General features: G+C 43.4%; 3 protein-coding genes and 1 non-coding gene across 4 annotated transcripts; 2 read left to right on the forward strand and 2 right to left on the reverse strand.

Annotated features, from left to right (window-relative positions):
* Window positions 1–23270: 23270 nt before the first annotated feature.
* CLASP1 (cytoplasmic linker associated protein 1) lies at window positions 23271–191234 on the reverse strand. Its single transcript, XM_058809099.1, has 38 exons — window positions 191119–191234; window positions 179207–179681; window positions 145652–145730; window positions 145315–145418; window positions 144741–144832; window positions 144581–144656; window positions 141869–141966; window positions 140553–140620; window positions 110168–110320; window positions 109130–109203; window positions 108371–108463; window positions 106889–107034; window positions 106027–106162; window positions 105234–105304; window positions 104197–104256; window positions 103397–103474; window positions 101415–101582; window positions 100604–100653; window positions 99278–99448; window positions 90453–90560; window positions 88945–88971; window positions 87366–87533; window positions 74582–74685; window positions 72089–72112; window positions 70943–71187; window positions 67262–67325; window positions 65467–65630; window positions 64501–64579; window positions 64079–64222; window positions 51954–52097; window positions 50621–50727; window positions 41886–42036; window positions 40999–41245; window positions 40053–40246; window positions 38288–38416; window positions 28120–28326; window positions 25831–25947; window positions 23271–24076 (listed from the first exon to the last, which is right to left on the reverse strand). The coding sequence occupies exons 2-38, from the start codon at window positions 179399–179401 to the stop codon at window positions 23990–23992; spliced, it is 4422 nt and encodes a 1473-aa protein (XP_058665082.1). The 5' UTR covers window positions 179402–179681; window positions 191119–191234; the 3' UTR covers window positions 23271–23989.
* On the forward strand, window positions 146876–146992 carry LOC131560991 (U4atac minor spliceosomal RNA). Its single transcript, XR_009275042.1, has one exon. It is a non-coding gene; the product is annotated as a U4atac minor spliceosomal RNA (small nuclear RNA).
* Window positions 191235–201937: 10703 nt separating the features above from the next.
* On the reverse strand, window positions 201938–206825 carry NIFK (nucleolar protein interacting with the FHA domain of MKI67). The gene is given in 7 exon segments (XM_058809750.1): window positions 201938–202356; window positions 202359–202503; window positions 203744–203824; window positions 204490–204701; window positions 205685–205793; window positions 206467–206592; window positions 206675–206825. Coding segments are annotated over 7 exon segments (870 nt in total). The 5' UTR covers window positions 206819–206825; the 3' UTR covers window positions 201938–202303.
* Window positions 206826–207167: 342 nt separating this feature from the next.
* TSN (translin) lies at window positions 207168–213870 on the forward strand. Its single transcript, XM_058809571.1, has 6 exons — window positions 207168–207254; window positions 207335–207428; window positions 210280–210376; window positions 211166–211281; window positions 211934–212013; window positions 212352–213870. The coding sequence occupies exons 1-6, from the start codon at window positions 207189–207191 to the stop codon at window positions 212586–212588; spliced, it is 690 nt and encodes a 229-aa protein (XP_058665554.1). The 5' UTR covers window positions 207168–207188; the 3' UTR covers window positions 212589–213870.
* The last annotated feature ends 5539 nt before the right edge of the window (window positions 213871–219409 follow it).

The following is a 219409-nucleotide window of genomic DNA, read 5'->3' on the forward strand; positions in this document are numbered from 1 at the left end:
CTGGGGGGCCGGGGCGGGACGGGCATGGCAGCCCGAGGGCGGCCCAGGGCGATACCCGCTGTGCTGGGGCTGCCGCCTGGGCTCTGGGCTGTGATTTAAACCGGGCCACTCCATCCTACAGCAGTGTGAAAGTGCTGCTCAGGCTCCTCGGAGGTCCCTGTTTTCTTTAAATGAACGACAGCTGATGGCTTTAGGCCTGTGCTGTCTCTTACTCTGCCCTGTGCCTCAGGTTAATGCGACCTTTGTGTCAGGGGGTGTTTTCCAACTGAGAGAGCAAGAGGCAAAGTTTGCCAGAGGAGGTGGATGAAGAGAACAGTGTCAGAGACTGAACTCACCCCTATCCCATTGGAAACACTCCTGTACTTTCTACCTCAGCTCCCCCACACAATACAGAGAAGTCTGTTTCTTTTCCATGTCAAATTGCAGATCCCGATCCTCACCCACAAAGCTGCCCATAGCTGTCATTTTCCTAAGTCCCTGCTCTCAGGGCACCTTCATGTCCTACCAGTCCTTCTCTGGTCTGGTAGTTTGGACAGGATGGAACAACAGGGGAGAGGGATTCCCTGTTTAGTCATTTCATACTGTCTGTCCACCAGCAGAAATGGGAACAGATCCTTAGTTACTCTGAGTCACTAAACTAAATCTTTCAGTCAATTTTTCAGGAGGGGGCTTCCTACCCCTGAGGTTCCTGGTCAAATTTCAGCTGAGAAAAAGGCACTTCCCTCAGGGTACTTGTCAGCACTGGCTGTCAGAGTTCACTGTCAGGTGAGTTTTTTCAGATAGATGAATTTTCTATTCTCCTGCCATGATTATAGAATATTGATATTGTGATAGGATTTATAGATCATAGTTAGGTCAAGCCCAATAGAGTCAGATGCAATATAATGATGGTCATTGGTGTTTCGTATCTTGAGATAAAGAACAAGGTAGCCTGAAAAACAACTAAGCAGCTTTACAGAGATGTTATGAGTCTAAAAGTTTTTAGGATGCATTTTTTATATCTGCTTGTTAATTTCAGAGTAAAAAATTGCACGAATCAATGAGCCTTTACAGTACCCTCGGTCGCTACAAATTTAGACAAACACTGGCTCTAGCAAAGCAAAATGGCTGGAGTTATCTTTTATATACTCTCGAAAATATTTAGCTCTGCTCACACAATATCTGAGACCTTGATTAAGCAAAGACTATATATAGCTCTTGGACAGAGAAACAAGGCAAAGTTTGCAGAGCTGTCCAAGGACTTCTCTAAATAGTAAATATACTTCCACAGTTGAAGTAGTTAGCTGCACCTACTGGGGAAATATGAAGTCCAATGTAAAAGTAACTTGCCACACTGTGTGAAACAAAGGACTCCATCAAGTCTGGTGTGATATATTTTCTTTACTATCCTTCTAGAAAATACATATGTTGGAATGAAAATTACTTTAAAATTATTCCACTCATTTCCTCTCCAGCCTGTTGATAAATGTAGAAAATAAAGTCTACTAATTAATTTTACAGAGACTCTGGCAGCAGCTCTGTCTTCTAAACATTCCCGTCCTTCCCATTCCTTTCTAAGCCAAATCTGATGAAGAAAAACTTTGTTCTTTGTCTACCTCTCCTGAAAGAAATCTCAGCCATTTTCTGGTCTAACTGCTGCTCTTCCCCCTGTGTGGAAGTTTATGCCACAACATCAAATACCTTCTCCTGGCCTTCAGAACCCACCACATCACATAGGCCAAATCATCCTCTGCCCCTCTATCTGTGGGGCTCCAGCATCTGCTCTTCCTCTTATCTTAACACAACCCCTCACTGAAGAAGTCTTGTCCACCACAGCTTTGTCACCCAAACTTCCATGTACTCTCCTACTTCCTCCCAGATTAAAGTAATTTCCTTGCTGTGCTGATTGCTTTTCATCTCCCGTTTTAGATGCTTGTTCAATTTGCCATGGTAAAATACTTTGATCATATGATTAAAAGAGATTGATTGAATATTTTGTTTGATGGATTTTTCTACTTGAGGTAATGCTATGAAGGGACCTTGGGATACTTTTTGTGTTGAAAAAAGGTATTTAAAAAAACAAGTGTCTTTTTCTGTGGATCTTTGTACCTGGAAACTCAAGTAGTGTGCCAGTGAGTTCAGTCCAAAAGTTCATTTTGCTGCTTCACTGTTCGTTGCAGTCTCTTTAGCTAAGCACTGAGTGGGAAACATCTTTCATCTGCTTCACTGGAGAGTCGAGAGGTTTTGATCAGCTTTTCAACACCTGGAACCAAACTAGCAGAATTTGCAATGAAGTGACTGAGATATTCACATATTCAGTTCCTTTTCTGCTCTGGAAGAACAATGTTCCCATTAGCCAAGGGTCTAAATGGACTTGAGCATTGTAACACTGTAGAGATGGCTACAGGTCTGTAAAGGGATTGAAACACTTCACTTGCATGAAACTGAAAAGAAACAGAACATCTCCATACCTTTATGACTTCCATCACAAATATCTGAGTTGCTTCTGGGAAGTCTAACAGGATGTTCTATATCAGTTTAGCAATTTTGTGTTCACAAGCCCCCGATAAACTTAAAGGATCAAGGGTGAACATTATAGGGTACCCAACAGCTCCCAAAAACAACCAGTTATTCAGGGATTACTCCACCTCCCTCCTGATGCACAGACCATGGAATCTGGATGGACTGCAGGTATCTGAAATGAGCTGCAGAGACTTATTGAGATGGTCGCCCAAGCACTGAATATGCTCTTATGAAAAATAGTCAGCATGTGCCTTTGTGTTTCCTCTCTGTGTACTTTAGCTCACAGGTTTCCAGCCTTTGGCTTGGGGATCCTTGGGGGAGTAATATTGAAGGAGGCTCTCCAAGATAACCAAGAAATGTGACTGGGCTATGACTGACTAAATTTGCTCAACTTTCCCTGGAAAATACTGAAGGCACCAGAAAATAGAGAGGACTCCAAACCTGAGGTTTTAATCAACAGCAATATTATGAATGAAGAAAGGAGCAGCTTTTACACAGCCCTTATTGCTTTAAATTAGAAAAAAACATTGCTTTGGCTTTGACGGGGTTTAGGACTGCTTCCAGTGGCAAGTACAGGCTTTCACAGGTACTGACCCTCAAGTTCTTCTCATCTATTCCATGCTGGCCCACTTTTCAGATGGAAACCAGCCCAGATGGGTTCCCATTGCCCTCTGCTGAGCAGAAGCTCTGGGCAGTGGCTACCACCAGGACTATGAATGCAGTGATGGTATAACAGCCAAGAAGGAGGACACTGAACTGGAAAAACTGAGAATGAATGAGGTCTTGAAAGTGTGCATTATACTGACAGAAACACAGAGCTTATTTTGGTTTTACAAGAGGAAGATTAACAGGTGACTCAAACATAGTCTATAAATACTCCCATGGAAAATCAACATTTTACAAAATATGCTCCTGAACCTCAGAACAAAGATACAAGAGCCACAGAATAAACACTGCAAGTTAATAAAGTGAGGCTAAGAACATACTGCAGTGAATGTAATCCACCATGAGTGTAACTTTCCCAAACTTTGTGGTTAAAGCCACCTCCTGCCACCCCTATTTTCTAGAGATATAACTACAGACTATTTTTTTCACACGTACACACACACACACACAAAAAAAAAAAAAAAAGAAAAGAAAAGAAAAAAAAGTTTAACAGAAAGTAATTCATTTAGGTCCTATGGCCAGTTTGAGAGAGGAGAGCAAAGAAGCTCACCAGGACTCTTTCTGTCATTACAATCTCTGACGTCTCCCACCAAAGGTTTCCAAAAGCCATTAAAGTCACCTCCCTGCTCTACCTCATGAGTGTGGACCAATGTGTCCCCTTCTCTGACAGTGAAACTGCCCCGTGCTCATATGTTGTGATGTGCTGTCAACACAGTCATCCTGACACAATGAGAACCACATTAACTGAACTTAATAGCAAAATAAATATCAGGAAGAATACCACACAGACTGGCTTATTTTCTTATTCAAGTCATTCATTAAAACCCTCACCATTTTCTTACTTATCAGAGGTCACCATCAAATTTCCAGCTGCCACTAAATTTCCAGGCACAACATAGCACTGATGTATCCACGAGGTCTTTTTGCCACAGAAATTAAGCCTCATTTGCGAGCTCTCCCCAATGTCACATTAATCATTTTGACTGTCCTGATTTTATCACCAGAATCAAAATTTTCTTTCTTCCTGGTGAACATTTCTTTTAAAGTCATTTTGTCGTGGAAACAAAATATTTACACAATGAGGAAGATGGATGATTGAATGACAAAATAAGTGCTTTTTAAATGCTCATTATACATCTATTGGCATTGGCTGTCTCATTGTGAGCTACAGGCTGCAATCGTGGGGACACACAGTAGCCGTGTTTACATTGCTGCAAGAGGGACCTCTGGAGCCAGCAGCACAAGTAGGAAAGCAGCACATGATTAAAAAAAAAATTTAAAAAACTAACAACAGCAGAAAAAAAAAAATCATGTACTTTTTGGCCAAACAGCTGTGCCCAGAACTTTGCTGGGTTTTAGTTCTGGTCCCTCTGGCTGAGGTCACCGTCTGTGCTGCGCTCCATCACACCTCACACACCAGGGTGGCAGAGTGGGGGACTGTCACTGCCTGGAGCTTTGTGGGGAGCCGTGGCAGGAGGTGAAGCATCGTCACTCAGAGCTGACAGCAGCCCAGCTCTGCTCACAGCTCTGCTGCCAGAGGAAGCTTTGCTTCATAGCTGAAAAATTGTAGCTGGGCCAAAAATATCTGTGATGGCTGAGTGTATCCCACATCCGCCCAGCAGCCTGGTCTGCCACCCTGCCCCAAGCACTGGTGTCAGCACTTGCAGGGAGAGGAGAGCAAGGAAAGGAGAGGCCAGGAGCCAGGCTGCAGCAGGAACTGACTGCTTCAGCCAGCTTTGCCCAGGGTGGGTGTGGGAAAGCAGAAGATGTCTCGTCCATAGATCCCACAAACCAAGGCTGTATCCTCTCTACTCATGGAAAGGGAGTCCTAAAAGCCTGAACAAGAGGCAGAAGACTCCCTCTGGAGATTTGCAGGCACCACCAAACTGGGTGGGGTGGTTGGCATTCTGAGCACCCATGCTTTGATCAGCAGGACCTCAGGAGACTTGAGGCCATGAGAAACCTCAGTGAGTTTTGCAGAGCCATGCAAAGCACTGCACCACACTGGAATAACCCCACGCACCAGTTCAGGCTGGGAACCAGCTGACTGCAGAGCAGCCCTGATGAGGAGGATCCAAGTGTTGTCTTGAAAGATTAAGTACAAAACAGCAGTTCCCCCTTGCCACAAATGAGCAAACCATTCCTCATAATGCATGAGATCAAGGAAAGCTGTCACCCCTTCTCCTTGGTGCTGGTGGAACTCACCTGTTTGAGCCTCCTGTTCAAGGTGGAGAGTTTGGACAGATCCAGCAGGTGAACTGCTGAAACACTCAGTAGGGCACAGAGCACCTTTCCTGTGAGGAGAGCTTAAAGGCATTAGGCTTGCTGGGTCTGAGGATGATGAGGTCAAGACAGGTCCTAATAGCAGCCCACTGAGCAAAGGCATTAAAAAAGGTGAAGTCAAGCACTTCTCATTAGCAGCAGTGAAGGCAATGTCCACAAGCTGTCACTTGGAGATTAGACTGAGCATTAACAACAACTTCTTCACCAGAGGGCTGGAACAGGCTGCCAGTCAGGCTGTGGCATCTCCATCCTTGCAGGCGCTCACGACGACAGCAGCTGAGCCATGGTTGATGCAGTCCAGAGGAGGCTCCAGCCCTGTTTGGAGGTGGAGTTTAGGTTAGAGACATTCAGAGGTCACTTCCCACCAACATTTCAACAAGTCTATGAAATCCTGCACAGAGTACTGTGGTCCTGACCCAGGTTTTAGTCTACATGCTCCATAATCCCCTTCCTGCTCAAGGCGATGTCCAGGTCTTTACCAAACGTGTAATGGGATGTTCACAGCTTTGTACTTCCTGAAGAGACTCATGGCAAAAGGTCTGCAGACTGCTCTACTGCATGTGCTGTCCTGCCCCAGTGAGACTTCTATGCAAAAGCCAGCTGAAAAGTGGTTATTTTTAACTCTGGAGGAAAGGCTTTATTGTAATCTGGAGTTGGCAAAGTTACAGTGTCAAGTAGCCACATCCTCTCCAATGTAAACTCTTCAGACATGAAATAATTTCAGGATAATTGCTAGACACAGTTGAACACGTAGAAAGAACTGAAATGCTCCACTCCAGGGCATTTATCTGTTATAGGACAGCACTAAGTATGAAATACATTACAGTCTCTCATTTCCCCTGAAACACTTTAGAGACATTTTAAATTCCTTGAGAGGAAAACAATTCAAGATGCTTCATGTACTCAAAACACCTTTCAATAGTCCTTCAGAGAATGCTTAGTACCTCAGCAGAATCACATAGTCCTTCACAAACACTATGTTTAAAAACTCAAAATACAAGAATACATTGGCAATTATTATCATTACTATTATAGTAATATTTGTTCTTTGCTTCAAAGTAAAGCTCCCATCAAATTAGGTTTTTCTTATAGAAATGCTCTAGTTGGATGATTCACACAACAAATTCATAACTAAGAAGATAGACTGGAAAAGGCAGTGTGGTTTTCTTTTATTAGCTACATGTAGTCTGACTGTAATTATTCCCAACTGGAATATTTGTACATAAAAGCAATTTTGCAATGGCAGTAATTTGTACAATTATTCTAATAACATGTTATTCCCTTAATTTTTATAAACAAATTCTATGACTCTTTTTTATTGTGTTTGCAGAGCAATTCCCAAGTCAAATAATGAGGCCTCCCAAGTTCCCTGCAAGGTAAGGTAAGGTGAGGTGAGTGGAGACTGACCTCTACTGCTAGTTAAAAATGCATTTATTTCCTCAATATTCCTTTCTCCCCCAGGATATCCCAGATTTCCTGCTTATACAAGGTGTCCTCTCTTGTTTCTGCAAGTCCTGTGTGGCAAGTTAACACATGTATTGTATTAATGCGTTAATACATTTGTATTAACTTCATATGATGGCACAGAGTGTGGATGCACCTTACACCTGCAAATATCCCATCACCATTAGGTAATGACCAAGTCACCTCACACTGCAGGAAAATTAAGGACAAGCTGACATCACCAAGAACAGAGGTGGATGTGTGAATAAATCCCAGGGTGATGAGGCCCAGTCTAGCTCTCCTCAGCAGCCATACAGTAGGGCCATGGAGAAGCCATCCCTTTCAAGGTGGGACATGCAGTACTGACGTCTGTGATTTCATTTTCTTCTTATGCCTCCAGGGTTAAACTTAAGAATTGTCTGACAAAAAGTAGTGGAGTTACAGGAATCTCAAAAGTGTGCACGTGGAAGAAGAATCATAGAAACACAGAGTATCCTGAGCTGGAAGGGAAGCACAAGGATCATCGAGTGCAGCTCCTGTTCCTGCAGAAGACATCCCAAGACTCTCAACATGTGCTTGAGGACATTGTCCAAACACTTCATGGGCTCTGGCAGGCTCAGTGTTGTGACCACTTCCCCAGGAAGCCAGTTCCAGTGTCCACTCACCCTCTAGGGGAAGAACCTTTTCCTGATATCTTAATATCTAACTTGGAGACTTTATTTTCCACATAACAGTGGGCACATTGATGTGACTTTACAATAACCTGAATGGGACCAATAAAAATGTGACAATTTCAGCAACTTCCCACATAACCCAGGGCAATGGTTTAAGGTACTGTACTTTCCAATTTTTTTAAGACTTGAAATCACCAATTTCAAGTCTCTAATACACAAATCATCTGCCCACTTGTGCTGTGGATAAAGACTTCCCAGAAAGGAATGGGATAGCATCTGAGGGCACAAACAGACTATTTGAATGAATACCCTCAAATAAGACAATCCCAATGACCAAAGCACAGAACTGCTGCACCTGCACTTGCCAAAGAAGGCCTGTGGATTTGTTTTCACAGTGCAATAACCAACCTCACTGCACAGCCCTCCTGGGGGCCATCACTGCAGCTTTTCCCATGGTGTAGTTGGTGGAGGTCAGCAGCAGTTCAGATGCACAATATTCAGTACTGCTGGCTACAGCACGGCAAAAATAACCCATTGCTTGCCTCCTCTAGGTCTGACTGTCCCACAGCAGCCGGACTAAAGGGACAACAGATACCAAGGATAAAATTAAAGCTTACTGTATAAAGCAGAAACTGCTGACTTCAGTAGGATTTTGTCTCAGGCTAGAAGCACTCCCGTATTTCATAGCAAAGACAAGCGCAGACTTTCAGAGGGAATTTTTTCTATTGTTCCACTTTAATCAATCAGTGCCAATTAACCAACATTTAGTTTCAGCTTGAGGAAGGAATGACAGAAATAATTATGTCCTGAGACAAACATCCCATCAACTTCTCCAAATCATTAACTGCCTCAAATGAATCAGCAATCAATTAACTGAGATTAAAAAGTCTAACACACAAACCATCTTCATTCCCCTCTCTAGAACCAGGATGACACAAAGTTACTGCCCAGCCTCTGCATGTGTTCGTATAAATGCAGCCTTACTCTGTCCATAAAACAGTGTTGCTGGTTCATCTCAGGGCAGGGGCAGGGGTCCCTCTGACACTGAAATTCAACGTGGATTTGCTCTTAGCTGACCCTGAGCAGGGAATGGAATAATCCGTCCTGACATGTCTGTTTATAAGGCATCAGCTAAACAGCTGTGTTACCACAGAATAATTCAATCAAGGGCCTTGTGCTATAGATGCATGTTGCCCATTGTAAAAGAAATTTGTGGGCTTGAAGACAGATTATTGTGGATAGACTGAAGACGTGAAAAATATAAATACTAGTGTGAAATAGGCTAAGGTTGTAGTAGTTTCACTGTAGCTCTGCCTTCCTTATTTGAGTTATTATAAATATATTTTTAGTATAGGGTGCAGAGCATCCTGAATTCCCTGGATTGTGTCAGTGTGATCCCATTGCTATAAACACTGAAGATGAATCAGATGAATCCTTCTAAACATCTGCTTTCATTTATCAAAACAAGGATAAGGAACCTGGTCACAATTTATAAATCTCTTTTGGGAAGGGTCTCTTCTTGACAGAAGAAGAGGTGGTAACACTGAAGGGGAAGCTGAGTGCATCCAGCAATGGCCAGCTCATAACACCTGGTGTGGGCAGTAGCAGTCATGGGGATTATTAATGGTGAGACAGGACCGTTTTTTAGATGATAAATAAATAGAATAAACCCAAAGTGACATCATCTACTTAGTAGTGTCAAGCAGTCAGATTTATATCTAATCATCATAGCTGCTTTTCAATAGTTTCCATTTATTTGCAGTGGCTGGCATTTTGATTTTATCATTATACCTGCCTCTTGTGCTTTTTTTCTTCAAAAGCATAAAATACATTATTCTGCAGGTTTATTGTTTGGCCTGTTCTAACCTTAGCAGTGAGTAAACTTACAAGGTTTTAATCCAGCCATGCAAACATAAGCTGCATTGAAGAACTGGCTGAACCATTGGTGCCAGTGTACAGCATGACAGGGAGTCCATGGGGAATTCCAGAGAAAAGGCCAGATTGTGATAATATTTACAAAAGGGGAGGGATGGCCTCCTTGAGCAGCTTGCTAACTGCCCAGCTGTAGGAATCAAGCAGTGAGGAACACGATGATATGGGGAGATGTCTCTTGGTAGAGGCTGTGGGTGGCACACCTGGTGTTATTCCAGCTCAGCAGCAGGAGTTGGGAACAATCAGACAATGACCTTGGAGTGAAAAGAAATGTGCTTTTAGTAAAGGTAGCTTCTTCTCCTGCTGTCCCCCCTGGGGTGGTCTGAGGCTCTGTTTCACCTGTGGGATTCCTTTGCTGCAGACCATCCCTTGTTTGTTGGCTCCAGCGTGATGGTGCATCTCTGCCAGCTCCAGCCCAGCACAGCTGGGCGTGGATGAATGTTACCAGAGGGGTTTTCCTCTGCAGCCCCTCACCTGTGGGGATTTAGATGCCAGCAGCTGCAGAGCAATTCCCTGGCTCCTGCTGGATGAGGGGGTGATGCTGCAGCAGGTTCAACCCTGCAAGGGCCCAGGTTGCTCCTCATGTCATTTCCCCTCCGGTGGAGAGTGACTGCACTCCACAGGCTAGCTGGCTATAGATGGGACTTTTGCGGGATTCCCATCTCTACTGGAAATAAAAATAATGGTTGAAAATCATTGAGCTACACAAATGCAAGAGCCTTCCAGTGGCCTTGAATATGCTATTCATTGAGGTCGGAAGCTGCTATGGAATTTTTCAATACATGATTTAATCTGGGCAGCCTGAGCTCCAGAAGCAGAGGGAGGAAACCCTTCCACTCTGGAGCCAGGGCCCCCAGGCAAGGAAAGGGAACATTTTCAATGGCTTTTAGAGGACACGTTGGCCAAGTCATGCATGTTCCAGCAGTTCACTGGCAGCACTATAAAGCTAGAAAAGAAGTGTCAGGTGAGCTTTCTAAAAGGGCAAAGATTGCTCCCTACTCTGGAGCATGCTAACATTTGCACATTTGTGGATTTTAACTGCATCATGGTTTGAAGGCAACCTCTTAGCACAGAGATTTTTGGCCACCCTAAACAGAGTCAGCAGAAGCTCCTTAGCAGACAGAAGCCTGCTGTGGCACCCAATTCTCAGCAACTGAGGTGTCCCTAGTTGGGTCTGGGGTGACACAGCCCTGCCCTGAGAGCTGCACTGCCTCCCCATGCAGCTTCCACCCACCTGCAAGGCACACTGTCCCTCTTCCCTCACCTGTACCAGCAGTGCCAGGAGGTGAGCAGCTCCCTCTGGGAATTGTTCTTTCTTCAGGAGAGGAAAAAATACCTTTTTTGGTCTTCATTTTGCTTCTCAGATGGATCAGTCCCTGGATCTGAGTCTCAGTGTGGAGCGGTGGTGCCAGCACAGTGTGGAGAGCAGGGAGAGAAGAAGCCAAGGGAGGGCTGGGGATGGATTCTGCTCTCAGCCTAGTGAGGTGTGAATATCACTGAGGGTACAGCATAGTCTCAACTCCAAAGAGACCAGTGCCTGAACAGGTTTCCATGAACTACTTCTACATCTTCCTGCCTTGATGGCACTTCTTCCCTCCTGACAAAGTTTGCTGACATTTTCTGCATACAGCGTCTTCTTTTCTATTCCAGAAAATCTGGGACCTTATTAATAAAGCAAACAAACCCATGAGTCTTAACCTTCACTGTTTTGTTTCATTCAGTCCCAAGAACCCAAGGGAAAGTAAAACACAACATTCACTGAGTGGTTCCTGAAGGGTGTGGGAGCAGCTCTCAGCAGGCAGAGGAGACCCAGAGCTGGGGAACACCTGAAGGACACACACTGTGTCTTCTCACCCTGCACTACACAGCTCTTCCAGGCCCTCTAGTAAATGTGCGTTGAGCTTCAAAAGCGATGTCCTCAAGTCAAGGGAACATCATCACCAAAGAGGCATCTATTGAATTTTCTGTCCTTCAGATGCCAGTGGCCTTTTTGTGGGTGTCTTTGATTTTAGAGACTGGTCAAGGAATTTGTGCTTCACACTCAATTTCATCCAATTGCTTTTAAAGCACAGCACTGCCAGCCCAAGAAATACAATCTTATCCCAAGGCCTTGAGAAACGTGGTGGCTGTTTTTAAGTGTCTTCCTCCACCACAAGCAGCTCTTTGTCAAGGGCACCCAAGGCTAACAAACAGTGATAAGAGGATCACATCCCCCACTGCAGCTCCAAGGGAATCAGGCTCTAAAGGAAAAACCTTGCAAGGCCTGGTGCACCAGGGCTGAGGCAGAGCTCCCTGCCCACCCCCAGGTACCCTTGGCACCAAGGGTGGCAGTGCTTGGTTCAGGGTGCAAAGCCTGCATGCTGGCTTTAGTCCCAAGGGAAGTGGCATCACCCTACACAGGCAGGGACCATCAGCTGCATTTCCCATCTTGGGGCCAGTTACCCTGGGAGAGCCAAGGGAGGGGAGCTCCCCTGGCAAAGGTGCCTTCTGCAGCATCCATGAAATGGGGGAATCTGGGACATAAGGTTAGAAACAAACCCTAACACAAACAGAGCTGAAGGGATGGTTGGATAAAATTTGAATGTGTTTCAGGAATTGAGGAAGCCCATGACTGAACAAGTGTTTTAACTCCCTACAGATATGTAATAGTTGTGGAGGGATCCTGAAGTGCTGAGAAACAGCAAAAAAGCAGAAACTCACCATCCCCTTGATAATAGGAGCTCTGAAGGAAGATGTGCCCCATGTCCCCACAAGATCTCCCAGTAACTGTATATTGCTTTGCTAATTTTTTTTCTGGATGCAGAGTTTGCAAGGTCTTCTCCTGAAAGGGACCTGGTTAGTGCAGCATCCCATGCTGCTGTTTCTCCATCTGCACATCCAGGGCAACTGGGCTGTCACCACAGGAACACTGGGAAGATGGATTAGTTAATATTTGCTTAGTGCTCTGGAGATAGCACTATATAAGTCTAATTGCATTTTATGCCCTCATGTGATAAGGATGTCATCTTGGATTAGAGGGGATTAGTTGTTAATGCCATTCCTGTACATACCGGTCCCCTCCAGGGCTCTGATTTCTGCTGAGAAGGTTTTTCGCCCTGCTCTCAAATCAGTGAGGTCCTCCTGGTTATGATCATCATGGAAACCAAAGATTTTTGATGGATGAAAACAAGGCTTGGTGGATACTTGACTGCTGTCAGCCAGGCATAGGTGTGTGCTCAGGGAATGATGGTGTGCATTCAGTGACTCTCTTGCTCTGGCATCCCTAAACCTTTGGCAAGGCCAGGAGAAGGGGTTGAACTCCCTCTGCACTGAGTTCCAAACACACCACCAAGTTATTAAGTACAAATCTAAGTTAATGTTTAGCACTTGCCCAAAACAGCGATTGCCAAAAGCCAAAACAGAGTGAGGATACACACGCTGGTAATGACTGCAGGGAAAATGCCACTGAGAGGACATTCCCACATCCTGGCAGTGCTGCCCTCCAGGGAGTGCTCCAGGCTGGGGACATGTCCCAGAGGGATGCAGGGGGCCTCTGGCACCCATGCTGCATGGCAGGAGCTGGGCAATCACAGGGATTTGCCTTTTTGAAGCCTGTTGCAGTGAAGCTTGCACCCCTTCCCCACAGTGACCCTGATGACTCTCAGGAGAGCCAAGGACCCCTGCCCTGGCTGCAGAGGTATCACAGATTATTCCAAGATCCCTTTCAAGGTTCCCTTTTCAGCACTTCCAGTTGCTCCAAGCATTATTTTGGAGCAGGCTGATTTCAACTTCTAGCTCAGAAAGAAAAGGGCTGTCCTGTCTCCACCTCCCACCAAGCAGGGGGTGTCCCAGAGGAAACCCTGGATCTGTCACCCATGGCTGACCACCAAGGCATAGCCAAGGGTAGGGCACAGGCTCCTCTCAGCAGCCGAAGTCAGGGATGCCACCTCCTGGCTCCCAGCCCACAGCTGACAGGAGCAGTTTGGGCTTACAAGCATGATGAAGAAACTCATTGGGAAGGAAAACCTCCAGGGACTTCTTAAAAGCTGCATTAAACTTTCAGAGACAGATCCCACCATGGTCCTTTAGCAGGGACCATCTGCAGGCAGGTATAAAACAGGGAGCTGCAGCAAGAAGTGGTGAACAGCAAATGGAGTGAGCAGCAAAAGGAGCCCTTTCTGGGCTTCATAGGGAGTGCCCATGACAGCTAAGAGGGCACAGCTGAGTGAGGAGGAAGGTGAGGGCCCCATCTCTGGGAGCCTGAGGGCTCAGGTGAGCACAGTTCAGGCTGGTGCTGCTGGGAGCCAAACTGGGTCGGACTGGAGGTGCTCCTCCATCATCAGTGGAATGCAAAAGCAACTGGAGCTTTCTGCTTACCTGGGTTGGCTCCTCAGGGCAAATACCCACCTCCACTTATTTCTTATTGTTGGCCTGAAGAGCTGGACTTTTGCAAGAGAGGAATAAATTACTACTCCTGTCACTCTGGGTGGGTGTTCTCCATCCTCCCAGGGGAAGAGGTGCTGGGTTGCAGGTGGGGTGCAAAATGTGTGAGGAGAAAAAGGTTAGTTTGGTGTCTGAAACCAGATATGTTCCGTGGAGGACACCCCATGGAGCACCAGGGGCAGCTGCAAGGCAGAGTGCTGGGGGACAGGAGGCTGAAGGTGCCACCAGGGTGCCCTGGCTTGGCACAGCCTGTGCAGAGCCATCACCCTGGGAGACCTGAGCATCGCATTCCTTTGGCTGCCGAGACTGACCTCCCTCCCAGCAGCTACTCCAAATGCAGGGCAGGGAGCCAAGCTGTCAGGGAAGCCAGCAGGATCCCTTAGCAGTTTTATCAAACTCAGCAGTTTTTGGGAGAACATTTCCATTTCAGTGAGTCACAGCCTTGGGAAGTGTCTGTCTGTCGGCAGCGATGGAGCTCAAGGTGGGCACACAGGGAAAGGCCCCTGGGGCACACACCTGACCCAGCATGGACACTGCTCAGGAGCAGACATCCAATGAACCTCCCACTTTCTGGCTAGTTCTCCTCCTTGTCCACCAGCAGAGAGGCTTGTCCAAGCTGAGTTTTCAGGTGTAAGTGGACTGACATGCAACAGGTAAAAACAACAGGATTCTGTTCCTTCACATGCTTGATCACATCATCCCCTTGCAAAATTAGGCCTGGAAACAAGTTAACTTTATTACTCTGATTGTTATGTTTTCCTCATCTAAATTTTTCTTGCTGAACTCAAAATGTCTTGCCCTATCCAGAGAAGAGATTAACCCCCTGTGGAATTGCCTCTTGCATATTTGAGGGCTGCTCTCATGCCTCCCTGAGCCCCTTCTGTTGCCTGTTATCCAGCCCAGAGCAAGCTTGCTGGGAGTCATCATGTCCTTGCTCATCTCTGGCCTCCCTCCAACCTGCCCATGTCTTCTTCACCCCAGTAGGAAGCCAGCTTGTCCTCCCAGGCCTTCTCTGCAAACCCCCATTCCCTTCTCCCAGCAGGTCCTCACAAGGATTTACAGCCTGTCGCTCAGCAGGGATGGAGCTGTTCTCATTGCTGGAGAGATGGAGGAGATAGGGCAGGGGATGCAGCCTTGGGGGTACACAGCAGATTGGAGACTTGCAAAGAGACCAAAAATGCTGTCAGCCCCCACTCCCTGCTCCCAAAAGGGATTTTTCACCCAGGGAGCTGAACCAGGTCTACCACATCAGCTTGCAGTGCTTGAACCAGGGCTTCACCTGTCCCAAAAGGGAATGATGGTTCTGGGGCAGCTCTGGAGGGGCAAGGCAGGGAGCCAAACTGGGCTGGGGACTCTCAGGACTAACCAGGACCCTGCAGTCCCTCCCAGGGCAGGGCTTGGTTTCTCTCCCTCCTTTTTTTTGTTTTTGTTTGTGTGTGTGTGTACTGGGAGTAGCGCTGACACCGAGTCTCATTGGGCAGGACTCGGCTGCTCCTCATCCATCCTCTCCCAGCAGGGTTTGGAGGGATGCAAACTGTGGCAGTTGTAGGTACCTCCTTGCAGGAAAAAGCAGGAAAAAACTGGCAGGGAGTGGAAACAAGTGACAAGCAGATTAGAAACCCAGCTTCTATTTATAGAGTGGCAGTCAAGAAACTGCCCCTGTGACAGGGCCATCCGTTTAACCCTTCTGGTGCCAAGCACCAACACCCAGAGATGCTGAGCCCACCCAGCCTGTGCCGTGAGAATTTTGGCACAGGGGAAACAGGATCCTGCACCAGGGCACCTGTGGAGGGGGCAGAAGACAGGTCCAGGCACAATGGAGCTTACAGGGGTAATTCCTCAGCAAGGCACTGAGGAGGGTTATGGTTGTTGAGAAGCTGGGTCACCAGGACAAGGAAAGGAATATCCCAAGTACTCTGCTGCATGGCAGACAGAAAGGGACAAAAATATTTCCTCTAAGAGGGAGGTAATGAACATGTTTTAGGGGCAGCTCCAATGTTTGCAGCCTCTTTTGTGTCCCCTGGGCTTTGGTAAGTTTGAATGTAGTGGGGCCCCTGCCTTTGAGGGCCACTGTGTATCCCTTGCCCAGGAGGGGTTGCTGATGCTCACACAGGGCTGCTGCATCCCTCAGGAGACCCCTGCTCAGTGCTGCTCCTCACCATGGACTCCCAGAGCTCAGACCCTTCACCAGACCCTGCTGCACTTGCAGTGATTTGTTAAACGGATGCTGAAGCTCCTCTTGGCTGTTCCTGTACCTGCTGTCACTTATGGGTGTCTTTATGCCACACACGGTTGTTTTATACACTGCCATGGCAAGACTTTCTAGCTGTTCCCCCACTTGCTTGTGTCAATAGCTATTTTTACAAGATTGCCTTTCTTTACTTCTTAATTGATCTAAATCCTTTCCCTTAGCTTTCTTGTTAAAGGTGGATTTAAAGAAAAGGACTTCATTATCTCGGACATTTTTGAGTCATTATGAATTTCATCCCTGTCTTCATTAATTACTCATTACCCCTCAGCTCTGGAGGGCTGCTTTGTGCTCGAGGTGTTTGTGAGCAGCTTCCCTGGCACCCTGTAATCCCACCAGCCCCTGTTAGCTGGGTCTGGTTTACACTGCCCTCACCATCCCTCGGCTGCTCCCAGAGCAGCTCCTGCCTTCCCTGTGCCCAGCACTGCCTCTGCACACTCCTGTGGCCCGGCTCCCTCTGTGGGGTGCACCCCATGAGCATCACCCTGTGCTTCCTGCCTGCCCCAAGGGACAAGCACCCATCCCCCCTGTCCCTGAGCCGGGCAGGAAGGAGTCCCTGGCTCAGGCCAGTAATTCCCAAGACTTGGGCTGCAGTCAGATCCAAGGGAGAATCTGAGCCATGAGCATCTCCTGTGCTGCAGAGGTCCAGGGGCACAGTGGCTGCAGTGGGTGTCATTCCCTCCCATCCTGCTGGCAGAGGGAGGCTGTGCTCAGTCAGGCACTCAGGTGCTGACCCTGCTACTGAACCAGCCTTCTGCAGCCCATTTTACATGCACATCCTGCCTGTAATCCCGTATTGTCCACAAATGGATCCACGACTGGGGATCACAATCAGGGATAGCCTATCTCTGGACCTATACAAGCACACAATCATCTGAGAGCCCCGGTTCATGGTCTGCCCTCTCCTCCCTGGATCAGAATTACATCCATTTCTGCCCTGAGCCTCTTGCCAGGGCTGGAGTGTGGTGCTGGGGTGGGCCCTTTCCATACCTCATGGAAATGTATGAAAAGGCAAAGCAGGAAAAATGTGTTGGTGAAAGGAAGAGAGTGGGGTATGATATTTGCTCAGAGAGGGTAAACGAGGGTTGCACAATCAGAAGCAGTGGAATTATTTAGGTTACCACTGATCAACTGAGCTGTATTTTCTTGGGGGGTTTAAACCAAAATATCTTATTCTTTAAGTGTAGAAAATGGAGATAAGACATCTACCTGGTCCAGGAGTGGAACTCTGCTGACATGTCCCGAGTCACTCCTTGGCACTTCCCTTTTTGGGAGGGAAGGGGTCACAAAATCATCTGGGGGGAATGCACAGGGAAGAAGCAGAAGCAGCTCAGACTCTTCAGGACAGAGAAATGAATTGAGAATGGGCTCTAAGTGCTTCCAGCAAGTCTTCACACTTGCCAGGAATCTGCTACCTACCTTTAATGGCTGGCAGTGACTCCAGTCCTCCTCCACAGGGTGAGCTCAGCAAAACTCTCTAAACCAAGGATACAGCCATTCCTCATCCTCCATCTGTGAAGCAGGCAGGTGGCTGAGGACAAGGGACTTCACCACAAAGGGGATACAAGGCACAGATATCTTCAGGTGGTTCAATAAACAAACTCTTCTGTCTCATCCCAAAGAACACATGAAAATCCATAGAACCATTTAGATTGGAAAAGTCCCCTGATGTCACCAAGCCCAGCTGTTAACTCAGCACTGACAAGTCCACCATAAAACCACGTCATAAGTTACACATCTACATCTTTTAAATACTTCCGCAGATGGTGACTCAGCCACTTCCCTGGACAGCCTGTTCAATGCCTGACAACACTTTCCACGAATTTTTTTTCCTAATATCTAATCTAAACCTCTGCTGGTGAAACCTGAGGCCCTTTTCCTATCATTTGTTACTAGGGAGAACACCTCTCTACAGCCTCTTTCAGCTGGTTGTGGAGACCTATAAGGTGTCCCCTGAGCCCTTTTCTCCAAAGTAAGCACCCCCAGCTTCCTCAGCCACTCCTTGCAGTGTTTATTCTCCACACCCTTCCACAGCTCCCTTTCAGCCCCTCCATGTCCTTCCTGCAGGGAGGGGCCCAAACCCAGATTTGAGGTGCAGCCTCACCAGTGCCCAGCACAGAGGGACAGTCCCTGCCCAGTCCTGCTGGCCACACCACTGCTGGTCCAGGCCCGGTGCCACTGGGCTCCTTGGCCACCTGGGCACAGCTGGCTTGTGTTCAGTCACTGCTGACAGCATCCCTGGGTCCTTCTCTGCTGGACACCCTTCCAGCCACTCTGCCCAGCCTGAGGCACTGCCTGGGGTTTGTGATCCAAGGGCTGCATTTGACACCTCACCTTATTGAACCTCATGGAATTGTCCTCAGACCATCAACCCAGCCTGCCAGACCCATGTGCAGAGCCTTCCTGCCATCCAGCAGCAACACTCCTGCCCAGCTGGGCACTGTCTGTAAACTGACTGAGGGTGCATTTGATCCCTTCATTTGGATCATTGACATGAAACAGCAGTGCCCCCCACACTGAGTTCTGAGGAACACCACTGGTGACCAGCTGCCAACTGGGTTTGACTCCCTTCAGCACCATCCAGACAGTTTTAACCCAGCAAAGAGAGCAGCCAGTGTCTCCAGGAGGTGCTGTGGGAAATGGTGTCAAAGACTTTACTGCAATCCCGGGAGAAAACATCCAAAGCACTCCCCTCACCCACTCAGTGGGTCACCCTGTCACAGAAGGAGATCAGGTCAGTCAAACAGGACGTGCCTTTCACAAACCAGTGTTGGCTGGCTCTGGTTCCCTGACTGTCCTGTACATGCCCTGTGATGGCACTCAGGAGGATCTGCTTCATGCATTTCCCTCACCCTTTGTCACTATGTTTCCTGTGCATCCAATAAAGGATGGGGATTCCCCCTCTGGCTGTTAATTGCTTATTGTCTTTTACAGCAGCAGCCAGATTAAGGTCTAGCTGGGATTCAGCCCCTCTAATTTTCTCTCTGCATAAACACATGGAAAGTGTTCTGGGAAGAAGCCAGGGTTCACTGGGCAAGGATGGACCTTCCCTCCTACTGTTCTGGCACACAGCACAGTCAAAACAGACCCTGTCACCACAGGGGCAAGATCTGCAGCAGGGAGAGCCAGCACTGCCCCTTGCTCCCAGCCCATGAATCTCAGTGCAGAAGGGTCCCTGGTCTGGCATGGGGCAGGGTTTGGTGACAGTGAGGAGTGCCAGTGCTGCTGTTCATGCTCTCTGACACTCTCCATACACTCTTCTGTCTAGGAATATTCAAACCAAAAGCCTCCTCTACAAAATCTGAACCTCTTGTGCACTCCTGGCTTCCTTGCTCCCAGCACAAGTTGTCTGAGGAGCTTTTGCCTTGATCATCAAGGTAAAAATCATTCATACCTTAGGGAACTAATTTCCTGAGTGTAGAGCACAGCTTCTCTACAGGTTTTTAAATAGTGATGAGTTACTATTCCCACAGGAAAACACACAAGTGCTTGAGTGCTCAGGCTGTCCAGACAATTCAAATTCAAGTTCTTTGTCATTTGGTGCCAGGCACACAGACCTGTGCAGTTCCCAGCATTCCTTCACTTCCCTAAATGCTTCATCACCCAAATTTCTACAGCCATGTATTTAAAACCTCTCTAATTCTCTCAATAGGTTTCAGAATACAGGTATCTTCGAAGCCCTTCCTCCTTGAGTTACATGACTTTGCACAACCATCAGCTTTCAAACACAGTAGTGTCAAATAAGACCAAGTCATCTACAAGCACAGGTTGCAATAAGGAGCTGTGTTGGACAGTGAATTACTTTGAAATTACTTTGATGTTTCTCCCCCAAGAAGAAACCCACCTTCCACTTACTCTAGGGCAAACTCAAAAGGTTTTATTTTAATTTTTTTTTTTAGCAAATTCTATCACGTAAATGTTAACAAAAAAACATCTGTACAATTGCCATGATACACTCAAAAGTGAAACAAATAAGATATAAATACAGATATGGATGTAACATGACAAAAGCGGAAAAAATAGAAAAAAATACATGCGCATGAACACGGTGCCAACAAAGTCATTTCTCATGGCTGGCATTTTTCAGAGCATTTTTAACTTCCCATTTAAAACATTGTTAGCAACGTCCTGCTGTGTACTACAAAGGTCTATTTTTCTGTCCCTTAATATGTAATATTATGCTTGATAAATAAAGGGGTGGGGAGTAAAGGTTCTGATGACAAAGATGCAAGTTACATTACTTATACAGGTTATTGGTAAGCTAGTAATAAGCAATTAAAAAGACAGTCTTGTATTGTATTGTAATCCAGGCAAGCACACATAGTGTACCTTAAGAAAGCCACATGCCTCGGTATTTCTGAACTACATGAGAACTACAGTACGTAGACCTGTGGGGCAGATGGAGCCGGGATTTGCCCATGCCCACGGAGCACTGGTGCAGCCAATGGCAGAAAAAACATCCACATCTGAGATTTCGGCAACCTTGCAGCCACGAGCTGCTGTCTGCTGAGAGTTTTCTCCCATTCAGATTTTTAAAGCATGGTGGGCAAAGAAAATACACTTTTTTTTCTTTTTTTTTTTTCTTTTTTTTTTCTACTTTTTTTTAAAGGTACGAAAAATTGAAGCCCTGCATAATGGGCAGCAAGAAAAAAAAAGGCAGCTGCAGTAGGTGGCTAGTGCCAGGAGAAGGTGAGCACAAGCTTCACCGGAGCAGTGAGGCACTGCAGCATGCAGACCTTCCTCTGCAAGCGTGCGTGGACACTGATTTGTAGCCAGAGAGACCTTTATGCTTGCTGAAGAGAAAACAAGATGATTGTACAGCTTGTTGAAGTCAAAACTGCAGATCAGAGAGGTGACATTCAGAGCTAGCCCTTTGAGTACTTCAAAGGAAACACAAAATAAAAACTGGGTCATGTTCAACATCCTAAAGAACCCTACTATGTACATTGTCGATGATGATTCATAAATACCCCAGCAGAATGCTCCTACTGTGGACAGGCAGAACACACCCTGGAGTCCTCCCAGGATGGACAGTGCTCCACCCACACCATGAAATCAAGTAGCACATGGATGAGCATCTGCTGACCAAGAGAACTGAATCTGATTCAGAAGCAAGGCCTGATCCCCCTGCAGGGCCAGGGAAGCGCGGGCTGGCCGCAAGGACGAGCTCAGACCCCGACTGCGGGGTCAGGGATGAACAGTGCACTCACTCTCAGTGCATACAACAGCGTTTTATAAAGCATATAAAATCATTGCAGAAGGAATTCGATTCCTGGAGATTTGCTACAGTGTGCCATTCAATGGAAAGGAAAAAAAAATCAAAACCAACCAACAGCAAATGATGATAGACCAAGCTCCATCACAGCTGGGAGGGACTAACACCACCTGGTCAGCTATGCTGACCTTCTGAACCCCAGACCTGGAACAGAAGATGCTGAGCTGAGATGGGGAGAAAGAGAGGCATAAATACTAAGCAGTTAAGAGCACAATTAAAAAAAAAAACAAAACAAAAAACCAACACCCCACCCTCAAAAAACCTAGCCCACTACTAAAAAAATCAAACAAGACAGCTTAACTGCTGCCAACAAGTCAACTGAGTATTTCCTCAAAAGGAAAAATAAATTTGTGTTAAAATCAAATTTGAATCATTCAAAAAAAAAAAAAAAAAAGAGCATTCTAACAAGCACACAGAAATATGTGGAAAAGAAATGGTCCACGGAAAGGCAGATACGAACCATGGAGCAGCCAATTCCCCCCCTTTAGTGAGGATGGCTTTTCTGAGCCTGCAGAAAGACCCTGGGGGAATCCCCCACCCCAGGAAAGCACATGGTTTCTCCTGCCATAGCATTACTGGCTGGGAAAGATGAGAGAATTAGCCTTGCAGCCAGCAAAAGCCTCACACGTGTGCAGCAGGAGCAGGTCACCTCCCCTGCTCTCAGGTCAGCAGGGAAAGGGACCAACAAGCTTTGCAGCCCAGTGACACACAGTGCCCCACCAGCCCCAATCCCTCCTGAGAAGAGAATTGGGAGAGAAGCTGGCACCAAGCGTCAGCTCCTCAGGGATGGGGTTGAAACACAGAGGGATAATTGATGGAAGGGGCTTTACCCTTCCCTGCTGCAGTAATGGAGTCTCATGTTCTCAGTGTGCTTCCAAGGTGTCCCTTCAGCTCCTAAAGGGGAGGTGGAGGAAGCTGGAGAGACTCCAGGGCACTGAGAGCAGCCAGGGAACACACATCCATCACCACAGCTGCAGCCATGAGCTGCAAGTCCATCACCCTCTTGCATCACTGGCATGGAGGCAAAGCCCCAGCTGGGATCCATGGCAGGTTTGGGGTGGGCATGCCCAGCAGCCAGGATCCAGCCCAGGGCCAAACCCAGCACGTCAATTAGCAACCTCCTGCCTTCCCTGGTTACAGGCAGGCCAGGGGGAGCTCCCCCTGTGCAGGAAGAAGGGTCTCTGTTCAGGGAAGGGCAGTGCTGTGGGTGTTTCATTGCTGCTGGTTTGCCTCTGTCCTGGTCTGTGTCATCAGGCTGCAAACACCTCACCCAGAGCACCCTGATGCCAGCAGTGCCCAGTGAGGGACCCTCACTCTTCTGAAATGCAGAGCACTCAGCTAGCCTGTGCATGGAGATGGCACAAAGGAGGCTTCTAAGGGCAGTTAAGAGCACTGCAGGGTCCTCAGGAACAGGAGGGGCTGTGGCAGGCAACCAGCACTGTCCCGGCTGGCTCAGAGGTGCTTCCATGTGGTATTTCTGTTCAGATTCAGACACCCTTTCTGTCCTCTGGGATGAACATTTTGCCCAAAGTGCAAAGGAGCTGTGGGGACAAAGCCATCCAGCATCAGTGGGTCAGTCAGAGCAGCAGATCAGCCCTTTGTTGCTACAGATTTCAAGGAAAACAGCTGGCACTGCAGTACAGCTCTGCCAGCTCCCACTGCCCACCCACTGACACACTCAGAGCCTAACCCAATCCCACCCACCCAACTCCACTATCCTATTTGCAGAATCAGTCCCAGAACTGGGTCTCAGGTTCCCTTTGGGGAGTAACAGGTAACCTGGAGAGTCTTTTGAACATATGAAAGAGCCAAATGGGTTGAGAGGGGAGAAGTATTTACAAAGTCAATGAAAAGAGCAAGAGCCCAGCTGTTATGCACCGCACAGCTGGCTGGATAGCAGTTACAGAGAGATCAGCCCATCCGGGGTCTGTCAGAACTATGTACAAAACTCAGATGTTTAAAAAGAACCTACTTTCATTACTCACTTGGTATCTCTCAGTATTAAAGCATCTGAGGCTGGAATCACAGCCATACCTGCAATGATCTCCCCATGGAGGGCCCTGCAAGTCAGCTAAGCTGCAACAGGGAGTACAGAACAGGAACACAAGAGTTGAAAGAAGAGAAGGACCCAGCCAGAATGGGTGAGGGGAGAGAGCAGGTAATTAACACACAGGAACCAAAACTGGGTATGAACTAAACCCACAAGATTTGTTTGACTTTTACACGTGCCCAGGTTCTTGGACTCAGTGTTAGAATGCTAACCTAAACATATTTCTGAGATTTCAGCAGGCTATACAAATATGTTTAAGTATGGCTTTCTGATGTTCACTTTTAATGAAGACTGCGACACAGACCTTGCTTCCTTTACATTCAATACCAGTAAGATTCTACATAAAAGCTTTGAAGGGACTAAAATACTGATTGCAATAAATATCTGCATGTCCTCCTTGAGCTGATGGAGCGCGCCAGTGAAGAGTAGCAGAAAGGTCTCTGAGAGGCACCGTTGATTGCTTCTAAGTCTACACACATGTCCACACATCTCCATTAACTGTGCGTTGAAACATCTGAAGAGGAGCTGCTGTTGCTGTTGGTGGTCTGTGCCCTCTTTATATACAAGTTTAGTAGCTTCATCTGAAAGAAAGAAAGAAACATCAGGAGAAGATGCCAGGAAAAAACAGAGGGGAAAAAAGCTGACTGCCAATGTAAAAACTCTGATTCCATAGTGAGCTCATTTTGGGGTGAGCTGACACTGGGCATTCTGGAGGAAAAACAAGAAAACTGACCATATTTCAGAACAGAGACAAGAGGCTATGCCCAGTCCCAGTGAAGTTACAGACAGATTTCATGGGATTTAGAAAAGCCTCTTGCATTTCACTTCAGCAGCCATCAGTTCACAACCCTCAATCCTGCAGCCAGGCCAGGTCAAGCAGGATTCCCACAGAGGTCAACAGGGTTGCAGGCACACTGGTGATCCAAGAGCCAAGGGTCTCCCTCCTAGGAAACACCCTGAACCTTCCCTGTTGTATAAAATGTTTTCTTTCAACGACATTATATCTTCACTAATGTGGTACATCTAGTGCAATTGCAGTTGTTATGACTATATACTTCCCTTGCATGGATTTGTTTTCTTTTTCCTCCTTGCCACCTAAACTCCAGATCCTGTAATGACTCATGTTAACATTTAACTTTAAACAGGCAGGCAGTCTGCATAAACCCAGAAGGATTACTTACATGTTTATAGTTAGTGATGTGGTGGACTCTGTTTGTGGCACCTAGGATACTGGAATAATAAAGCCTCTACAATATTTTATAGGGGGATTTCCCAACATCTCAAATATAAACCTCATCACACATAGCTGACTCCTTGCAGACCAATTTGAAGGCACAATTGTAATTTTTTTAGTGACAAGACAGAAATAAAATCCAAGTGGTTTTAGTTTCATATTGTTTTGGTCTATACCACACTGCCTTACCCATGAAAGAAATTGACTTCAAAATGACAGAATGAAATCCTCTGAAGTAAGTAGCTATTTATGTGCACAGATTTGTTTCAGAAACAAAACCTGCAGAATTCATCTTAAAACTGTGTAGAAATCTTGGGTATGAAGACTTAAAACAGCAGAAAAAAAAAATTTGTGGTGGCTTGTTGAGAGCTCTGAAAAGCAATCAAACACCAACACAAAATTCTTGTCTGAAGGACAGAGTTGAATTAAGGGCTTGGTTTCACTTGCAGCATCAGGTCAGAATTTGAGTTTTGCAGCTAGTCTGACTCCAGGGTACAAATTCCTTTGAAGGGTCATTTGAGCTTGCTGTTGTCCCAGAAGGAAAGGGACACATGTGCTCTGCTGTTAAGAGTGAAGCTTTACCTGCATCTCTACCAGCTGCTACCATCTCACAAGTTGCTGCTGAGAGGACCAGCTCTCCCACCATCCCCATGCACTCCCATCACTCTCTGCATGAGGATGCCTGTGTGGCCACAGAACAGACTAAAAGCTATTTAATTTGTATTGCAGATCTGCTTTTCAGCCAGAGCAGCCAGCTGAGCCAGCTCACTCCACAATCACCTCTGGATGTAATGCCAAAGGAGGAAGACAAACGTGGCTGGAGAAGGACCTGCTCAGAGGCAGCCTGCAGTTACACAAGATCAAATGTATCACAAAACCAATCTCCAAACACCATTAAGATTTTCTAAGTGGGATTTCAAATGCTCACAGTGCTGAGCAGGTGCAGTGCTGCTCCTGTGGCATTTGTCAGGGTGAGAGAGGATTTAACAGAGTTCAGGGAACCCAACCCAGAGCTACAGTGAAGCCACTGGTCTTGCTGCTAGTAACAGCCAGCAGAATGGCTTGCAGTACCAAAACACCAGAGACACATTACTCAGGTACCTTGCTTCCTGTGAGTTGTGCGAGATGAGGTTTCAGTTCTTCTCCAATTACTGAATAAATAGCCACTAGGCAAAATACACTGGCTTTTCTGACACTGCTCTCTGTGTTATCATAACCCTGGAAATGAGAGGAAAAGGTCAGAAGACAAACAGCACTCCCCAACACCCTTCCTGAGCAATACACTGCAGAGCTGATGTGCATTTTGCAAATGTGGCTGACCTAAGAGATCAATTAAAAAACCTCTGCTTAACATAACAGTCTGCAACCTGAATACTCAAAGAGCAAGAGAATGCAATCACCCTATCTGTTCCTTCTGATATTACTTATTACTGTCATGTTGTAAGTTATTAATATCTAGTTATTTATAGCATTAGCTAACAACACATGGTTTCCTAACACAAGCTCAGGACTCCATCAGATACACACATTTCTGTGTCCAGTTCAGATAACCATGAACTATCCTGAACAGTCAGGATTCTTTGGAGGGCTGCTTACCTATCACAGAGGAAATACCACAGGAAAGAACATGCTGAAAGACCCCTGTGCTGATCTCTGGCAGCTTTGGCAGAGCTCACACTAGCCAGCAGGTCACTCAGCAGCTATGGGCAGCAGTGCCAGGCTCAGGCAGAGATGCATCACTCAGCACCATCCCACCCATAAGAAAGGCAGACACCACTCCAGCCTTAGGGGTGCCAGCTCCTGTGGCTGCAGGGTGACCTCTGCCAGGAAAGCCAGAGGAGGGACTGACCACAGCTGGGGCTGTCCCAGCTGCAGGGCCCAAGCACAGCCCAAAACAACAGTCTGCAATCCCACAGAGCACTGAGCTGGGAAAGCAGGAGACCTCGGTGAGCTCAGAGAAACTCCAAGCTATTGAGCATCAAGGTGGAGAAAAGGCTGAGCCTCCTCATCAGCACCAGGACAAGCACCACAGCTCTCCCCTGCCAAGCCCTGCTCTTCCATGGGGTCCCCCCTGTCCATGGAGAGCCTGCTCCAGGCTGTTGAGCTGCACACTTGTGCCCACACTGCTGCTGACACTCCTTGCCTCCTCACCCCTCTGCCAGGACCCTCAGCGTGGTGAACAAGCACAAAGGTGATTCTCTCCACACACAGTCCTTCAGCCAGCATCCCAAAATACTTCCCAAATGTAAGGAGTAAATTCCTTCTATTACTGAGTTTCTAAGGTAAGGAAATACCTCAGGCAGACTCTGCTCTGAAATAAGAGCCATTTAAAGTAATTAAAGAAGACAAATAAAGCTGCCTTTTTAAAGGCATGCTGCTCTCAGATTTTTCCAGTACATCAAAGTTTCGCTGTTCAGATTGTTGTCTCAAACAATGATGGCTAAAACCATTTTACAACAAAAGTTTAGATGAATACAGAATTGTCCAATTCCCAGAAGCTGAGATTTAAGAATTGCAAGAACTGACACTACAAAGTTGGGAAGAATGCCAGGATGCATAAGGGGAATTTCAGACTTTGCTCTTGTCCTTCCAACATTTTAAGCTCACAATGAGGAGGCCTCTGTATCCCAGTTCTCCATGGAAGTCTTACCCACCTAAACACATCTCCCCCTTTCACTCTGACTGATCTGTTCCTGTCACAGTCTCTCCCCAGTAAAACACACACATTTTCTCTCCTTCCTCACTGCTACTTCACATATTTTCTTCTTGTTTGCAGCCCCATCCCAGCACTGCCAGCTGCTTGTGCAGGGGACCAAAGACAGCACTGCTACAGCCAGTGCTCAAAGCTAAATCCATAGTGTCCAACTAAGCCTTAGCACTGGCAAAAACACAGCTCCCCACCCAGCCTGAGAGAGTTATGAAAGAGGCTGAATAAAGTCAGCAAGTAGCTTGGTCCTAATTTCAGAGAGAAAAGAGGAAAGGAGCAACCTGCGTGCTGGGATTCAAATTCAAGTGCAAAGAGCACCATCAAAGCACAGAACAGCTCAGCAGAACTAAAGGGGAATTAAAGGGGACTACAAGATGTACAGAGACAGTGTAAAATGTGGCTAACTCCTATCCTCAAATTTATTTCATGGCTGCTACTGGCTTATTTGGGAGTCAGGAAAAGGCATGCAATTGTGGAATATCCATGTAGGAAACTGAATTTTCCTTTCCTTAACATTAAAAGGATGAAAAACTCATATATAAAAATTTTATTTTACCAGAAATAAACAGCTTAAATTACCAAAATCTGGCCCCATAGGGTCCATCAGTCTCCCTCCCTTGTGGCAGAGATGTCACAAATTAATGGTGGCTTGTGCTCAGGAGCAGTGACATGGGATTCTGTACCTGTAACAACCCAGGAATGATATCAGGTAGGAGCTGATGCAACGATTCCTTGGAAATCCTCTCGATGACTTTTGTTTGCATTTTGATGGCAGCCAAGTTAATTGGATAGTCTGCAGTCTGAATGATGGGGCAGAGCACCTTGATGCACTGCTCGGGGTGGATGGAGCTTGCCAGGGTGGAAGCAGCTTCTTCAGCAGCTCTGACAACCTGGAATGAAAGTAGAGCAAAGCCTTATGTTAATGAGGTCACCCTTGACAGCCAACACTGCTGCTGTGTGCTAGGAATGACTGCCAGGAAATGCTTGGGGATGTTCATTAACAGATCTGCAGGAGGCTTTGTTGAGAGGCAACTGACTCTGAGACTTCACATCCTCTGTCTCCACTGACATCTTTGCTCCAGCCAGTGGCAAGAACTCCTTCCTGCCTCATGTAACTGTGTCAGAGTTGTGGCTAGGTTGAAAAAATGATCTGTCACCCAAGGCAGACAGGCACTCCCAATCCCAGGAGGAGAGAGAGGATGACATCTCTCCAGCCACTGCCAAAGAACCCAAACCCACCAGCTTAGACTTACACCAAAGGTTTCTCCTTAACCATTATCACAAATGGCTCTGCCACAGCTTCCAGTGTGCACTCAGTGCTGAGTGGCACATGCCATGCTGAGGCACCCTGGCAGCTGTGTCCTGCCCCTCCCCAGCTGAACCACACTGCAGCCAAAGCCAGGTCACAGACACAAACTGTCCCTGACTCAGCAATGTAGCCCATCCAGGCAGCACTGGGATCACCATACAAAATGGGAGCCAGAACAAGTGGAAACAGCAGCAGAACCCACCCTCTGAACCAGCCCACACTGTAAAGGAGTCACACAAAGCAAGGATGATGCTAAATTCAACTCTACCCTGAGAGAAAGCAGATTCACAACTTCCACTCTTCCCCAGCAGGTAGGACAGCTAGTTCAAAGAAGAAAGACCCAAATCTGGTCTCTCCTCCCAAGAGAATTTATTAATTTTACATTCTGCAGTAATTGGATAAAAAAGAACAGGATGGGAAGGCAGGTTTTCTTTTTTCAAGTGTCTGTGCTAATTGCCAGGCAACAACATGAAGCTTCCTCTTGGCTGTCCTCTTCCTGGCCACAAATAACACACTCTTTGCTACTCATGTTCTTGTTACAACACAAAATATGGAGGATGCTATTTTCCATCTTCTCTCACTCTCCTCTTCTCAGGACTTACTTTAAAGGGAGGGTAAATCCTGAGCAGACAGATGCCCTTGTGGGCAGACTTAGATCCAACACCTCAACTTTAAGAAGAAAGAAGCATTCACATCTTTGTCCCCTCATGTTTGGGCTCTTCCAGCTAGTCCCAGGCAGTCCCTAACAAAGCCCAGGAACATTAAATCACCCCTCTTTCCTGGTTGTGTGGGAGGCTCAGGTGCCCAGCACCAGTTCTCTACCTCCTCCCAAACTGATCTACCTGGGGCAGTCTGAAGTCAGTACTTTGAAACTAGCACCAGGAAATCTGTCCCAGGCAATCTGCAAAACAGCAAATCAATCAAACCACAGGTGTCCCATCCCTTAGACCGAAGCCATGGCTGCTGAATTTGTGTTGTTCTCCTCTCCCACACACTGTGATGGCATCAAACTCAGGGACTTCTATTTGAGTAAGGCAACTATGGACAGATGTAGCTCTATCAAAGCCTCAAAAGAAGGTAAGCTTTCATTATTTTTAAGCAGCTACTGTGGATAATGCATGAATAAGGAGTAGCTGGAAGCTTATCTTAGTCCATGGACGACAAAACACAAGGTTTAATTGACTTTCAAGAGAACAGCAATTAATAGTGACCAGAAGAAATCATCTCCACCTACAGAGCCAGCTTCACCCACAGTCACAGCATCCCAGCCATGCTGCCAACATTTATCTTCACTGATGCTGAGAGCTCCCTCCCTGAAACAGGAATGGCACAAGACACTTGTATTCCCAGGAAACAGCAGAACTCCTCCACTTGGCTTTTGGCATTCTCTAAGGCAAATCCAACAGTGAATGTGACCTCAGACACTTCACACAGCACAAATATTGCATGCAGGCAAGATATGGGCAGGATGGTGAAGTAACCTGAGATTTTGAACTGCCTCTGTACCAGTGCCCTATTTACAGAAATAAAGCTGCCCAAGTGCTCCATTTACTTCAAGCCTTTCTCATCATTTAATTATAACATTAAAACATAATCCAAAATGAATGGCAATCCACAATGTGGTCAATATGAAAAAAAAAAAAAGTTCTTCCTGAAAGATCTGTGAATGAGCAGCTAGGCAGAATAGAATGCTTGCTGGAGCAGATTAAGCCAGGAGCTCCCAGAAGTCTCTAAAGGAATCCACGTCCAGGCACTGCAGCTTCTGATGTCTGCTTTCCAAAAATGATGGAAAGCATGAACTTAGAGGGCTCTGATACTTTACCATCAATTTAACTATTCACTAGGAAGCCACTAGCCAAAAAACCCCAAATATTACTATTTGAACACAGGCCACTTGGGATTTTGTTCTGCAGCAATGTCAAACACTGCTGGGAGGGTGTTTTCAGACACTCCCAGACAGAAAAGCTGACACATATATCATAACACACTAAAAGAAAATTGTAAAAAAAAAAATTCAACCTTATATTCTCTTGGAATCCTACTTGATAAAAAAACAACAATATTTTAGTATAAACCTATGGCTAGACTCTGATCTCAAACACACTACCATTAAAAAAAGCAGTAGGTGAAAAATTTAATGAATATTCTATCTGGGTTTCAGCTAGATATCCTGTTTGCACACACTATACTATGTCTACTAAGTTGAAGGTATGAAGCAAGTCCATGAGACAAAAAGCCCATTAACCAATCCCAAGCGCAAGGAGCATTAAAATACAGTGAATTTTTAACAAAATAAGCGAGAGTTCAACAGCAACAAAGGTCACACACATTTTGCCCATCAAAAGGTGAGTAACGAAAGTTGTGAAGGTACAGAAATTATTTATACCCTTGACAGTCCTGCTTTCAGCACTGCTGCCCAGTTCTAGCATGGATGTGGCTACATTTAGGCAGTGGCTGGCTGTTTCACATCCCTTCCCCCCAAACACAGGAGGATGCATTACACATATCCAGCACGACAGGAGCTTGTAAATATGACAACACCAGGGAGACTTCCAAGCCTCCCATGAGCACATCTGGCAGACAATGCCTGCATCTCAGCCACACTTCAGCAAACTCCCTGAGCTGTGATTAACTTTAATAACATGCTCAGGTCTCACTGACATCAACAGCATTCCAGCATGTGCTAACATGCTTGTTTGGATGAGAGCCTCTGCAGGTAACAGCCCCTGGCTCCCTGGGGAAGCACCAGCCGGTGACAGGGCTTAGGAAGGGGTAGGGCAATACCAGCTGACAGTGAGCCAAAGGGAAAAACTCATCCCTGCTGGCACAGGAAGCCAAATGCCATCATTTTGCAATGCAAGTACCAGCCCTGTCCTTCCTGCTGGCTTTGGCAAAACAAAACACTCAGCCACCCAGAGAGACTGCATCCCATGTGGGGCTCTCAGTATTCACCCAACTGGCTCAGAGGTCTGCTCACCTGGCACTGCCAGAGAAATCAGCAGCACTCCCAAACAGGAAAGTGCATTATCTAAGGGTACAACCTGCCAGGTCATTTGGCAACAAGAACATGAAATTGTGACAGAGTTTAGCAAAGACATTTTGCCATGAGGCACACCCCTTGTGTCTTGCAAATTGGACATACCTTACAGCATCAAAAAATCAAATGTCTTTTTTAATCAGGGCTTTAACTTGACCAGCAGAGTGAAACAACCTTAAAAGGAGTGGGAGAAATGAATAAACAGGATCAAGGAACAGGTCTTCCTCCCAGCTTTGAAGGCAAGACCAACAGATACACGTTGGGAAGTGACAGGAAAGGCCCGTACTAACAGTGACACCACAATAAGTAGTGTCTATGTAATCTACCCTTTAGCCTAAGAAAATGAAAGGGTGCTGTTTGCTACGTGCTCAGACTGGAGAGCTTGCTGTCACAAGAGGATTAGAAGTTAGACAAGTTAACCAAAGGGAAAAAAATCCAACCCACACAGGGAAGCAAGGCAGAACCATTCACACGGAAAGGCTTTAAGACAGCTGGAAGGGGGAAGAATATCCACAGGGAAGCATCACTGTATGCCTGCTTCTTGCTAGTGAGTCAGGGAGGGTATCAAGTGAAGCAAGATTTTTGTCTGACCTAATATAATTATTCTTCGGAATCTCAGAGATACAAAGTAAAAGTAGAAAAGCCGTCAAATGATGACAGCAGCTGGAAGCAGCAGGTTCAAAAGGGTGGCTGCGAAGCAAGATGTGCAAGACTACAGAGAGCCTGCAGTTCTTTAAAAGCACAGACACTAAGCTGTATGTAAGGTATGTCACAAACATGATTTTACCTCCCAGTAAAAGCTTAGAGCAAACCATGGCTTGAACTGGATAGTTTGAAATCGTTCAACACAGGGCAGGTAGCCCTGGAATGCAGATCTAAGAGATAGCTCTTGGCCTTAAAGCAGTAGGTTTTTCTCCTTTCTAAAGGCTTACCTTATGCTCTACACACTGGAGACGAGATTCAGCCTGACTTTTGCAGGCATAACATAAGCTCTGTGTGCTGGAGGGTTCCTTGAAAGACATCTGTGATACACTGAGACCTTTCTAGTGAGTCTCATGAAAGAGAAGTTTTTATACTTCCACCCAGCTTGCTTTAGGGAAGGAGCCATATTCACATGCACAAAGCCAGTGAGGTACAGCACACAGAAAGCTATTCATCACCAATGTCTTCCTTAATGCTACCAAGGAGCAAACTTCTTGTCAGGCAGTAACAGGTCAGGCAAGCCCAGGAATATGCATGGGAATTGCTTCCTGATTTCAGTGTGAGGGGATATGCTGATGTGCAGCATTAGTGTGATCAAGACAGTGACCTGTCACAGAGCCTTCTCTTCAATCAGAAAAGCACACTGGAATCATCAAATCACAACATTTGCTGGACAAACTTTGGATGACAATTCCCACTGGTTTACCTGGTTAACAGAGCACTGCAGCCACAGGATCCTATTCACTTAAGACAGCCAGAGCTCAGACTCCATTCTCTTCCACTCAATTTCTTCTGCTCGGCTACTACACTTCATGCATTAACATGTTGCTTGCTACCTGACAGCTGCAGCAATCAGCTTACGAGTTTTGAATAGTTTAATTTCTGCTTTAAAGAGACACAAAGTACTGGAAAATAGGACAAGGAAAATGTCCTGACTCCCCTAAAGCGTGCCAGGTTCATAGGCTACACAGGGCATCAGTGTAACATGTAGGATCTCAGCAAAGCAGCACCTGTGGCACCTGGATGAGAGCTTCCCACAGGAACTCAAGCTCCTTTGGGAAGTACTTTGGGAGTACTCTGCCATGATTGCTAGTTCCAGTGTCTCTGCAGAAGGTTATAGAGGATGAGGCAGTGCAGGCAAAGCCTCACTGAAAGGTTAGAGGCTTTGTACACCACTGTGAAACAAGCAGCACCAGAGAAGTTTATTAAGCAGAAGAACAAGGTTTTGCTTTCAGGCTTACAAGACATGTGGCTGGGCTTTTGAGCCAATTTTTGCCATCTAGAGGTGGTTACTTAAAGCCTGTATAATCTGAGCTGGAGGGGAAGGAGGTTTACCAGTACCTAGTCAGGCAAACTCCCATCCCTGAAGGCTTTACAGTCTAATTCAGACAGGAACAAACAATTATGGACTTGGTTTCAAAGCAGGAAGTGGACTCAGCAATGGGTGAGATGAAAAAGCAGTGTGATTTTTATAAGGATTCAGAGATGAAGTAGATTAGACTGCTTCTCCTGGGCACTAAACATTTGAAATGTACTGGGAAACTGAAAAAGCACATAAACATATATTATGAAACATCAGTGACTGCCCAGCTGCAGCACTTGGTAGCTTCCAGCACAGACTAAGTAACAATCTTCAGGACTATGATCATTTAGTGCTTTTCTTTTTGCAGAGACCTACACAGATCATACCATCATCAGAAGACAGTTACAATATATAAATATCAGAGGCCAATCTAAAAGCACCTCAGCAAGATAATAAAAATTATCAACAGGTAATGGGTAACTGATTTCTTCTTCTCCCTCTTTCAGAGGGTTACAACAAAGAATGTACAACAACAAGCATCCCAATTATGCTTATGGACTTTCTATATCATAAAATACAGAAATTAGATATCTAAGATATGGCACAGGATTCTTTCCTTACACATAGAAAACAGACATCAGTTAAGTCCATAGGATTTGTGCCAGAGACAGAAACTGGGAATTAGCTATCCTATGATTTCTAACTCTGCTGCTGATTTCCAAGATACTAAACTATTTGTTTTAAAATACTCAATAATAAGGAATTATCCTCATTTTGCTGGCATGAAACTGAAGCAATGTCATTATCAGTGGTATGGGGTCAGCAAGCAGAATCTCTCCTTAGTTATGGGTGAGTAACTACACTGGAACAAATGAGTTAATATTAACTAATTGGCAACAGAAAGATGGTTCTCTTCCAAATAACTACAAACAAAGATTGATTAAAATCAACAAGATTTAATATCATCCACAACTTCAATTACGTTCTAATGCTCCTAAAGTAAGTGAAAGGCATTTACATGCCAACCCCCCTAAATGTTCCCAGTTAGGACTGAAGCAAGCTTGACTCTTCACATCACCCCATTAAACCAACAGCACTGAATAGACTGTTGTACTACAAACAGTATAAAAACAGGACAAAGTTAAAAAATGCAAACTAAACATGAATCCCAACCCAGAGCCCTCTAGTCTGTAGCCGAGGGTTACATTAATTTTGACCTGCTATTGAGGTCTGTGCTTTGCCAATCTCCTGCATTTGCACTCACAAGGTGTGACTCAGCTCCAGCTCCATGCACCAACTTTTCCTCTCCCATATCCCTGAGGGGAATTGTGGTGCTCTCAGCTGTGCTGCTCTGCTGATCCCAGACCTTGCCTTCAGCAACAGAAGGCAGACGATTTTTAGCCATGGCAAAGACCCAACTGTCTAAAGACTTCTGCTTGGCCTTGGAAAAACAGCCAATTATCCAGGCATCCCAAAATATCCAACTATGCTACCACTGTTTTGATACTTCCAGCTATGTAATCTGGAATAAAGTCACAGGTCTTTTCTTGTTTAAAAAGGAAAAGAAACTTTAACTAGATACCAGCACTCAGCTGGGGGAGGGGGTGATATTTGCTGGTTGGTGAATATATTGTTTTTGACATTTGATGTCTCCTGGTGATGCTGAACAACAGCAATATTGGAATTTGTGTAGACAAACAAACCTTCCTGATTTCCAAAGAACTGCCTCTTACTATGACTTCTTGGAGACAGTACCCAACCTTAACACTTCTGCTCCTCTTCAAATTCCCTTTGCTTGGTCACTTTAGATTGAGTCTCTGGGGGTCACATATAACTGAAAATGTGAGCAGTAGCTGGCAGCAATTAGTAGTCCCTGTGCTGAAGGGGAAATTCAGGTAAAAAAAAAACTGAAACAGATACAGCTTGCTCAAAACAGACATTTTCTCCTAAGTTACACAGCCTGTTGGACACCAAATTATCTGATCATAACCAAGGATCACTTCAGTCTTCTGCTACAAGGCAGAAGCAGCCCAGAAACATAAAGTGGAGTGTCATCTTATCAGGACATCACTGACACAAAGATTAACCCTTTCCCAAATAAATTATATACCAGCTTTTCTTGAAATAGTTCTTAGAGTCTGGAGGAAGATTTGATTTTATGTAGTTTAAGAACAGTGCAACCGCTCCCTTTAATACTGGTCTGATATAGTGAGAAAGCAAGCTGTAGAACAGACTGCTCAGCACCTCCTTTCCCTCTTCAGCTATTCTTTCCAAGTGCCCTTCACTCCCAAACTGGTGAATCCTCATTTAATCTCTTGCTCAGTGGGATCCAGACAAAGGGCAGCTCCTCCTGCCCTCCTGGAGGGAGCAGGGCCACAAAGTCAGCAGAGGGACTGAGCTGGAGGGCCACCAAGGGAAGGGAATTTGTGACCTCCTGGCTCCAGGCTATGAGTTTGACCAACTGAGCCATGCCCAAATGATCTCTCAGTTAATTTTTCACAGACTTAACTGAATCAGCAAGTCCCAACTACAGGTAAAAGCACTTTGAGCACATTCCCAGGTATATATTTAGCCTAGCTCATGTGGATACTCAAGTGCGGGTACCTTTCTTAACTTCAGGAATGCTGATATGCTTAAACGACTGACAGGCAGATGATACTTTCCTGGGCTGCACCATGGTTCTAGAGCCTCATTTACACAGGGATCAGAAAATACTCATAACACAGAAAGAAAAATCCAAAACCAATGTCCCCACTTAATACAGCTGTGCACACACAGTGGATGGCAAAACAAGAATATACCTGCAGTGTCCTGCTGTGACAGCTGCCCCCCAAAGGTCCCACTGCAGCTGCTGATGTCTCATTATGAAGCTGCTGGGAAAGCCATGTCAAATCAAAGCCACACTATGTGCAGCACAGCAGCAACTTGCTGAGCACAGCACAGCTCAGTTATTCTATAAAGAACTGCCAGAACTCCCACCTCTCATTCCTGGTTTATCTTTCCCTGCTTTTCCCTGGGAGGTGCCTCATGCAAATCCTAAAGAACCTTTCCACACCACAAGAATACAGAGGCATAAAGCATGGTGCTATCAACATCAGTCTTGGCTTCTGTAAAACCCACCAGTCCCACAAAGACAGTGGATTCTGAGGGACATTAAAAACAATGCCAGGGACTATCTGGAAAGGTCCTGCTAGAAATGTTAGTTCTGGAGGATTCTCAGACAAAAAATACAAAGGGCACTGAGTCAAGGTGAGCTGAGAAGCATGCAAACAGGAAAACTTGCCAATAAAAGGCACTCCTTCAGAACATAATGTTTTGTCTGACTGCTTTATCAGAATATCAATTTACAACTGCTTCTCACTACTCTGAACTGAAAAAGACAGGGGTGCAAAGGCTCTAAATCAAGAAGAGGAAGGTAGGCAGAGTAGGGTGGCCCTCATTCACTAAAGCATTAAACATATTCTACTTCTGTATTTTAGAGAAATCCAGACTGTTATTTTCTTTCCCTGAGGGTGTTTTTTGTTCGGCTGTTTTGATTTTCAAAACGTACAATTTCTGCTGCCCATGGTTAAATAATCTTGTGTCATTCACCCAATGCTCTGGAGCAGTCTGGTCTATTTTAATAATCTTTTCATGGCCAAATATCTTCAGAGATGCCTAAAACTGCTAATTTAGAATAATCCTGTTATAGAGAAGAATAAATGCCTTAGATTTCAAACCAAGGACTTTGGTAACAAAACCATCACAGACTGCTAGGGAAGTTCTGGTAGCACTTTCCAGAAGGTTTAGTTCAAACTTCCAACATGCATGAGGTAGATTAGAAGATCCAACTTGGAAATCAATCTACAAACACTAACTTTAAATGTAATTTGAACTGATCTACTTAAAATATTACCATGTCCCTTTATTCTAGCTTACTGCAGAATACTTTCAGTTTTGTACATGAGTTCTCTAACAAAAAAGAAAATGCAATTCACCCTTCCCTTTGCTTCTTCCTCTGCCACTGCAGCATGGCCTCTGTCCATTTTCTCCTGTTACTCACCAGTTCCCAATTTTCTAGCACAGCCCAATTTCACCATTCAGTTTTCACACACAATTCTGCTTAACACAGCCTTTGTGTTCTCCAGTACATTTTATTCTTACCTGTACACACAGAGGCAGCACAGTGCCCCCAGCATGTTCTAAAAAGTAATTAAACATGCCCTTTTTTTTCCTATAGTTCTCAGCCTGTCCTGGAATAAGCAGGGAAATCCAGGGAAATTAACAAACAGTGGAATACCACTCCACACAGCTCCAAGTCTACATAAATAGCTCTGACAGTCTCCACTTTTTTCTTCACTGTTTCAGCATGTAAAAATCCTGTCTCTTCATACCTGGGAGACTTAATACTGATTTGTTCCACTGTCAAGAAGACTCCACGTTTGCCTGTTAAGCCTCACAGGTCCTACCTTCCCTCAGCAGGTCCAAGTTGCTTTTCCAGTAGCTGAAAGGTTCACTCACCTCCTTGTGGGAATCCTTATGTGCTTCCAGTGTTTTCATGATAGTCAACTCCGCGTAGTTCTTGAACCGCGCCGGCTGGTTCCGCAGGATCTCCCTCAGGACCCGCAGTGCCAGGGCCCTGATTGAATGCTGTGTCAGGAAAAACAGACATTAGAAAAAGGTTAGAAAGAGTCACTTCTCAAAATTGTAGTTTGAAGTGAATTCTCATGGCTCATCAGAAATTTGCATGGCTCCCTAAGCCACCAGTTCCAGCGGAGTAAGCAGTGGAGTCAATGTAACAAAATTCAGAATTGGGCTCCTTGCTTGCTCTTGCACAAAAAGCCACATAAAATGACTGTTGTCACATATACAAGAATCAGAATGACTACTTTCCTAAATTCCATTTTCTTTTGGCAATGAAGTACAAATTTGTACTCACAGGAGGACATCTACATTACATGAACATGTATATTTTGCCATTCCTCTTTTGCTCAGCTTGGCAGATCCAACTGGGCTCCATCCATGCCACAAAGCTGTTTTTCATGTACTAAAGAAGTAAAACTGACTTGTCCTGTAACTCCTATGGAAATTACTTTCAAGGACTTAAGTTACTGTAGTCAACACTGATCTATGTCTTCATCCTTCCTATCAAAAGATCATGAGCAGAGGGGATTTGTAACAGCTGTTTCAATTTCATAACTTACATTAAATTTTTGACCTGTGGCCATTCCAAATAGATGTCATTATTTCAGCAGACAAATACGTACTTTACTTCATCCTCTTCAGCCTTTAAAACATGTGCTTTGCTATTCATCTGAAAATTCCTACAGTAGCACAATTCACGTGTACTTAAGACAAAGTCACCAGACCTTGTGATACTTGTGTGATGGTGCTATCATTAAACAAGTAAAACTACAGCAGTTCATGCTTAAACTAAGAACAATGACTAAGAAAATGTCAGCAACCTACCCTGCTTCAGAATTAACATTCCTGAGAGCATGATATGTATTTTACAAGTAGTATAAAAAATACAACAGATTTTTGAATCAGATGAAACAAAAAAATAGAACTGTGAGTGCTTTGAAGCCTCAGTATTGTAACACTCAGATGGAGCATGGCTCTGATGTGAAGGTGCGGTGGCGTGTTGAGCCTTTACCAAATATCATTGTGCTGCAAGCTGAACAAATATCCCCAAAGAGAAAAAATCCTAGCCTGTACATTTCCACTTTGATCAACTACCAAACATAAAGCTGTGATAATAACACAGTTTTTTTTTTTAACATTTCAAAACAAGATCCCCTATAAAAGCAGCTTGCTCTTGATGACATTTTTACAAGAGACAGAGACTCATCACATGAGATCTAATGCCCTGGGTCTTTAAACCACCCAGGGGAAAAAATTAATTTATTCTAGAATGCCTTTATTCTGCTTGCTGGGAATGGGTATAATATAGCTAAGAGCTTGTAGCTTCATCCTAACTCAGAAGAGAATAACAGAAGTCTTGACAGTTTTTTACTAGACTAGAACTTCTTTTCTGATTTTAGTTTCAATTTCCTATCTATTTATTAGTAACACTCTTGAAGGAGGGGGAAAAACTGGGACATTTTGGAGTAACTTAAACTCATCACTGAACAGAGTGAAAAAGTAGAGCTGTTAACCTTCCAAAGAAAAAATAAGCAGTGCAGCATCACTGATGAGTGGCAGGTTTCATTTAAACTGGTGTGTAGGAATTATTACCCAAGATGAAGCAATAGACAGGAGAATTAAGACAAAATCTACATCTCACATCTTTGTCTCCAAGCGTTTCCAGCAGCAAGAGCAGAATGGTTTTGAAATGCTCCTCCCAAACTCCAAGATTATCCTCCCTTGTGATCTTGAGCAGTTCCAGGAGAGCTCCTTTCCGCTCCTCCACCCGCTCGTTGTGGTTGGAGAGCTCTTTCAGAAGATCAGCCACCAAATCCGAATGGTCAATGGGTACTTCTAGGACAAATGGCAGCAAATCATTTGGAGAAATGGGGAAAAGATCAAAGGTGCCAAGACTGCTCACCCTCTATGGAATAAGGTTCATGTAACCAAGGGCCCCCCAAAAATGCATCAACATCCAGGTGGTCTCAGTCAAGGAGGCAACAGAATCAGACTAGCCCATAATTTAACCTGAGTTCATAGCAGGGCTCATGCATCCGCACGTGGCTTCTAATGAACCAGGAAGAGATGACAATTGGTTTCTTCCAGTTCCAACAATTACTTCTACAAGATGAGAACTGCTGTGGTTTTTCCCAGACATACACACCCAAAACCAATGGTCACATGTATGACCTTTAGAATAAAGTACAGTGACTCATCAGTGTACTGCAAAAGAATAAAGCTGATGTGTAGCTGCACTTAATGAAGTCAAACACTCAATAACAACAAGCTGTTGAGTGAGACATTTCAGCCATGAAGAGGGGAAGGTCCCAAAGCAGTGTCCCTACAGATGCATGTGGATGCTTAAGGGAGTAGTTTACAGGAAACCCCAGGCAAACAAGAATCAAAACCACAGTATAAAATTTTTTCCCAGTATCCACAGATGAGGTTCTGCTGGGACATGAGAACAAAGGGTATTTCATACCAAGCTTTGGCGCAGATGCAATGTAATACACAACACATGCACAGGCAGGCACGTATCTGAGGGCACTAGGCATACAGAGTGGCAGTGAGCTGCCTGCAGTGCTACAAGGTGAGCGGATACAAACCATCCCGGAGCTGATCCATGTCGTCATCAAACACTGCTTCCTTCAGGGCAGTCTTGTCGTAAGTGTTAATGGTGTCAGCATAAGGATAGGGGTTGTACTCTCGAGCACGGGGCCCCGAAAAGGCGCGGGGAGGCTGCGTGTTCAGCAGGGAGGTTTTGTTGTCCAGAGCCATCCTGCCGCCTTCCACAACGTCACCGCTTCCGCGGACATCGCCACTAGGGAGAGCAAGGCCACCATCCCGAGACACCTAGGGGAATTGAACAGAGGGGAAAAAGAGAGGTTTAAAATTCTATGGAAACTGTAGCGTTTTTGGAGTTCACCCACCAACAGGAAAAGGCACAGATTTACATGTATTATTTATACATAATACTTACGTAAAGCTTTGATTACTACCTCTTTCTTGCACACAATTGCACCTGCTCAAAAATATCTCATAATCATAGTTTCTGTAACCAGTCTTGCACCATAAGATACTGTATGAGCTGTGCACTTGGAATGAGCACAGGTCCTAAGCAGTGAGGGAAACCATCCATACATTTTAAGAACATTTCCCATTACAGACATGACTACACACACTCCAGGTAAAAGCCATCACTGAGCCATGCTGAGGCTGAGGAACATCAGCACTGTTTCCATCCTTCATGGCACTTGCACAGAAGCCCAGTGAGCACATTCCACAGGAGGCCAGAGTTCAAAGGGAGCCAAGGGAAACAGTCAGTGAAACCCCATAATTAAGATATAAGAAATTAACAACCAATAAGCAGAAGACGCCTGTAAGAATACAGCAGGAATAACTGGATTTTGTACACGAACAATCCACAGACAGGTTTGATCACAATGTTTTAAAATTTTGTCTATTGGGGGAGAGTAAACAACGGAACACTTACAATGTCACAGTCCTTCTTTCCATCACGTTTGATTGGCTCATTCAGGTCCTCTTGACTACGGAAACTAAATTTCTCAATCGCTTCTGTGACTCCACGAAGAGAGCTGTAGATTTCATCAGAGTTTAGGTTCTCCGTGTCATAATCCAGCATACTAAAGACCAAACGTATATGAAATGTTACAAATGAAACTGGAATCCGCTTCTGACTGTCAACAAAAACAAGCTGGAGACATATGGTTTGGAGTGCCCTTTCTAACAGTGACTTGTAACACAACATGGATGGAATCAAAGCAGAGTTCAGGTCTGAGCTTCCCCTCAAATGGGGCTAAAACAAGGAGAACACATTGCTGTCAGTGAAAGGAAAACAGGTCCACTGTTTCTTACACTCAGTAAGTATGCTACCTTCTGCAAACCAAAAAACCCTATCCCCAGTGTGGCAGTGGTGTAATTTAAAAAGGAAAATAGTCTCAATCACTCTAAGAACTCAAATGGTTGTGACAGCTGGCGGAAATGAAATCAGTGAAATTTAAGTTTAACAATATATGAAACTATGACAGATTTAAATGGAAAGGAAAACATAACTGGACATAAACCTTAGTCTAATATGGCCCATTTTAATTTATAAAGTATTAAAACTTAACTCACTTGCACAGTGCCTTGATAAAAACAGCATTTTAGTAGTTGGCCTAAGTTTGAGAATTCTCTCACTTAAACCTGACACCTTCTTGCAGTTTATCAGTTCCTCAGAAATTTCTGAGCCAAAAGTTTTGGGATTCCTTGAGGAGTTATCCAAAATTAGGTCCCATGATAAAATGCCTTGCATGCAAGGGCAGATGATATTATAAGATCTGGAGTAAGAGAAGTTCCTACAATCTTTGAGAAAATAAAACAGCATTATTGGCAGGGCTTTGCTCTATCTAGGAGAAGTTGAGTTTGCATGACAATCACTAAATTAATAGATCCAGCAAGACAACAATTTCTGGCAGTCTCAGATCTCAGTAGAGCCAGAAGCAAACAGACTGAATCAGACATTTACATCAAGTTGTTTGTCAATAAATGCAAGAAGTGGCTCCCTACAGTGGTGAATTACTATTTCATAACATTTTGGGAAGAATGACAGGATAGGGTTGGAGGCAGATGGCTGAACTGAGTTGTGTTCCTTTTCCACAAAAGAAAGATTCCCTATGAGGTGGGTGGGGGAAAATCCCAAACAAACAAGAAAATCCCTTCTGAATTCTGCATAGACAGCTGTTATTTTCAATGGAACCAAAAGCAGGATATTAAATATCTATTAAATATCTAGAACCACAGCTTTTTTTTTCTGGAAGAAACTTGGGGACTTCAGACAGAGGATAAGATGGGCTGCAATCCTTTGGGATTAACACACTGAAAATAGCCATAATCCCTGGCTCCCAAGCAACGTGTTCGCACTACACTCACACAAGCATCAGCACCATGTATTTTGGCAAAGAAACCAAAGAACAATTCCCCAAACAGTGTCTGGCAGACCAGGGAGAATGAGCAATCATTTAACAGACCAAGATCAGGAAACAAAAGCTGTTCATAAACCTACAGAAGTTGAAGTATTTAAGGCTTTTCAGACAGCTGAACAACAGTAATGCACTGTGATGGCTTTCCAGACAGAAGGGAAGGCAGTTTTTAGGTTCTTTAGAAGTACCAGTCAGGAATGGGAAAATCTTTGTTTCATACAACCTCAAAAATATACGTTTTGAGCTCAAGCACATTTAATTCACAGACCTTAAAGAGTTTTTCATGTAACTTTGAAGTGGGCAATGAAACACCCATTTGAAAAGGTGTACATGTGACTGTACCTGTGTTCTCACACCAAGAGATGACATGACTTACCAAAGGTCACACAATTAAATCCATAGCAGAAAAACCAAGAAAAAATCACAAATATAATACTGACAATAAATCTGCTGAAGTCATCACTTCTTTCCTCAGGGATGAATTCTGCCCTACACTGTCACCAAAGAACAATGAGAATACAGACTCTTCCGTGCAAAGAGACTAAGGTAATGTCTCAGAGCCACCAATGTGATGCATTTGTCAAAGCACAAACCCACATTTTAATAAAGATCTAAAGAATCCAGTGATTTCATATATAGAAGTAAGCCTGTGTAGGAGGTCACATTATGGCTGTGCTCTACATGAATGAAAATTCTACAATGTGAACACACGTCTCTACTGACAGTATGTGCACTGGAATACTTCACAGACAACACAATGGGGGGAATAAAAGCAAAATGGAACTACACTCACCTTTCAGGAAAAAAAAGGGCACAAAAGGGAAAAAAAATTATGACCCATGCAGAAAACTAGAGGAAAGGCACAGGATGAATAAGAAGTGAGTAGAGATGAGCAGTGTTTAGGGATGTCACAACATTATTTTCCATCTGCTGCACAAAACCAATGCAGCTGTCTGTAAGCTTATAAAGATACAATTTGGTAGTTTTCCAGTCTGGCATGAAATACATTTTACTTCCATAATTGTTATTCAGTTTCCAATCCAAACTATGTGTAAGTAGTCCACAGTTTAGTGTCTTCAAGCAGTACACAGTAACTCATGTCCTTGCACTTTCAGGCTCTGGGCTGGAATATATGTTACATTATTCCAAACCTTATTATCTGGTGTCAGATAAAAGAAGACAGAAAAAACACTCTCAACTAGTTTTATTCCAAAAATTAATATGGATCCCCTCCATAGATATCTCCACAGTGTCCTAGCAGAGTCAGAACATTCATTTGAAGTTTTTAATTCTGCAGGCATTCACAGAGTTACCTACTACTGCATTCTACTTTCTCTCTCAGATGTCACAGGTTCTCAAGCTTTGAGCCCTCAAAGAAAAATTTCTTTGCTTTTTTTTTCATTAGTTTTTCATTAGGAAAAATTAAAGTCTTTTCTTTGGCTTTAAGGAAAGACTATATAGTCCTTCATCAGGTAAGACATATCTAAGTCAGGAGAAACTACATTTACAGATGGTTTGTTGTCAGGGTTTAAACTTTAAAGAATCCAAGGAATTTAACAGATATCTGACAAATTAAATTTGTATTCAGGTTGGGGTTTTTTTTCTTAAAACCAGCATACAGCTTTAGTCCACTTCATTGATTCAAGAGCTGTATGCAGACTGGAACAACATTTGAGGGCACAGGAGGAGGAATAGAGGTTGAAATTGTGATTGATAAACTCAAAATCTTGTGGTAAGAACAATTTTAATTTCAGCACTATAAATTTCCAAGATGTTCCACAAACACATTATACAAGAAAAGTTCTATGTGAAGTCACTCCTGAGCTGTATGTGTCCATCTGAAGGTCCTCTAGTGCCACACGCACGGTGCAGCCAAACTGAAAGATCCTGCCCCTGGTATCGTAATGCAACCAGTGCCTGCCAAAAGTGCTCAGCAACTGTGTTCTGATTGGAAACTGACTGTGAAGCATCTCCCCTGCCATCTTCTGGAATGAGTGAAAGAGTCTGGAAAAATCCACTTCATTTTATCCCCACTAGCATGCTGCATCTTCCCCAAGCAGCGAGCAAGTGGCTGCCTGTCACCCCTGCTCTTAGAAAGCAATCATCATCTCTGCTCCTCTTCCAACCAAAGCCTCTGCAAGTCCCACATTTGAACAAATCCTGTGGTGTGAAAGGTAAATAATACTGTGACACCTCAGACAAGTTGGTTTAACAGGTAGCTTGTTACCTGGGAGAGTAAGAGCGTCTGAAAGTCTTGTGGGAAGGAGCAGTGGGGATGGAGTTAGGCTGAGAAAGGGGAGGGGGGTGCTTCGACAGCCCATCTGCACTCCAACCCCAGAGCCGACTGCCGTGACCAGAGGAGAAACAAAAGAGAGAAAAAACAGAGAAAGGAGAGGGAGGAAAAAAAAAAGAAACTATAATCTGAGTGGCTTAGTGCTGTCATGCTGCCTTGGAGAGAGAAAAAAATTAATAGAAACAAAATTAAACAAGAATACTCCATTGCGCCTCACAAGTCTTTGTTTTGGTCTTTATTATTCACTTCCATTTTTATTCCTAACATAATATGATTCACAAAAAATCCAGTCCCTGCTTGTACTAACCAGTAGATTTCACAAATGGATATAGCCTCTAGAAACAACTCCATTTATAATGTTCTACGCAAGCAATCCCTGGCCACACGTGTATTCAAACTCTAAGCAGGTGTTTCTAAGCAACAGGATTTCCCTGGAAGAAAGAAAAATTGAAATTTATTTTTTTATTAGACACCTGAAGATACCTTATAAAGTTTGTCTTCTGGTGCCTCTATAAAAGCCTGTAGTCAGGCCCTATATAATCAGAAAACTTTTGCAGGGCTTAAGATCTGATCCTGTTTCACCAGATTCAAACTGAACCCAAATATGCAGCAAGTGAAAAGTCAGTCTGGAGTGTAAATGTATAATGGGGACCCGGCCCAGGTCTCAGCAGACAAAGGTGGAAAGACTGGGTGAAACCAGCCTCTGAGTTGATTCAGATTGCTCCTTAAACTTTCACAGGCCCCTTTAAGTTATTGCATGACCCTGTGCCTTTGGGTCAAGACATCCATTCCTGTGTCAATTTATCCAATCTCTGCTTTTCTCCTTTTCCTATTACAGTACATGGATTTTCAAAATCACCTTCCAATGAGAATAGATGCTTCAGCTGGTGGAGTATTCACAACACTACTTTGTTTCTATTACATTTCAGCACATTGTCTTGGATATTGTATTTGTACATATGCAAGTGAAAGATACTTTCACATGAGAAATGACAAACAAGTCAAGAATTGCTCCAGTGCAAACAGCAGCAAAGCCAGTTAAAAAACTCCTCTGAAGAGCAGTGTCAAAAATTTCACTCATTAACCAGCAATCAAATCCCACAGCTATTACATGCCAGTATCATCAAGGAAATACTCCAGACTTCCAGACTGCTTATCAGAAGTTTCACAGCTCAGGTCTCACCTACCTGAACACAGGCCACCAAACAATGCAGGCTTGTTCTTATTGCATAAAGTGAGTGGCTTATTTTAATTCTGTTTTCATGTCTTTGTTTGCTCAACTTAATACTGAAAGTGTCAATCAAATTTTGTTTTTAATGGTATTTTTTATTATCAGTGAAATAACAAATATGTAAACTGACATAGCCAGACAAAATTGTAGCCTTTTATTCTGATGCATTTCCTCTAAAGATCTTTGAAAGACTAAATTGTTTTCTTTAATTTTGGGTGATTTTTGTTTATTTGCTTTCAATAAACAAAAGTAAGCACAGGCTTCTGGGCTACTAATAATGGCAGAAATTCATTCCAAATGTATTCATTCAATTACTCCTACAAAATTCTAATATGTGAAGTTCCCAACCTGAATGTAAAATTTCAATTTGCAGAAGTCAATTTACCATTCAGAACAGTATTCTAACACCAAAGGACTTCACAACCTAGTGTTTGCCACTTTGTACTAAACATCATTTATTAAATCTCAGAACATTTCCCCGTCCTACACAAACCCAAGCCATTTATCTGTGCTGTACCTAGGAAACATTCTTCTCTTTCAGTCTGAAGTCTGGTGGTTTTTTCCTATTATTTTCAGTATTCCCAAATGCCCTTCCCTGTTTTCTTTTTCAGAAAGCACATCTCTCTTCCATAACTCCTCTCACCAAAATCTAAAACTGTTAATGAAAAAAAAAGCAGATACAGATGCAGAAGTAACTCACAGATGTAGTGGATATGTTATAGTGACCATGAAGCAGAACTGGAAGGAGTAAATGAAGGCAGGAGCAAGGACTCTGTCAAAGACCCTAAAAGCATGCAACCCTCCTGAAGACTTCAGGGGATACTTAAGCAGATGTTATCATCTGGATAGGCAAATCAGCTGTTCGCAGAGTCCACTTCAGCCAAAACATTCAAAATCTATCCATAGAGCCCAAATACATGTACACATAAATACACACACAACTCCCAAAAAATCAGTCACCTGGAACACACAGATAATACAGTAAATCTGTATAAAGGAAACCTTGCTGACTAATTGCAAGGTTGAGGGTATTGCCCACAAACCATCAGTAATATGGGAGAGCAGCTATGTTTAGCAGCATTTTCATATTTTTACAGGACCCAGTCATCCTTTCTGCACATATCCCAGCTCCAAAGACATGTATGGCTCTGCATTTGACTCCAATCTGTGAACCAAGAAAAAAATGCAAGGAAAGCATAATCATCAAAACCAGAGCTGGCATTAAGAAGTGGAGATAATCCTTGCACTGACTACACTCAGGCTGCCTGTACAAGACATGGGCAGGGACAGAGTAAGCAGGGCCTGCACACAGAGCATCCCAGGAAGCAATGGGAATGCACAACCTGACTAGAAACATTTGGCAGCAGGCCCCATTAAAATGAAAGGCCAAGACTACTTTTGGAGGAGAGCTACACAAAGAAACTGGGAATCTTTATCCTTTACACTGCTATCAGAATGACCTGGGCATGCTTATGTTCTGAGTTTGTAGAGAGAAAAGTGACATTTCCCACCAATGCTGAATAGCAAACAAACATTTGAAATGGAAACATGACACTGAAACACCTATACCAAAGAATGCAATGCTGCAGCACACCCTACTTACCACAACGCGTCAGCACATCTTTCAAAGCCTCTTCTCTGAAAGGACAACCAGAGCTAAATTCTCCCTTTAAGTCAGGACCATGCCCAAACTGTGCTACTCAAGACATTTTCAAGAAGGATGCAGCCCAGCAGAGCTTCAGAAGCTCCTGCCCCTGATTTGCAGTATTTGTCACTACCTTTTCTACAAATGGCAAAAATCTGTAGATACTGTTACAGCTCAGAGGGCATTCACCACAAAAATGTACAGCTTCTCCCTTCCAAATATTTCAAAGGGCTTTCACAGCAGCTTCCACCTTCACCTATCACTGAAGAGTAACTTTTGAACATCACTCTTTAATAACTACACCTAGCAAGGAAGCAGGGCACATTTCTTAAAAAGACACCTAAATTTTTGATTAAACACCTGCAAGAACTCTATAAAATTGAAGGAATGATTGTTTTCTAAAGGAAATTGCTGGCCAACTGCATCCATGGCAGAATGCTTTGGAATTACATGCTCTCTCAAACTAGTCCTTGTGAACAAATCACATATAGAAAAAACCCTTTAGTTTCTAAATCCAAAATGTTAGAAAGTAACAGCAACAACGCACACTGGATGCTTTAATCAATACTTTGATATTTGCCTCCTGACATCAAGAGGTGAGAAGAATGCAAAGACAAATATAAAACAGTGAGTGAAGTGGCAATAAACAATTGTGTCCCAATGGCAAAACCCAAAAGGCATGGTAAAAGGTTGTGGAATTACAAAATAAGTGCCACATGCCAACATGGCCAACAAAACCACAACGTAACCACAGGGAGACACAGTCAGTAATTTCCCATGACAGAAATCAGCAGGGCAACAATGCTCAAGCTAGTCAAAAAGGAAGCAACATAGTTGGAACTGTTCCCCTGAAACTCTACCACTTAATTTCTTAATGAAACCTTTGTGGAAAAAACTCATAATAGGCAACTTGGCTTTGGCTTTCAAACTCTTGGTTTAGTTTTGAATTACAGCAGATTTAGAAGTCCAAAGATGTATTTAGATACCCAAAATTTTCTCAGGAAACACCAATGATTCCTATGCTGCTGGTATTAGTGTAATTATTCCTTACATGCTAAAGGCCTGTACTTTTCCTGACACACTGGAACTCACATGTCTAAGCATCCCTTCAGAGAGAGTTTTGCAAGTAACATGGGCAGATCAACAGATTTCAATGTAAACTGCTACACTGCACTATGAACTGCAGTCCCACCTAACATGGTTCCTTATGCTTCTTCCACAACCTGCCATGAAGAGGACAGGCAGACACGGACAGCAGAATTTAAGTTTTTCCAGCATGAACTAGAGCTTGTCCAGATAACAGCTTGCGGCTTACCTCCAAAACTGTCTACAATGTCATCTCCCCTGCTCTAAGTTTTAATGCTGCAAAACATCCACATTCCCAGCAGCCAAGAGCCCATGTTGGCTGAATACAAGATTTTGGACAGGACGAAAATATTCTAGGGTAGCACCTGCAGCTTCAGCTGAACACCTGGTTGGAATAGACCTGCTGCTCAAAAGACCAGGCCACTGCTCTGCTGCTGAGGAGCCAGGTGAGCTATGTGGGAGCTACTCAGCACTGAAACACAGCCTCCAACTCTCTTTGTCCTCCATCCTCACAAAGAATAAGAGGGGACAGCAGATACAGCACTTCTCTCAGCAGCTCAAGCCCTGTAATATAGCCAGAAGAATTACTGATTATAGGTCCACACCTAAAAAATGGCACAATCTGAAAGTCCTGTTCTGAGAGTCATCACAGGCTTTGTGACATAGGCAATCTCAACAAGACCTTATTTCTAATGCTGCCAATTAATATTACCTTCATTATCCACAAATGTAATTCTGAAGAAGGCCACAAAAGAAAACTAATATGATAAGAAAAGATATTAAGATTACACAGACAGCATGAGGACTGGAACATATTGAAGTCAATCACCAGCCACTTATTATCATGTTCAAACACTGCTTCTTTGCAGAAATCTACTGCAAACTTATTGTCTTGTTTTTGCTTTCAAAGCGAGTCATATTCTGCAAGCGCACACTTGGTGTTGAAATCCTTTAGTATTTTGCAAGGGGTTTAATTAGCCTGCCACATTACCTTGGAGACAGTCCACCATGGGAGCAGTTGGTAGGTGAAGTTAAGGGGCTGGTTCTGCTGCTGGAGTGCCGGGAAGGAGTCCGACCAAGGGTATTGCTGGGGGAACCCTGACACAGAAGCAGGAAGACAGGGATTAGAAACGTGTTGCAATGCACAGGCAGGTACAGCAACAGGTCCAAACAGTGCCTCTGTTTGCTCTAGACAAGCTTAGTGCAGTTTTGATTATGCCTTTTGACCTAAAAATCTGCAGCCATGGCTCATGTAGTCATTAATATGCTCCTTCCTTTATCTGAGGATAAAGAAAGTGTATGTGCGCTTCTCTACAACCCACAGTACCTGCAATTTAAATACACAACATGTATGGCCTGCAAATATTGTCAGAGAAATGGTCAATCAATCCAGCTTCTCAAACAAGATTTGCAAAGCTCCAAAATATGCTCATCATTACCCTGACAATTTAGTATTCTAATTACGCAGCTATTTTCCACATTGTCTAAAGCATTCTGATTACGCTCGTTAGGAGCATAAGTAAGCAGTCTAACTTAGCATTTTTCCACTGGCCTGCACAATCTTTTATACCACAGCAAAATGAGTAGAAATTGCTCTCAATTCTGACACTTTTCACATAGAGTCAAACCAGACCATTTGCCTGGAAGCCTAATGCTGCAGTTCTAGCTTACACTAAATTCTATTTAGCCCTGTGGAAGTGCAAAGATAGGAGGGTTCAAATTCCAGCAAGTTCACAAGATTTCCACATTAAAAAGACAAAAAATTCCCTAATCCTTGCTGCTCTGGAAAGGGAAAGAAATTTCCTATTTAAATCTACTAATATATTCCTTCAGTGAAATAAAAATATGTAAGAGCTTCATATAAAAGCAAAACATAAGGTAATAGGCAGAGAGTGAGGTGACCTTGTAGGTCATATTAAAGATCCCGCAGGCTCCTTAACAGACAGTATAACAGTTATTAAATTGATCTCAATAACAGTCATAAGCCCAGAAAATCTGTGGTATCAGGATCTGTTTTAGCCAAAAAGTCATTACTGGCAGGACTTTCAAAAGCACCACCAACTTGAAAGCACAAACCCCACCAATTTTAATGCACTTCTCAGTAATTTTTTAATCTCTTCTGGTTAGGACTATATTAAATTTTAAAATAACTGAGTTTTTTATTTTAATGGTTCCTTTTAAAAGAAAAATCAAACAAAAGCCTCTGTTGTCATATTGCTTCAAGACAACAGTTACAGATAATTCAAAACTGAACATCTGCAACAGCTTATCAATGAGCTGCTGTCCTTGGGGCTCTGCTGTTTGCAAGGACAAGGGCCTCTCACCACACTGGTGTTACTGGAGTTCTTGAGGTGGTTGTGCAGGAGCTTGGTAGCACCATCCTGGAATGTTTTTGGCAAGGCACCAAGTAACATGGTAAACTCAGGAGTGTTCAATTCAAAGAGAGAAATCAGGACTATTTGTGCTGCCTGAAAAGAAGAAGAAGAAAAAAGAGACCATCAGTTTTTGTTCTTTGAAAAGAGCATGCATTCTCTTGGTAGTGATCCTTATAGTAAGTGATGTGTGCTTCACTCAAAAAGAAGACTCCCCTACCAGACAAATCTTTGAAATGTTCTTTGTGATATATCATAACAAATTACTAACAGCAACAGTTAGCTTTAGTTCTTAAAGTTTAAATATATTTCTCCATTTATATCATTGTTTTCCCAGATGTGAAGTGTACAGCTATTCACAGCCTAGTGAGAAACTCTTACCATTGTCCTGTCCAGCACATATTTCAACCGAACAAGTTACTGCAAAGATTTACTGAAAACAAATAAAATGTGAAGTTCAAACAAATATGAAGACTCTAGGACTGCAATTTGTCATTCCTGTGCTTTTTATTTTATGTGTGAATGGGATGAGCTCTCTTCCCACCCAACCTCTTCTCTTCCTAGGGATCCCAAGTTTGTTTCATCAAACAGATAATTCACCTCTCCTTTTAAGTCTTGACCACTCAGGCTTTTTCAACAATAAAAGACTCCATCTGAAGTGGAAGACTTATGAGGATGGTGACAACCACCATTCTCTCAACCATGGACCAGCTGAACTCCACCACATTTCCTAAATTTAGTAAGTGAAACTGAGGTACCACTGAAACAATTGAGAATTCTATCATTAATTTTACTGGACAGGGTTTGCTTTATGTGCCTCAGAGAAATCCTGCCAGAACAGGATCTCCCCATGTCCATTAGCAAACACACTGCTCTGCAGATCCTGAACTAAAACAATGGAATCAAATGGGAATGGAAGCAGAATAAATCACAGTGTGCAGACCTGAAAAAGTAATTACCATCACATGCTCCTAACTGGACTTCCCCAGCAGCATCCAACCTGTGTAGATGCACTATTCTGTGGGCTTTTTCCCTGACTACCTTGAAAAAACAAACATCAATAAAAAGAAAAAAAAGAAAAAAAAGAAAAAAAAGAAAAAAAAAAAAAAAAAGAAGCTATGATGAAGGTCCTCTGATAGTCTGCAGCAGCACCTGCTCCAAGGAGCGTGTAGCCATTGACACATCAACTTCCAGAATACCTATCTGCACACAAAGCAGTGGCTTGGGCTCACAAAGTTAAGCAGCAAAGCTACACATGCTCTTGTTTTGGAAAAGCATACACATATGCTTAGGAAGAGCAGACAGTTGGGTTGGACCCTTTCAGAAACTTTCTAAAATCTCCTAAAAATGAAAAATAACTTTGAAAAGGGTACAAATGTAATTCACTGCTGTGGCGATAAATGTACATTCATTGTTCTCATCACTTTAAAGGATTTTTTAGTAAGTTATGTGCTCAAAAAGTTGCCATAATTAATTGAATCTGCAATTCCCTGTGGAGTGGAATTCTTCACAGATGATGAACTTGGGTACACATGCACCCTTCATAGTGGACGGGAATCACAGCACCCCACCGTTTCAGTGTGCAAACTGCAATTCAAGCTATACTGTTTCTTCTGCCATCAGCAGTAACCAGCACAGCTTTGTATAGAAAAATGTTTTCCATCCATGAAAGTTTGGTATCATCCTTCTCATATGGCCAACAAAGGAACCAAGGCCCACAACACTCCACAGGCTTCCAAGGACTGCAGCAAACAACAGGTCTTCAGACTTCATAGCAGATGGATCATGATGCCTCTCCTGCCAAAACTCTTACTGACTTGAACAGAAACACAGCATGTCATTATTCACTCCACTCTATAGATCTAAGGATGAAAGAAGTGGGGAGATAGTTTTCCCTGTGCCTTTCTCAACTCCATTGTCTACCCTCCTCTGACCTGAAGTTTTGGACAACTCTGCCATGAAGCCTGCCTGGTATCCAACAAGGAAGTGTATTTCTGTCCATTTTGATCCAAGAACTTTTAAGCTTTCATCAGCACAGTATTTTCTGTAATAAAAATATGACTGCACACAAGAGATCTGAGAACAAGGAACAGCAAGTTGAACTGAATGCAAAGTGACAAGCCATGCCAATGAACATTCCCACTAGTGAACAGCATGCATATCCTTGATAGTTAGGAGTGGACATGCAGATCCTCTGTGGCAGAACAAGCAGATCTCACATTCACTGAGATTAAATAAAAACCAACAAAACTAAAAAACCCCAAACCAAACCCTACAAAAATTGATCAACGAGGTTTGCAGATTGAGAATTGCCTAAAGATTAGAATCTGGAGTTATCAACTGCTAAGTCAGGAGCTGCCCAAGAGAAATGTTTGAGATGCATCTCAGAGATCTGAGAAAAACCTTCAGCAAAGCTCCACCACAAACACTAAGAGCACAGACATTGTCCTACAGGAGTAGCTGAGAGAAGTTTCAGGTCTCAGAGGTCACTACAGTTTTGTTCCACTTTTGTGTTTTGGCTTTAATAACAACAGAACTGTGTCTGCCCTCCCTCATTTCACAAATACAGTTTGTCTTTAGGGGTGTCTGCCAGAATTCTGCATACTCAGTGCTCTTCAGCAGCTTTCCTGTCACCTGTAAATAGTCACTGGGCTTTGAATGACATGCTTAACAGCAGCTCCCAATGCTCACAATTTTCTGTGGCCTCAAAGAAAACAGACCTATAGTTTAAGCCTTTTGAAATAAAGCCAAGGACTACTACATTGTGAGAGTGGTGCTCCAGGAAAGGTCTCAAAGACAACACTGGAGTTACATGGGTAAAACCCTGTCTGTGCTCTTTCTAAATTGTCCTCAGACATCCAACAGCCCTCTCAGGTTTATTTCAGGCAAAAGTCATTATTTGAAAGGGTGCCCATAATTTCCTACTTATTATTTAATACACAAAGGTCTTAGTCCCTACCACTGTACCAACAGTGCTACTTAGTGGCCTCAAAAGCTGGAAGCTAGCTTGAAATTACATTTGTAAAGTGCTTCAAGTTTCACTCCTGAAATGCTTCTAACACAAGGAATTTTATTTTGGCAATGAAGAACATCAGGAGCAGCATTTCCACATCTGTTTTAATAGTTAGATCAGGACACACTTGCTAATCCTCTAAGTTCCACTTATCTAGCAGTATTTTTACCTAATCAAAGGACATCTTCTACTGATAATGCTTCTAAGAATTTTAAATCTGTGGATTTTCAGCTTGTGACAAACAAGAGACATTTTCATAATCTCTGAATTTCTGGACGTCTTGCTTCATTAGATTACTGTCAGAGTAAATAAATACAACAAGCAATAAAAAACCCCTTATTTCTGTACACAATGTGCAAACATTCTCCATGCAACATTCATGCTTGATGATATATAGTCTGAAGAAAGTCATATCTGAATTTTCCCTTGCCTTTGTGCCCCTGTACCATTAGTACAGAACACTAATCCATCTCCTTCAGTGACACAGAACGTAGACCCTACAGATTATCTAATCTTAATGAAGCCATTCACTGCTGCCTTCAGCTGGAGAAACTCCAGTCACTTCAGAGCCTGACTGTGCTAGAGACGGGGTCTGGCTCAGTGTCAGGTTCTGAATCATTTGCAAAGGATTGCTTATGTCACTTTGTTATTTTCCTTATCACAATGCAGTGAGAGATCAGGTTCCACAAGCCAGTAGCAGCTCTCAAAGTTTCACACTCTGGTCACTGCAATTCCTGCTGTCCAACAGTGTCAACTGCTAAAGGGACACAAATGCTTCAGCAATATCTGGTTTTTGTTTTTACCTCGATGGTGGATGATAGTCAGATTCATCAAAATCTGTAACTTTTTCAACTTCGCTGAATTATAATAAAATGTCTTGGAAATCTTTTGGGTTTATTAAGCAAACAGATCAAGGCTAAGTGGAAAAATCCATTGATTTTAGAAAGGAAATGTGGTCAGTGACGTAGGGTTAATAGAAGTGCCTTATGACTGCTGCTGCTCCAGTGGACCAAGCAGAACAAGCAGATAGTTGCCTGAGCTACATGAAGGCAGTTTCCAAGTTACTCAAACATCTGTTGGTGATGGGCTCCCAACACTGGCAGCCCCATAAAAGAAGGGGACTTTGCACCCTGACGCTTTATCAGGTATTGCAACAATAGAGTTAACAGAAAAACACATCAAAGCCAAAAAATATTTGAGACAAACACACTTTTTTCAGGCTCCCAGTCCAGGTCTCTTTACACAGCTAGACAGTTGAGTTGAGACTGCAAACACAATTAGTGTGATTAGTGCACAAGGCTTTCAGTCTACCTGTTTACATTTCTCTTCCAAGTTTCCTTCACCAGGCCCTGAGGAGGCTGTAGTTGTCCTAGCTGGCAAATCCTCACCCACCCAACTATGCATCGTCTGGGTTTGACAAACAGGAAAGTTGGTATTATTCAAAGAAAACATTTATTTCAACTCAATCACCTAAACAATACACATGGTATTTTTCTGTGGAAGAATATGGATCAATTTCTTGCTTCATTTCAAGTAAAAGAAACTAATTAAAAAAGCATTATTTGGTGTCATCAAAAGAGCATTCCTTTTGGCAGAGGGCAGCTGAAATTAAATTCAAAATTAAATTTGGCCACAGCTCTCAGGCTTACACATGATCCCTTATTTCTTGTACAAGGCATTGCTTTGGCAACGTCCTGGTGGCCTCCACAACCACCTGAAAACTTCTGCTGAGGGGCAGAGCCTAGGCAGTGCTGAACTGGGATGGGACTTGCATCTGGCCAGCCAGGAATGGGGCAATAGGTGCATCTACCCACACCTGCCCTCACAGTTCAGAGGAAGTTATGGTTAAAAACTTGCAAACTCCTCTCTCCAGTCTGGACATCAGTCTGATGGACCAACACTGTCTATAAATGCTTTTTATCATGTGATCAGTCTGGGGAAGACCCTCACTAACATCTACTCTCTTTTGACAAGCACAATTATATTCTGAATGCATCGCACACAATTGCATTCTGAATGCATAAGCATCCAGTCTAAGAAAAATGTGGTTTTTAATAATTTAAGGCACAATGGAGCAGAGAAGCTCTCTCTCATGTCACTTTGATTTATACTAAGCTGCAGATCAAATAGAGATCCACTGAGATCAAGGGGTAGCACTTGCACATTAGGCAGCTGCATTAGCACACACTGGCACATGGCTGCAATTCTCCAATGAGTAGCTGGTGTTAAGTGAGTTATTCACATCTACTGAGAGTTTGCAAGCTCTAAACAAGTGTTATTTCAGTATAGTTTCCAGCAGACAATTAAGCATTTGCTGGCACTGAACTAACAAACTATCTACCAAACCAAACCTTCTGCTTGTTCCTTTTCCAGGCCTAGAATCAGATGAGCAAGGACATCCACATCACAGGCATGGCAATGTGAAGCAATAAATGGCTTTAGCAGTTTATATATAACCCAAGCATGTTAGCTTGAGTACAAGTTTTTAAACACACAGTTTTCCCAAAACACTTGTATTAGCATATGCTGTTCATACCCACATCCTGAAAAGGAAGAATTTGTTTAACAGATTTAAATAGAGAAACAGATTAAATCCATGTTGCTGTTCTGTTTTACACAGTACATACTTTATAGATCACAAAGTCAGAGATAGCTGCATTACAAGTGTCAAAGGCATCTCAGAAAAGTGACAGCAAAAAAGATGCACCACCAAACCACCACATGTTTGGATTACTGTTCTACAGCAAATTATGACTCATGAGTGCTGTTGTTTTGTGACCTGGGCACAGAAAAGACCATGGCAAAAATGTTCATTATTTCTTGAGAACCAAACATGACCCCAGAACTCAAGTTTGATGAAGGTTACCCTGAGTAACTTTGCTCATTATAAAATGGCAGTTGATGCAAAAACAGGTTTCAGGACTAGAAACATAGATTACCTTTCATTAACAACTAAGAAACTTATAAACTTGGCACAATAGAAGTCTGAATTCTCAGACAGAAGTTCCCACATATAAACTAAGAAGAAGAGCTACTGAAATCATATGGTTTGTAATGAAAACATGCACTTTAATCTGCATGGATTTTTGAAATGCTAGAGGAAGTATGGCAGAATTACCCATCACACTGCAAACAGCTCTGCAATGCAGCATGTAAGCATCACCTCTAGACTTAATTTTCAAAATAGAAACATCACCTATACCTGAGTAGGTGTGTGAGTGCTTATATAAATGGCACAAACAAACATATTGTTCACAGATACATGTATGACTGTACAAATTCTGGGAAGCCATTTCTTCTCTTGTATTACCAGCACTAGCTCTTCCAGCAGAGTAAGTGCAGAGTATGTGTATTCAAACTGCTTTCAGTTTAAGGAAATCCACCCTGGCACCATGCTCCCAACAGGCAAATCCCCATTTTGAGGCCACTAACATTGGGTGAAAGCCATTTTCCTTACACTGCGTACACCAAAAACATTTGGGCTCTCATAGCTCTGCAGCATCAAATTCAAAACAAACAGAAAATGAGGGATACTATTTTGGAAACACAGCTAGGACACAGAGATCCTTTTTGTTCTAATAGCTTTAAATCAAGTAAACACTACAGTCCACCAGGTGCCCTTCTTCATGCATTACACTATTTTTCCTAACACTGACTATGTTTTAAATGCCTGATAGAAGTTCTTCTGGGCATTTACACTGACTTTGACTTTTTTTGAAATATTCTTTGGCTAAAAGGCTGACCTCAGCAATATGGATATAGTCCTATTTAAGATTTCATAAGCCTGAAATGAAATCCTAATGCCTGGTGGAGCCAAGGTAACTTGGCTCATTGTGGAATCCATGAGATGCACAAGTCTGGTACAGGAATACTGCAAGAGTGCTAGAGAAACCTCTGACCCAGAAAGGTAAGGGCCTGTGGCTGGAGAGTACTAAAATAATTTGCCATTCCAAAGTATTTCTGTAGATGTCCTCTGCCCCTGCTACTGTAACAGTACAGGCCAACATGTTCACTGTGTCATTGAGGGTTCACTGCTCAACACCAGTGCAAATAAGCAACGCCACTGCAGCTCACTGAGAGGCTCTGAGGGTGCTCTGACACATCTGTCCCACAGCAGCTGAAATCAGACCCATGCTAGATGGATGATTAAAACTTACAAGAGATTTTAGAGGTCTCATGGCATCACCATGCAAAGCAGCCTAATTTTCTTCCCTTAAAAGTGTTTGCTTTCCTGTCACTGGTCCTCCTACAGATATCACAGAAATATTTTCTCTAAAGTTGCTCAAGTTAGGCTTCACGGATGGATAGGTTTTGCTAATCAAAGTTACAATATCAATATTTCTGAAGAAATGACCTTGAGGATTACCAGTTAAAGAAGTAAATGCACCTTCATTGACTGCTTCAGCATGTGAAGTGCCTCTTGGCCTGCAGTTTTCTCTCTGAAATCTTCCTCATCTTCTTCATAATTCAGAAACTATTCCTCAATCAATTTTAGTGAAAAAATCTGACCCCAAACTTATTTTCTTAGGATATCTGTTGACTTCACCTGCAAACCAGTGGTAGCACTCCAAGGAGGGCCTTCCTCAAGGTACTCTCAGGAGGGCTTCATCTTCATGAAAATTAGAGCAACACAAGCACTCTCTTGGGCTTTTTGATTCAGTGCAATGAACTTGGATTTTCTTACCAAAACCCATCCAACTGAGTGTACTCAAGGGCAGCTTGCAGTGACAAGTGGGACAGTTGAAAGAAAAACTTTTCCCAGTTACATAAGTGGAAGGCAGAACGTGATGTACACGTGACAAAAGGCTGCCCATAACATGTAAAAATGCCTTCAGGCTTGTAAAATAAAACCACCATAGGAATGTTTAATCAACAGAGAAGCCAGTCAGGATATTTGAAGCAAAGGAAAATATTTCTTCTGCCCTGAGATCAGCAGTCCAAATACCAATCAAGCAATACAGATCTTGTTATTTATCATTAAGACCAGAGCTGGGCTGATTAACAAGATGGTAAGAATTGTCATTGGCCCTTCACCTCAGGAGGCCTCATTCCCCTTCAGCCTGTACAAAGTCCTCCTAAACCCTAAGATCCTGCATGCCCTCACAGCTGATTCCACACCCACAAATTCTGGGCACTCAGGTTAAACAAAAGGTTCCATTCAGACAAGCCTTGGACACGAGGTTTCTGTAGGCTTTGGCCAAAGTCAAATGAGAAGCCTCATGTTAATTTCCATTCTCAAACTGATGGCTCTTTTCCAGGATCAAAGTATTTTCCCACACAGAGCCCATGCCTGTCATCCAAATTCAATCAGCACTTTACCTACGTAAGGATTGCATAACTTTTCTGGCAATATCACTAATGGAATGGTGAAGTTACTGACTTACAATGTCCTCACAGACCAGTCATCACAGTACTGCCATTGCCATTGTGTTACTTTTCTGTGTGGTAATTAACTGCCTTTTGTAAAATTATTTAATCAACTCTTAAACAATTTTCAGAGGAAAATCAGAATTAACACCCTGCTACAGCAGGAAACAAATCAGTGCAAAGGAAAGCCAAGAATCTGGTACAAGGTTAGATGCTACTGCAGTTGGAATTACAGCTCAGTTATCTGAAATCCTGATCTGTGCCCTGCCCACTGATAAGCTCTGCTTGAGGAAAAAGCCACGAGGTGGCTGCATGTGCAGGAATCACCAACAGGTGCTCTCCTCATGCTGGAAGCAGATCCCATCCAGGTCTCCACATGGCACTGCAGGACCTGCTCCTGCCCTGTGGCTGCTGTTCAGCTTGGAAGGAAAATGTCCTCACCTTTCTTCCAGCACTGCTTGCAGGAAGTGAACCTTAAGCTGAATGCAGGGTAAACACCCACAAGTACTTTAAAACAAGACAAATATTTACTCATAACACACTGCAGATCACCTTATTTTAATCTTAAAGCTTGATAATAATTTTAACTGCACATAGTTCATGGCTACTGTCAACAGTTTAAATGGTTTCTGCCCTGAGAGTGAATCACAACATTTTGTCAATGTACACTTTAGTATCAATTGCATGTTCCTCATAGTACATCACGTCCTCCTTGTGATAACAGACCTTATGTTTTCACTACAGATGTCATTTCATACAGGACCATAAACTGCTTTATGCAAATCAGCATTTCTTTTGACTTTTTCTTATCTCACTAGCTACAAAACATGAGCTGTAGTTCAAGTTGTGTCAGATTGGTTAAGTGTGCTCATTAAGTGTGTTTAAGTGCTGCCACAAGAAAACACAAAATTATTAATAAAGCTGTAGCATTCAGTTTGAAAAGGTTTTTGGGCTAAACTACATTTTTTGTTCTGTTTTTCCCCAGTGTCTTAACCCTGTGTGGCTGGAACCTCCATGACCATCACACATAGTAAACAGTAGTAATGGACAGACTATCACTAACAAAAGGATAATCTCAGCATAGACTGAAAATATAATCAGTTCTGTTCTTGAACAGATGCCTTGATTGCTATTACAGGATCAGATTTGCATGACTAATTGCCAGGTGCACACAGCAGCCACATGCCTTCCTCACTGACACACATCACCAGTGGGAGGAAGTTTGCTTTATCTGCCTCTGCTCACAGGTAAACCCCAGGCAGAGCAGTATGGCCACCACACACAGATACTACTGGCATTATGGTAGAATTCAGTAACTCAGACTTGGGTGAAGAGGATATTGGCTGTGGGACTCCATTTCTTGGGGGAAAGAGTTCCTGCCTCCACAAGCAGCTGAGCAGCAGCATCACTGCTCCACCAAGTCAGCCACAGCTGGACACTGGATTGCACCACCCAGGAGCTCTCCATGCCACAAATGTTGTGCACTCTTGTCACCTGCAGGAGCTGAGCTCATTGCACTGACAGTCTTAACACCAGATTCTATTGAAAAACTATTTTTACACTTTTTACAGACTTCTTGTGGCACTTCAATCACCTGAAGACAAAACTGATTTTTCTCCCCAGTAATCTCCACTGCTGTCTCCATTCTCAGTATTTGCAAGGCGTGGTCTGCTTTGCATTTAGAAAACCACAGATCTTGAAGGCCACCATAACACCTTCCACAAGGACAGAATCTTCTGATGCTTAAATGAATCATCTTGATACTAAAAAGGTACTAATACCACTTCCCCCCCATCCCCAAGTTATATTGCCAGGAAAAAACATGGCAATATTTAATTGTGTTCTTCAGAACATTTCACCTACCTAGATTGGCTCTTGATAATCCAATTCGCTATTGCATAATAAATTTATAAGTCTGTTAACTACAGTCCTGACAGAGATAATGGCCAATGATTGTTTATAAATCCTTAGCTGCACTGTTTCTTCTAAAGCCTCTGCTTTGTACTATGTTCTTAATAAAATCATAGTACAGCAACGATATGATGAAATAAAGATCACCTGTGCATTTGTTTTTAGTAGCCTAAATTAGCTTAACTGTGTAATAATTTATTTGCAAACTACTGGCACCAAAGGCAAATCCAAGTCACATGCAGGTTTAATAAAAACAATTTTGATTCAGTAATCTCTTGCCAGCCCCCAGGCACTTGCCCCAGTACTACTCAAGTTGAGTTTGCTGCAAGTTTTGCCAGAGCTGTGCAAGTCATTGGAACAGACTGAAGGATGGACACCACACAGTGAGCACCTGTCCCCCACAGCCCACAGGGAACAGCAAACACCCAATTTTCCAGCTGCAGCAGATACTCTGTGCTTCCCTTTGCACGCGGCAATGATGACCCCTAACGGTGGAATGTTTCTCCTGCTGAGCAATATGAAGAGATTTTGCTTTTCAATGCATATTTCCACTTAAAATAATTACAAGTTCCCCTGACAGCCCAGCAGCCAAATAAACTGCTTGAGATTCACCTAAACTGTAACACAGAAACAGCTGCTTTGCCTGATCAATTCTTTCTGACTTTGGACATGGAAATATTAAAATGCAAATCCATATTCCAGATGTAAGTCCAGAATTTAAAGTATCCCTTTTTTCCTGAGGGAGACTGTCTTACAGAAGCAAGTTTCAGTTACAGTGCTGTGAATAATCCCTACAGGAAGTCTTCAGAAAAGAGGTTATTCCTTTTTCCCCCAGAACCAATCATCTGTATGTGAGCAAGCAAACTGCACACGCCCAAACAGCTTCTTTGAAGCCTTCCTTCAGCTGCTGGATAATGCTGCACACAGGTGTGTGGCAGCACATGTGATACCCAGCAATCTTTTCATCAGAGTCAAATGAAAGTAATTTTATTATTTCCAAAGTTATAAAATTGCATGCTATTCTAGTATTAAGACAACATTTTATGTGCATATAATGTAAAGTTCTCATACATTTTTTAAATTCTGGAATTATTAAAATTTGGCTGGGATTTTTAAATCCAAGTTAATCTCAAAGCCTTTAACTCCTACTGGAAATAGAAGGTAATTTTAAATTGTGTTACAGATGCCAGCTATAAAACTAAGTCTTGCTTTTCTCTTGGGAGAGATGAGTATCACTAGCTGTCCCATTTTAGCTTGCCTGACACTTGCATCGAGAGCACGATAAAGAACAAGGTAACTATTACCCAGGCCTGTCCTAATTGTGTCAGTTTTTTCCAGGTAGAGATAAACAGACAGCACTTAAAAGAGAAGGGCTGAGAGCCCCTGGCAGTTTACTGATTTGTTTACTTTCTTTTAACAACATTATAACACTGAAGTTGTGCTAACTTCCAGTCTACAAAGCCTTCACCTAAACAAAACACAAACCTAAAGATATTTCCAGAATGCTCAAGAAAAAGCACATTTTCAAACCATGATCTCTTTTTGTATGGTAATAGTAGTTAAAGTCAGTTAAAGTAAAAAAATATACGAAGACATATTTCATAAAAAATATATGAAGACATGTGGGCTGAATTGACAGTTTTGTTTGGACAGTGAGGTGTATAAAATCAGGGCTTTCTTGATTCTGATCACTGAACTTTTCATTACCTTTATGACAGGTTTGTTTGGTCTTTTTTCTCCTTCCTGAAAGCAATAATGACTAAATTACTTCATCCTCCTGGCTTACCTTTCTCACATCTGAGCTCTTTGGTTCTGTAGTCCAAGTTATAATTCTAGATACAGCAAGTCTTGTCTCACTGGAATTCACAAAGTCTGTTGGATCCATCTGTCTTGCCAAGGACTCAATATACTTCAGGATAGCAACTTTGACCTGAGAAATGCAAAGGGATTTGTGAAGCTCAGGAGCTGGCAAAGATGCATTTTTTCCATAGGAACAGATCCCACTACAGATTGACAAGACAAGACTTGCATCACATGGTGGGGAGGAAGCATTCCTGGCACGTGTCTCCATGTTGCCAATTCAGTTTCTATATCATGCCCATAATACCATAATTGCCTTCTCATGAGTTCTGTGCTTCATGGCATGTCTGACATGACAAGCTAAGACAAGCACATTGATGCTTTAGTGAAATGGCTTTTGATACTGACCTTCAGGTTTGGTGTCTGGGTCTGATCTACAATAAACCTCATCAAAATGTTAAATTGCTGATCAAATGGAAAAGAATCCCTGTCCAAAGGAAACAAAAGCAAATATGTAATGCAACATAAATGAAATTAACTAATACCTCAAAGCTTACATTGCAGATTTCAACACACTTTCCTTCTTGGTAACTTTACCATCAATAAGAAAACCTCTAAGTTTAAGGATTAGCTAGTTATTGACACAATACTGGAGCAAACTGCTAAATCAGCATCTTTGCACACTGTTGCTCTACTGTCTGTACACTTCTGTTGGCATGCCTGTCCATTTCATTTCAGACTCTGCTTTGTTCCCTTATCTCTAGAAGCAGCTTGGTTTATCTTGTCCTTGTCCAGGATTCATACCTGGTTTTGATCTGTCTTCTCTTTTTTCCGCACTATTTTCTCCTAGATTATGACTACTTTTTCTTTTCTTTTTAACTATCCTATTTCTAGAATGAGTTCAACTTTACTGTAATAGTGTCCTGGGCTGGACATCCTTTGCAAAGGACATGGGGTACAGAATTGGTGTGAGCACTGCATTAGTATTCAAGATCTTATCCTGACCTGTTATTTGTGTTTGAACAACATGAAAGAGATGCTGAACTTTGTGGTAAAGCACCATTCATATTCTGAATACTGCATTTTTTTTTTGGGTGTCTGACAATCAAAAAACCTGATATCTGAGCATACACCCCACAAACCCCTAAAATTAATCCATTATATATTTTGAAATTTATGCTTTAAAGTTATTTATTTAGAAGAGAGACTTTTTAATTCAATACTTGAAACACTGTGACATAACTTTTTTTCTCCTTTATTCTGATATTCATCAAGATTGAGCCCTCAAAATACACAGCACTGCTGGATTTTTAAAATCACACCCTCCTGTAATCCCAAAAAACCTCAGCAACATTTGCCATCTGAGTACTCTACCTGGTGACATCCAGAGCTTTTTGAACCTTTGCCTGCACAGACCCCAACAAATCTGCTCCCATTTTCTTTAGCAACTGGGTCAGGAGAACAAAAAGCCAATCCTGCAAGTCGTCTTTATGAATGATGATGAAATCAACCAGGGTTTCCAGAAACATGCTGAAGACCTATAAACAAAACAAATGTCATAAAAAGAAATGCAGTTCTTAAAATAAAAATATTCAATGGGGAAGGGGGTTTACAGTCTAAGTTTCAGAATGACTTTGTTATTGGAGTTTCATGAATGAATGATTTTAGTGACTACATTGCTCTGGGAAAAAAATCAGGCAAGACATGTCTAAAATGTGTTGTATTAAAATACCACATGTAACAAATGAAGGAAGGAAGGGGTAGGAAACACTTACTCTCTGTTGGGAATTCCACGGCAAAGCAGGCCATGCAACAAAACAAACCACTCGTTAGCACACAGAGTGATCAAGGATGCAGTTTCTCAACAGATAAAAGACACATTCATTCAAAGTTTACATTTTCTTAAAACATATCTCTTATTATATACCTTGGATCAGATTCAGTCTCATCAGTCAAGAAAGTAACATATGTTTATATACAGTTATATGAACAAAGTTAATGTGTTTAACACCATAACTAATGAGTTTGTATCAGTAATTCTACAAAAGCAGTGAAGATGACAGATCACTGCTGCCACAAAGGACATACTTGAGCCCAGAGTGCAATAAACTCCCACCTCACTCAGAAATTGGAATTATTTTGCAAACAAATAATTACACCTTTGCCCTTTCTACTACACAAACCTTGGGGAACCAAAGCATTAAGAACTTACAGGTCGGTACTACAAGCTTGGTGAGACCTGTGGGACAGCTGTAGTACCGACCTGTAAGTTCGGTATACAACAGTATAATTATACAACATATATTATACAACATATATTATACAACAGTATAATTAAGGCAAAAAAATGCACATTTTGAGTAGGACCTGTGACAGGCTACTCTGCCTGCCCATGGAATTTCCACCCAATAATCATTTATTAAAACTGGTTTACCAAGAGGTCTTGAAGTACAAAGATTTATACAACTTATTCTTTCTCAAACTGCATTTAACCCAACTACTAATATTTTTACACAGCCATACTGGCTTTCCTCAACTAGCAAAACACAGAAAAGGGCATGAAATTCCCTTTTCCTTTCTCCCTGCTCCTCCTTAGCTGTCCATAGAAATCCACTGGTTTTGAACATGCCTATGGGCACTACATACCCATTCTGTGGCCCACTTCTTAAAAATGTTTGTAAATTCATACCACAGCCTTTAAATTCCAAGGTCAGTGATTTAAGGAAGGCAAAGTAGCTGTATTAAAGACCTTGATTATGAGAATCAGAATAGTATCTTGGTGAGACACCTGCTGTCAGTTGTTCACAACACACAAACCCCAGAGGCTGTGATGAGGCTCACGACCCCTCGAGGACCACTCTTCCCTGTGTCTCACTAGAAATACACCCTAGAGAAGTGCAAATCAAACTGAACTCCTGGCTCCAGGAGGTGACCTCTGAAAGGCACTAGGCTGCTCCTCAGGCAGCATGGAGTAACCAGCTCCTAGCATCATAAAAGAGACTGAGACACACCCCCTCTTTGTAAAACAAATGCAAACCAAGGAGATTTTCAAATGCCAGTTTTCCCCAGCAGATGGCAGGGGTAGAAATACAAACCACTCATCTTGGAACAGTGCCAAATGTGCACACACAGTATTGTAGGAGAGCAAGCCAAAGCTTTGTGATCTTACCTTGCTGTGAGGGTCAGCAAACATGCGAGTAAATATTTCACACAGCCTTTTTAACTCCACTCGGCTAAAATACATAAATAAAACACAAGATAAATGCCAACGTTTTAGTTGCAGCAAAGAAAATAAAAAGCAGCTAATAAATATTAACAGCTGAAAGATTTAACCTTCTTTATTTAAATGTTATTTCGATCACACTTCTGAAAACTTTGCGTATCTAGGCAAAGCCTTTACTGGCACTTCATTTTAACTACTGGGATCACCAGTTTTACATTAAGAATCTAAGAAACAATTATTTTTTTAAATCTTAAACCAGACAATTTTATTTTCTGCTGCTTTTATTTTCTTTTATATTCTGAATTACAGAAAACAACTTGAAATGTGCATGTTTGGGAGGCACTCAGCTTCTGTCTAGGTCAAGGTTGCTGAATCACTGAATTGTGCATTTTTTTCACCTTAAACATAGGTTTTCCAAGTCTCCTTTGTGTCAAGGATTTCAAATTTCAAGTAAAATCAGAACTTTCCAGGTATATACTAATCACATCTTTTGGTTTAAATTCCCAGTTGCTTCAGTAGTATCAGTCTAGAATCACAGATTATTAACACATCAGAACTGACTCCAAAGTCTGACAGCAGGCAGGCACATTGAGGAGCCAAACACATAGAAATAGAAGGAACATTAACGAATGGCCAGCTATTAAATCAGAAGATAATTACATCAAGGAACAATCTAACTTCCTATTCATATGACATTATTAGCTGCTCAGTAGTGCTCTTTTTATGGCAGGGGGAAAAAAGAATGATGCATGAGATACTGAGTTGGAGTCAAATGCAGAACTCTTTGGTGCCAAAGCTCTTATCTGCAATGTACTGACTCAAGTCTTGGCTTTCCTGCAAAGCAAACTGGCAAAAAATACAGAAGCTCTTCTTGTTTATGGTGCAAATGAAACCAGAGCAAGGCAGTTAGGTTACATTTCCTGCATACTTATGGATGTGAACAGACATTTTTCACCATTACAATGAAACCAGAGCAACTCATGAAATGAACACTGACTGCTCAGAGAAGACTTACTGAAGATTTTGACTATAGGGAATGTATTTCCAGGCCAACATTAATTCTACAATCCACCAACTTCTCTCTTTCTAAAAATAATCTTTGAACAGGCCAGAATAAGGCAGTACTCTAAGGATGCTTTATGTTAGATTGCTTCTAAGAAACACAGGACTTTTTTTTCCCCCAATAAATCTATGCATGAAAGGCTGATTAAATTTTAAAAGGGCACAAAACCTATGGGTTTAAGAGTCTGGTAGAGAGGGAAAAGTCTTTGTAACAACATCACAGTAGGCTGTCAACTTAATTCAGGGTGAGGCTGCACAGGCTCAAAATGACTACAGCACTCTCCTGACATCATGCAGATTGCAGGACTCTGAATGAACCCCTGTTTATTACTCTAATGAATTTTCTTTCTGGACAAAGGTTATATAAAGTCAGCAAGTACATGCATGTCTGCTTCTAAAAGCTCACAGACCCAAGGTAACAATGCAAGTACTAAACTGCAACAGGCAGTGGAAGAACATTTCCTTAAGGGACTCGTTTGCCTTGTTTTGTTTAGGAGAACTTATGGGGAGCCCTTAAAAAAGTAGGCCACATAAAGCTCTATAAAAAAAAGAGGATGGGTAAGTGCCATTCCACTTTGCATGCACATCTCTGGCTATGCAAATCCCAGCTAACACAGGATCAGCCATCTTTCAGTTCAGAATACTAAAGAAAACCCAACCACATCATCACCTCTTATTAACGCGTTTCACCACAACAGAAGGCATCAGGTTTAATTACAAGACAGACTTGCCCCTTGGACTAATGACCTTGATGATGTTCTCAAGATGCCGTGGGAACAAGCAGGATGATAAAATCTAATCATTAGAACAGGCACCAGATCAACTCTGAACCAAGGAGGAAGCAGATCAAAAGAAAACCAAAATGAAATACAGAGAACTAATCACAGTATCAAATTTAAAAAATAACTGCACAGAGGTGTAGTTTCTGGGACAGATTTAACAATTATTCAGGATCAAAGCTAAGACAACTTGCTACCTTGAGGGACTGGTGACAGCACAGTTCAAAAACTACAACCAGCAGGGCTGAAATCAAGAGTTTAATTCCATCAGTATTTCTGCAAAGATCTACTGACCTGGATAAACAGCCCATCACCAAAACTTCTCAGAGCTTCCTCCCTTGCAACTATCCCCAGCAGCACTCCAAACATTGCTTACAATCCTCACACACTTTTGTGGCAAAATAAAATCTCACCCAACTTTTTCATAGAAGTAATGAGGTGCCACAGTTTTTCCAGACAGTTTTTCTCTTTTGTTAAAGAGAAAGAAAAAAGACAGCATACATGATGGAAGTATCTTTTAAGAGACTCAGAAACAGACCACATCAAAAAGCATCTCTGATCTAGAGACTAACTACCCATTTTAAAAACCTGTAGCACTTCCCATTTAAGGCCTGGATCACATCACGTGAAGTGCTAGAATATTTTTATAATGACAAGAAACCAACTTTTTCAGGCCAGCCCTCAGCACACTTTTATTTGGACTATTAACATGAACCATCAAACTCTTTTCAGGCAGTGTGAAGCCCTTTTAAAATAGAAATAATTGCACAAACCCAAGTAGGGAGGCTCCAAACAACCACTTATATAAACCTGGCTACAATTTAAGTACCTATGATTCATAGCAGAAAAATAAAATTGTCATTCACAACTATTTGTGAATGTTACCTTCAAAGAAGCCAAGAGATAAACAGCTTATTTCAAACACTTTCTCCATAAACTAAGCATGAAATGTGGCCTGAGAGCCAGCTGGCCTGAGAGCCAGTTGTCCAGTTAATATGACCTGTGGCCATTGGGAGTTTCCAAATGACTACTGGATAATTCTGAGACCTACTGGGTAATTCTAAAACCTCATTAAAGGCATGATGTGCCAAAGGTGTTGGAAGGGGTTATGTGGTTCTCAGCAAGGGAAAAAGGTCTCCCTCTCCTATGATATGCAGTTTCAGAGCTGGTACACATACTCCACAGCCCTAAGAAACTTCCCTCTACAGTACACACTACGCCATTTATAAGACACAAGTTTCTGATATAAAATTTTTCAAGAGTTACAAACGGGATCTATAATTACACCTAACACAGCCTTCACAGAGAGTCAGAGTACAGCCAGTGCCAGCACTGTCTGATCTCAGCTTTGAAACACACACCCCGAGTCATGTTAGAGTAAGTGCAATGTTTTCTTCACCAACTAAATTGCCATGGGAAAAATACTGAAGGTTCAAACAGGCTAATGTAAAAATGGCACCACCCTTGGGAGTATGTTTACAACAGCACCACTGTGGGAAATCTCACTGTGCGACAACAACACCTATCACTGCAGGTTTTCATGAGACAAATGAAGGCTGAGAGAAGACAGTGTGCTTACCTGAGCCCTTTCTACACTACTGCCACCAATTATACTGATTACAACGCAGAAACCTTTCCAAAAGTTAACTGCAATCCCACATTGTGGAGACAAAGCCTTTACAGCCATGGAAGACAGTACCTGTCTCCATAAAGCAGGTACACAACACTGCCTTCTGGCTGTAGCCATCCCTAATGAATTACTGACACCAGAAATCTATGAAGTCACCTCAGTGTCCTCTGGCTCTTCAGCAGATTCTGAAGGCCTATGAGCCCCTCTTTCCTTTCAGACCAGTTGGAGCTGGCGCAGTGGTTGAGGACCTCAGCCACGTCCTCGGTCTGGCGCAGGTAGTGCGGAATGCCCCCGTTCCTGGAGCCGTAGGAGCGCTCCGAGCAGGCGCTGGAGGCGTCGCTGTTGGCGTCGTCATCCGAGTACATCCCATAGGGCTCATACCTCCTCCTCACTGGCTTCTTCTGGAAAAGGGGAAACGCAGAGTTATCAACTTATTTATAGTTACATCGATGCCAAAAGCAAAACATTCTACTTGCAATCACTAAAAAGGAGATTAGTGCTACTGTGATAGTGACTGAAGTGTTTTAAAGATGCCACCATGCATTGCCTGCTTACCTCTCACAGCAGTGCAAGACAGAGCCCACTGATTTCAGTGAGACTGAGAGACTCAGGGGAAGAGAGCCTGCCTACCCCAGCATGAAAATGGTGTGTTTATGCCCAGTAGAATTAAGTTACTGGCAATGAAATTAAATACAATACATGTTCTATTGGCAATAATGGTCAGTTCCATTGTTGCAGATACTAGGACGATGCAACCTCTACTTTAAAAAAAATTAAGGAAGAAATAGCTAAAAGAATCTGTGCTGACATGCCCAGTCAGTTTGCTATCAATACTGAAGTGACTCTAGAAATGCTCTGGATATGGCAATTTCTCTGTTAGTCTGGGCTAGGACTCTTTCCAGAGGCTACTAAGGGAGTTGAGTACTCAAATCCCACTCATTTCCATAGCATGGCATTAGAGGACCTAATTCCCTTAGGTACATCTTTGACTGTCTTGATCCTTACAGAAAGAATAGTAGCATAATTGGCAGCAAAAAAACCTCTTAAAAAAACCTTAAAAGAACAGGGTTGACAAGATAATGGATGAAAAAATAAATATGTATATTCTAAAGTGTTTGCTACAGAATTCCTTCCAGTGTCCAGTCCTACAGGTCTTGGACTTGTGAAGCCAGCAGAGTTTTGCTTCCACTAGGACTGGAGGACTGAAGCATAGAAATTAACTCACATGCAGTATCATGGGCGTTAGCAACAGGGTGGGGAGAGTTGGAAAGTAGAAATAAAAAGTCAAGAAAGCACTAGTACCTTGCTCCTGGAGTCTCCTAACAGCTGTAGGCAGGAAAATATTGAAGGGTGGGAAAAAGCATAGAGAATTATGTCAGAAGCTTATGTAGGGTTTGTTTTTGCAACAAAAACGTATAGCAAATGTGTCTTAGCAAATTAAAAAAAAATACAGTTTTGCGAAATAAAAGTGGGTATAATAATGCCTGACTTTATCTCCTAACTGTTGCACTACTCATACTGGCTACAATTTCCCTTAGGGATCTTGGAAGTGAGAATATCTGTTAAAAACTTTTTTAGGAACAGATCTATACTCAGCACCTCTTTTCTTACTTTTAGGAAATCTACAATGAAAGATACCAGATATTTTGGTAGTGATTTATCTTTCCCCACATATTACTAGCAGCATTTCATTTTAGAGTCATGCAAAGAAATTCTGATGTGAGGAAGTCGCTATCTACAGTACAGCACACTTAATAAACTTCACTTGCCAAGTTCTCTTTCAACCCCCAGTTCATACATCACACTGTTTTGAAGATTAGCTTCTTTTAAGACCCCCTGGTTGGCACCACTGGCTTAAAGGCCTCACTTAACAGCAAAGTTTCCATCACCCTTTGAGCTCTTCTGACAGACCCCAGCACTGATTCCCAGTATTGACACTGTGGGTTTAGGCCAAGTCCAGCTCAAACAGAAGTAGTGGATCCAACTGCAATTGTACAGAGGGAGTAGCAGTCACAGAATGACCCACCATGTTTTGTTTCAATTGAGGATTTGGCTGAAGCCATCTTTGGAGAAGTTTTTTCATTTCTTACTACATGGAAAAGACAACTCTCTGAAAACAAGGTTACTGTGTAAAAGCTGGCATCACAACACTCTCTCAAAAGGAGCCTGCACAGGCTTTGTAAGTTGCCTGTTGTCAGAAGGCAATGAAGAGAAAACTGGGGTGGTGGGAAAGAAGGGATGAACAAGATTGCATCTCCTGAAGCTGTACAAATTCAGATTGATCAACCAAGTCAGCAGCACCAGCTAGTTTCCAGCTAGACTTAAGTATTTCCCTTTTAAAGTGTTCAACCCTTCAAAATTTTAACATTTCAGTTTAATGTTACTTAACATCAAAGCTGGAATATTTAAAAGAGCACTCTAAATCTTGCTGAAGATTAAGTCACACCCAAAGAAATCTCAGGGCTCATGAGTAAATTGAAATACTGTGAGACTCTCCTCCCTTAAGAGACCTGTATTCAGCAGCTGCTCACATGCAGGGATAAAGGCTGATTTCATTTACACAGGCAAACCATTGTCTGTAATTATGTCCTGAACTGCTCTGGTAGCAAATTTGAGGTGCTGAGAGCAGAAATGGGCTCACAAGCTGTTACATTTGGTGATGAAAATGCTCACCAGTGATTCAACCCACTAAATGCAACAGTCCCATCCATTATACACTGCTCTACCTTTGCTCACAAGTACTTTCTTTGTTTTAAAATATAAATTTTGTAAAAAGGGCCATTTTTCTTGAAGTACTCTAATAGGTGCCATGAGCGGGGTGATAATTGGACACAAAAAGGAAAATGTTAGCCCTCCTTGGGGAAAGTGAACTAGGAAATGGAGAAAGGCCATCTACCAAAAACACTGGCAGCATGGTTCATCTTCCTTAAAGTGCATCTGAGACAGATTCTGAGAGATCTGTTTCAAGATACATCAGGAAATCCTTCTCTCATTCAGCTCTACAGCTGGAGAGGACCAGTGGGTACCCAGCTAGCACTGTACAATAATTTCTCCTGCCTCTACACATCCTTGCTCCCCCAAATAAGGTACATACAAAGGCTTATCATGTGACTTCTGAAAAGCAGAAGACACTTTCTGGGTTCTATCCAAGAGATATCATAGTACAATAAGATTATACAGGAGAGCAACATTTTTTAAAATGACAAAATTTACTAGGAAAAGCAGTGAATGTTTGAAAGTATTATCAGCAAACCAGACAAATACAATTCAACTTACACCATAACAGCATGAGATGGTACAGATTCCATGCAAGCCAAGTTATGAGCTCTCTGTGTATCTACCCAGGTGCAAATAACATAGGGCAGAAACTCGTTCTTGCTAAAACCTGGTCAGGAATTGACACTAACAGAGAATGCTGTTCTTCTGACAAAATCTTCATGCAGGTAATAGGACTGATGGAAATCTCTGACCCCCTGAGTGCTGAGCACCCTCAGAGTGCTGGGCACATCACATCCTCTGACAGCCAAGTGAAAGGCAAACAGCTGATTCAACCCATCCTGCAGCTGTAGCACCAACCCACAGCACTCTGTCTGACAACAGCTGCAGAGAAGTGACATGGAATCATGAAAAACATTCTGCTGCCAGTATTCCCAAAGTCAAACCAGCAAAAGGTAACTCTACAGCATCAGACACTGGCATGATCAGGATAAAGCTATTTAGAAAGAGGAGAACATACGTACAGGTAACTTTAAGCCACTTTCCAGAGTTGGAAGCATTTTGTATTTTCCCTCTTACCAGTGCATCAGCCACAGCAGCCTCCAGATCAGTGCTGGTGCTCAGGACTCGCATGGCATTCACAGAAGCAGGCATCCTGCCTGGCTGTCCGAGCCCAAACCGGTCTGCACAAAAGACAACAGTGAAAGGGATTGTTAAATGAATTCACATCCACTTGGAATCCTAATCAGGTGCCCCAGTAGTTCTCCCCACGGACTATGGGAACTCACAGTGCTTTTCCATTAAATGCCCTTTTACCCAGAGCTCCACAGAGTCTGCCACTAGGGTAAGAAATAAACTATTGCTTGTTGGGCGTTGGAGGCAATTTTGGATCCTCAGGGCAACTTTTCATTTATTTATTTTAAGCTGGGAAGCAGGGTATCTATTTTCTCTTTCTTTTTACTCAGTTGTCTCAAAGTTTTATTCTAATGTCAGAGGCAGAAAGGCCCATCCCAATCTGGCACTCTCAAAAATCAAGAGAGCTTCTCATTAACTTCAGAGAGACAGAACCATGCCCAGTGTCAGAACATGTAAATACTCAAGCACTCATCTATCCTGCAGCCTTTTCTCTCAGGCAAGGATGTGAGACTAGCAGCATCAGATTAGTCTATTTTATGTCTCAAGGCTTGATTAACCACTAGAATATACCCCTACACCTTCACAGTATAAGAATTAAGTTAACAACTCACTTGTGAAGTGACTCCAGTTTCTGGTTCTCTTGAGAAGAAGTTTAAATTCCAGAGCTCTATATCAAAACTTGTTTTGAGCAGACAATATAATCTTTCTTCCCTTTGAATTTGATGGCAAAGCTCTCAATGGCATCCAAAGAAATGGCATTGACTCTAAAATGCCATTTACACTCCTAACATTAATTAGTTTACTATCATTTGCCCAGTTTACCAAAAAAGTTATTGAAATTAGGTTTTTTTTTTGCAAAGCCAAATTCAGAAAGGTCTACTAGCAGAGCTATGACAGAATCAGTAGCTTAAGTATCACAGGCCAGGTTCTGGCAGCTGAGTCCTTCTAGAGGGAGCAGATCAGGTACCAAATACTGGGATCCTGGCTCTGCTCCATAAGCAGAGCCAGGTTGGTTATGACATTCCAAGTTTTTCTTTCTGTGTGGGCTGTTGCTTGCTCATGCAGGACTCAGACTATCCCTCCTGGAACACATGTTACACCTCTGTCCCTGTACCCACACATGCCAACAGGAGTTTTGCCAGCAAATTCAGTGGTGCATGGATCAAGCTGCAGGAACCCATTTGAGAGACCTTCAGCTGATCCACATCAAGCAGCAGGAGAGTGGGGTCAAGTCACACAGGTCTTTTAATACTTCATCTATAATTAATTTAACAGTGGAAAAATACTGCTTATCAAACTGCTGAACCATATTGTGGAATTGCTCAAAACTGAGGCCAAACATGGTATTCAGCAGCTTAATGTGTTTTTTGGGGAAAATACTGCATATCAAAAATTTCATTGCTTTCTCTTTTATGAACCTACTGCACTGAAATATCTTTTAGGGATTAGCTTACACTGACATGCATAATTTATATCAGAGATTGAAGCTGGCCAGTTCTACTGTCCTAATTACAAAGCTTTATTTGAGATTAAGCTACTGCGGGGAAATAGGGAAGATTTTTAAAGTCCAAAGTATTTTGAAAAGAAAAAAACCCTGCAAACTAATATTTATTTCAAACAGAAGTGATACCTATCAAAATTTGCTGTTTCTTAGAGTTACATGCCCAGACAAGACATTTCTGATTTACAACAAAAGCACATTTTCTACAAAACACATTACAAGGGGAAAAAAAAAAAGAAACAAAGTTCTTAGAACTACTGCCAAAAAGTAATCAAATCATGACATTTCACAAAGAAATAAAAGTTGTATGTGTTATTACTATCCCCTTTTTTAATGCACTTTGGTCAAAGAATAATTTCAAATATGAAGATGAAAGAGTGCTTTATTCCTAAAATGGAAAAGTCTGTGCACACTTAACAGAAGCACAGAGATGATAATGCAGTAGGTCTGACTGAAACTAAAGCCACCACTACAGAGATACATACACTATAAAGTTGTACAAAGGACAAGGATTTTCCTAACTATAAATGAGATCTGGTACAGTACAAGGCCTGTAACTGTTGAGGTAAGTTCTGGACTTGGTTTTATATTTAAATCCAAACCAATTACATTACTCAAGTGCTACTGAGATCAAAATTTGGCTTTAACTTTTGAAACTACATAGCATGAAAAATACCACTGTCATTTGTTTTTGAATAAATTTAGTGTTACATTAGAAAAGGGAAGATAGTTGGTTGGGTTTTTTTTTAAATGAAGAACAAAATGACAAAGTAATTCAATTGTTGATCAGTTTAAATACCCAGCATAAAGAAACAAAATTGAGCTTTTTTAACACATTAAGTACAGTGTGGCACGCTGGCTTCTATCTCCACGGCTATGAGGAATCTTCTGAACTACTTTGTTCAGTGATTTTTGAATTTACAACACCCAAGTTACTCCAGGTTTCTCCCCAAGACACTGTTGCCATCCTGGAGTGCTGAAATAAGACCACAGGAGAGACCTCAATGTATGTCTGATGTGGGGCTGGGAACACACCTGGCTCCAGGAATAACCAGCACAGTCAAGCCCAAGGTTACTGGGCAAGAAATCTGCAGATTATGCTCTGGCCACATTCCCTCATCTCCCTGGCCAGATTCATTCACTATACTTGTTACAAACTTGGTGAAAATTTGCAACCACCATTATTAATCCTATTTTGCCATTTTTTAGACTATTTTGGCCTTCTGTAGCACACAGGTAACCATACAAAATTTGATTATGCATTGTACCAAACCACAGGAGCCAAACATGAAGCGACTATCACAGGAAGTCAAAAGCAAACAAAGCTTAAATCTGTATTACATCTGAGCTATTTTAAATATTTTTAATTATTTTGATTAAATACAAATTCAAATTGCTATCTGAAAAATGCCACTCAAATCAGCTTGCATCACTTCTGTTGAGTAACATGATAAGGGAAATGTTTTGAGTGTTTTAATTAAGTGATAGCCATTTAACTAGACTCATGAGAAACAGTATTTTTCACTCCCTATCTGAAGGGTGTTAATTAAAAAACTTTCATTATAACAAATTCCTTATAAGATTTTAGCCTCCAAGAAAACACTGAACTCCTCATCTTCTACATTATCTTTATCCCCACAATTTAGTCTCTGTTGTACTGAAACTAACAGCCCTCATTCAATTATTTTTAAGATTCCCAGTAAAATATCCTTATTTAAAAGGAATTACAGGTTCTCCATAACTGCAAATCCAGTACAGGGGTGGGAGAGAAGTAACTGGAATCTGCAGATTTTTCTCATTAGATGAAACCAACAGTCGCATTATGCAAAGCCCAGTGAAATTAAGGGATTTTTTTTTTTCAAAAGCTTCCATGTACTTTGGCAAGGCCTTGAGAATTATATGAAGGATGGATCAGCATGTGTTATGCTCCAAAGTTCATTCTGAAAGCTTATCAGGTGCTTAATTTTTGCTGCTCTTGTGTATTTTGGAGGGGATCCCACAAAGAACTTTCATTAATAGAGACAGGAGCCCAGAATATTTGTAATAAATGGGATAAAACCCATTGGGATCCTGTCCTAGGCACTGAAAAGTGCTACACTGCTAAAGAGGGAAAAGAATCTGCAAGTACTCTGCATCAGTCAGGATTCAGCCCATGCTGCACAACTGATCCAATTTACAGGAGAATTGAGAAAGCCCTGGATCACCCTTTGTTTAAACACTGTTCACAATGTTCCTAAAATGCACAAAATTAAAAACATCCAAAAAATGAAACTCAAAACAAAAAGCCACGTTGAACAAAAGCAGAACAGAAAGCCCGGCAGCGGTGAGAAGCACATGCCAAGTGCTGGCTGATGCACACGATGGCAAATGTTAAAGATGGTGTAAAACAAGACTACGATTAAGAAGCGGATTCATGCAGTTAGCGCTTGTTCACCTGACTGCCCAACAGAATCAGCAGTGGAGAGAGCACTAGTGGACCTGGAATGACGTCGAGAAGCTGCAAGTAGAAGGAATGGCAACACCCACAGGATTAACACACATTGAACCCGAGACAGAAAATGCCACAATCCAAAGGGATGTGTGTGAGTGCCACCGGCAGAGGCGTTTCACAGTGACGGGGAATGGCGCTGCGCGTGGATGCGGAACAGCGACAGTGCGAGCCCCACCTCCGCCTGCAGCTCCCCCCTTCCCCATGGCCATTATTAACACAATGCATGACAGAGCTCATTTGGAACAGTCCCAAACTGGGTGCAGCTCAGCAAAAACACCCCGATGCACATCGGTCACGTTCCAGACCTGCAGGTCTGGCGGGCGGCCGTCATGAGAACGTGGAGCACGGAACTACAGAGAAGGGTTTAGATGTGTCTGATCTAAACCCCAAAGTGAAGCCATGAGGAATGGTGACGAATTGTGCTTGCAGGTATTTTTCCACAACATTCTAGCCTATGCATAATAAAATCAACGTTAACAAAGAGAATGTGTAACCACATAAGCAGGAAGAGTCATACAGGGAGGTCACCAACCACTGCACAGGTCCTCGGGTTGGTTTCTTTTCCAGGTAAACACACGTACACACATATTCAGGTGTTGCTACTTCCAAAGGTCCCTTGCTTTTAACAAATTTTGCATACATGTTTCTTGAACCTCAGTATGTACATGCAGAGCTAAGGAGAATATGCACATCACACACCCATCTAGAATGATACATGTATACAAATTGTTAAAAGCAATGGAGTGCACACAGTAGCAGAGGAGCCCAAGCCAAATATAGCTCCCACTTCAATTCCCAGTTGTTAGCAGCACATCAATCACAAAATGCCTTTGGAGAGGCTCTCAGTTCTTGGCTTCAGCATACAAGTGAGTTCTTTATGAAAGCAAATGAAGAACGGGCCCAGTCATTCCCAAATTACAGAAATTGTCTTTCTAAAGAAGTTTTCCCTATGTCTAGCAATGACATGCTCACCAGCTCAAAGCAACTGACCCAAGAAACCGATTGTTCATTTAAGCAATTCATCACCACAGACTCACTGAAGGCCTTGCTGCTTTAACATCATAACTAGTACTGTCAAGGAACTGAAAAAATAAAGCAGAATCACCTTACAATACAAACAGGCTTTGTCAGTTATGTACGTAAGTGTGCAGCAGAAAATTCTAAGTGCTCTGTTTAAGGCAAAGCATTCATAAACACAAATACTAATATAATGACATAGGAATCAGCAACGTGAGAAAAATAAAATTTTGGGTTTCTCTGACTCTGAGAGCTTCACTAAAAGTTATATGTAATGTGGCCTTTGGCCATGGAGAACATATGCATTTATTCAAGAGAATTATCCCACGGATATCATAAGTAAGCTCATGGAAGTTTTGCATGATCAGTGCAGGATTATGGACTGAACCCCTCACAATTAAGGTTCATCGCTTTCCCCTAAGCCATCCACTGTACCCCTGTGGACACCACTGCAAGATCAAGGCCCAGGGAAAAACAAGAATAACAAAAAATTTTAAAAACCTACATTTCTGCAAGGAGGCTGACTGTTTTTACTAACTTAGGAAGCAGGACTCATGATACACAGACATGTGTGCCTGTACTGCAGCCCCAAAACAACAGAATGCCAGTGCTGACATTGACCATAATGCCAGTAAATACAACAATCTTGTCATTTCCATTCAGTTACTCTAAATATGATTCACAAATATACAAGTTAATCTTTATAAGCAAAACCAGACTATGAACAGCAGGATTATATTACCTTTGCATTATTGCAAGATTAACTGGGTTCTAACAATACTGTAAGAGAACCACACTGTTTTGGCTTAAACTGACATATATAAATTTCTTTGAGATGAATTACACACCACATAATTAACAAATTCATGAACATAATTGATTTTAAAGCATTTCAATGAAAACACAAGAAAAGGTAATAAGGTAACAACTACATTGTTTTTTTGTTGTTACATTGATATTTCCTCCCCATGTAACGTTTATGGCCTAATAACATGTATTTCTAGAAATGCATTACTCTTAAGGTAATTAAAAATCATGAACTAAAAGGAGATTATGCTTTCCTCACAATAAAACAGTATAACACACGTCTGTAACTGACTGTACACTTATAGTCAGAGTAAGAGTCAGATTCAGCCCTGGTAGAAGTCCAAAGCTCACACCAACTGTGGTTCTGATACACTGCATTTGCTTTTCAGAACAAGGGCTCAAGGCAGTATTTCAATGACTGTATTTTCAATAAAATAAACAAAACACAGCACAGTGACATACAACACTGACAAATTAATACTGAAATCCAGCCTACTTATACATTTTGGCTGGAGGAAAAAAGCTTCATTCAAAATTAAAGCTAGGCAGGTTAACTATAAAAATAAGCTACAGTTATGGATCTACTGCCTTTTTCTAGATCTGGTATGAAATCAGCCTCATTTAATCAATAAAATGTTCATCTATTTATCTTAAAGAGCTATGAACCAAGTTATGAGTGCAAAGTTGAACTCCTTCCATTTCTCAGCAGAAGCTGAGATCATAATGTAAAACAGATTATTTTATAGCTCAATATAATGAAATCATTGAACCCAAAAGCTTCTCCAATATTAAAACTTATGATCTCTTCCATTTACACATTACATCATATAACTGTATTTTGTCACTATGTGCAAAATAGATACTGTAACACCATTCTTCACTGAATTACTACATAAATGAAGAGAGCCTGGAGATTACTGTATTTCATGTCTGAGATGACAAGTTTTGATACAAGAAGTAATGTATTGGGTTGAACATATGATATGACATTTGATCAGAAACATTAACTGTCTTGCTGTATTCAGCATTGTGCAGAAAAACTCCTGCATATGGTAAGTGTAATAAGATTTTCTATTTGTACTGTACACTTTAACTGCAGTTTCATGATGCTCCTTTAAAATCTCAGTCTTTCCTTGGTTTTACACTGCCTGACAAAGCTTCCCACAGCATGTAAAACTTAACTGATGATTGACTATCCTGTAAAACCTCTACAAAAAGAGAGGTGCTATCTCCACTGGAGGATTCAGGATAGAAATTATATACTGTAACTGTACCTAGCTGTAAGAAAATCCAATCATGAATAATTGAGTCACTCAACAACAGGCTACAATGCTACAAAAACTACTTCAGTGTGACCTAGAAAATCCAGGCTTGCCCTCCCATAGATTTCCATCAGTGTGATTAAGCGAAGCACAGCAGCCCAATAGAAGCTGATTCAATCAAACTAAAAATTGCAAAAGTTCAAACTAAGCTATTTCCCTGCTAACAGTGAAGTGCTGAGAACCAGAATTGAAGCATGCAGAAGAAAACAGAAGGGGGAAAAAAAAATGGGGTTGGAAACGGGGAGTGTCAGGAATCCAGAGGACAGAAAAGAGCTCATTCCACCTAGCAGTGTCTTGAAAGGGTAATCACAACAAGGGAAAAAGGAAAAAAAATATTGACCCTTAAAGCTCCAATGCCTACATGTACTCACCAAGTGGAGGGAAGCCCCGAGCAGGGCTTGTATCTCGACTGCTCTCACGGCTGGTATCACGACTGCACCCCTGACTCATGCTGGGTCGGGGGATGCGACTGCTCCGTGCTAGCATGCAGCATGGAGAGTTTCAGAGAAGGTGAACAAGTTTAATGAGGACAGAAAGCTCAAAGTCAAGTCACAGTTCTGTTAGTTATGGTAATTATTACATTAGTAATTACAATTTGTAGCTGCCTGCTCAGGCTCTTTACAAACCAACTACCTTACATGCTGAGCTGTGTTTGTGATGTGAAATTTCAGCAGCCTTAATGTCTGACTGACAGTCTGCTTTTTTCTTAAGCAATCCAAGTTTTGTTATTCAAGTAGAGCAGGAATCTTCAATCATTTAGGGAAGCTCTACTGTTGCAAAAGAGATGAGGCTGAAAGAAACCCTTCTGGAATATTTCTTCCTTCATTTTAAAATAAACACCCTTCTGGAACAAATGAGCAGAGAAAAATTTCTTTAAGTAATTAATACCAATATGATGTTTTTACATAGATTTGCCTTTCACAGGGAGAGTTGTTTTGAACAAATATCCTAAGGAAAAAAAAAGGAGTACTGCACAGACTTGTAGAGATATCTTTCTCTAATGAAAGATACTGGGGAAAAAATATTTAGAACCTGAATACCTGAAAGACAGGTTAAAAAGTGATTTGAATTTGAAGAGAGCGGTAGCTTCAGATATTTAACAGAAGCTAACTTCTGCTCCTCAGACATTTCTAGAAGTTTATCTTTACGATTTTATATGCACACAGTTTGAGGCTTATGCACACTTCAGGGGAGCTTTAAACTATATTCCTTACTTGTACAAAACCCTACATGCTTGCATATGTTTGAGACTCTGAATGTTTCAAAAATTCTTGCAGAAAGTTATTTAGTAAGATTTATGCCTGATGAAGAATACAATATTTTCTTAGGGCAAAACCCAGCTTCTTAATTGTCAGAAGAATTTAATGACAAGAGGGATTTCCCTTGCTGTTATAAAAAGGCAGTACCATATTTCAAGTGTTCAGGAGCCGCCACAGAGGAATTTTCTCAGGCACAGAGTAAAACCTAATCTGCCAGCTTCGGTGACAACACAGCAGAGGTACATATGCATGAACATGAGGGTGCTAACACTTTGACTGTACCCTCATTTTTATAAAAACTATGTCATTTGCATGCTTCAGAATATATATATATTCTTAAAAATCTCTATTGGTTTGTATACAGAATTTAAATGCCTAGACTAAAGCTGAAGTTCCTCTACAGTGCTTCAGTGCTCTCACATCCTTGAAGCGTCCTTCAAGCAAAACAGTACAGAACAAAATAGAAACCTTCATATTTAGGTTTTAAAATTCAAATAGAGTCTTCTGCCAGATTCTTGCTTTGTCAAATCCCTCCCAGTTTTGCAAAACCAAGTTCATATCTCTGTGATGAATTAATGGTTCTGATGGTTGACCTCTGATGTCAGACAACGTGAGATGAGCAATGAACCAAGCTGATTAGATCACCACAATGTCTAATGATAGTGACTTAGATGGTCTTACAATAAGTAAGACAGACTAAATTATAAGAGCTGGATGAAATTAGGGTTCATGAGTACAATAATCCCATCTCAGATGTACAAGGGAAAAAGCTGACAAGTGAACTACAGGTAAGAGTAACACTAAAGTTCTCCAAACAAATACTTGGTTTGAAATTGCAGACTCTCTAGAAGCAACCTTCTCATTCTTGGGTCTCATGCTTAGATGTAAATAATGGCAGCCTTCACATCAGGTTTGCACAAGCAGTCATTTCTCTTAAACAGAGAAGATCTGCCCATCTTTTCTATAATACAACTGTACTAAAACAGTAAAGGCTCTTTAGAGAGGGAGAGATACGAATGCTTACAAAAATTTTGGATGCACACAACAGATTCTCCTTCCATACCAGCTAACAGCAGCAGCATGAATATGATGAAAATGCACTTTAATTGCATTGTCCTACACTAGTAGGACAATGCTACAGATGAAGCATAATACTGACTGCACAAACAGAATAACCAAAGCCAAACATTGGGTACTTCAGGATTAATGGTCAAATAAAAGGGTTGCATGTTGCTGGATACAAAAGAAAATTAAGGGGAAAAAAAAAAGGATTGAAAAAAACTGAAGGATGAGTCTGCTGTGGACTCCCAGGCACCTGCCCCACATTTTCATCACCATGTTGTGTAAAGAAGATTTTGTATTAGCTACTCAGACTATTTCCTTTAGACACTGCCAGCAGTAAAGGCCAGCAGTGTTGTCACTTAGCTAAGTCTCTCACACTGTCACAGCCTGTCTCTGCAGTGCAGGGAGCAAAAGCAAAGAAGACTGACCAAGTCTCAATTGGAGAATTCTCAATCCCCAAAAGCTGGACAGAAATCAAGTGAATGAATAGCAAAATGGATTAAGAGGAGAAGGCAGCATGAAAGCACACAGTGTGTCCACAGCCAGCTCTGCTGTGAGAAAGTCTAGGACAAGACAAGGATGAGTTGTTTCCAATAATATTCCAATATTGTAATGTGTACTGTTACCAATTTCACCTGGAAAGTCAGAGCACTTAGACATGGCTCCCACCATTATTAAAACACACTATCCAGCAGTCTTATGCCAGTGGAACCCAGCAGATGCAAATATCCCCAGCAGAACATGAAAGTGCCCCTGTTTACCAATCTACCAGAAGAAACTGGTATTTCATTAGGGTGTGAATTTTAATGATTCTTAAGTGGAGACTGAAAATCAGCAGACGCTTTCTTACATCAATAGCAGCATTTTAAAGAGCCTGAAATTCTGCCAAACAGCCAAAGGAAAGCTCTGCAGTGGGGAACACCCAGGCAAGGCAAGTCAAGAACTGCCTGCAAGTTTCCAATGAACGTACACAGCATAACCCCAACAGAAATAGTGCTGCTGCATGAAGCTGATGGGCAGCTGTGCTTGCTCCACTTTTTGGAGAATGGCTGTCTTGTATCTCTCACTTCTTTCAGATCCAGCTGTGCCACATGATCTGCAGAGCATCCAGCACAATTAACTTCAGGCTGATAATTTTCAATCCATGGGAAATGGACATCATCTGTTTGAGCACAAGATCTCCTTCAAGGAGCCCAAAGAAATGCTCAAGATTAAATGGACTGCACTCCTCCCTCCCTTATAAAACTCACTGAGCAGACAGCAGAGGCAGGCTTAAAACTGAAGTGTCAGAAGCAGAGACATACAGGTGACCACACAGGACCTCAGAACACTGAATGTTCCTTGTTGTACTGCCTCTGGGGAAACAAAATCTTCTTCAAGCTTCCCAGCACACAGAAGGAATCTACTTCATGGATACCTGTAGTCATCATGGAAATCAAAGCTAGCAGCAAGGTACTGATACTAACAGCATCCACATGCAGAGGGCTCTATTATTGCTACTGCCCCAGGAGAGCCTGAAAAACCCCAGGGGATGGTTTCTGTATTTGGAATCAAGGTGAGTGGGAGTTTATTTAATGAAATGAACAAACAAAATAAAATATCAAGAAAATATAGAGACTGAAGCAACACAATAAAAAAAGCATAAAGTACTGTTAGCTACTATGTCATAAAGTCATAAGTACAATGGAATAATGGTATATAGCTGACAGCTCAAAAGTTATCTCCATCTGGGTCAGTATTGCAACTTTAAAAATCCAATAAATAGAAAGAATTTCTGCATCTGAACAGTAAAGTGTCAGACACTCCTGTTCCCATACCAGCTCAACCCAGGCTGTGTCCACCAACCTGGAGGTGATAGGTAAAAGCCACACACTGATACATGTCAGATCTCTCTCCCACTCTCAAAGAACAAGCACTAATTATGTTCTCAGGGAGCACATCAGAGAAATGATACAAACTACTCTTTCAAAAGAATTTAAGGCTCCTGTAATATACCTGAAAGCAGGCAACCCAAGAGTGAGGATTCTACACAAGGCAATTTCCCTTCAGGTGCTCAAGAATGTTTCAAGTCAGACCACACAGTATGATGATCAGCTTAAGCATGTGTGATGGTACCATCCACCATTCTTTGCTTCCTCCTAAAAAACAATGCTCTTCTACACAGTGACAGCAGAACAATTACCTCTAGTGTTTGGGAGGCGCTTTACATTTTCAAAGCAACAAACAGAAAAGCATAATGTACTCATACAGAGCCCATAAAATAGATCAGACATGAGAAGAACACTGAATTTGGAAAAGCAGTCACAATGAATATGCAGTATTTTTTATGAATCATAATGGCATATACACTCAGGTGCTTTAAACTCATTTCAGTATACTGGAAAGAATGAATAAAATACTTCTTTATTAACGACCTTCTCTGCATAAAGATGCAGCTCAAATGTAAAATATAAAACTATTGCTAAGGCAATAGTTACAAATTTAACTGCCAACAGTAAGGCTACAATTTCAATAAATTTTAATCTACTGGTAAAGTTTCTAGAGATAAAAATAATTTAGAATCAGTATGATTTAAAATGTTCTTCTACATTAGCTTCAAACTTATAAAATAATTTATATTAAAAACGAAAATGTTCAGGCAGCACACTGAATAACTTTTCACTTCAACTCAGATACATAAAGTTTTATATACATGATATTTACTTACCTGACTTTAAAAAAAAGTCTGCTGATAAATTTGAAAAAAAGAAACTATTACAGAATATTTACATAACAGTCACTGAGATGAAAGTATCAAAAGCAGAACAATTACTACATAAGTCTAAAACGTGTTCTAAGAACGTGGCCAGGATATTAAGGATGAGAGAAGCAAACCATTTCAAATGCAAAATTTCTAAAATAATCCAAGAAGGTACTTTTTGCCCTTGATTCCATGTGACTGTAAAGATTGCTCAACTCATTTTAGGAATAAGCTTAAATGAAGTCTCATTATTCTGATGGTTATTCACAATTGTTCTTGCTTCCTGATCTAATAAAATTGCTCATGTTGAATTTCAAACAGAAAACACATCATGACATCTTTAGGCTTACTTTGAAACCATAAGCTCAACCTGGAAAATTAAAATTACTCTCCTACAAACCACAATCACATTAACTTGTCAGCTGAAAAACCCAGAAGAATAAGAGCGACATGAACAGTTCCCCAGCCACGAGGCAAGCCCCTCCTTCAGGCACATGGCCAGCAGGTCCCTGCAGTGACTGCTCTTACCTAGGCCTATTCTGTTGGGACTCGTCTCCCGACTGCAGCCCTGGCTCCGCGGGATCTTGCTGCGCTTCTCTGAGGATGATGGCACTGCCTGGACTCGGGATGCTCCACTGCTCAGGCCACCATAGGAGCTTCCTAAGAGCTTACCCGGAGAGCTAGACCGGCTACCAGCTAGGAGAGAACCAGAAACGAGGAACAAACAATTAAAATCCCCCAAGATTTTAAACACACAGCAAAACTGGAACACAGTCAACTCTATGTAAGAATCTAATCCAAATCCCTCAGAAAACTAATGGGAGTATTCCCTATAAGCTTTCAAGAAGACTGAGAAAAGCCCATGGACAATGAACACTGACATCAGGAACCCTCTGTTAGCCATGAAGATCAAGCCCAAAGCAGACACTGCAGTGTATGAACACCCTAGCTGGCTTTAGGAGAGTTTGCAGAGGTGCTGGGGCAGCCTTGCTGCAGCAGCAAAGGATTTACAGGCTGCCTCACCTCCTCATAAAGCAACCCCAACCAGGCTGTGTGCAGAGCTGTGCAGCAGTGCCTTGGCTTCTGGCACAGGTCACCTGCTGCAAGTCAGTTCAGGCACCTTTGTGCTACACTGCAGTGGTGGCATTGCTTTTCTGCAATAATTCAGTGAAGGAAAATAAAATACCCACCACGTCTGAACAGATCAGCACAATAATGGATAAATCCCATGAGCATCACACTCATAGAGATGCTGGCTTACTTAGGTCTGGCTGGTTAAACCTAAGTTATTTCTTTTTCAGATAATAAAAATTTTTAGCAACTTCAATAGTTAGCCTGTTTGAATAGTCCATGGCAACTTTACATTTCTTCTAAGAAATGAGTATGTGAGTCCCTGAAAATCTGCTGTTGTCATTACTATTTCTGACATTAAATTTATTTGCTGAAACAGCCTGGAAAAGTATATTTGAAAGGGTTGCAAGAGCATACTCAGGCAAGCTCACATTTTGAACTAATATTCACATTGATTTCTTGCTGAAATGCATCTTACATCTCAGAAAAATTTCATTTCCAAATACTGTTACAACTAGAGTACAACGAAACTTTTCTTCTGTCTTAATGTAAGAAGATAGGGAATTCTTTTAGCATCATGAACAATACCATGGCACATATATGAAGTCACTTGTCCCCTCCAATTTCTTGGCCAGAGCCATTCTGAACCAATCAAATACCCTCCAATACTGTATGAGATGCCAGCTCCATTCTCCCCACCCCAAAGTGACAGGTGCCAGTCTTCCACACAGCACCATCACCTAAGAGTCACCTCACTGATGTGAGCAGAGATGCACTGAAGTAACTGAGACAAAAATTCAGCCCCTGGAGTTCGAGCTGCAGCAGTGAGCCAGCTTTGACATCAGAACATATGCTTTACCATGTTTGATTAGTGGGAGAAAGCAAAGTCCCCTGCCATACACATTTTGATTTATGACTTCAACAAAATGCTTTTAAGTCTTACAGTTAGGAGAGAATAAGGAAAGCTAAAAGCTTAGCAGTTAAAAAATGTGAAGGAAATAAGGTGAAAAAGCAAGAAAGGGAAAATGTTTCTTACCACCAGCAGGATTAGCTGATCTGGATCCTTGATTATGAGGGCAGACCAAGGGACAGGCAAAAAGTGGATTAAAAGACAGCAAGACAATACAGCGTTCAGCATGCGGTTTGTGCTATACACAATACACACAGATTTATTTACAAACATGTCACTCCTAAAGCTCTGCAGAATGCAGTGAGTTAATGTGCAGAAGATGCAACTAAACTTCCCAAGGTTGACCATCTTCTCAGCAAAATGTCAACCAAGACCCAAGCTCTGCTCTAAACTGCACCCCAGCCCAGTCTGTGAAATTACAACATGGTTATCCACTGGGTGGGCATGGAGAATCTGGTTATGTGACCAACTCAACATATTTAAATTTGTACATAATTCCATGCAACATTTGTTTAAGGATAAAGATCACATCTGGTTGAGAAACTCAGCAAACACTAGACCAAGACAGCAGGTCCAGACACGACCACCTGAAATCTTCATAAGGCATTATATAGAAATATTAGGTCCATAATCTTTGAAACCTTTAAAGAATAACTATTATTTAAATACTTCTGAGACTTGTCTCATTTGGTCTGACCATTTTTCTCCAAACTAAGAAAAAGGTGACTTCTGGCTTTGGATAAGTTCTAAGTACAATACTGAAGAAATCAATTTACATTAGCATCCCAAAGCCCAGATATATCCTTATGACCTCAATGTAAAGATTTCCATTTGGCCCCATGCTCAATATACTATGTCTTTCTAGACAGATCACCCAGTCTAACACAAGGCTATAAGCAGCTTTTTCAACCCTCCAGCATGACAGAGCAAAGCAATGAAAGAATGAACAGAGAAGGGCTTTCAAATAGGGGTACAAAGCAAGACAAGTCCTCAGAACAGACAGGTCCTTCACAAACCCAATCTCCTATTCACAAGGCTGAAGGTCCTCATAACAGGGAGTTTCTCATTCCCTCCTGTTCCTTTTTAAATCTGAGTGACAAAATTCTCCTCAGATACACATGACAAATATGCAGCAGCACCATATGTGTGGCTCCTAGGAGAAAACCATGCCTTGCCAGGAAGCCAGAGAGTGCAGATGTGTCATGTGAATCAAAGCGGAACCCTTTTTCCCATATCTACACAAAATAGGTAATGTCCTATTTTCAACTGATGCCAAACCCTATTAATTTTAGACAGCTCACGTGTTCACACATACAAAAATAGAGTCACATAAGCAGGAGAGGCTTGGCAGGGTAAGCAGTCAGCTACAGGCACAGAGGGTGTCTCAGCAAGACACAGTGCCAGTTATTTAGAGCTACACATCACAGCGACACGAAATTCTGCTGCACAACTGGTAAAAGAAGGCCACAATTAAGCACCGGGACTTGGGGCCCTGTTTGGCAGCAGGAGCACACACTGGCTAGGTGGGATTCCATTTGTCCAAAGGGAGCCCAATTCTCTGATGGTGCTACTGCAATTCAAGAGAAACACATGAGTAACTCTGTTCTGCTGCCCCGAGAATAAAGGCTCCTTACGCTGGGACTGGGACACCACTTTGGCGCGGCTGCGGCCCCGGGTGTCGGCAGGCGTGGAGGTGACGCTGGTGGCGCTGCCAGAGCTCTGCCTCCGGGTGCGGATCCGGCCTGCAGGGATGCAAACACAAGCACACTGTTAGCAAGGCTCTCACAAAGGCAGCAGCAGCGTCTAACACGCTATGCACACAATTAGCCAGGGTACAAAAGAAATTTACTGGGAGAGGCAACAGCTTTTATTAGGCTGGCTGAGATGCAGGGGAGGGAGTGGAAACAGCCACAGCCCATAGTCCAAAGCCTTCTTTGCTTTCTGTAATGCTATCAGCCAGTTTAATTAAAAAATATTACCTCTCCATAGCCTTTGCTCCTGTTCTATAGTAGCTTCTTAACAAAGGATCTACAACAAAAAAATTCAAGCCTCCTAAATGCAGCTTCCTGTATCAAATTATTACTTTCTGACAAGGTGATCACCCTTCCAGAGACAGGTGTGACAGATGCCCTCCCAAATTCCATCGCTGGGATTTCCAACTAGCTGTCTGGTGCTTTATATCCTGCTCCACCTGCACAGGCTGGCAGGCACTCCTGCGACAGTCTGTCAACACAGCCTGACCACACTTTTATTTCAGGCTCATTGAATTTTCCCTGCTGTTTACAGGTCCCTCATATTCATCCAAGATCAGTGCAACTTTACTTGTAATGGAGAGCCCTATTTAACATAATCAGTGTTGAGGAAAATAGATTCTGTGTGCCTTCTCTTTATTTAAGCAGAGAATGGATATAAAGTCTCAAAGTGTTCTCAGTCCTTGTTCTATCCTTTCCTCATGGAAAAGCCACTGAAATTTGAGCTAGGAAAGCTTACAGGGTCATCAGTTCATCCCCTTCCTGGGGTACGGTTGTTTCCTACAGAATGCTCTTTCCAGTGCTATGCTTCAATTATCTGTCTCTAGTTAATGGGAAAGAAATGATAATTAAGAGTAACACAAAGAAAGCCTCCATCAATACTTTTCCACATGTCAGTTCTTAGCCAAGACTGAAGTTCTTTTGTCAGGACTCATGCCAGCACTATCCTGCATTCAGAGGATGACTTCCAGTCTCAGGCACAATAATGAAAGGAAAAAACCCACAGCAGGTAAGAGATGTCTAGACAACTGCACCCACTGGTTATAGATAGTCATCTCCTGCCCTCTGTCTCCACCATAAGCATACAGAGATATATGAACAGGGAAACACACACACTTCCCACCCAAAAAAACACATGCAGGACAAGACAATGGCAGGCAGCCCAGACAGAGCGGTTGGGAGCTATGTTCCTTCTCTGAGCTCTCAAAATATTCATAACATGGTCTGAAAGCTTCTGCTAGACCCAAAGTGACAAGGAGATGCCTAACTTTGAGAAGAAAGGGCAAATTTGTTTGCAAGGAAAAAAGCCTACAAGACAGCTCTACTTGAAACCTCTCCACCAGCACCTAGCTTTAAAAGAGCTGAGTAGGCAAAGTACAGGGAAGTACATTCAAACAAGTGTTTATAGACAAGGAAGGAATCATCAGCAGAAAACTGGGAAAACACAAACAAAACTTTTTTACCACTGTCTCAACTGAACAAGCACTGAGCACACCCCTGTGGGTCCAACTGCCCTAAAACTGGCTGCTGATGTCTTCTTCACCACAAGCAAGGCTGCAGATTCCTCTGCTCTAGGGCATTCTTGCCCCTTACAAAGGGTCAGCCTGATGCACTGCCAGAGGCAAGCTCTAGAGCTCTCTGCCAGCCAGATCCCACCCCGTGCAAGCTTGGCACAGCTCCACAAAGGTGAGCAGAGCCACCCTGTCAATTGTTAATGAGGTGGACCCAAAGCCTGATACAGGCTCCAAGGCAGGCAGGCAGACATCGCACTCCTCTCAGAAACCTCAAGGCTTCCCTTCACTTCTGTCAGGAAGGCATCACAGTAAGACAAGAATTTAAACCTGACCATCTTAGGAACCAGCAATGGAATTCATTTACATCCCTCCAGAAGGCCATTGGGAGGCCTTGGCATTGCAGAAAGTCCTAGGGGGAAATCAAGTTGAAATTCAACACTACACACAGTAACAGGCAGTACTGGAAGACACATTTAGTGATGTGCATGGGCCAAGAATGGGTGAGAAGGGACTGATGTCTCCTCTTACACAAAGGCCACTTAAGACCCACAAAATTTTCTGGATTTTTCTGCATCTACAAAATTTGGGGTGTTTTTTCCCCCCTTTCTTGTATCTTCATCAGCAGGTGACTAAGAAGGGGAAAACAGGGATAAGATGTGTGACTTTTCCAACTTAAGACAAACCAAGTCTAAAATAATATATAAAGTGAAACTGAGACTAGCTTCTGAAACCATTTCTAGGGGCTTAAAAAATTAAACAGAACTAATGCAAACTTAATTAACATGTGATTATCAACAGGACTGGAAGAAGAAAATTCAGACCTATTTTGAAACCCCTGAGGGCTGGCGGACAGATTCCTACAAATTTCAGCAGTTTGTAAATGAATGAACAAATGTCCAGAAACAAAATTCTGCTTCCTTTAGGACTGGTACATTTGCACACTGATTTAGGCCTATTGGGTGTCAGAGAGAACCCTGTGAGAGGAGTTGTTCTTCCACAGTAAGAACAGAGTCCAAACACTGATACAGATTTTCCCATCCTTCAAAAAATGCTGACAAGCATTTGAACTAACACTGCATTGGACTTGCATTGTGCAAATAGATTTTTAATATATATTATACCAAATACAATATGCATATATAGTAGTTAATCCATACAACACAAATGTGGCTTCTACACTCCCCAGGAATTTCATTTGAAAACAAAAATCTGCATTCACATCCAAGAGTTATTTGCACATAGGACCATGTGTGTGGCTTTATCTCTATCATTCTAACCCAGACAGAAAAACTCATTTCAAGCAGAACTGGAAATATAATATCAAGTAAGCTATTTAGAATGTTTCTTGTTCTTAAATTCAAGCAAACACCTCCCCTCCCAAAACTTCTTTGCTTTCAAGTGGGTTTGTTTCCATATCTAGTTCAAACTACAGATGTAGCAATCCATATTTCACAACCATTATTTTTCTGCTGCTTTTAAAAGTATTTCTGCATTCTAACAACAGCACAGCAAAGGAACAGATAAAGACTGCCCCAACATGGTTTCCAAAAACCATGAAACTATTTCCATAAAAAAGCCCTTGATCTAAATTTGACATGTGACACACTGTTGTTGGTACAGAAAAGATTTTGAAAGATTCCATATAAACGTGTTGTGTTAAGAAACCATTTCTGGATTTTTAGGAGATTTTGGTTTTATTTTTTAAAGTTATTGTCGTTATTAGAACAATGGTTCAGAATCAACCCTGAAATGTCTAACAAATGCCTAAACCTAGAAGGGTTTTTTTGTTTTGTTTTTTTCAGAAGAGGAACAAATTAAGGAAGATTCTGTGATAACATTTGTGCTTTACAAGAGGCTTCACCTGGCAGTGAGGTTGAGTCCTCTGGATGGATACTGCAGCATCCCCACCCCCAGTGCACAGAACAGCCAAAGGCTTTGTGACACTCAGTCTGCATGACACTGAAGAAAATGGTTTTCAAATAGTCTAGAAATGGTATGCAACAGCCTCACAACTCACTTTAATGAATTCCATGCAGTGAACAGGGACACCTACAACCATACAAGTTATACATGGACACATTGGGGCAATGATGGTCTCTCCAGGGATCACATTCATGCATTTATGTTACTCAGCACTGGGGGTTTTGCCCCACTTGGAGAAAAACATTCCTGAAAGAGCCTCTAGCCCTAGCTGTGTCACTGCTAAATAACACATGGACATGGGAGACACACAGAGATCAATTAAAAACATAGATAATATTTAAAGAACTTTTTACAACTTCCATCAGAATGGTTTCTATACATATTTAGCAATTCTCCAATGTTAAAAAGACCTGACTCTGCACAATGATCTTCCCTGAGAGGCACTTGATCCTTATTGGAAACCATCAGGCTGTGCTGCCTCAGGGTTTTACACGAGATCTCCCTCCAAAGCAGAGGGCTCAGTGAACACTTCACCCTACACAAACAAACACAGCCAAATCAACTCAGCAGTTGCAAAGGGATGGAGCAAGAAAAGCAAAAAACCTGCTACCTGAGCAATTTTGTGTAAGGTACCACTGTCAGTCATGACTTTGAATCAAGCCTCACTCTTAAGGATAAGGGAGAGCTTTAAGGCAGAGTAGAAAACAGGAATGATGATTTCTTTCAACTTGTGTTACTCCTAAAGCCTTTGATAATGCACTCAAGGTGGACACCTGAGACTAAGTTATCTGAAAACTGCAACAAGCCCCATTTTATTGCCTTTCTGGTGAGTACTCAAAACCATTAAAAATTTTGCCCCTGACTGCAAACTGTTGATTTTGTTTTGAGCTTGCCTGTCGCAGGTCAAACCAGCATTTATGCTTTCCCTTTTGGAGAACGGCTTTGTCTGAAGGGCTTGACTTCATGCTTGCTTTGTAAAAAAGGTAACACAAATGCTCTGAACCATTCTAATAATGAAAGTATTATGCAGCCTTTTAAAATATTACTTGAAAAGCTGTTTCATGATAAAATATGCAGAAACTTTTCTAATGTTTTCCTTTTAATCAGGTATAACAAACAAGGCACAAGGGTCACCTCCCTAGCACTAGCTGTGAAGATCAAGACTGTAAAGGTTTATCTCTTTCTGTGTGTAAAGCTCTTAATGCAGTTCAGAAGATCCCCATTCATGAGAGTCTGGGCAATCAAGGCACATCTGTGCACTGCATGAAGACCTGCCCAAGGCTCACTGGAATACAGACTCACCTACCTTTCCATAAGGAGGTGCATTCCTACAGCATTTGCCAATTGTTGGGATGTCACAACTTCAAACCAAAGGACTGATACTCAGCTCTTAGCTGGCATTCTTGCACAGGCATCACCTACTCTATCTTGCTCCTTTGTTTGAGCTGCCTGACTCCAAACCAAACTGTGAGGAGAACCAAGGGCAAAGCAGAAGGGAATGGCCAAGTCTACACAATGCTGGCAGCCAGCTGAGGGGAATGAGCAGGATTTTACAATGTAGCTACAGAAAGCCATGATGGGAACCAGACTGCAGATTTAATGTCAAGCTGAACCACACAAAATAACAGAGGAATTTTCTCTTAAATTACTTACTGGTGACCTGCAAAAAACCCAAAACAAACCACAGGAGCACAAATGTAGATGACATTTCCGCTTTATGTTCTGTTTCCTTCTGTTTCCAGAGCAAGAGGATGTTTTTTTTAACCCCACCCTCTTAATTTTTACATTTATGTCAAGAATACAAAGTTCTATCTTCCCTGCAGTTCCTGACTCAATTTGCAGGATCACAGAGTTGGCAGAAGACCTTACTCAGTTTCATTATTGAGTGAAGGACACTCAATCCTGAATAAAGGGTTTTTTGCCTCAACTACCTCAAAGGAAAAAGATGAAGAGTTTCAAACAATGATTAAACTAATTCTTGAAGTACTCTAGCTACTATAGTGTACTGAGTTTTAATTCTCCCTGATCCTCGTCATCAAAGAAGAGAGAATCCTACAGCAAAAAGAAGGGATAAGACTTAGTATCTAAAACAGAGGGGATAGCAAACTCAGTTTCTGAAAGTTCATCTCAATCTTCCCTGCCCCAAGCAACTTGCAGGTTTCTATTACAGATTTTTACCAAATTCAATCTGTTCCTAATGTAACTGAATTGAAAACAGTAACCAAATAAAACTCCCACCCTTTTGTATCATGACAATAAAGTATTTAATAAACTAAAAATAGATGTATTGCACAGGACAGCTGTTGTAACAGGCCTCTGCAAACATTATTACAGCCAAGGAGAGGATTGAAAGCTGGTATTTCTTGTAAAACATTAAACCCTCAACATTTCAAATGTAGGTCAAAAATAGATAGGTTTGAGAATTAAGACAAAAAAAGAGAAGAGTCAACAATTAGAAAAAAAAAGGAAGAATAAAAGAGATCAGTTATTACAACAACTTGGAATTTTCATCTAACTCATGACTGATCTAGAAATACAGGTTTCAGGTCAACTTCATATTCCTTATCACTGACAGATCACAAAGCACAAATACTTCCTGCTCAAGATGAGATGTAGCTCCTCTCTCAACACTAAGTACCATTTCCAAAAATGGTACAGACCTTTTCTTCCAAATAATAAATCAATGCGTCACTAACAGTAAAGAAAATAACACAGATGTCACAACAGCACAGTGGCACTTTTCAGACCACCACATCCAAATACAAGCAGCCATCAAAGATATGAGCACAGTCCCACAAGACAGTAATAGATCCCTTGAAAAGAGACTTGCACTGGGGAAAAAAAGGCTTTGCTGCAGAGCGTGGTATCTCCATTCTGTGTAGAAAACATTTTTGTTTCCAACTCCTGTCTAGCTCAGAAAAAGTAATTTCCCAGTGATCTTTTTTTGCTGAAGAAATAAGAAATAAAGAACAAGTTTTGACAATGAGCCAGAAAAACAGACTGGGATCCTTCCCAAACTTGCAGGCTCAGTGCTCTAGTATAAAAAGCCTTTCCTCCAACTGTCTTTGGTGTAAGCCATCTCACTCAGACAGTTAACAACAAAAAGAGAGAGGTCAGGTTTAAAGAGGTTGACTAAATATTCCTTCCCTAGAGATCATTGTTTACTGTCCTCATTTTTCTGCCATGTGATCATCTCATTCAATTCTCTCACTGCCCAGTCTCTTCCCGAAAGCATTTGGCAGTTGTGACCTGAGCTTTGGATGGAAAAACACAGCAAACCTTTACACATCAAGGAGAAAAGAAATCACAAGCCTTGTATTGTTTGGGAGTTTTTTGGGGGTTTTTTTTTGGTTGAGGTTTTTTTTAGTCCATACACAGGTCACCTTGAACCAAAAGCAGAGCTTTAAATAGAGAAACCCACATAACGTAGTGACCAGAGTCATAAAAGCAGACTAATGGTTTTTAGCAGGGAGGAGCTCAAAGAGAAAGTGAAGAATACCCCATGGCATCAAAATGAGCAGGACAACCATGCAACACTTCATGCAGGTCACCAGTGAATATGGATGAGAACCAGGTAACACTTTGAGAACAGAGACCAGGTAGGGCAGTACGACTGTGGACACACCTCAGTTACACACAGACTGCTTACCCTCGGCTTTACTGGTTGTACCATCTTTAGGCAAATTAAAGAAAAGTAAGGACAGGGTTAATAGGGAAAAATCAGTAACATCAACAGAAGTGGGCACTATATATTAGCTAAATAAATATGAAAAAAAAATTAATACAATTAAAGAAATGAAAAAAGTTGGACCAAGCAGCAAATCAAACCTTAATGTATCGGAAAAAAACACTTGCAGGCTTTCCCTCCTGCAACAACCAACCTTTGCCCAACTCCATTTTCATTGTTTGCCCCTTCATTTTTCTCATGGGAATGTGCAGGTGATAAATGTCCCTACTAGTTAAAAAGGAAGCAGGATCCTTCAGGAGCAGCCATGCTTGCATCACTTAAGAGTGAATTTGCTACTTTTCTCCTAGAGCCTGGTTAAAGAACAAGACTGACACTGGATTCAGTCTCTAAGCTTCAAGGACCAAGTCAGCTCTAAGTAGATACTTCCTCCCCCTTCATTCTTCCTTATGAAATAAGACTGCTTGAAGCCAGTGTAGCCACTGAAGCCAGAGTGCAGCACAACTCAACAGTGACTGCATCTGTAAGCCCACCATCATGGGATCAACTTCACGTTCTGTAATTACACTTCCACTGGAATGTATCTGCATCTTGAACCAAATAAGAACAGTTTAAATCAGAGTAAGAATTCAACTTCTGAACTGAATACAGCCAACACACCTAAGCCAAGGTAAAGCATTTCAGATGTGAAAGAAACCTGTCTGAAAATCGAATCCATAAAAATCATCCCTATATAATTCACCACTTACTTTTTAACAGGTTAAAGAGCAAATCTCCTACATTAAAAGAAGAAACTCCTCAACCCTTCTCAGTGAAGACAATGTACACAGCTTAAAACAAGAGCACAGACCCCTGAGTTTCCTCCCTATTGTAAAGGTAGATCGATGACAAATCTGGGATTAGATTAGTGTGAAACCAGCAGAATGAGGAAGGAGCTCAGATGATCAGCTCTGCTCACAACTGAGATGAAGCTCAGCAAATACAATGTCAATCTCTGCCTTGCATTTCCTCCTCTGTGACTCCCTCGATGGCAACTCCAGGAGAGAAAGATCCAATGCAAAGTTTGTTTTAAGAAACCCTGAGACACCTGAAGGAGATACACAATGCTCTGAGGGAATAATGTGGCATGTGCCTATAATCAAAGAGTCAGCTTAAGGAGCAGATACTTATATCCTGTCTGATGGCATGGCAAGGCTGACCTCCTCTTAGCTTCTCCATCTTTCTCCTTTGTGAAACGGAAAGGAAGCAAACTCAACTAAGATATACTATTCAAAGCATAAAACAATGGAAAAGCAGTTTCAGGAAAGGAGAGAAGGAAAAGAGACAGGGGAACATGTCAAAAGGAATTGAGTAGCATTGTCCTCAATCTGTGAGACGCAGATTATTACACAATTCAAAACTGTTGCTTCAAGTCAGTTCAGCTGTATATTTTTTTTCCTTAATCCCAAAGGGCAAGAGATCACACACTGATCCTGGAGAGCTGGTAACTATCTCAGAGGCACGTTCTTCTAGTCAGAGTTTATTATTCCAATAAAACTGCGAGGCACTAAAGGAAGCTAACTGCAATTGTAGAACAGCAGATTTACCTAGTGATGCGTATGACCCTGGGGGCAAGGCTGCAGCAGAACTGAAGGGGGTGGATGCTCCAGCAGACGTCACTTTTGACTTGGCACTAGCTGCTGCATTCACATCGACGTCACTGCGGGATCGCTGCAGAGATCCTGGTGTTGACACAGATTTTGTACTTACTGTAGATGCTGCAGATGGGAGTGGGAGATCCAGAATAAAGAAGATTAATTTTTTGAGCTGTGTGCTTCAAAGAGCCTGACAAGCAGTTTAAAGTACTATTTTTAACACTCCCTGCTGGCACTGAAATACCTCAACTAAGAATGCTTTATCAGGGCAATGTGGGCTTCCCCACGCTGCCTGCAAAGATATTTCATCAATGCTGCCCTGGATACTACCTCTAAGAACTTTATCAAGTTCTATAAGCTTAAATGATAAGATAAAAAGACTGTCAGGCCAGTAAAAAGAAATTTCTAACAGAGTATAGATGGGAAAGTTCAACCACAGTACCCATCACTGGCACGTGAGAGTTGCTGGCCAAAACAGACCTGCAGGTCCTTCAGTCCAGGTTCTAATAACTTCCTTCCCAACACCTCATCTTCTCATGAGGATCGTTGTTCCCATCACTTGTTGATGCTCACCCTCTTAAGCATGAAGCTTGACTACTCAGCTGCAAGCAAACATGCATTTGTGTGCACAGTCAAGTAGGTTACACAACAACATCTCCTTGAATCAAAGGTCTCAGTAGTTACAGACAAACCAGCCAGAACCCAACCTTGGTCAGGTGTAGAAGGCAGCTTATCATTTACAAACAAAGTTTTGTCTATTATATTCTATATTAAATGTATTATTTAGATTATTGTCTGCATTTACATAGGACAGAAAAGCTGTACCTAAATATTCCATCTGATAAGAAAAACAGATTAGCAATGAGATGGAAATTAACACTGTAGGACTTGTGTGCAGACACCTCCAGTAAGTGCTGAAACCACAGAGTATAAATATCAAAAATTGTAAAACCGAAGGCACTATTAGACTATGTAGCTGCATGTCTTAGCATCAGCAGCAGTTTATTCAAAGCATACCTTGGCTACAATTTTCAAGGCTTTTTAGGCTTCCTTTCAGGTGTAAGAAATTATTGATTTACTAACTTATTTTAAAAGCATTATTTTATCAGCAGCTGATGCACAGAATATGGTGTAAATTCCAAAAGTAATTAAGATTTCTACATTCTGAGCTGCTGTTTTTTACAGAGCAGTAAACAGTGATCAAAGCTGGTTTTTGATTATCACAATGTCACACTTCCTCAGCAACACCTAAGCACATTTTCCAGCTCCTGTTCTCACCTCTTGATGTTGTACTTCCAGTAGGACTTCTTTTGGCAGAGAGTGGACGGCTGGAAGTTAATACAAACATTTATTAAAACAAAACTTATATCTCAGTCACTAAGATCAGTACAATTCTGTTCCATCAGCACACAATTAAGCTAATAGGAAATTATTTATATGCAGGAATAAACTACAAAGCTTGTTGTTTAAGAATGCAGCACCACCACGAAATTATTTATAAAAGCAGTAAAAAATAAATTAGTACTCACATTATTTGTGCAAAAAAAAGAATTTTTAAGAACACTTTTTGTAGATTTAAAATTTACACCAGTAAGTTATGGGTATTTTTCATACAGGTCATACGCTTAAACCACACACATTTGGAGTCTAAGTTGATTGTATATCTGAGAGTAGATAAAATACATACATTCAACATAGGAGTGACATAAGTTACAACTCAAGTTTAATTTACTCATTTTTTTTCTTTTATCTGGAAAGAGACAGACTTACACCTCTAGGCTTAATGCTAAAGGCAGAACTTCAATCTAAGAACTGTTTTAAGCACCTGAAAGGAATAACTAACAGTATCTGCTGAGCACAAATAACTTCCTAGAAAATTATCTATGGAGTCAAAATAATGATTATATTTTAAAGCCAGTACAGGGTTTTGTTGTTCATACAGTGTTGGATAAAAACAAACAAACAAATAAATAAACAAACATATCTATTTTGGAGTAACAAGTGTAGAGTCCAAATAATGACCAGATGAGCCAAAGCAATGTGATGGCTCCCTTCAGTTCAATGCAGAGGCAGTGACACAAAGCCTTACTTGAGACTCTCCTGGGAGCTGGAGGAGGAGCGATCCGACTGTGGCAGGGACACGATGCTGTCAGAGTTCTTCAGGTGGGACTGCAGGGCCTTCTGGTAGGAAGACTCCAAGGTGTGGTACAAATGCTCTGCCTCTCGGCTGAAGTGACTGTGGAAACCCCAGTAGCACCTGGAATGAGGCACAGCACTGTGAACACACCCTGGTCACGCTTTAGGGGCTGTGGCACAAAGGCACAGCCAGAGCCCTTCCCACTATACCATCAGTGGGGCCAATGCCCAGCCATTTCCAAGCACCTACTGCCCTGACACATTTAAGACAAACAACTTTTTCAACCACTGTGTTGCTCAAACAGCTGCACAAAGACAAACCAAATAAAAGAACCATTTGCTGCATTTGTTGTAAAAGCAGGAGTAGCCAACAAAGCTGCATTAGGGAAGAAGCCCTCGTCCCCCCAGCTGTCTACTGCACACGGGAGACTGCAGGCCCACCAGACTGACACTAGTTTGGGACTGGGTGTGCAGCAGCTACTTCAAAACCTGTCAAAGGCCGAACACACATGAATGGGCCTGATTCAGGAAAGCACCAGTTGCTGTTTCCTTCCTTAAGTTTAACCAACAGGTCCCCAAGAATGCTGCAGACACGTCTCTGCACTGAGCTGAGGATGCTGCCTGTCTTTTTGGAAAAAAAAAAAAAAAACAAACCAACAAGAAAAAGGAAAGAGATGCTCACATGCACTTCAAATCAGTGCCATGATGAAAATAAAAGAGCATTTTAAGATGAGGGAAGAATTCCTCTATGGTCCAAACCTCCTGGCTGATGGCTAAACACCATTCACTCTTGAGGCACAAAGGAGATGAAGACTCTCAGTACTTTTCAAGAGGCAACTAATGGGCAGTTCAAGAGTAAGATCATCAGATCAAATGAATCAAGAATTGTTTGTGTGTGACAGCCAGTCCTCAGAGAAGCCACATGCACTCTCACATCACTGAAGAAAACAAATTTCTGTCTCACAATCAGCCACACTACTATTGAATAAACATGGGAAGAGAGAATTAAGCATGCTCTCTGAAGTCCCATGCCATTCTCCTTGCTGTCTATTCAGCTTAACTAGTCACCCACTGTGAAGTCTCAGTGACTACTGTAATTTTCAGTGATGGACATGCTGCCTCTCAAAAGGATTTAAGCATCCTACTGCGAAACATCACTGCTTAAAACACAGCATTTAGATGAATAAAATTTATTATTCGTTGTTTTTATGTTTTACACTATCCTCTTTCTGCAGAAAAACGTTCCTGTAGTTCTGTTCAGAAAAGCAGGACCCTGGTACACAGCACACTACTGTAAGTATGATCATATTGATGGAAATGCATAAGATCTTCAAAAGAATAAAATCAATTGCAAATATTAAAATTTCCTATAGATATACACAATTTTTTTTCACTGTCATAAAATACTACCTTAATTTAGGATACCATTTAGCAGTGTACTAGCACAAGGACTTTGATTTCAAGAGTAGCAAATAACAATAGAATAGGCTACTCCAGTGGGATGGGACCTATAAGAGACATCTAGTCCAGCTGTCTGACCAATTCAGAACTGACCAAAAGTTGAAGTGTGTTGTCAAGGACATTGTCCAAGTGCCCCTGAAACAAGTTTCTGTAGGAACCCTGTTCAGTGTTTGACCCCTCTCTTGGTAGAGGAATGTTTCCTGATGTCCAGCCAGAACTTCTCCTGTCAGAGTTTCAAAGCATTCCCACCTGTCTATCACCACATCACAGGAAGAAAGGATCAGCACCTCCCTCTCTGTTTCCCCTCCTCAAGGAACTGTACAGAATGGTCACCCCTCAGCCTCTCTTTTTTCCACCAACTGGGTAGTCAGGAGAATGTATCTTCACTGGATTTTTGTCTCAACCATCACTGACTCACAAAACAGGGGCAAAGAAGGAGAGGAAGAAGAGACACCAACAACAGCTTCCACTTACTTTCTTGCCTCTATCCTGGCTTCAGAGTCTGCGTCATGAATTCCCTTCTTTATTGTTTCAGCCAACACTGATATGTGTCTGAAATAAGAAAGAAAATATTATCCGGCAGTTCAAAAAGATGTGGCACACTTATAAAGAAATTACTAATTTGATTTTGCCTTGGTTTCTGAGAACAAACAGTTCACCACATCCTTTCATTTCCATCAAGGATCTTTTCTGTCCTTTATTTATTTATTCTTACAAGTCAGTTTTATTTCATCCACACTGCTGTCTAGGAAACAGCAAGCAGCATCCTTCATAGACATTTACTTAGCTATCCAAACTGCCTGGATTCTAGAACAGTCTCCTAAGGCCTAAATAGTCTTGTGCAGTCTAGGGCTAAGGAATTGTGTCCCAGTCTCTCTTTGCACAATTACTTCAACTGGTCACTAGTCTAAAGTAATTTAGAAGTCTCAGAAGGTCCTGATAAGACATGCAGCAGATTTTACCTCATCATCTCACTTCAGGGTGCAAAAGGAAAAAAAAATTCTTAAACAAAAGTTATTGAGTTCAGAGATTTGCTCAGCCAGGTTTTCCAAGGCTGGCATAGGAGACATACCCACCAAACTCTGAGAGAACTACAGAACAAACAATGTGTGTACATATGTGCCTCTTTTGGATGACAAAAACATCTCTACTACAGCTACCTAATATGGTCTTCTCTCCTAATGATCCTTTCTCCAGAATGACCCAGGAAATTATCTCCTCCTCTCCAGATAAATAGGACAGAACAAACCCACTGGTATTCATTCAGAACTTACCTTTCTAAGGAGTGTGTTTGCCACTCCTGCAACAGCAAGTCTAAAAATTCAAAGCAGCGCCTGAGAGGAGAGAGAAGAAAGAGAAGAAATGCTGAGTTTAAGTTAATTGGGGCACACTGGCTTTGCCATAGCTGACTCTGAACAACACCAAGGTTTGCTTAGGAAACGTTTTGGGACATCAAAATTCAGTGTTGGCCCCAATAAAAAATATCAACAGCTCTAAAACAACATTAATAAACAGTCAGAAGTATTAATTGGAGGCAGCTTGCTATAGAGAAGCCTGAAGAGAGGAACTGCCATAAAACAATCCTGGAAGCTTCCTTTTTCAATAAACAGGATAAGTCGCAGGAGATTGACACTGATACTCTGTACCTCTTAGTCCAGGCTTCACACAGAAACCTCACAGCTAGCCTCATGTGGGGACAGACCTTTCCAACTTTGATCTCCTTTCCTCACTTCAAGACTCGTAAGGCACAAGTGTGCTGAAATGTGCTCAAGGTTTGTCACCAAATACAACCACAAAGCCCTTCCTTTTGTCTATCTCAAAGAGAGCCAGTTAATGCATAAGGAGGAGACAAGAGTCTCCCAGTGAGGTAGTTGGCTGAAGCATGTAGATGCCAAGTGCAGAAAGGATCATTAGACCACTCAGTCCAGCTTCCCTTCCACATGATGCTTTCATGTAAGACTGATTTACTGGCTCAAAGAAAAGAAGCCACGGTAACAACAAGCAGTGGGGAAGAGGAACGTGTCGGTAAAAATGCCAAAATAATACGTTGTTATAACAACATGCAAGGACAACAATTAGTTTAAAAAACATTTCTTCTTGTGGAAAAATGCCTTTTCCTCTCTGCAGTGATGCAGTTTACACAGGATAGCTGACTTTTAATCTGAAGTCAAATCATGGAGAAGAATGAGATTCATGTTATAATAAGTAAGTGTGTTTTCAACCCTTTTCACAAATAACAACAAACGCATTCACATTTTCAGAAAACATCTATTTACTACTAAAAAGCAGTAAATGCAAACTCAATTCTCACCTTCTAACTGCAACAGACTTGGAGGTACAATTACTGGTTATGATGGGTATTAACCGAGGGATGTGCGTGTGCTGGAAGTAAAGAAAAAAGAACAGGAAGAAATCTTTACATAGCAATTCCATAGAATGAAAGACCATCTCTTCAGCCATCTGAGCTCAGTATTCAGATCCTTACTGTTGCTCAATACTTAAAAACAGAACTGCTAGATAAAGGAACACTAACAGATATAGGCAGACTTTTAATATCAAAAATATTTTACAATTTATCAGCTAAAATACCTTTAATAAGTACTTGATTTTCTTCTTAATGACACTCTCTAGAGTCAAGTAGCTGAAGTCACTGCAGGAGGATCTGAACTGCCAATGGTGACAATTTTAGAGACATTAGGCTACCTACAGCTTACCCAATGAATCACTAGGCAGGAGTCACCACTGTGAACTAAGACTTTTGAGAAACACGGACTGTCTGTGAGGTATTTTAGAGCATAATTAAGAGGATGAATCTGTGCTGCAAGGCTGGTCTAACATCCTTTCAAAGAAAAATGTTTGCTCAGCTCTTAGAGAGATGGAAATATCTCTCCCTGCAAAAAGAAACATTTCCCCTACTATTTTGGCAGAGCTCAACAAGCATCATCTGCACAAGGCTGCAGAACATCTGCAACAGCCAAGCCCAGCACTATCAGAAAAGTAGATTAGGCATTAATCTCATTTTTATTGCAGCAGCATCCATATTTCATCAGAAACACTGCAGTGTTTGGAAATTATAACACTGTTCTCTTTTGATGTATACTTACTCGAATGATTAATCTAACTGCTACAACACCAGAAGTGGCCATGACTTTGGCACTATTGGGAATTAGATTAAAAATTGTTGGCATGATGGCTTCTGCCCCATGGTCAAACTTGTTTCCCAGAACTGATGACAAATGTCTGAAAAACAGAATGAAGTCATGCTGGTAAGTGAGCTGAAGATAAAGCAAGTCAGACTTGTATGGAACATGTGATATAAGCACATCTGACATCTCAATCTTTGCAACTGTCACCTCCTCTCCAACTCCAAAGGACAGATAACACCATGTTTCAAAAAACAGTTCCTTTCATTTCAAACTTGTGTCCTATATTCATCTGAACCCTGAGAAACAGTAACATCTGCATAAAATAAAGTAATTAGCACAGCTAAAAATTTATTATCAAACAAATGGGATCAAGGTGATAGAATATTTTTGTTATTTTATACTTTATATTACAACTTCTCTAAAGCTCCCTATTTAAAAAAAATGTCAGAAACACTGCAGCACACTTTTTCTTGAAGTATTTCACAAAGGACAGACCATCAGAAATAAAAACGAGCTCAATCTGAACCAGAAGAAAACATAAACATTTCCAGCTTTAGTGTTCAATGCTTCCCTACTTGTGCATGAAGGCATGCTCATTCATTCCGTGCATCCCCCATCAGCATTGTTTAGTACTCAGGAACACAGGTTGGCAAAATTACAATTAGTAATTTTGGCCTACATGATGGGGTTTGAAACAGATGCAGAAAAACCATGTTCTAGCTTTAACTATACAGCACTAGCTGCATCTTAACTGTGTTTTAACCAATGCCTGATCCTTTTCTTCTACATCCCGTTTCAAACACACAGAAAATAAACTCACCCCAAGGTGATACAAGCCTCTCTGACAACTTGAGAGCGCAGGTCTTTAGCAGATAATTTAAATGCTCCATCCAAAAGTCTTAAATGCTGGAAGAAGTTATCATATTCTGCAGCTCCAGCCAAAAGTAAGGAGCGGATCTTTTTCAACTGTTAGGAGCATAAAAGAAATCAGTGACTGTTAATGAGCAGCAAATAAAAGGACAGCTCAAGACCAATAGCTGGTTCCAGGTTTTGTGTGCAATTATTCACCTACATGCATTGAGGAAATTGATTCTTCTTGATGTCCAAGTAATTTTATTATTTCCTATCTTATATTCAACCCATGGTTAGTTAACATACTAAGTAGAATAAGCTAAACATCCTTGCTAACTTAGAGAAATCCAGAAGTGCTGCATTCAGCAATTCAAATTGTACAGTTAATAACCCAAACAATATTTTTTTTAAACTAAAAGGTATCTTAAACTTACCTTTTTGTTCCCTTATTTACAGCAGCTTCTAATGTTTAGGTAATCTCACAGCTGACTCTTGTGTTAAAAAGATATCTAGACCTAAAGGGCACAGTTCACACTCTGGTCTGGGTAATAATGACAGACCCAGAATGTGTCCATTGACTTCATTAAAACAGTTATCTGGCTCTAGCAGAAGGGGAACCTTGACCCCATCAAAATGGGAAATTTCCTATTAATATTACAGGGACCACCATCTCATCCTACAGACAATCCTCTGACACCTTCTCAGGCCCTCCCGTGCACCAGTGCATCTGCACATGGGCTCGATTTCAGCTCCCTGTTACTCAGTACAGAAATAAAATTAAACAGAAGTAAGCTGAATCAGCCCAGTCTGCCACTCAGATCTGTAATTCAGGGTTTGACAGACATGGCAAAGCTGCTAAACCAGTGATGAAAATCTACTGTGTAGACAAGACTGCATCTATTTGTATCATGAAAACACAGCTCACCTCAGTAAATAGTATATGGTCTTGACATGCATATAACACCCAATTTTCCACTTCCACACTCCCACACTCATATTTATTTATTCAAAACTTAAGTGTGTAGATTCTTGCTGAATTATTTTACACCTCCCTTTTGCAGAAGTATAAATAAATTCTCTGTAAGCAAAGTAATTTTCTGCCTTATCAGGTAAGTTTTAAGATATTCTGAGTAAGACTAGACATTTTGATCTTAGAACCTGCTAGCAAATTTGTAGCTTTGAACCTGGATTTGCTGCACAACTTCCAGTTCAACCTGATGCTATCTCAACAGACTCTTGTATAACACATAGCAATTTCCTTCACAAATGTGGCTTAAATTCAGTCTGAAAAGGAAACATTTCTCACAAGTCTGGGGGAACATAACAAGTGCTCACCACTAAAACTACATTCCAGCCTTAGTCTGAGGTTTTCTCAGTACCCTCAGTGGGATTAAGCTCAGTGTAGAAAAAGCTTCTATTAATAGAGATGCTATCTAAATTCACAACTTACCGCAGAAACTCTCTGTTCCCAGTCATGTTTATCATCTGACAGTATCTCTCTGATCTTGTTTATGGATTCCTCGAGATCCCGGCTGGAATAAATCTACAAATTGAAATACAGAGTAGCACTGTAATGCAGGATTTACTCCATAAAATCAGATCACTTCCCAACTACATTCTTATGTCCTTTGCACCTCAATGCTTAAACATCATGTGCTAGCCTTGGACACAACTGGCTTTGCACAATGCAGAGACTTTACACCCATTGTCTGCAACTAAAAACTTAGCAATTATCACAAGATGATTAAAGGATTATATTACATGATTTTAGTATAGTTTCACAATTTTAAGCAGCATTTCTGCAGCTACTAGTGGCTATATTAGTCAAAACCTACAGAAGATCATGAGTAGACACATGTGCTTTTCAGCTGTCCCAAATATAAAGGTCCAGTGAAGGAGAGGGGATACATGATGCATCTCAGCCATCCAGCCAAATCAGCAAACATGCATGGTCCAGTTGTCACACTCACAACAGCAGTGATCCCTGAGACACAAGTCACCTTTAAAGCTTTCAGTTCCCAGAGGGTTTCACATAAACTACTAGCACACCCCACCATTTAAAACCTGCCTGCCTTCAACTTCTAACCTGCTTCCCCCTGAAGATTTGCCAACATCACAATGAAGCACAATTTAACATTGATTAGCATGAGATCCTATATCCACCTTCTGCTTTTTAGTACAGCATGGTTTAACAGTTAACTCTTCTTACCTGAACTGTTGGGACATCTTCAAATGCCTTAATGAAGTCTTCTTCATCCACAGCACCTGCCCCCTCTTTGGCTGCTGACACACAAATGAAAAAGCCTTTTCAATCTTGTTATCAACAAGAGAATCAATTAAGAAACCACCAGCTATCAAGGCACTTAATCAGGAGAAAGTTCACTACCCATGCAGCCTGGGAGTGCTGCAGATGTAATGAAAGCAGAGGCAGGGAAATTCAATGCCAGGCACTGGTGAGACATTCATGGCATCCTTCAACTCACAGGCACACAGGGCACATTAGGGAAGTCATTACAGTAGTCACTCAACAGTTAGGGGACACAGTCTGAAAGATGAAAGGGAATACTTACTTTAATTATATGGGAGACTTTATTTTAAAGGATTTAATCCCATCTATAATAGATGAAGGTGGAGATCTGACAGGTGCACAAACAGACGAACGATAAGGAAGATAAACAGTCTCTGGAATACTAATCAGATTAGAGACTGCCTGATATAGGGAACTTTCTCCCTTTCCCTAGGACACATAGAGAATTAGAGCTACATGTAGAATAAGTGCTAACATTCAGAATGACTGATCAGTATCCTTTTTGCACCTTCATTACCAGAAATGCCCAAAGGTCTTAAAAGAAAGCTAGTGTGTCAGGTTTAGACTGCAAGGGCTGAAGTGTGGCTATATAGCTTATGTAGCTATAAGCAGCCTCAGTTCAGATATAGTTGAAATTACAAAGGCAAAAATCTACACACTGGAGCACCAACATGATTTACTCATAGCCCTCAGTGCATAACTACACAAGTGCAACCTCTCACAAAATGCAAAATAAATTATGGGGATGTGGGGATTGCTTGGAGATTCATCCTACCAGACTCTAGTTGTGGCATGCAGAGAACACAAGACATAGTGACTGCATAAGGAAAAATTTGTTACTGGATTCTGGGGGCCAGTCTGGGAGCGCATGCAAGAAGCTCAGTATGAACACTGTAAATACTTCACAGGCACATCAATTTACACAGGCTATTGGCTTACTTGAAGACTTGGAGCCCAGAGGTGCAGAGCCAAGCCTGCGGGTAGTGCCCATCCCAACTCTGCGTGAGTTTGCAGGGGCCTTTGAAGATGTAGAGGAGCTGGCTGAGGAAGGTCTGTTCCCATCCACAGAGTCTTCATCATCAAAAATTTTATCTGTCAAAAAACCCACATTCATCTTACACATGTAAGACCAACAAAGCAAAGGGATGTCACAAGGAACATGACTGTGTTATGGCAAACATGCTACGTTTTCCAGCCTGCTCTGCCAGCTCCCATCTCAGCAGTGTCCTCATGCTAAAATCCAGTTAGCCATGGAATGCCACCAGCTCACTGAACCCAATCCTTCACTACTGCAGCCACTATGTCATAAACCATTCAATAAATGCATTCAGATGAAAAGAATGAACTTCAAATCTACAGCAAAAAGATGCAAGCCCCAGAAAATACTTGGGGTGTTGACAGTCTGCAGCTCTCACGTTTATGTCTACAATAACTCTTTTGACACAGACTGTAGTGAAACTAAGACCACAAGCAAGTCCAAGATCCAGCAGCAACTGCCTGCACCAGACCAAGGATAAACAGTCAATCATCAAGGATAAACAGGGAAGTTCATATGGTAACATCCATGTTGTTTATGAACCACAGACCAATCTGGAGCTACAAATCTCCTTTAACTCTTTAAATTAAGACTGGAGATTCCTTACAAAGAAATACAAAAAGTTTCCTCAAATTCATGAAAACATAATTATAAGGTGCATCAAACCTTACATAACCTTCTGTGTACATCCAACCTCAGCCTCTACCACCAAATGTGAACATAAATTAACTAAAAATGTATTACATTCTCAGTCAAGGTTACTTCAATTCCAAAGTACTGCTTATATTGCAATTTTACACAGATTAGCTAATTCACTTGAAAAAATAGCCTTAGGTTGAAAGGTGACAAAGCAGTTGGGCAGCTGATATAGATGGAACACGTAATTATTGAGGCCAGAAAGCCAGCTCAGCCCCCATCACTCAGCATCTCCACAGGAACACTTCATTCAAGATTTGAGATCAGCTTCATGCCCATCCCTCTCCAGCAGCCCAAGGTAGACACACACTCTCTGCCAGATTAGCAACATTTCCTTTACAATTTTCACTTGGCAAAAAGTCAAGCAGGTGCTTTAATCCATCCCTGCTCAGGAAAGCATCTGGGAACATCTAGTAACAAATACAGGCTCCTAGTGAGACACTAATGAGTGAAATTTAATACAGGCTGAGCTTTCTGAAAGTAAAAAAATAACTTGATAACAGTACAGGCATATTCTTGGGGAGGCAAAAGAACAGGAAGAAAAGCCTGTTTTGTTCTCAGCTCAACCACCTTCAGTTTTCTCTGCCCTAAGTGGCACTGGCTTATTAGCAGCTGGACACAGGAGAACTATCACAGATCATCTAAAAACCTACACCCCCCATTTTGATATGCAGCAGTGCACATGATGCCATACTCCAGTCACAACTCAATACTGACATGGCAGCTACAAAAAAGCATCCCAAAAGTGAAAAAAGGTGGACAAGGACATCTCTTCATTTTGATATTTAAGATGTCTTGAAATATGGGAAAGGGCTAGGGGGAAAAAAACAACTCTAAAGGAAAGGGGTAAAATAATAACTGTTGTTCTATTACTGTTATTGTACTGTTGTTCAGGAAAAAGTGAACATGGCAAAAGTGAAAAGAATATAGATAAATAGATAAATTTCAGGTCACAGAGCTGAAGAGAATATAAACCACAATTAGGATGTGGGCTGTCTCTTTAACACGGTGCCTGAAGGCAGCCATGGAGACCGTGCTATCTCCCTATTGACACCACTCTTGTTCTGACACACGTAATTCAAAACTAATTTGAAAAGAGCTCAGGGAACAATCATGACAATGATTAAAGGATTAGAAAATATGTTTTTAATTCAATTAAATGAAAATTCTCTGCAAGAGATTGTTTAGTCTAGCCAGATTCCTAATAAGTTGCTTATGTTCTGTGTTAACACAGCTACTGAAGATTTATTAACACAGTTTTCCAGTGTGATTTATTAATATTGTTTCTTACCTAACAGAAAAATATACAACAAGGCAACTGGCTAGAGGTTAAAAACAAATTAAATTCTGAGTTGCCTTTTTTTTCCTCTCTTCCCCCTTGCTCCCCCCTTCATTTTCTGCAATAATCACAGGGCTGACCCTCTGTGAGGTTAGGAGGTGCATCACCCAGTGAATTCTACCACAGGCAGTTCTTAAAGAAGCAAAACTGAATTTTTTTCCCCCCAAAAGACACAGTCTAGTTCAAAGAGGAATTATTTCAAAAACACTACTTGGTGTGAGTTGCACCAAGGTCAGGGCAGATCAAAATAGGCTTTAAAATGTGTAATCTCTGAAGCCTCTAGGACAAGGTTTAAGTGATTCAGAAAGACTTGGACAGCCATTCAGTCCAAAAACTTCAAGCAAAACTTGTTCAAGGTGCAATTGTTTCAAAAGCTCCTATATAAATATTTAATAAACTATTATTTGACATGTGTGTATTAACAGCCAGGAGAAAATCAGTCATATTAGAAACAAAAGGTACTTTTACTAGTTCATAGCCTCTTCCATCAGGTAATAAAATTCTCCATCAGCTGCATTTCAGACTATCTGGATGCAGCCTTAGTTAACTCACTTCCTCTTCTATATGCATTTTTAAAGCCTCAGCCCGCTGAAGGGAGAAGAGGGTGTGGTTTCCTATTTCATATAATAAATCAAAACTAAAAAAAAATCCAGATATTAAAGGCATTGCACTCCTGTAGTATTTTAGCAACTAAGTAAGACTATAATTTCTTTCTAAAACAGGCTTTTCTGAGCATTAGCAAAAAACACAACACTCGAAAAATCAAACCAGCCCACCCACAGTTCTGGGGATGACTGGATTGCAATCGCATCTTCCTGCTCATTAAGTCTGCAAACTAAGCATCACATATTTATCAAACCAGAAAACCCCTTCAACAACCCAACAGCATTTTCTCATCTGAGCAGTGCAGAATGACAGCACCACGTTCAGAACTGCACATCAAGTCTGCCCGAGCACGTGTGCAGAACAGAAAGAGAAACAAAGAACAGAAAGGAACCTGGACACGGGAGTACAGAAAAGAATAGAAAACCAAGCTACTATACATTATTGTTACAAATCCCTTTTTTTTCTTTGCCACCCATTGATTCCTGCTCATAATAATCATTTGAACTGGGATCATATTTTTCATCATATCTGCAAATGGCAAATTCAGCAAGGGTGTAACTCTCAGGACGCCAGCTGAGGTGCACTGAAGCAGGATCAGTGCCCCACTCTAACATTAAATAACCATTGACATTCTCCCATCCCAAGACACCCCCAGGGCTCTTTTATAAGGACCTTACAGTACTCTCTGTCAAAGACATGCCCTTATAAAAGAGGCCTTTGTCTGCTCGCCACTCTGCTGTCTCAGAGACAGAAAGACAATCTGCTTTACGTTTTTCAATTCCTTTACATTATTTAAGAAGAAGAGAAAATTGCTTACAAGTACATATCCTTCTGCAAATAAGCTTCCTCAACATTCCTTCATATTTTCCATAGCGTGCCCAGATGTAAGAGTGCTTCACGGAGCGCCGCGGCTTTCAGTCCACAACATAATCAATCATTGCCCCTCGGATTCATTAAGCATGCTGTCTTCACACGTGGATTTAAACAGCCATGGCCTCTGTCCTCTCTCTCTCTACGGCTGCAGATCGGCACAATTCTTATTAGCAACACCCATTTCAGCCTAGCAAACTTGGGTTCACTTCTAAGGAGGAAATTCCCTACTAGTGAGGGGAAGCCAGGACAAATAATCCGGGATGAAGATGAGCTGAGCGTGCCTGGCTCGGCTGCCTTGCACTAGGAGCCAGCCTGACTTTATCCCCTGGGAAGCGCTAACAGGAGCATCTCAACAGCTGTCATCATTTGTCCATGACGAATAAATTTAGTCATTATTCATTTTTAAAACGTAACCCCTTCAGGTCTGGCCAAGGTGAAAAGTGGGGAGAAGAGGCTGCTACTCAGAAACCATGGTAAACAAGGGCCAGCACTTCCCTTGCCTGCACCACCAGCCTGGGACCTTTTAAAGCAGAGCCTCAAATGTCCTTTCCAATGAAAAAAGAAGTTTTCTGGCGTTTAAAAACTTTAGGATGTCAGATTCAAATATTTTAGTTATTTGTTTGTAAGCTTTAGAGAAGACAGACACTCTGTAGTGATGACAGACTGGGAAGAGAGCTTTCCATCACATCTGTTCCTCACAAAGATGCTCCACTACGGTCCTCAGATTTGACTCTGTAAAGGACTAAACTTGTGCTGGGCCCACTGTGCCCACTCATCATCTGTTCCATTTCCAACATCAGAGCAGCTGAAACAGGGAGGATGGGTACCTCTTGCATGAATCACCTGCAATACTCTCAGAACAATCCCACTTTTGGGTGCAGATGGAAGTGGACACCACCAGAGGAGCTTGCCTCCCACCATTCCTATGGCATGCTCCACCAGGAGCAGACAGGTAGCTGCTAAAGCTGACAAACATTACAGCACTTCCAGATTCCATGCTCAATCCCCACTAGGTGGGCAAAGCCCAGCTCCCTGAAGATCTGAGAGCCCTTTACAAGCCAAGAACACACACCAGCAAAACTAGCAATGCCAAAGGAAACAGGGTGTGTTCCTCTTTAATCCTTTCTGCCAGGCACAACTCCACGAGCACTGGACCATATTTTTGAGACAGACACCCCTTTGACATCTCAGCTCATGCCCTCCCCCCAGGGCAGCATCTGGCACCCCCATCCCCAGCTGTGACTTCTGTTGTCACCCTCTGTTGGGTGTCCAAGTGAGACAGCTTCAGCTGAGGTTAGAAGCCTTTTCGCATTAGCACACATGAAATCCAGGCATGGGTTAACTGCAAGGCTGTCCAACTCCAACATAGGTGCTGTAGAAAATGAGTTTATAAACCCACTAAAGATAAAGAGACATGCATACGGTCCTCAGCAAGATTAAGTGTTTAAAAACACAGGAGTGGCAGCTACAGGCAGGAGTCCATGGGCACAGCACATCATTAAGGTTTCCTGCTTGGCCATCTCCCAGTGTCCCAGCTGCTCTCCCTGGCCACAGACACAGCAGCTCCTTCCCACCCTCCACACCAGGCAGTGTTTTGCACCTAAAAAGCCACTCACTGGGCCTCAGTGACCCTGGTCAGTCCTGCCAATGCCACCTGCCCCTCTCCCTCCCATCATATCCAGTTATCCCAGTTTGACCCAATCACCAGCTCCAGTCCCAGCCCACCCCTGCTGCTGCCTTCTGGCACCATGTGCTGAACCACCTCATCTCCTTCACAACTGGCTTTGGAGTCCCAAAAACCTGGCTTCAGCATGAACCGCTCCAGGGGCTGAACAATGACAAGGACATGCATATCACCCAGAACCTTGGCTTTTCTCTTATCTCACATATATCACCCTATTTAAACTACAATCCACATCATTATGGGTGGGAGATTTTCTGAATAAGGTTTCAACAATGCAAGTCTAGTCAATGTATTTATGGCAATAATATATACAATAAACAACACAGCTGCCATCAGCCACAGGTAAGGTGGTGCTTAGAGACTCAGGCCAAGAATGTCAGGCAAGGCAGGTGCAAAATGCTTTTTGCTTTAATGATTCTTAAACACCACATGCTTTTCATTAATCCCAAATGCTTCCATTTTCCCTCCTTAGCAAGGAAAGCCATCATCTTGGCTGCTGCCTCATTCTGTCTAATCACTACCTAATGCATCTAATAGGTCTTCAACTTTCTTATCACAAAGGAAAAGAAAAATCCTCAAAGAAGTAGCAGCTGGAATTGTCTTCTGCTCCAAATACGTTGTATTTACATATGCTATTGTTCTAATACACACTGCTTAGACTCAAGCACCCAACTACAGCAATTTCAGAGTATTCATGCCTACCATCCCTCTATAAGCAGAAGAACATTTAGGCATAGAAATCATTTACAAAGGACATTCTTGTTAGTGAGGAACCCTACATTTATTAAACCCATATCAGTACGATAAAATTAACTTTACCAAACTGGTATGAGGGAATTGTTGCACACATTGACCTGACCACATCCAACCCCAGACTAGGCAGACACAATAAGCATATGGAAAGTAAATTCCAACTTCAATCTGCAAGAATAAGCAACAGCCCAGCAACACCCAAAATCTGCTCTCAGGGACTGGCCTGGTAAGTCAACCAAAATCATCCTGCAGAAGACTGATCTGAAATCATGCAGCTAATGATGATTTAAGTTACTTTTCTGAGGGACATTAAAATTTTCAATCCTGGAATCAGATTGTTCCAATTTAAGATGTAGCCATGATGGATGGCTGCAAGCATGATTGAGAACAAGAATTTTAAAGACTTGAAAACAAGAGACAAATAAAAAGGATTTAATGAGCCTGTTTACTTCAAAACAGAACTTTTTTTAACCATAATGTTGACAGTATTAATGCCATCATGTCAACAAGTCACAGCATGCCCCCTCTAATAGCATCTATGAGCACTAGCACAACTAAGAGCACAGCAAACAAAACTTTAAAGAAACTTCTGTTCATGAAACTAACACACCTGGAAATGGGAGTTTTTAAAAGTTAGTGAAACTGTCACTTAGCCAGTTTTCAGCCACATGAAAATCTCCATTAGCTTTAAGCAGATTTAGAAAAGAGGCAGTACAAATGTTATATTTCTATCAGCTTCATTAAATTAAATATCAATAGCAGACAACATAATAACTATGATACTGAGTGAAAGAGTACCAGCTCAGATAACCAAAATAATCCACAAAAGCATCAAAAACTGAAATAAATTCATTAAGAGCTAGGATTTATTAAGTTTCACCAATTACTTTACTACAGTTCATAGAGACACCTAAAGGAGAATCAAACACCCATGTGCAAAGAGCTGCACAGACACAGCCTTTACCCCATAATGATTTTTAAAAATTAAGTAACTGAGAGACAGACACAGACATGTACATAAGGCAAAATCAAAGTGGAGAAGAGACAGAGATAAGGATTTACTTTCCTCAAAGTAATCCTTGGAAATACAATATTCCCACAGTGCTTTTTCCAGCCAGCCACACAGCCATCCCCCAGACCTCAACAGCACCAGGAAATCCACAGCGCATACCTTGGAAAAACACACCCACCCCAAAATCCCACACATTTACATAAAGTTTCAATTTAAAGAGCAAAAGCAGCTTCTCCCTGCCCTGCACTTACCCCTGTGGTTTCCCAGAGGTTGGTCATTATGCCTTGTGGGGCACCCACCCTCCATCCCTGCCAGGCTGTCCACACATCTCCCCAGCCTTCACAAACGCCCCAGCTATTTCAGAGCCTCCAACACACTCCACACCAGGGTGTTGCTGCTGTGGCTTTCCCTGCTGGCTGTGCCAGGGGGTGCTGCCCCACTTCTGTTCTGGACCCTTGAAAATACCCTTTAAATTGCATTGCCTTATTACTCCCTCCTCACTGCACTCTCATTAGCATAATCTTCAGAGATGAAAGAGACAAAGTGGGTCCCTGGGCCCTAGAGATACCAATCAGTGAGAAAGGCTGATCAGGGAGATCTCTTAGAGTCAGAAAACATCTTGTGACAGAACTTCAGGAATGAGCCTTGTCACAGCATCCTGTCACACCCAAAATGCAGATTTCACTATTTCCCACTTTAATATTAATCCTCTGTGCTGCACTGCAGTGGCAATGTTAAGATTTTGCCTCAGCCTTACAGAAGTTTAATTATTTATGCAAATAATTATATAAAAGCAAGTGAATTCTTCTGCCTTCATTCACAAGACAGAAAAATTCCATTCTGCAGAGGCAGAGGAACTCCCTCAGGCACCATTTCCACATGCACACAGAGCAGGGATGTGTCAGATTAAAGAGCAATCCATGAACCTTCCCCTTCCTTGCTCTCACCTCCATCTCTGCATTTGCTGGAAAACTTATGGCAACAGCCTGGACTCCCTGTGCTTGCAGCAAGTCAACATCAGGATTAAGGCAGCAAAGGACACCAGCATCACCCAGCTGCTGGTCACCCACACTACATCCAGCACCCCAGGCAACAGCCTCTTTTGCCAGCTCTGTGATCAGTTTGCACAGCATTCACTTTAAAAATTATATAAATGTAACTAAAAGGCTGAGCCTTTCAACAAGAGCAAGAAGTATTTGTTGTTATTTTAATGTGTGAGTAAACTGAGACAGAGCTGAGGGACATTCTCAAGGGTGTGAAGAATCCAGGGCACTGCCAGAGCCTAGATTAAGCTCCATTCCTGAACAGTTTTTTGTACTGATCCCTTTCTCTTCCTCCTACTAAAGATGCAAGGAGTGCCACAAATATTTTCTTATTTTCCCCATACTATCTTCAAACCTGCTCTATGCATATTCAAAAAAGAACATTTGCAAAGGGCTTGGGAAAAGTAGAAATAACATCATATATTAGAATCAAAACATTAGAAATAAAGATTTTAATTTAGTTGTTCTTACATGATGCTTGAAGCTTAGCCACACCTGAAACTGAGTTCTCTGTATTTCCCAGGACTGGCACTACAGGAAAACAGCAACCAAGATTAAACCAAGCTCCCAGGGAGACACCTGCTGGCAGCAGCCTGGGGCTTATTTGCCAAAACCTGAAGGAACAAGGAGATACCTGTGGAATCAATGTGACATTTTGTCTTACCTGGACTGCCTATACGCTATGGAACTCAATTAGCAGGCACACCAACAATCTCAAGCCTTCCAATGGACAGTGTTTCTCAGCAGTGAGTGGCAGGAGCCCCATGAGCAGACAGGCCAGGTGACTCCAGCCCCACAACCAGGTCCAGATTTCCAGCTATTTGCACCATCTGCTGCCATGACATCACAGGGTGAGGCACCTCTCCAGCCTGCACTCCCCAGCTGGCATTCCCTGCACAGATCCTTCTGCCTCCTCGGGCAATAATGACCAGTGCAGCTCACCTCTCGCTGACTGCCCCAACAACATCATTGTCAACACAAGGAAATTGCAGTTTCTACTGTTAGCACTTATCACTTCTTGAGGGGATGCTCACTCTCAACACACAGAACACTGAGGTGTAAAGCACTGACAAGGAGCACACAGAGCTGTTTTTGGAAGGAAAGAGCATCCTGACGTTTCTAGGACAAAGCGCTGTTACAAAAAAAGGCAAAGGCCTTTTTTTGCCTATTTTTGCCTATTGCCTCCAGTTACACAGAGCACATTTGGGGGGGGACAGAAATGCTGCAGATCCCACTTCCAGCCACCACAGAACATCCTGCAAAGCCTGCTAATGCACCAAGTCCTGCAGAAGAAAGCTTTCTAGAGGTATCTACAAGGAGATAAAAATGCCAAGCTGCAGCCTTGTTTTCCTTTGGGTTAATTCTCAGAGGATGGCTGGGTCAGTGAAGTTTTAGGCCAGTAAACTGAGCTGGAGGGACCTGGGGAAGCTGCAGAACCAGCCCTTCCCAGTACCTTCATTTATGTTTATTTGCAACCATTAACAGGGACATGTTGCTCAGCACCTCCTGTGAGATGGTGGGGCATCTAAACTTTCCAGGCAGCCACCTCTGAGCCAAAAAACAAAATAGGTGCAGTTATCCCAGAACAATGAAGGAAAAAACAAGGCTGTTAGCCTACAGCATGTACAGCCACAGAAAACAGGAGCCCTCTATCCCAAGGCATTCTATCTGTCCCATTAAAGGCTAATGCAAGAACATGGGTACTGCACTGGCAAAACTATACAGTGTTACACTCATCACACATCAGTGACTCCCATCCAGAATGCCTGGCCTGATGCATAATTAATGTACTTTAATTAGATGACCATTTAAAATACTGTCAAATGCTCAGTGGGCAATAATCATGAGATAAGAATGTCTTAGACTGAAGGCAGCTGAGACAAAAGAAAAACCATAGGGAAAACTATGGAACAACTCCCCAGCCTACATGCCTTTTGAGAAAGATTATCAACTAGTAAAACAGGCATGACCAGCATGATAATCAGGAATTTCTACCATAAATAAATGCTTCATCTTTATAAAGATGCATATTACTACAGACTGTGAAGGCACATATACAAGCAAAGCATACAGACAAGTTCTGCTCATTTAAGAATAATCCAAAGTTGAATTTTATGATCCAGGCTATGCTCTGTAACCAGAAATGGTTACCAAACAATGGTCTGAGGTGCCTCTGAGCTCCTGCCACAATGGCTACTAAGTTAAAGAGCTGGCTCTGTGATCTCCACTGCAGCTGGCAGCAAAGGAAAGGGATGGGGAGCCAGACTTGATGCTGACGCTCCTCCGGAGATTCAGCAGCTCTGCCTGCCACTCTCCTGATGCACTGGAAGGCACAAGCTTCTGCCTACTCCTAACTAATAAAAGCAGGACTTGACAACATTCCTGTCTCCCCACCACTTCAGTACAGCTCCCTGAGAGCAAGCAGAGCCTTTGAGAAGCTGCTTCAGCACCAGTACACCAGGCCAGTGTTTGCAGCCCAGGCCAGCTTTTGCAATGTCTGCATGAACACATTCGACTGCAACCAGAGCTGAGAGCAGCAGCTCCTTAGAGCTGGGGAGAAATACCCATTCCCACTCACATCACACTCATTTTGGCCAACACTGGCAGAGGGAAGCAATGGCTTCCTGACAATCAAGCCCATTTGGTTTTTACCCCCAGTTTTAAAGAGAATAAACACGGTAAATGAAAAGCAGCATTTCACTTTTCTCAGGATCACTGTAGAAAAATCTTATTGTATCTATTATGATCACTCAAGACCAGTGACTCCAAAGGCAGCATTGAAAATGTATGGGGTGTTTTTAAGATGCAAAACCAAAAACTAGTGAATAATGTGAGAAAGGTATTACTTTAAGTGAAAAAATGCTTGTTCAGTAATTTTTAGAATGCATGCTCACTGGCAGTAACTTATAATACTACTCTGCACAGATTTGTGTATGATCTAGACAGGATTAGTTCCACTTTTTTGGCACAGTGGAAACAAAGGCCAAGTACACATGAGGAAACTGACTGCAGGTGGTGCAGAAAAGTCAGAATTAGAGCAAATGCCAGAAGATGTATCAGAGTATATGGATTTCCTTTATTTAATCACCATCACATTAGGCCAAATTCTGCTTCCAGCTCTATAACTGTAGGATGGAGGGGAATCCAAAAGCATGCAGAACTTTGCAGGATTTTTTTAAAGTTGCTATTATCTCAGATTTTCTTCTATGTGGTTTCAAGTGAGCATGGAGAGGTTTCAGTACATCAACTAGTAGCCTATTTGACAGATACTTCAGTACAGCATATGGTTTCCACATGGCTGGCTAACATAAACAATTCAGACTGATATTTAAGCTTCAAATAAATATTTAAGCTTCAAATAAATATAAGCACAGTCTGAATGCTTGATTTACAAGTGGAAAGCTCCAATTCCTGAGATACATCCATTTCTTGGGCCTCTTTCACCTGTCCTTCAAAGCCTCCATTTAAGAAAACCATGGGCTTAAGGAAAAAAGTCACGGGAGAAAAGCATCAAAACCAAAAATATGTCACAATTTATAAAATATTAATAGTCAGCAGGGCTTCTGTTTTCCTGAAGCTTGTTTCATCTACTCCCCAACACCTTTAAAAGAAAAGGTAGATCTTCATTCTTTCATCCACGTTCCTCCCCACAAGGAATCATCATTAGGTATAGCAAATAGAGCAGTCATACTCAGAGGGAGAAAAGCAGACAAAAAGGTAGAGTGAAGACATTGCTGAAACTTTCCTTCCTTTTGTCATTAATTACTTCAGCCTACTAAATCTGGTATTCATATTTCAGAGGCAACATGAAACTCCAAGCAAGCAGGGGAACTTAAATGTGCTACACAGAAGAAAGCCTCTTTCTCAAAGTGCTTGCAATATAAATAATGCATAGCACAGATAAAAATAATTACTATTATTTGACTATATTATTAGACTTTATAAAAAAATAAGCACAAATATCTCCCTCCTTCTCTTTTAAAAGAAAAAGGGCAGCTAAAAAATACTAGTAGTTGTGTCCTAATCAGTTTAAGACATTGCTGCCCAGCCCATTTTTATTTGGCCTCAGCCAGTGCTGCTGTTCACTTTCTCCCCATGGCTCAGCACCCTTTTTCAACCCTCATCAGGTCCCTGCACCTAGGTAAAACTTAAGCCTGTCATCCAGCCATCCAAAACCATCTGCCATGACTGAAAGTTGGACTTAATAATTGATTCTGATCACAGCTGGTCATTTGACTGCTTTAGTGACCATGCTCTTTTCTTCCCACATATATGTTCACGGTAGAAGACTTCCACAGCTGGTCTGTCCAAGAAGTAACAATGAAAGAAATCAGTTTTACCACATAAAGCTACTTACTGCATCACATAACAATATGTCAGGATCAAATAGGAAATTCAAATTGAAAAAATGTGTTTGGCAGACTAGTAAAATCTTGATTCATCTGATCTAAACTCTGCAGTTTCTCTGCTGTATCTTCTGTACCACTTGACTCTAATCCCGACACCATCTCACCCACAAGAACAACTAAAAAAGGGACTAAGGGCAGACTTGTTTTTGACCTTAATCTCTTAGTTTTAATCAAGTTCAAAACTTGTTAAGAGGAAGCTTTGAATAAACATTCACAAGCAAGCAGATTCCCTCTGGTTCAAGGGCAAAGTCTGTCAAGTGAAAAGGAAGGATGAGTTTGCGTCAGGACTCAGATGCACGATCAAATTATTGCTGCTTAACAAGTTATAAGACACCCGCTGAGCCAAAGTAGCAGCCCTTGAGATGCTATTAAACTATGGCAAGTGTAAGGCAATTTAATTTAACTTAGCCCTAAAGAAAGAAAATTAGGCCAAGCAGAATCACATTTACCACAAAGAATACAAACACTCACCACAACCCAGCTAAACATCTTACTCTGGATCTGCTCATTAAACACTCCACAAAACAAATGCTGACCTAAACAGAACTGGAGACATTAAAAACCAAAGGGGTTCCCATGCAAAAGCTGGGAATGCTGATAGCAGAAAAAGCCTGGCACAGCCATTTTCACCACTACTGGGGAAAAGAAGTCACAATCATTCATCTTTCCTTAGCATTTCTCACAGGTGATTCTGCCAAGAGAAGCTGATGTGGAACAAGACTGAGACAAAATGGTGAGCATGGCTGGTATAAAGTCTTTTCTCATTCAGAAAAGTTACTGGAATCATTATCATCACAGAATACTGAAACCCAACTGATTTCCATCCATACAGACTTCTGGATTAAGACAGGCACATCTACTGCCTCCATGCAAGACTTAAAGAAGTCAACAAGTCAAAACAAAAAAGAAAACACTTTATTAATACAAAGAACCATTTTCTAAGCAGCTTGAGAACTCTCTTTTCCCTGAGGCAAGTCTGGCTGGCACAGTGACTTTGTACATCTGTGACCCTGAAAGATCACTGCAATGATAATTCAAACGAACAAATTAGATAGCAGCTTCTTCCCTCTTGCACTGCTTTGTCTATGCTGTAGAGAGATGTGTCCCTTCATATGTGACATTTACACTTTACTCCTAAACAGCAAGCTGTAAAGTGCAGTCCTTGTGAAGGCTCAGCTCCTAGAAGCAAGCTGTCCCCTTTTCAGCAGGCTGCTTATGATACAAACACAGAAGTCACCAGGAGAACCAGACTCCACTACACCATGCTTCTGCTTTGCTACATTGTAAAGATGAGCATAAACACACCTTGAGATGAACAGTTTCTACTTTTATTTCAGTTCTAGTATATACAATTCACTGTAAAGCTTGAACTAAATAACCTTAAAACTTAGGAGGATTTTTACTACTTGCCTGAAACACTGATTACCCAACAGAGACAAAATCTAGGTAACCAGGGCTTAGTATGGCATTTGATGTGCACTGCCGGAGTTAAAGTCTGGGGAGATGGAAATAGGCTCTGGAAATTACAGAGGAGAGGCAGAGATTAAATTTCTACACCAGGAAGGACAGATAGTGAGTAGAGAAAGGAACAGAGAAATTCTGGTAAAACACATATGACAGGAATTCACACACTGTGCTTTGTGAGCCATCCCAGGAACTGGTGCATATGCAACTTCTTACTTGTCAGATCAAATAACGTCATGCTCAAAAAGCAAGAGGCAGATATCCCTTTCAGTCCAGCAATTCAATTAAATACTTCCTAGTGACTGAAGCCATGATTCCTTATTCCCCATTACTATAAAGTCACTCCCCACAGTTCGATGTCAAAATCAAATATTACTAAAACAGTATCAGCCCAAGAGATAATTTGAATGTCATATTTTCCCACTAACAGTTGCTTCTTGGGTGGCATTTTTTAAGTTGCCAGACAAGCTCAAAGCCTGGCATAACTATCTAGGGTGATTCAAGGATGACCAATTCACATCTTCCTTTTGTTCAGGCATGTTATGGCATGTACTGAAATGCAGGAAGACTTTTAGATCCACCTGCTCTCTGGAACTTAAAGGACAGAAATCCTTGTATTCAGGGGTGTGGGAGAACAGACAGAAATAGAGATTAAATGGATTCATATAATTGTAATATCCTACCACTTAGGAACAGAAGAGAGCACATGAGCAGTCAACTGCAAAACCAAAGAGCTCAACATCTGAGCATAAATCCTAATCAGGAGCAACAACAGAAACTAAGAGATTGCTTTAATCCTAAAGAGGCTTCTTTCATGGTTATTCAACAAAATAAAATAGGGATGAAGTCTGAGACATCTCTATTTTGGAAACTCTGCAACAGGTTCCCAGGTTGAGATAATGGTCTTCAAGCACTTACTGGACCTTTTACAGTGCAACAGCACTGATGAAATCTTTCCCTGAAACCAGGTTTACAGTAAGTGATGACTGGGAAGAAGAATTTGTTTTCTAAATTTGCTCTGAAGATACTGATCCCAAGGTAAGTATCTGTACCCACCAGGTCACAGAGGTGGAAGAGCTGAGGGAAGGAAAGCTCTGTGAAGCACCTCTGAAATCAAAGTATGATGCATCCTCACATTTGCATGATTTCTTATATCTCCATTTTATTAAGTCTTTATTTTTAGACCACTTTGTTGTCATCTTCCACTCACTCCACATTGCTGAACAGGAGAAAAGGCATGACTCAGAGAAGAGGAGGTGCAGAAGAGCACCATTTCTCCTTCACATGAGGCAAAGTGGATGACTTTTCTTTGTAAGGGTGAGGCCACCCAGTGAACACCCTGCTGTCAGTCCTCACTCAAATTATGATGCTCTGTAATACATCTGTGTACTGAGTGACAAACAAAAAGTCCAAGTTCAAGGTTATTAAAGGTACTTTGTCTCTCATGGGCTGTAAGGTGTCCAGACACACTTAGAATTTACATTCCAGAGCAGGAACAAAAGAAAATAACACATGTCAAAGAATTCACATATCTTATTTTAAACACATGTCATTTCAGACACAGGAATGGAGAGAATTAAAAATATGGGACTAAGTTGTTAAAAATGAAATGTGGGTTAGAGAGTAAAATCTAACAAGGAAAACAATGGTTCTTCCACATCATTCATTTCACAACAGCTTCCAACTCCCATATGCAAAGCAAAACACACTTGTATTATATACAGGTAAAATATATTTGCTGGTTTGTATTTATTAATTGTGTAGTAACATCAGGATTCCAGGTGACACCAAGACCTTCCTTCTACCAGCTAAAAGAGATTCTGAAACCTATATTCAAATGGTAACAACTAGTCATAGACTTTATCTGAGAGTTTCCTTTCTGAACCTTCAATTTTGGGGCTTCACAGTGACTCACAGGAGTGCAAATCCATTTGTCCAAAAGCACACTTGAACCAGTTGTAAAAACTGAGAGCTACAACTCACTATTTCTATTTATTCCTTCACCAAGTAAAAGGATCTTGACACTCAAGTAAATTATTTGGAAATTATAATACTGCTTAAGATCAACAGTCAGATTCCAGACTCTCATGCATTTGCTTTACATTTTCACAGATCAGAAGCAGGAGTGACCATGTGTTACACTCTGTGTAACCAAGTGTTAATACTCACTTTGACAGGCAGGATTACTATCTGTTGACACACTAAAAAATGCTCCCAAACTCCATGACTGAAACACTATCAGGTATGGAAGTGGTAATACCACAGAGAAGGTGTGAAAGCAGAGGTAGATATGAGCACCAAATTAGCAGATTTTATTATTAGCAGGTGTTTCCAGGCATTGCTTAGACTATCCAAAGAACCAGTATGAAAACTTTAAAAATTTGCATGAACAGCTGGCTGTAACACAAAGAAAATAAAGAAGTGTAAAGATACACTTCTTCAAGTGTAAAGTAGTTGCACATCAGAAAATGTCAAACAGACCAAGTTGCAGAAGAAAAAGTCATATAAATCTATCTCCAGCCAGTTCAGTAATTTTTAGCAGACTATATAGGCTGCTGCTGCCTTGTTGTTTAACACAAATAACAGGGAATGCTTATAGGGCACTGCCATCTGTCAGCAGCTGTTACTGAAAACCAAACACAGGGCAAGTGAGCAGTTCACAGCACTCTGCCTCCAGATGCAAACAAAATTCAGAAGAAATAGGAATAAACTGTAGGGGGAAATAATGTCTTATCAAATCCTTAAACCCAAATTCTATGCTCAAATGTACATAAACCTTCAGCATTTCTGGAGAAGACAAGTATCAGTCATAGTTTGTCCACTTCATTCCTTTCACAAGAAGGAGTGCTGAAGGTCCTGTACACTTGCAGATACTATAGAAGTAAGAGATTTCTGTCTAGGCATGATTATTCCTCAAATGTGGCCAATTGCTTTACCAGGTATCAGTTTGTTCAGACAGAAAAAATATCTGAAGCCTCCCAAAACATGAGAGCAGGATCAGCCTGGTTCATCTGAAGCTTCCACCATTAACCAGCTTGAGCCACCTGAATTGCTCATCTCCACTACAGATCCCTTACCTTAATTTCAAGTAGCAGGAATTATTATTTTGTCCAGACTGGAACAGAATGGCTCAGTTCCACAACAGCTCTTTACTATTTGTCCTGCTGTGGCTGCCTGCAGCAATCAGTGACCAGCAGCATCCTTTTTCATTGGATATAGTGCACATCCCATCAGCTCCCTAGATGTTGTCAAACACTGAATCCATGCTTAGAAGCCACAAGCCAGCCAGGGAAGCAAGCTTTGGACCATTAGCCTGCATATTAACCAGCACCCAGGGGCCTTTCAGGCCAGCTAAACTGTGTCAGTTGAGCTAAAAAGATTAAATTACACTCACACTGCCCCTCTGGTGAGACTCTCTTGGCATGATTTAGTCTGAAGAGTCTGTGAAGGGATGAGAACAACTTTGCCTCCTGGCACTATGGAGAGGAGAACCTCTAAGTGTCTTACAGAATTAATGCATGACCTACATGAACTTCTCCATTCATGGCTGATTCATGTCCCATTCTTGTTTAGGCTCAACAGGTAACAAGCATGGCTCCTGAACAACAAATGACTGAAAGGTCAGCAAGCATCTTGCTAGAATTAAAAACCCCATAAATGAATCACACCACAAACTAAAGATGGTGGCAAAACTTAGGAATTTCAACTTTCTACATGAAAATTTCAAACTCAAAGCAATGACAACAAATCAGCCTTAGGCCTGTCCATATCCCACTCCTGCAGGCACACCACCATGCTGGCAAATCATCTGGTTCTCTTTAGCAACCATCTGTGCTTGCCTGCACTTAAAGAAGAATTAGCAGAGGAACTGGCACATGAGAAGCACAGCACGTAACAGACAACTACAGATTCACTTTTAGATTTGCTCAGAGATTGAAAGCAAGTAAGATCAGATTTTTTAACTGGGAGGCAGGAATTTCAATAAAACCTTTACATAAGGATGTCCATAAGAAGTCAATGCTTCAATTAGCACAAACGCAAATTGTCTGCCTTGCCTCTTTACCCATGCAAAGCTTCAAGGCTGCCCACTCTCTCCCCTTTACAGTCTGGAGACTGAATTGATGAAGTCTTCACTGAAAAACAGAACCAAGAAGAAGGGCTGGAGAACTTCCAGTCCCTCTTTTTTAATAGTAATTTTGTGTTAAATTTTAAATTATTTGAAACAGGGTCCTTCTAATTCATCTGGAAAGCCTCTCCCACTGACACAAAGAATCACTGATAATTCCTGCTTGGAATAGGAGTGGATTTGTTGAGGTGATCTAGGTTAGTCATCTAGATTACATTTAAACCAGGCTTACTTAGCTTCCTTTTCCAAATATTACACAAAAAGAAGGCAAAAAACCTTACTGAGATGAAGAAAATAAATTCAAACATCCTGAGTTATATTTAGGTTGTCTACATAGGGAAGAGGAACACAGAGCTCTGTCTGCAAAATAAAGATGCCATTACAAGTTAAGTTTCAGGAGACTCCTAATAATAGTATTTTGAAGAATGGCATGAAGATTAAATGGAACAAAATACAGCTCACCTACCAATTTGTAGCAAACTGCTCTTCACATAAACAGTCAGAATATATCCACATTTAAATATCAAGCCTTAAATTCTTAATATTAAAATCAAAGAGCAATCTGCATCTTAATGCTTCACTGAAAATGCCTATGTGCAAATTGACAGCCACACTGATGACAGACCAATAAAACTAAAGTGAAGCATTATCACCCATTCTAGCATAACACCAAATCAGCAGAGGATGTGCATTAAAGGATTCATGCTGCCATTTATAGAGGTGCCTCTGTGGTGGCTTGCAGCCTTTTCATGCTGACATCAGGTTGTGTTGTTAGCTGAGGTCACATTCTCTTCTGCCTTTAGCCCTGTTACCACTCATGATAAACTGGAGAGCTGAATATCAGACACAATCTCAAATGACACTGGCAAACCTTGCCTTCAGCTCACTGACACACACAGATAGAAAGTACTGAGTAAAACAAACACTGAATCAATTTCAGGATCTTCCATAACTGCATCCTACAGGAGGAAAAATGAAATAATGGCATAATTTAGGTTAAAGGGATCTCTGAAGGTCAAATGACTCAACCTCCTTTTGAAAGCAGGGCTGACAAAGTTGTTTTGCTCAAGAACACCTCCAGACCAATTTTTAAAACCTCCACGGATGAAGATCCTCTGGGCAACCTCTTCCAGTGCTTCACACACTATCTTCAAAGTGAAGAAAAATATCAACACATAGGAAAAAACCCCAAGTATAAGGCTGTCCTCTCAGTCCCTAAAGTATGTGGACTGCTGGAACTTGCATAAAACCAACCGAAAACCTCTTGATGAAAAAAACCTACTTCTAATTCAGAGGTTTTCTGGAATTAGCGGTCTATGCATTATAGGTACAGGAAAGTCAAGATTCCAGCCCAAAATGTACAAGATGAGCTGCTCATCACAGCTTTTTACTGGCATTTATCCTGTGTGCAGTGTCACAGAAACCCCCTGCAGGCCATGAGGGAACAGAGATCACCTGCTTTCAAATGGTGGTCAGACCATGGCTGGCCAAGGGTGCAGAGCACCATCACACACAGTTCAGGTACATTCTCACATCTAACTGGAACTATTTACTGTTTTTAGGGCATGGTAAGCATGGTGTTTCAGCTGGCTCTGTGATGCAGCTTTCCTGGGAAGAAGCTGTGGAAAGGACCAAACATGACATGCTCCCACAGGAGGCCCTGAGGGACCGCTCTGCTGCAGCTGATGGAGCGCCTGGCCTGCTCTACAGAAAACACACAGGACCTGGCACAGTCCAACCTGTCACAAAGCTGCCAGGGGCCCAGTATTCTGCCACATCTCCCACACTTTCAGCAGACTGAACAGAGCTCCTTATAATGTGCTGCTGCAGACAAGAAATAGTTAGGACAAAAATAGGGACAAGCCTGCTTTAGCGCCCAGGAGAATAAATAGGCTTCAGGGAGCGCCATGAAGGGAAGCAGCAAGCACGGAGCACAACGTGCATACAAAGACCTACAATACAGAGGCTTTGGAGAAATCCCACTGCAGTGAGACAAAATCCAGTGCACACATCAAAAAGAAAAGGAAAAAAAAAAAAAGACATCTAAGGAAAGCACTAGAGACAAGTATGGAGCTTCTTAAAGGGGAGGGAGCAGAGAATAAGTTTCAGCATGCTGGTGCATAAATATTTTGCCTGTGGAAGCTTGGAATCAGATCTTATTTAAGTCTCCAGTGAAAAGGAGCGTGACTGTCCCTCCACATCACAGCAGCTCCATGTGATTAGAACCCTCTGCAGACTCAGCTCCTGCCCAGCACAGAGCTCAAACAGCAGGAGCATAAATCGGAGCTGAAGTGCACTGGCAGAGCTGCAGCAGGGAGAAGTGTGCCCAGCCCTGCCTCTCCAGGGCTGCCTCTGGGATTGCCCCTGATCCCAGCAGGAGCTGGGGGGAGCTCAGGGGAAGACACAGAAATGAATGGAGAACAGAGTTAGACCCATTCTTCATAAAGCTGCCCTAATTAGAAATGTCAGGCCTCATTATGAGCCAGCGCTCACTAGACAGGAGTCCCATTGCTGGGCAGAGACGTATGTGGGAGACATGCATTTCTTAAAGATGTACACATCCTTCCCTACCCACACCACAGCCAAGGGAACAGCCTCACTGCATGGGGGTGAAGGCAGCACCATGCTGCCAACTGCACAAACACTAGCAGAACCAGTGTCAACACTGTTTCATACCTCAAACTCCTGTCTACCCCTTCCCTGTGGAAGGCTAGGAGCACTCATGCCTAGAATACTCATAACAAGGCTTTTTATAACATAATCTACCAGAAATTTACATAGGGCACTGTTCATCTCCCATGGAAATAATTAGAAAGAGTCCATTAGTGTCAAAGAGAGTAGATCTGGAATAAAAGAATAGTGTAAATTTCTCTCTTCTACCTCTGCATTAGCATTCACCTCCCAAGAAGCCCAGATATGTCTCATATTCCTTAGACATCAGCATCTGCACCTCATACCAGACACATCTATGTCAAGCATCTAAAGGATTTTGCTGTGCACTGACAATCTCTGAGAGAAGGCAGGTTAGGTGTGTCACAGGAAAGGGAACAGCTCTGGAAATGTGGTTGCTACAGGTTTTGCAATTCCTGAAAAAAGCAGTTCAGGTAACACTTCACAGTGAATGAGGTATTTCTCTCTTCCTCTGTAGTGCATTGTTTATAAATTTTGATAAAATTCACCTGGCTTGAATCTGAAAGCCACCTGCAAAGCAGCAGCCATCAGCTGCTTTCCTCATGAAGATTTGTCTGCAGTGAGATCCCTGCAGGCTACACGTGGGGTGTAAACCTAGCCAGGATTATTCAGGGCTCTCTGCAGCTTTGGGGCTGCAGGGGAATAAACAAAAAAAGATACTCAAACTGCTTAGCACAATGCAACAAAAGGATTCTTTTGACAGAGCAGCAGGGCAGAATTAATTCCTTCAGCAGGCAGAGGAAACCCAGTCATTATGCAGTATTTGCTGTCTTAATACTACAGAAATAGGATGCATTTACTTATTATAGCTCAGTTTTGTTTTATTTCACATCACTGTATTTGAGCGACAAACAAAATACTTCAGCCAAACATAACAGAGGAGGAAGGCAGTGTATTGCCAGACCAGGGCCAAGTACAGACAATGCCTTCCCTGTACCTCCCTCTGGAGTAACAAACCAGCACTTGTTCACTCCTGCATTTTGGAAAAAGCTCCTCTTCATGCCCCCCACTAATATGCTGTAAGGGCAGGTTTTGTTCCACCACTGCATGTTAAAACTGGATATACCATCTGTATTAGTAAGTCTTCCTCAGAAATGGGCTCAGCAGTCTTATCTCATCCAGCCTAAGGTCAATGATCTGAAAATGGAAAGTAACTAGGTACAAGAAGACCTTCAAGCTTCCAGGTATTGGGTATCAGGTTCTTTAGAAATCAACCAGGAGCTCTTCAGTCCAGACTCTTTATTAAAACCTCACAGTTATGGAAGCTGCAGCTACTGTGGTTACAATATACAGGGACAGGGATGTTATTTGTTGCTGGTAGGAAAAACATGTTTCATGAACTTCTGCTGCCCATAAAAGCCTATTCTGTATTTCACCAATTACCACAGAGTGACTGCTGTCCTCAGAGGCTGCTAATTACAGCAGCTAAACCCAGTCCACTTGTTACATACTCAACCTGAAAATAAGTCTCATAAAATAAATGAGAGCAGTGGCACAGAATTTATCAAAGTGCTTCACAAGAGGGGTAAGAAATTTCATCTTTTCCTCAAGCAGTCTTTGACTACCACTGAGGCAGCTGATTAAGGACAGCAACTGAATTCTAACTGGGACAGTGATTCTATATAAAAACAGCCCAGAGCATTCATTTAAAAGTAGTTATTAGGAAACTACTCTCCAGCACCCAGCCAGCATACAGAAAGGAAAAAGAAAGACACCTACTCCTCCGCCACTTTCTTGGAAACTGAACTATTTGTGAGCCTCAGGCAAGGACTTCGATGCCAAGAACAATTTTGTAATTATTGTCATAGAAGCAGAGAGCTTGTGATACCTTCACTTGTGCTCACAGAAGTACTCTACTATGTAACCCCAACAAGTGTTGAAGTCAGTGTGTGTGAAACACAAATAACCCAAATAAGCTTCACAAATCTGCACAGTGTACAACTATGGGATATTTTTTACTCCCACCAGATTGCCCTCCAGTGTGCCAGCCTTCCTCTATGACTAGCCTGTACTCCCATCTCTCAGAGAACTGCTGAGAATTAAAAGCTTGACTTAAAATCACTGCTGTGTTGACAGTGACCAATATGTGTGTGCACAAGCATGTGTATGAACCATCCTACTGATGAACTTGCCCCTGGAAGATTCTGTGTACCATAAACAAAGCTAAGTGATCAAAACCATAAGATTTAGTTAGTCCTTTCATGTAAAAATGTCACTGAAGTTAATATTGCTCCAGCTTTGACTGCAAGCTCTTTCTGACAGAACAACTACAAAGGAGAGCCAGCTGGGAAAAACAGCACAGGAAAACACCACTAAACTGGTGCAAAGACTTTAATGACCACTGCAAATTTAAGGCTTTGTTTTAGAGGTGAAACCAACCTGACACCAAAACAGGTGAAAGAATTTGAAAGAAAAGATCATAGCAGAGAAATCAGCAAACTACTAAGCATTCCTGAACTGTGATCACCTCCACAGCTGTTCCAGATGTTACTGCAGTTTCCTTGGGAGGGAAGGGTTTAGGATTTTTTCATTCTAATTCTTTATGAACACAGCAAATAAATTCATACTTGCCATGGTTCTAAGTTGCATGTGTTTCCTGAGGCAGCCACTGAGTTTGCTCAGATACACATGGTACTTTACCAAGGGGGAAGAAAAGAACAGGCCCTGCATGAAGAAATTCATCTCCAGATGTGCAGGACATTCATGCATTTAACTTCCATCAGTAATAATGGAATGGTGCACATTAATCTTCTACTCATGAAGCCCACACTAAACAGCAGCATCTCATCCTTTAACAGCCCACTCCTTCAACCTGTATTTATGCATGTCTGTTAGTGATGCTGGTAGTAAAGTGGTTCTGCTTAACTACACCAAAGCTTTGCCAAAACAGCATTTGTGTGTTCATATAAAACCAACAGGTTTAAGGGAAGTGATGAAACAACCAAAGGAACTCTGGTCTTCTCTGCAAGGAAATCTGGGATCAAGGTACTTTGGATTCAATCCAGAATTCACAATACACTAACAACTTACACACGTACTTTTCTTCTGACATTTGCTGCTACTACAGTTCAGACAACCAGCAGTGACCTGGAGGTCAGACATTTCCCAACTGATAAGATCAGCTAGACCACTGCCCCAGGCTCTTCATTCCACCAGATGATCTTTTAAAGCTGAGAAGTTCCCAGCATGATGAAATCATCACACTTCATTGGCAACAACAAATACATGCTTGCTTTCTGCAATAAGCAATGAAGTACATTAATTATTTAACACAATTCCAACTTTGGAAAAATCATGGATTAATCTCAGCTCCTCTTCTGAGAGACAGGAGGAGCCAGAGTGCAAAGGTATCTCATCTGTAGATAGTACAGGTGATGCAGTTCATGAGGAAAAGAACCAGCCCAGACAGGTTTCTGTATTAATTTCCTGGCATTGGGAGGCATTTACTGATGGTGAACAAGGAACACCACATATATGTATCTACTGCTTCCTCTGAAAATACATGCAGTAATTGCCTTGGAAAACAGTGTTCCAAAAGCATAAAATAAAGATCTGTCCACATTAATGGCACATACTGTAGCATGCAGTATTCGTTCCACAGCATTCAATTTGCCCAGGAGATTTCCATGTTCTGTTACAAAAAACCTGCCAATTAACTCACACCTTGAGATAGTAAATATCAATACAAACCCAAGGTCTATAAAATTTGGATACTGACCACCTCAGACTCCCTAAAATTAGTCTACTACATCCACAGTGTAGGAAGGATTTCAAAAAGACAACAGGTACACTGAATCGAGAGAAAAAGGGGAAGAAAATGCAGCTTTTACAAAGATGGCTAACAGAAATCATCTCCTCTGAAAGCTCAGATGAAAAGCACAGGGTTCTTATATACCAAAAATACATACAATATATGCTTCCCTCCTTTAAATTAATTCTTCACAGGTGAACAGATACAGAGCTCCTCTGCCTTTTCATTTCACCAAGTCCCAATCCAGTCTCACCGACTACCACAGACATCCTGTTACAGAAACGCAGTTGAAATACAAAAATACAGGTTTAAAAAAAGTGATATCTCTATTTGGTACATTCTTGGAACTATGATTCAATGCTAATTCAAAAGTACTCATAACCAATTTAAATAGCCTTCCCAACTGGTGCTGCAGAAGGAAACAGTTAAGAAATGGAAGTCTCAGTGATCACTCAAAAACAAGACAGACCAGCAGGGTTTCTGAAAATTCATGTCCTTCACCTCTCTCAGCCTGTTCTGGTCCCTTACTTATGCACACACTCTTCTTCTTCACCCCATCAAACAGACCATTTATCATATTTTATATAATCTTAAACTGAGCTTGATGACACCAGGCTACAGATGCTTGCAGACTATTTATTTTAAGTTCCACTTTTACCGCAATATTGCTTCAGTCTCCACACACCGTTAAAAAGAAACCGAGCAGTCAAAACTCAGCCACGAGCAAACAAACACATCCACCCGTGTGGCACATTCATTAGCACCTACCTTTCCCGGTAGTCATTATTCTCTTCTCTGCAGTGCTGGGGAGCTGCTGGAGAAGGCTCTGTGCTGGGGAGCAGCCGTCTCTCAGTACATGTTTCTCAGCAACTTAATCGCCAGCAAACTCGCCAGCCTCCTACACCCCTTTGCTGTGTGACCTAGCAGGCGAGTGCCAGCTCTCCTCCAAAATAAAAGCCAGTTCAGCATGAGCTGAGCTCCATGTGCCCCCCTGTGCCTGCCTGCTCACTCCCCTCCCCTTCTGCATGAGAGGATTTCAGCAATATGCTTATTTACAGAGCTGTCAGAAAGGGAGCAGAGCTCCTCTTGTCCATTTATACCTTCCACAAGGATGAACTATCAATTAATGGTGTTCATTCAAATATCACTCACACATTACTGCTCTCTCTTGGCCCACACAGGTGAAGAAGCATTTATTTGCTTTTTTCATGCCTGAAAATGCCGAGTCAATGAAACCAATCTTCTGTTTCACTTTGTATTCCAACGTGAGAACTGTATTAATAGAGAGCAAGCCATAATGGCAATTTAATTGCACAAGAAGGTATGAATGCAAAAACGCACAGTGCAGCATTTACTGTTATCCTGGACAATTGTTACTCCTTCCCATCTGCAATTCTGCTGCCTGGATTTGTGTTGACAAACAAACAATATTCCACCCTCAGATGCATGGCACCACTTGGCAAATGTGGGTGGTTTTCCTTCATATAATAAATATGAAAATAGTTTCCAATGACTCAGCTTTATTACCAGCAAAAAACAGGAATCTAAAATAGCTCCACTTTTCATCTATTTAACTCCAATTTCACAACTTCACAAACAGAATTCATTTAGTAAATAGCATATTTGTCTTATACACCCTCCCAAATATAGAAGTAGTTCTACTGAAAAATAGCATTGCTCCCTCTTCATAAGTTTTCAGTAACTGAAATTACCACGTCTTTTATTTCAGCACTGTTTTAATTAACTTGCTTACTCTTAGAACACACACTCATGCAGTCAGCTACCAAAATTGCATCCTCCCCTCACCTTACTCCACAAGTACCCGTGGGAGAGATCTCAGCTCCAGAATTCCGGCTTTAAGATCCTGCTTTGATTTCCTTCCAGCCCAAGACCACTACCACCTCCACTGTCCCTAAATCTTGCTCTTCTGAATCAAAATTCAACATCAACAAGAAAGTTCAATGCCTTCCTTTGCCACAGGAACACCACCACAATATCCCCTCCAGCACAAATATAAATGCATCTCACAAAAATTGTGTGACTTACATAAAAAAAATGAAGGTTTGCATCATATTAGGATAATCACAATGATGAAAAGCATAAAAACCACACTGAAACATTTTGGTTGCTAAAAACTTTGGTTTGGGTCATTGGTTCCTATCAGCCTGTGTTTTTCAGAAAATAATTTATTTTATTCTTAATCTTCCCTGAAACTTGATTATAACGTCTTCTGGAGTCCAGATCTGATTCAAAGTCAACTCAAATCTATGGAAAATCTGTACAGTTTCTGTAAAGGCCCTTCCAGACAATACCAAGAAAACCCATGAATTTCTTGGAGTCTCTGTCCAATAGCCGCTCTCTGTATCACATCCAACTGAAGATCATCACACAATGCCACTCAACGACAGCAGCTGACTAGCTGGCAATTACTGGCTCTTTCATGCTGAAAATGTATTTGTCCCAGGGGAATAAGGCATCTGCATAATTAGCAAAAGCAGTTACACAGAAAATAATTAGCTTGCTGAAAGCCCAAAGGGGGAAAAACTATAATTTTTGCTTCAAGAGGCTGACTAATTATATGCCAAATAACAAAACAGAGATGCACTGAGAATCATCAAGAAATCCAGCATGGATTTTAACTTCTTATTCTAGCTGTAAGGGCTGCTGGTAGCCTAGCAACAAGCAGCATACTTGGGCATGCCAAAACCTCCTCCAACTTAATGAAACACCTCAGATTACTATGCAAACCTCCCCCACCCCACTATGCATTTGATTATTGTACTAAATGAAAAAAACAAAGCCTAGCCAAAAAAAACAATCTAACAATTCAAGATAAACTCAAACAAGCACTAAAGGACTATAGTATAGAAAGATAAGCCAAAACAAAACATGAATTATTTTCAGACTTGAAATTCAGTGTGATTAGAGTTGACTCATTAGATTTCTTCTGTGGGTTAAGAGAATGTCCTATTATTTTAAGCAACTTTTCTAGTAGTCTGTGTAAGATTCCTGTTTGTTTGTGTCTTGGAAACCACTAGATATGAAAACTTTAACAAGTTAGAGAAACTCACTAATCTTCAAAGTACTGCTGACATACAGAGAGTGCTGCTGCAATTCCTTCCTTTTACTTGGATCCTCAGTGACCTGGCAGAGGAAACTGTTATCCCAAATAGCAGTCTCAGAGGCAAAAGACCAGTTTTTACTGTTTTGCACTGTTCCAGAAGCCACACTGCGGTCTCAGCTGCCCAGTAGCACTGTGTTCTGTGGTAAGAGAGTTTTGACAACCACTTTCAGTCTTGCTGTGATTAGCACAACTCTGGTGCTCAGTTATGAGTGACCTTTCTGCCAACAGCCTGCTCTCGGTTACCCACAAGAGAAGCACATTCACACAGTCACCCACCCAACCACTCTGCCAGATTCAAAGGGTTAACAACACTGAGCTATTTCCACTATTTCCTGAGAAAGGCAAATCTTTTGCATGTGCAATATCTATCACCATCCTCCCTGGTGACTCTGACAACTGCTGAAAGTGTCACCTTTGTTCAGAAAGCGTCAGGGACACAAGAAACCTGACAAATTTAGCTTGTCTTTCTCTCACAGGCCACAATAAACTTGTGACTGTGGGTGAAGATAAGGCTCCTTTTGCTGGCTTACACAATCTCAGATAAACTGAAAGTTGCACAGAGCTGTTGACACACAAGATAGGACGAGCATGTAATGCTCTATTTGTGCTGTGCTTGGAGGGCAAGGAGAAGCAACAAACAAACAAACCTATGGCACTAAGGGAAACCAAACCCTCCCCTCAAACACACACAAAAAATGTTAACAAATAATGTTATCATTGCTAACTTCAAAAATGGGAAATACTTTAATTCTTCAACTATAGAACTTATAGAACAACGTTTTCATTTCTAGGGAAGATGAAAAGGTTCTGGCAGACCAATAGAAGATCCTAGCTTTGCTCTCTTTGACCCTTAACACTACTCCAGCCTCCTTTTCCCCCCAGACCTTTTGTCTTTCTGTCTCAATGTTCATACAGGAGATTCTACTGAGGATAAATCCACTCCACACACAGACTCCAGAGATTGCATCCTGCCACAGCACAAAGCAAGAGCAGGGAGGCATCAGGAGATCAGGTTAAACAGAGTGCAGAATACAGGAGTACTTGTGTTGGGAGGTACTGAAAGCCTGTCCATGGAGTCAGAAGATGGGGATCATGACATCTCAGGACCTCACTGCATAAAAAGGGTAACTCTTTCACTGAAACAGTGACAAAGTGGTATAAAAGAAAAAAAAAAATTTCAATTAAGCCTTGAAGCAGAAGATCTGATACACACCAGTGCTTCAGATGTAGCAATACATCTCAGATCACAAGTCTGCCTCCTAGAAACACCAAACAACAGCAATCTACGTAGTACAATGATGCATCGAATTGCTTTTTCTTTTTTTGAAAGTTCATTCTATTCCACTGCTAGCAAGACAAAAATTCCACCTTAGCCTAGCCAAGCAGAAAGCAAGGAAGTTGAGTCAGCAGTAAATCTGTTTCAGTCTGAGTAGGGGTTTCAGAGAAATCACCTGGAGGCTGGGAACCTAAACAAGTTTGCTAAGGGATTAAATATTTACTTCCCCTCCCACCTGTTAAAAAAGAACAAGGACATTTGTTTCTCAACTGCACTTTTTTATCCCTGTAAGGCTCATCCACCTGGACATACAAAATAGTCCCATGTTATGCAAAAGTGTAATTTTAACCCATTCCATCACAAAGAAACTTGTACTAGGTCTTCATCATTCCCAAACATACAAGATAATACATCACATTTCTGAATAATCCAAACGATAACTTCAGGATTTTCAAATCAGTTAATTTTATTGATTCTGCAGGGATGAAGTTTACTGTGTTGTAAAATGGTTATGGCGAAGAAGAATGGTGCCCAGAAGTGAAAAAGTTTTTTTCCTATTTAAAAGAGGAAACACCTCTCTGCTCTTGACTTTGAAGAGCATGGTGGGAATGGCTGGGACATCATCTCCCCTGCTCCTGGCCCTGCAGAGGGTATGAGCTTGATAGGAACACACAGTGCTGAACTCAGGTTCTTCATCTGCTCTACTCAACTGTCAGCAGAAAGATGCATTTCCTCACCAAGGATTCTCACAAAAATCTACTGTTAAACAATACTTATTCAATTTCTAATACCTGTTAAAATTATTTCCTAGCTGATAAGCTTATCTGTAAACACAGTAATAAACACTTGTTACTACAGTAAGCTTGTTACTACTAGTCTCAGACAAGACAGACAGAATTAAGGCTCAGATTAAGGGTCTCTGGCTATCAGTCCTAAACACACAAAATATGCACATTCAGTGTCCTGCTTTGGGACAGATTTGGGAGGAATCCCAAACACTTAGGAACTGCAAAATACAAACAACATGAGCTTTAAACAGAACACTGATGCATTATTGTGTACACTCTCGATGCCTTTTAGGGCATTAAACTGAAAAGGCAATTCTTCTCTGAAATTACTATTTAATTCACCTTATGAACAATTTACATGCACATGGACTTGAGAACAGGAGATGTATTTCCCTAATGTAACTCTAGAGGACAAGAAGACAGTTACAGCACCACCTTCTCTTCTCAAAACTTAGGCTTCTTTCTCCTTCTGATACTACAAAAAGACAGCAGACAAACTAAACATCCATTTTATTTATTGCAAAGGCACTGTGTATATTTCTGAACAATCACCATTCCTGCTTCCCCTAACAGAATGCTTGCTGTATATCCATTTGAATGCCTCACCAACTGAAAATTGCTAAAAGCACCAAACAGAGAATACTTCTACTCACCAACTGAAGTCTGGACCATGTTTCCAGATTTTTGGACCTCATCGAATTTTGTAAAAATTACATTCAACCTGTTTGAAAAGTAAAGAAATACACAATTAACAACCAAATTTAAATTTTAGGAATATTAGAATCATAAAATCCCTAAGGCTGAAAAAGACCTCTAAGGCCATCGAGTTCAACCTTTAACCCAGCACCACCGTGTTTACTACTAAACCATGTCCTCAAATGCCACATCCACATGGCTTCTGAACACTTCCAGGGATGGTGATTGCACCACTTCCCTGGGTAGCCAAATTCTAACATCTTATGATCTTATAGAAGAGATTTGGCTTCACTCAGGTCATTGGGAGCACTGTCAAAAATGTCAGCAGAAAATGTCAAGCCAAGGAAGTTATTTTAATATCTTCAAAAAAAACCATCAACACACAAAAGTGGAAAGGAAAACCTGAGATATAACTGAAAATACTACATTACTGAAGATGTGATAAGGCTAATTGTAGACGCATTTCCAGTTCATCACCACTTTTTCTATCTTAATTATTTACAGAAATACCACAAAACACACCCCTAAAAACCAACTTGACACAACATTTGTCTCTGGCCCTGACACCTTCCCATTTATGTCACAGGTCCACCAGAGCAGAAGATTCTTATCACATCTCATCATTCCTTCCCAGTGAGTTTATTACTTTAAGGCACATTGTGGGAGCAGATGTTTCCACTGGAGAACAAGAGGCAACAACAACAGTGCTGCCTCCACCTGCATGTGCCCCAACTCCAAAAGCACCTCTTCCCTCTGAGCACTGGCAAGCTGCCATCTACTCCATCCTCAGGGCTAACCATGCTCTGCCCTGAGCACTGGAGGCAAGATGCAGAGCAGCTTTCTAATGCACCTCAAACAGCAGAAGCAGAGGGACATGGCTTTAGTTTTGACATAGGATTGGTTGCTTTTTGTTTGAGGTTTGGTTGGGGGGCAGGGAAGGGAAGCTGCTTTTTTTTCTTAAATAAAATATTAAAATGGATTATTTTGCTTGTGTGTTTTTGTTGTTTATGACAGCCTAAGCTGCATAAACAAAAGGTACTCTGAAGTGTCTCCTCCCTGCATATGCAGAACATACAGGAAAAATATTAATTCCCTTAATCTTGATCATCACTAAGTAAATCTGAGTGTTTATCAGATTAAAAATAAAAATAAAAAATGAAACAATGATCCTGGGAAAAGGTTCAATCATGAGGTTCCTGAAGTCTTCAGAAGGAAGGAAGGGAATAAAAAGCAGCCCAAAAGTAGTGAAGACCTAAGGACATTCCCAGCTTACCGAGACTGGGGTAATCCTTTTTTACTGAGATCAGCCCTTACACGTTCACCAACATGTCTGTAAATTTCCACAAGGCTGTTTATTGCTGCATCTCGAACCTGGATGTGAGACATGAGAGAAATCAACCATCTTTACAATTTAAATTAATAAAATCCCTAATAAGTCCTACATTAGAGAACTAAATTTGTCTATTTCTCAGCAACAACAGCTGCCACTACACACATTAGCACACAGCTCATGAAGGAGCTTCCAACCCTGTCTTTCACATGTTAACAGTATCAGCAGGTAATTGAATTGAAAAGGCAGTGGAGGCGTAAGATGAAAGGTTTCATGCAAAAGGGGCTTGGCTGCCTTTGCCAAACTCCTCCCATTGTATACAACAGGTATATTTACTGGATGAAAAAAGGATAGAGACACAAACAGACCTTATATTAGTGGGATATTATCAAATAAACTGATTTTTAATGCTGTCTTAAAAACTTACATTTCTATGTTGATAACAAAACAGGGAGGCGGGGAGGAATATTCAATCACCTGAGTCACCATGAATTTTGCATATTTTCCAAACTGATTTGCAAGAAATTGCTGAGCACATCCTTCCTTCCAGCCAACAGAAGAGACATAAATCTGATTAAGTGTCACCTTTCTGTACTTAAACCCTTCCTCCACTAGACACAGCAGGCAGAGAAGGTAAACAAAGTGCTCTGCCTACAGAAACACCAACTGTGCAGTTCTGCTTCTCAGAGGATGGCCCAGCAGCTACCCCCACACACACCCCAGGACTAGACAAGGAATATCCTGAGACACAAGCCAGAATTGCCTGTGGGTGGGAGTCAGAGGGCAGGCACACATACCCTGCCTCCTGGCCAAAGAAAACCCCAACACCTGACTCACACCCACCCTAACACCCTGACTCGTTCTCCGCTTAGCAGGTCCCTGCCAGCCTCCAAACCCCTCCTGCACTCATGCCAGCCCTCACTCAGCACTGCTGCCCATCAGCCCCATTTGCCACCAGTGCTGCTGGGCACAGCAGGCTGCGGGGACCCTCTGGTGCCCCCAGTTTTGGGTACACAGACCCCAGCCCAGTAACCTGCAAGGATTGCCCTGTGTGCACAGCTAAGCAGAGGCACAGCTGCAGGACTGTAAATCTCAAGAGGCAAGGCAAGAAGCCCCTACCATCATACTTGGTTTAGTCAACCACAGCAATAATAAAGCTTTAGTAATTTTATGTTTGAAGGAGTTTAAGTATTGTTGTCACACCAGATGCACATTGGGTTAACTCAATCTCATCAGCTGAAAGCAACAAAAGCACTATTTCTGAAAAGGGCTCTGGTGGAACAGCTTCCACATCCACAACAAAAGAAAAAAACTGGACTTGACCGGGAGTTGTTTCTCCCCTCTGTCCGAGAGAGGGCAGCAGTGACCGAGCCCAGCGAGTCTCGCAGCGCTCAGCAGCAGCTCCAGGGCAGCGCCGGACCAGCCCTAGCCCAGGGCAGACACTGTTCCACCCAGAGCTGCTGTCACAGCCATTTCTGTCTGACCAAGTCAGGCACAGGCTATCTGGGGATGAGGGACCAGACCCAGGAGAAAGGGAAAGAGATCAGCCTGGTTTCCCCCTGCAGCTGGATACAGGACAAGAAGCTGTGGCAGGCACAAGGAAGAGGCAGCACAAAGGAAAAATGTCTCAGTGCCCTCACCAACTTTCCAATTCAGCTCACCTATGGAAAAATGTCTCAGTGCCCTCACCAACTTTCCAGTTAATTCAACAGCTCACCTATGGCAGCACCAAGGCACCTATGTGCTTAAGCCATAAACTCAGGATTTCCTTGGAGGGTAACAGCTTGCTTAGTCCCAGCTCAGAACTACAGAGGACCCTAAACATTAAATTTCTTGGAGTAATGAGTTTACCATCCTGCACTGGCACAAGCAGCAAGGGAAGGCTGCTTCACTCTCAGTCCTCTTAGCAAGGGGAGACCCTGACAGCCACAGAAATCTGGCCAACTCCCCAGAGCAAACACAAACCCATTCTACAGCTGGACACCCCACACCTCCTTCCAGCTGAACACCCTCCTCAGACCTGGATCACAGATGTGTCACCCGGGGTGGGAGAACAACCAACAGCATTATCCAAAAACTGCCAATCCACATTACACAGCGAGTTTGAACACTACTTCTCCACCTCCCTCTTCTCACTAACCCCAAATCTAACTTGCATCTAATCCCAAACAAGACTAAAAGCACTAAGGAGTAACAGATTTTATTCCACTTGTATTTTCATTGGGTAGCACTGCTGATTAAAGGTTGTCTTCCCCCCTATTCAGAAACTGCCTGTACAACCTGTGGCAGTGCACATGGCCAGGCTGTCTGACTGGCCCCATCTGCCCTCCCTGCCCAGACTGGTTTCTCTCTCAAAGTGAGGGGTGCTGCACTGAGCCCACAGGGATCCCTGCAGCCTCCAAGGCACAGGAGTTCCCTTCCCACAAAGGCTTCCCTCTTCTGCTCATCCCACCTGCAGATTCATGTTGTTCTGCTAAACCCTTGGAGTAACTGATATGCTGGTTTGGACATACTTCAAATTACACCTCTCCAAAACCAGCCAAGGGTTCTGTGTGCACAGCATTGTTCAGAGCTCACCACCAGCAGCACAATTAGCTCATTTACCAACAAGGCAAGCAGCACAACCTTTAGATGTGACTCACAGCAAAAGCTCACCTGGCTGTTTGGATCTCCAAGTAAGTTACATATATGTGGCACTATCTTACTCAGTGTTAAACTCTGAGCTCCAGATCTGGGAATAAAGAACAAAAAGCACCATTACGAATCAGAGCAGGCTCATGTACACAACACGGGTTTGCAGAAGGCTCTGACTTACGCATTGAGTGTTGCAATAAGGCAGAGGCAAATCCCTTCTCTTGTCCGAAAATTCTTGTGTTTGAATCCTCCCAGCATCCTGTCCCACACGTACTGAGGAAGACAGGAAAGAGAAAAAAATGAGATGGGGTAAGAAACAGATTCTGTCTTCCAGCAGACATACACCACATCACCTCTGGTGCTCAAATACAAGCTTTACACCCATCCAAACAGAACAGGACAAAAAGGAGCAAGATACTTTTAGATCTGACTAGTTCTTAGTTTTGTGCTCACTTCACAGTAACTCCCCTCTACCTAAAACAATGCTCATACTTACAGAAAGCAAGTACCTTCCAAAAACCTGGAACAATGGCTCTTGACATATACCCATCCCATCCTTGGGAAATCCACTGACATGCTCTTGTGTATCCTATCAGGCAATAGCCTTCCCAAGTAAAGTAAACACCTTATAAAAAGGTCTAGGGAGATGAAGTTATTTCAGACAGAAAAATGGCAGAGAAAACCTTCTGACACAAAAAAGGTTTCCTTTTTTCACACAGCCAGTCATTCATGCTGTGGAGGACTGCTGAACATACCTGAGGGTTAGCAGCTTGTTCCATGATTTTCAGCAGCAAGGTCTGATCCTGCTCCCTCACTGAGTCCTTAGAATCTCCCAGCCTATCAAGTAAACTTGGAAGCACTAAGGAAAGAAAACAGGAACATCCATATGCCTCTGGAAAAAACTAACAGTGGCAGAGCCCCTCTGCTCTCCCCCCAAAGCCCAATGGAGGCACCAGCCTCACTGCCCTTCAGCAGAGCATGAAAACCACCAAGAGCCTCCCAAGTTCTCTCCTGGGAACCAAGACAGCTCTGAGTCCAGCAGCCAGTGCAGGTGGTGGCAGTGATGGTGACACTCTCACAGACACCCCTCACCTGTGCCAATCTGGGCCTTGAAGCGATCTTGCAAGCGGGACACCAGTGCAGAGATGATGTCAATCCCCAGGAGAACCACCTGCAAGCACAGAATAGGCAATGAACTGATGAACACTGCAACTGCCATTGCTGCTCAGTGCTAAATTCATGTATATAGATGTTCAAGGTACACAAACCATGTGCATAAACCGTTTCAGTATTTGCTGTAACTAGCATTCCTAATTCATTGCAATGATGACAATTATAATTAGAAAATGGTATGCACTAAGAGCTGCTTAATTATTTACTAGCAGAAATGAAACCAAACACTTTTATGACGTAACTGGAATTCAAAGAAAGACACCTAGTTTGAGAGAAGCTTCATGACAGGCTGCAGATCAGAAAACCTGCTCTGATTTTAACTAAGCTTACTTACTAAAAAAAGGTACCTCACATACTGAAAGTACTGTGCAGCCTGTATGTGAAACACTTCACAAAACTCTATAGACCATGATCGTGCTGGTACAAGACACTTCTCCCTAGGTTTTTGGATAAGCACCGAGGTTAATCACCCTGGAAGCGTTAGGGACAGCCAGGCTCCTGAGGTGGTGCCACCGGGGCTGTTCCAACACAGCCCAGCTGCCTGTACATACCCACAACTGTACATATATACACAGACAACCAGGGCAGCGGTGGTGGCCCCAAGCCTGCCAGACGCCAAGGAGTGTTTGGACAAGGCTCTCAGGCACATATGGGATTGTTGGAGCTGTCCTGTGCAAGAGCCAGGAACTGCAGCTGATGATCCTTGTGAGTCACTTCCAGCTCTGGATATTCTATGATACATACATGCATTTGCACTCCGGTGTGTTCATGTGCACAGCTGTACTCGTTGTGTACCGCTGTCGGTGCCGGGAGCTCGGTTATCCCCGCAGCCGCGCGTTACCGGAGCCGCGTCCTGCTGTGCTGCGGCCGCTCGGCAGGGGGCGCGCTCCATCGCCGCTGCCGCCGCGCGCTGGCCCCGCCCTCTATGCAAATCTGCGCCCGTCTGGCGCGGAGCACTCTGGGTAGCGCCGCCGCCGAAGGGTTCGAACCCGGGTCGGAGCCGCCCGGGCTCGCCGGGCCCCGCGCGGTGCGCGCCCCCGAGCCGGGCGTCGGGCAGCGGGCGGGCCGGGGGCGCGCCGCCCCTCGCCGGGACCTAGGCGAGGTTCGCGCTCCCCTACGGGCGGCGCGCCCCAGCGGCCGCCAACCGTCCTTATCTGGGGGTTGCGCGGCTGCTCAATGAGCGTATGGCGAGAGCAGCCCTGCTAACGCCTTAAACAACACAGCAGCGCCCGCTCCGTGCGCGGCGCAATTTTTGGAACCTCGCACCGCGGCGTGTGCGCGGCGCGTTCTGAACAACGCTCACCTCGAGCAGAACCGAACACCCTGCGGAGCTGTGCGGGACCCGCGTGGGGCTGCGACCTCCGGGCACCGCTCCCGCCTCCCGGCACCGCCCCCACTGTCCCTTCCCCCTCCGTGCCCAGCGCTGCTCCCAGCGGAGCGCGTGCGGGGCACACCCGGTGCTGCTCTGCGCTGAACCCCGTGCGCTACTCGCGCACCAGCGGTCACCCCACGGCCCTCCTCAGCCTGTCACATGGATCCGCTCCAGATTCGGCTCCGGAACACCCAGGGAACCACGCGTGGTGTGGCAGGGGGAACAGCCTACTACTACAGGCCGAGTATCCTGTGAAAAAAACCTTCCTAAATATCAGCCCCTGGATCTTGTCACAACAACACAACTTCACCTTCTCCAAAGAGCGCCTGCAGTCTTCTCCCCTCACAGTAACAGACCCTTCAACACTGCCAGTTTTTAATTTAACAATATTTACTCATACACCAAAGGAGCTTTTTCCTCGTGCTTTTGTTTAGCTGTGTTTCGTTTTCACATTCATCTCGCCCACTGGATTTAATCTCCCATTGCCAAATGCTCAGCCAGCTGCCCTAAGGGCTATCGCTGCCCGTGTCTGCCGGCTCAGGGCAGCCTCACCCGCCTGGGGCCCGGCAGCAGAGCCCAGCAAGAGGGTGGGCTCCAGAGCCGCATCAGTGCGGAGATGCTTTTAGGGAAAGTCAATGGCACTCTGAGTGCCAGTCACCATTCACAGCTGCCTCATCAGAGCCCCATCACGGCAGCATCCTGCACAGAGATAAGTGCACTGCCTGCAATTACAGAGATGTGCCCCAGGGATAAATTCGATCCCGGGAGAGGAAGGAATCCATCTCTTCTTCAAACTGCCCGAAAGCCAGGAAGAGTGAGGGGAACTCATCACTCAAACATGAAAGGAAACACATGCACAGTGCAAATATACCCTGCAGTTCACCCCCAGGAGAAGGCCAGGAGGATGAGCTAAGCCATGCACGATTTTTTGCTGTTGTCCTTATAAATTAGCACAATTATTACAGTGGTGCTTGGACAGCTATTGAGGAAACAGCAACTGGGGTGAGCAAATGTTACTCCCAACTATGCTGGATTCATTTATCAACCCCAATGTGACACCTGCCTCAGAAGGTCAGAGGCAGAAAGCAGAAATCATGTATGGATTGACAGAGTCAACAGATCCGCTACAGACAGATAACAGACAACCCAGGGCACGGCTGGCAAATGAACAAAGAATTAATTGAATTCCAGCCCTGGCTGCATTGCACTGAGTGCACTGAAGAGCCCACCCGTTCACTGCTGGAACAGTTACTGAGGCTCTGCCTGAATTAACACACACCAGGGGCCAGAAGGAAGCTCGGGAGCAGCGATGGGCCCTGGCAGCAGCCATCCCACTGCCTGATCCCGATGGAGGCCTCTCCCCAGGGCAGCGATGGGCCCTGGCAGCAGCCATCCCACTGCCTGATCCCGATGCAGGCCTCTCCCCAGGGCAGCCGGCTGGCGGGCACAGCCCCACACCAAGGCACAGGAAGGGCAGCTCTCCATCCAAAATTCCAGATAACGCTGCAATACTGATAACCACAGAGTTATTCCAGGCCTTGACATCCGCCCAGATCTTTTAGCCTCCTATTTACACAGGCCCCCAAAAGAGCGATCACAGAATCAGTGACAGCCCTCGGCCTGAGGGTCTGCTTCTGCTCATTTGACTCCTGAGGTTCCCCAAGACAGGCAATAAAGCAAGTTGTGCCACCCAGTATTCAGCTCATTTGGCATCTGCTGCTGCTTTGTCTTGTCTCAGAGTGCTTTCTGTAGGCGCCAAGGGCTGTCAGCAAACCCTTCTCCTGCCTCTCTCCAAATGCCAGGTCATCTCTCCCAGTAAAGAAGTCTCTTGTTAGTTCCCAGGATGCAACACAGCCTTTTCCAATACAGACAGTCCTTTTTTTTTCAGAGGTCAACAAAAACAACTCAAAGCATCTGTCCTTTAATATGTGGCTGGTGTTGAAAGACTTGCAGGCAGCTCCCCATATCAGAGAGCAGAGTCCATCATCATTGCTCCAGCAGTACATGGTCACCAAGCATGGCAGACAAATCCATCCAGTTTAAAACAAGACATACCTAAACACACTCCCAGAAAAGGATAAAGAAGCTTCACAATCTAGCAACATCTGATTGAGCAGAAAGAAATCAGAATGAATCAGCTCCAGGCCACCCCAATGGCCTGGACAAACTGGGGGGGGAAACAGACAAGCCCTTCCCTCCACTCACCACACCATGCCACAGCAGGGATGTGGTGGTGCCTGCAGGAACCTTCATCCCCCCTCTCTGCAGGGAAGCAGCCGTGGGGTGGGCAGTACATCCCCACAAAGTCACTGCACTCTGCCAGCCTCATGCTGAACCTTCCATGCCTGGCAGCTTGGGACTAAAAGGGAATGCTGGAGAGAGCTTCTACAGCAGCTGTGCCACCAGCTTGCTTCATGCTGCTCCAACACGCTGATTGTCACCACTGGTGGCACAGCTCAGCTATATCACTTTGAACTCTGAGAGGTTCTCTTTGGAGAAGGGATGGGAAATGGAAGACAAGACTTCTAAATCCCAATATGAAGAAAAAAACCCAGAATTTTAAGAGTATTCAACCAGGGGTTTTTTTGAAGAGTTGCTTAGCTAATCTTCTAGATTCATAAGCAAAAAACATGGAGAAGCACTTGCATACTTTGAGTAAATTTAATATACTTTTGAAAAAAGTGTAACACTTCAGATTACACGCTGAGAAGTCCAAGGCAAGTATAGATGGCTCACATCACTGCTGGTCTGATCAGTGCTGATCAGTCAGAGAGGGAGCAGTTCTAATTCCTTGTGACATGAAACATCCACCACAACTGAACTGGGCACTCAAGACCAAGCTGAAGTTAGATGATATTGGCAAATTTAGTTTTGAAGCCAGGTATTTTGGGTCAGCACAGCAGTAACCAAAGTCCTGTCAGAGAAGCCTGGAATCAGCTTCTGAAATGCTGTATCACATCTGCACACAACTATAACCACATCTACTCTGGAATAGTCCATCTCCTTCTGCTATTCCAAGAGTTCTCATTCATCTTCCAAGGCAGCACCACATCTGCACTGGAAGCATGAGCCCCTCTCCCCAGCCCAACAATCCTCACACAGACACCGATGCTAAGTTTTTTTGTACAACACGATTTACAAAACCAACACCAGCAAAGAAAAAGGCAGCAAGAGTAGCACAACTGATTTTACTGCCATGACTGCAAGCTATGGTCGAAGAGCTGAATGAGGCAAAACTTGAAATATATATTCTTGAGTTCTTTCTCTAGATTGATGAGATACCATCCATTCTGTCACAGACACCACCTTGAAAATCCTCAAACTCCCTGATGGAATTAGGTGAACCAAAACATCCAACGAAACCACCAGCACTTGTAAAATAAGCAAAAAAATGGTTATTGAAAGTTGTTCTTCATTTACAAATCTGGTAACAGATGAGCAACTCAGTAAAAAATGCATATTTCTACAGTGAAATAAGTTCCAGGAGAACTAAGGTCATTTAAATGTTGGGAGACATTAAGAAAAGGTTGTCAGAAATTATCTCTACAGAGATGTATTTTTACCACTACTGTTAGGACACAAGGGCACCTTTCATGTGCAAAAGCGAAAAATTCCAGTAACTATCTTCTGGATTCAGTAAAAAAAGCCAACAAAAGCCCTTCAGTTGTCTCTTGATCTAAAAGCTAAAGATTTGGTAGAACACATGAGAAATTCAAAACAATTTAAAGAAAATGCACTGCAGAGCAAAAAGTTATCATTACAAAAATTCCACAGAGTGATGCTTAAAAGAACATAATCACCCTGAAATGCAGACATCTGCTTCCAGAAGAGCTGACAAGTATGTCCCAGGTGAAAGAGCTGGACCAAGTCAGCCCTCAATCACAGTGCTCCCTACCCTGCCTCTGCTCAGGGGAACTGAAGGGGGGAATTCCAAAGAATAAATTCACCCTGTTTTGCAAAGATGCTCAACTTGTGGTTGTGTATGATGAGAAGAGGAGCAGCCACTGGGCTTTCTCCAAAGGACGTGGAGGGAAGCACAAGTTGCAGAGTCACTGCTGTGGAGTCCAGGAGGCTTTTCTACCCTGAGCAAGGTCAGAGCTCCAGACAGCGCAGCAGGTAAATCACCACTGACACAAAATACAGTCTGCTAAGTCTCCAGGGAAGCAGCACTCATGGTAATACAACAGGAGATTTTGCAGTGGAAAGCAGAGTTACAACTTACTTCACACTGTCACTTCTCAATTACCCCAAACACTGCTGGAAAAACAGCAGCACCACCATTTTCAGGAAGGTGGTCCTGCTTATGCAGCACCTTACCTATGGATACTCAATGCTTAGTGTCTTCACATGAATCGACATCAAAACAAAACACCTGCACTACCAACTGCTATTGCCTTTGGTTCCTCACCACACAACTGTTAAATATCTTAGTCACAAACACCGCCACTATTCCATACATTTCCACTGCCCTCAGCTGAGCATTTACACTTAGAGCCAGGCCCTCAGCCAGGAAGGAAAAATTAATGTAACTGTGAGTGCTGATGAGATCTTGCCCTGGGATCAGCCTGGGATCAGCACCACTTCCCTGTAGCTTTGGTAACCAGTTGCATCTCAGAGTTCAAGGCATAATGAAGCCTCATACAATGAGGCTTCATTGTATGAAGCATTCCTTTTGCTACAGAAAAGCAAAAAGAATACGGCAAGGACAATAACAAGGCCATTGTATTGCCCTGTTTAGCTTTTTGTAGGAAAATGGAAAGCCTTTATTATGGCAACTAATCAATTGCCAGCACAGCAATGTGCCTTATTAGCAGAGCAGGCTGCTTTACCTAATAACACTGCCTTCCCCTCCATTAGCAGCAAAAGGCTGCTACAGTGCACAGAGCAAGGGAGAAATCACACTGGGAATCTGCCTGCAGGCAGAGCCATATTAGCTGGAGCACCTCAAAAGCTCCGAGCACAGAAGCACTGACCCCAGCTCCATCTCTAACACTACAAGAATAGAAAGGGTCAACACATTTTAAAACTGGAACAGAAGTGTTTCTGAGGATTTAGACAGCATCTGGAAAAAACAAGGGAAGCACACAACCTAGCAGATAATCACCGACAATCTTCTGCTCCCTTAGCACTCACAAAGTCCAGTAACAACTGTGAGGATGTTCAAATATCCAGATACTCCCCTTAATCACCAGTTCCCAAGCTTCTGAACATCTGCACTTGCAGATTACACCATTCAACACCAGCTTTTATGATGCATTGATGACAGGATGCATGGCCAACCTCATGAGGAGGGCACCAACGAGGTGCAGACACAGCAAAGTCCCAGCAGCTGTTGGCAATGTGAAAAAAGTGGGGATCAGTCAGGGAGGCAGAGCAGCCCCAGTGGTGAGGAGCAGGCAGCAGCCGAATTGAGTGGGAATATTACAAGATGATGACAGCTCTTGCTAGGTCATGGCTAATGAAGCTTTGTTCTTGCCTTGTTTGGGAAGAAAAGGAATACATGCAATTAAAAATGCAATAGCATTTTCAGTAGCCCCAGTCTTTGTAACACTCTGGAAACACCCTAAGACCTTGAGCTTTCACAGCACCTCCCACCCTGCACACACTGCCTGCTCAGCACGTACCACACAGTCCTACGCCTTTGGAAAGCATCTCCAGACACAATCAGCAACAGCTTAATGTACAACAGTGAAGAACTCCATTCAGAAAAGAAGAAAGGTTCCAGATGCCTTTGTCAGCCACAGAAAGATACAATAGCCCAGGAAAGTGAAGAGGTGGATGCTAGGAAGAGAAAAGGGTGAGGTGGGAAGAAGGAATTCCACAGAGGAAGGCACCACTTCAGCCAGAATCCTGCTCACACTCTTTCTGACCCATGTAGGAGAAAGGCCAGAGGATGACCCTTAAAGGCACAGGTTAAAACACTTCCCAGTCTCACCAACACCAGTGAGGGGTGCAGCTGAGCTACATCTAACCCAGCTTCTACAGCAGCCACAGGACCCAGCACAGCCCATACAGCGATGCTTCCCACTGTTCTACAACGTCAGTGAAGACTGAGAGCTACTGCCTGAGCGGTTGACTACATCAGTCTCTTCTTCTGCCATTTTCTCTTACTCCCTCTCCAAGCTATTCTTCATTGCTGTTTCTCAATTCATAGCAAACAACTTCAAGGGAAAACTTTCAGGGGCTTACCATCAGTGCTATACTCCAGCTAAAACCAGGACCCAGCAGAAACAGTGTCACAAGAACACAGAAGGGGACAGGCCCAGTGCTGACCTGCTCCCCTGAGTATGCCTATGCAGGTGGAACCAGACCTCACGGCAGCAGATATGCACCAGTGCCTGTCTGCAAGCTGGGCAGCTGTCAGCATGCCCTCTGCTGGAGCTGCTGTGTGATCCTGCAAGGGACAGGGACGTTTGAGTGAAGTGACACCGCTGGCCCAGCCTAGCACTCTGCAGACCTTCTTACACAGCTTTTGGCTCAGCAGCTTCAACCACTCTGTAGCCCGTGCACGCCTCTTGCAGCTATGTCTGACATCCAGCTCTTAGCACAGCTCTTGATTAAGTCCAGCATCACTTTTAACATCGTTTAACTTTTGGCAATTAGACCTCCTCCAACACTTTGATCTATCTGGTCCAGGAAACCAGCAAAAAAATATTCTGTGCCTGCCCATTTAAAAGTTAATTCTAGCTTAGAGGGTAATGCTTTCCACATGCTTCAGAACCAAATCCCACATGTCACTTAACACAAAGGAAATAGAAATTATTTAATGTTGATCTCCTCAACTCCTTTTGACCTGTGTGTCTTTCCTTTTGCCTTTTTGGCTGTCATCATTGAGATCTGGAGCAACAGCTGATGCATCACTGTGAGCTCTCACAAGAGAATAAAACATCTGTTTTCCTCCCTCAGACTGAAAACAGATGCCTTTTTAGTTGTGTCCAACAGATACTCAATTATGTGACAGCATAGTGAGGCACAATGCATCTAAATCAGGGCACACCCTCGGGCCACATGGGTGCCTGGCATGTGCTCAGGAACCCAAAAAGGCTCTGCAATCTTATGCAGGCTACCCAGCCACAAGTATCCAGGGTCTGGGACACCTGCACACATCAAGGAGAGTTTTCTTGCCATAGAAATGTCTGCAGAACTGCTCTGGAGCAAACACCACGTGCACCAAGTGCTGTGCAGTCCCCCTGTGGCTCTGCTGTGTACTTGGGGCTTCTCTAATAAGCTGCCTGGAAAACCTAATTCCATACAAAAACCACTCCTTATCAACCAACTCACCTGACATTCCAGATCTGAAAGAGGTGGTAGTCACCATGGGACAACTCTTCAACAAAACGTGCCTGGAGAGATTTTTTCTTGCTACTGTATCTACTCTAGTCAAAGCGTAACTCACTGCTATGAAAAACTCCTGCAAAGACACCTGGGGAAGCCCAGGCACAGCAGAGCAAGGTGACAGCCTGGCAATCATTGGTTAAAGACTCAGCCTGGGACACATGGATGGGCTGACACTGCTAAGACAGCTCGAGCAGTGCCTGTTCCATGTCTGTTTCTGTGGCTGAAGCAATCCAGTCTCCAGACCTTTTCAACTGCAAGCATTTTACAGAGGAAAAAAAACAACCAAATCCCAAAGAAACAAACAACCGAACCCCCATCCCCCAACAAATAAAAAAAAACCCTCAGCCAAACCAAAACAAACAAACAAAAGAAAGTCAGCCACAAAGGGAAGAGCAGGGAATTCTGCATCCTGCACTGCTTGAGGGAGCCAACATTTTGCTAAGGGAAAAGAACAAGCCATCTGAGCAACTGACAGCACAAGTGGAAAACCAATTGGAAAATTATAGGGACAAACCACATACATTCTGGCTTCTATATCCAGCTCTAAAAACACATTTAAACAAGTCAGGCAAATAGCTCCTATCAATGCTCTAATGCCACAGCTACACAAACAAGCATCCATCATGTTAAGAGGTTTCCATGAATTCTTGTGGATTAATACAAGTAAAGTATTAATTAAGTGTTCAACTAAATCATTAGTTCTTGGGTTAATTATCTTAAGCAGAACTCTTTAGACCTGAAACAGATCAGAGGAACAGAAGCTGTAAATGTAACAAAAGAAGCCACTCAGGGTTCAGCACAGGTACACAAAGAGCTGACACCCCGGGGGAGCTCAGCCAGACCAAGCAGGCACCTCTGGACAGGCTCTACTCACCTTTCACAATGCTTTCACTACATTTTTCTCTCCTTCACAACTATTTTTATTTTCAACATAATAATGGCTAAGCTGAATCAAGTGTTTAAATAACTTTTTTTTTGTAACTTTAGAAGACTGATGCCTTGTTTTGTAATTGTTATTTTCTCAGAGGTTTGTTCTCACTGGACACTTGCTGACAAGATCAGCATTCTTGCTTTCTGCTGAACAGGCTGGAAGCTCTGTAAGCCTTCCTGCTCCTGTAACTCCAGACGTGGTTTGTTTCCTTTGACATACCTCTTCCAAACTGAAGTATCTCAATATTAATTTTTGTTTTAAATAAAGCAACAAAATTTTCACACAGATGGGAAAACATGGCCACTTTTAGAACTCCAAAACCTGGTGTCTTGTAAATTCTGAAACAAGACAGATAGAATGCTGGATGTGATAGTGTGCCATTGTTAACCTGACACGAAAAGGATGCCAGACTGCTTCCTCCCATCCCAGTCAGCCTTACTGCATATTCCAAACCGAGTAAAATGAAACAGTAACTCTTTACTTTTAGCATAAGAATGGCCCTCATCAATAAATTCAGCCGAGAATTTGTTTCTGAAGGCCAATTAGTTCAACACCATCTCACCTCTGCTGCTCAAATTAGATCAGTCAGGCCACTTTTCTAGAGAAGGTGTTTTGTTGTACTTGATTCTTAACACACAGGTCTTGAGCTGAAACTGACTTCTACTGTTCATTAAAACCTGAACACTTTTCTGTATTCTAGTTGGAAGCAGCCCTGTCAATCCAAAACCAGGTTTAATGAGCTGCTGTGTCACCACCTGTAAGACCCTGCTGACAGATTGTGAAACAGAAAAACTAATTTTATTTTTTTAATCCTTCTCCATGTACAGTAGTATAAGCCAGGCAACGTTTTGTAGCCCCCAAAGACTCCAGCTACATGATCTGACCCACGATAATCTCAGACTTCAGGGGTGTTTCACACAGCTAATAAAGGATCTGCAACACGGATAAGGGAGCAAGATACACACACACTTCTAGTTCAAATACTGCCAGTCATACCAGGAATTAAGTTATTCTTTTCAGCAAAGAAAAAGGCATTTTGGTTCATTTATCTAGGAGGTTTTAACTTGACATCATCTGATAAAAGTAAAAACTTCAAAGTCACGCAGCGATAGGCTTCAATTACTGTTTCTCTATCAGTCTGTCAGTGGCAGAGTGATTCAGGAAGGAGGAGGGAATGCTGCTGGCAAGTCTCCTGCAGTCTAAGGCACAGAAGCTATTTCAGCTGAATTGGAGATTGAGTTTCACAGATAGTAACTATGTCAGGCTAGAAAACATAATTTAGAGGATTTAAAATATGACAATGCCCAAGGATAACACAGAAACATAATATGCTTTTCAGATAACACTGCTTGTAGTACAGGTTAGAGATCAAGTGGCTGCTTTTCTTAAGAACAGACATTGTAAGAGAAGTCGAGCAGATAAGTTACTAAGTCTTCCACAAAATCAACACCACAAACTGACTCAGAAGCAGATGCAGCTGCAGTTATGCCTCTTCTTGCCCTTCATCCTTTTCCTCCTGTAGGTTAATAGCACTTTCCTGCACCACAGCAAGACAGGATATACAAGGTAGTGTTTTTCATTTGTTTTCATATCCTCTTCTAGAACTACAGAGCATTATTACTACCATAAACTTGTCACACTGAGGTCTAGCAGTACTGTATGTTGGAAAGAGGTATTATTTGGCTTCTTCATATACATCTGCCTGCAGTGTTGGGACTGTGCCAGCATGCAGTCCAGTAACAAATGTAGTTCAGTCCAAGATCTATAGATGCAGGAAAAAAATATCCATGCAGACCTACTCATACACTCACAGCACCATTTAAAGAGATTTCTCCTCCATCTTTCAAAGGACTGAGAATTTCAGTGTGCACATACACATTCTGTTCCTTGTCTCCCAATTCATACATCAAAGAAGATGCCACAACCACAAAGCAACACAGAAACAAAGCACAGATTCTTTATTAACTCTTTCTTTATAAAAAAATCTTCAAGAGGTATGCAGGTTCTGCAGTGGTTTCTGCTGTATCTTGACATTTTCATCAACCAAAAGTAAGGAATTTGGATTAGCTGCTACAGGCCAGATTCTGACCCATCACACTAGCACAAAACCAGAATCTTGAGCCAGCTGTCTGCATTCACATTCTCTCTGTCCAGAAACAGGACAGGGAAATCAACTGTCACTACAAATTTCTCTCCTTTTGATGACTTAATTCAGTCACCTAAATTCTATTAGGTAGGGAAAAAATTCCAGAAACAGATTTTTAGCTACCAAGCTACTTCAGTCTACTACAGAGACCACACGTTCTTTAAAGAGTTTCCCAATTATATGCTGACTTTACATGGGCTTTGATGGTTTCTTTAAGTGACTCATTAAATAATCCAAGACAGTGAAAACTTTATTTTGCAAGAGAGGTTAATGCAGTTACATTATTTTCCATAAAATTCTTCTGGATCACTAGATAATTAGGACTAGGAGTCAAGATACAGCAGCATTAACACCTCCCTTTTACCACTTCTCTCCACCAAGAAATACAGGGTCCCAGGAAAATCACCCATGGAAAGCAATCCCAAATGCCTCCTTAGGAGGGCTTGAGAAGACATGTAACACCAATCAACACCAGTGTCGGTTTCTCGGCTGTTTCAATGACCTGGAAAGGCCCGGGGTGGCCTTGGGCAGCCCGCGCTTCAAAGGACGAGAAGAGGCTTCAGGGTTTTTCTCGGTCTCGGTGTTTATTAATTGTTTATCTAAAAGATTTTCTCTCGGCCCGACAGAGGTCTGCTCAGCAGCCAGCCATGAGCACACTGAGAGCCCCCGGGGCGGTCACCTATCTTTATACTCAAAATTACGTATACAATATTTATCAATTTTCCCCAATGCCTTTTACCCTTATTAACCAGTGCACTTTTAGTAATAACCAATCCCAAAGTGCCAACATCACCACAGAAAATGGAGGCCAAGAAGAAGAAGAAGAACAGGACACGCCCCAATTCCTCCATCTTACTTCTTTAGACCCCCCTGTACAGAAATCCTAAAAACCCTGTGTCTTACACTCTAATGAACTTATCCCTTCACCATTTACCCCAGTGAAATCCTCCCATCCTCATACAGGTGTCGTCTCCCGTGTGGGATCAAAGTCCAGCCACCAGACACTTCTGGCAATATTCCAGGACTCCCGAGCCCCCCCAAGGGTGGTCTCGGTCACTCTGCACATCAGTCCTGAGGTGCTGAGATCCCACACACCAGCACTGGTTTTATTGTTCCTTTCATCTGTACAAAGCAGCATGCAGGCAAACAGCACCCTTCTCTGAAAGAACTTGAGGAAATTCTCTGACTTTACAGAAAGGAACTGGGGTGCTCCCAGGTGACTCTGAGCACCACAAAACAGTTTTTGCAGCAGAGGTAGGATGGGTCTCCCAAGTGTGCCCCCTGAAGCCTTTGGTCAGGGTCTGTTCCTGCACACAGGTGATGTGGGTCTGGCCACAGGTGCCTCACAGCCACCCTGAGCCAAGAGCCAGCCCAACACAGCCAGCTCAGCAGGGAGCTGACACACACAGCTCGCTGTCCTCACCAGGGGAGACAAGAGCAGCACAAGGCAAACCAGTTTTCTGCTCCCATAATAGCAGCTCAAGAACTTCTTCTGAGGCAAGTCTAAGAGCCATTGCTGGCTTCTTGCAGGCCCTCACTACAGCAGCACACTGCAGTGCAGCCACAGTGCATGTGAAAGGCACGTTCCTCAGGCTGCAGAGCTAACCAGGAATACCAAAAGCAGAGCTCCACCAAGAAATGGAGAGGAAAGACTGTGAGCCTTAAACAGTCACAAACCAAAGCACCATTACACCACCCATCACTCCTGCCATGTACATCAGATGACTGTAAGACACTCCATAAGCACAGTGACCACCAAGGGAAGCTACAGCCCAGCTGTACTTGTACAGGACATTTCTGCTGCAGCCTCCAAGACTGATTTGATTCTCTCTGCTGTTGCTTTTCAGGCTGTACATGCAAGTTCATCCAGAGGAGACTGATTTGAACCCTCTGTCTCCAAGGGCAAAATCCTCCATGCACAAAGATCAATACTATCTCTTCTACAGGTTCCCTTCCCAGAAATGCCCTTAATTCATACCATCACATTCTTGATCACAGCTGAAGTTCCCAGAGTGACATTTCAACATTGTGACCCACTTGTCTACCACAGCAGGAAGGCCTCACAACAGTGTCTCCTTGGTATGACTGTAGCTGCACTCCCCCCATCTGCCAGCGTGCTCTTTCCCCTGCCACATGCTGTGTCTTTCTAGAGATTTACCAAAACTATCTCTGCCCAGGACAATTCCTTTAAAGCTTTATCCCACATCTCCCCCCAGCTCTTTGTTAATGACACTGCTACAGACCTGGAGCTGGAAGCCAGAGCAGCTACCACAAAATGGCTAAAGATTCCTTCAGATCTTCATTAAATAATGAAGATGTTACACCTCCGAAGGCACATGACCCCTCAATGAAAAGGAGGCATAAACAAGACCTTTGCCTGTGAGCATACCTGCCTACAGGCAGAGAAGTTCTGTTCTTTACCCTTCAATTATTTGGCACCTTTCTGGGATGAAGAGTGGTGTGCCCTCCCCAGTATCCCACCAGATCCAGCAGCACAGACAAAGCTCTGCCAACACACTGCAGAACAAGGCACAAACCACCAGCCTCATTTGGCACACATTAACAATTGTACTGAAAATCACATTGAACAGATTTTGCTAGCATGGACTTGAACAAAGTTGCTGATCATCTTTTCCCATATCCTCCAGGAGAAGGATAAAGAGAAATCCTCTTAGATTAGCTAGAAAGAAAATTAAACATGCAGAGCAGAGGGGCACTGGAGCAGACTGATTCGGGAGAATGTGAAATCTTCAAAGGATGTATTTTAAGCATAGGTTGGATAAATATCTGACAGAAGACATCCGGGTATATTCACTTGTCTTCTGTGAACAATAAACTGGATTTGACTGTTTCCTGAAGTCCCTGGTATTACAATACCTACAAAGCCTCAAAATTTCCTCCCTTGCCATTAGAAACACATTAGCAGCAATGTAAGTTATTAGTTAGTAAGCATCCTTTATGAACAATAAAAGACAGAGTGACACACTCTTATTAGCAATCCTCTGTAGGAATACACTACACTGGCTAATAAAAGCTACTCCCCAGGGTAAGGTTGACACCCTGGTTAACAGAACTCTCCAATACTGGCTTAAATCAAGATTAATATACAGTCATGAAGTATATAAAGACTGTGCTGAACCTTAGGCTCCCTCTTCCTAGGTGTGAAACTCAAACCATATCCATCCTTTCTTCCCCTGCAGGATCCTTAGCAAATTCTACACCAATGATGCCAACTTAAACACACACACACAAATACAATTTTCTTCTTGACAAAACTTACTTTGAGCCAAGGTTTGAGAAATATGGAGCATGTACATCACAAGATTTCTTGGAATAATGTATTAGAGAAGGGCTCACTCAGAGAACATGAAAGAGCTTTCTCCTCACTGCAAGATGCAAGGAGACATTTGGATTCTATCATGATGAGCTGCTCCAAGACCCAGTAAAACTCCTCATATTTGTGGCATTCATTATCCAACAGCAATCAAAACATCTTAACAAACTTTTGGCTCTTCAGAACAACTTTCTAACCACCCCTACACCTAACTTCACAAAACACACATGCTGGACTCTGCATGGAAAGGAAACAGACTCAGAATATTCAGCATGCTCTGTCTTGGATTCCATATCAGTATGACTCAGTTGTGCTGCTTTGCAAGACCTGCTACCAAAGCCAGAATAACACACAGACCAGCCCTTTCCCAATTAAATCCAACTCATTTATGCCACACTAAGGGAGTTAAACCTTTTAAAAAAGGCTCCAGGCCATTCAAAGCAGTAGAAAAATTACTTCAGGCTTGCAGCATTTTACTTACTAGGGAGAAATTTAAACTAAATTGCACAAAACTGTGTCAAAAGAGATTTGCACCATTTCCCAGACCATACGGAAATTGTCTTACTACCATATAGTTAAAAACCACCACATCATCTGTAGCTGTTGGCTCTGGAAGGGGCAAGACACAAGCTGATCTTAAGTTAGACATCCTTCCCCAACCTCAGATGTCTCAACACCACCCCCATTTTCAAATCACTACAATGGGCCAATATCCTCCATTTAAGAAGCACAAACATTTTCCCTAAAGAACAGATAAGAGTCTCAGGAAGAAGGGAAGACATTTCTAACTTGGACACTGTATAATGAATCTGAGTCTGTAACAGCCCAGTTCCTGCCTGAAGCACAAGCCCTGCCCTCCACTGACTCCAGCTGGGAGGTTCACAGCTCCCAGGCCTTGCAAGCAGACTCACTGCTCTTCATACAAGAGAGGATATTGAACAGCCCAGGTTACCTGGAAATAAAAACTTTATTTTAAAACCTTACCTCAGGAGATTTTTTTTTGCTGTGGGTAGCCTGAATACCATAAAGACAGCGACCACCAAAACACATTAGTTACTACAGGTTAGTCGTACACATCAATGTGTAGAACTCATATCACATTATTGCAATGCCTTTTCATCCTAAAACCACAGGGAAAATACAGCCTAGCTTGTAGTTAGGGTTTCCTAAAATTTCACATTCAACCTCTGAAACTCTTCAACAAATTTTCTCCAGAGCTTTCTCCTGAACACAGATGAACAAATGGGCAACAACTTCCAAGTGGGGCACTCTGCACTGCTGCTGCAACTGTGTCTGCTCTTGCAGCCTTCAAGCAGAGAGGCTACAGGACCTCCTTAAAGACCTACAGGCAGGGAATGCATGTCCTTGCTGACTGCAAACACTTGCAGAAGGACAGAAACAAGCCCAAAAGTTCTGCTGGTGTCTGGGAGGAATCTAAAGTGTCATCTCATGAGCCACTGCAAATACACTGGACTGCTATTCTGACTCCTACACAGAAGAGCTCGGTTGTGGTGCAGACCTGTGGTTTGCAAAGCTGGCTTTTATCACCACCACCTTTTACAGCCTCAGCACCCAGGGAGGGAGAAGGGTTTGCTGCAAGCTGAGTCAATAGCAGCCCCTTCATTATTAACCACTCTTCATTATCACTCTCCTCGTACTGACACCAGAGAAAATCCACACAGCTCCTTCACTGCTCAGACTGGGAGCAGTGGATGCTGCTTGACAAGGATCTGCAAGAGAAGTTTTCTTCTTTCAAACCTGGACTATACAATATGCTTGGGAAGGGGAGAAGGGCAAGGTTCTGCCCTCCAGTCATCTCCCAAGAGCCCAACACTGGAGGCACAATTGCAATCACCAGCTGCTAGAGCTGCCAGCTCAGCAGCAACTAACCCTGCCCATGGCTCCAGAGTGAATTCACTGTGCTGGTTTGAGGAACTGGGCAAACAGACCAGACTCAACAACTGAATCCTGTCAATACATTTCTCTCTCCTTTAAACAACCTCCTTGAGACCTGGGGGCACAAAGCATCATTAATCTGGAACGAGAAGCATCTGCATGTGGCATTAGCTAGAACACCTGCATATAGCAACAAGAGAGAAAACACCTTTTCCCCTGGAGCTAATCCCTGCAAGGGCACCTGCTTTCCCAGCAAACCTTTACACCAGCAGAAACCCAGTTCCCACCCAGCTGATCACCATTCAGCAACCCAGACAGATGGTCTTTAACCTGTAATTGTAATCTTCTGACACACACAAAACCCACCTGCAGGAGTTTAATCATCTTTTTACACAGAAGGGGCCAAGGCTGGCAAGCCACTCACCTTCCACCCAACGAGGAATCCTTTTCAACAGGAATTTGTGGAGCAGCCTCCATACTTTGGGGGGTGAATTACAGCTTCATAGAAACATAAGGCAAAAAATGAAGACTGTGAAAAATATCCAGGGATTTCCTCTTCAGTGTGCAGTCACCTTGCCTGCCAGCCTATTTCAGTCATGCAGGCAGAGGAGGGCTTCCTCCCACCATGCCTGGTACAAGTGTATTCCTAACACTGGTCCTGTACCTCTCCCTGTGGCAGTGCTGCACAGCAGGTTCTGTGCTCAGTCACACCAGAGCAGTGCTGGCCCCTAGAGCCAAGTCACCTACTGCACCTGCTGCTGCAGCAATCAGAGCAGGGGGAGCAGCTCTACATGAACCCCTACCAATGCTGCAGTAAATAAATACACTTAAATCTGCAGAGCAGTTCCCTTACCCACAGTGGGCAGAAGGGAGGCAGGGTACACTGCAAGCCCTCTTCCAGATTTTCCCTGTAGTATTGCCTCACTACTTCATCTGTGAACTAGGAACCAAACACAATCTCTGCCTTAATGCCTGCTGACTAAAGAACATAGCATCAATATTTAAACCAGTCAAATTCCCTTGACAGAAAGCAACACATTTATGCCATGTCTATTGTTCAGGCAGGTAGGAGCAGCAGGCTTCAATGATGGATTTAGCCATTTTGTTGGTCTGAAAAGTAATTCCAGATACTTTCAGCTGAAATGCACTACACAATTTAAAAATTTATATTAATCTCCTTCTTCCAAAATGATTTTGTTTTCTTTGGATCCAGCATCAAAGACTTTAAAGATATGTATATCATTAACTATGTCAATCAGAAGAGCAGTGAACCTGCAAACCAACTATTTACAGTATATGCTGAAAAAACATGAACTAAGTATTTCTAAATCAGATCTTGCAAGATCAGGGGAGAAGCAGGGAGGTTTCTCATAACAAGCAGGACTTTCAGGAAGTTTTATACAGATTAGCTCTAGTGAAAGCTTTAGACATCAGACATCAAATAGCATTATCTCTATTGAAGGAGTCCATGCTCAAACACTCTGGACAAACACAGAAGATGGCACTACACAAAGCATGGGGCACCACCACAGCCTGAGACCCACCAGGCCCAGAAATGACAAAGACTGACATGAGCCTCAACTGTCCAGAGTGCAGCCAGATCACCTGCTGCTCACCACTAACAAAGGAGCAGAAGGAAACAGGGAATCTCCCCAGGAACCAAACATTTACCTCCCTGTGACTCTCCCCTTGCAGACTCCTGGTGCATGTGCACAAACTTGCTTTCAGCAGCAACTTGAAGCTCACAGCATTAAGGAGAAAATTAGCTGTGCAAGTCAAATAAAAGCACGTATGCTTCTTTTCAAGTTTCCTTTTAATCTTTTGATGCTAGATAAAAGGAAAAATCAAGATTCATCTCACAGATATGCAACAGTTACAAAAATGAGCACTGAAGAGCAGAGATTCAAAACAGGCACAAAGATGAAAACAATATCCATATGCAGGTTAAGCATGTCATCCACAAACACTGAACCTGTCAGTGAGAACGAGAATGCTTGTGGCAAAGAACCTCTTTCAGCTCTCTGTGGGTTCACTCCTTATCTCCCTCCCTGCCAAGCCTCAGAGGAGCAGGATGCACCCTCAAGTTCAAGAAGAATGTGGAAGAATGCAAGAATATGGACACTACCACAGGTCCTGGGACAACCAAGTATCTGCTGCTCAGCTTTTCCAAATACCTCACTCTCAGCTCTGGTATTTGCCACAGAACAGTAACCCTTTCAATACAGTGATACAACCCCCAATGGATCACCCAGCATGAACCCAAGCAACCAATGTTCAGGACAAGGACAGCTCTCTCTCTAAGGTGACTGAAACCTTAATTCCAAATCACAATCCAGCTTGTAATGTTGGTTAGTCAGCTGCTCCCCTCAGATGCTTATACCTAGAGTGATTCTATTCAAGTCAAATGAGATAGCAGATTTCCCACAAAATAACCAAGGGAAGATTTCAGGATGTCAAAACAAACATTGTCTGGAGGGGAGGGAATCTCACACTACTGATCTAGGAAGTACAAAGGAAACAGCAAGAAGAGAATTATTGAAATCAATATCTGTCTGTTTTCAAGCTACATTATTTTAAAGAATACAGGCAGCAAAAACTATGATCTCTTTATCCTACATTATTTGCACCAGTAACAGATTTTTAGAGGCAGAAGGACCTCATTAGATCAGTTAATCTGATATCCCATGTAATACAGTACACAAAATCCCAAGCAGTTCCTTCTGCACTGAAACCAATTATTTTCTATGAATAAAGTATTTCTTCTGAAACAACGTTAGGGTTTAACTTGATTTAAGATCCTCAAATCAAATAAAGGAAGAAAATCAGAACTAAGAATTGTGACCAACAATTTATTTTTTGCTATAAATACAGACATTCCCTATACCACAGTAAAATGCAGGAAAACAAGCATTTTTGTCATCTGCCAAAAGGGGGCTCCCCACCCCCAATTCTAAACCAATAGTTTTCAGCCTTCTGAAACATACAGTGATCTACATACTTTCTAATAAGGATGTGGATCTCTACAGAGCAAACAGAAGCCCACAGATAACAGCCTCATTTCCTTCAAGTTATCTTTACAGCTCCCTAAACAATAAACCAAGTTCCACGTGGCTGAGAGCTCGCAGTTTCAAAACTGGTGTGCTCCTCCAAGAGCACAAAACAGCAGAGAGGGCTGGGGTTGTTCCTGTATCCATTCCTAGGGCAGTATAAAAAACTGTAATAGCCCAAGATTTTCCCCCCATCTTCTACTGTGTAAGATTTATACAAAATAGCACATTTAGAAGATGCCACATTCACAAAATACCAAAGTAACTAGCACAGAAGCCAAAATTTCTGATGTAAATTCACATATAACTGATTTAGAAAAAAGAAGTATCAATGTGTTGTTACTTTAAAATCACTGAAACTATCACGTGGAAATACAGATTCAAAAGCTTCAAATAGTGGGAGTGGAAAATCATAAATTTCAATCACAAACTCTGACTTCCGTAAAAAAGACTAAACAAGATTAGTTACCCCCCCCCATTATTATTATTATTAAAGGAATGCCTCAAAGGAATGTCTCCTAGGAAAAATCTCCATAAGAAACAAAAATCAGATGTAAATTAATCCTTATTAACATGCACACAAGTAACACAGGCATGTTATTAACAGCATTTGAAGAGCTCAAACTAAAAATAGACAGATCTCCTGCACATTAGAGGTGGTGCTCATCCAAAATTCCATCCCGTCTCTGGAGAGCCTGCACATGGCACACTGCAGCAGCTGGGGTCAATTTGAGTTTCTCCAACTTTAGTGGCAGCAGGATTTGGCTCTTAATTAAGTTCCAGACTTCCCATTGTCCCAACCCTACCACACCTTTCCTGACTAAAAAAGCAGGTTTTAGAGCATTTTTGTTTTAACTGTTCCCCAGCCAAGTCTGGCTGTAGAGCCATTTTCCAGCACACGTTTCACTTACCAGAACTGCTTCTCTAATTTCTCACAAGCATCCCTCTGATCCCTGGAAAACAACCCCCCAGTAACACACTTTATTTTCATCCTCCCAGTCTGAAGATGCCAGACTTCAATGGTGATAACCATGAAGAAAACAGAAGGAAGATAAACAGGCTCAGGGCATCTTCTTGACTGTGCCTGAAGTTTTTCCTGGCTCAACTCCCACCCTGATGAACACCATCTAAAAGTCCTGCCCTTGGCCTCTTCTCTTTGCCTGTGATTCCCTTATCCCAGTTTTAAAAGACACACCAGAATCTCTCCTCCTGCTCTCTTCCTCTCAGACTGCACATAAGAGGCATCACTGGATATCCTCCCACAAGGACCAGAGTCTATCCCATACTCATCTTTCCCCACAGCTCCATCTCTTCCCAGATCAGCAGCTCCTTTCTCCTCCAAGCTCCTGGCTCATGCACACCTTCAGATTCCCCAGAGGGTTTTATCCAAGCCTTTTGAACTGCCAGCATTAAGCTGTCTGCACAACAACTGGTTCTTTGAGATGGTTCTTTGCACAGCTGCCCCCTCTTTCTCACTCTGTGTCTCACCCCCCAAAGCAGAGCCTTTGCTCAGCAGTGTTCGAGCAAAGGAGCCCCTCTGAATGGGAGCATGAAAACAGCAGGACCCCCTAAACCGCCCTTTGTGCCAACAGACTTATATTGATGTGATCAGTGATCACCAGTGATCTTGGAATCATCACAAAACACACTCCTGCAAAACAATTGTGATAAATATGGACTCTAGTTAAAACACAGAGAACACCACATGGAAGCCTGGAGTACCCACACAGAGTATGAAGTACATATTCCAGCAATTCACCCTGGCTTTCCTGTCTAAATCAACTTTCCCTTCACCTTATTTCCCTCCTTTACATTAGCTGAAATAACTAGGGAGCCCATGGGACCCATGTGACCTGGACAACTTCACTACTACATCATGAGAAACCTGCTTTCCACAGACGAAAGCCAGCAAGCCACCCTCATACCAACTTTCACATGCGTTATTTTTGTAACAGAGCTACCACCTAGAAAAGTCACCAACTCTCATTCTTAAGTGTTTGCCCAGCTTCAGCACACTCTGACACAATTCTCATGCACTACTTCCTCCTGAAAATGGCCACCAGAAAACTCAGAAATGCCTATCAGAGAGCCATCAATTACATCAATTAGCATCAGCCCCAGATACCTTGGTGATAGCAGAATGAAGGATAAACAGCTAAGACCACCCTAGTACTCAAGATCTCTCCCTGATAGAAACCTGAAAGATACTTTTCAAGTTTGTTAAGTCTCTAAACTTGCATGCAGACCTAAAATCCAGCCCATCTCATCTGATTAAACAGCTTGAAGTTCTCACATGGTTCTCAGCAGCTCACCTTTCTGCTATTACAAAGCCTCTCCCTTCCACCTTTCCGAAATGTATGCCCCAATTTGTACCACTGCTCCTGTAATGCAAGTGTCTTACAGATACCTTTTTTCATGGATGATCCTTCTTTTCACACCACCATCACTCTCTAGCTGTTCAGCAAATTGAAGTTTCAGATCTCCACCTTCAAAGCACTGTCATTTGGTCCAAGATGTCAGCTCCTGCCTTTCCATTCACCTGCAGGACTAGTTCCCATCAAACCACCTCTAGGTGCAACTTTTCACAGCACTTTTCTCCACACATGCCCTCCTGCTTAGGAAACCTTCTCATTAACTTTCAGCAGGCTTATAGAACAGGAAATTCTAGAAGGAAACAGATTAAACTGCAAGTAGAGAATGGGACCTGACCAACATGAAGAAAGAAGCAGAGTTCTTTGAAGGCAACAAGAAAGTTCAGATCTTGATGGGGCTTGAAGCTAGTAGCCTTTCACAAGCAAGCCTACTCACATAACTTATTCACATTCCAGCAACATTATGCAGGTAACAACTTCCCAAAGACCTAAAGGGAAAGAAAGCAGAAGAGGCAGACAGGAAAACCAGGAAAGCCACCCATACAGGCCTGGAAGAAAATCTCTAGCCAGACAGACAAAATATTCCAATCTGTAAGAGCATGCACATCCCAAAACCTGTGTGCAGTTTCAGCTTTCCATACCACATCAAATCACTGAGTGAGAAATTCCTTTTGGAGGTCAAGCAGTTCAGCCAGGCACACAACAGCAGCACAGTGATGGCACCCTTGGTGCCTCAGGACAGGACACTGCAGTGCCCCTCTGAGCATCTCAGAGTCAATCAAGGTACACAACTGCCTTCTCCAAGGGCTTAATTTACTAAAGTAGGAGTGTACTGCAGTATTTGCACAAGGATCATTCTGTACACAGCACTCCAAACACAAGAAAGCACACACAAATACACAGTTTATTGAGGAGCATTGGGTTAAACAATTTGCATCAGGACTGATTCCATCAACTATGAGCAAACAGAATTCCCTCCAAAACTCAGGTGCACTTTTTATTCCAATGTGAAAACTCAAGGTGTCTATATTTACAGAGCTATTACAGTAACTGGAGTATGAACAGGCCTGGCTCCATCAGACCACTCTGGTGATGGGTGTACATCAGTAAAAGCCTGTAAAGCCCAGCTCCATACCACACTGAACGAGCTGTGACCCTTTATTTAAGCTCCCAACAGTGAGACACGAAGTCCTCCCAAATTGTTAAAAGCAGAGATTTGTTCCATGTCACTGCACAAGCACTGATGCCTCCATTTGCTGCAGGATTTCCAATCAGACCCAACACAACTATGTCACTTGATATTAGTCAAATGGAGAGTCATGGCAATACAAGGCAAACTCGCTGTCTTTTAATAGAGCACAGGTCCAACAGACACAAAGAAAATTAGTACAAAGAGCTGATTCCTAATATACATTTCACAGGAAATGCAGATATTACTCAGACAATATAACTTCAAAACACACTGAACTGAAACAACTTTAGGTTTCCCATTTGCTGTTACCAGGTTCTCAACTACAGCTGACTGGCACAAACACTCAACACTGGCAGGGTGGCACCACCACAGTTCACCCCACAGTGCTTCCACACCCCAAGGAAATCCTGCCAGCCTTTGTGCCTGTGTGCAGGTCCTGTCCACAGGAGCAGAGCTGCCACACCAAGGGCATGGCCAGGCTGGGTGAGGCTTTGAGCACCCTGTTCTAGTGCAAGGTGCTCCATCCAGTGCCAGGGGGATGGAACCAGATGATGTTTAAGGTCCCTTCCAACCCAAGCCATTCTGTGGTTCTATGTCAGAACAGGACTCTACTGTGCAATTTTTCTTCATTTCCACAAACTTCTCTCCAGGAGGCTACTTCTAGAGATGAAAAAGCATTGGTAGCCACAAAAATTTTCTCACACTTAATGCAGATTCAATCCTACACATTCTTTCCTCTGGCCAAAAATCCCAGCCACACTATAAAAATTTATCAGGCTCTCCACAGTCTGATAACTGTGTGTCTTTGCTCTGATTCTTGAATACTCAAATGTTGTTTTGTTTTAAAGTTCCACGTTTAGCACAAATGAAGAACTGAGTAGGTTTTGCCTAATTAAAAAAAAAAAAAAAAAGAGATCTCATCTAGAAAGAAAGTAATGAATGATTTGTGGGAGGCAACATTCATTTGGAAAAATTCAGACTACATGTCTCCAGTGTGTTCCCCCCTACATTTAATGATACAGCCACAGACCAGAGGACACACGGGATACAATTACATGAGGCAGCTTCATACAGACCCACACAAAGCCCAGTTCAGCCACCAGCTCTGAGCAAGGCAAGCTGACTGTGCCCAGCCTCTGTGAAGCTGTCACTGGTACCCTGGGTGACTCAGTCACCACACAAAACTGCTGGCATCACTGGCATCCCAAAAACATTTACATGGGAGTCAATTCATGCAAGCACCTCTGGCACTGGGACACTTAGTGCTTATCAGCTAATAAATTCTGCTAAAAAACAAGTAATAAATAAGTTTTAGGGCCTTGACAATATACAGTGATATGGTGGATGAAACAAGATGGTGAGTCCAGAGGACCCTGCAACCCTAACCCTGTGACCCTATAGGTAATGCCACCTTTCTGTTCCAAAATGCACCTGCTGAAAAAGGAGGGCTGCCAGAGCCAGAAATGCACATCTGAAACACAAAGGGAACCCTGCAGCAGACTACCTAGTCCTGTGGGCTGGTCTTCCAAAAAAACCCATAGGTGCACTTAATGCTAAGAGCACACTGGAATGTTTAAAAAAACATTATCAGGTATTTTCCAGTCCTATTTTTAAGGAAGAGATCATTAAATTGTTGATCTAATATTCAGCTATTCTTTTTTGACCCAGCTTCTGAATTCTTTAGCCAATTTTAACAAATTTCAACCTAATATGATAGGGAAAACAGAGATACCAAAGATTATATGCAAATACAGTAACAAAAAGAGAATCCACTGAAACATAGACCTCAGCATGAGGAAAACCAAAGCATGAGATACCAGCAAATCTACAGAGAAAAAGGCAATGAGGCTTCATACAACTTCCCTACTTACAAAATGACTTAATTAAAACTAGACCAAGAGGCAACTAGAGCCCACTGACAGTGGGACTGTCAGTATACAATTTGTTCATGTGGAAGTTCAAAGGGTGAGACAAGGATGACTTTTAAGACAACTTCAAGGAATATCCCACAAAGAAGACATGGAAGAATGTGCATACTTTCTTTCAGTGGAGAAGCTAACAGGGTGGTGCTGGTGGGAGGACTCTGGGGGCTGATGAGTATTTCTTTCAGCATCAAGAGGACAACAAAACTCCATTGAACAATTCAGAGACTAGCAAAAAAATCAAGGTCCCAGTAAATCCAGCAGTGACACCAACCTTCCATTCAGGTCGTGTCAGGGAAAGTGAGGATTCACTCCTACTCACCCTGCTACCTACTAAACATGAAGGCAGATGGGTCCCACATGCATATAAATGACTGCTAATTTTACTCCAGAGGTAACAAGCACAATATGAACAGTCTCTGTAAGTCACTTTGGGATTTCTGAGGATCAAAACCAGTACACTGTTCAAAATATTTTATTTAAAGTGTTCAAGCAGTTTAAGACATATTATCATATCTGTTCTACCACACAAAGGACTGAAACAAAATTGTCCTACCACTATACATAATCCTATTACTCTACACTGTGCATAAACAATTCAAAATCATTGCAAGATCTATCCTAAAACCAAATGTCTTGTCCTTATCTGTTCATCTCCAGGAGTTTTCCAATGTTCTTTCTGCAGGCAACTTTCATCTGACATGCAGTCTAAATTTACTCACAGCCAGTTTATACCCATTCGTTCTTGTGCTAACCTTGCCCTTTAAATCTAAGAGTTCTTTCCCATCCCTGACGGTCACTCCTCTGATGTATTTATGGACAGCAGTCATGTTCCCTGTCAGCCTTCATACTGTAAACTAAGCAAGCCAAACCTCTTAGTCTCCTCTGGTTAGGCAGGCTCTCCAATACCCTGGACACCCCACTAGCCCTTCCCTGCACCTGTTCCAGCTTGAATTCCTTTCCTGCAGACAGGCAACTAGAACTGTACAACACATGCCACAGAAGGGCCCAGTAAGGCACTCTACAATAGCATTAGTACACTCTTATCCCATGAAAATAAATCCCCAATAATCTGCCTTTTCCACCAATGCATCAGCTGTGACCCTTAGCCTGCAGTGAAGCAACACACACCAAGGTTTTCTGAGACCTGGCTAACTCTGTTAGACCTCTGATAAACCCCAGTGACAAGAGTGAAGTGCTGCAAATGAAACACTACACCAGCATTAAAGGAATAGCTTTATCCTCTCAATTTAGTAACCACAATGGTTCAGTATGTCGTGTGTTGACCCAAACTCACAGTCCAAAACAAGAGCCTCTTGGCCTTGCCAATGCTGAGGCACTCACTCTACCAAACACACAAGAGAAAACATATCTAACAAAATGAAAATATAACAAAAACACCGAAACAAATACACACCAAAAAATACCACCCCCCCCCCAAAAAAACCACATACCAAAAAAACCCAACAAAACCAAAACCACAGGCACACAAAAATTAAAACACTGAACAAAAGCAACACAGCAAACAAACAAACAAACAAGAAAAAAAATAGCCCCAGACAACTTTTCTTAGTCCCAGCACTAAAATCCTAAGGGAACTTACTTTGGTCAGCAAACCAAACCGGGGAATCAAATCTCTACAAGACAGAGTGATATGCAAGGGAGACTTTTACTTTGTATCCCATATTTCCATTTATTTCTCACCATCCACTATGGGCCACCAAGAGACAGGACATCAGGTTGTCATTTAATTAAAACTCCATGTAAGTGTTGCAATTACCCTCAGGCTGCTTTGGTCAAAACAAGGGAGATGGAAATGGTTGGAAGGGTTTTACTGAGTGTGAAATTCTTGGTTGGTTTAAAGCATCTCCTTATGGTTTATAAGGTTGCTGTGCTGCAGACTCTTCCGGGATACCTGAGGACTCTGCTCCAGGCTTCAACTACTTCTGAAACAGGTGACCCAAAGGAAATACACTTTGGTTTACAAAAGCTACCTGTCTTCTCAGGGATGGGGTTATTTTCCCCTCCAATTCATGAATGAGCTTTGGATATTGAGCTTTAAAGCCAGGAGAAAAAGAGGTTAGACCTTGAATATGCCACTATGGAAACAAACTTCTGCCCTAATTATTTCAACACTCTGTCTCCACTCTGCACATTCCCTTGGGATCCTATAGGTTCTCATTATTTGTACTTGATTTGGTAATACCTTGGTAAACAACTGAGAGCCTGTTCTTTAACACGCTCAGGATCACAAACCTTTTTTTTAATGCAGCCAGTAGCACATCCACTTTGTGCATAAAACAAGAAAATATTACTGCTCCACTAGAGTTCTTCCCACTACAGCCAGAAAAGGACAATCCTTCCTGCTACACCAGTCATTATTACCTTTTAAGTATGAAGAAAAAGCTACATGGGAATTCTAAATGCTGACTTGCTAAAGCGGGTAATTTTTCCCCTGCTCTGAATCCAAAGGTCTGAAACTAGCACTGAATTTGATCTATTCCAGCTGCTACAATCTTCTGTTCTGCACTGCACCCTCTGTGGCACTCCCCACACTGCTGATACCAGAGAGGTAAGAGCTGCACCATAATCCAATCAAATTACCATACAGAGCAGTTAAGTGTTGGGAAGGCAGGTCCAGCTATTAGAGCCAGAGAAAAAACAACTGATCAGCTGCACTGGGAATGAACATCAATGCCCACAGGAAACTGGAGCCCAAACTCTGCTCTTCCAGAAGTTTAAGGCAGGAAAACCCACCTATTAGGAGCATGCCAGCACAGAAGCCTAAAAATAGGGACTGGGCAGACTCCACAAATGCAGCTCAAACAGAATGAGTCTTTGGCCCTTGCTAAGGTAACTCTTCTCCCCACAAGGGAAGTCATCAACAGCAGTTTCTGCCACAGTCCCTTTTGCAATATGGGCATATGGAAGGAATGAGCTGTACTCTCTAGTCCAGATCTCAAGACCACTTTTCCTCCACAGTCCCTTTCTCATGTCTTTTGTACATGAAAACTAATTTAATTCATCATTATTAGCAATTTCAGCTTCATGGTAAAGAGTGATGAAAGCAGTAGCTGACTGTACATTACTGATCTCCATGCACCCCCAGCAGCTCAAAACTCAGCAGCTAACAGCAGCTGCTTGGAAACCCTTTACAAGTCTCTTTTTCTTCTACAGATGGTGAAGTCCTTTCCCTCCGTGCATTAAATACTCAACAAAACACACTCACCAAATTATCATATCAACCCATAACCATGCATGATAATTGTGTCTTAAATCAGGATTTCTTCTACCGAATTTCAACCAAAATAAACATGGTATAGAGGACAAATGTATGCTTACAGTGAACAACCATTCATCAGCTTAAGTAACTCTAATGGATGTCACTTTAAACTAAGCCTGCACCATCTGTTCTACCCCTCAATTAGCAAGCAAAAAAAATTATTCGATGCACAGTTTAAGAAAGCCAGCTAATTTATGTAAGTTTTATTTCTTTTCAGCTCAGTGAAACATGCTCTTGTAATGCTTGATATTCAGAAACAGATCAGAATGGAAGGTTACTTTCTCTAATGCTATTAGGAATTTTATCAGGGGAAATAAAAGATCTGTGCAATATTTCACCACATCAAAAAAAATGCTTGTTAACATCTTACATTTCACTTTAAAGAGAATGATGTCTCTCTCAGTACCAAAATCAGCTGGGAACTAAACAAATCAAATCCGAAGCGCTGCATACATGAACACAAACAAAGCCCAGGACACAGCCCTGCCCTGACAGACTGAGCCTGCCAGCACAGCAGGAGGTGTGGATGTGTCCTCAGACCTGGGGGTCTGTTAACCATGTCAGCTCCTAACTCGGCCCCTCAGAGGCAAAACCCAGCCCTACAGACTGCTGGGCACAGAGCCTCACACAGAGCTGCTGCCCTGGGAATGGGGACCATTCCATGCAAGGTGAGATACCCTCCTTGGAAAGCAAACCCTGTCCAGTGAGAGCAGTGCAGTGCCAAAAAATCACCACTTGTCAAAGTGCACCAAAAAAAAAAAAAAAAAGCTGCATCCAATTCCTTACTGCAAACCTCCATCCAGTTTCCCTTCAAGCTGGCCTCTCCTACCACTCTGCAACAACTGAAAACACTGAACAGAATCTCTCTTCATTATGTTGGACCCTGATCTGCCTGAAGGCTTTGTTACCACCAATCTCCCTCTTGGATGTTTGTCTAAAAAAGCATGCAATAATAAGAGCTATTTCCACTGGAAACCTCAACTCCACCAGCAAAGGCAACACATCCCAGGGAAAGTGGTGCAAGAGACCTCATCTCCCAATACTGCTGAGGAGAAGCAGGCAAGATGAAGGTCACACTGCCAAACACTCTCACCTCACCTCTTGGAATAGCATCCTGGTTGAAACGACTTTAACATCCTGGACATATTAGTTTACATTACACCTTAATTTACATCATGGTTTGGGTGCTGAGAAAGGCTCATCAGGCACAGATGAGCCAGGGGATCCTGTACACTCAACATCAGCATTACTAAATGCTGCAGAAGCAGCTCAGAGGGAGATGGCTCACCAGGGGATTACTGACATTTCAGCTCTCTCCCCCTGCCACAGCATTCTGGAACCTGAGAGGACAAGCTGAAGCCTCTGACACTGCTCTGCTGTTTTGCCTCATGTTTTAAGACAGACAGCTCTATGCAGGCCTTAGTTATTGTTCAGAGATTCAAAGCTCAGCAAAACAACTCTCTTTTATGCTCAGCAGGGGAAGAAAAGGAGTCAAGCAGAACCACTGTCCTGAAACAGCACAGACCAGGCAAACAAAGCACAAATGAAGAAACAGACCAGAGGCAGAATTCCTCTTTGGCCTAAAGCATCCTGCAATACTTTCCCCAGCTCAACCTCACTGGTGTAATCCACAACTCCTAGTGCTCACACAAACACAGGCTCTCTGCTATAAGCAACTGTGCTCCAGAGAGGAGTAAGAGCTCTCAAAGGGAATTCATCTTATCTCTCTGCACCATTCTTATGTCTTCTAAACACCTGTAAGCGCTGCTGAGAAAACTCAAGCCTGCAATGGCTGCTGGGTGCAGTTCAAGCACACTTCAAGCAAGCATAAATATGCAACTGGCTTTGCACTGGACTTCAGTACCTTGTTTCTTACAATCACCTTTATGTTTCCTTGACTTGAAAAGCATCCTGACCTATCCAGGTGCCTTCTGCACCTATGGCATCTGTCTGTTACAAAGCAGGGACCAGTGATCAGGTCACAAGACAATTTGTTTAGGAGTTTCAGAGTACTGAATGCTATCAGAAGTACGTTAGGCCTCACTGTTTTACACATGCTGTTTTCAACAGACTTGAGACAGCACCAACCAAAGAAAAATATATCTGCCCTCCATCATTCCGTTTTTTCCGGAATATCTTGAAAAAAATGACTCCATTATCTGCAGTCATGGTGCTGAGGTCAAGGACTTCACAAAGTAGTGTCATGAAAAAATAGAAACAATGTACAGAAAACCAACAAAGCCTAAAAAGGTCAATGATGGACATGACATACACAGATCAGACATGGATGCCAATGAGGGAGATAGCTTTGAGCCCTTCCTGTAAAGGTGCAATTTCATCACTAGTTCAAGCTCCTTTTAACCCAAACTAAACTGGTTTGCCTTTGAGATGCCTTTTCTCTGGTCCACTGATGTTTCCTTGGTGATAACATATAAGCACAAGTGTTCAGTTAGAGGAGTCCTAGACAGGCAGGAGCCACGAATCCACTGGATGCTGTCCAGAATAATGGCTCTTGTTATCCACACTCAGTCTTATTGTGAGAACACACACTTTATTGGTGAAGTGCTAGGAAAGTTCAAATCATGCAGATTATCTCAATCTTTGTTTTAAACTGATGCTTTTTCAAATGAAGAGACTGAGGTGAGATGAGAAACAGACTACAAATATTCAGCCTCTTCCACTGTGAGCAGACGCCCTCACTGCAGTTCAGCTCTCCAGATGGCTTCCTAGGGTAGTGATGCTTAGCCTTTCACTCCTGAAGTTGACAAACTAATCCATGAACTGGATCAGATGGCACCAGCTCCTCTGTGCTCTCACACCAGACAAAGCTGAGCTTCTGAATCCTTACCCCACAAGCAGTCAGGGAAAAAGGCAATGATAATGCAGATGCAGGCATTAAAACAGAAGGAAGAGACTGGCATACATGGGGCACTAAGCCTTGGCTGGATCCTGAAGCAGACCTCACCACACCACTGACCTTCACACAGCCAGCTTGCCCCACTCAAAGGCTTCACATCTCCTACTGTACTCATTCACTGAGAAAACACCCTCCAGACATCTGAGACATGTCTCTGTTATGCTTACTAGAACTTATTAATCACAGCAAATGCTATCTATAGAACACACACATTAATGAACAGCCAGCTCAGCAGCATGAGTTCTGGAACAGAGTCACTACAGTACAGAAGTGCCACCAGTTTGTTACTGGAAAATGAATACCACAGAGATCATTATAAGCATGTAGTTCAACAGACAAAAGATTGGGAAGACAGCAAGTTATTTGAATAGAAATTCTGCAAACTAAGTGCAATACTGGGATTGCAAAGCACTGCACAGCTCTATGATCTACATCATTTCATGAAATCCATGCAACATCCTGTAATAATTTCAGTTTTACTGTGCTTGGGTTACTCTTCCACTGAGAATCATGGAAGTTTGTAAGAGAAAGCCAGTTAGAAAGAAAAGGGCAGTAAGAATATGTAATACTCTCAGGAAATTACATGTACACTGCTTGTTCTCAACAGCAAGCTAAATATTTCTTTATGTGTTCCACCAGAACAGATTCTCTGTTGAGACCATATTAGCTTTGGTGGTTGGGTGATAGTGTTTTTAGTGTTTGGGGTTTTTTTCCCCTACATGCCAAACAGCTTCTACAACACCTGCTTGTTGACAAAAATGAAAAGAAAGAAATGCAGTCGTGCAGAACACACTGCAATGTCACAACCACCTCCCAATCAAAATTTCTATTAAAAATAATTTTGAGTGTGCTGAGCTCCAGAGCACTTACAACCTACACAGCCAGTCCCACTTTCACTTCTACAGGTGTGAACTCCAGTACAACCCCCATCTTTAGGCCCAGCACTGTAGGAACTTTCACTCTGAGATTCCCCACCACTTAACTAAAAGGAACATTATTACATCCCATACAATAGCTTCAGTACTTCATTAGACTTTTCAGAGAGCCTCATGAACAGACCAGGACAAGAGTTTTCCAAGTCACAGCTGAGAATCCCTCTCCATTCTCACAGTACCTGGCTGTGGTAGGACTTCCCCATTAAATCTGAAGGGAAATGAAGTAACACGGCAGGGATAACAAGGCACTGGAGTTCCATGTCCTACCAACTCATCTCAACATTGTCAAATTCCAAAGAAGACACATACACACATTATCTTTCTTGAGCTAAGCACAGTTCATTGACTATGTTGCCCACAGAAAACAGCAAAAGTCTAGCAAGATTAAATGACAGTGAAAACAAATACAGTTCATATATGCTTTTTTCAGTTTGCTAAACCTTTTAGTATGGCAGAAAATCATGAACACTGCTAAACTATTGGGATGATCAAAGCATGGCACCAGCTAACAAAGTACACAAAGAAACCAGGATATCACAAACTATGAACACCAAATGTAAATCCACTTGTGCTTCAAACACCATTCACCCAATTCCTACTGCCTTGAGTCCTCGATATCATAGCAGCTATCAGCTACCAGGATATGGAACTACAATCACTGCCTCAGTCTAATTACCAGCTTACAGAACAGTGCCATAGAATGTCTACTATACAGCTTTCATTTAGATCAAGTAGCATTTGCCATCGACACTTCTGACAGTAATCACATTCCACATGACAAAGTCTTACCTTATAATTGCTGGAATTTACCCAAGAAGTGGCCAGTCCATCAACCATTTTATCCAGCATAGTCTGATCATGTTCAAGATCAGCTGACTTCTGTTTATCTGAGAAATAATCTATCAATTCCTGGCCAACCTGAAGTCTTTTTCCAACATCCTTCTGCAGCACCTGTGCTAAGCAGTACTCCATGCTGGGCTCCATAGTGTCTCAGAAATACAGCAGCAGCCAGAAAGCCAGAGGGCAGCAGGGCCAAAAACTCCCTCTACAAACGTACGCAGGAGGTCGCCTCTTTCTTCTGTGAAGGTTACTGAGGGCCTGGGTTTCAAAGATGCAATTCTGAGAATGGCAACAATGCACCATGTGTGTGTGGACAGCAGCTGGCAGGATATTAAAAGTCCAATTTAAATAACTGGTAATAGATGAAGCAATGAGCAGCGCTATACAGTTGAGTCTGCAATAAATCCCAATTCAGCAGTCCATTCTGAAAGAAATGAAAAAGAACAGTATTATAGGTTAAATTAAGACTGGAGAGAAAAAAAAAAGATTGAAAGCATGTCACAAAATAGGTTATTCACATACAGCTGTGAAGCTGTGTAACTCAGATATGAGCAGCACTGGTCTATTTTAAGGAATCAAACAAGGTAGGTCAGGACAAAAACCTTATTCTTTACAATAGCAGTTACCCATCAGTTCCCTGAAGTTTTAGTGACAGACAGTAAATTTGTGGCTTAAAGCAACAGCTGATTAATAATCAGTATTATTGCAACTGCCACCATCCACCCCAAAAGGTGGAGAAAAAATCCTTAAACAGGTTGCCAGGAAAACCAGGAAAACCTCTCTACTTCAAGTGAAAGCAGGAAGAGGTCTGGATCCTGTTTTGACTGTTGGCCTTCAGCAATCAATGTCATCAGCTGGTCAGCAAGACAAAGCACTAACACAGGGCTCCAGGAATGCACAATGATAAGTTTTCAAAAGCTAGGTGCTCAAGCTGTTTCCAGGCCGAATTCTGTTACATCCCAACTAGACATGTCCAGGAAACAGCACTCACTGGCACACTCTTAATGCAGTTCTGACAGCCAAGGCCACACACAAGGGAGGTCAGGCTGAACTTTGCTGCCACTCTGAGGCACAGTATCACCTTAGAAGTATTTGGTTTATGCAAAAAAAAACCAAAAAACTGTATATTAGCACTCTGTTTATGTTCTTGAACCCTAGGAACTCTCTTGTCCCCTTCATTAGTGATGCTTTTTGTCCCTCCATCTGCAGCAAAATTAATCTCTCCAGGCAGCCAGGGACCAGACTAAGGGCCTGTCCTCCACCTTCCCACAGACAGGGTTCCTGGCATCACCACCACAGTGCTTCCTGAAGCACTCCCTCATCACAGGTTAGCTCTTTGAGGAAGTGGGTGATAAAAACCCACCCCGGGGTGTCTTTTTGTTTCCTGGCTAATAATACCCAAAGCTAGAAATCTGCCCTACTTTTTCCACCAACATGAGGAAAGCAGGTCAAGCTCAGAGTAAGGGAAGAGGTTGTGCAGCGGACACCTGGTTCAATAAACAACTGGAAGGAAGCTGGAAGGAGGCACAAGTTTGCTAATTGGAAGCACAGGGGCAGCAAATAACTACCTTCTGTTTGAGCAAATAAGGCCTTCACAAAGCTGTTAATAAGGCAAAAAGGACCTGACAGCAGATGAGATGCACACAGGAACCCCAGCCTGGAAACAAAAGCACCCTTTGCACAGCAGGTATTCAGTTCATTACCTCCCCCATCCTCCCTGGCCACATCTCACCACCACCAGCACAGCATCTAGGCTCAGCTCTGAGGGCCTCAGCTTCCCTAAGCCTACAAGCATTGCCAGACATCCCAGCTTCCCACACTGCTTGTGCAGGAGTCACCAGAGTGCAGGGCCCTCCACTCCAGGCAGTTCAAATCCCTGCTGGCTGATGGGCATCAAAACTGGTTCAGTAAACCAAAGGACTCACCTCAACCAACTGCCAGGCAAATCCTACCCTCAGCCAGAAGGGATTGTATATTTGTACACTAAGCTCCCTCCTTGTCAGCAAAACTCATCCCCAGAGCAGGAGGGAAGCCTTGGCTGCTACTGCACACACAGCACCTCAAGTTCTGAGTTAGTGCTGTGCCAGATCACTGCTTGTGACCCCTACCCCAATCTAAACCATCTCAAAGACACACAGAATTCCCACCATCTTGTTTCAAGTCACCTCAGGAGGGATTTGATTTTAAATACTAAGACTGTCAACACCACCTCCAATCAGTACTCTTACACCTTTTTTCTTCTATAAGAAAGTTCCAAACCAGAAGGAAGCATTGCCTTTTTACTGCAGTTTCTACTGATGCTACAGTTTCTCACTTGGTCAATTTAGCACCAAATCTGAAAGAAGCACTCTGAGCTTTCCCATCCTCAACCAAAAATGGTTCATGACATGGCACTCACTCCCAAGGCAGCACAGGCACAAAACCAGAGGCACTTCCACAATTGTACAGGCACAGCAGATGCTCTCATTCAGGTCTCCCTGTCTGCAGCTTTGAACACTGGCCCCTGCCCTGCCCTCTAGCACAGGCTGGTCTCGCTCCTTGCTGCAGACACTCCACTTAAGGGAGACAGTCTTACACACAGCATCTAAATATCCAGGGGATGGATTGTCACATAGCAGAGAAACATTTCACTGGACACCTCTGTAGCATGGAGCTACTGGAGAAGGAACAGGGAACTGGCATTAAACTGCTACCACATTCCAGCTGAAACCCTTCAAGTTAGCTGGGCAGTTTGTTTCTGGACTCCAGAAGCTGCACACATGTTCAAAAAGGGACTCTTCTGTTAAACTGGATACATAGTGAAGAAAGTCTAAATGCTTTTAAAATGGAAATTTAGAACTTGCTTAAACTTGAAAATTCAGATTACAGAAGAGTGTGAATGAGTGCCAGTTGCCACAAAATAGCCATTTTTTATTAACATCACACGGAGGCATGTCCCAACATGTCCAGTAACAATTAGCTGGCCATTCTGCCATGAGAAATGAGCATTCAAAGCTTCAGGTCTGCCTTCTATGTGGTTTTCATTAAAGAGTTTGTAAGTCTCTGCCTACGGAGACTTATAAGCACAGAAACAATCTTTAAAGCAAACGAACGTAAATAAATTTCTCTCCACTTTTCTTGCTTATTAAACACATGAAGGAAGACATAGGGCAAAAATCTAGGTGCACTACAGAAGAACAAATTTGTGTCACAGCCTTGAGGACTGTAGAAGATGCACTATACATTATGGTACCACTATCAAATGCATATGGGGAAGAAGAGACAGAAACATCTTTGAATCCTGGGGAAAACAGTAATAGGAAACCAAGAGGAAAAGCTCAATGTGGCTTGCATCTACCAACTAACACATGTTTAAGTAGCACTTTTATTAAAAAAAAAGCTATCCTACACATGTTAGGAAGTCTGTTGACTCCCCTCTTCCTAAAAGGAGGAAGTGGAAAAAAACACCACCTGAGAAAAACAAGACCCACACTGACAAAAACACTAACCTGCCAGACAATGAAGCATATGGCTGCTGCATCCCACCAAGTCTGCAATCATCTGGGCAGTTGCTCCCCACATAAGTTCTGAAAACCACCAAGCCACAGTTGTCAGTCCCAGAGGTCCACTCCTGGATTTTTGGGTAGCCAATGTTACAAGACATAAACGACTTTGGACTGGGATGTTGAGTACAAATGAGTACAACCTCTTCCTACAGAAGAACAGCAATGCAGAACTCAAAATTAATAACTCAGTGGCACAGGTCCTGTGTTTGGAGCTCCCCCAAGCTCTGAGAAGGGTTGCCAGTATAAGCTCCAGAGCAAGGGTTTGCTCCAATCCTCCCAAGCCCTGCAGTCTGACCTCAAAGAGACAGGCTAGGCTCAACACACAGACAAAATAATCCAAGAGAAAAAGCTACCCCAATTCTGTCATTGAAAAAAAGTGCTTTGTTTCACTAATCAGCTATCAAAACTGTGTGCTTCACAACACCCAAATTTTCCATCAACAGCTATCCAGCAGAGAGCCACTATACAAAGGTTTATGTTTAATGCCACCTTGGAGCTCAAAATAATGAATTTAAAGGGGAAAGCTGACAAAGATCAAACAGCCCAAAGTTACTCAGCTTAGATACTACCATCATAACAGCATAAAAGCTGATACAATTCACAGTAAAGCAACTGGCTCAACAGACAGAATAAATTAATCCAAACACTAATAAGGAAATACTTGTTACCTAAGATGCTGTTGCAATATTAAACTGGGCACCTAAGACGATGAATTTTTTTCAGCACTTAGGAGAACACCACCTCAGACTAAGTGAAAGTGCATGATTTGCAATTCTCAAGTAAGATTTTATCTTAGGAAACTTCACAGGAAATTTTGAATCTCCTTTCTCTTGCAAGGAAGGGAACGTGAAGCACATAAAGAATGCACTACTACTCTCTTGGTGTCCTGCCTACCCTTGGGAGTTCTTCCAGTAGAACTATCTGACTTTTAAAATTATATTTCACTCTCTTCTGCTCTAGACATCAGGTTATCATCTTTGTCATGTTCCACTGTCATCTTCATTTTCCAAAAAGTCAGTGCAGTCCAAAACTTCCCCAGACAACTGCTCCAACACAAGCTTGCAGACAAGCCTCTTGCTGCCACTCATAGTCACCAGAGGCAAGAGCCAGCACCACTCAGTAACCAGTCACCTTCCTGAAGGTATCTCTCAACTTCCAGCCAGTGAGCTTCATTTGTAACCAACTTGTAAACATGACCACACTCCTTTGGTGCCTTTTTTTTTTTTGTGTGCATGGTTAGCTATAGCCCAACATCTGTAGAAATAACACAGCAACACAATGGTACCAACAAGTCACCTTCTTCACAAGTCTCAGGACCTAGTTGCACAGTCACTTCAGTTTAAAATTAGTTTAAGGTATATTCAACAGATCTCTGTCAACAACTGAACTCTGATCCTTCAGAAGATCTCCACCCTAGCCAAATGGAGCAATTTTTTCAAACATAAAAGCAACCAGGCATACAACCTGCAGTAGCTCACCACTTCTGCAAGGTGGGCAGTGTCAACACACAACTAACTTGTTTTGCCAGCCAAGCCCCCTTGGGCAAGAATTTCAGAGCACTTAGAACAGCATGTGGAAACCATGTGCTGCAAAGACTAAGTGGAGATCTCATCAGCAAGGCAGTGTCAAATTGCAGCTCTGCAGGGTGGAAGTTCTCAGCCCTCTGTCCACTTCTCTATTTTTGCTTCCACCAGTACAGCTATACCCTCCCCAGAGGGGACTGGTGTCAGGCCTCGACAGTATTACAATCACCAGCACGCAATCAAACCCACTCTTCCCTCGGGTGTGCAAGCAGCCGTGAACAAAGCAGCTCAAAGTGCTCCTACTCGTTCAAACTCTGGGACAAGGAGGTGGCAAGTACCACATCAAGTGTCCTACTTGAAGAAGAAAGCGACATTTTTCTGGAGCCAAAGGGAGTTGTAGGAAACACCCACCGAGCAACTGACAGCTGGGCTCTCCCCATCGTTCACCTGTATCCATGAGAAGGTAATAATGTTTCTTTAGTGACAGGGAGTATTACACAATCACTGCGATTGTTTTAAATCAGTAATTAGTGCTGCCCTGTACTTGAGCCTCCCCCTAATCCAAAGATGGCATCTTAGATTTCCAGACTGACAACTCATGCTTTTCTAATTAGCTGTGGGACAGCCCCGTGCTTATCTCCTTGTACCAAGTGTCTCTGGTGGCACTTGATGCGCTCCTTCCACGCCCCATCCAGTAACTTTTAACTGTCCTCAGACACTACCAGGGCCACCACTTCAGTCCAACCTCGCTGAGCAGCAAAGCACTGCCTAGATGGATGCAGTTTCTTTCAGGAAGGTCTTCAGAGGAGCATTTCTTTGTCTTCCCGCAGCACCAGCTGCACTAAAGCAGTGCAAAATTCTACTGCTGCAGGCAGTCCATCCTCAGAAGAGCCAGGTCCGGCTGAAGGCTTCCTGGACTCTGCTAAATACTGGCTAGTTGTCAAACTTACCTGCAGTCTGTTCAGGGGCTCATCTTCAAAAGTACAGACAGTGACCAACCTGCAGCAGGGCACAGCTCCACTGCCATCAGGAAAACTGGAGCAGATCTCTAGAATGAAGATAGATGAAAGATTGCCAGGGCTTAAGCTAACCATGGCCTTCCAGGGCTTAAGCTAACCATGGCCTTCTAGGCCAGATGCTGGCTGTGAAAGTTGCATTACCTAGCCGGGGTGAAATGAGAGATAAGCTTCAGATAACAGAAATTCTTATGCCTCCACTAAGGGTTTACATTGCTGCCTGGGTAACTGAACACCTCACACAGAGCCACCAATTTCAACAATGCAACAATCTCCAGAAAAATCTCCTCAGCAATGAAGTTGCAGCAAATCAAGACAAGTCACAGGTCACCTCAATGTGACTCCAATACCCTACACTAATGAAACCACTTTGCAGACTGGGAGTAACCCTTCCAGAGTGGGGCAGAAAATGAGATGAGCTTTAACATCTTTTGTTTTCCTAATACAACCCTCTCTGAAATTAGTTTGGTTTCAACTTTGTCTGAGACAAGGACAAGTCTAGAATGAGCTTTCAAGGTCTCCTTCCTTTTTAACAATTCAAGTGCCAAGACACAGGTCAAAATCCTACAATGGCAGGAGCTCCTCTCCATGGACTCCCTCTTGCAGACATCTCAGTTCATGGTTCCAAGGAAATTTACTACAAGCAACTTCCTAGGGGCCTGTGGGACCAGTGGTGGGGGGACTATCATCATGACACTTAATTCTGTGAATAGTTCTCGAGTTTTGAGTTTATGTGTATGAAAATATCCTCCCTGTGCCTTACTCTAGAGATCTAACCTTATCTCAGAGCCTGCAGCTCTGACACTGTGGGACCCTGGCACACAAACCATCCAGCACTGGCTCTGCAAGGTGATCCAGCCAAGGGTGCACAAGGTTCCTTCCAGGGGGGTGCCTGGCAGCCCAGAAGAATGGAAGTGTCATCAGCCCCCTTTCTGCAGCACCTAGGAGAGCAGGACAAAATTTTCCAGCCACATCTTAACCCTCTCCTCCAGAATCCAGCAGCAATATGGGATCACCTTGAAAAAACAAAGGAAGGATAGGCTTTCACCTGTAGCCTTGTGGGCAAAATGCTTAGCAAGGTTTGGAAGTAGAACACTACTGAGAATTAGAGCAGTGACCCATCATCACTTGCAGTTTGCTGGCACAAGTGGCTTCACAGAACATCTGAATCTTGTAATTTCTCTTTGCATTGTGAATTATTGAGTCCCTCAGGCTAAGATTACTAGTTTAGGCAGTCCTGAAGATGGAAAGCATCTACTTTGTGTACATCACTTGAAGAAAAAATAGTGTAATACCACCACCACCTTCCTATTTTACAGGCAGGTACAGGAATTCAGTGCCTTTCCCAGAGTCACTCTAAAATAAGTCTCCAGTGGCAGTGGTAACTGAGGGTGAGATAACACCTTGGGAAAAGAAAAAACCAATACATCCCATAAGATCCAAATAACTGAATTTTAAAGCGAGCAGTGGGTTTGACATAAATTTCTTACTCCAGTCATCCAGGACCTTGCTACTCCTATTCATATGTAACTGGCCAGTGACACAGAAGTCAGTTTTTGTGTGAAAGTCCAAGCCAGAACTACCCTGGAAGGAAGTACTTGAGAGACAAGTGCTTTTAGTAAAATGACAGGTTGGAACGGGAAAATCATACAGAAGATCAAACCTTGGGTGCAAGCCCTCAAGGGACACTGACTGTGGGGTGCAACAGCAGCAGCACACAGGTTAACAGTTTCAGAAAAAGGTTATTTTCCTGGTCTCATTTCAGGCTTCCCAGGTAATACCCATCTCTCTTCCATGATTCTAAGCACAATTCTCTGCATGGCAAAACAGAGGTCTTTGCCTACCCCTGTTCTCCAGGGCTGCCAAGGGAACTCCTGGCCAAAGAGAGGAGAACCCAGCAGCAGCAGCAGGATTCCAGCTGCTGACGGGCTGGGAGTGTAGGAGGCAGCACCCAGACCCAGTGCAGCTCCAGGTGGGGAAGGAGGGCTGCCCTCACACTCAGGCATCAGCAGATCCCACTCAGCCTGGCACTTGCAACTGCACAGAAGGGGATGCCAAAGAAATCCGTCAGCACAGACTGCAGGGGAGTGCAGAAAGCCACCATGACACTCTGAGGTGTATTAAACACTGGGTGGAGCAAACACAGGACATGGAGGAGCAGAGGGAGGTTTTATTTGACAGTACCATGAATTGGGCTGAGACCTAGCAACAGTTAAGGGAATTTCTGGCCTATGAAACCACCTGCATGTAACAGGCAGAGACACACCTGCAATTCCTCCCTTCTGCTCAGCAGCACTTTGAAACACTTGTCAAAATCTGACTTTATTTTGATCAGATTTATGCCTCAGCAAATTACTGTTGGTTCAATTTGGCTTTCTGAAGTATCTTGGAATCAGAAGTATCTACACAAAAGATGTAAAGAAAGGGCCACAGACTAAGACTGAAATACTGACACACTGCATCAGGGACTGGCCTGGTTAGGCTGTTTAGTCTGTTATCCTGCTGGCAGTGGAAACAAATTAGAGATTTTTAAATCTTCCCACTCACAATAAACTAATGATGATGACGCTTCCCTAATAATTAATTTTGTGGCTCCTGCTTGGCATACTTATTTCTGGATGCAGAATGGGCATCTCCCTCCTTGCAGAGCCAAACAGGCAGAGATTTGATTAAGGGGCAGGACAGGGAGCCAGATGAACTCAAACACTAACCATGAACTGAGATCAAATCTCTTGGGCAGCACCTGCAACCTCTCCAACAAAACCCATTTACTGCCCTTCCACAACTTGAACAGTTACAACTCCATGCAGTTCATTTGGGTTTTGTGGTGTGGCTTTTTTTCCAGGTGTAAGAGTGCTAATGCTCCCCAAGAGAGGAGAAAGTGAACTCTCCCATGTATGACAGAGCCAGACACCAGAGCAGAATGCCAAGGAACATGTATGTGCTCAGCTCCTCAGAATGCCACTGTGCAAAGCTCACAAACAGCTCACATCACGCTTTCACACAGCTTTGAGAACTGGTAACAGGTTGGTGCAATGGACAAGATCCAAACCACTGAATGAGCTCTAAAGAAACAGTAATGCAAGCTTCAACACTGTGCAGTGTGATGGAAATGGAACAACTGAGCAAAGCACAACATGAAGAGGACACCATCAAACAGCGAGGTAAAGCTAAAGCTGCACATCACTGTCACATCAACCTTCATCAAGGAAAAAATCAAACCCCTTCCCTCACAGTCAAGACTGCTCAGAATTTGCTCAAGTCAGTCTGAAGAAATTAATAGACATGGACAGTCTATTTTACTGGCTGAGGTGACAGACCTTTCTATACTTGCCAGCATTTTCTCCTCTGCACTGGCAATCACTGCTCCAAGGTGTGCTGGCACTGTCACAGTCCAGGAGAAGCTTCAATTCCAAGTGCCAGCCAAGGAGGCACAAACAGCAGCAAGCCCCATCCAGGCACACCACCGAGATTTCCAGCCCTAGTCTAGGCAAGGCTGAGCTAATGAGACACTCAGTGACACATGAGCCGGATCCAAAGTCATCTGAGGCCAGAAGGGACCTGTAATGGCAGTCCACAGGCTTCAAAGCCACATTACTCCCACAGAAATCCACATGTATGTTGAAATTGTAAAGTACATGCAGGGAAGGTCACTACTTTATCCCTCTGAACATTTTATGTCCAGCCTCCTGAAACATTTTCTGACCTGCCCCTGACACAAAGGTTGTTGAGGGCTCCTCTGTAGAGGACATCTTGCCCCCATCCTTCTCTGTGATGTTGTAAACCACTACAGTGCCCAGACTTGCTGTCAACTCTCATCCTCTTAACATCCAACTGCCCTGACGGATAGAGAAGGATTGATTAATATGGGAGAAACAGAGACATTTCATTTCAGTTTGACTTTTGCTGTTTAGATAGATGGTTTTCTTAATACCTAAGCTGTGGCACAGATTCAAGATCCCTACAGAACTTCAAAGATACTGGAGGACCACCTCATTCAATCATAGGCACTCTCTCCAGCTGTACTTCTGGGAACATCACGTGAACTACAGAAACATTTCCACTTCCAAAATCTGCTGCTCTATCACTTTTAGCATCACTTGTTATCAGCTAAGTGAAGCAAGGCTGAAGTGTATAACACCATGGCATTTTTCCTCTTGAAACAGAAAGTTTTGAAGCTGCTTGACAAATTCTAAGGACTTCACAGGAATGTTACAGGCATCAGTATGAAAAAAATCTATTTATGTTGGCAACAATTAAATAAAGAATTAGGCAAGTGAGACTATGAAACACAGAATCACCCCTGGTGACATGTCATTGCTCTATCCCTCTCTTAAGTTCCAGGCGTCAGTCCCACTGACAGGGCTCAACAGGGAAAACAAGCAAAGGCTCGACTTTGCCAAGCCCAGGAATGCAGCACAAAGGCTTGCTCCACACAGCAAGCTGTGTTGTCACGACAAGGAAGACCCTGGATATGACAGCACTGCAGTTCCACTCTGCACTTGGGTGTAGTCCTTTACTTAAGAGAAAGCTGACTCCTACTGCAAGTTCTCAAACATCCCTTCTCCAGCTGCAAAACTCTTAAATCTAATTCAGAATCCCACATGGAAACAAACACTTGCACTTCCAACACCTCCCGAGAACTATCCAAGCACTACTGATCTAAATGATGGATCTGTCTCCAGGTGTCAAGCGACAATACTTTGATTTGTGCTCAAAGGTGCCCAGGGAGCATCAAGAGGAGCAGAGAACAGAGATGCAACAGCTCAAAAGATGCAGAGAAATGGGCTACACTGCTCAGCAACAAACTGGACTAAGACATTCGTCTCTGATGCTGGCACAAGTGCTGGGCTGGAGACCACAACCCTGCCCTACAAACACTGGCTTGGCACATGCTACTTTACTTAACCCCAGTCTCCTTTACTGAACACTGACTTGTGAAGTAAGTCCACATGGGGCAGAGAGATCTATTGGTCAGAACAACCCACACACCTGGGGAGCCTCTGTGCTTCTCAGACAGCCCTGAGCCTGTTATCCTACCTCAGCTTCCCACATCCTTCTCAAGCAACTGTGCGGGGTACTGGGGAAGGAGGAGCCTTTCTCTTCCTCACCAGTATCTTCAGACATATAACATTAAAAATACCTTAAGCAGAGCCCACACAGGCCTGTAGCATGCACAATTACATATTATTTACTCGGACTTAGAATCTCTCTTGAAGCATTTCTGCAGGATTTGCCTAATGACCAACCCAGCTCTTCGCACAAACTCACAGTTCTGACACAACTTCCATTAAAAACGCTGCCAGAAACGAGCGAAGCGGAGCTCGGCACGTGCACAAAGGGGCCAAGCACAAGGGCCGAACCCACCCAACCCACACGATGCTCTGGGAGCGCAGCAGCCCCAAGCGTTAGCGAAGCCCCGCGCCGCCGGCACAGCGGCCGCACCTCTCTCCGTTCCCGAGCCGTCCGTTCCAGGGGAGCCCGGCTCCGACGCGGCCCCGGCACCGGCGGTGCTCGGCGGCCCCAGGGCGGGGGGCCGAGGGGCGGCCCCGCTCCAGGCCCCGGCAGCCCCGGTCCCACCGGACCGCCCTCCCCTGCCCTTCCCGAACCGCGCCGCTGCGAGAGCCGGCACCGCGCTGCTCCCGGCCGGTACCGCGGGCGGCTCGGCCCCGCCCCGAACCGCGCTCCCCGCGGTCACCCGGCGGCGGCACCGCACACAAAGCCCCCCGGCCGCGCGTCTCCCCGCGGCGCCCCCGCGGTGCGGGCGCGGGCGGTACCTGCGGGGCGGGGGCCGGGCGGACGCGCTCCCTTCTCCCTCTCGCGTCTCCCTCCCTCAGTGCCGGCGGCGGCGGCGCCCGCTCCGCTCCATGGCCGCGCGCGCGCCCCGCTGACCACGGGAAGAATGGGGGACCCAGCGCGCACGCGCCGCCCGCGCCCGCCCCGCCCCGCGCGCCGGCGCGGCACCGCCCTGCAGCCGCTGGTACCGCGGTGAGGTCAGCGCGCGCCGTACGCATGCGCCGGGACCGTTACCGCGCGCCCGGTCGCCATGGCGACCCCGCCCGCCGGGAGCCGGGAGCGAGGACGCGCGTGTGCCTGGGAATGCCACTCGTATTCCCGGGAATGCCACTCGCGTTCCCGGGAATGTCACGGCCTCCGCTGACCGGCCTCCAATCAAACCAAACCTGCCGCGCCCCCGGCTGCTGCTCCGACCGGGGACAGGCCGGAACGCTTTGAGAGGAGCCCCGCAGGCTGCTCGCGGAGCGTGAGGGCTCAGCGCCGCCGCGGGCCCTGAGCGCGCTGCCCGCCTTCGGGAGGAGCCGCAGAAACACCGGGACCGCAGCCCGGACGCACCGACCGCAGCGGGACACCCGGGCCGACATCCCTGCTCCGGCAGGGCCGTCCCACAGCACAGGGCACGGCATTGTGCCATGGCAGCGCTGGAGTGAGAGAAACTCCGCACTGTCTCTGGATGAGCTGTTCCAGTCCAGAGTGCGCGGTCACTGCACACTAAAGTTCTTCCTGATGTTCAGGCAGAAATTCCTGTGCATCAGTTTCTGCCTGTTGCCTCTTCTGTTGCCGGGCACCACGGAGCAGAGCCTGGATCCATCCTCTTGACATCCCCCTTTAGATATTTATACACATGGATGAGGTCCACTCTGTCATCTCAAGGCTGAACAGCCCCAATCCTCTCAGCCTTCACTGATACCAGAGATGCTCTAGTCTCTTAATGATCTTTGTCCTCCCACTAGACCCACTCCGTGTCTGGTTTTTGCAGCCTTAGTTTAAAAGCTGCATTTAAAAGCAACCTTTCTCTTTCTTGGAAAAAACTTCTTTCTCCTTCATGGAAAAAATTGCAGTACACCCACTCTATAACTGAGGTGAGAATGGGAAATAAATGCCCTGTGCAGAAGCTCTTTACCAACGTGTATTTGGCCATCTTGTTCCCTGGGCTCATGACTGCTGTTCTCCCGTTGGTTGTGGGGAATGAACCTCCACGTCCCCTCAAACCAGCACTCTCCTCATCCTCAGTGCTGCAGAAAGCAGCTGACCTCCATAACACTGCAGCTCCCAATGAGCACCGAGTCTGAGCCATCGAAACGTGGGAGAGCAGCACGTGAAACAAAGGATCAATTTTCATTCATAACTTCGTGAAATAATAATGCCCTTCTCCTCGGCTCACAGCTCTGCCACAGCAGGGACTTTTGGTAAGCTCCCTCCAAATAATCCAAGATTTTCCAGCTTGTTCTTTTTTGCCATCAGGTTGCAGAGCAATACCTACCTGCTGCTCTGGGTGAAGCCATCGGCACAGGCTGAGCATAGTCTGGAACAGGCTGCACAGATGTCAAGGGAAAGCTGGGGATATTAGTGCTTAAAAGGATGCCAGGTCTGAGTGAACTGAAACCAGGTGATTACAAACCAGCTTTAGAAATTACCATGGTTCTCACCCCCGGGCAGTAGCTAATCTCCTGAGAGCCCTAACTGGCTAAGCACTACCCACAGCAGAGAACTCCGAGTGTTTCCCCTCCCTGGCTGGGCAGCTCTGCAAACAGGACTCCTCCAGAGTTTTGCCCTTCTCCTGTTATGCAGTCCCCAACAGCAGCTGAGGCCAGAGATCATGGGTCCATTAACAAAGGACCAATAATTCCACTTCATCTGGATCTGCTAGAACTACAGGCAAAGTTCTCTCAGAGTCTAAATAGTTCCTGCTCTGTTCCTAAAATACTTTCACAAAACACCTTGCTCATTTTGAGTGAGAAAATGAGATAAAAACAGAATTGTAGTAAGTTAGGTGAATTATGATAAGCAATATTTTGTTTAGTTTTAGTAAGAAATCATTAGCTTTGTATCACACATTTATTATTGCATTTCACACATTTGCTGCGAATTTATTCTCTTCAGTATTACAATGAAGAGGCATTTACTTTGGAAATCGCCCAAAACTGCCTTCTGATATAATTGTATGGTTGCCCTTTTTTCACAGATTCTTTCTTCTGGTGATTCTACATTCACTGTTTGGCAGGCTAAAGCTTTGTAAAGAAATGCTGAGAAAGGCAACTGACATAGGTTAAAGTATTTTTTTCTCCTCTCCTAGGTAAAACTTGCACATAAAATATGACTTTTATTCTCTCTTTTGTTGCAAGACTTTGGGGGACAACAACTGCATAAAACCTAGAAGCTTCCTTGTAGAACTGACAGATTGTGGACATGGTCTTTATGCATTTTCTTCACATTTTTATTTTAAAGTAGCTAAAGTCCGCACAGAAATGAATTTGTCACATAATCAGCTCTAATATTTGGATTTTTTTTTCCTGTTGCTACATGACTGTTTCCTTGCTCCCTGCAGAGACTTTCAGAACAGTTTATGCCTATATTCAAGACATTGTTCCATGAGCAGCAGCACTAATGATGCCTGGTTCCTCACAGGTCTGTGTTCTTTGTCCCTCTAATCCACCCTGCTCTCTCAGCAGCCCTACCTTCCTTTGTGTCCTGTGCCACTCCCCTCCAAGGGGACACGGTGGGGTTAGTCCAGGGCTGTATCCCCGTGCAGATGGGAGGGCAGCCCTCCATCACAAGGGATCAACCACGCCCGAGCTCCCTCCTGCCTTCCCCTGAGGCTGGCAATGATTATTTCTCTCTTCTATTCTCATGAAACTTGAGATTGTTTCCTCCCCCCAAACACTGAGAAGGGAAAAGGAGGGGGTTAGCCTGACAGCTGAATAGAAGCAGACAGACAGACTGGTCACATAAGCCTTGTTTTCATTAGGAAAAGAAGTCAAAAATACATTGTAACCTGCAGGTTTTCTTCCAACTTTTTAAAAGTAGGAGGTGAAAGCATTCTTCTGATTCTTGGCCTTTAGGTTTCTTAACATTATTCTCAATATTCTTTAATTCTGCTTTCGATTCCATGGCACAATCCATCAGCTTTCCCAGGGCCATCACTCTGCATTAGTTCTGGCACACCTGTGACAAGCTGCACATCCATTGCCTGCGACAGTTCCCAATGGAAACACCGTGAAGGCACTGCAGGATACCCCAAGGGCAACCAGATCCAAGCTTCTGCATGGAGTCCAGTCTGCAGGGACACCTCAGCTTCTCCAAAGTTATGGTTAGGTAGCAACTGTGCTATTGCTAAGGAGCCCTTGGGGATTCATCCTGGGCTGCAGAGAGGACTCTCCAAATGAAGGAAATGGAAGTCATCACTGGAGGAGCTGCTGCCATCACATGAGAGTGCTTGACCAGGCCTTCACTACCAGTGGCTCAGCAGCAGGCATTTGGCAGTTCCCCTATCCACAACATACCTAAAAAGGTACTTTTTACTATGCTCTCATTTCTCAAAGATCTTCATTTACCTACCTGTCTCCAAAACAAAGAGGCCAGTGCAGCAGAAAAGTCTCCTGAGAGGATACTGCTCCCAGTGAAGGTGCAGGCAGCTCCCTAATCAGATCACTGCAAAGTACACTGTTCCCTGCTTGGTGAGAAAGGTCTGGTTGGACACAAGGAGCTGTGTGCTTATACACGTGCAAAACAAAGCACAGCCCATCTGCAAGGTGAAGAAAGAGATGAACTTATGGACATCTGCAGCAAGGGCACAAAAAGCTTTAAGTAAGGGCAAAACAAAGTCAGAAAGCTTTCTAAAATAAAGAAATGTAAGGATATTCTAGCTTTCAATTACAGACACTGCTCTTTCAAATAAAAACACATCATCAGAACTAGTGGGAAGCAGATGGATGGACTTTTCAGCAGAAACACTGACTATACCTGAATGACCTGCTCTTCCCCTTTCCTTCAGGGCTTTTTTGCACAACATCTGCTCAGGAACCTGAGAGCCTGGTGCTTCAGGGAGAAATGTTTTTATTTATGAATGACAGTATGATGATGTAGCTGCCCATAACAGCAGAGGACAACAGTGTGAAAGCCTGGCTGTCCTTGGGTTGCTTTCCTAGAGCTGAGCACAGTGCTATGCAGACTCAGCCACATTTCCTTTATGTGCTGTCCCAACTTGACTGCTTGCATGGCTAAGGGGGAGAACAGCTTCACTTGACTCCATGTAGCAATGGACTTCTCCCTTTGCCATCTCCTGGCACTTACATCTCCTGCACAGCCCTGTGCCATGCTGAGGAGAAGGCTGGACTGCTTAGGCCAACATGAGGTGAAATCCAAGCACCCAACTTCTGAGTGCTGTGACTCCTACTCTAGCACAGGTCCCCTGTGCTGGAGGTGTGACTCACCTCTTCTACCCCTCACTTACCTGGGAAATGGAATAAACTCCTCGTCCATGCTGCATGAGAACAACACTTGAGACAGGGAAAGCACAAGTACTTCAGATCAACGTGAAATTTAACAATTCCTCGTTCTTCCCTTTGCACATGGCAGTTGTCACAGCCCCAGATTTGAGCATTTTCAGCTCACACAATGTGCTCCCGCACCGCTATCTTTAATTGGCACTTTCCTGCCAAGCCTCAGTGTTTTGCATCGGACTTTTTCCACGTGAGACCTGCCACGAACAAAGCATCCCACTGACCCACTTAATTCCCACGTGAAGGCACATGAAGCTTCGCTTCAGTCACCAAACAGAAAAGAAAACACAAGAGCAGAAGGTTTTGATTAAAGGGAAACGAGCAAATGGCTTCAAGGCCCATGGAGTGCACACTGGCTCGTCTACGTGTGCTCACTCCTTGCAGACATTTGGCCACCCAAGGAGAAACATCCTGCACAAAGCAGGTAGTCCTCAGGCAGTGTGAATTGGGTTGGATTCGAGATTTCCCGTTGGCAGGAAGGTCTTGTGAGCCATGCAACATCCCCACAGGCTTCTTGTCCTGACCTGGAGTGACTGCCTCCAGGAAGGCAGGGAATGGCTCATTCTGCCTGACCAAACATCAAGGAAGGTACCAATTAGTGTTAATTGTGGTGTTCTTTGTTTTGTGACCAGAGCCTGAGCTGAAACCCCCAAAACTGAACACAGGCTACTGGCAACAGTTTTCCATGCTTTCTGAGCTGTGCTACATTTAATGCTGTAGCCTGGAAGATCAGCTCTGGCCTTACCAAGGCGTGGGCACCAGGTCTTGTATTTGCATCAGAGACTGTATTTTTCCTGGCTGCCCTCAGGCCTCTGGGAAGAGACATTTACAGGTCAAACTTACAGGAGTTCTATTTTGTCTTGCACTTAAATTTACATTAAATGAGATTTCATCCCCATTTCCGCCTCTCTCATTGTTTCCCAGTTACACTGATTCTAATGGATTTACCTCTTCCTGTGCTTGTTCTCTGTAGTCATCTGCTGATACTATTTATCTTTTTTCCACCATCCAAACACAATCATGCTCATATCTCCTTTTTTTTTTTATACTTGCACATTGCATGTGCACATACCTTACCAGCATGGGTTCTTTCAGTATTTGAAAAACATTTCCTTTTATCCTCACTCAAATATTAAGCCAACTGGAAAGTGACACATCAAGGTTAGGAATGCAGTCTGCTCCTGACAAGGAAAAAATGCTGAGCTTTGCAATAGAGGCTAAGTGGATTAAGATCCTTTTTAAAGATTAGGTCACCCTTCACCCCAAATGCAGATTTCTACTGAAATTAATGGAAGCTCTTACAGAATGCAATGGGAAGGCTGACATTGAATGGCAACACAGCAAACATACACTGGCAGCCCACCCAATCCCAAGTGTCCAAATCACTAACTCCAAATGAGTCTTAACAACCAACTGGTTGATTCTGTACTGTATATTAACAGGCAGGATTTAATCTTGTAAAATTATGAGCTGATGGGGGAAAAAAGATGAGGTAGTAGTTCTCAGGATAAAAACTTAGGCTGTGACTCATCTGATGGAGCTGCACTGACATAACACCAACAGACACATTTGCCTTAGGAGAATCCATACTGCCTCTGGAGCTAGTCCTTTGCACTTGCATAGCTCCTGCCAGACCAGCCACAAAGCTCCAGCAGTTCCCACCTGGAATTTGTTTTTAAGGATACAGTTCAATAGAATATACTTTTAGCACTGCCCTGTTAATAAACCACATACAGCATGTCTTTGTGTGGGATAGCTGAAGGAAAACTTTATGGATTTGTCTTACATTCCCTCTGCCATCACCTCTGGGTAGATGGACCCAACCCCCTTCCAACAGGCAGACCTGCAAATGCAGCCCAGCACCTGAAAATCACACCAGAGCCCTTCCAGCTCTCACATCAACAGAAATAAAAATAGTGCAGGTGACAAAGCAGCTTTGCTGCTGCTGCTGCACAGCTGGCACAGACCCTGCTCACTTCTCACTGCAGGGCTCCTTGTGTGAGAAACAGTAACTGAGCAAACACAGCAGAGAGGCAAATCCTGCCTTCACCCTCCAAATGCTGCAATGCTCTCAGCCACCCTGACAGAAGTAACTCTACTTCCCTGCTTGTTTAAAAAAAAACAATACACAAGCAAACTGGAAGTTTGTGCAAGCCCTTGTGGGAAACTGGCAGCAATGCCTCACTGCAGAGCAAGCAGCCCAATTTCCACATCTGCACCTGCTCACCAAGGCTCCTCTCGACCAGTACTGGAAAAACACACAGAAAAGAACAGGGCTTTCCAAAATCACTATCACAAAAATTAGATTTGCTTCTTCCCTTCCTGTTCTTTAAAACAACAAGTTTCAAATCCAGGGCAAGCCCCATTCTCCATGTGAAGGATCAAATGGACAGACAGGGAAAGGAAGCGACCCCAGTGCCTGTGGCTCCCTGCAGGCCCCACCTCGCTGTCTCCAAGTCCTGCAGAGTTAGTCCTCACAGTTCTGCCTCTCTTCAACAACACTGCTTATGAGGACTATCATAAACCAGGATTTCCTTCCCTGATCAGAGGCAAACCTCGTGTAGGAGCTTCTCTGCAGCTTTTCCTTTCCCAGCACAGGAGAACCACATGGTTACTGGCCACAGGCACACAGGTGTGTAACTACTCCAAGCTTCCCAGTTCAGCCAAGATCTCTGTTCCTGCCATATGTTTAATTAATGCAGGGTGTCAGAAGTGATGAGAGGCCTTGTTGCACCCTGCATGGAAGAAAACGTTTCACTTCAGGAATTCTCCCTCACACATTAACCATTTCCTCAGCTTGCTCTGACAGCTGCTGCCCTTGGGCAGGGAGGGATGTGCTGCAATAGCAGTGCCAGCAGCAGCCTGACACACAGAATGGCCTCCCCACCGTTCCAGCAGCACCCTGGGCTGGTCCCCAGCACATCTCTGGCTAAGAAGTGCAGATTATTGCTGCCTAGAGTTAGACATTTCAAGAATCTGGGAGTTAGATGGAAAAGTCAGGAGAAAAGGATGTGTTTGAACAGCATCTTGGGCAATGAAGAAGTCTGGTCCAAGAGGATTTGTACATATTCCTGGAAAACATGTAATGGAGATCACACTCCCTGTACTCCTGTTACCTGCTCACCCAGCTTTCACCTGCAGCACCCTGCCCAGGGCAGGGATGTGCACAGCACCTCACACAGCACAGCCCACCCCAGCTGGCTGCATCACACTGCAAAGTGAGAGCCAAGCTCCCCAGCACTCAGCACAGGAATTTGTTGGAGCTCCCCTCTGCCTCACTGGTTGGTTGGAGAGGAGAGCACGTCACCCCTCAGAGCCATGCCTAAGTCCTCCCTTGCACCATGAGCCATTTGCAGACAGGTTTTAACTTTGCTCCCCAGGGCTGCAGCCATTTCCAAAGCCAGGTATGCAAGCAAACAGGCTTGGTGCCACTTGCCCAGCCTGCTCTTCTCCTTCAGCTGGCTCATGAGCAAGTACCAGCACTTGGACTGTGATGGCAGCACACTCCTTATGCAGCCTGGGCACCCCACAGCACATCCAACAGGCAAAATTAGTATTAGGGAAACATAAAACTGCATCTTTAATTTTGAGCACTCGAACCCTGCAACATTCACCAGTATCTTTGTCTTGAGAGGTGAGCATTGTATTCATCATTCCTTTATCCCCTCTGTCTTGCAGCCAATTCTGCTTTTTCACCCTCCCTACTCCCATTCTTCTTTTACTTCCAGTATTCTTTTACTTCCAGTGCCAGGAAATGGTGAACACTCTTACACCCTGCTCCCTCCTCCAAAACAGAGAAATTGTAATAAATGAGTGTAAATTAGCAGGCTTGGCTAGCACCTAAGTTTCTCAAGCTTGCCAAGAGTAATACATACATGAGTGTTCAGCAAAACAGCTCCACAAAGTCACTCATACCTGAAAGGCAGAGCACTTGCAAGTCATGCCTTGAAACCACAGCCCCAATACTCCCAGCATCCCAGTAAAAACAACTTGGAGCCTGCCCTAAAATCAGTGGCCAGGAGGTTTGTGTTTGTCCAAGATGAACAAACAAATTACCGGAGAAATGAGAAATAAAAATCAGTGCAGGGACTGGGGCATAACTCATGACACAGCACATCTGTCCACTTGCTACGGAAACTATGTTTGGCAAGTATCAGGTGTCTGAATTTCTGCTTACGTACATCTCCCTGGACAGCAGGGTATTAATAACACAGGCAGCCTAAAAACAGAAGCTATCACCAAGAAAAGCTGCCTTCTGCCGAGAGCCCCTTGCTGTAGCCTGGGTATTGTTGTGCTTTCCTCAAACAACACAGAATTTTGCTTCCTTGCTGTTCCGAGTTGCCATCTAAGCTGATCTCAATTGAAGGAAGATGAACAAACAAAAGGAAGGGAAAGGAAAATTACAGCAGGAAGCAACCCTTATTGTGAGCAGTTTTCTTGAACGTCTTCCCATCGAGGCTCACACTGCTATGTGACTCTTGAGAAACAGCAGCAGCCAGGAGTTCAGCTTAAAGGCACAAACCTTTCCAAAAGACCTCCAGAAGCCAAAGTCCCTCATGCAGGGGACATGCAGGAGCTCCTGCAGCCAGACAGGACAGCCCTGGCACTGCAAGCAGCATGAGAAGCTGAGTCAAACATGGAAGAAAGCAGCAAATGGACACAGGCAGGGGCAGAACACTGGGCACAGGGATGAGCACAGCAACAGAAACAGAGTGGGAAGAAAGCAACTCCATGTTCAAAATGCAGGCCAAGGCACTGGAATGGGAAGCACAGGAATGGAGATGCTCAGGCTTTGGGGAATGTGGAACTGCACCAGAGAAGTTACTTTGGATAAACAAAGTTTTCTAAAGAGCAACTTTAACTCAGAACCTAGGAAGGAGCACTTGAGGCAGCACCACAGAAATGGGCATTTTTGGTTCAGATCAGTGTCAGGTTTCTCATGTGTTCTCAAGGCGTGTTAGAGACGTGACTCCCAGCAGCGCAGGCACTCGGTGCCCGCAGAGGGGAGAGGCTTTCCTCACAAACGCGTGGCTCCCCAGCAAGCCCTGTGCTGCGGCACGGCCACACAGCTGCGCCGTGCTGCCCCCCGGTGTCAGCACATTCGGCTCCCAGCAGGAGGAACGAGCCACATTTCTGCCTCATCCTGACTCAACAGCCATCTTCATGTGCCCAGCACAAAGTCAGAAACATGGATTTAAAAAGAAAACTGTCTATTCTGGGCAGGTGCATTTTGCTTCTTTTCTGCTGCTCTCTGCTGTATGATGTCAAGGTAGAAGTTTTTCAGAGCTGCACATCAAATACAGACAAGCAATTTCTGCCAACCACTGTGGTAGTCATGTATCTCAAACCTCAACTGTGTGTATTTCCCAGGGGTTTGGGGTGCAGGCACTGCCTGTTTCCCATCAAACAAGGCACAGGGAAGGAAGCCTGCAGATGTTCACACCAACACTTCCACTGAAAGGCAAGAACAGTCCATGAGCATTGGGCTGGTGAAGGAATTCCCCTGGCCTGCCCAAGGTGACAAGTATTTGATATGAAGATGGACTCATCCAAGTGGCATCCTCAAGAAAGGAGAATGATCTAATCTGAGTCACCTAGACAATGTCATTATGATCCCACGATTATTCCAGTGATCAGGCCAGATAGATCACAATCAGCAAGGCCAATCAGCAAGGTTTAGATTAATTTTTCTCTGCCAGGACTTCAACTAAAGTAGCCAAGAAATTAGTGCCAGCCACCTACCTAGCTGGTTATTATCACCTGGGCTTTCCTCTAAAATCTTCTGCCAAGCCTGACCAGCAGCCAACAACAATAAAGTGTTTAAGACAACAAAAGATGAAGGCTAAGTATGTGCACAGAACCCAATCTGGGTCTTCTACAGATCTCAGACCTGCACCAAAATCAAATTCTAACTGCACAAACTGCCTGTTCAAGCAGGACTGGATACCTGCCATCTGCAATGACAAGCTAGTTGGAACAAGAATGAATCTTAATGCATTACAAAAAGCTACACTCAATTCTCTGAACTCATACTACTGCTGACAAAATCTGCCTTTGCACTCCTGGTTATTACAATATTTCAATGTGCTTATCACCCCCTGGAGCAGAAGACACTCTTGGTTTCATGCAAGCACTGAAACTAAAATGCAGTGACAAAGGACAACAGAACTGCCAGTAGAACTCAGACTGCTCTGATTATTGGTGCATCTTCTCAAGAGCCTCCATCAGTGCAAATATGTGAGAACTTTCACAAAACACAGACGTTCAGTTAAACAGAAGAACCATTACCAAGAGCAAAGAAAGTTGGAAAATGGTAATTTCTTTAATAACCTGTCATTAATTATAAATTTAAGACACAGTTGCTTGCATTAGCCAACTCTGAATGGACAGCCTCACATTTTCTTTCCAGTGAGCTCTAGACACGAGTTATAAAATTAACTGAAGATTCTGGACTATTGTAGCTGTGTCACAGCACGGGCACTTGTGAGCACGAAGTCAAGGATATCTTCCTATGTCCCTTGATGGCTAAACCACAGGGACAGGATTTGTTAACAGAGTCCTTGCCTAGGAAAGCCTGAAACAGTCTAGGCAGGATGGACCAAGCCAGGGCAGCAGACCCAGCAGAAGCTCCACCTCAAAGGTTTTTAAGTTGAGAAAAATATGGCTACAGGCATAACAATTTTAAGTCTATTTCTGTTTCTTCAGGCTTGGCCTTTGCCTTGGCTGCTTCTTTGGTCTCTGCACAGCGTTCTTACCGCTGGCAGAGGGAAGCCTGAGAGTTACTTCATCGTCCTCTGTGTCATCATCCATCCGAGCAGCTTTCCGGCGCTCAAGCACTGCTGGAGTACACACTGGAGTAGGATCCTGAAGAGATCACAAAAACAGGATTCACAGCAAAGCCATTTGCCAGAAAAAGCTGTCCCTGCCCTGGGGTACCACAAGACACCAGTCCAGCTCTCCTTCAGAAAACGGTTTACGTTTTATAACTAGCTACTTTTGTAGACATTGTTTCTTTGGACAGAAGCGTCACCTTCAAAGAAGGTGAATGTGTATGTGTATGTGAAAGGCAAATGGAAATTAACTCACATTTTTTAACATGTTGTTATGCACATTTCCCTTCTAAACTTTGTATTTCCTGACTCAAAGCACCATGAAAGTCAAGTGGAACATAATAAGGGCAACGAGGTGGGGGCTGAGGGAGTATATTTGAGACTGGCATACAGAAATGCCACATTCAATTTTACAACAGAGCTGAAACATCCCAGCTTTGTTATCTCAGTAAGCCCTCAGAACTCAGTTGACAGAATGTATTAGTTATCCTGTCTGCCTCACAAAAAGCCATACCCAATTATCACAAGTAAACCCCAAATAAATCCCCCAATTATCACAAGTAAACCCAGTAATAATAAAAATCCCCAAACACTCAACACCACAACTCACAACAATGATGAAACAGAAGAGAAATGTTAATGTCTTAGACTTTTTAGACTGCCAATATCCCAAATCTCAGTCCTGATGACTTGAACTTCCCTTTCATCCTACTGCTACTTTTACCTGGCATTTGTTTCCAAACCACTAACTACTGTGCCTGGAGAGTGTGGGGTAGGAGGGACAACACAGATGGAAATGGGGACAGACAGCACTGCACTGTATCAACCATTTAACTCCCTTTCTATCAAAACAGGATGGCACTGAAACACAGTCCAACAGAAGGACTCCATCAAGGAGATCATGTCATCCCAGGGTAAAGCACAGGTGCAGGGGTGTACAGGTGCCCCAGCACCCTGCAGTACCAAGGGAGTGCTGGACAGCAGAGGCAGACAGCACTGAGGGACAGGCACTGCTGGTTACAGCGTGCTGAGCAGAAGCCTTTGCTACTAAACAATCTCACAGGAGAAGGAACCCCGAGGATTCTATCACCATCCTCAGTTCAAGAGTATAAAAACATCTCAAAGGAGCTACTTCTGGCACAAACATCTCTCAGGCAAACAATGTTAAAGCTTTTGTGTGTTGAAATCAGTATTAAGGTGCCAGCTGAAGACTTCCAACATCTGCCCCAATGTGAATGGTGGTACTGGACACCACCAGGACTGGTCTGTCTTACCTGGCTGCTCAAAGAAATGTTCAGATTTGTTTTCTTGGATGTTTTAACTTTTTTCCTCTTTTTGGAAAGCGCCTGTGCAGCCTAGGAAGAAAGACAGATCAGGTGGATCACTACACACTTGTGTGAAAATGCAGTCACTTAACACTTCATAAGATTTGTTTCATAACTACAAAGCCTTTGTTACAGCAAATAGGTTTAAAGAAACAAACTGACTGATACAGAGGTGATCTGGTTTGAACAAAAACACCAAAAGCAACACAAGAAAATGTACTCCTCTGCATTTATAAAACATTCCATGTTAAACAGCATTAACTGCTCACAACTCAAGTACCTGACCCAAGCACTCTGCAGAGGAACATGCAAGGGCTGTGGACAGAAGTTCTGGTTTTGGGACCTGCCTCCAAACCCCCACTCTGCCAAAGCCCCTCTGCTCTTTGGTGATCTGCACTCCAGTATTAAACCACAGAATATCCAACTGCTTGTACCAACAGAACAAAAGGGACGTCTGCCCTTTGCTGTTACCTATTATTTCTCTACAAGTAAACATGCAGGCACATGGAGTGCAGCCCAGCAACAGCACCACACTGAATTCCTGGGGCTTCCATACAGTTCCTAATAAAAGTGAGCCTCCCTGGGGCTCCAGCTCTTTTGCCAGTTCCACACAAAACACATGATTTCCATGCATTCAGCACAACTCTAGAAACACATCTTGCTTAACACACTCACTGAAACAATGCCAAACTTACAAATCCTGGGAAGTCATAGTCCAGCCCCTTCTCAGCCAGCTTCTTCCGTAAGAGCCTCTCCTTCCTCAGCAGGCGCTGCGTCATCCGGGCCTTCTCCAGCAGGGAGCGCACGCGGTTGTAGCGCCGCACGGCCGGCTGCGAGGGCTGCCGAAACATCCTGTCACAGCCCTGGAACAGGCTCTCGTGGACCTTCTCAGGAGGCACGAACTGACCTGCAGCAAGCACAGCGCACGGGTTACAGCTGGGCTCCCCTTCCTGCCGAGGGCACTCACACAGCACAGCTCACAGCCACAACACCGCGCTGCTCAGCGAGTCAGGAACAAAGAAACCAACGCTGCACCCTCAGCCAGCCACAGAAATGGGGGGGTGGGTGTGCAGGGGGATAGAATACAAGAAAATAAAGATAGTGTAGAAAGTAATCTTACCCCTGAGGAGTCGCAGCTGGGCCAATTATCAAAGATTAGGAACAGGCCTGATTTTACCAGGCCACAGCTGTAAGCAATGAGAAGATGCTATAAAAGAGTGGGGTGGTTGGGTGAGAGGGGAGCTAGAGTCAGCTGGCTGCTTTGTGAAGAAGAAAGAGTCAGTGCTCTGAGGAGCTGCCCACGAGAAACACCAAGAAGGTATGGAACTTTTGTGATAAGGAGACAGCAGTGTGGAACTCTTGCAATGACAACGTGGGTGGATGGATAAAACACTTTAACAGTTTCATCCAGAAAGATCACACAAAATTGTTTTACAACAACACATCAACTTATAATCCTTTACAAAGAAAGTTCTACTGTTACCATGACTGAGAAACTCAGTGATTTAATCAATCTTTTACTCAAAACCTCCTTTTGTCCAACCTCACAGACAACTGCAGCAGTTGCAAATGCCAAAGAGTGTCCATGGGAAAGGAATGATCTCTCCAGCAAACCCAACTCTGTCCTGAGATTTCGTGTTACACAGTCACTAGGAGCAACATCAGACCAGAGGTAAAACCAGCACTAGTGACCAAAAGCCTCCTGAGCATGCTCTTTACACATGATGAAAATCTTTACACATGATGAAAAGCTCAGCCCCACAGAAAATACTTCTGGGACAAAACTTCATTAAAAAACCCCTAAAATTCTATGCACAGTTGAAAAAGAAAAATGAAATAACCACAAGTTTCCTTTGCATGCTAGAGAACTTAAACTCAGCTTATACTTACACTTCAGCAGTCTCTCAGAGAACAGGTAGTTGTTCATTGTGTCTGCAACAATCTTGGCCACATCATCAGACTCAAACTCCATAAATGCATAGCCTTTGCTGGCTCCAGTCTGTGAGAGACAAGGGAGAAACATCAAACAGTGCTTTGGTACTTGAAGAGCTCTATTAAAATTATTTTATTCTTCTAAAGTCATAGCCCATTCTCAGCTAACGACAGCTAAATTCACAAAGGTCACTGAAACTGTGAGAAATGCAATTCAGTCCTGAAAGACAGATTTAGTCCTAAATTGGTATCATGTTATTTGTAAAATACATATTTGCACACAAAACAAACTGCTCACAAGTATCTACTTGCCAAAAAAACCCCAAAGCTGCCCTGCATTGCTGCTGTTCCACTGTTCCATGCTTATACAGTAATGTTAAAATGTGACACCAAACCCAGAAGTGAGAAAAAATTAGCTTTATCCAACACAGCAAGTAAGTTAAAATAGAATCGTGGCACTTCAGTTGTACCCTGAACTGGAGCACTCCAGCATTTCCCACTGGAGTGAATTTACTCACGTTAAAAAGGCCCGCAAGAGCCGTGCCCCGGCCGCCGCCTGGCAGTCGGGGACAGCCCCGGGCCCTGCCGCTCCCACGAGGGGCTCCCGAGGGCCTCAGGGCGCAGCGGGCTCTGCGCGTTCCGAGGGCCCTCGCTGGGCACGGGGGAGCCCCGGCGGTCACGGAGCCGGCCCGGCCCCGGGCGCTCGGCCCCATCACGGCCCCACACGGACCGCTCCTCACCTTCTTGCTCCGGGAGAGCCGCAGCCGCGTCACCGTGCCGAACTGCCCGAAGTACTCGCGGAGCTGCGGCTCGCACAGGCCCCGCGGGAGATGCCCCACGAACACCACGCCGGGCGTCAGCTCCTCCTGTGGGCACAGAGACCGCGTCAGCCCGGGCCGGGACTCACCGCACCGCGCCGCCCCCGCCCCGCCGGGCAGCCCCGCTCACCTTGGCCGTCCGCTTGGTGCGGGCCCGCTGCACCTTCTGCTGGAACTGGCGCTGCAGCCGCGGCTCCAGCGCCAGGAGCGGCGCCGCCCTCACGGCCGCGGTACCCGCGGGCACCTCCGCCGCCATGGCCTCCCCCGCCGCCATGCTGCCTCCGCGCGGCCGCCGGAAGTGCGTCACTGCCCTCGCGCCGGCGCCGCGCGGCCAGACGCCGTCTCCTGGCAACGGGGCGGACGGGCCCTCGCGCGGCCACACCGGGCCCGGCCCCGCCGCTCCGGGAGGGCGGCCTGGGACACCGACACCCCGGGGCGGCAAACCCCCGCCCTGGGAGCGGCCAGCTGCACCCCCGGGGCGAGCAGCACTCTCTGGGCACCCTCCCAGCCGCCCCCACGGCCATTGCTGGCTGCTCGGGCCGCTCAGGCGGTGCGCGGGGCAGCCCGGCGCGGCGCTGCAGGCGGGGCGGGGCAGGCGCGCGCCGGCGGCGCGGAAGGCCCCGTGGGCGGGAAGCGGCGGCACCATGTCGGTGAGCGAGATGTTCGCGGCGCTGCAGGGAGCGCTCGGCCAGGACCAGGACATCCGAGAGGTGCCGGGGCGGGCGGGACCGGGAACGGGACGGGGTGGTGCCCTGGCTGTGGCTCGGCTGACGGCGCGCTGTGCCCGCAGGAGATCCGGAAGGTGGTGCAGGCGCTGGAGCAGACGGCGCGGGAGATCCTGACGCTGCTGCAGGGCGTGCACCAGGGGCCCGGCTTCCAGCACAGTGAGTCCCGCGGAGAACAGCCGGGGGCGGGAGTGGCCCTGGGAGCACGCGGGTGCCCTGTCCCGGGACCCTTCTCCAGGGTCCAGTCTCTCCCGGGGCCTTCAGCGTGGGTTTCCCGGAGGCAGCTGGGGAGAGGAGAGCGCAGCTGCGAGGTTTCAAGCCAGACAAGCAGTAAAGCTGCCGTTCGGCGTTATGGACACCGTTCTGTCGCTTTCTCCCTCCCTAGCATGGTGCTTTTCTGTCTCGGTATAGAGCAGTGTGTTCTTTTCCGGGTATTCACATCCTGGGCTGCTGAGTTGGCTCTGTAAGTGATTTGTGCAGAAATTGTGTTATCATCTCTTGTTGGGCCTCTTATCAGTCTCATCTCTTCACCCCACACCGCAAAAAGCTGTGTTCCTGAGCACTGAGGGGCTATTCAGGATGGGGTAGGGTGAGGGGAACACACTTCAATCTCGTTTGTACAGACACATTCTCTCTGTGTGTATAAAATCTGCTTAATGCGGCAAAATGTAAAAAGAATTTGCAAGGGCTGAAACAGCAGGACCTGCCCTTGATGTCTGCTTGAGTGGTAGCAGGAATTGTTCTGCAGCTTTGGAGGTTTGGGTTGTCATCAGCCTGGTTCGAGGCTTCTCAGGTGTTGGACAGAATGTTTCTGGGCCAGCCCATTTCCTCCAGGCCACGAGAGCAGCTCTGCATGCCCAGGTGTCAGATCTGCTCTTTCTGCCCCCTCATTTCTCAGCTTACTGATGGCACTACTGGAATAAACCTAAATATGTGCATTAAGAGGTGGTTTTCTCCAGTCAGTTAATATCTTGTGAGAAGAAGCAACCATCCTGACTTTGCTGGAAACTCTTGAGAGGAATTTGTGCAGGCACTGAAGGGAAACAGGAGCAGCCTCCCCGGGTGCTGTGTTTCTCCCTTGCAGAGCTGATGGGTTGTTTCAGCCTGATGAGGTTCCCCAGCACGCTGGGGCTGGGGCTGGAGGCCTGGCCTTCCTCTGGCCTCAGAGAGGGTCTGTGCTCAGCAATGAGCAGCACCTGAGCTTTGAGCTGTGCAGGCAAGTGCAGGTTCCATCTGCTGGGAAACCTGGCAGTGCTGGAAATCAGAGCTGCTGAGTGGTGTTTTGCACAGGTTCAGTTCTCTAACCTGGGAACATCCATGTTCATTGTGTGGGGAACAACTTCAGGTATGTAGTTGTAGAGGCCCATCTTCAACTCGGTGTATTTTCACTTGATTTTTAATTCCTGGAGAGAGCTGGTCCTGGAACTTGAGGAGTCTGAGAAGAGATTTGGAATAATTAAAGAAAAAAAAAGGACAAAACCAACGAAAAAATGGAAAACAAACAAACAAAAAAAATCAAACCAATAAACCACAAACAAATAAACAATCAGGCAAAAACCCCAAAGCCTCATCTTATAATTATTGCAAAAATAATGCCTTATAGGTCAAGAGTTAACTTGTGATAGCAGACCTGTGAATTTGTCATCAAATTCAGCTCTGTTAGTAAAACCATGGGATAGTTGGGAGTTTGATGGAGGACAGCTTCCCATACCAGCCAGTGGCTTTTAAAATGTCATCTCCCAGAGGCTTCCTTGGTGCTTGTCCCAGCTGGAGCTGGAGAGCTGCTGGGAGGGCTGGGCAGGGCAGCGTGTGCTGCATCGGCTGTGGCTGGAGACAGGCAGGGCCAACACAGCCCCAGAGACAACTCTGTCCTTGCTCTTGAGGCTGCAAAGCATCGGTTTGAATCTGGGGCTGTGTGTGTGTCACTGGACATTGTCTGAGCCTTTACAGTAAGGATTGTTTCTCTTTGTCACAGGTGCCTCTGCAGAGCCCAAACGGGAATGTGTTCCCTACTGTTCCCCCAGCCACACGGTGCTCACCTGACAGAGGCAGCCCTGTAGCTCTCAGTGAGCTTCACACAGCTCTTTCATCCTGGCTGCCACATGGAGCACTCCCACATGCTGCTTCCTGAAACTTTCCTTTTTTCCATGTCATTCTCCTCTCTTTTATCTTCTAAACAGAAACTATGTGTTATTAACAGAAGTTTTATAATCACACTAGAGTGACTCCTCGTGGGTGTTGTTTGCTAAAAACCATCCCGGCTTTCAGATGCAGCTTTTGTGAATAGTCCTGGCCTCTGCACATGGAGATGCAGGAGGGCTGCCAGGTTGATCTTTGTCCTTCCTCGGGCTGTGACCCGGCTGTGTGAGGGCTGCAGGGACGCTGTGGCCGCCGGCACTGCAGGCACTGTAGCGGGGCTGTAACTCTGTCGGCGAACGGGAGGTGGCAGTGGCTGCTGCGGGAACAAGAGATCATTCCTCTGCAGAGCTGCAACCCAGGCTCTGCAAATACATCGTAAAAAGCAGGAAATGCAGTTTCCTGAAGGGATGTTGCACCTCATGTAGCCAAATTCTGATGGATTAGAAAAAAAAAATAGGATAATATTTTATTATAGAGAAAGAAAAGTTTCTTTTCCTTTGCCTGTGAGAGTTGCCTGACAGCAGTGCTTGGTGTGTGCTTCCTTTGGAGCCAGCTGCCGTGTGCAGTGCTGTTCCATTGCTTGGGATCTGGCTGTTGCTGGGACATCTTGGCTCAAGTTCCAAACCAAGGCCCAGAGCAGATCAGACAGCCTGGAATTCCAGAGTCTTTTTGCTTTACCTCTGTGGCTCATGGTGCCACCAGGAATACTTCTCAGGTTGATTCCAAGTGTCAGTAGCCTATCTTGAGCAAGAAAGAAGTGTAAATAGCACTGTTTACACTGGGAAACTCTGTTTACAAACCTCTGCTGCCTGTCAAATACCCTTTTCCTGAGTGTATTCATTCCCCAAATGCTGTGCTGTTTCTTTTTCAGTTCCAAAGAAGTGTCAGAAGGCTCGTGAGCACTTTGGTACAGTGAGGACACAGATGGAGTCCCTGAAGACCAAGTTTCCTGCTGATCAGTATTACAGGTGTGCAGGATCACACACAACCAGACACAGATATGTATGGGAATTGCTTGGCATTTGGTATCATTGCTTTGGAATAATGATGTAAAGGTTGATGGGCTGAATGCTTTCTCTTTGAAAAGCAAATCGTGGTAGACAAGTGTGAGGTTTTTATCAGCATAGATAAAAAATGCTTTTGCTCAAACACTTTAACTTTTCACCAGAAATACTCAGTATTGAATTATTTTTCTAGAAATTTTCTTTAAAAAGAAAAAGGAAAGCTTAAGAAGTTGGAGCTGCCCTTGTGTCTGGGAGCAGGGCATTTGCTGCTCCATTAATTTCAGTTAAGTTGTTCAGTTTGGGGCGTTCCTGGAAGCAGAGCTCTAAATCTGTCATGAAATGGCTGTTTGGTTCTGCAGACACTAAATGAAGTTGTCACCTTTGTGTTCCGTTGCTGCCGAAGGGGACAGTGCCTGGCAAGAACATTTCAAAGAACAAGAATCTTGTCAGTTGAGATCTGCTGAGGGAAAGCTCTGGCTGTCTGTGGGCGGCACAGCCTGGAAAAGTGTGGGAGCTGAGGAGGTGTGTGAGAGGGGTGAGCAAATGTCAGTGTCTGGTGTGGTAACCTGGGTGAGGAGTTCTGGAGTACCAAGGAGATGTCTTTTAGCTGGTGTCATTTTGATAAACCAAAAATACTGCAAAGTGCATGTGTTAAGGCAGAAAACACAACACACAGAAAATGTGTGTGTGTTGCCTAACGCTCCAGTAATAAACATTCATTATTTATACCTGGCCCTGGTGTTTCTCTTGCAGGTTTCATGAGCACTGGAGGTTTGTGCTGCAGCGGCTGGTGTTCCTGGCAGCGTTTGTAGTCTACTTGGAGTCAGAAACATTAGTGACCCGAGAAGCTGTTGCAGAAATACTTGGGAGTAAGTTAATGTTGTAGAAAGAAAACAATAACAAAAAGCTTGTGGCCTTAGACATTGTAGTTTTCAGAGGTACAGGGAAATAGCAGAACTTAATTTCTTCCTGAGAAACCAGTTCCAGACTTTATCTGGTATTTGATTTCATTATATAAACAACAAATTCTCAGAAGTCGACGGAAATTGGCAAACCTAATGTTAACCAAAGTACTTAGTCATTAATAAGTTCTTCATCAATGAAGGTCATTCATTCAAAGTGTGTAAGTGTACCAAAAGCACAACACAAAGATGAGAGCTTGTTTCTCTAACTTCTTGCTTTTGGTATTTAAAAAGTGTGTAAAACAGATTAAATTCTTTGCCATAAAAGAATTGTATCTTCACAGAGCAAAAGATTTGGAAAAAATAAGGAAAATAAATCCTGTATATTGATGTAAATCCAGTTACTCTGTTGGATGTACAGTTGAGGATGTACAAGATGCTGAATCAAGAACAGTGTGGCTCTAATTACATCACATACAGGAAAAGGCTGACTTTTATTTTGTAATAGTATTTCATAAATTTGATATTTCAAATTAGCACCAGTAAACAAATGCAATTTAAGGTGGCTGGATTTGGTCATGTTCAGCACCATCTCATCACTGCTCTGTTTTTGTCTCAGTTGAAGCTGATCGAGAACGGGGCTTTCACCTGGACATTGAAGATTATCTTTCTGGTGTATTAACTCTGGCCAGTGAGCTGGTAAGAAAGATATGCATGCGTTTGGTTTGAAACTGACCTTGAAAACAGAAGTAATGTGTTTTTTAGCTTTATCAAGTTGTTCTTGGGAGTTATGATACACAATACCTTGATCTGAACTTGTTCAGAGGCAAGATGCTTCTCTGCATGGTCCTCGATGATACTTCTAAGATTTAAACTTAAATTTTGATTTGATTGAAAATCCAGAACTATGCTCAACAAAAAGGTAGCTCTAAGTACAAATAATCTGACTGCCAGGACCACAAGTGCTTCGTTTGGTACAGTGACTGGTGGGGACTGTGATGTGATGTGGGTGCTGTGCTCTCTGCTGTCTCTGGCAGGCCAGGCTGGCAGTGAACAGTGTCACAGCTGGGGACTATTCTCGCCCTCTCCGCATCTCAACCTTTATCAACGAGCTGGATTCTGGCTTCCGCCTCCTCAACCTGAAGAACGACTCCCTGAGGAAGCGCTACGATGGCCTGAAATACGATGTCAAGAAGATCGAGGAGGTGGTTTATGACTTGTCCATCAGAGGACTCAACAAGGAGGCGACAGTTGGTGCAGGCGGGGAGAAGTGAAGTTTGCTCCTGGCACAGCATCATCGATTACCTCAGATGGTTGCCAATTTAGGAAGTACCTAGAGAAACCTTCCTGCAGTAGTTTAGAAGAACTGCAGCTCAAAGCTGCTTTCTATTTTCTTACAAAAGGTGTAGTACAGGTGTTAGATGTTTTGTAAAATCATGTCTAGATTAGGACAGGAGACTGTTTCCAGTGGAATTCCTCCGTCAAACACACGGTGCTGTTCTCTGCACAGCAGCAATAGTAGTCAGTAACTCCCATTAGTTTTGTCGTGTTGCTTCCCTGCTGTCAGGGAAGTGCTGTGGCTCTCTCTGCTCACACACCCTCAGAGGTGTGTGCACAGCACTCAGCTCAGTGCAGACACATGGGATCTTTAAAGAAACTGTGTGTAAATACTGACTTTTTTTTAAGATGCTTTTTTTTTCTTTTTGTTTCTTAAATTTTCACTTATGTAAGTTGAACAAATTTGCATAACTGTTTATGAACCAGATCTCTTTTTTTAATGGTTTCTCATTATGTACACCCTGTAATTGAGAAATTAGTGAAAATACTCCTGAGAATTCCTCTATTGGAACTGGTGTCTTGCACCCCAGTATCTCTGTCTCTCTCTTGGTCTCATATTTTTTTCTTTCCACCATCATTTCAGTTACCAGGGAGAGCAAGGTTTTCTTAGGTACCTGCTTTCTCTGTCTGGTATTTGTTTTAGTGGCATGAGTAAATGCAGAGTTTAAAATTATGATTTGCCTTCAGAACTCTGTAACCAATTTTTATGTTTTTTTAGCTTCCAAGTTTTCTGAATAGAGAAGTGTAAACTGACAAACTGCAGGTGGTGTCTGAGTTGTAACAACCTGTACAGGCCACAACTGTACCTGTATCCTGGGATTAAAAACAAAAAAACACCACAAAACTATAGTTTGTGTAGTAAAATGTGTGTCTCCAGAAATGAGGAGGTTACTGCTTTCAGGTAAGGATGTAAGATGTTTGCAAACAGCAACAGCCTCTTTCATGTGTGTAAATGGACAGACTCATGCCTCCCCATGTGTTTGTTCTAATGACTTTGAGTTTTGCCATTCTCCTACTTCTGGTGGTGCAGGAGGGTGAAGGAGAACAGCTGACTTAGGAGGAGGAATACTTCAGAGGATGAATGGGAACGGTCAAGTTTATGCAGAGTTTGTTTGCGTTTCGGTTTCTTAGTGAAGATTTACCACTGAGTTAGGGGGTTTTGTTTTTTGGAAGAAAATGGTTTCTTGGTTATTTTGGCCAATAAAAGCTGTTCTTTGATTATGGCCACTTGGTACCTCTGCCTGTTGTCTGATCATCTGCTGTTATTTGCTGCCCTTGCTGGGAACCTGTTCTGGAATACCAGCATTTCTGTTCATCCTTCAGCTGTCCTGGACAATAATGGAGTTCCTCCCCTTGGCTGTAGTTGTTCAGTGACACACTTCTAAACACTGCAAAGTCAAGCTGCAAACAGATTTCATAGGCTTTTTTAAATTTTTTTTTTAACTTCAAGCAATTTCACCAAGTAAAACAAGAGAGCTACCTTCGTGACCCAAGAGGTGGACAGACTATTTTAAGTGCATCTCATAATCTTTCATGTTTGTCCTCATCCTTTGTATCTTATGTCACTTTAACACGGGGAGATGGCAATATTCCCCTTTCACAGCTGAAGAAAATGAGGGTGTAACTTCCTGAGCCCTGTGGCAATGTAACAGCTTTCACAGTATTTGTTCTTGCCCTGTGCCAGTGTTTGCTCATTTCCTGACTTAATGCTGTGGCAGTGAGAGGAAGGAAGGAGCTTAAGCCAGTTTTACTGCCCAAACCAGAGATGGGGGTGAGCCAACACCCTAAGGCTGTGCAGACACAGCTGTGCACTTCAAGGTCACACAGGAAATCTGTGGGAGCAGGGGAATAGGGAAGGATTACCTGAGCATCAGTTTGGTGTGCCTTAGCTTAGAGGACTCCTGGCATGTGGGACTGGAATGTGAGGCCATGTGGCAGGGCAGCTGCTGGTTAAGGCTTTGCACTGACTTGCATCCCAGGTGCTCCAGTTGCCTTTGGTCGTGCAGCAGGTCTGCTTCCTGACAGGGGATGCTGTGTGCCTAACACAGCTGTTCACTACATCCCACATCTGCCAGCTCTTGCTGCTGGGTTCTGAGAGCTGCTGGAGATGGAGCAGTGCTGTGCCACACATACAGGTGCCATGGGAGGGACAACTGGAAGAGCAAGGTAATTACTTGGGGCTTACAGAGGTGCAAGGTGTGGGATCCTTCTGTCTAAGGCTCTGTGAAGAGCAAGTGCCCAAGAAAGAAACACTCAGTGATGTCTTCTTGGAGGGTGTTTAGCAAACAGCTCCTTCTTTCCTGTTTTTAAGTCTTGGGGAGAGCCTGACATCATCCTCTGGAAAAGCACTGTTTGCAAGAGCCAGGCTGCACAGCTCATTCCCAGCATGGGTCTGAAGAAGGGAGAAGGAAATGACTCACCTAGGCAGCAGCAGGGGAAGATGGGGATGCTTTTGTAGCTTCCTCTGTATCGCAGTAGCCTGTAGGACCTTGTGACCTTAACAAGGAATCTGCACATTTCTCTGATCCTAAATGGCAAGTTGTGTTCCTGTCCCAGAGCTGGGAGTAGAGGGAAGAAGGGAAAACCCAGAAGGACTTGAATAGGGAAGGGGGGAGCAGGGAATGGCCGTGGACTGCAGAAGCTTGATGGCTCACGGTGAATCAGATGCACTTGAACACTGAACCAGTGACTCCTGTTGGTGCTGAATGGACTGTGCAGCGTGTGCTGGCAGCTGGGAGGGGAGTGAGTCAGCGCAGGAGCACTGGAGAGGCTGACTCAACACCCAGCACGGCTGTTCCCTGAGCCACTTCAGCCTCGAGTGTGTCCCTGGGAGTGCTCTCTTGGATTGTCTTTGTATTCACTAACTTGTTTGTTTGGATTTTTCACATCTTGATGTCATTTCTGTGGGCTTGCTTTATTTCAGTAAAAAGGGTACTTAAATAGTTGATTAATGGCTCTTTATTTATAGCCCTGCCTGTTGAAGCCCAGCAGATCAATGAAAGTGCTGACCTGAAACAGTTTGGGAAGCAGGGGTGAGCAGGATGCACAACAGACCTTGGGGCTGGCTCTTGAACTGGGCTCTGCCTGCTGGAATTGATTAACGGCAGCCAGCCCAGCCACCACTTTAAACTGGCACTTGTCAGAGGTCACCTTATCACCTCCAGGCTGCCCCTTCCTGGTGCCAGCAAACCAGGTGTCTGTGCAGTGAGCTGGATCAATGAACTGATTTAGTTGAAACAATCTTTATTTTTCAGCAGTGTTTGCTCCTGACCCGGTGCATCACACAGTTCCCCTCCATGCTGTGCCAGTGTGCTGGAAGGAGGCTTCTTCCTCTCCCTGCAGTGCCAGCTTTCAGTATTCTCTGAGCTGTAACACTGTGTGGTAAATTGTTAGATTTTTCGTAACTGCTTCCCGTTTTGAGAGGATTGCTAAGGATTTTCTCTCTGAACAAATAATTTGCCTTCATTTCACTGCAAAGTGAGTGAGCTACAGAGCTTCACCCAGGTTTTTCAGCCAGCAAGCTCATTACACACCAAGGCAATTAAGGGGAGCAGAAAGTGAATGTGGATGATGCTGGGGGTTTGTGTGTGGATCCTGACCTGTCATCTGCAGTCCATCTTGTTCAAGTACTGTCACAGGAAGAGATCTGCACTGGATGCAGGGTACAGCTCTACAAAAGAGTCTAGGGGTTGTTCAGAGTCTCCTCTCTGCTGAATTCATGGAGTGCTGTGAAACGAGTGTTTGGATTTCAAAAGGAAGACTCCTATCTGTTCTGTATCTCCTGTCTGTGTGTTGTGGGTCAGGCATGAATTAGGTAAGATGGATATGTCCTTGCAGGTTTCACTGCCTGTTTATTGTCACTTCAAACTGGCACTTCTGGTTTGCATTGGTTGGTCAGCACTGGAGGCTTGCCCTGCCCAAGGAGAACATGGCTGTTTGAAAACCAGCCCTTTCTTGAAAGGAGGAATACACTCCTTGTCTGAGTGCTTGTTCACCTGCACATTCACACTGTGGGTGTACAAACATCTAACCTGGGGAAAATGTAGGAGCCTGAGCTCTGCAAGGTGCTCTGCTCCCCTGGAAGTCCTCCCAGGGATGTGGCTCTGGCACTGCAAGGGAAGTTCCTGTCCTAGGAGGGAAGGGTTCAAGCTACCTGGGCCTCCACTGCAAACAAATCCTTTGCCTGATTCCATGCAGAGAACCTTCCCTGAGAGGGCTGTGAGCAGGCTGGGTCTTCGCAATTGCAGCTGAGAAGATCTGAGGGATGCAAAGGCTGCACTGGTGGAGATCACACTGGGGCAGGATTTGAGCTGGAAATTATTATTATGTTAACCCTTGCTAATGGATCTAGAGCCTAATGCCATCTTCTCTTCTAATCATCTTCTAATGCCATCAACTCTATCCAGCTGTGTAACTGCTCCCAGTCAAGCCTGGGCAGAGACCTGTGCTGGAGGATGCTCTGCCTGTGTTCTGATTGCCCCAAAGCGTTCCATCTCTGCAGAAGAACAGGAACTCTGTTCCTATCACTCAACCTTTCCATCATGTTGTAGAAGGGTTTCTCTCAGGGGATCACCTTCAACTTCCCAGAGGAGGTGTATTCTTTTCTAATGAGTGCCCTTAGGGCTTGCCTGGAGTATTTAGACTGTACAGTGTTACTGTCAAAACTTCCTTTTCTCTTCTTTGCTTGTACCTATGTCTGGTCAGATTACTCCTCTGCAGCAGCATGTGAGAAATAAGGCAGTTCCTTCATCTGCCTGATCAGTAAGACATTTTGCTCCTTCATACTCCACTGTAGTGACAGGTCATTCGATGACAGAGAGAGCTTTGAATATTTATCTGATCTCTGGGAGGACAGTTTCCTCTGTTGCTTTCAGTTCCAGGTTTTCCAGTTTCAAGTCAGAGAACGTCAGCCTAGTTCCAGCTAAATCTTACCCAATTCCCCAGCACACACATAAGAGGAGACATCACAAAATGGGAGTTACTACAGCTGCCTCATCCATGAGCCCTGAAGGGATCTCTGACATGGTGCTAGAAGATTTAAACTTTTATCCCTTTGAACATGTCAGGGACAAGCAAGACAGTGCAAGATTCACCAAAATCTCCTGCTGGGAGAAAAAAAAAATATTTCTGGGACTTCTGTTGCATTATAAATTCACGTGCAGCAAGTCAGGAGACCTGAGATGATCTCAGAGCTATTTTTCAGCATTTGGTGTATGCTGAGGTCAATCTCAGTATCCAATGACAACTGCTTGCTGCCAGACCAAAGCTGGTCTCAGATGTATCTCACATCCCTCTCAGATGTGTTCTTGATCAAACAGTGAGACCCACACTGAGCACCCCTTCCCCCTCTGCACTTCCTTTAATGACAACCAGGAAAGTATGAGGACACCTAAAGGAGAGGATCTCTATTCACTAAAGCAGAGGTGTCTGCTCTCTGAAGTATTTGCTCTTCATCTCCACGTCTTCTTCAGGCTTTCCCACCCGGCCTCGTGACTCATAAAGGAGCTTTTCTTTCTTTCCTTGGGACCTGAGCTCACAGAGGGCTCTCAGTCCAGTGTTTTGTCATCTTCTGTGTCTGCCTTCAGAACTCAAAACTGCATGGACTCTAAAAATAAAGACTGGCTTTTGTTGTTTTCCTGGTAAATGACCAGTAAGGCTTATACAAAATTCTTTTTAAAGGTCATTTATGAGTTCTGGTAAATCAAGGAGGTAACCAACTTTTTCCCCCTGACAAGGGGTACTTCCAGAAAGGTCTGCTTGTACTTCTTGTGTAAATTTGGTGGGCAGGAGTCTTGAAAAGTAATCTTAGTGTTGTCAGTCATGACAATGAAAGGCATAAAAATATTACAGAGACCTAGGAGGACAGCCAGCTTGGAACAAATAATTGCTTTCTTGGCTTGCAGACAACCCTGTTCCAAGTACCCAGGGTTATAATAGCATTTTGTCAGTTTGATAATCAGAAATGGAAAAATACAGCACGACTAATCTCCATGGCTGCCAAGTAAGATGTGTACATGTGATACTGAAAGACCTGGAACTTCCCAGGAGAGGCATCATCTAGTTCAGAAGGTGCCTGAGGATTATGGAAATCTACTGCCTTGTCAGTGTACTGACACTCTTGCCCTTCCTGTGCTGCCTCACCCCACACCCCAGGCACTCACAGGGCCACAGGGATTGTTCCCTGCTCATGTCCCCTTTCAACACCTGTAATTTACAGGCAGGTCAGCAGCTGCACACACCAGGTACATAAAAGTAGCCTGTGTTGGAAGCACAACCTCTGTCCAGTCTGACAGGTTCAGCAATCCCACTGCTGCTTCCCAAAGCTGTCCCAGATCAAAGGGCTTGTACTCACTGTTCCTTGGCCACAGCTCTTTAGAACAGGGCTACGGCACCACATACACGTCCTGCTCATAACTCAATACCCGGTGATTATTCATGGACCTTCTTCTGGGGAGAGTTTGGTTCAGAGGAAATAGGCCATGATTACAGGAGCCTGGCAGGCAGGTGCTTCCTGTGATACCTAGAAAAACCTTGAATCTGACAAATTGAACAATCAGCCAAACATAAGATTGATGCTAAATATCAGACCCTTTATGTACTTATTGTTCTCTAACCTTTTTGAATAGCCAGGCTGGCTGAAGGTATCTTGATTTAAAGATATGACTGTACAAACAGTCCACTAGTGGTTTCGAGCATGAATTGAGGTGGAGAAAATCACTGTGCTGGAAAGTAATTGAAAACTTTCCAGCAAGCAAAG

Source organism: Ammospiza caudacuta, chromosome 8, assembly GCF_027887145.1.
Source record: "Ammospiza caudacuta isolate bAmmCau1 chromosome 8, bAmmCau1.pri, whole genome shotgun sequence".
Taxonomy (NCBI): Eukaryota; Metazoa; Chordata; class Aves; order Passeriformes; family Passerellidae; genus Ammospiza; species Ammospiza caudacuta.

Bases quoted from the DNA above. Each gene is read 5' to 3' on its own strand.
- CLASP1 (XM_058809099.1), bottom strand. From the start codon at position 179,401: ATGGAGCCCAGCATGGAGTACTGCTTAGCACAGGTGCTGCAGAAGGAT. The intron at 88,972-90,452 runs GTAAGGAGCCTT...CTCATAATCAAG, and splicing joins AGTGGTGTCCCAGTCCCAGC to GATCCAGATCAGCTAATCCT. The intron at 25,948-28,119 runs GTACAGAATCCC...TCTCATTTCCAG, and splicing joins TCATTCCTGGGTTGTTACAG to GGTTATGATAACACAGAGAG.
- TSN (XM_058809571.1), top strand. From the start codon at position 207,189: ATGTCGGTGAGCGAGATGTTCGCGGCGCTGCAGGGAGCGCTCGGCCAG. The intron at 207,255-207,334 runs GTGCCGGGGCGG...CTGTGCCCGCAG, and splicing joins AGGACCAGGACATCCGAGAG to GAGATCCGGAAGGTGGTGCA. The intron at 211,282-211,933 runs GTAAGTTAATGT...TTTTTGTCTCAG, and splicing joins TGTTGCAGAAATACTTGGGA to TTGAAGCTGATCGAGAACGG.